The sequence below is a fragment of the Ascidia mentula genome, chromosome 2, assembly GCF_947561715.1.
Source record: "Ascidia mentula chromosome 2, kaAscMent1.1, whole genome shotgun sequence".
NCBI classification, from domain to species: domain Eukaryota; kingdom Metazoa; phylum Chordata; class Ascidiacea; order Phlebobranchia; family Ascidiidae; genus Ascidia; species Ascidia mentula.
The window spans coordinates 8,935,210-9,202,808 of record NC_138567.1 but is presented as its reverse complement, the minus strand read 5'-3'; the positions used below and the strand labels follow the sequence as shown (position 1 = coordinate 9,202,808).

General features: G+C 39.0%; 50 protein-coding genes, 2 long non-coding RNA genes, 1 other non-coding gene and 1 pseudogene across 61 annotated transcripts in view; 33 read left to right on the top strand and 21 right to left on the bottom strand.

Moving 5' to 3' along the window:
* LOC145888475 (hexokinase-4-like) overlaps positions 1 to 3,152 on the bottom strand; it is a 4,045-nt gene extending 893 nt beyond the window's left edge. The window contains exons 1-8 of the mRNA XM_082979230.1: positions 3,079 to 3,152; positions 2,839 to 3,001; positions 2,510 to 2,649; positions 2,322 to 2,441; positions 1,982 to 2,092; positions 1,671 to 1,773; positions 1,411 to 1,609; positions 701 to 856 (exon numbers count right to left, since the gene is read on the bottom strand). Coding sequence (XP_082835356.1) covers positions 701 to 856; positions 1,411 to 1,609; positions 1,671 to 1,773; positions 1,982 to 2,092; positions 2,322 to 2,441; positions 2,510 to 2,649; positions 2,839 to 3,001; positions 3,079 to 3,090 — 1,004 coding nt within the window. The 5' untranslated portion in view covers positions 3,091 to 3,152. The remainder of the gene's footprint in view (positions 1 to 700; positions 857 to 1,410; positions 1,610 to 1,670; positions 1,774 to 1,981; positions 2,093 to 2,321; positions 2,442 to 2,509; positions 2,650 to 2,838; positions 3,002 to 3,078) is intronic.
* Positions 3,153 to 3,765: 613 nt separating this feature from the next.
* LOC145888544 (uncharacterized) lies at positions 3,766 to 5,143 on the top strand. Its single transcript, XM_082979317.1, has 6 exons — positions 3,766 to 3,986; positions 4,073 to 4,187; positions 4,395 to 4,488; positions 4,548 to 4,659; positions 4,718 to 4,864; positions 5,038 to 5,143. The coding sequence occupies exons 1-5, from the start codon at positions 3,892 to 3,894 to the stop codon at positions 4,857 to 4,859; spliced, it is 558 nt and encodes a 185-aa protein (XP_082835443.1). The 5' UTR covers positions 3,766 to 3,891; the 3' UTR covers positions 4,860 to 4,864; positions 5,038 to 5,143.
* LOC145888543 (uncharacterized) lies at positions 4,875 to 12,454 on the bottom strand. Its single transcript, XM_082979316.1, has 22 exons — positions 12,279 to 12,454; positions 12,035 to 12,109; positions 11,901 to 11,977; positions 11,381 to 11,492; positions 10,886 to 11,009; positions 9,997 to 10,700; positions 9,670 to 9,778; positions 9,255 to 9,338; positions 9,023 to 9,194; positions 8,741 to 8,889; positions 8,327 to 8,451; positions 7,809 to 7,980; positions 7,517 to 7,645; positions 7,241 to 7,368; positions 6,854 to 7,045; positions 6,331 to 6,547; positions 5,993 to 6,169; positions 5,873 to 5,926; positions 5,736 to 5,801; positions 5,624 to 5,680; positions 5,481 to 5,555; positions 4,875 to 5,358 (listed from the first exon to the last, which is right to left on the bottom strand). The coding sequence occupies exons 2-22, from the start codon at positions 12,068 to 12,070 to the stop codon at positions 5,030 to 5,032; spliced, it is 3,288 nt and encodes a 1,095-aa protein (XP_082835442.1). The 5' UTR covers positions 12,071 to 12,109; positions 12,279 to 12,454; the 3' UTR covers positions 4,875 to 5,029.
* A 1,751-nt stretch (positions 12,455 to 14,205) lies between these two features.
* LOC145888739 (BRISC and BRCA1-A complex member 1-like) lies at positions 14,206 to 15,718 on the top strand. The gene is made up of 5 exons (XM_082979564.1): positions 14,206 to 14,618; positions 14,676 to 14,861; positions 14,997 to 15,254; positions 15,368 to 15,454; positions 15,526 to 15,718. The coding sequence occupies exons 1-5, from the start codon at positions 14,292 to 14,294 to the stop codon at positions 15,700 to 15,702; spliced, it is 1,035 nt and encodes a 344-aa protein (XP_082835690.1). The 5' UTR covers positions 14,206 to 14,291; the 3' UTR covers positions 15,703 to 15,718.
* Positions 15,719 to 16,050: 332 nt separating this feature from the next.
* LOC145888737 (uncharacterized) lies at positions 16,051 to 17,974 on the bottom strand. Its single transcript, XM_082979563.1, has 10 exons — positions 17,771 to 17,974; positions 17,613 to 17,699; positions 17,456 to 17,538; positions 17,303 to 17,398; positions 17,046 to 17,224; positions 16,809 to 16,974; positions 16,692 to 16,746; positions 16,560 to 16,623; positions 16,326 to 16,440; positions 16,051 to 16,237 (listed from the first exon to the last, which is right to left on the bottom strand). The coding sequence occupies exons 1-10, from the start codon at positions 17,868 to 17,870 to the stop codon at positions 16,106 to 16,108; spliced, it is 1,077 nt and encodes a 358-aa protein (XP_082835689.1). The 5' UTR covers positions 17,871 to 17,974; the 3' UTR covers positions 16,051 to 16,105.
* A 2,591-nt stretch (positions 17,975 to 20,565) lies between these two features.
* On the bottom strand, positions 20,566 to 22,871 carry LOC145889339 (protein YIPF3-like). Its single transcript, XM_082980276.1, has 8 exons — positions 22,735 to 22,871; positions 22,244 to 22,435; positions 22,033 to 22,185; positions 21,871 to 21,963; positions 21,668 to 21,799; positions 21,489 to 21,605; positions 21,241 to 21,364; positions 20,566 to 21,059 (listed from the first exon to the last, which is right to left on the bottom strand). Exons 1-8 carry the CDS (start codon positions 22,795 to 22,797, stop codon positions 20,923 to 20,925), a joined length of 1,011 nt encoding a protein of 336 aa, XP_082836402.1. The 5' UTR covers positions 22,798 to 22,871; the 3' UTR covers positions 20,566 to 20,922.
* A 438-nt stretch (positions 22,872 to 23,309) lies between these two features.
* Positions 23,310 to 26,257, bottom strand: LOC145888812 (U3 small nucleolar RNA-associated protein 6 homolog). Its single transcript, XM_082979672.1, has 7 exons — positions 26,117 to 26,257; positions 25,855 to 26,048; positions 25,645 to 25,768; positions 25,282 to 25,508; positions 24,954 to 25,204; positions 24,077 to 24,723; positions 23,310 to 23,632 (listed from the first exon to the last, which is right to left on the bottom strand). Exons 1-7 carry the CDS (start codon positions 26,201 to 26,203, stop codon positions 23,336 to 23,338), a joined length of 1,827 nt encoding a protein of 608 aa, XP_082835798.1. The 5' UTR covers positions 26,204 to 26,257; the 3' UTR covers positions 23,310 to 23,335.
* On the bottom strand, positions 26,246 to 27,154 carry LOC145888814 (DNA replication complex GINS protein PSF3-like). Its single transcript, XM_082979673.1, has one exon. The coding sequence runs from the start codon at positions 27,133 to 27,135 to the stop codon at positions 26,515 to 26,517; it is 621 nt and encodes a 206-aa protein (XP_082835799.1). The 5' UTR covers positions 27,136 to 27,154; the 3' UTR covers positions 26,246 to 26,514.
* Positions 27,155 to 28,022: 868 nt separating this feature from the next.
* Positions 28,023 to 30,026, top strand: LOC145889585 (uncharacterized). The gene is made up of 5 exons (XM_082980564.1): positions 28,023 to 28,196; positions 28,253 to 28,877; positions 28,934 to 29,129; positions 29,186 to 29,371; positions 29,631 to 30,026. Exons 2-5 carry the CDS (start codon positions 28,284 to 28,286, stop codon positions 29,726 to 29,728), a joined length of 1,074 nt encoding a protein of 357 aa, XP_082836690.1. The 5' UTR covers positions 28,023 to 28,196; positions 28,253 to 28,283; the 3' UTR covers positions 29,729 to 30,026.
* Positions 30,027 to 31,696: 1,670 nt separating this feature from the next.
* Positions 31,697 to 37,916, top strand: LOC145888646 (transmembrane protein 184B-like). Of its 2 annotated transcripts, XM_082979445.1 has the most exons (11): positions 31,697 to 31,862; positions 31,946 to 32,059; positions 32,125 to 32,290; positions 32,355 to 32,448; positions 33,029 to 33,104; positions 33,181 to 33,272; positions 33,675 to 33,844; positions 34,041 to 34,241; positions 35,073 to 35,190; positions 35,719 to 35,760; positions 36,544 to 36,686. In XM_082979445.1, exons 1-11 carry the CDS (start codon positions 31,839 to 31,841, stop codon positions 36,545 to 36,547), a joined length of 1,101 nt encoding a protein of 366 aa, XP_082835571.1. In that variant the 5' UTR covers positions 31,697 to 31,838; the 3' UTR covers positions 36,548 to 36,686. The 2 variants fall into 2 exon arrangements, with proteins under 2 accessions (XP_082835571.1, XP_082835570.1); XM_082979444.1 differs by lacking the exons at positions 35,073 to 35,190; positions 35,719 to 35,760 and having other exon boundaries at positions 31,699 to 31,862; positions 36,544 to 37,916.
* Positions 37,917 to 38,421: 505 nt separating this feature from the next.
* On the bottom strand, positions 38,422 to 42,362 carry LOC145888686 (uncharacterized). Its single transcript, XM_082979498.1, has 2 exons — positions 40,349 to 42,362; positions 38,422 to 40,098 (listed from the first exon to the last, which is right to left on the bottom strand). Exons 1-2 carry the CDS (start codon positions 40,506 to 40,508, stop codon positions 38,681 to 38,683), a joined length of 1,578 nt encoding a protein of 525 aa, XP_082835624.1. The 5' UTR covers positions 40,509 to 42,362; the 3' UTR covers positions 38,422 to 38,680.
* A 1,359-nt stretch (positions 42,363 to 43,721) lies between these two features.
* Positions 43,722 to 45,741, bottom strand: LOC145888751 (protein nucleotidyltransferase YdiU-like). The gene is made up of 2 exons (XM_082979580.1): positions 45,344 to 45,741; positions 43,722 to 45,278 (listed from the first exon to the last, which is right to left on the bottom strand). The coding sequence occupies exons 1-2, from the start codon at positions 45,685 to 45,687 to the stop codon at positions 43,982 to 43,984; spliced, it is 1,641 nt and encodes a 546-aa protein (XP_082835706.1). The 5' UTR covers positions 45,688 to 45,741; the 3' UTR covers positions 43,722 to 43,981.
* Positions 45,742 to 45,756: 15 nt separating this feature from the next.
* On the bottom strand, positions 45,757 to 47,206 carry LOC145888752 (ornithine decarboxylase antizyme 2-like). Its single transcript, XM_082979581.1, has 3 exons — positions 46,668 to 47,206; positions 46,456 to 46,609; positions 45,757 to 46,396 (listed from the first exon to the last, which is right to left on the bottom strand). The coding sequence occupies exons 1-3, from the start codon at positions 46,793 to 46,795 to the stop codon at positions 46,130 to 46,132; spliced, it is 549 nt and encodes a 182-aa protein (XP_082835707.1). The 5' UTR covers positions 46,796 to 47,206; the 3' UTR covers positions 45,757 to 46,129.
* Positions 47,207 to 48,054: 848 nt separating this feature from the next.
* Positions 48,055 to 49,224, top strand: LOC145888710 (thioredoxin reductase-like selenoprotein T). The gene has a single exon (XM_082979533.1). It carries the CDS (start codon positions 48,071 to 48,073, stop codon positions 48,686 to 48,688), a length of 618 nt encoding a protein of 205 aa, XP_082835659.1. The 5' UTR covers positions 48,055 to 48,070; the 3' UTR covers positions 48,689 to 49,224.
* A 20-nt stretch (positions 49,225 to 49,244) lies between these two features.
* Positions 49,245 to 51,168, top strand: LOC145888709 (exosome complex component RRP41-like). Its single transcript, XM_082979532.1, has 6 exons — positions 49,245 to 49,391; positions 49,530 to 49,583; positions 49,894 to 50,054; positions 50,115 to 50,223; positions 50,712 to 50,860; positions 50,985 to 51,168. Exons 1-6 carry the CDS (start codon positions 49,251 to 49,253, stop codon positions 51,112 to 51,114), a joined length of 744 nt encoding a protein of 247 aa, XP_082835658.1. The 5' UTR covers positions 49,245 to 49,250; the 3' UTR covers positions 51,115 to 51,168.
* A 3,874-nt stretch (positions 51,169 to 55,042) lies between these two features.
* On the bottom strand, positions 55,043 to 56,624 carry LOC145890491 (uncharacterized). The gene is made up of 3 exons (XR_014399561.1): positions 56,546 to 56,624; positions 55,425 to 55,528; positions 55,043 to 55,147 (listed from the first exon to the last, which is right to left on the bottom strand). It is a non-coding gene; the product is annotated as an uncharacterized LOC145890491 (long non-coding RNA).
* A 4,542-nt stretch (positions 56,625 to 61,166) lies between these two features.
* Trnag-ucc (transfer RNA glycine (anticodon UCC)) lies at positions 61,167 to 61,238 on the bottom strand. Its single transcript has one exon. It is a non-coding gene; the product is annotated as a tRNA-Gly (tRNA).
* Positions 61,239 to 62,892: 1,654 nt separating this feature from the next.
* LOC145889033 (tubulin polyglutamylase complex subunit 1-like) lies at positions 62,893 to 63,833 on the top strand. The gene has a single exon (XM_082979909.1). The coding sequence runs from the start codon at positions 62,966 to 62,968 to the stop codon at positions 63,752 to 63,754; it is 789 nt and encodes a 262-aa protein (XP_082836035.1). The 5' UTR covers positions 62,893 to 62,965; the 3' UTR covers positions 63,755 to 63,833.
* Positions 63,777 to 65,620, top strand: LOC145889032 (uncharacterized). The gene is made up of 5 exons (XM_082979908.1): positions 63,777 to 63,934; positions 64,004 to 64,233; positions 64,338 to 64,553; positions 64,610 to 64,816; positions 64,994 to 65,620. The coding sequence occupies exons 1-5, from the start codon at positions 63,817 to 63,819 to the stop codon at positions 65,177 to 65,179; spliced, it is 957 nt and encodes a 318-aa protein (XP_082836034.1). The 5' UTR covers positions 63,777 to 63,816; the 3' UTR covers positions 65,180 to 65,620.
* Positions 65,621 to 65,922: 302 nt separating this feature from the next.
* LOC145888978 (mitotic checkpoint serine/threonine-protein kinase BUB1-like) lies at positions 65,923 to 77,644 on the top strand. The gene is made up of 28 exons (XM_082979846.1): positions 65,923 to 66,126; positions 66,312 to 66,415; positions 66,635 to 66,742; positions 66,800 to 67,033; positions 67,096 to 67,185; positions 67,259 to 67,344; positions 67,460 to 67,653; positions 67,729 to 67,837; positions 67,898 to 68,040; positions 68,140 to 68,260; positions 68,564 to 68,685; positions 68,748 to 68,852; positions 68,919 to 68,982; positions 69,176 to 69,319; positions 69,589 to 69,808; positions 70,086 to 70,194; positions 70,259 to 70,391; positions 70,616 to 70,764; positions 70,828 to 70,958; positions 71,187 to 71,404; positions 71,690 to 71,860; positions 72,046 to 72,255; positions 72,759 to 72,862; positions 74,684 to 74,848; positions 75,298 to 75,449; positions 76,344 to 76,512; positions 76,849 to 76,958; positions 77,328 to 77,644. Exons 1-28 carry the CDS (start codon positions 66,022 to 66,024, stop codon positions 77,470 to 77,472), a joined length of 3,915 nt encoding a protein of 1,304 aa, XP_082835972.1. The 5' UTR covers positions 65,923 to 66,021; the 3' UTR covers positions 77,473 to 77,644.
* A 13,173-nt stretch (positions 77,645 to 90,817) lies between these two features.
* Positions 90,818 to 94,123, top strand: LOC145888675 (uncharacterized). Its single transcript, XM_082979478.1, has 11 exons — positions 90,818 to 90,970; positions 91,058 to 91,101; positions 91,194 to 91,354; positions 91,437 to 91,595; positions 91,910 to 91,974; positions 92,080 to 92,204; positions 92,263 to 92,393; positions 92,455 to 92,530; positions 92,732 to 92,978; positions 93,121 to 93,255; positions 93,318 to 94,123. Exons 1-11 carry the CDS (start codon positions 90,955 to 90,957, stop codon positions 93,467 to 93,469), a joined length of 1,311 nt encoding a protein of 436 aa, XP_082835604.1. The 5' UTR covers positions 90,818 to 90,954; the 3' UTR covers positions 93,470 to 94,123.
* Positions 94,124 to 97,672: 3,549 nt separating this feature from the next.
* On the top strand, positions 97,673 to 102,611 carry LOC145888638 (uncharacterized). The gene is made up of 11 exons (XM_082979433.1): positions 97,673 to 97,860; positions 97,971 to 98,134; positions 98,289 to 98,432; positions 98,886 to 99,019; positions 99,085 to 99,221; positions 99,279 to 99,322; positions 99,502 to 99,534; positions 99,601 to 99,651; positions 99,711 to 100,015; positions 100,369 to 100,500; positions 100,730 to 102,611. Exons 1-11 carry the CDS (start codon positions 97,798 to 97,800, stop codon positions 100,879 to 100,881), a joined length of 1,359 nt encoding a protein of 452 aa, XP_082835559.1. The 5' UTR covers positions 97,673 to 97,797; the 3' UTR covers positions 100,882 to 102,611.
* A 1,439-nt stretch (positions 102,612 to 104,050) lies between these two features.
* Positions 104,051 to 105,015, top strand: LOC145889409 (uncharacterized). The gene is made up of 3 exons (XR_014399495.1): positions 104,051 to 104,199; positions 104,261 to 104,361; positions 104,444 to 105,015. It is a non-coding gene; the product is annotated as an uncharacterized LOC145889409 (long non-coding RNA).
* Positions 105,016 to 105,096: 81 nt separating this feature from the next.
* On the top strand, positions 105,097 to 107,349 carry LOC145889410 (uncharacterized). The gene is made up of 6 exons (XM_082980361.1): positions 105,097 to 105,232; positions 105,295 to 105,407; positions 105,471 to 105,527; positions 105,597 to 105,828; positions 106,109 to 106,243; positions 106,375 to 107,349. Exons 1-6 carry the CDS (start codon positions 105,163 to 105,165, stop codon positions 106,560 to 106,562), a joined length of 795 nt encoding a protein of 264 aa, XP_082836487.1. The 5' UTR covers positions 105,097 to 105,162; the 3' UTR covers positions 106,563 to 107,349.
* Positions 107,350 to 107,983: 634 nt separating this feature from the next.
* LOC145888607 (uncharacterized) lies at positions 107,984 to 114,411 on the top strand. Of its 4 annotated transcripts, none has more exons than XM_082979393.1 (16): positions 107,984 to 108,012; positions 108,350 to 108,469; positions 108,731 to 108,894; positions 108,962 to 109,099; positions 109,166 to 109,376; positions 109,441 to 109,502; positions 109,625 to 109,672; positions 109,851 to 109,892; positions 110,024 to 110,077; positions 110,354 to 110,395; positions 110,486 to 110,548; positions 110,954 to 111,007; positions 111,490 to 111,552; positions 111,832 to 112,097; positions 112,418 to 112,546; positions 112,706 to 114,411. In XM_082979393.1, the coding sequence occupies exons 2-16, from the start codon at positions 108,410 to 108,412 to the stop codon at positions 112,855 to 112,857; spliced, it is 1,548 nt and encodes a 515-aa protein (XP_082835519.1). In that variant the 5' UTR covers positions 107,984 to 108,012; positions 108,350 to 108,409; the 3' UTR covers positions 112,858 to 114,411. The 4 variants fall into 4 exon arrangements, with proteins under 4 accessions (XP_082835519.1, XP_082835520.1, XP_082835518.1 ...); XM_082979394.1 differs by having other exon boundaries at positions 110,951 to 111,007; positions 111,493 to 111,552; XM_082979392.1 differs by having other exon boundaries at positions 110,951 to 111,007; positions 112,706 to 114,410.
* A 538-nt stretch (positions 114,412 to 114,949) lies between these two features.
* On the top strand, positions 114,950 to 118,588 carry LOC145889048 (uncharacterized). 2 transcript variants are annotated; one of them, XM_082979925.1, is made up of 8 exons: positions 114,950 to 115,316; positions 115,527 to 115,684; positions 116,120 to 116,268; positions 116,354 to 116,466; positions 116,532 to 116,641; positions 116,767 to 117,047; positions 117,284 to 117,415; positions 118,013 to 118,588. In XM_082979925.1, exons 1-8 carry the CDS (start codon positions 115,260 to 115,262, stop codon positions 118,183 to 118,185), a joined length of 1,173 nt encoding a protein of 390 aa, XP_082836051.1. In that variant the 5' UTR covers positions 114,950 to 115,259; the 3' UTR covers positions 118,186 to 118,588. The 2 variants fall into 2 exon arrangements, with proteins under 2 accessions (XP_082836051.1, XP_082836052.1); XM_082979926.1 differs by having other exon boundaries at positions 114,951 to 115,316; positions 115,527 to 115,627.
* Positions 118,589 to 125,705: 7,117 nt separating this feature from the next.
* LOC145889319 (uncharacterized) lies at positions 125,706 to 129,576 on the top strand. Its single transcript, XM_082980257.1, has 8 exons — positions 125,706 to 125,846; positions 126,130 to 126,275; positions 126,452 to 126,603; positions 126,671 to 126,789; positions 127,034 to 127,107; positions 127,336 to 127,523; positions 127,889 to 128,020; positions 128,295 to 129,576. The coding sequence occupies exons 1-8, from the start codon at positions 125,808 to 125,810 to the stop codon at positions 128,453 to 128,455; spliced, it is 1,011 nt and encodes a 336-aa protein (XP_082836383.1). The 5' UTR covers positions 125,706 to 125,807; the 3' UTR covers positions 128,456 to 129,576.
* Positions 129,577 to 130,412: 836 nt separating this feature from the next.
* Positions 130,413 to 134,349, top strand: LOC145889380 (uncharacterized). The gene is made up of 11 exons (XM_082980331.1): positions 130,413 to 130,982; positions 131,067 to 131,197; positions 131,685 to 131,891; positions 131,970 to 132,049; positions 132,235 to 132,335; positions 132,415 to 132,512; positions 132,578 to 132,631; positions 132,828 to 132,900; positions 132,978 to 133,134; positions 133,308 to 133,451; positions 133,992 to 134,349. The coding sequence occupies exons 1-11, from the start codon at positions 130,878 to 130,880 to the stop codon at positions 134,171 to 134,173; spliced, it is 1,332 nt and encodes a 443-aa protein (XP_082836457.1). The 5' UTR covers positions 130,413 to 130,877; the 3' UTR covers positions 134,174 to 134,349.
* Positions 134,350 to 135,273: 924 nt separating this feature from the next.
* Positions 135,274 to 142,298, top strand: LOC145888515 (uncharacterized). Of its 2 annotated transcripts, none has more exons than XM_082979277.1 (15): positions 135,274 to 135,413; positions 135,472 to 135,658; positions 135,806 to 135,962; positions 137,032 to 137,162; positions 137,271 to 137,583; positions 138,328 to 138,374; positions 139,137 to 139,202; positions 139,737 to 139,797; positions 139,903 to 139,979; positions 140,162 to 140,234; positions 140,345 to 140,424; positions 140,695 to 140,746; positions 140,958 to 141,060; positions 141,179 to 141,310; positions 141,552 to 142,298. In XM_082979277.1, the coding sequence occupies exons 3-15, from the start codon at positions 135,849 to 135,851 to the stop codon at positions 141,749 to 141,751; spliced, it is 1,449 nt and encodes a 482-aa protein (XP_082835403.1). In that variant the 5' UTR covers positions 135,274 to 135,413; positions 135,472 to 135,658; positions 135,806 to 135,848; the 3' UTR covers positions 141,752 to 142,298. The 2 variants fall into 2 exon arrangements, with proteins under 2 accessions (XP_082835403.1, XP_082835402.1); XM_082979276.1 differs by having other exon boundaries at positions 135,275 to 135,413; positions 139,734 to 139,797.
* Positions 142,299 to 143,736: 1,438 nt separating this feature from the next.
* Positions 143,737 to 146,050, top strand: LOC145889133 (ribosomal L1 domain-containing protein 1-like). Its single transcript, XM_082980015.1, has 8 exons — positions 143,737 to 143,879; positions 143,949 to 144,085; positions 144,236 to 144,371; positions 144,572 to 144,720; positions 144,788 to 144,873; positions 144,935 to 145,044; positions 145,221 to 145,373; positions 145,664 to 146,050. Exons 1-8 carry the CDS (start codon positions 143,838 to 143,840, stop codon positions 145,727 to 145,729), a joined length of 879 nt encoding a protein of 292 aa, XP_082836141.1. The 5' UTR covers positions 143,737 to 143,837; the 3' UTR covers positions 145,730 to 146,050.
* On the bottom strand, positions 145,896 to 149,822 carry LOC145889132 (uncharacterized). Its single transcript, XM_082980014.1, has 13 exons — positions 149,701 to 149,822; positions 149,401 to 149,517; positions 148,973 to 149,136; positions 148,739 to 148,906; positions 148,504 to 148,672; positions 148,338 to 148,430; positions 147,960 to 148,141; positions 147,783 to 147,903; positions 147,109 to 147,319; positions 146,707 to 146,770; positions 146,248 to 146,379; positions 146,100 to 146,190; positions 145,896 to 145,949 (listed from the first exon to the last, which is right to left on the bottom strand). Exons 1-13 carry the CDS (start codon positions 149,720 to 149,722, stop codon positions 145,918 to 145,920), a joined length of 1,566 nt encoding a protein of 521 aa, XP_082836140.1. The 5' UTR covers positions 149,723 to 149,822; the 3' UTR covers positions 145,896 to 145,917.
* Positions 149,823 to 149,950: 128 nt separating this feature from the next.
* On the top strand, positions 149,951 to 151,395 carry LOC145889482 (uncharacterized). The gene is made up of 3 exons (XM_082980444.1): positions 149,951 to 150,291; positions 150,355 to 150,483; positions 150,819 to 151,395. The coding sequence occupies exons 1-3, from the start codon at positions 150,223 to 150,225 to the stop codon at positions 150,939 to 150,941; spliced, it is 321 nt and encodes a 106-aa protein (XP_082836570.1). The 5' UTR covers positions 149,951 to 150,222; the 3' UTR covers positions 150,942 to 151,395.
* A 224-nt stretch (positions 151,396 to 151,619) lies between these two features.
* On the bottom strand, positions 151,620 to 156,183 carry LOC145888450 (uncharacterized). Its single transcript, XM_082979198.1, has 8 exons — positions 155,912 to 156,183; positions 155,583 to 155,734; positions 154,889 to 155,124; positions 154,550 to 154,654; positions 154,389 to 154,465; positions 153,984 to 154,122; positions 153,216 to 153,347; positions 151,620 to 152,907 (listed from the first exon to the last, which is right to left on the bottom strand). The coding sequence occupies exons 1-8, from the start codon at positions 156,053 to 156,055 to the stop codon at positions 152,057 to 152,059; spliced, it is 1,836 nt and encodes a 611-aa protein (XP_082835324.1). The 5' UTR covers positions 156,056 to 156,183; the 3' UTR covers positions 151,620 to 152,056.
* Positions 156,184 to 158,746: 2,563 nt separating this feature from the next.
* LOC145889075 (G-protein coupled receptor family C group 5 member B-like) lies at positions 158,747 to 164,373 on the bottom strand. The gene is made up of 7 exons (XM_082979957.1): positions 164,172 to 164,373; positions 162,472 to 162,684; positions 161,276 to 161,522; positions 160,861 to 161,004; positions 160,180 to 160,372; positions 159,402 to 159,522; positions 158,747 to 159,117 (listed from the first exon to the last, which is right to left on the bottom strand). The coding sequence occupies exons 1-7, from the start codon at positions 164,333 to 164,335 to the stop codon at positions 159,036 to 159,038; spliced, it is 1,164 nt and encodes a 387-aa protein (XP_082836083.1). The 5' UTR covers positions 164,336 to 164,373; the 3' UTR covers positions 158,747 to 159,035.
* Positions 164,374 to 166,190: 1,817 nt separating this feature from the next.
* LOC145889452 (poly(U)-binding-splicing factor PUF60 pseudogene) lies at positions 166,191 to 167,667 on the top strand (annotated as a pseudogene).
* A 610-nt stretch (positions 167,668 to 168,277) lies between these two features.
* On the top strand, positions 168,278 to 173,830 carry LOC145889449 (tetratricopeptide repeat protein 12-like). Its single transcript, XM_082980406.1, has 15 exons — positions 168,278 to 168,400; positions 168,515 to 168,681; positions 168,813 to 169,112; positions 169,287 to 169,419; positions 169,482 to 169,703; positions 170,065 to 170,279; positions 170,686 to 170,810; positions 170,882 to 170,974; positions 171,033 to 171,096; positions 171,223 to 171,357; positions 171,428 to 171,601; positions 172,085 to 172,180; positions 172,473 to 172,572; positions 172,952 to 173,186; positions 173,707 to 173,830. Exons 1-15 carry the CDS (start codon positions 168,340 to 168,342, stop codon positions 173,783 to 173,785), a joined length of 2,199 nt encoding a protein of 732 aa, XP_082836532.1. The 5' UTR covers positions 168,278 to 168,339; the 3' UTR covers positions 173,786 to 173,830.
* A 268-nt stretch (positions 173,831 to 174,098) lies between these two features.
* On the bottom strand, positions 174,099 to 177,677 carry LOC145889450 (DET1 homolog). Its single transcript, XM_082980407.1, has 11 exons — positions 177,620 to 177,677; positions 177,230 to 177,444; positions 176,902 to 177,104; positions 176,630 to 176,813; positions 176,286 to 176,489; positions 176,105 to 176,204; positions 175,743 to 175,888; positions 175,543 to 175,681; positions 174,957 to 175,189; positions 174,597 to 174,788; positions 174,099 to 174,331 (listed from the first exon to the last, which is right to left on the bottom strand). The coding sequence occupies exons 2-11, from the start codon at positions 177,319 to 177,321 to the stop codon at positions 174,130 to 174,132; spliced, it is 1,695 nt and encodes a 564-aa protein (XP_082836533.1). The 5' UTR covers positions 177,322 to 177,444; positions 177,620 to 177,677; the 3' UTR covers positions 174,099 to 174,129.
* Positions 177,678 to 178,301: 624 nt separating this feature from the next.
* On the top strand, positions 178,302 to 179,916 carry LOC145889453 (coiled-coil domain-containing protein 6-like). Its single transcript, XM_082980409.1, has 2 exons — positions 178,302 to 179,409; positions 179,518 to 179,916. The coding sequence occupies exons 1-2, from the start codon at positions 178,308 to 178,310 to the stop codon at positions 179,589 to 179,591; spliced, it is 1,176 nt and encodes a 391-aa protein (XP_082836535.1). The 5' UTR covers positions 178,302 to 178,307; the 3' UTR covers positions 179,592 to 179,916.
* Positions 179,916 to 185,321, top strand: LOC145889451 (lysosome membrane protein 2-like). Its single transcript, XM_082980408.1, has 12 exons — positions 179,916 to 180,056; positions 180,203 to 180,360; positions 180,474 to 180,615; positions 180,681 to 180,890; positions 181,540 to 181,631; positions 182,087 to 182,136; positions 182,198 to 182,267; positions 182,437 to 182,567; positions 182,805 to 182,971; positions 183,621 to 183,749; positions 184,488 to 184,631; positions 184,942 to 185,321. Exons 1-12 carry the CDS (start codon positions 179,928 to 179,930, stop codon positions 185,035 to 185,037), a joined length of 1,518 nt encoding a protein of 505 aa, XP_082836534.1. The 5' UTR covers positions 179,916 to 179,927; the 3' UTR covers positions 185,038 to 185,321.
* A 2,688-nt stretch (positions 185,322 to 188,009) lies between these two features.
* LOC145889040 (zinc finger protein DPF3-like) lies at positions 188,010 to 190,183 on the top strand. Its single transcript, XM_082979918.1, has 9 exons — positions 188,010 to 188,191; positions 188,278 to 188,348; positions 188,536 to 188,639; positions 188,814 to 189,001; positions 189,113 to 189,179; positions 189,241 to 189,438; positions 189,497 to 189,644; positions 189,754 to 189,871; positions 189,935 to 190,183. The coding sequence occupies exons 1-9, from the start codon at positions 188,111 to 188,113 to the stop codon at positions 190,097 to 190,099; spliced, it is 1,140 nt and encodes a 379-aa protein (XP_082836044.1). The 5' UTR covers positions 188,010 to 188,110; the 3' UTR covers positions 190,100 to 190,183.
* Positions 190,184 to 190,341: 158 nt separating this feature from the next.
* LOC145890027 (JNK1/MAPK8-associated membrane protein-like) lies at positions 190,342 to 191,705 on the bottom strand. The gene is made up of 6 exons (XM_082981069.1): positions 191,550 to 191,705; positions 191,309 to 191,477; positions 191,035 to 191,241; positions 190,790 to 190,974; positions 190,636 to 190,712; positions 190,342 to 190,578 (listed from the first exon to the last, which is right to left on the bottom strand). The coding sequence occupies exons 1-6, from the start codon at positions 191,602 to 191,604 to the stop codon at positions 190,342 to 190,344; spliced, it is 930 nt and encodes a 309-aa protein (XP_082837195.1). The 5' UTR covers positions 191,605 to 191,705.
* A 121-nt stretch (positions 191,706 to 191,826) lies between these two features.
* On the top strand, positions 191,827 to 193,737 carry LOC145888663 (ribokinase-like). 2 transcript variants are annotated; one of them, XM_082979463.1, is made up of 7 exons: positions 191,827 to 191,976; positions 192,048 to 192,135; positions 192,281 to 192,429; positions 192,489 to 192,643; positions 192,693 to 192,860; positions 192,927 to 193,112; positions 193,327 to 193,737. In XM_082979463.1, the coding sequence occupies exons 1-7, from the start codon at positions 191,958 to 191,960 to the stop codon at positions 193,501 to 193,503; spliced, it is 942 nt and encodes a 313-aa protein (XP_082835589.1). In that variant the 5' UTR covers positions 191,827 to 191,957; the 3' UTR covers positions 193,504 to 193,737. The 2 variants fall into 2 exon arrangements, with proteins under 2 accessions (XP_082835589.1, XP_082835590.1); XM_082979464.1 differs by having other exon boundaries at positions 191,883 to 191,972.
* A 657-nt stretch (positions 193,738 to 194,394) lies between these two features.
* On the top strand, positions 194,395 to 202,873 carry LOC145888642 (uncharacterized). Of its 2 annotated transcripts, XM_082979440.1 has the most exons (12): positions 194,395 to 194,622; positions 195,180 to 195,293; positions 195,482 to 195,559; positions 196,198 to 196,298; positions 196,566 to 196,695; positions 197,254 to 197,426; positions 197,502 to 197,773; positions 198,002 to 198,132; positions 199,693 to 199,744; positions 201,182 to 201,499; positions 201,908 to 201,963; positions 202,346 to 202,873. In XM_082979440.1, exons 1-12 carry the CDS (start codon positions 194,575 to 194,577, stop codon positions 202,442 to 202,444), a joined length of 1,572 nt encoding a protein of 523 aa, XP_082835566.1. In that variant the 5' UTR covers positions 194,395 to 194,574; the 3' UTR covers positions 202,445 to 202,873. The 2 variants fall into 2 exon arrangements, with proteins under 2 accessions (XP_082835566.1, XP_082835567.1); XM_082979441.1 differs by lacking the exon at positions 201,908 to 201,963.
* A 1,038-nt stretch (positions 202,874 to 203,911) lies between these two features.
* LOC145889191 (uncharacterized) lies at positions 203,912 to 206,896 on the bottom strand. Its single transcript, XM_082980093.1, has 4 exons — positions 206,774 to 206,896; positions 206,380 to 206,513; positions 205,572 to 205,696; positions 203,912 to 205,510 (listed from the first exon to the last, which is right to left on the bottom strand). Exons 1-4 carry the CDS (start codon positions 206,811 to 206,813, stop codon positions 204,523 to 204,525), a joined length of 1,287 nt encoding a protein of 428 aa, XP_082836219.1. The 5' UTR covers positions 206,814 to 206,896; the 3' UTR covers positions 203,912 to 204,522.
* A 489-nt stretch (positions 206,897 to 207,385) lies between these two features.
* LOC145889604 (cytochrome P450 2B19-like) lies at positions 207,386 to 210,199 on the top strand. Its single transcript, XM_082980585.1, has 9 exons — positions 207,386 to 207,680; positions 207,742 to 207,887; positions 207,957 to 208,059; positions 208,164 to 208,273; positions 208,347 to 208,468; positions 208,600 to 208,724; positions 208,915 to 209,059; positions 209,221 to 209,381; positions 209,583 to 210,199. Exons 1-9 carry the CDS (start codon positions 207,396 to 207,398, stop codon positions 209,892 to 209,894), a joined length of 1,509 nt encoding a protein of 502 aa, XP_082836711.1. The 5' UTR covers positions 207,386 to 207,395; the 3' UTR covers positions 209,895 to 210,199.
* A 2,612-nt stretch (positions 210,200 to 212,811) lies between these two features.
* LOC145890026 (cytochrome P450 2C54-like) lies at positions 212,812 to 215,058 on the top strand. Its single transcript, XM_082981068.1, has 10 exons — positions 212,812 to 212,874; positions 213,043 to 213,188; positions 213,249 to 213,351; positions 213,559 to 213,665; positions 213,861 to 213,970; positions 214,025 to 214,149; positions 214,213 to 214,357; positions 214,419 to 214,579; positions 214,799 to 214,938; positions 215,022 to 215,058. Exons 1-10 carry the CDS (start codon positions 212,812 to 212,814, stop codon positions 215,056 to 215,058), a joined length of 1,137 nt encoding a protein of 378 aa, XP_082837194.1.
* A 1,419-nt stretch (positions 215,059 to 216,477) lies between these two features.
* LOC145890025 (cytochrome P450 2U1-like) lies at positions 216,478 to 219,782 on the top strand. The gene is made up of 9 exons (XM_082981067.1): positions 216,478 to 216,589; positions 216,659 to 216,804; positions 217,693 to 217,795; positions 217,856 to 217,962; positions 218,032 to 218,141; positions 218,722 to 218,837; positions 218,913 to 219,057; positions 219,125 to 219,285; positions 219,376 to 219,782. Exons 1-9 carry the CDS (start codon positions 216,527 to 216,529, stop codon positions 219,691 to 219,693), a joined length of 1,269 nt encoding a protein of 422 aa, XP_082837193.1. The 5' UTR covers positions 216,478 to 216,526; the 3' UTR covers positions 219,694 to 219,782.
* Positions 219,783 to 220,839: 1,057 nt separating this feature from the next.
* LOC145888346 (calcineurin subunit B type 1) lies at positions 220,840 to 223,535 on the top strand. Its single transcript, XM_082979076.1, has 6 exons — positions 220,840 to 220,980; positions 221,043 to 221,082; positions 221,448 to 221,624; positions 221,752 to 221,811; positions 221,971 to 222,155; positions 222,920 to 223,535. The coding sequence occupies exons 1-6, from the start codon at positions 220,978 to 220,980 to the stop codon at positions 222,965 to 222,967; spliced, it is 513 nt and encodes a 170-aa protein (XP_082835202.1). The 5' UTR covers positions 220,840 to 220,977; the 3' UTR covers positions 222,968 to 223,535.
* A 15-nt stretch (positions 223,536 to 223,550) lies between these two features.
* Positions 223,551 to 224,847, bottom strand: LOC145888345 (mediator of RNA polymerase II transcription subunit 29-like). Its single transcript, XM_082979075.1, has 6 exons — positions 224,719 to 224,847; positions 224,486 to 224,637; positions 224,366 to 224,424; positions 224,219 to 224,306; positions 224,062 to 224,160; positions 223,551 to 223,825 (listed from the first exon to the last, which is right to left on the bottom strand). The coding sequence occupies exons 1-6, from the start codon at positions 224,816 to 224,818 to the stop codon at positions 223,703 to 223,705; spliced, it is 621 nt and encodes a 206-aa protein (XP_082835201.1). The 5' UTR covers positions 224,819 to 224,847; the 3' UTR covers positions 223,551 to 223,702.
* A 1,295-nt stretch (positions 224,848 to 226,142) lies between these two features.
* LOC145888357 (uncharacterized) lies at positions 226,143 to 228,553 on the top strand. Its single transcript, XM_082979090.1, has 2 exons — positions 226,143 to 227,942; positions 228,000 to 228,553. Exons 1-2 carry the CDS (start codon positions 226,524 to 226,526, stop codon positions 228,171 to 228,173), a joined length of 1,593 nt encoding a protein of 530 aa, XP_082835216.1. The 5' UTR covers positions 226,143 to 226,523; the 3' UTR covers positions 228,174 to 228,553.
* A 36-nt stretch (positions 228,554 to 228,589) lies between these two features.
* On the bottom strand, positions 228,590 to 232,310 carry LOC145888356 (uncharacterized). The gene is made up of 6 exons (XM_082979089.1): positions 231,981 to 232,310; positions 230,529 to 231,585; positions 230,037 to 230,200; positions 229,814 to 229,883; positions 229,573 to 229,742; positions 228,590 to 229,350 (listed from the first exon to the last, which is right to left on the bottom strand). Exons 1-6 carry the CDS (start codon positions 232,283 to 232,285, stop codon positions 228,951 to 228,953), a joined length of 2,166 nt encoding a protein of 721 aa, XP_082835215.1. The 5' UTR covers positions 232,286 to 232,310; the 3' UTR covers positions 228,590 to 228,950.
* Positions 232,311 to 241,474: 9,164 nt separating this feature from the next.
* Positions 241,475 to 250,668, top strand: LOC145888523 (PHD finger protein 12-like). Its single transcript, XM_082979287.1, has 20 exons — positions 241,475 to 241,629; positions 241,759 to 241,943; positions 242,279 to 242,357; positions 242,460 to 242,650; positions 242,740 to 242,956; positions 243,012 to 243,144; positions 243,209 to 243,326; positions 243,576 to 243,708; positions 243,921 to 244,030; positions 244,090 to 244,809; positions 244,952 to 245,055; positions 245,127 to 245,284; positions 245,870 to 246,105; positions 246,426 to 246,528; positions 246,860 to 247,028; positions 247,354 to 247,503; positions 247,874 to 247,978; positions 248,268 to 248,640; positions 248,854 to 248,961; positions 249,129 to 250,668. Exons 1-20 carry the CDS (start codon positions 241,573 to 241,575, stop codon positions 250,120 to 250,122), a joined length of 4,443 nt encoding a protein of 1,480 aa, XP_082835413.1. The 5' UTR covers positions 241,475 to 241,572; the 3' UTR covers positions 250,123 to 250,668.
* Positions 250,669 to 251,723: 1,055 nt separating this feature from the next.
* Positions 251,724 to 257,451, bottom strand: LOC145888800 (ras-related and estrogen-regulated growth inhibitor-like). The gene is made up of 4 exons (XM_082979656.1): positions 257,309 to 257,451; positions 255,627 to 255,683; positions 253,271 to 253,344; positions 251,724 to 253,088 (listed from the first exon to the last, which is right to left on the bottom strand). The coding sequence occupies exons 1-4, from the start codon at positions 257,379 to 257,381 to the stop codon at positions 252,396 to 252,398; spliced, it is 897 nt and encodes a 298-aa protein (XP_082835782.1). The 5' UTR covers positions 257,382 to 257,451; the 3' UTR covers positions 251,724 to 252,395.
* A 6,246-nt stretch (positions 257,452 to 263,697) lies between these two features.
* On the bottom strand, positions 263,698 to 266,971 carry LOC145889511 (uncharacterized). The gene is made up of 7 exons (XM_082980475.1): positions 266,858 to 266,971; positions 266,626 to 266,798; positions 265,528 to 266,378; positions 265,415 to 265,468; positions 265,201 to 265,347; positions 265,056 to 265,133; positions 263,698 to 264,605 (listed from the first exon to the last, which is right to left on the bottom strand). Exons 1-7 carry the CDS (start codon positions 266,873 to 266,875, stop codon positions 263,848 to 263,850), a joined length of 2,079 nt encoding a protein of 692 aa, XP_082836601.1. The 5' UTR covers positions 266,876 to 266,971; the 3' UTR covers positions 263,698 to 263,847.
* Between the last annotated feature and the right edge of the window lie 628 nt (positions 266,972 to 267,599).

The following is a 267,599-nucleotide window of genomic DNA, read 5'->3' as shown; positions in this document are numbered from 1 at the left end:
GACTTATTGTTGAAAGCTTTTACTGAGAAGAATTGCACAATTATCAGTTATACACAGGGTTTCTATTAAACCGAAAGTAAGGACGCCTAAAAAGGAATTCGACTTTCCATGAAGCTACATTTTACAGATAATAGAACAGGATGACCATTTTCAGCCCTGATGTGAAAATTCCATAAAAAAAATGTTTTTAATAATAGAAAAGGATTGTACTCATTGCTGTTTGAGCCCAAAGATATTTGAAATAAAGACACTTGTGGCTAAAAAAGCTCAAAAATGACCTAAAACAAGGATGTCCAGTCACAAATAAGCACTCTAGTATTTTGGAAATTAAAAATAAAGAAAAAAATAAGAACGGAACACAAAATATGCATACAATTATGTTGCAGTAAAAAATTGCAAACCACAACACCAAAAAGGAGAGGAACTGAAAACAAGATAAATGATGGCACTTTCATGTGAAATAATCCTGCTTTGACAGGAAGTAACAACTGATCTGGCACCATTCATTCGTTACACCAACCAAAAAAATTAATTAAACCATCATAGCAATATTAACAGTATTGATATTGTGGGCACAGTAATAGATAATCCAAACACTGGTTTGAAATAGCAACAAAACTTTCCACTTTCACAAAACAAGCTGGAGTCGGTAAACAACAACAAAAAAGAATTTGTGCATTTTGTTTAAACGTCTTCTCACCTTATAATTTGCGAGACAAAGGCAGTGGATAGTCCTGCTGTCAAAAGCAAACTTTCCTCAGAAACTTTAGTGAAAAGTAGTTTTGCTTGCATCAGTTTAACCATGACTCTACGTACAATCTCTCCCATGTACATTCCACTGATCATCTTCTCATATCTGCGCATACCAATGGAATCAACCACATTAAAGCCCAACCACACTAGTGTTATACTATACATCATGCATAAGTGGTATGTACTTCAGCAAAATGTCATCAGCTTAAACTGAGGTTTTTGATGAGATGCCAGTCAAGTCTATTAAACCAAATCAGCTCTAATTTGATCGGAGTAAGATGCCAAAGTTACAAACAAAAACACCCAGATGTTTTGTGACACACATTTGAAAGGAATCTGTATTTAATAAACTTGCTGGAATTGTGATAGCCAACAGACAAAGTTGTGATTTGTCTTGGTGAATCTAAGCATCATAATTTTCTTTCATGTTCTATCTTTTAGAACTGATGGTATTAAGTTAGTTGCCTTTGCAAAGCATTAACACATCAGTTTGGGTCATTTTTGGGAGTAAAAATTAAAGGTGTATATTTCTATTTTCAAACTTATTTCTGAATATTGCAGAAAATACCCATATCATCAGAAAGTATCAAATTAAGTATTTTGCCCACTTTCATTTCAATATTTGCTGCCACTACCAGTAAACATGCATTGACCTACATTTGTTGTCCTTTGTTAGGTGAGTCATTATCAACAAGTTGGTCAAATTCGGTTGTGACGCTGGCCAAGGCGCCGCTATTGTTTCCGAATGCTCCCCACTCTGTATTTACACACATTTCTTTTCCCGGAGTGGGATCAGCATCATCTATGGTTTTAATTTTGCTTTGTGCTTCCATGTAACACATGTTTGTACCAGTTCCTATGATGAACAAATTGGTTAGATGAAATTAACATGATGTCAGAAAAAATATGGGGCATACCGACTATCAAGCCCATGCATGTACTGGGATGGTCAAATGCACAAGAAACCATCGTCCCAACTGTGTCATTCACCACTGTGGACATTATTTTTAACTCAAAGTTCTGTAAAATAGTGTTTGGTAAAACAATGTGGTTGTGCACGTAGAATATGGAAACCTTGATTTATAAACAATAAATGAAATAAATGCATTCAAGTATATTATACATGCACACTTTTATACTTGTTGCGTTGTTGGTATTCACATATTGATCAAAATATTGTTTATGATATTTGAAGTTTAGATATAAAGGGCTGTTTTAAACTACATACCATACATCGAACTTTAAACTTTTTGTTGATGGCAGTATTTAGCAATTCTCCAATATCCTGGCCAACCACTCCGGATGCAGTGTATCCTTTGGTCCATCTTACAAGTGTTGTCTTCAAAAACAATTAGAGTATTTATGTTCTATTTGGAAATAGTACTGTATTTTTGAACATGCTGCGAGCAAAATATTAAGATGACTTCTGTGGCAAAAATTTTGCTTATTTATTTTTTTTATATGCGACAAAGTTTGTTTCAATACGAATTTAAAATTGAAAAAAAAAGTTACCCCTTACATGACCAGCATTAAATAGGTTTTTTAGTACTTTAAAATATTATTTTTACATGTTTAATTCCATTCTGTTTTGTAGGAAAAGAAAATGTAAACCCGATTGGCAGGAGCTGACACATCATATCATGTTTGACAAGAAAATCCCACAGACATTCCACCAAATGGTCAAAAAGCTAAAATAAAATAAAATTTTTTTTTGAAAATAGAAAAAAAGTTAAAAAAAATGCATAGAATACAAGACCTCTACTCCAGTTCCAGTCATAAGTTCTTTGGAGACAGAGTATACTTGATTAAACATTTGAACCTCCCCATTATTTATTTTCACAAGAAGTACTCGAAAATTTGTCCCTCCCAAATCCAATGCAAGAAAATCACCTTCCTCTGAACAATATGGACATATTTTTTTAATTTTTTGAAAACTATGAGTTCAAACATAATTGTAGTTTTTTAAAGCTCAAGAGAAAAACTCTTTTTTATTTCAATATGAAACAAAAAAAATCAAAACGAATTTGAAACAAAGGTGAGACTGATATGAAAATTCAAAGTTAAAACTAAAAATATCTTTTTTACCCTTTCCATTAGGTGTTTCAGTAATGTAAGCAGGAAGCATTTTTATTTCTGCTGCCTCATTAGTTTCTTTGCCAAGACCTCTTTGATATTCAGCCTCCATCAAAGAAACCAAGTTACGCAATTTCTCATCACTAACGTGAAATGCCTTTATTGCATCCTCAACCTACAAAAACCACAAGCTAGTAAAATATTTTGTTGTCACATTGCAGCTGCAATCTGCAAATCTGTTGCAATACTTACCAGGTCAGCCATTTTCCAGAGTCCAGTTAGCGCAGGCGGCAGATAATGCAAATATTATTCACTTAAATTAACCTGACAAATGAAAAAAATGTTTTCATTAAAATTAACGTAGGCGACAGGGCAGGCAGGCCTGCGAGCCGCTGAGAATCTGCGTTAAAAGAGGTGTTTGACTGAATTCAGGTTCTACACTACACATAATTTGACAACAGTATAAATGGGTGCTAACGGTAAACCGAAAGTCCTCGTCCAAGCACTGCGTACAACTCTTGTCAACTGAGCCAGTTAATCCATTGAGGCGTTATTGTACAAATTGTAAACATTATACGCTGCAGCGAAGCGTTTCCTGCTGCTACTCAACCATGAAGCGTCAAATTGGTTGGGAGAAAGTGCGTTGTTGAGGCAAAAAAGCATGTTACATGTTACTTAGGTAACGCGACTCCTTTTGTCTAGTTCTTAAAAATCATTAGTGCTGAAAGGTTCGACACATCCATATTTATGAATCCGCATTTCACCACAATGTTGCATTTCTGTTTTAATGAGTAAAGTGACGAGTCATGATGATTTGGGTTCTTGTCATTCACGTGTTTACCAGAGTGGGTGTGTGCGGTTGTTTTCTCATAATCGGCATTGTGACTGTTGATAAACAACAAATATATGATTTTTGATTTTTCGCGAGATGATTGAAAATAACCCTACTTGCGGGGGCACCCTTTAGAGATCGTACCATGTATCACATTGTGTGCATATTATCATCTTAAAATATTGTGTGCAGTTTATTTCAGTAAAAAAATACAGTTTTCGATATATTTTGACATGGAAGATATTCAAGTTATCCCATCTTCAGCGAAACTACAGGAACTGTACCAAATACTCCTCAAAAATCTTTTGGTCAAACAAGGACAGCAAAGGTATAATGATCCTACCCAAAACGTGTACTGTTTCATTGTAGTTTGCTTCAGAAAATACACATTTCACTTGCTGCATCATTTTTCAGCAACGACACTCCTACTGGTCAAAAAAATGATGATGAAAAACGAGCAATGATTAAAGAACTTGATTATCAAATCAAGAAAGAAAAGCAGAAACATGAGCTACTTCAGATGCAGCAGGTACAAGAAACTGTGTATATACCATAGGAAAATATGTCGCACTTTTGCAAAAATTTACCGATAATTCGTGCAATATTAATTAGCTAATGCATTAACACACGAAAATTACGATCACCGCAAAAAAAACGCCGCTTAAAAAACAAACTTTCAAATCTGGTGTATATACAAGACAAATATATTTCCTTATCGCTCATTTTTGTTTTGAAGAACCTATCTTCTGTTATGTTCGCCAAATCAGCTAATATCAACCCTAGTCATCAATGGCATGATGAAATGTATTCTTACAACCAAGCTTGGAATGGTAAGCTATCTGGATGCCTTTTGAAAGTTATCTAAATATATTTTATCTTTGCATTAAAGGTGGATATTCAGATACTCGGCTATTCTTCGACATTGTCCAAGAAACTGATAGTTTGTCATTTAGCACCCGATACAAAGGAAAGTGTTTGAGAATCTCTGTGCACCAAGATCAGTAAGTTAGATATGGTGCAGAACTAGTAAAGGCATTCTCTTTTTACCCTTTCCTTTAGGATAACTAAAGAATATTCAGTGGATTCATCAATGGCCATTAATGGCCTCACAAAAAAGGCTGTGGATTATCTGGCTGGTGGAAAAACTGCTACTGAGTTTGTTAAAGATGTTGTGCACAAAGGCTTGGAATGGCTTTCATAGGATAGGTAAATGTTCGGCAATGTATAGCATTTATTGCTGATTGTGGTTAATTATGGAACCATATGCAGCAAAAATATAAACCAATAAAAACACACCCATTACGATAACACACAGTATACAAAATACAGAATCGGCAGCTTAGAACACATTCTTATTTTCAAAAAACCTTGCTATTTAGGAGAATACTTTGGCGATGCACTGGTACTTCGACTTTCAAAGTACTCCGTGAGACTGGCCACAGTCTCCCTGTGAGGATGTGACAGTTCAGCAGCAAGGCTTTGCGAAAACACATCATCCATGCTACCGGAATGGCTGGTATGACCAAGTTGGGTGTTGCTTAAGATGTAGGCATCCATATGTGCTTCGGCAAAACTTGTGACAGAAATTTCTGGTGCATTGTTTCGCGTCACTTGCTCATCGGTTGAGCAGACCTGTTGAGTGACTGTTTCAACTGCATCATCTTTGTGGTTGGAAGTGATTGATTCTTGCTCCTTGCTTTCTGTAAAGGATTTTGCAAAGAATTTGAGTAAATTCTTTTATTGTTACCATTTCTAATGTAAATTTTTCAATAAAACAATCAAATGCAATTTTTTATTAAATGACTGTTTTTAGGAAGCTTACCATCTTTCGTGGTGGCTTGAATTTCCTCCACTTTAGTAGTAACAATTTTTTCTTCTAACGGCGAATGGTCAGTTTCTAAAAAAAGTTTTTCTCAAATTAGACATTTCCAGAATGAGCTAAATTCCAAAACACAAAATTCATACCCTTTTCCTCTATTGCTTGACTTGCCATAACTTCTTTATCAGATATGTGGTCATTTTCTAAAAAGTAAAAGCCAATTTTCTAGTGAAATCAAACCTACGAGTATTTGCTTACCTTTATCCAATTGTAACTTTTGTGGAGATGCTGTTTCATCTTCAGACTTTTGCAAACAGTCGTTATCTGAATGCAAGTGTTTTCATTGATTGAAAACATTGTTTTCAATCACATTAAAATGTTCATTTTTTGCTTACCAGTATCATTTGTGAGGGGGATTTCTTCTGGATCGGTTGTAATGTCATCTTTAACTATTAAAAGATACAGGGTTATGCATTTAAACAACTAGTCCCAGAAGGCACAGGTGCAAGGTAAACCTGTTTGCACAGCTTCAGGTTCTTTGTCAACATTGGTTGATTTCTCCATGTCGCCATTTGTATCTGTCATATTTTGTGTGTCTTGTGGCTCCTTGTGTTCAGTTTGTTTATTATCATCGGTTGGTTTATCAGCTTTATCTTCTTTTTCAGGTACTGGAACCACAATTCCTTCAACGTCTAAATCACAGTTTATATTGAATCAAACATATGTAGAGTTTTTCAATGCAACACCACCTTATCTTTCCCCAATTTTATGCAAATGCTGTGAAAATTAATTCAAACCACCAACTATAATGAAGCTAAGCTGATAGGAAAATATACTAAACCACATTATATACCTTCCACTACTGTAGAAGTTGCAATCAGCACACCTTCCTGCTGGATAATAGAAATAGGTCGGAGTTTGTTGGTATTTGGTAGGCTTTTCTTTTGGAAGGAAAAGTAGAAGTCTGAGGCAGGAAATTGTGTAAGCAAGTCCATTTTCACAAGTTGGGGGCATTCATTTGGTTCCAGTGGATGGGCATTGTTGTTTACAATCACATGAAGGCAGTAGTCCTGTTTCAAGCAAGAAATAGTTTAAAAACAATATTATACAGAGTGGTGGGCTTGATTGAGATTCTTGCCCAGGATGACCTGGGTTCGAATACCAGAGAAAAAAACACTCCTTATGACACTTTCTATGTGCTAATGTTAAAAATGAAACAGATAACAGAGCTGATGATACATGAAAGGTCAAAACAGAGTCACTGTATATACTCAACTATCACGATTGGTTCTATTGCTATTAAAAAGTCACATGATATGAGCAACAATTTATTGTCCATTTATAGCACAGTTTTATTTTCATAAAATGCATCTCACTTCTGGGCTTCCAATGTTAAATTTTCTAGTTATCATTTGACAGAGACTGTGGGCTGTCATTGCAGGGGGAACATGCAGGGTTTTGTGAAGAATAAAATCTTCCGTGGCTGTTACGTCTTGCTTGGGGGAAGCTGTGCTGTTTAAGCTGTTTCTCTTCCGCCTCACAGATGATATTCCCACTTTCAAAAATCCCTAAATCAAGAAAATTCACAATAATAATGATCTGCATACTTGGGCAAGTGTATTTTTTTTTTCAAAAACAGTGCACAAAAAAATGATGCACTCCAACTGCAAAATAAACTGATAATAAGTAATTTTTGTTTTCCAAAAATGTGCCATAAAGTGCATTAAAATTGAGTAAACAAACCCATAATACATCACGCTCACCTGTAGGTCTGAGATATTTGGCAGAGCTGCTTCCCTCCGTTTCATACTAAAAACAACTTGGACAGCACTAATTAGTGTTGTGAGATAGTAACCTCCCTCACCAAGTAACAGAGTTGGATCAAGCAAACCTTAAATATAATAAGAGGTTAAAAATGGCTTACAGTCAAGGAAGAGATTATTTGTCTACTTAAATGTCACATGTTATGTAAAATGTCTCAGTGGAAATGTAAATGTCATTGAATACATTTAAAAATTAATGCAACAGACAATGCGTACCATCAATGTATTGTGCTTCGATATCTGCTGCCACAAAATTGCAGTGAACAACAGAATGCACCAACAAAGGCAGGAAATCATCAGCTCCAATCTTTTTTGCGCTATGGTCATCCACATTCATGTCCTGGGCTAAACAAAAAACATGTAACCAACAATGTAATTATACACCCCAAAACACATGAAGGTTGCAACAAAACATCACAAACTAGAGATTTAAGAGAGCAGTGTAACACTTGAAATAAAACATGTTTTTTTTCTTTTACAATTCAAAGATGGACACACCCACACTTACTGTTTTCATAAATAACTGTAACAGCCTGCAAAAGCTCTTTTAGTTTGTAGTAAGGTGAGTAAGTCTTCTGCAGTTGCACAAAATGACCTTTGATGACCTCCAAATGCTCCTCATTTGGTGGTATTAGAGTTGGTCTCAGGCCAAGCTCCTGGTTGGTCTTGGTTTTTGCAAGCTAAAATATATTAATGCACATTTAAGGTAGTGCACATGTATGCACGTTTGCATGTGAAATAATCTGATCAAGTCATCCAGGAAGTGCACACAGCGTCATATGAATTTAGCATAATGCTGTTTGCTTGTTTGAACTGTCGAATAGTAGTAAAATTGCTCAGTGTCGTGGCTGTGGCAACTGACGTAAGCGCAATTTTAAAAATACCATATAATTTGAATTTTAAATAAAGTGATTGTTAACATATAGTTTTTAAAATTGGTTTTCCTCTATTGCATGGAAGTAGAAATTTTTTCCAACCCCATGAAAAAACAATCACAAAATTCTTAACTTCCACAGTCAAACATACATGGATGGCCTCCTCAAGGAGTTTGAGTTGCCCAATCTTGGTATAGTCAATAACAAGGCATCGATATACTGCACTGTGTAGAGGATAGAGCACAAGCTTGTCCAATGAATCATCCACAGCACCCTCTGTAAGCAGTGGTATGATTTACTCTGATGCAGCTGTCACCTTATTAGCCTAAATCCATATATAGCCAATAGTAATTCGATTAAGTTGGGCAACGATAATAGGGAAATTTGTAAACAGTAGTAAGACAATATAAGGATGAATGTATTTATATATTTACCTCCTTTCCTACATAAAATCAATCAAATGCATGGTATTTTAATAACTATATTTCCTCTGTTTAACAATATTGTTATTTTGTTTGGATATGTTGTGTTACATTTTGTTGTGTGCATGAATTTCACAACCTACCAACATCAACACTGGAATTGTTGTTGACAATTTTTTGAATCTTCTTCACAACGCCAATGTGAGGGTTGGATATAAGATATCGCTTGATATCTGTCAGAAAGCTTCTGATATCATGGAGTAGCACAAGCGGGCGTGTTTCTTTGTTTTTTCTATTGAACAAACCAAAGTTGGGTGAAATAGTTTTCACACACAAAATTTTGTTGTTACTAGGTGCATTCTAACAGTTAAAGGTACCAAAACCTCAGAAAACAGTTTATCATAACAACTAGTTTACAAACTTACAAGGTTTGCTGGATAAATTGACCCACAGCATATCCTAGTGCGTTGTTAGAATTAGTTCCCATCTTGTACAGATAAGCACGGACTTTTGAACTTTGCGTCCTTCTAAGGCGGGGAGCTGGAGGCAGCAGTGATGACAAAACAATAAAAGCACTGTCCCGCTTATTTCCACTGCCTGGCAGAACAGTTTTTAGCATGAAAAGTTGTAAGTCTTATTGAGTTTACAACAATTTACCTGTTGGAGATTTTAGGGTGTCTTCAGCATGGGTTGGTTCTGGAATTAATCGACCTGTCACAGTCTCAGTTTGTGCTGCTTCACCTGTAACATATTGGCAAAATTTTGTGACCAACACATGCTGTGTAGTGCAAGGAAGGAAGTTGTCAGGAAGAGGAAATTATTTTAGAAAGCTGAATGCTGTTGTCCAAATTAAGAAGCGTTTTTATTAAAAACAACTTTTTAATTATTTAATTTTTTAGGTTTCTGCCAAACACAAACAACTTAACATTGTTATAGTAAGTTTGCTGACAAAAATATATCCTTTTTTTAAATACCGCAAGTGATTCCACCATCTCTGTAAATACTATGGTTGGATAAAAAACTACAAATTAACATTAAATGTTGGGCATGAACGTAAATAAAGTTAAAAAACCTTTAGCTTCAGTGTTCTCATCTGCTGTTGATGTTGGATCGCTTGCATCCATCCCAAAGCTTGTTGTTTGCTGTGATGGCGTGCAGGACCTCGGCCTTGGGGATTCCTGCTGTTTTGTTGTGTTTGCATGAAAAATTTGTTTTTCTCACTCTTACCATGCTAAATGACTATATATATATTTATACATATTAAAACCAATGAAACACTTGCATTAAGTTGAAAAAATGTTTGAATACACAATGTCAAGTTTTATTCCAAATTTAACAGTTAAAACATGTGTTTTGTCTGAAACTTATTATTTTATTGCCAACATTTAGGAACAACTACCATAATTGAATTGGAGAGCAATGCTGACTCAACCTCCTTGTTGGGACTACCCAGGTTACTAGAGTCAGAGGTGAGGTGGCGAGTTTTCTGTCGTCTGGTGAACTCCCGAATGAGGGCTGGTGCTTTACGGGATCCTGACCACTTTATCGTCTTGTTGCGTTTTAGCAAACTAACTTCCCCAGTATTATGATTTGCTTCATCTAATCCATTTATGTCAGTGTTTTCGGTAGGGTTTGCTTCAGCACAATTGTTTTCTTTCTCTGCCGTGGAAACCTCATTTATCACATCGGCCATTGTTGTAATTACTCCATCGTCACTCATGTTTCCCTCATCAGAGTGTGTTGACGAGAAAGAGCTACCGGAGTCCACATTCTTTAATTCAGCAATAGTTTCTTTGGCCTTCTCTTCCTCCTCTTTTCGTGGCATCACAGGCGAAGGTTTGTTTTTTCTTGGCGTGGGTACAGGTTTTGCCACTTCGGGTTCATCCCCATTGTTTACTAGATTTGATGTCAAAGAATGTCTTGCAGGTTTCTCAGGTGTTACTGTCAATGGGCTGTTGCTTAGAGGAGTGCTTCGTTTAGAATAGCTTTCAACAGGTGCGAAAGAGCTTATGTCCTCAACAATTGACTCTTCAGAAAGTTTTACTTCCGTGCTTGGTCTCCTGTAAGGTTCAAGCTTGTCTTTGGAGTGACGTCGCCCAAGCCCTAAACGGCAAGTGTTAACTGAGAATTCAAACACAAATCAACATGTTCTTTGTCAGAAAAATTCCTCAATAAATCTATTTTTAAACACTGTAATAATGTGGTAATTTTATTTAATTGTGTCCATAACAAACTGCCAATACTATCAAAAAAAATACAATAAAATTTTGTAAGTGCAAACAACATACCAGCAATCTTTGATAACAGTCCATGTTTCTTTTTCTCATGTGACTTGCTATCCGCCCTCTCTCTCAGCTCATCTTTATTGTTTTTGTTCAGTTCGGCCAAAGGAATTAATGTTGGCCTTCGTATCTGCCTCAAATACAACAAACAACTAAGCACAAAAAAATGGTATATACAGCATTGTAAATAATAGTCATGTAAAATATTTATGTATCCGTTATACCAGGTTGTTGTTGTGACCAAAATAATTAATACTATTGTGCCATTATAAAAGCAGGACAGTAAACACAATTTGAACAATAAGATATTTTTACTTTTTTGATAAAGTGGTAATATGTTTTTGTAAAAAATAATATGAGCCTTTATAGCAGCATACAATGTAATACACTTTATTTAATTTATATATTACAAACCTCTAAAGCAGTACTGGATCAAATTACCAGCCTGCTTTCATACAGGAAGTAACCTCCCCTGTAGAGAAACAACTAACAGACACTTACCACAGGTACTTCCTTATTGTTATTAACCATGCTGTACACAGGATTGAAAAAGAACAATGGCTTAGCCATTCGCTTCCCCAGGTCTTCCATGTTTTGACCACTTTCACTTTGCCTAAATATATATTATCAAAGTCCAATAAAACCACAAAACAAATAAATCCTAATTAAAATGTAAAGAATCAATCACTACAACACAGCTGCTACATTTAAGCATGCCGTGAAATAAGTGGTAAGCCACAGCAGGTGTAAAAACAGATCAACTGACTGCTGAAAATGGCAACACTCTGGCATCAGAAATAGTTACAAATGAATATGCACTATTCACACCCAGCTATTCATATGATTCATAAGTTGTTCACACAAAAGACTTCCTTAACTGTCATTGTGCCTCCCACTGCATCATGCTATTTTCAACAATACGCAATCGACTTCAGACACGCCACAGGCCTACATACTTGACACTGCGGCAAACACAACAGCAGCTTTGTGTTACATGACACTAATAGAAACAGACCGGTACCTGCTGTCATACTGCTCCCAATCAGTTGCCAAGTCATCAAGAGTTGAACCAACATCACTTCCAAAGGCATCAAGCAACTAAATACATTTGCAAGAAAATAAAAAATGAAAGTTACAGCAAAATTATTTACGTACATTTGAATACATATCTGTGCCATCTTGCTTTTCCATTTTTCTTCCTGTTCACTGGCACTGCAGTATGTTGCTCATCTTTAACAAAACATCAATTACAATAAACAATTTGTCAGTATGTATCCACTTGGTTTCATGACCAGAATGTACAAAACTGTCCAATGCAACATAAAAAATAGTTGTTGTTACAAAAGCAACATAATGCCGAGTAAGAAAGTGTCAATCACTCTAATCTAATTAAACCTACTTGCAGCCGCCAGCTTGGGGTATATTGCTTGCTCACTATTTACACCACCGAAAAAAGGTCGTAAGCAGGAAACGTGACATGAGGCAGTGGCCCAGCTCAGTTCCTCTCCATGCATCCGCTTCATGATTTAAAGGCATTCAGTCAATCTAGTGAATTGCACATTTAGACACAGGCTTACTCATGTCACGAATGTACGCAGAAATTGCACTATGGCACTTCATGTCAAAACAGAAAGCGACAATAATAGATTGACACGATAAGTATTATCTATAGCCAGAAGGCACTAACAAAGTGCTGTCTGATTTTATATGTACAAAATGTCACACAATAATCATTTTCATTATCACAAAATATCACCAACAAATGTAAATGCATTTACATTAATATGTTATGTTAACATACATCACGCACCACGTTAATCATGGGTATTATTGCATGAAAAAAACATAATATAAAGTATTTACAACACAAGATTTGCATGTGAAAATTCTCAAGGAATGGTAAGTGGCTTATTAGTGATATTTGGATATTCACCAGAAGATGTTTGTTTACACATATGTCTGTTTGAGCAACAACAGATAATAATATATATATTATATGTACTGATATTCTGCCAAAATTAAATCATATACCAACAGTTGGTTTGAATAGATATAAACCTGTACTTCATTTTCATAACACAGTTTTCATTTACATGCTTTTAAGAACATGAACCAAATTGAAACATAGGCAGTGTCAAAGTCAGATAGTTATCATTTTAAAGTGTTTCAAATACAAACTTGGGTGGGAGAGAAAAAACACCACTACAGGCCCAAGCTAAAAATAAAATTACTTTTCTAAACTTTGGACAACCTTAAATGCATTTACATGTCCCCCATGATAAAGGCCTTAGCATAATAATATACAATGACTTTTATGTGGGCAAAGGTTTTCAAGGTCAGTTAATGATACTTGTCAATATGCGTCAGGCCTTATGCTGAATGGAAATTTTGGTTCTTAAATATGCATATCATCTATCTTTATCTCACCAAAATGTAACTTTACATAAAGCCACACAAAACATTTGTTTAGGAAAGATATGTTAGTACAGTTAAAAATATAATTTAATAAAAATTGTTAGGTGGGCTGATATCCCCTTGGCATGCAAAGTACACATGAATTGTGCATATTGTATTTTTGTTGGTATTTATAATTAGGCTAAAGCCTGAACATTATAAGATAATATGACATTACATAGTTTACACATTCTTTCTCTGATTGGCACTCTTTTGTCGAAGAAAAGACCGCCTTGCGCTCGTTTTTTTTGTATCGCATTGTGTTCATTTACACCTGACGAAGCGAGGGAAAATCGTGAAAGCTTGTGTACTGTTTACATTACAAAAGTCAGTCTTTTACAAAAGAGTGCCAATCAGAGAAAGAATTTAACACATATAGACTGATACGGCACGTTTATTAATTTGATAGTTTACACATGAATTCCTTGGCCCCACAACAGTCATGCACCATAGCAAGATATTGTTGATAAAAACGATGTTTGACTCACTGTCAAATAGTAATGGGTTAATTTACGGCACGACAATACAATTTCCAATACATTGTGCTCTGTATTTGCAACAAATCCAATTCATTTTTAGATCTGGGAAATACCCTATTTTAAAACTTACTAAAGTCACGTGACCGACGTAATCAGGAGGGCGTCGAACCGCATCGAAAAAAAGTTTCAACAATATGCACTGTCGTAAGTAACGAAAAAGTTAAATGTTATTGTTTGGGAGTTATTAATTGTAAATAAATACTCAAGCTATTTGTGTATACAACCATAAAATTCGTCATATCTGGGGTCTTTGCTGAGATTTTTATGGTTTTGGTTTAACCTTTGTTGAAATATTATTTCCCATTTTTTCAAGCAAGATTTTGTGACAAAATCCTTGCTATTAACATTTTCTTGTGTCAAGGTTAGTAAAAAGCAATTCTTTGTATGTTACAATTGTAATGATAGAAAACAGGTAACAAATGGCAAGCAACAACAATGACACAGAAAAGGCCGTTGGCCCACCTTCTTATGCAGACATAACAAAGCAACGAAGGTTGCCTCAAGAGCATGATGATGTTAATAAGGAAGATAAAACATGTGACCAACCCCAATCTACTTCAAATATATCAAATCAAGCCCAAAACAAAGAGTCTCAATTTGAAGTGAACGCTATAGAGACAAATGTTGAAGTACAACGCTCACCATCCCCGAAGCCTGAACCAAAACCAAGAGTCGTTCTGAAAAGACTGTCATCCAGCGCACAAGACAATGTATCAGTTCCTAAAGTCAACTGCCCTGAAAAAATCGTATGTAAACTGTTTTTATTTTGCTCTCGCATGATTCTATTAGTGTTTGTTTCGCAGATTCTTTGTGTTGATCACTCAAGCAAAATGTTCACTGAGCACTTTCGTCGGACAAAGCCAGCGATAAAACATTCATCAGTGATGCAAGTTTTAAATGGAGCAATTCGCCAATTTGTGATGACCAAGTCAACGATTGACAAAAGACATGAATTTTCTCTTTTTATGCTGAACGACGATGCTCAATTGGTAGAAAAATTGAACTAGTCAGATCCCACTAGTTGTAGTTTCACATGTTTTTATGGGATAGTTAATTTATCTGATTGTTATCAGAACACAGTAGAAATAGTATTAGTGAAATATAACTATACATTTTGTCTTCAGATATCTGACTTCAGTACACTCGGCAATGATGTTATGTTTATGATGCAAGACATAAGCAACACACCAAAAGTTGGGAAGCACAGTGATATAGATGCACAATGCTCCGTTAACATCTCACAGTTGTTTGACCAAATAGAAAAGCATGTTACCTTGCCTGTTGTGAAGAATCCTTCACAAGTTGCACCTTCTTATGTGGTTCGCCTTATTTTTGTATATGGGCGATCTGGATCCAAGTTGGAATTTCTAAATGGGCAGGAGGTGAATTGGATTTTTATTAGCTTTTATTTATACATATCATTTTTTGCCCTATTTTGTTTCTTGTACAAGGCCTTTATAACGAACAAGAATAATAGCCTAAAAATTGTTTGCAGAGCTTTCAAAAATTGATGAAAAGTCCTTATTTTTTTGTTGACTCTGTGTACATTCATGATGAGCCAACAGAAGAAAATCTTGTCACGGTAAATGACATTATTTTGCAGGTTTTTTTCCATGTTAAAGGTCAACTTTTACAAAAAACTGTACTATTTAGGAAATATTCACAAGCCTATGTCAGTTGGATGCAAATGGAAGTTCCTATGTCCTTGAAGTGGGTTTGGAAGGAAGCATGTCTTTGCTTTACAATGCTATGGCAAAGTTACTGGCACACCCACTTCAAAGGCAGCGACAACCAACAAACTTCACCTATGAAATTCACAACCAAGAATAGATTCTTTTCATATATATACATATTGAAAAGTGTCACAGTTGCTTTGCCAGAAGAGGCGATTTGTATCTGGTCAACCATCTATTTACTGTACTTGTGTTGTGGGAAGATAGTGCAGTCCAATATTCACCGGAACCAATGAAAATTTGTTATTAGAAAAGCCTGAAAATTTTTCAAATTGTTTACTGATACTTTGCATGGAGGAAGAAACCTGTCTTCACTTTCTTTCAATTATAGCAAGCACTTAAAATAATCTTTCTCAAATGATTTTAGTGTTAATACAGCAAATTTATTTGACCAATGCTTATAATAAACCACCCTGCATTGCACTATAACATCTTTTATTTCAAAAAGCACGACTTAGAAATGTGAAAGCAAATATAGGTGAAAAATAATACATTCACAGTTAGTAAACATCAAATGCAGTTGGCACGGGCAAGCCTCTTTCCATTGCATGTCTTACTTCCCAGCGCAAGGCTGAGCGCTTTTTGCTGGTCGGGACCACATAAGTATTGGGAACGTATACTCGTTGTGGTTTCTGTGTACATAGTTATTGAAAGTTTTACTTCGAAAATTTTTTGATAAGTAAGGAAAGTTTGTGTTGTTTTCAAATAAGATAAACTTACAGGTGCAGGTTCCTCTTTGTACATCATCTGTGCTTTAACTTCCCAGCGAAGATCCTTATGTGATTTTTCCCCCGGTGCCTTCACATTTGTCCAGAAATCTTTGTATTGATGATATCTGGCATGTAAAAATATTGGGAATTTTCATTCTGCTGTTTATATATAGAGTGTTTCAATACTACAGCAATTTATCTTTAAAACAAGAATCAGTACCAAAGTATGTAGTTACAAAATCACCTGTTTACTGGGTCAGTCTTTTTGATATTTCTGGTATGTGGATGACTGGTGTTGGGTCTTATGTCTAAATTGCAAGTGTGTTGTTTAATATCATGTAACTTCAAATAACAAACAGATCCAAAAAATTCTTACATGATGGTGGTTGGTCAGGACCCACAAATGCTTCAAAGTTCACATCTTTTTTGAACTGAAATACATGTGGTACAACTTTTTTAAAAATTTTAATTTTTGGAGCATTAAAAAGCATACCGTGGGTCGGGCACTGTGAGGACGGGGAGGAAGGTTGTGCCTCTGTGATGGCTGGAACAACCTCGGATCTGAATCATCTACTGATAGGTTGTGCATTCTATAGGTTCCCTGCCTGTCTTTTATCAAGGATTCATCATAAATTCGTGGTGTGCCATCACTTTGCTTCCTTTAAGGATGTAACAAACATTTGACATTTGAGAAAACAGATTAACTGGATCACAAAAATTATATCCACACCTTAACACTTTTCTTTTTCTAATGACCCTCCCTGGGAGATTGGATGTGCTGTCAATAGATTCACTGTCTGATTCTTGCTGTGAGGAGTCGGTCACAAAGTGGGATGAAGATGCTGGTGTGTCAACATTCTTAGGTAGTGTGTATTCATAGTGTCTGGGTTGTGGCACCTCAAAATTCTCCTAGTTAAATGCAAACCAAGTAGGTGTGAGCAGATAAACTTGAACATATTAATTACATCAATTTATTTAAATTGTTACCTTGTCCTGGGCTGAGCTTTGTAGTGAAAGATCAGTTGTCTTTGACAATTCTTGCGTATCCAATGAGTCTGTTGATCTCTGTGGTCGAGGTGCCACCTATAGGTTATGTTAGAGGTTAGTTTTTCCTCTGGTTTTTGTAGAAACTTTAAATACCTTTATATGAGGTTGAAAACGGTTAAGTGAAGTCGCAGGATAAGACATACCAGACAGCTTGTGTTTGTCGCTCTCACTAAAATCTAAACAAAAAATAAAATATTGTTACTCTATAATCCAATGAAAACAGAGACCCAGAACAATTAAAAACATTTACCAGAGTTAGAGCTTGGCGATGATACTCCAGTAAACCATGATGAACTTCCACTCATAGATCTATCATGCTCAATCAAACGGTGCAAATCTAAAATTATGAAAAAGGATACAAATTTAAACTATGAAAGTGACTTCAAACCAGAAGTTTTCAGGACAAACCTTTTTTGAACTGTCTCATCCTGGATTCTGATACATTTGTGTACCCTAAAGCTGCTAGCTGACTCTTGATTTCATTGTCGGAAAATTCAATGGAATCCATGTCAAAACGTTGCTAGCGCATATAAAACAAAGCGAAGACAAACAGCTCTAAAATAAAACACTTTAACAAGACAAAGCTAAAACATATAGTATTATTTAGGTGACCTAATACCAGTCCAATATGGCAAATAACAGGCCTGCAAAAACAGTTTTGAACAAGTGTCAGTCTTTAAAACGGATTTCGGTTTTAAAATTAAATGTGTAAGCGATTTTGTTACGCTTCGGTGGCGTGGAGGCTTGGCGTTGTTCGACCGTAACAACGTTATTACGGACTTCTTTTTTGGAGTTTTGGGTAATATCATAGAATGTTTTAGTATTTTATGGTAAAATATAGAAAGACAACGAGTTCATTAAAAACAAATATATCCTTTTAACACCTTTTTCTCTCGATGTTTAACATCAATCGAAAATGTATGACGGCACTTAACAAAAAAAGCATTTTTCTGACTAAAACCATAGTATACTCTTATGGTAGTGCAACGGCTCCTCTTTTCTTTGTTTGTTTTATTGTCTGTGGGAAACTCCGTCACGCATGATTTCCAGGAGATCAAATGCGACTTTTTGCATACGAAGAGATAGGAAACTTACATATAAATTCGAATTACTAAAAACGTGGGTAGAATTTCGAGCTGAATTTTTAGTATGTTAAAATAAGTATTATACTGATTCAAATGGGTAAAAAAATAAAAAATAAATCATTTCCTTTTTTGAAATAACGCATCGTTTTTCTGAAGAATTTTTTGAAGGCCGTGTGCAAATGGAATTAAAAAGCGTAAGTATGCCCCTTTACATTTGTTTTTGTTGTTAAGTGTGTTTCAACATGCCTGTGCTGACGTAATCTAACTGTGACGTAATCATGACGTAGTTTGTTAGTACTGATATGGCTAAAACCGCTTTGTTTGTTGTAAAAAGACATTTTAAGGCAAAATAACGTAGTCTGCCATAAGTAGACTATATTTTGAAGTTATTCTGGGTCTTCAGATATTTATAAATGTGCTGCTAATCTATTTTTGCATGTATCTTACATCTTGATGTAATATTTTCATAGGGTTTGATCATTTGATGTGTGAATATGTATCAAAAACTAATTAAGTGACCAAACAAAATTAGTAGATTGTGGTATTATGTCACAAGTTCGCATGTTGCAGTTTAAAGTAAAACTCTACTTAATCTGTCTTCCTTGACTAAATTTGTATGTCCAACTTATCACATCCTATTTTGCCAGAACAAGACAGAAGTAAAAAAAATTCAGACAATCTACAGGATTCTCAGATGAAGAAACAAGATTTTTGTACCAACCTCCAGAAATTTATATCATTTGAATTCTGTCTCTGATGAAAACATTTAATGTGTTCATATATTAAAATTATTGTAAGTTGTATGGTGTATGGTATGATAATAAATTATAAATCAAAATGTATGACTAACTCCTGTCTAGTAAAACCAATCACCACACAAAAAGTAAACAGGATACTTTGTTTATGTACAATTGCAAAGGAAATACTCATTTCATGCTAGCATCAGAATATATTTCAACAACATGAAACCCAAAGCTTCTTTGAAAAATACATTTTTGAATCTAAGTTAACAGGCACATTATGTATTGCTTATTTTTTTATCTAGTTTTGTTTCCCCACACTGTGAATTTTGTAAACAACAACCTAAAAGAATTCATAAGTATGTTTATGTATGGCAAATACACACAAGATTACATCTACACAACAAGCTAACTCACATAGAAAAAACTGTAGGTGATTATGAAACATATCATATTACAAAAATTTGTATGTGTATTCTTCAAGTTTTTCAAAATATTTTTGTCTGTGACAGGCTTCACCAGTTTCACAAACATTATTTCAGAGCAAGCAGCCCCAAAGCATTTCGACCTTTGGTCATCTGATGATCTATATTGTTTGCATAATTGCTTGTAGTTAGGAATTGAATCTTGCATGAAAATCACAATAGCTAAAAAAACGCATTTTTACACTATAGGATACCTTATAACCATATTTCTGCCTGTAAAATGACGTCATGATTACGTCACTAGATTTATTACGTCAACACAGGTACGTTGATACATACTTAAACCAAATATTACGTAAGGTGGTACACTTACACTTTAAAACTTCCATTCACACATGATGTCCAAAAAACTAATCAACAAAACATCACCGTACCTCGGAAAGAAGGGTAGGAAATATTTAATATTTTTAGTTAATGGAATCAATATAGAACTAACTTTAACATACTAAAAATTCAGCTCGAAATTCTACCCACGTTTTAAGTAATTCCAATTTATATGCGAGTTTCCTATCTCTTCGTATGCAAAAAGTCGCATTTGATCTCCTGGAAGTCATGCGTGACGGAGACAATGGTTGCACTACCATAAGAGTATACTATGCTAAAACACAAGCAACCTCGGTATCTCCGTCTTGTCAAGTTGTTATATCGTATATAGATTTTAACCGAACTTGCCTACAATGGATACTTTATGGGTTCGCACACTTTCAAATGTCTATGTTAATTGCGTCAAATCAAAACAAACACACTTTCGAAAGCCCAACAACTTTGTACTCCTCCGTGAACTGCAGTACAATACTTTCCCTTCGGAGTCAGGGGAACATTTTCCAAACAAAAATCATTTTTCGGTAATCTATGATTTAGAAAAATAGAAATGCCTACTCACTTTGTGTTACATAAAGGTGTATTTTCTATACGATCAATAACGCATTCATCAAACTTTTGTACACTGGATAAAAGCAGTAATAAATAACACATGAAAGTAAAAGGTGAAAAGTGTTTTCCAGATAAATTTCAACAGCTACAGTATTACACCACATTTTTTTTATCAAGCATTCTTTGTGTTAGTTATAGGTAAAAAATGGTTTCTTTTTATGTGATGGTGAAAGTTGCAAGCCAGAAAAATAATACATTCAAGCAAATAGAAGCACCATACTTTATATATGCCCTTCATGCCAGTAAAAACAGATTACTGACACTTAAAACGTATACATCGAATATATGTGCAATCAGTCATTAGGAATTATTCAATTTCATGCAGCATTAATAGAGCCATTTTTAACTTCAAGTGCTGTATCTATCTTCTGGTCAATAGCATCCCTTATTGAACGGACAGTTTCATCTGGTTCAAATTTGCTTGGTTCATGCATTTCAAGTGAATGCACAATTTCTGTAAAATATATACAAACTTAGTCTAGTTTCCTGGTTCTATTAGGATACAAATGTGTCAATTGTCCTGTAACAACAGAGCGTTTAGAACAGCATAAATGTTTTTGAATGATTGGGTTTAAGTAACCACAATAAATAACTGGTAAAAAAAAACATTGTTAAAACCAAGAAATCCATCTCACCTTCAACCACATGGTGATACGCAAAGTGAAGATATAAAAGAAAAAGCATGTGTAACGATGCAATAGAAATACATAACATAAGTCTTTGTGACTTTCCAACAGTGCGAGATAGCAGAACAGTTATCTAGAAAAAGAAAAGCACGTGTGTTCCAACAGCCTTTCCTGTCCAATCTTTAATTTGACCAACACTTTGGAACTGCATATTTTTGTGTTGCAGTGGAATAAAATCAAGGGCTTAAAATTCTTACCATTCTTGCTGCCGAAGCCCCAGCAACTAATGCCCAAAGAATGTAGAAGGTCCCATGGGAGAAGTGGGTAAAATGCCCAAAAAGCAGAATCACACAATGACTGACCATTCCATATCCCTGCAAAGATTTAACAAATAAGTAAAACATGGCCTTTACAAAATATTTGTTTCCATATTTACCAGTAGTGTGAGACACTGCACTACGCTGATGTATGCATTGCATAAGAAGGCAAGAAAATACATGAAGCCGGACACTCCAAACCAATATCCAAAGCAAATGCCAAATGCAGTTCCCATCAACGTTCCTTGTTGCTAAAAAATAATGTAGGGAATGCCCTTAATGCCAGAACTTCCTGACAAAAGACATGAGAATGTATATATACCAGAACTGTTCCAGAGTTTTTCATGTTCATCAACAAAATTGCAATCAACGTAAAAACTGTCATTGAAGGTCCATAGAGCTCACTAGGAATTTTCTAAAATACAGCTTGAATATAAATAAATGCTAATTCAGACATGCATGTATATTGGAAAATAAAGACCACCTGTGCAGTGGATAAACTTTTTAATGGTACAAAAGAATATGCAATTCTCCAAAGCAGAGTTTTTGGGTCAATGTCAAAATATGGTCGAAGGATGTCAATGTTACCATAAACATCAAGCATTTTCTTTGCTTGTTGATGTCCACTTTGCCACATCTAGATTGAAAGCAAGTTACTTTTGCTAGTGTCATTATTTATCCAATGGTCTCAGTACTTGATCTGCTACAGCCTTGCCAAGATTTCCACCTATTCCATCCATCATTCCAGGATTTGAGGACTCTTGCTGAGTGTCATTTGTGTCTTTCATCCTTTGGTTTACGTCACCAACATCTTCAAAGCTTGATGTGGCAGATGAGTCCTCCACATTACTCATATCAATTATAGCCGTGTTGCTTGATTGGGTCATCTAAAAATATTTATTTACTATACAATTGTGCAATTTATAGAACTAAAAGATGAAAAATTCCAATTATTAAAAAATCATTGCATAGGAATTACCCAATCGGTAAATTTGGGCAACAAACATCACAGTACAACTTGTTTCACAATAAAATAAACTTCTTCAAGAGACCTTTTATTTAACTTTTTTGTTGGAATTGCAGTAAATTTAAAACATAGAAAGACATAGATAGTATTTATAAACATATACAACTGTAAAGTAGATACTTATGCAAAACACGATAGATTGATATTTTAGAAACTTACCGGACCAGGCATTTGTTCATCGCCACTGCTAAACCCACCCCACTCATCTCGATTAATGGACATTCTCGTCGATTTGCTGTGCGAGCCTACACCATCATTTGAATAACTGTGATATTTAATTAATATCTGCAAGTATAATACTTTTTTACATTATTGTGACAAACACTAATACTAGTTATGCTGGGAAAGCAAGCACTGCGCAGACAAACGTTGTGAATTTTGTGATTTGAGACCTAATACGTCACAACACACAACATCATTCATTGCAGAAGTACGAAAACAGTGTTTCCCAAAATATTTTGTACTTAACATATTTTACTAACTGCTTTGATTTTGTGGTTAAAATACTATCGTACAGTTGTGCGATTTTGTTGGTACCTTGATTTGTTCACTTCGGTGAGAAACTGACAATAGCGGAAGCTCATTGCGCCAACGAGGCAACATTGTAAACAGACGTTCCTTGATTTAAAAAAACAAAACAAGAGGGTTGGCGTTAACTTTTTTCGAAAGTGTACGACAAAAAGTCACTCTTGACAGCTGGAGAATCCATACTACACTTTTGCTTTCACAAATACCATTTTATTGCGAAAACTTGCATCGGTTACAAATTTAACAACGTGTAACACCCAATGAACTTTTCCGTTAGTGCCGGTTCTAGGGTCTTCATTGCGCGCCAATAAATTTTGCCAACATCCATCGCATCTTGGCCGCCCTGTCTCTCCTTCAACTTGATAAATTCAATCCAGATATCTGGATCGCTTGACCCGTAGTGATCTAAGGCATTTTCGTAAAATTGGAAGGCAACTTTCGGGGCATCAAAACAACTCACTACACCCAACACGCATCTGTACTGCTTCAGCGTTGGCTTTTGCAGTAGAGGTGTACTTTCCTTAAACAGCTGTAATTCAAAAGAGTACAATCAGTTGTGTGAATGAGTACAATTCCACAACCACTAATCATCCAAAACCAAATAATCAGATAAACAAGTTAAAATTGGGCTTTGGATATATGCAACGGTGCTTTCTAATTGTGCTCCATAACTTTTATTATACCTATAAAATTTGCTATTTACAGCAAATATTTCAAACAACCACACATGATAACAAGACCATGAGGATTAAAGCAGATATGTCTCACAGCAAATGAATCGAAGTGATTCTTTGAAATAACCAGTTATGCAAGAAAATCTTTTTTGTCATTTTCGACGAACAAGTTTGTATTCATGGGCAGTTCTTTTCATAATAATGGCTGTCTCACAGCAAATGAATCGTGATTCTTTGGAGTAACTAGTTTGGATTTCAGGTTTTTATTAAAATATTATTCCTTGATATTTATTGCATACCTCATACAAATCCAACAATCCCTTGGTTCCTGCAATCCACTTCCAATACAACTGTTGGCATTCAATTGATTCATCCTTTCCACATTTATGAATGATACTTTTTATAATCTGTTTAGCCATGTCATATTCGTTCATCATTATCGCATGTTGCAGCCAAAAAGTTCCCAGTTGTTTCATAGTGTTTCCTTGTGAATTGCACTTCATAGAAAGAAACTGTCCCAACAGGTCATTTTTATCAACAAGCGAAGGATTGGTTTGAGAAACTAAGAAGGAAATCTTTGTCAGATTTGTGAATAAAATGGCATCTTGAAGCTTTTCATAAGCATTCTTGATCACTTTCAGTGCTTCGTCCAAACAACCATTGGCAAGTAAATGGTTGACAAAAACACAGTATCTGTCTGAATTAAGTTTGTCGGAGCTATGGGCAGAGTAGGCAAAAGTAAAAAACCTCGATTTTCGCAACATGTTCAGTCGTTTCCATTTTTGAGATGTTTGGGTTAAACTGTCGTTATAAAGGGCGTTAAGAAAATCAAAATATTCTCCCCACATTTCAATTGTGTTGAGACATTTCATTGCCTTTTCAAATTCCTGACAGCACAAGTCTTCTCTTTTTTCGGTCTCATTTACAAAAAATGGTGATCCTGAATCTGTCGAATAAACATAAAAAATTTTTTTAGCAGAAATACAAATACAAAATTTTAGCAAACCAAAATGTTAACAATTTGCTGTAAATATAATGACCTGTTTATGTGTTTTTTTAAATATGTTAAACTAGTAGTAAAACTTGTACCCGAGCAGACCTTTTATGCAAGTGCCATTATCATCATCACAAATAGAAAAAAAAAATATTAAAAGCAGAGCATACTTGGTATCTTACCAATTTCACTTTTTAAGGGTAGTTTAGCAACAGCCGCCAGTGCCTTGGCATTATTGCTATACTTTGTTTTGAGGTCATCTGCAAGGTCTTGCACAATCTGCTCAGCACATGGTATTGAAGATGTGAACAATGCAGCAACTTCCATAATATTAATTTGGAAATCTACATTGTCACCAATAGCTGCCACAGCATTTTTGTAAACAATTTTAACTGCACCTCCTTTCAATAAAATGGCTTCGTTTGTTCCCATACTGCAGAAAAAGCATATGTGTATTACTTTTGAAAAAGCATATGTATTGTACCATATATTACTATCTCATCTTTTCACCTGCTATCAACACCGGCAACACGTTCACCAGAAAGCAAAAAAAGTCTTTGGTTGATCTTTTCCAAGTATAAAAGCTCGGCTCTAAAGTACTCCAACCAAATATATTGGCTTGTTGGAAAACTTTTAAGTGCCTGAAGAAATATTGCTCTGGAAGCTTCTACTGAGTCACTGCACTCAAGTTGCCACTTTGCTGCAAGGACCCAAATTTTAGACTTGTTTCCATGGACCTAGAGAATATGGCCAAAATTTGATGTGTGTTGCAGACATACAAGATGCACAGAAAAAATAACTTAACATGGTAGTCACTGGAGTTTAATGACATGTTTTATGGACAGAGGCTTTACAAAATAATAATCACTTTACCTGCAACAATCTGGTGCAGACCTTGCTCAGTTGAACTCTTTTTTTCCACTTAATGCAGAACTGAGCATGGGAAAACCAAAGTTTTAAATCACCAGCCCATCGAAATGTAGCTTGTTTAAAAAGTCTGTTTGTAAAATTAACCAAGAAATATACGCATTAATATCAATGTTTGTCAAACGACAGTCATCACAACACCACACAACATATCACCTGTGAATTCGAGCTACAATGGCAAATTCAATTTCGTCCTTTTTGAAATAGTAGTTTTCCCTTTTTCTGCGTTTATGAATGAGATCCAAAAGATTTACCTCATACTGTATGTATGCCAGAAAATCTTTTTTGTCTTTTGTTCGACGAACAAGTTTGTATTCGTGGGCAGTTCTTTTCTTAATAATGGCTTTCACCTAAATATACAAAAAAGTAGGTGTGAATACTAAAATACGTAAACAAACAAAACACAATATGTACATACTTCTTTGTCTGTGAATAAATTTACTCTGTGCATTTGCTCCAACTCAGGAAGCATTTGCTCGGTCCAGTGATGCACATTTTCAGCCATCTTGTAAATTTTTGATGATGGTTCAAGATTAAATTAACTTACCTAACAAAGATTATGAAAAACATAAAAAAATGTAGAATGCTTAAATAAATTATATACATGTGTAATTTTAACTAGTTTACAAGAAAACGACAAAAGACTGATGCTGTATGATTGAAAATAAGCCAACAATCATATGTATACACTTGTGAAGAGAGGATGATCTTATTTATGAACATCCCAATCTCTGCCCTCTAGTGTATCTTTAACACAAAAAAGTTAGAATTCCAGGTTGCCATTGTATTTTCTTGCTTTTATTTTACTGTTTTTATTCAATCCACTGCATCTCGTTTTCGCTTTCTATGCCGTGAAACAAATTCTGAAGTTTCCAGCTTTCTGCTCTCCCCAACCTCCCATTGCTGAAAACTTTGCAAGGACTTCTGTCCCAAGCGATATAGTTGTCGCTCAACTTCATCAAGAGTCTCCATTCTCTGCCCACTATCACAGTCTATAGCATTACTGGACCAGTCCATTATCCGGCGAAATCTATCACTAAATGCCAACACCAGGGATTTGGCCAGTAAGATTGACTCACCATGTTCCAATGTCAAGAGTTGTTGTCCAAATGAGTAAAAGTGTGGACCTAATTTGTGTAAGTCAACTACACTTGCATCAGCTTTAAGGATTTCGCGGTAAGTGGCCTTGTATGGCTTTGTGTAGTCAGTGCTTACAAACTTCCGTCTTGGATGAGCAAGACTGCTAGCTAACCAAAGTGGCAGATCCATTTTGGAGCCAACATCGATGTCCTTCTTATGTGTGCTTGGATCAAGAAATCCCAGACCCTTGACAGACACCTGAAACACACTCGGTATCTTTTCACTGGACATAAGTATGTCATCAATACTTAAATAGTTTTGGTTCAGACCACCCCCAGGAGGGCATATAAAACTCATATCAATCCTCAAAATTTTTCCACCTAGCAAAAATACATTTCGATCAATTGAAAAAATACTTCATTTTACACATGTTTAAACATCTTAAAAGAACCAACAAGATTTATTTAGTAATTACAAACAACAAACTGTTGATACTAACATGATCACACGATAATTCCTGGACAGTCGTTTTCTAAGCATGAGACCAAAAATTTTAGTGTTATAAATTTGTGACAGAAAAACCTGACAGGGTCTAGCCTTTATTAACAGACAAACATAATTGCAACCAATAAAGTTACCAAACTGTCTGAGTTTGTTATCCTGGTACCATACTGAATACGTACCACGTACATACATACTTCATTTCATTCAAAAAGTGCAGCATATCCATAGATTCCATACCCACGCTTTACCGCGGTTCAGTGAAGCGTGACTTAATGGATTTTTACGAAACACATGTTTTGCGTTTGGAAAAACATTGGTTTGATCGTCAATAACCGAACTGGTTGGGATATCTTTTATTGCTACTGGGGTTCTGTTTTGCAAAACGCTATGCCGTTTTATTTACGACATGATTTTTAGATATCGTTTTTCAAAAGTTGAATGAAGGAGAATTTCGTACACCTTGTGCCAGTTCATCTGTTGTTCAAAAAAACATTCGAAAGAAATTAACATTAAACATAAATTTGACCAAATACACGTTACGTAATCGCAGTTTAATGGACGTATTGTGGCTTGATAAAGCACTTTATGTTGTTGTTTGAAAAAATCAAACATGTAATTTGGATTCTTACAATTTAGTTGCAGTTACAGCATATCATGTTATGCACATGGTAAATTATTGTCTTGTAACATTGGATTGTGTGCATTGATTAACATTGGGCCATTCCATATTTTTCAGAATGGGCCAAACTAGAGACATTCAGTTGGTTGTTTGTTCTGTTGCATGCTTTGTTGTTGGATTTGTAGCTGGATACCAATTTGGCAATATTCGAAGAAAGTGGCTTCAAGCAAAACGTGATTTTTTGAAAAAAAAACTCAATGAAACAAAAAAACGATTAGACACTGCTTAATACATTGTAAGTATATATGTATACATTTTATTAATATATAAAAAAGTTTTTTTTTCTTTTAGGTTGCACTTCGCCTGTGCACGTGAAAAGGAAATGCAGCAAAAAGTCCACACATTGGTAAAGGCAATTTCAGGCTTTTATTGCAAACAAGCACATCATCTTTCAAAACATTCTGTTAAACATGCTTTTCTGTGCAAACCAACTTTGGTATTCATCCCTAGTGCATTTTATGGTACCAAAACCATTCAAGGTTTGTTGGATAATGCACATAGAGAGTTGTTCTATCTGAAACCATTGCAAATTGAGGAGCCTGATCCACTCAAAACTGAACTACTAAGTTGCATGGATGCTGATGCTGTCTTAGAACTATTTTTAAATTTGGAGCAATCCGATCAACCTCCCGACATCGCATTTTTATGTATCAGCCGGATTCATAGCCTTGTTGCACCCAAAAACTTTGTTTCAGAAATTAGGACACAACACTTTATATGTCCGGTTGAAGTTTTAAGTGACACTCGCTTTCATTTGTTAATTGAGAGAACTTTGAAGACGTCTTTTTATTTGAAATCGATTCAGTTGGCATTTCTCTTCAATGTTTTGGTGCGATTGGGTATTCCACCTTCAAGCTGTTCTTTGCAACATGTTATTAAAACAATACAAACAAGGATAAACTACTTTTTTCCAAGGGTACGTACATATGTTAACTCTTAAACCAAGTTTAAGATGTGGTACATATATTGCAGGATGTGGCCATGTGCACTAGAGCCCTTCGATCTCTGAAAATTGTTCGTTCTAAAGAACCTTTAATGAAAGACTTGCACCAAGTGCTTCTACTACATTTGGAAAACTTATCAGTTGATGAGGAATTTTTTGTGTCATCTTTCAAAGGCACTCAAATACTTGCAGCTGTGGACATGGCCCTATTTTTTAAAGGCCGTGGTAAAAAGTGGTTTGTTTTTTATTTTTGTGACTGTATTTAACAAACATTTTTTCAGCTTCAAGAGATTTGAGAAGATGTTTACACAATGCCATGAAATTCATTTTGTTAGAATATCAAGACGAAAAGCAAAAGTTAAGCTTAGTTGAGGCAATAAAGCTCAAACAGTATTTGGCCCATGTCTGTTCATCACCACTCCCACACAATATGTTGAGAGTTGCAACAAATGCTGTTGAAGAACATGGTAAACTATTGTTCTTGTCTATATTATGTAGTTATCAATAAATCCACCATTTTTAAACATTACTTTTTGTCTTTAATTGGGTAGGTTTTCAATGAATTTGCATTAAACAGTGTTGAATTTAGTAAAATATTTTTGTATCACACATAAAAGTTTCATGTTTTGACAATCTATCAATTTATTCGTAATATATATTAAATAAGACATGGAGTATTCATTACACCCATACACAAACAAATCATTTTGTATACTTTATATGTAGATATTCCTGAGGATAAGCAGATGTTTATGCAGCAATTAGAATCAAAAATTAACCGAAAGATTGAACAGTATGAAAACAATAGAATCGCAATTGATTAAACCCATGCAATAAAAAAATCCACAGCAATGTCCTTGTTGGAATATACTAAAAATCCGATATCGAAACTTTGATGTAGTTATCGGATTGGAATCGATGCCATATCAGGACCCATACGGACACAGCGGAAAAAAGGCGTTGCTTGTGGAAAGTGAAATGAGAAGTACGTTTTGTATTCTCGCGACAGACGGGTTGCGCAAAATTACAACACGCGTTGCTGACGAGACAATCGTAACTTTCAACGTTCTAGTTCTATGTGCATTTGTACGAACGTATTTGTGTTTCCGTTTGACAAAAGTTTCCAACAAAAAAAACTCTGGAATGTTCGCCTTTTGGTAAGTTAGTTGTGGTATTGAGTAACCTACAAAAGAATGCAAGAAAGCATTAGCAGATCCCAGTTGACAAAACTTTGACCGACGATAATTCTGTCCGGCGCCGAGATTTTGAACAGTACGCATTGGACACAAGAAATTTACGATCATACGAAGGCATGTACACGTATCTGCCATTGCATGGTATTGCAACTAAAAACAATTGTTTGCATGTGTACATGCCATTTTGTTTTCAACACTAAAGCAAACAAACGCTATTTTGAACGTCTTGTAGACAAGTGCACTTGTGGATTTCAGGTTAAAAGTTTTGCAGCATCAAATATAGCGTAAAGTGATCATACGAAACTTCAAGTTTTGTATGTACCTACGCAGAAGGCCTACTTTCATCAGTATCGGAATTGTAGTACTTTTCATAAAAAAAATCGGTTTTTGGATGAAAAACACCAGCATCGGATAACCATAAAATACACCATTTAGTGTTGCAATCAGCGGAAATAAATTATAACCATTCTAGACCAGGGGGTTCCAAAACTGCCCGGCCGCTACAGAAAAACAATGATTGGCCATAATTTGAGGATGCTTCGTACATGCAGTACGAATAAAACAGGTTGCAAACCCATCCACAGCGAGCAATAATTGCCAGATTGTATTTTCTATATTCCCATTGGTATAGTACTGCTGTGGAGAGTTGCAACTTTGTACAATTTATACATTCGTTATTTTCTGATGTTGTGTTTATATCTAGCACACCCTGGAAGGTCAGAATATTTCAAATCGTATTTTCAAGCACATTTTTGGCTCTGCGAACTCTTTAATCGTTTTCGACAACTCATCTGCTGCGTGAAACTGCAATTTTCAGGACAAACTTTCACATCAATAAAGCGATAATACCTGTTTTTCTATAGTTTTGGATGTTTTTCGGGAAGTGGGAAACCCGGGATTTGATAAATAGTGCCAGAAGGAGGACAAACAAAGACTCAGCTGCGCGACCCTACACTTTTGCCTTCGCAAGCGTCGTTTTCCTGCAACTTTACATACATCACAATTCTAGGCAGGGTTTTCCAAACTATACGGTTTCGCGGGTCGCAATAGTTAGCTTATCGCAATTGAAACACATCAACGCAATCCACGACTGATCCGTCGGTGCCATAGCAAACAAGCTGATTCGAGTTATTGAATGATATTTTTCGATCAACTGCAATAATTATAGTTCCTTGCAAAACACAACAGACACAACTTGCCTTTAAGTTCACAGCAGACACGACAAAAATAAACCACGTTTTGTGATGGCTCTAATAACTTGGATTGCGTCTGTGACATCACAGAGACGGAATTGCGCAAAACTAATAATTACGTTTGTGAGGAATCACTGACGCACTGCATAGAACAACTGCATAAATTTTTAACATTTTATCCAGGTGCAGATTTTAAAAAGTAAAATGCCAACATGTCCGGGAAGATTTTGACAATCATTAGTAAACGTGGTACTGTAAACTTGTATATGCGTATGATCTCTGTAGCATACGTCACGTGACCCTAGTGAGATGACGATTTGGCAATTCTATGTTTACAGGTTGACGTCATTGGTCCAAGAATTCTCGTTAGTTGGTCTTTTATAGTTTGTTTAAGGAGAATGTAGTTCTTTCCTGTACAGTAAACTGTTATTTTTCGTTGTTGTCTTCTAGTGTTTCTTACTAAGTTTTGGGTCGGGGCATGTTGTGACAGTAACTGATTGAGTGAGCGAGTATTTGTTTTTTTCCAGGAAGTATAACCACAAAACATGTCGAACAATTCAACCGTTGAGGTAAGTAAGTTTGTAAATAGTTTAAAAACATAGAAGCAAGTTAATCATAACCGACATTTGATTAAAAGTTATTTTATTTACAGAATGCGACAACAGTACCCCTTGAAAGCACTTCACTGGTGTTTATGCAGACTGTTGCATGTCAAGCAGTTTCTGGAATATTTACATGGGCAGCTATACTAATAACATGTCATCATGTAAGCTTAAAGCATTAAATTTGTGTCCAATTATTAATTTGATCCCTTACCATTTTATTTTACAGATATATAAACATCTGAGATTTTATACAGTGCCAGCCGAGCAAAGATGGATTGTTCGCATTCTAATGTTTGTGCCAATTTATAGTTTTGATTCCTGGCTGAGTCTGATGCTGTTTAATACGAATAATTTTTACATTTATTTGGATACCATCAGAAACTGCTACGAAGGTAGATATATTTAAGTTTCTAATTTTTATTTGATTACAACAACCTTAATGGCATATTTTTACAGCATTTGTGATATACAATTTTCTGAGCCTTTGCTATGAAGGATATTTGGGCGGTGAAAGTGCAATAATGGCTGAAATAAGAGGGAAGCCAATGAGGTGGGTGGTGTGTCAGGGCAGTGGCATAAAAGTCAATTTGTTGCATTTTTTTCTTTCATAAACATATGGCTCTGAATCAGAAAACTTCTACAGTAACTTCTACATCAGAGCCTCTGATGGTTACTGTAGAAGTTTTAACAGCTTTGGTTCAACAATGGACAAATTTTGCTGTAAATGCTTTGGTATTAATATGAAGTCATGCTTGTTGATCTGTTGCCATTTGTGAGGCCCAAAAGAAACACAAAACCATTACTGACTTTTAGGTTACATAATTGTTTAACTTATAGCTTTACTAGTCAGTTACATATACATGTGATGTTGATATGCTGCAACAATACTGAATTTTGACTGTAATTATAAAAATTGTGAATTATTTAGTAGTTTACAGTTAACTTGCAATTACGGATAGTGCCACATAATATTACCTCATGTGATTTCAGTATATTTTCTATATACTGCAGAACTTAAGCCAAACTAGTTAAGTCTCTCATGCAGTGCTTTATGCATGTTTACTAATAGTTCCAGACAATATGGCAAAGTATATGAATTTTTTCAAAAAATTGTGTTGTTTATTCTATAGGACAAGTTGGATTACATGCACATGTTGTCTGGCTGGTAGAACTTATACAATTGGGACCTTGCGCTTTTGCAAACAGGTAATGTCAACATTTCTATTGGTATTTTCATAACATTAGATCAATCATGTCACTGTGCTTTACTTTATCTTTCCAGGCTACCCTTCAATTTTGCATTGTAAAGCCCCCCCTGGCTATTATCACCTTGATACTCCAGTCATATGATTTGTATCATGAAGGTGATTTCAGGTATGAGTTATTTATGCTGTCAATTTTATCATGTAAATATCTGGTGAAAAACACAAAAGCCAATTTAACTGTCAAATAATGTTTTTTTTTACAAGCATTATATGTACATTCACATAAGTTTTATGTGGTAAGAATTTCAACATTTTTGCTGCCCTTTCTGGAAATAATTGTGGAAATTGGTTAAAGTCTTGATATAAAGGCATATTGTTGACTGTCTCATCATCCATGTACATGCTGCCAAGAATTTTATTTGATACACACTGTCTAGATGCAAAAAGGCAAATCCAATACCAGTACCCAGATGCCAGTTGTAATAGAAACATAATCCCATTGACTGGCAATCAGTTGGTACCTTATTAGGTTTCAGTTTGTTTGAACTAAAGCATTGCTGTTTTGTTACAGTGTCACTTCTGGTTACTTGTATGTGACTATCATCTACAACATTTCCGTCAGTCTGGCTCTATTTGCTCTTGCTTTGTTTTACTATGCAACCAAGGACATGCTCGATCCCTACGACCCTGTTTTAAAATTCATTGTGGTTAAGTCTGTGATTTTTCTTTCATTTTGGCAAGGTTGGTTTTAGATGTTTTCATTGAACGTTTTGTTCACAATCTCTTTGTGCCAATGAAATAACATTCACATTTATTTCCAATAGATATTCATAACCACATAAGAGTATTGATTAGTTCTTTTTCAGGGCATGTAAAAGCCCTTTACAACAATGTGATTCCAGCTAAAAACTATGTTAATTTGTCTGTTTTCCACCAGGTGTGTTGCTGAGTGTCTTAGAAGCTAGTGGGGCTATCACCCCTGTAAGCGTGGGTGGAGATGCTAACAAAGAACTTGGCACTGGGACTGTTGCAGCAGGAATTCAGAATTTCATTATTTGCATTGAAATGTTCTTTGCTGCCATTGCCTTGCGCTATGCATTTCCATATCAGATCTATCAGGAAAAGCAAGCCGACAGAGGTATGTTCGCTGCTTTAGGCTTTTCCTAATAACCTTATTGATTTTAATTGACAAGGACGAGTGAGGTGTGTGCTTGAACGGCATGTTATGGGCAGCAAAATAATTACCTCATTGTGTGGAAACTTACTGCTGTATGATTTGATTTGTTGGTTTACTATCCAGTTTCAAGTAATTGTGATCAGTAGGTTATCTTGGAAAGTCGATTACGTTGTGACACTGTTAACCACCTAGCTTGTGATCCAAATTGCCTCTTGATCAATGGAGGTATTAAATCGACCCGCCGTGACGTCACCTCTTGTCTCGTGGGCCAATCACGCGCTTCATAGTCATGAGGTCACGTGCTCGCAAATTGCGGCAAGTTGAGTCGACCCTCGATGTGTTAACCTCGTATGTGGCGTGAGTTAGGGCCAATTGGTTTTTATCGGCCTTGGTTTGTTGGGCGGCTGCCATGTGACTATCGGAGATTATCCGTGTGGCATCTGCGCGACTGGCTGTTTTCTTGGCGCACAGTGTTTAAACCACATTGGTTTGTGGACTTAACCATCGATTCGGCCGCCAGGACATCATTCAGCCTCACCTATACGATGTCGGTGGCCCGATCAAACCTGAAACCCTTTCTGTTCCTCACGCATGTGGTCGTGAATGGCGCGTTTTTTTTGGCGTTGATTGTTTTCATATCATGCTTGACATTCGTGTTCTGTTACCACCTGTTGTGGCACTACGTTTCACGTATCATGGATTAACGTGGCGTTGAATTTAGCCCAAACCCAGCACATCATGCATGCTCAACGTTGTCGTTTGCACGTCCCTCAGCTAACGTTGTCGTTGCAGAGTCGACAAGTGCTCACACCATCTCTTCGCGTCTGAAGGACACAGTGAACCCCTCAGATGTGGTGCACGATGCAATTCACAATTTCTCGCCCACCTACCAGAATTACACCCATCTCAAGTATGACCAGTAGTTGGTGCCCTTGTTTCAAACTCGAAGACCCCTAGCCGAGCCCAGTCACATGCAACATGCACTTACCAACAGGCCTTAGTATATTTTGCCTGCGCTGGGTGTGTCTAAAGTACTGTTTTGCAATGACCACTTTTGCTAACACAAGATAAATAAAAGTCCCAAATCAGTTTTCAGTTGAGTAATTTCTCTGCTGATTGGGTGTGGCATGAAATTTGTCTTATGTATTTTTTTACTCCACTTTGTATTATTTTTTTGTTACAAGAAATTTTGTTTGCATGCCATATTTATGACAATATGTAATACAGCATGTGATACTGTTGCAAAACCCAAACAATATGAGGAAATTGTCACCACATCCTCCGCATTTACATGCACTACCCTGTTAAGGAAAAAATGTAGTAAAAACAGCCAAGTATTGTGTGACCCTTACAAGTTTTCAACCAAGAATAAAGCTTCTGCTTAAACCTGCTATGAATGGTTAGTGTACTTCGTGTACACCTGTTGTATGTTTTGCAGAGTGCCAGAAACACCAAAATCTGCCCCTAGTAACAACGCAGAGTGAGTATTAAACTTCACTTAGATCCATTGCAAATTTAGCTGATAACCTGGCATAGTTTTTTCTGATGCATATTTTTACATGCTTGGTTTGTCATAAAGTAGTAAACATATTCCCCTTCCAATGACTTTCTGTTAACAGAAGCCCTATATTAAACATCTCATTTAGTTAAAATATTGGATGGTGGTGGTGCTGATAGCCATTCCTTTATGGGAGGTTATCTGTGTGTAATATGCTTACTTGTTCTCTGTACGATACCAAAACCTTTGCTACGATGTATTACACTGTAGACATGCATGTTGTTGTATGTTATATCTGAACCATGAGATTTGTTGGCCTTTGGTACCGCGCTGCTGGGTTTGGGAAACACATCATCATTATGACATAGCCTAAATTGTCTTTGTAACATTTGTGGTGACTTGGTTATTAAGTTGGTGGGTGGTGGTCTGTTACAATTGGTGCTTTTATGCTGGTGGTTAACACAAATCTGCATGTTTCACAAAATATTGCTTTCAATATTAGCATGAACGACTGTTCTAATTTTAGAACTTTTTGATTTTATGAACAATAGACATTATGGACTGTTGATGAATTTTTCTAGTTGTTCTTAAAAGCACCTTTGTGATTAATAGTGTTTAGTCACAAATTTAGACTGGGTACAGTCGTTACAGAAGTTTTTTAAAAAACGTTTTTACCGGCAATTATGTGTACGACCTCGCATCTCTCAGAATCTGACTGAAGCTCCATTTTCCAAGCGCCAGTCTTACGTTAAACGCGATACGCAGGTGAAGGCATCATGATGAAGAGCATCTCCAGTTCTCTGCGAGAAACCATCAACCCTCGCGATGTCCTGCAGGACGCCATCCACAATTTCTCCTCCAAATACCAAGACTACACGCAACACACCGGAAACCACGTGGACAGACTGGGCAACGGTCGGGGCTCACAGAACGGCGATCTCAGTTACTACGACGAGACGAGCGATCAGGAGACATACTCGCGCGTTGGAGTTCGACGGGAAAGCGGCTACGCTATGCCGGAGGATGACTCCAAAACAACCCGGGCTAACGGTCATCACACGTCAAACGCGCGGCCGTCACCCAAGAGGTCATTGGCGGCGCGCGTAAGCAAACAAGGTTCGGCGCCCTCTAACGCGTCAACTTATCTCCTGAAGGACACGCGCGCGAGCGAACGACTTAACCTGCTCAGTTCCGATGATGAGATATAGTCGTTAACCCCAGTAATACACCCACCCCACTGTAGCAAATCGACGCGTTTTGAATCAGATTTTATTTTTTCACTGAATGCATCTATTTCTTTATTGCTGCGCGCGCAAAAAGCTCGTCGGTGTTGTGGTGTGTTGGAGCGCCCCCAAGCGGTGTGCCTGGCCTGTTGCTTTGCGTTTATTGTGTTTCGCTCTTCGCGTGTCAACCTTCGCATTTGTTAACCCGCATACTTATAGTGTATTCGCATATGTAATATTATTTCCAATATCGTAGCTTGCAAGCGGCTGTTGTTCCATAATCCTGTACAAATTTCCCACCTATGTCGTGTGTGTAAGTTGCCGCAAACGTATCCAATAGAGCTTTCGCATTCCTCTGCAAATGATATATCTCACAACATAATACATACGATAATAAGTATTCAGAAAAGGAAATATTTTATGTTATAATTGCAAACCATTGCGTTATATTCACTTCTAAGCATTCGTTACCAACACATCGTTATATCGTATTTTTTTATTGTGCTATACTATACCGGTATCCGAAGATTCTTTCCACTGTTCGTTGTAACAGTAACGAGCAGCGCCACACTTGAGCGCTGTGACGTAACATTGCATATTGTGACGTAAAACATGCGACAGCTCACGTTATGCATCGTTGACGGCGATGAGTGTGCAATAGACTGTTTGTGGTGGATAGTTGCTCAGTTCGCGAATCTCTGTCCCAAGTCTAAAATCTCGTCCGTCCCAATGTAAAAACCTGCATTTTGCACATTTGTTCCGCTCATGTGATCGTGTACCCCCTATGTATTTATAACCTGGGTTTGAGAGTTTAGTCGTGATCGACATTCTATGACTATGGAAATAAACTTCGCTTAGTGGTTGCTTGTGAAACGAAAAGCGGAATTGTGAATCACTCAGTCTATTGTATTTAGTTTTTAATAAATCAATAGCATTGCTAAATGAGTATTTTTGCATTATGAATATTCCTGGCAGGAGGCAACTTCATTAACGGAGTATTTAGTGGTTTGTTTAAAAGTAAATGTAACCGCACATCTAGGACGTAGTTTGGTACAGTTTCGAAAATTTATTACTTGATTTGCAATAATTTAAATCTTGAATAAATCTATTGAAATAACTGACCTTTAATAAACAGTTCTTCGAAGAGCTGAGTTTGTGTTCTTGATGACCTTGCTTGTGACGTATACAAAATATGCCTTACGGGCCAAAAGTGTCAGGACATCTTCAAGTACCGAAACCTCATCCGTTAATTGCTTATACCACCCATTCGTGTGTATATGGGTATTTTTATTTTCACTAACTCTGCGTCACAAATAGAGAATTTGTATTGAATTTATGGTTGGTCGGGTTGTGGGTATATTTTGTCACTGGTGTGATGCGTATCGTAGTTCTGCGGGTTAATTCCAATTTACACACACTCTTTACTGTAAGCACATTTAATTCAACGGTATTTGTAAAATTCATACATTCAAAAAATCGTTTATAATCAAACGAAAGAATACAAAAAAACATCCACAAGTTGTGTAGCGAAAATGAATCTCCAAATAAACGTGGCTTGCGTTAAGCCAGATACCGTATAGAACGACCACAGTTTCGTTCCGGCAAAACTCTGAGAAAAACTTTCGTGCCGAACCACTGGAACAAACATTCACCAATACAAACGCTCAGGAATGTGGGCGTCACGCTTTCGCGTCTCGTGGCAGGTTTGTTGTTGTAAACTTGGGCTGGTAGCAGCGAGCGCTGTATCCGTTTTTCGCCATAGTCACACGTAAACCAAACACAGCCTCTTCCATTTTGCGGCGTGTTTCCGCAAAAACGTCCCTGAATTTGTGACGATAAGAGTCCGAAGTTTCCCGAAATCGCCTGAGCAGTTCTTCTGCCTCTTCCTGGCCCTGCTTTTTTCTTGACTTCTGCTGGCGCCGCGGCCATGTGCCGTGCGCTGACACTCCGTTGTTTTTATCGCCAATCGTCTTATTGGGGTAATAGCCAATGTCCACAATTTGATCGTCTTTCCAGCCCAGTTCTTTAACTGCGACCTTCGCGATTTCGCCATTTGCCGGTTGCCCATGTTGGTCTGATTTTGGTTTGCGAAGAATTCCTTTTCGTACCGACGGCTGTGAACTGGCGTCTGATTCGGACTTGAAACTGCTCTCTGAAGAAGTGGACACACGATTCTTCGGCTGCTCGCTGGACATTCGTCTGGTCGGTACCGGCAGTCCACTGCCCTGCTGTTTTGAGGCCTGCTGATGAGGCCTGTATTTGCTATCTCTCGACCGTTCTGACAAGATCTCTTCATCAGTGAAGTCCAAGGACGATTTACTGCTTACGTCACCACCGTCAAGTACGTAATTGTGGTTATAACACGAGCGCAGAGATTTCGGAATTCCAGTCGATCGCGACTTGCGCGGTGCTGCAGCCGGGGCTTTGTTATCTTCCATGTCCACACCTTCGGTAAAATGAAAGTCCAACCTATCCGGCGACCCTTGCAAAGCCTCTTTTTCTTCCACGGAATAGAACCCGGTGTCTACTATGGAAGACACGTCCGACGAGGCGCCTTCGCTTGCTGCCTTCCCCAAGTCTTCGGGCAAACCGATGTCGGAACTTAAACTAAGGCCTTCCCCTGACGCTTCAGAAGCGCACTCATACGCTGAGTCCGACAAGCGACTCGCGGTAGCTTGCAACGTTCCCTCAGGCGGAGGTTTCGCATTTCTGGATGGGTCGACAAAAACTAGATCGCGCGGGCTTGCACTATCAGCAAGCCGATCGGCGACCGCGGTAACAGTAATTCCCTCAGCCTCACGCTCCGCTGGCTTCACGCCCAAAGCCTCTTCAAATGCCAAGCTCGGGGCGTCGTCAACTTTTTCGGTCGGCAAAAGGGCCGAGCTGGCTGGGGGTGGAGGAAGGTTTGGAGTGAAGACGCTTACATCAAGGTCACTGCTTGATGTCCGCTGTCCAAATGGCCGAAACGGTTTAAAGAATGGCGTTTGTACGGACGACTCTGATGCAGGACGTCCCTTTATATTTGTGGATGCTGCGTTGTGTTCATCACTGGGGGTGTGATGTACAGCCTGTGATACCTCTTGTGGTGTTTTCGCATCTGCAAAGCGTTATTATTATTCCACCTCTTTTTCGATTTGTATTCCAATACATTTATGTGGTTTTAACGCAACAAATTGTTTCATTGCAAAATTGGACAAACACGATTAGACCTTTCAATGTTTTCGTGATGATACAGGTGGTACAGGATTCAAAATCATTGCAGACAACAGATCACTGCTTAAAGCGGTTGTGCGTATTTTCAGACATAATCCCAGTAGCTAACCTGATGCTAATGTAAAATCGCTTACCTGTCGACCGTACATCCACGTTGGCATTGGTTCCAGGGGCAGATATTCGCTGAAATGTGGAAAGTTTGGATTGAAATTCGCCCCAGGAGCGCGGTCTTGTCACGTAGCTGGAATTATTGTTGTTTGCATTCCTCGACCTCAACTTCACAGACCCGTACATATTTCCCTAAGGCAGGTGTTTTAAAACGTCGCCGCCCTACAAACACTCTGGGTGGGAATACAATATTTATACATGAGGCGTCGCCTGCAAGTAGCGCCACGCGCACGACGTTACCCTAGTGATTAATCCGATTTGTTCCAACAACCCCCCGAACGCCTGTTTCAGCGAAGAAACCGACACTCTGCAAGTGTTTACTTTGCTAATTGCTGTTTACAAAAGCGACGTTCTTCCGCTGCCTTTATTGACCAGTCGTTGACCAGTGGTATATCTCAATAACTGAAACATCCAACCACATATAACTTAGCAAGTTACCATGTTATCGTCTCAAATTCCTTTATCCTGTTTGTTAAATTGTTTGTTTACATCATACAGCAGGCTTGCCGCCCAACGTCATATACACTTGCTTATGCGCCAGTGCTCCTTAAGTTTGTGGCAGTCGCAAACTGTTGTCAACTTAGTAATGCAACACACGAGGTACATAAAAGTTACTTTATGGGCAATTGTATGGCATTTTGTCGCGTCGTTGGCAACAGTCTAGTTGATTGCCATGTTAATAGTTTAGGAGCTTTAACCTCCGACCCAACCGCTTTAGCGCTTACATGTAATAAATCACATCGTTTTCAAACTGAAGAAATTAGGACCTCAAAACCGACGGTAGGGCATTTCCTATGGTCAAACCTTTGCTATTTTATGTCGTTCGTTTCCTACGAACTTTGCGTTTGGCATAAAAACATTAATATAACGAAGTCTAATACAAAAGTTATAACAGTTAAAAATGCTTTGCCTAAAGATTAAGTAACCATCGTAAAAGTAGGTTCAATACGACTGTTCCTGCCCTCGTGCTACCTTCCACACATGCTAAATCCTGTATAACTACGCGGTAGACCTCCTCTACGTGAAGTGGACTTGTACTTTTCGACCACAAGCGCTGTGTCAACAACTGAAAGGATAAGAAAACAACTCGCGCCATTTTCGACCGTTGATCTGCCGGCGATGAGATAACACCTCTTTGCACGTTCTTTTCGCACGGTGTTCTCGAACCTTGGGGCGATGCAGTTATTTAATTGTCCCTGCTCACCTTGTGGTGGGCTGTAAAAGAAGAAGCCGGTGAACTTCTGATTTTCCGCCTATTCTTTTCAATGCCAACTTGCTGTGTTTGGCCGACAAACACCCAGTACACACATGCGCTTATGTACTGAGTCGTATATCGACCCCAAAGCGAATGTTAATCCGCACATGGCAATTAAACGCCCTAATCGTAAAGTTTTATGCCTAGTTCGGGGCCTGCTGTACTGCGTAATTGAAACATTCGGTCGATCAACTTAATCGTCTGAGAATGCCTGGTGGAGCCCAGTGAGGCAAATTATTTTACAGCATATAGATAAGCTCTTTTCCCTTATGAATTATGCAATAAATATGGCCTGCGTGACGATGATACATGCCTCAACCCTGCTGCACTGTTGATTAAACAACTTCGCTTGCATGTCAACTGACGCAAAAGTTGGAATGTTGAATCTGTTTTTAGCCGGAAATCACTCGCAATGTAATGATTAACAAATCCAACTCACACAAGCAAAAACCCGACCGTATGGAAAGAGATGCAAACCCGCAGATGGAAAAACACTTAGCGCGACGATTTAAAGTGGTAAACCTAAAATCGCTTTATAGCAAGTGAATTTTGCAAAGGGCCAAGGATCATGGGCTCAATTGTCTCACTGCTTTTTTCCGGCACCTGCACTCATCATCCTCGCCGATCAGCAGATCTAAACTTGCCTGAGCGAAACATACTTTCAGAGTCAGTCGAAGAAAACGCCGCCTCCAGACCCATATTGTCTCCTTTCTGTCAACACAAGATGATTATGTTCAAGCGAGCCCTAAGCTGCCAATTTTGCTAAGGTCTGTTGTTTGTTCCACAGGGTTCGGGCGTCGTCGGGCACGCGACGTTTCACGTAAATGCGACACATCGCCGGTCAAGCGTGCACATTTACGCAGGAGGGACCGTGAAAGTTCACTGCACCGTGAAACCAAACGACGTCAGATAAGACCACGAAGACTTTCGAAAACAACGAAGTGCATATATGTATATGTGGCATATTCGCAACGCAGTATCTATGCTCACGGTATATACGTGCTGCCGAGTACAATTTACCGGAACACAAAACTCCATGTGACCTGGTATATACTGCATGCTTTTTTTGCTCGGACCGAATTAACATATTGATCCATAACAAATGAACATGCTCTTTTGTGTTGCAAATAAAAAGGAAAAAAAACAGCTGTCAGGTGCAGCTGTGCCAGGAGGTTGGAAGTATATTGTATGATGTTATACCCGAACAATGTAACTTATGGTTTAACAATTGTACACTTTTTTTGTGCGTTATGCGAATAAATAGATAATACAGTGTATGATTCCACGGAAATCGTTTTCCTCGTGCCACGTCACCAAGGGTCAATTTGAATTTTGAACTGTCAACAGCGCACTCAAACGGATTAGGAAAACAGTTACTTTCTTACCACTCGATGTCGGAAGAGTGCTCACTTTTAAGAAAAACGGTCCAAATGTTGGCGAGCGATTTGCAACGTCAGTCATGGTGTATAAGTAAATAATCTGGGTTCTGATCCCCGTGTGGCAAAAAGGGCAATTTTTAATGTGACAAAAGCGGAATTGGGGTTGTTTAAGGCCTCAGCAGAAACTGATTTATGCAAAAAATCAAAACGAAAAGTTGGAGCTGTGTGTTCAATTTCTTTGTAACACGTCATGTCAGTGCTACGACTATTTGATGACGTTTTGGTTTATACAACGAAAATTAATTTTCGTCGTTATAGCCTCTTATTCCATTACCAACGCCGAGTGTATATCAAAGCAAAATAACAAGGCAGACAATTTCCTGCTTTTGCCTGTTTGACCCCAGGACGCAATATTGGGTTAACTAAAGAGGATATTACGCAACGCAGCATGCAGCACACACCCCTTTGTTTGTTCGGCACCCATACAACGCTGAAATCCGTGACACGCTATAATCTCATTATGGTCGACGCTACGGCAAATCGATCGACAGCCTACCAGTTGTGTTTAAAGTCACAGTATAGAACAAGACCAAAGCCAATACATTTATTTAAGACCTGAAGAAGGACGTGCATGCCAATGGAAAAACAGTACCCATAAATGAACGCATTTGCGACCCTGTTTCGATCACACAAATGATGTTGCGTTGAGCCTTTGACTGGAAAGGTTCGCTTTGCTGCTGTAAGTCTGACGTATACAATCGTGTGATTAAATGCTGCTACGTCATAATCACGCTGCTGTAGTTCACATTGTGAAACGCGTCATAGCATCCTGCATGTGTTTTAATTCAGGTTTGACAAATAACAGCCTGGTCCACATGTAAGCGCTAAACATTGTGGGTATAACTCAAGACTGCCAAGGCAAAACACGCAGCATTTAATTTTCCAATTATACGATGCATTTTATTCTACGAAGAGCAACTAACTAGAAGTTTTTGCGACCAGACAGGGGGCCTGCTTGCATAGCCGCTGTATTCTGCAGTGGCCTGTTCTTCGAACGGCCTTTGCAGGGTCATGTGGATGCGCCAGGCCTCCGAAAAGTCGCCGTTTTCGGCCTTTCGGATTGCCAACTCCGCCATCCAGTTCCTTAACACGTAACGGGGATTAACTCCGTTCAAACGCGTCCAGCGTATGGAATCAGTCAAGCCTGGCTCTGCACCCATTATGCGCTTGTAGTAGGCCAAGCACCAGTTTGGAAAGAGTGTGTGTTTACTGAGGTCACTCAAAGCCCACAAATGGCGTGGGATTGACACCTCAGCGATCTCGTTCAGTTGCCAAGAGCCCAACTGACGAAAGGTCATAGTAAAATCCGCACGCGTTTCGTTCATCAAATGCAAAAGCGCAGCAACAAGCATTGTGTCGCCTTCGTTCGCGTCCACAAGGCCCAGTTTGCGCCGAAACGTCGCCATCAGTTTTGCTTGGTACGACTCGTTGAAGGTTTTCAAAATCCTTTTAACTTCGTCTTTTTCTGTCGAAATGAGAAGCGGCGAAATGGCTTTAAACAACTTATAAAGATTGAACAGCGCAACGTTCGGCTGGTTGTGCAAAGCATATCGACCACCGTCATCAGACAGGTTAGGTACGAATAGGGGGTCGTACGAGTCCACAAAGCCAAACGGGCCATAGTCGATAGTGATGGACAGCAAGCTGAAGTTATCGGTATTACACACACCGTGCGCAAATCCCAAACTCATCCACTTTACTACCATGTCGATTGTTTGGCTTTGCACGACATCGAACCAACGAACGTATCGATTGGGTGCCTCGCCCAGCGAATTGAAGTGATTCTCTATGACGAAATCCAACACCTTAGCTAAGAGTTTAATTTCGCCGCTGCGAGCCAGGATTTCTAAGCTGCCGATGCGAAACCAGGAAGGAGCAAGGCGGAGCACCACAGCAGTTTTTTCAGCCACTACTGTTCCGTTGTACAGCGGATCGCGCAGCACAGTGTCATCTGACGTAACAAGGCTTGCTGCACGCGAGGTTGGCACTCCAAGGTGATGCATCGCCTCGCTACACAAGAATTCGCGAACAGATGAGCGCAAAACTGCGCGCCCATCACCGTGTCTCGAGTAGGGAGTGCGCCCCGAGCCCTTGAGCTGGAGTTCCCATCGTTGACCGCGCGAGTTTGTATATTCTCCCAACAAATGGGCGCGGCCGTCACCAAGTTGCCCGGCCCATTCTCCGAACTGATGTCCGCCGTATCTGCAACAGCGACAGATGAGTGAACGTCCGACAGATGAGTGAACAAAACCCTTCTTTTGAGTTACCTGTGAGCTAAGCTGACGTTGTTCAAAAGCGAATTGCCCCCCGCAAAGCGCGTGAACGGGTTGCTGGTCAGCACCGTTGAGAAATTAAGGTCGAGACAAGCTTCCGCAGCGTCGCGAGAAACCAAACCGAGGCGCACATTTGATAATGGAGTGGGTTGAACTTTCGAGAAAACGCAACCGCGCACCTGCCGTACGTAGTTATCTGTGTTTTCCTCCATGGGCAAGCTTTTCAGCAATTGGCAGTTGAAATTCCATTCCGGAAAGGGCACAAGTTTCGCAGCACAGCACGCGGCTAAAAATAGCAGCGCCAGAAGCACTGGAACAATTTTACTGCCTGCGGCCATCAAGCCAGCGCCAGAACGCTATCAAAGCTTTAACATACTCTTAACACCTGTAATTTAAGACACCACACACAATTAAAACACATTTGTACTCTGGTGTGCTCAACATATGTATATTTCATCATAAAACACTCCAAAAATGTACATTAAGACCTATCATAAAATACGTTAAATACTCGTTTCATTACAATCACACTAAGCCAATGTCAACAGCATCATATAGTATATCAAGCATTTTGGGTAAAGAATTCAGAAACTTATTGACTAACAAATGAAAATTTCACCAGGCTCACAACTATTTACAATATGCGAATGTTGTTCACCAGTAAACGTTTAGCTGTTCACACACACAAACATGATCAATTATTTTGCAAGTTTAGTTTACACAAATATTAACATGTTTTAACACATCACCAAGGACACAACAATGCTGGTTGTCCACGTTTCAGATCTCATATCCCATGAAATGGAACATGGACGGCGCCACCACACTTGGCTGCACATAGCTGCCCAGTTGATCAGCGGATACTGCCTCAAAACCCATGAAGTGAAATGATCTGACAAGATTTTGGAAATCTGGGTGGTGCTTGTCAATGCAGGCGACCACTTGCTGGACTTTTAGTGTTTCTTCGGCGTAATCCAAGAGCTCAATAAAACTGTCACGTGACGGTTCCAGCGGAATGTGGACAAAAAGCTGATCATCAAGCTGCAGCTGTAATGAAAACAATTGAGATTAATTTATTGCAAAGCTGTGAAGTTTTGACATGTTACCGAGTCATATCGTATCATCACATGCTCTGTTAATTGCCGGAGGAATGATTTCAGTTGAATGTCTTGACATGTTCCAGTTCCCCACACAGAATCTTTGGACAACACAGCACGGGCAAACTGCAGGGACTCTGCGGTCCTGTTTTTCACACAATACCTGTTTGAAAACAAGGCTGTTACCCAAAGGATAAAGTGTGAATTTTGCGTATATAAACCTATTAGGGACGTCAGGAGCACTGCTGAGGCCTGGGGGCCATTTTGAAGTTACAGTGGAATACTGAGGTGAGGGGCACTGAGGAAGAAAGGACAGTAAAGTAGCCTTCTTTTTCCTCTTTTTCTTCATGCTGCTTGATAAGATTGGGTATGTATTTCTCAGTTTGCATGACACTTCAACAACAGTTCTTCAAAAATGCTTGTTTTAAGGTTTATTCGCAGGAAAACTTATGAAACAGTGTAGTTGACTGAAAAATAATACAATATTGCAGTAACAGGAATAGTACAAATTTGGTAACAGTTATTTTCTGCAAAACAAATTTCCAGAGAAACAACTGTATGGTTTACATCACCAATATCTAAAGCACACAATAAAAAAATTTCATACTCCCAAATTACTGAAACTAATTTACATACTTTTGATAAAAAACGACAAAACTAGAAAACAAACCCTCGGCCTCACATGATCTACAAATCAAAAAATTACCAAATATAATTAAATTTTTGAAATCAGTATTTGTAAGTAAACACCACATTTAATTGGTCCACGGCCATTGTAAATACAAAAAAAAAACGTAAATTAAACATTGGGTGCATAACTTAGCAATTAAAACTATATTAGTATCATACCTACGTACTCTTAACTGTACCACAAGCCCTCTCTTTGTGCTTTGAGCTCTGTCTCTGCCTTTGCTCTCTGTGTGACGTAGTCTTTTTATTTTTCAACTCAACACAAAAATATACACGAACTAAAACATTATTACGTCAATGATTGGTTGAAAATATCAAAAAATATCAAAAAGTATAAAGTAAAACGAATGTTAACCAACTTGCAATTTAAATAACATTTTATTTGAAATAATTCGTATTAATTATTCTGAAGTGATGCAAAAGTATTTTTGTAGATAATTAAAAAAAAAATTTCAAGGAATGCATTTCATTATGTAATAAATATATGACAATTACCAACAACTTCGACGAAACAATAATTTGGTGAAACCTGTAATTTCCACACGGCGATAAAGTAAAACCACTGTTGTCATATTCGATACGTCGTAAAATTCTTTGTTAAAAATCACGTGACCTGCCTTTTGCTGAAACAAAATGCTGCGTAATCTCGTTTTTTGGGGGAAGGTACGGCGTTGTGCTGAGTATAGTAATTGTAAAAAGTTATGTTTACGATTTAAATTTTAGCTTATTGCTCAGTTCTATTGGATAGAGAACGGAGAAACTGTCTCCGTCTGTGGCTGTTTATTTTTGAAGCATATTGAATGACAGATAAGCAAATTGATAAATTATATTTTGCTTGGGAGATTCTTTTTTTTTTAACCATGCTTATTTAGTAAATGAATCTATTTTATTTTCATTTGTATTTGTAATTTTAGGTGATTTGAAATACTCAAAAATGGCTAACTATGGCTTGTATGCCATGGTTGGCATTCTTGCTGTTATGATAACATGGAGAGACTTTTCAAAAAATACTGAAGTAAATGCCAAAATGGACAACGACGACTCACCGGTACCAAAACTAAAAAGTCAATTTACTGTACCCGTGGTTAAATTCCTCATCTGCCAATCCTGAGGGTACAAGCGGGCCTTTGAGGAATACGCTCAACTGATTCAGCGGCGTTACTCAGGGGTCAAGATTGATGGGGGAAACTACCCACCCCCAAAAATCAACCAAGCCATTGCATCTTTTCTTTCACTTGCCAAATTCATTCTCATCGGTTGCATATTGACTGGGATCAATCCGTTTGAGCGTTTTGGCATGGAAACACCTCAAATTTACGTGTGGGCTCGAGAGAACATGATATATTCCTGTTTTATGTTGTTTTTCCTAACAAATGCCATAGAAACTCAGCTAACTTCAACTGGTGCCTTTGAAATTTCATTAAACGATGTCAACATTTGGTCGAAGCTGCAGTCTGGCCGTGTTCCTCATGTTGAAGAGTTGATGCAAATTATCGACTCGCACATTAGTGGGGGTGAAAATATAGGCACCAACCAGCAGTTTGTGCAATAGCTTGTTTTGCCTTTGGTCATTTGGTGGGTTGTAGAGTTTAGAAAGTACATAGTCTAAAAATACCCTTGTTTGTTTTAATTTGTATTGTTTCTGTTGATTGATGAAAATGTCTTGTTTTCCAATATACATATGTCTTGTGTGTGAAAATGTGTACTTTTGAAAATATTAAGATATATTCCTACTTGTGAAATGGTGAATTTATTTGATCTATTTCTCTTCAATATTCTTTTACACAATTGCTGCTTTTCTGTTTGTTTACACATTTGCCCACTAGACTGTGTTGAATTTTCCATTAAGAGAGTGATATGCTATGTTGGTAAATGGCTGCAACAAAACAACTATGACGACACCATTCGAAAGGCAAATGCCAGAATGTGTCTGAGGAGTCCATTGTTGGGTAGTACATGGACATGTTTCGTTTAGTGCGTTTACTACCTGGGCATAACTCAACACTTGATTGGTAGTAATTTATTGTTGGTGTGAAGTGTTTTGTATTGCAAAATGAAAAGGAATAAATGAATAATTTTAAAATTTAGGTTTTAGTTAGTGTCATTTCACAACAATGGCTGGGCTGGAACTTATTTCTGATCAGGGATATCGAATCGATGGAAGAAAGCCAGATGAGCTTCGACAAATACGATGTCGGTTAGGGGTATTCACACAAGCTGATGGTTCCTCTTATGTGGAACAAGGCAACACAAAGGTGGAATTTTGCCTCCTTGAAAACATTTTGTATTATTATTTGGGCAGGATAATTTTTTTAAGTATAGTTGCAGATAACACTTGCTGTTGTCCACATGGGTATTTAATTTTTTTACTTCAATTACGTCTATTATTTTAGGTTCTAGCTGCAATATACGGACCACATGAGCCTTCCTCCAACATGAGGAGCAAGGTTTGACATTACTCTTTTGTAATCTGTTGCTTGTATTTTTTTAATGAAAAGAACCCGAAGTAACTTCATTACAAACCATTACAGTATTTTGTGTATTGTTGACATTTTGGTTAAACTCTATACGTCGTGTTGTAAACACACACATAAAAACATTTTTTATTTTAGTTTTTTCAAATTGTATTTTTACTCTTCTGTAAGTTTTTTCAATAGGGCCTATAGGGTCTCTCTTTCCCCAGAGTTATTACGTATGAAAGCACTGGCCAAAATGGTTAGTTTTTGAACACCGACCAAAACAGTACGTTTGTTTCAGGCCAGTCACGAAAAGTGCATTATTAACTGTGAATACAGTCAAGCATCATTCAGCTCAGCTGAGAGAAAGCACCGTCCTCGTGGCGACAGAAAGAGTCTTGATATGGCAGCGCACATAAAACAAACTTTTGAGTCATGTATTCATACAACTTTATATCCAAGGTAAACTTCAAATGGTATAAATGAATGAATATTACGTTATCACCCATTGTATATATGTAGGTCACAGATAGACATATTTTTGCAAATTCTACAATCTGATGGCAGTAACTACTGTGCATGTGTAAATGCTGCTACCCTTGCTGTTATCGATGCGGGAATAGCAATGAAGGTAAATCTTAGTTTGTAACTTAAAGATATACTATATCTGCCACTGCTAACCTATCTAGTTAGGCGTATGTGTTTGGGTGTTGTTTGTCATATTACTACCGGTATCCCTTGCAGTTACATCAAAGGTCATGGTCTGTTGTATTTTTTTGTTACTGTTGAGATTTTAACCTTTATCTGGGCACAAGCCAATTTGACTTGCAACTATCTCTTGCAATTTCAACAAGAGTCATGGACAAATTTTGTTTTTTGTCTAGCACACATCTAGACTAACATACACTTAACCTCCAGACCGCAATCCTGTACAAAACCAATAATTTTAGTGCTTTTATCCCAAAACCAACCCATGTTTTTAGTGGGAGATCTGTGCTTTTTATAAACGTTTTGATATTATAAGCAAAGTGGAGCCAATAATATAAATTGTATAAGCTGCATATAGATTATTGTTACATAATCTATTTGATATTGTTTCTAAAATTTTCTTTTCCACAGGATTATGTATGTGCATGTTCTGCGAGCGTCGCAAAAGGAAAGACGATTATCGACATCAACCACGTGGAAGAATCAGCTGGATGTGCCGAGTTTTCCGCAGCTGTTATGCCAAAACTGGAAAAAATCGTTTACTCCGAACTTAACGGCAGGTAAAATCTAAAAAATAGGCTTTCATTCTTTGGCCCAGAGCATTATTTGGTTGTTGATGTAAAATAAAATGCAAAGTTTACTTTGTTCTTTTTTAATGCAGTAACTCGATATATTTTGGTACAGATTGCACGAAGACCAAATCGGAAATATTCTGGATTCAGTTGTTTCGGGATGCAGCGACATGTTTGCTGTTATGGAACGTACGGTGCGAGAACATGTCGAAGAAACTGTTTCTAATTTCACCCGGTCATAAACTTTCGTTTTAAACAATGTTCAACCAAAACTGCTGTTCCCGTACAATAAAATTCTGCGAAAAAAAGTGTAAGAAGGCGAGGATACGATTAAATCAGTTTTAAACATGACCGGCTATTGGTCGTTGCCCAGAATCGCCTCCGCAGTCAGTCGCACTGCTGGCATCCCTACCGACGGTTCAGACTTTTCGGACAACAACCCGGCGAATAGCTTGGAAGAGTGTCCGTAAAATTCAGCAGTTGTCTTCAAGCTTAGAGAACAAAACATAATCATAAGTAGTCGGACATTCATGAACAAGCCGCGCGCTCTCCAAAAAGCACCACCAAAGTGTGCTTGGCAGGTTCTAAAATGTTTGCTTTTAAAGCTTAACGAGCACAGCCTATCCTATCAAACGAGCACAGCCTATCCTATCAAACCAATTTGCAATGGCGCCCGCCAAACAAGTACTCTTGTAACGATGCCAGTAAACCCCATTGTGGGATTTTCCAATAGGCCTATACTTGCACTCCGGGAGAGACTCTGTCAGTTATGGTTGCTTTTCTTTTTTGAAACTCGTTTCCTACAATCCTTTTAGTCATCGCATACGACTATGGTTCCCTTTTAATGTGCACCTGTCAATTTTACGAAAGAATAAATACCAGATACATTGAAGGCCGCATCTCTGTATTTCTATGGAAAAGACTTTCCCGGTTGGGAATTGCCCTTCTCGAACTCTGTCCTGCGTAACAGAGTAAAATTGTGTGTAACAATGCAATGGGTCATGCATGGGCGCCAGTGTTTTGGTTGAATGAGCGCAGATGAACAGGCTGTTGCCAGGGCGATTTTCAGCGTGTTTGGGGCAGTTTTAGTTTGTTTTTCAGGGCTATTAGTCAGGCAGTAAATTGGTAGAGGGTGCTGTTGTACATGTAGCTGAAAAACTACCCAAATATTGAGGTTGATTTTGTGAAAAAATGAATCAGAGAAAGTATGTTCAATTTGTGATTTTCTGTTAGTGCGGACCCTTGGCAAGGAATTGTGGCCAAATTTATAATCAAAATAACTACTTAAACTGCTCCCCCGGGGGCATTTTGACCCTCTGTTGGCCATTATTTTGGTCAAAAAAGCAGAAAAAAGTGTAGGTTTGTTTTGTGAAAAAATGAATCAGAGAAAGTTACCTCCATTTGCGATTAAGTGAAGCCACCAACCCTCCTCTACACAATTCATGAAGAATTAGATGTCTTGTAATTGTCTTGGGGCCCCACCGGGGCTGTTTGTACACCCCCTAGGACTGACAATTTAGCAGTTAGCCTTTGCAAAACCCCCCAATGTGCTGTCTTAATGCAGCTGCAATCAATTTTTTTTCTGTTCAGCAATAGAAGTCCCCCTTCATGAGTCATCAGACCCGGCAATTGTTTTTGGCAAACAAGAGAAACTGTAACCAGGTGCACAATAACAAATGACTTCTAAAACTCAATTTTTGGGATTTAATTGAGAGATGCGGCCTGTAACAGCGAAAAGTTACCCCTTAACGTTTATTTAATATTTTTTGCCAATAGAAATCTTGCACATGTTAACACGACATTTAAACGATCCGTTTGGCCCCTCGTATGTGTCAAACTAGTAACAATTTGTATCTGTTTCAAGTAGCAACAATGCTTATTATTTTCTATTTGAATTAAAGGAATTAGGAGTTAAATTAACCGAACAATTTATAACACGCGGTGAAGTTTCTTAAAGTCACAAGTATTCGGTGAGTGTTTGCAATGACGTCTCATTACTTTAGTGTGTTTTTGTTATCAACTCTTTTTCTGTTTCTTACAGAAAACGCATGTACGCATTTGCATGTACACATGTATCTGTGCTGTCAAGTCGATCAATATATCCTTGATGATAGTACATGTTGTTTGAGATACTTATAGTTGATTAGTTTTCGCCGCCAAGACAGTGAATATACTGTTAAACACAGTGACTGTTTTAGACAAAAATACGGCAGTCACAATACATGTGCATTTGCATTTTTTAAATTTGAATCATCTGGTCGAATAGTAGGCTACTGGGCGATGCGGCAAACATTCTTAAAAGCAACTGATAAACCAATATGTGAAACTATATTGTCACCCTCAAAACGTCCCTGATTGCATTAAAAATGATGAAGGCTGCTTGTGGTTTGACACCAAATAAACTGTCAGCAAACTTCACCGCAAGTGAAAGTGGAAAAGGTAACAAATCCACAACTAGAAGATGTTTTTGTCAAAAAAATGATTGAGGTATTACTTTCAAAAGTAGACGATTTTTGATCAAGGTAGATTTCACTTCATTTAGTCAATTTACTGAAAAATCATACTTTTAGATAATTTTCATTTCTCTTGGAAACAAGCTGTTTGTGCACAATAGACGGAATTCAAAAATACCTGCAACCAAAGAAAGGGTGAAACTGACTGCCCCTGTGAATCTGATGAGTGCTCAATCAATAGCTAACTTTTAACTATTGGTGGCCCATCTCCACCAAATGGTGAGTTTGACTTTCCCAAGGCAACAGCTGACATATGCATGAAGTACTACAAATCTGATGTAGGGGAGACCGGAAATAGCTCGGACGGTTTTTGGAAAATTGCTCATATTTTTTTTAAATTATGCACCATTTCATTCTTAAATTCTATTTTGTTGTAACTAGTAAAGCATTGCTCAAAAAACAGAAGGCTTTTCATTCGTTTAATGCTCACTAAAAATGCCTATTCAGCTCATTTTTCAAACAGGTCTGAGGATGTCTCAGACAGCAAATTTTAATAGACTTTTTTTTGTTTATTTAACAAATAACTGAAATCAAATTTGGCGCAATATCAGCATTGGGGCCTTATTAGCGCATAAAATGTCATTCAAGCTTTCAGACGTACAGGATTTTCCAATGCTTTTGGTAACTCGTGTACTTTTAACGGCAGCACGGATATCATAGATATTCGGGTCAATAAACGATTTTTTATCTTTGGGAATTTTTCTTACTGCCAAAATTCGATCATTTTTTCCAGCCTCTGTAAATTCCCTTTTTTATGACCTGATTATTTTTCCTAAAACTCAAAAAGTGTTGTCCATTCTCGCGATTTCTTGCCATGATGTCCGAAGTATATCCCGACCACGTGACGACGTAAAAACTACTAAAATATGGCCGTATTTTTAAACGTTAGGCAAAATTATCATTGGCCTATCCATGAGTACACCAACAACTACTGCATTTTGATTGACTGTGACTGATATATGAAAAACTTGTGACGTAAAATACATGGTCCGAGGTATCCCCAGATAATACTGTATCTTTTGGTATTGTTCAACCGAAGCTTGATTTTGTGGCCTATAACCGGTATGCACAGATTCAGCCAAAACGGACTCCGTATGTCTAAACGAATTGAAACATAATAGTCTAAAAGAGTTGCTTTTTATCTTGTCATAATCAGGCCCATCATATTGCGTACCGTATTTACTCGATTGTTAGCCGCCCTCGAGTATAACCCAGCTAACAAAAAAACGTCCCAACAACGTTTGTTTTAGGTATTGCCAAAGTGTTGGAAACGTTATGTTCAGAGGTTTATCAACCAAAAAATGTCGACACACCGATACCCATTCCTAACGTTGTCATTAACTGCGTTACAACGGTGCAGACGACCGTTGGGGAAACGTTTCAGAGTTTTGTTTGCAAGCTGTTTTTTATGAACGTTCTAGCGACGTCTTGTTGCAATGTTATATAAACCAAAAACTGTCGACACACCGATACCCATTTCTAACGTTGTCACTTATCTTTGTTACAACGATACAGATGACTGTTTTGAAAACGTTTTACAGTTTTGTTCTATGACCGATTTCATTAACGTTCCAGTAATGTGTTGCTGGCACCTGCCCAAAGTTTTTCTAACCTAGTGGTTTGGTATCATCTGATGAAGAAAGAACAATCAAAATCATTTCTTTCCATGTATTCATGTACAAAAATCACCACTTAAGAGATACTATTCAGAGTCGGAAAGTGGCAAACTCTGACTTGCAGATGTTGGAGGGTTGGATTTGTCCTGCAAGGTATGGGAAAAACATTACAGTCGTTCATAGCCAAGTTAATTTTAAATTAAAAGTTCCATTTTAGGCATATGACAAAACGTAAAATCTGTATTTCATAACAGCCCTGTGTCCAACTAAAAATGGCTTCACAGCCCATACCACTCCTTTAAAAAAAAAAAAACGTTGACAAACACATTCATAACATTATGGTATGTGAATTGTGGTCAGTAATATAACAAAACTGCAATAATCTCATAAAATATGTGATTTTAAACTGAACTTATGAAATACCTCATAATGTGGCCCGCCTTTTTTATGTGGAGCCTGTTTTAAGATGTCTTTAATTTGTGTCTCAACCTCCTTTGCAGTTACACCGGCAGCATTCATTCCAGCTCCTGGCAAAAAAGGAAATATAATAATGAACATATAAATAAACAATCATATGCAAAACAAATTAGTTATTGGAAAATTTAGCACCAGAATAAATATGTTACTCTTGGGATTTCCAATAAAATGTGGTAATGCACTCAAGGTTTGAAGCAGTATCTCCACACCCGTCGAGCACAACCCATCATGGCCAACAAAAACCGGTTCAGAAAAATGTAATGAAGTTATGAATAGTAAAACATAAACATTGAAGAAAATCATGTGATTGGCCAAGAATTTATGACACTCGTTTTTAATTATATTTGCATTATAAACACACTTACTTAAAACAACTTGGCACAACTTTTGGGCCGCAAAAGACTCTTTTCCCTTTCTACCAAAAAAGCTGAACTTTGCCCATAATGATGTGGTGCCTAACTCCTTCATCATCCGTCTAACCACTTCACTGACACTACTGCCTCCAAGGGAACACAGGTATTTTACCTGGCAAAAATATCACTTAACTCCCAGCACAAAATGATGTTGCAAAGCAATTGCACAAGAAAAAATATGGCCCAGTAAATAAAACACCTATGCAATAAGCTTTGGTGCTTATTTAAAAATTTGTTTGTAAAATAAATTAATGTAAATAAAATAAGATATATGCTAGTTTTGAAACAATTATCCCATCAGAGGCTGACTGAGGTGTAACTTACTAACTGTTTTGCATATTTTTTCTCTTGAAGCTTCTCGTTAAGTTCCTTATACTGTTCAATACTGTCCATTGCTCTATCCCAATCAAAATTGTCTTTAATTGTCATTCCAAATTGGGATATTAAGATACCGTGAATCTGTGCTATTTTCTGTTCCATTCGCTCCAGTTTTGCTGCAATACAAAATCTATCAAGTTCCCTGGTTTGAACTTGATCAGAGAAAAAACAAACATGTTTTCATGAAATTTATGTACCTAAATTCCTCACTTCCAAAATAAAAATCACTGTTAAACTCACCAAAATTTTTATTACCAGTTAAAAAAGTTAACTTACCACTGACAACTCCATCCAACTCATTTGATGATGCAAAACTTAAAGACAGTGGTTGGGTTGATGCATTTGAGCCAAATGACGACTCACGAGAAAACTGATTCGGTGAGGAAGCTAAGGTAAAAAAAAACATGAGCACATGTCTGATGCATTGTAACTGCCAATAAACTTACTTGCTGCTGTAATTTTTGTAAGTGCCGGTATACCTAAACAAATTTATGTTACTCATACACGTGCTTTAGGTGTCACAAAATAGTGCAGTAGTGAAAAATGCATTAAAATAATATATACCTTTTGAACAAGTAGGTGTATTGTGTAGAAGTTCATCTTCTGTAGTAAAATCTAACAAGAAATAAGACTGACAGCTTTGTGCTCATAAAATCCACTTAAATAGACTTCGACATATTGACTTATGTTACTTTCTAAGGTTTCTCTGACCTTGCTACCTTTCACCACAGTAAACAGGCTTTACATAATTAAACAGGGCTTCAAGCATTACTGTGGGGAAATAATAAAGCATAAAAGGTTGAGAATCATAAAGCTTTCTAAAATACATTTGCATCCACTTAAACCAATACCTTCCACAAAATCCTCGAACTGCCTTTTTCGCTGCTTCCTCCTTCTATCACAATCTATTTCTACATCAGACTGCTCTACCGAAGTGGTATCATCATAAACCTCACAAGCAGTTTTTGAATCTGTAAGTAATATGGTGCAATTTTCGAGTAAAATATTAATTACAAAGGAAAAAAAATCAAACCTGAACGAAATTTGACTTTTACAAGATGAAACACTTTCCAATTTTCTTTTGGGTCCACTTGTTTATTCAAGGACATACAAACATTGGAAGTGGGCCAACGCACACTTGTACCCTCAATCCACTTAGATGGAATGCACCCCTCCTCTTCCCTTTCTTTTTCTAGCCATACGGCCAAGGACCAAGACATTTTTTGAAAAATTTTTCACAATTGCTAAATAAAGATTGAAACAGATAGTGTTAATGCCATATTTTAAAAGGCAAAATCCAATAAAAAAATCATATTTTGTGCAAAATCCCAATGAATACTAAATGTTTTGTATTTGATAAACAAATTGCTTTCATTTTCAAATGTTCTTCATAAATAACCTCTTCTTTATAATTTTCTGGGTTGCATTGATAAATTCCAACCAACTGTGAGGGACATGGGTATTCAAAAAAATTATACACATCTCTAAAAACACAACATCTAAAATATCCATTGCCAATATTAGCGGTTACTTGTACACAAAAACAATCAGATGCACCAAATTTTAAAATATAAAAGTTATTTGGATATTTTGTGGAAACATCCAGTATGTCCATGCGGGTTGTGATGCTTAATTGCCGCTCCTCTATGCGCTTGATCACTTGAACAAGAGGGTTATTTCCAGACCTTACCAGTCGTTTTAGAAACTGCATGTAGTTTTCAAATTGAAAAGCACTGTAACCATCTAGTGCCCCATTTTCACATACTTCCTGAGAAAGATGTAAGAGGCAATGAATATTGTAGACATAAAACTCTAGGCCATACAAACATCCAATTTCTTTGACAAAATGTTCCAATAAATTTTTGGCAAATTCATGATGTTTTGTTGAGAGAATTGGAGAAACTAAAATTCTCATTGCAGTGGTTAAACATACAAAATGAGAATACAATTTATTTTGCAGCACATCTTTTAGTACAATGATGCCTGTGTACAATAAAAACTGCCTAAGTTCAGTAGCTTTCCACCTATCCAGCTCATTCAGAGATCTTGGTTTTCGTGAAAAGCATTTTGGAATACTAGTTCGTAGATGCAAAAGTCGTACACTTATTTCATTGCAATTTGTCTGGGATATTCTTGTACTTTTTTGGCCACGAATCCAGGATACAAGAAGCTTTTTTGTGACACCCAAACATGCTTGATGCATGTAGTCTAGTGGAAAAGATTTTATCATGTCAATATTTAAGTCACAAAATGGTGAAGTTCCATTATGATGCTCCTCATTGCATTTTGACCTAAATGTATCATCTGTGCGAACAGGAGACTCTAACTGTGGATATACAATCCTGCCTGCCCATTGACCTTTCTGCATACACTTATCACAACCATAATACCCACAAAAAAGTTTTGTTGCCTTTACCATAGCCCGAGCAGGTGCATCACATACAACTGATTTAAGTGTAATTGCAACGCATTTATCATTAATGTGCAATCCATGCTCATGCAGTTTTGAAACCTCCTCTATGGTGTCATGAAGAAAATCCAAGTTACTGGGCTTCGTACTCCCATAAGCTATAGAAACTGGAAAAACAATGCCAAATACAGAACCCAAAATCGGCCAAAAGCATTTACTAGAACTTTTGAACAGAGGAAGGCCATCTACACCAAGATTTAAATCGACTGATGTGGTTATGCTGTGGCTTTTTGTGTATTCATTTAAAACAGAATATAGCTGGGCCTCTAAACCAAAATTGTAATATTCCATACCCGATTTTGTCTGGGTGTTTACGAATCTTGGTGTAGCAAGAAGTGTTCTTGAAGTTGAAGGCAAGTCATATTGACCATACTTCTGCAAACCTTTTAACAACTGATCAACAGCATTGTGTTTGATCTGATATTTAGTCACCCATTCTTGCAAAAAAACTTTAAATTCATCACAATTAATATTGTCATCTGATGATAATGATGTTTGGTCATTTAATTCAAGCAGACAAGGTAACTTATCATGTTGAACACACTCAAATCTTCTACTATGTTCTTCATCACATTCATCCATGTAGCGATTTTCACTTTTGAAATCGTCATCATTATTGATACTACTAGGCCCACTACTAACATCAACATCTTCTTCTGAACTAGGCTCGTACACAGGTGGTCGTTTTTTCTTCAGTTTTGCTCTTTTTGCTTTTATCCACCCTCGCTGATATATTTTTCGATTCATCTTCAGTAAAATCACACACAAGCCTAACAATTGTTACAACAACCAGTAAGATTAACTAGAACTTTCAACAATGCAAAGAATATTCGATGTATAGCGATAAAGCAAACAAATTACCGGTACCAACAAACCTGACGCCACAACTGACTACATGTGACAGGTTGCGCATGCGCAGTAAATTACGCAACAAATATATTTGGTGTTGTTTGCTAGAGCGAAGTTGATGAAGTTTCCTCACCTAATCCTGACAAATGGTACACGTTTATCCAAATCGGATTACACAGTAATTACTACTTCGCCTCATTTAGACAAAACTTTATATTACACATTTTTACAATTACAATGCATAATGTCGTTTCCTTCAAACAAAACATAATTTATTCTTAATTTTAAATGCAATTGACTGCAACGTTTTGCGCAAGTTGGTAATAGACAGTATATATCCGAGCATACTCAAATAACGTTTCGTCCATGCGACAGGATTTTATTTGGTTATTTAGTAACAGATCGTACAACTGAAAACGTTATTCAAATAACGTTTTCAAAACAGATTAATGCAACCAAACGAACACGTCACTATGAAACGTTTTTATTTGTTTTTTTAAGAACGTTACAACGACGTACAACGACGTACAATTCAAAACGTAATTCAAATAACGTTTTTAAAACAGATTAATGTAACCAAAGGTACACGTCAATACGAAACGTTTTTATTTAGTTGTTTAGTAACGTTGCAAGAACGTAACAATTTAAAACGTAATTTAAATAACGTTTTTAAAACACATCAATGTAACCAAAGGTACACGTCAATACGAAACGTTTTTATTTAGTTGTTTAGTAACGTTACAGGAACGTACAATTTAAAACGAAATTCAAATAACGTTTTCAAAACAAATTAATGTTGCCTCATACAAACGTTAGTGTAAAACAGTTTTATTACGTCTTATATTAACGATACAGAAACGTTTATATCGGTACGTATGTTCAATAACATCACTAAAATGTTGTGTTTGGTCCACACAAAAACGTTTTTTTCAAGTCGTGTTTAATTGATCGTTGAAATATCGTTTGAGTTACGTTGAAGGCCAACGTTATATCATGCAACCTTTATGCAACATTTACTTTGACAAAAAAACGATCTGAAACCATTGGACAACTTTTAAAAAACGTTACGAAAGTTGATATAACGTTTTGTGTTAGCTGGGAAGCCGCCTCGATGGTAAGCCACATATGCGACGGTGATAAACAATTAATATAAGCCGCCCTCGAATGTAAGCCGCACGTAAATGTTAAAGACAAAGTTAGGTGCCCTACAACAATAATTGCCAACACATTTGTCGTTTAAAATTGTCAGATACGCTGACAACCATTGGGCAATAAAACATACTGGTACGATGGAGTGAGTTGATGGTAAATTTCATTTAAAAACAGAGCGCAGACAAAATAACGGCGTGACATTAAATAATGTAAGCCGCCCTCGATTGTAAGCCGCACAAACGGTAAGTTAAAAAAGTTTAAAAGCCGCGGCTTACAATCGAGTAAATACGGTATACCTAATTAAGACCGCTTCGAGAATAACATAGTCATCAGCACAATTGTTCGCAAATATTCGGACATGTCATGGATCTATGGCAAAATTCGTCGGTGGAATAAAAAAAGGATATATACACTTCAAAACAAAATTGCGTCGACCGGGAGTCGAACCCGGAACTAGTGCTTGGAAGGCACCAATGCTAACCGTTACACCATCGACGCGCACACAAATAGACGTCCGAAAAAGGTCTATTATTTGCCGTGTACCGTTTGTGGAATTATAATACTGGCATGGTTTCGTTACATAAGTCACTATATTGCATATATTTTAGTAGTTTTTGTGGAGAAACACACTCTTATACATCAAATTATAAATATTTATTTTATCCATGTTCGGCCTTTCATAGGTTATACATTCTGGCAGCCTTAAAAACCTATTTGCACAACTGTATGGACCCAAAATATAAGCTCTGGGCCAAAATAATCCTAAGCTGCAACAGATAATAATAATTTTGTCACGGAAGTCATTTAGAGTTCCTGAAGCTCAGAGAACAGACACGGTGGCAAAAAGCGATGCGCCCAGTGGTGGGATTCAAATTTTTTTGTCAGCCGGTTCTATAACAAAAGTCATATTTTTAGGCCGGTTCTGTTACAAAAATCCATTGACAGTAAGCAGTAATTCTAACCGGTTCGCTGATCTCGTAAAATTTCGTAAGACGGTTCTACAGAACCGGTGCGAACCGGTTGAACCCCACCACTTGATATAGCCTACGCCCCAAAAAACGTAAATGGCTGGATTTTATCGGAAAAACATATGGAGAAAATGGAGCTAGCATAATCAGGGTTTAAGAAGGTTCTCATGACACTCTTGCGGCTACAACTGATCAGGCACAATTTCTATGGCTGGTCTATTCAATACCTTGGCTAATTTCTGAGGCCCACTTTTTCTATTTTCCCTGTGACGACCCTTTTCGGCCACGTCTTGGTGTTGACCTCTTTTGTGGTGCCTGATTCGCAACTGTGAAATATTACGTGATTTTTTTGGTTGCCATTGAAACGATCTTTTAATTACCAAGCTAATTAATAAAGTAAATCCTGTTTCCCTTATGACGGTTAAATGCTAGTTCATGTGACAGCTTAAATTGTTTCCTCTTCTCTAGATCGCCTGCGTTGCAGTTGGTCATTCTAGTCTTGGCAAGTCGCTGTTTGCCTGCCTCGGTCCACCGTGAGGACCGGGGTAGGGCGTTCTTTTCTATACTCTATCGATTGCCACGCTAACTGCTTGATTGAAAAGGATTGAGGTTAACATATTTTGCCTGCCTTGTGTCTTGATATTGGCACTTGGTAAGAATAAAATTGTATATACAAATCGGAAGATTGGTTAGTTCGCAACCAGAAAAAAGGAGAGTGCCAAATTTAACCCCAAGGCTCATGCCTTTTAAAAGTCAAGGGCCCTAAACTCTAAAGTGAGGTTCACCTAGAAACTCTATGCCTAAACTAAACGCTACATATTGCGGCATACGCTGAACCATCCACAGTCACTGATATATATTTGAACAAGATGAGTAATACTCAAAATCCCTGACGCGTCTCCTGACATATGGCAACCCATAACCTCGTAGGAAATTAAGTCTCTGCTAGCAGGAATCTCCGTAATAAGAATCATGTAAAATAGGACCCGCAATTAAACCCACCCCCCAAGTCGCATCAAAAACAGCTTTTCGTGTAGTTTTACTATAGTATCCTGAGTAAACTATGGTTTCACCAGCGGCTGTTGTTGGTCTCGGGTTTCACCAATAAGTGGCGCTCCAGATCACCGGCGTTAGTCAGCGACATTTTTGACTTAACTTGCGGGCTTTAGTCTAACTGGGAAGCCGAATTTCACGGTAGCCTACAATACGAAGTAGGAAAAACTATCTGCCGTGTTCTGTCAATAGCAAAAGCTCGCAATGACGGATCGCAAGAAGTTTACTGTGGACGAGAGTAAGCAAAATTACCGTGATTATCTTGAAAAGAATGATATGACAGCCCAGATGCGCGGAGCTCTGTTAAAATTAATTGAAAACCAACCAAAGGAGCCAATGCTGTTTTTGGCGGATTATTTTGACTCCATATCCAGCAGTGACAAGTCGGACAAAATAGCATCGGTCAACCAAGTTTTGCAGCTAACTCATCACTCACACCAATCTTTTCAGACAAACTTAATCATTGCATACGACACAGCAAGTATGGCAAAAAACCCTAATTCTAAGAAGCCTTCACTGAACAGACCTGGACTCACAGGAAGCGTTTTTGAAGAGTTGCTTTTGTCAATTTTAGGAAGTGTCACAAAGCAATACCATACATCGCTTCTGGAACGTATAGGATGTAGAGGAAGTGAAATGGTTCCTTTTGATGTGTTTAGATATGGAGTTACAATGTGCTATGTATTTGTAGACTATCTTAAATTGTGTGTTAGCCTTTTTGCTGTGCTCTGCGGGAAACATTCTGTTAAGGTTACTGACAAAGAAGTATGTGAAACTTTAATGTCATCCCTTAAAGAAGCCCTTGATAACATAAAAGATGATGATAAACCTAGGGGCATATTAGAGGCTGCGTATAGTCTACAACCAGATAAACTGGCATCAAATTTGCTGTCTAATAAAAGTGTAAAAAGTAACAAATCTACCATTAATGAAGGTGATTTTGTCAAAGAAATGGTTGATATATTTCTTGTAAAAGTTAAGACTCTTAAATGAAATGTGTTTCTGACTTTAAAATTTTGTTCTATTATTGTACACTGTAATGGAAAGTTTTATTGATGCTTTATTTTTATAGCTTTTGCTTTAATTTATATCATTTTATAAAAATCATGCTTTTCAATAATTGTGATTGTTCATTTTCTTGGAAGCAAGCCATCTGTGCAGCTGCTTTTGCAGGTAATATGTCAATTTTAATTAAGTAATTTATATTCATTTGATAATATACTAACTGTCAGTATGTTGCAGGTGGTGCGGTGGTGGTTTACAAAGTTTCCAAAGATAGAATTCAAAATTACCTGCAACCAAAGACAAAGGGTGAAACTGAGAACCCTTATGAATCAGTTGCGGTGCTAAATCAATATCTAACTTTTAATTATGGTGGCCCATCTGTGAACTGTCATTTTGATGGCCCAAAGAATGGGTTTGACTTTCCTAAGGCAACAGCTGACATTTGCATGAAGTACTACAAATCTGATGTAAGTTCTTTAAATTGTAAATAATAATGCACTCTCTGTAAGTTGTATTAAAAGTGGGTAAAATTGGCCATGATCTTTATTGATAATCTACAATAATTTTTAAGCCTTCTATTCCAAGCCGAGCATTGGATATTGGTTGTGCTGTTGGAAGAGCATCATTTGAACTTGCACGAGAGTTTCAGGAAGTGATTGGAATTGATTATAGTCAAGGTTTTGTAAAAACATGCGATGCACTGAAACAAGCTGGAAGCATGGAATATGAAACATTGGTCGAAGGAGACCTTACAGAAAAACATGTAGCAGTTGTTGCAGAGGACATTGTATGTTTTCTTTAATTGATAGCAAATTTTTGGATGCAAATGTTGTATGTGTACAGGACAGAAACCGATGCCAGTTTCAAACTGGTGATGCTTGCAACCTACCCTTGAACTTGGGAAAGTTTGGTTGTGTTCTTGCTGCAAACCTAATTTGCAGGTTGCCGTCACCAACAAACTTTTTGCTCCGTTTGGGAAATCTAGTTGAGAGTGGTGGTATATGTGTTATAACAAGCCCTTATACCTTTATGGACACATTTACTTCAAAGGTAATTTTAACAACGCTTCATGGTTGTGTTCTCCATACTAACAACTGTTTCTTGTAAAAGAAGTTGCTTGTAGTTTTATAATAAATTTTTAAAATTAAGAAGTATTTTAGCAATTAAAAAATAGTTGCCAGCGTAATATTTCTATTTGATAAACTTACTTGACACTTTTTTTTTCAGAGTAAATGGCTTGGTGGTTATGTTGACAAAAATGGACGTGAAGTAAGAGCAATTGACACCATGAAATCTGTTCTGGATCCACATTTTGATTTAATTGACACTCTTGATCAACCATTTCTAATCAGAGAAACTTATAGAAAGCACCAGTGGACAGTTGCTCATGTAACAATATGGAAGCGAAAGTAACAAGAATGTTGCAAAACAAAATCTGCTTGCTTGTATTAAAGCTAATGCTGTGACAGTATGTACAAACTTCTTCAAATATGTTGGTTAAGAATACGTGTTTGAAGGAAAATGAAATTTCCCTTTTTTGTAGTGGATACATGTAGGCATGATAAAACACAACACTTTCATTTGCACATTGTTTTGCTATTGGTAAGAAACTTCGGTGCTGTTTTACTTTTGTCCACTTGTCCATCCCTTGAAAAAAGTTCCATTAATGTCAACATATGTTGAAGCGTACACCGCACACATTTTTTGTTCACTTACGAGAAGCAAATTCAATACTCTTCAGCCTTTTTGCGTATGGCATTTGTCGTGCAATGCAGTTTCTTTGGTGCAACCATAGTACTCGCGAAGGCAGAGGCCTCTTGGTGCGTCACAAACTATTGCAATAAATATATGATCTAACACAAAATGGAAGTGATTTTTAGGATCAAGGGTATTTCAAGGGTTAAAAAATTAACCAAACAATTGTCCGAGGTAGAAATTCCCCGATCATTTAAAAAAGTTAAAATTATTGGACCATGACGGCTTTTTGGAATAAAGTAAGCAAGCAATCTAAGGGCGGCGGCGGCAAATTTCGAAACAGTAAACAGAGTTTCATGATGGTATTTACAATGTAAAAAGTAATCACACTACTATAGGTGTTGCTAGTGTAGGATACAATGTTTTGTGTTTTATTTTATTCGTATATAGTTTTAGTGATCAGATATATCTTAGACGTCAGACCGTCAGCTACGATTTGCCTGCTGCTGTGCTGGCAAGAAAGATTGATTTTATTGTAAAGTTTGTTAAAGTGATATAAAATGGAGTGCAGCGAGCAAGGTGAAGCAATGTGGGAGGCAAGCAAGGAAAACGTTCAGCCATTACGATCTGGAAGAAATGTGAATTGTCTCAGAGCGGCATTGAAGGTGTGTTAGGCATTTTCACTTGACTCATGTAGCTTACGATTATACCATATATCCACCCACATTGAAAATGATGTTTTCGGTAATCCAGCAAAAAAAACCCATAATGCATCTATATATGAAAAATGTTTGCTGGTTCATGCACTGTCCAAATTATTGATAGTAACCTAATGTGTGTAATTTTATAGCCAAGTGATCAGGACATTCAAACTATGTTGAAAGAGCGGCAAAGGTTTGAGGAAGAAATACTTGCTGGTGAAAACTCGTCAGATCCAATAAATGCCTGGGACAGGTGAGTGATTATTACCACCTCATAAACTTTTTGTAAATCATGAATGTGGAAGTTGTTTATACGTAAATTGTATATGAAAGATTATCTAGAACTGATGGAAGATAGTTTTAACAAAGGCATTTGAAATAACTGTGCCGCTGTTTTGAAAGTGGTAGAATAGTGTTTTTTAGAATAACTGGGAAATTATCTTTTCATCCGATGCTGACAACCTTTTCTTAGGTATCTTAAATGGATTCAACAGCGCCTTACAGCAGGAGAAAACACCAAAACATATGAACAACTTTTGCAGAAGTACATCAACAAATTCTTGAACATGTCGCAGTATAAGTATGTGCAAGCAGATATGTGGTTTTACCAGTAGTGATCTTAAACTTTTGCATGTAGAAATGACCCACGATATGTCAGCGCATGGTTGAACATGGCTCAACTTCAGGATGCTGCAAGAAACACTTTTCGTTATATGATAAGTGAAGGAATCGGAACAAACTATGCACCCTTGTACATTGCATGGGCTGAAGACTATGAGAAGTATGGAAAATATAAAAGTGCAGATGAAGTTTACAACCTTGCAGAAAAAAATAATGCTGAACCAAAGGAGTATCTGCAGAAGATGAGAAAGTATGGCTTGCCTACTATCTGATTAGTTTGCTTTCTTTTACTTATCCTTTATTATTATCCAGTGCATTTCAAATGAGAGCTGCACGAGCTTCGGTCAAACAGTTGAATGACAAGCAAAGCATAAATGAAGAAGACCCCAAGACCCAAACCAGGTATATACTATATAGTTACAATTATTAGGTTAAAAAAAATCACTGATAATTCTAACAAATTAATACTTTTCAGAAATGATAGGAAGGCTCTAGGCAATTTATCAGGTCGGGGAACAAAGAAAACAGTTGGAACAATTCGAACAGGGAACGCTCTGACAGGTATCATATATTTTTTCAGTGATTGTATGTGTTATTTTGTGGAATGTTTCTTGACATGAAAGTGTTTAGAATTTCCTAACATTGAAGTATTGATTAAAAAAAACTTCTGTTTTAGGTCAAGCACCTTTAGTGCAGACTGCACAGCAGAAGCCTCCACAAATCCAGAAAAACTCAAAGCTGGTTATATATGACGACTCAAATGAAGACAACAATGAAATATCTGCAGGCAGTTGGGCACAAATGCCAGATAAAAAAAGGGCTGCTAAAGAAAATCTCATCAATGATCCCAAAATGTGGAAGGGAGAAAAGGTTAGTCAGCATATTTTAGTGATGCAGTTTACTGGAAAGGTAAGGCAGCAAGTTATCACCAAATTAATACTGCAGGTAAAGCAAAAGACAAGGTCCACTGCACTTACTATAAAGGTTCCTCCGGTTGCTGGATCTACTTCATTTTCCATATACAAAGAGGAAACTCCTGAAAACAGTGCTACAGGTAAGTTTTATGCAAAGTAAATGGAAACGCAGAATCCAACTATTGGAAACGATTTATCAGGTGCTGACTTTTGCCCTTCGTCCACTCGGAAAGTTTGCCCAAATGTTGAAAAAATACTGACCGATCGTAAAGCCAACCCATTCGAAGAGTCGGACTTTCACAAAAGGATTAGGGAAAGTTATGGGGACAAAGACTCCAATGTGGTAGGAAAGCTCTCTCTCAAAATATCTTGCAAACAGTTTTGTCTCTGTCAAGAAACCAGCACACGTACAAAACTTCACAAAAAACAACTGTTGTTAAAGGTACGAATGTATCCTGTGGACAAAGTTTACTCTGTGATGGGCGAGTTCTCTCCAGAGGAGATTATGGCTGCTCAGTGGAGACGAAGGAAGAGGGAACGGGAGGAAAAAGAAAGAATGCGAAGTAAAAATTCAGTTGTATTTATGGACATATATTTAATTGTATATATGTTTTTATTTCCAACAGTATATTGGGTGGGTATACAGAAATGATGGGCTTTATGGCACTCAACAAATTAAGCATAAAATGTAATAATAAAGATTTGATAGTCCATGTAAAGGTTGATTTAATGTTTGATCTCATGACACAGATTATATGAATTAGGGTTGGACATAGGATGTGTAAATATACACATGTGGCAGTGTGAACAAATTCTACCACATATCATGCAGTTGCTTACAAAACAACTTAACAACCCTTTTCCAGGAGAATTGGAAGAAAAACGGATCAAAGAGGAGGAAGCCCGGAGGGAGAAGGAACAATTGGAAGAGAAATTGATACGAAGGGAAGAACAGCTAAATAAGCTTATCAAACTTGTGGAAGACAAGGTTTGTATTGTTAATGATGCCTTGCCAAAAAAAACTTACTATCTTCTCTGTTTTATCAACAGGACCTGATGGACACAGATGAGCCAATGGACACAAACTCTGAGATGACAGTGAAACTCAATAATGTTTGGTCGAAAATGCTACGACGACAGAGTCAGGTGGATAAGGTATAGGTTTATTTGTTTGTTGTGCGCATGTTTCAAGTTACACAATTTTGTTTTTGTGTTATACAGCAAATGGAGATGCCAACTGGTTCAATGCATACAGAGAGTAATGCTATGGTGGATCTGATGGACGGTAAGTCTGCCTGATAAATAATGCGTATTGGGGAACGTTTTTTGAAACTGCAAAAACACCTTCTTCCTCAAAATGATGGGTTTTGAACAGATAAAAGCAGATACCTTGACAAGACTAAATTGCCTAAACAGCTTCCAACATATCTGTAAATTATGAATCCTGTAAGTGAAGTAAAAGTGTTCCATACATACAGATGTAGCTGATGTTAAAGAGTTGCCGCTTCCATCAGTGGAGGATGGAGGTGGATGTGACAACAGTCGAGCTTCTCTATCCAATTCTCTGAACCGATCAAAACTTGCTCAACCGTCTCCTACCATCTTCACCAAAGAAGCTTTAGGTATTATTACAATACTATTATAAATAGTGTGTAATGTCTGTACTAAATAATGTCCCGAAAGGCATGGCCCACAGTCAAACCTTGTAACCATATCACCGCTTGAATAAATGATTAGTTAACAAAGACAGGGTCCTTTAAAGCACTCGTTGGCAGTAGATACTGCAAAATATTCAACCTGTAACGGTGCTTACCCTGTAGCAGATGCGACGCACCAGTAATATAACCTCAAAAACGTCAAAATCTTCCAACCAAACATTCATTATTTTCAGGTGAAATAAACGGCATGTTCCAAATGCCTCTACTGAACGCCGGCACATCAGTGGTGGTCAATTCGATACTAGGAGACATGCCCGACGTGAGTATGATGTCACCTAGCAACGACGATAAACCCAAGTTTTCGATTTATTGTGACGATGAGCCACAAGCCAAGACGCCGGTGAAGTTCAACATATTTGAAGAAAACGACAGATCGGAAAATTCTGAAAACATGTAAGTAATTTTTTTCGGTTCTAAGGACGCACCGCCAGGATGCAAATGGAGGTCGTTCACAAACTCTTACACATTTATCCTGGTGATTGGTAAATAAACGTAAAAATCGTATTACGTATATCTAAGTCCACAGTCGTCGCCTGGCCTTTTGGCAGGCAATGTCACTTGTCATCAAGCTGTACTGGTGAGGCCTGGTGGATTAAAACAGTGGCCATTTGTCTGCAGCTCACTTAAAGCCAAACGTATGTTTAAATGTGTTTATTTTCACTGTTTTCAGACCAACTCCTGACTACGTAAGTCCACCCAAGCGTCAAAATCTGTCCGGAATTTTGCAGCCAGCCGTTGGTTTTGAACTCGCAGATCCGGACGCCGATAGCCAGGATGACGTACGCGCAACTTTCATGCATTGCCACATTTTTCAGCTTTAACTAGAGCATGTTTGTTTACCAGGAGGACGACATCGAAATCGGCGTAAAGCAGCTTGAAGAATTGGAGACCGCTCCCACTTTTCTTACTGACCTCACAATAGCAGCTGGACAAAATCTTGTCGGTCGCCAAAGCTTGTCAACCAAACCATTGCAAGGTTTTTAACTGCGTAACAACCTAACTTGCCTCGTCCACCATCCGGCGAGACTTCCTCAGGGTTAAGCAGTCTCGCCGGATGGTGGACGAAATGTTGGTTACAATAAACACTTTCGTAACGTAAGTGCCAGAAGAACAATTCCTATTAAATACCGTGCCTGGAAGCAGGAATAGCACTAAAACTTATCTCGTTTATTTCAATTTACCCGTTTGTTTTGCGTGCAGATTCTTCATCCGCATTGGGTGTGGACTTTGGTCGTCAAGCTCTCCCTGGCAGTTCGTCTATGTTGGGAATCGGGAAGTTTGATGATTCCATGCAAATCAACTTTGCCAGCGGCAGCAAGATATCTGCCGAGAGCACCACCTACTGGCAGGTAAGACGACAACAGCTGCCCCAGAATCACGCGACATAATTTTATTACGAATTTCCTTTTCAGGGTGGCGTAATGCAAAACGTTGTGACTGAAAAGGAATACGACGACTCAATGAAAACTCGATCACAAGAACAAAACGCTGGTGGAGTGGAATGCACTGAGGCCGGTAACCAACAGGAAAAGAAAAAGCTTAGGTATGTTTTAGTGCCTTTAACTTTTATTGTACCGGTTGTTGAGAAAAGCTCAGGTATGTTGTGGTGAAAAAGAGTCCTTTTACGTTACCGCATTTTGAAAAACATTAACAGTTAAGTAAGTATATATATTTTATTGTTGTTTTGGTAGTGGTGAAGCGCACTGTATACCATCTGCGAGTTGGTCTCCAAACTGTTTTGTAAAAGCGTAACGAACCTATTTTAATGTAGTCCGATTCTGGAAGCGAGCAACGAATATGAAAAGTCCGTCCAGGCCAGGTCCCGACTTACTTCGTCAGAATCCGATGGCCAGTCCAGCGTTGCCGTGACAACGGGCGGCAAGTCGTTCATCCATCCTCCAACAGTTAACCGCAAGCCGTTGGGTGATCTCTCTGCCATCACATACGACCCGCTGAAGGTTTCTACCGCTCAAACCACGTTTGACTTCGGTGAGAGAATGTTGTTATATTGTATGGAGTGTGGTTGTGTGCGCTTTATTGCATTCGAAGACTGATTGTTCAGTAAACTTAACACCAATTTCCTTGAGGCAATTAACATGCTTTTCAAATTTACGCCTTAAAACTGATTTCTTTTAAAAATATTTGTCAATAAGAAGGCCGGTAACAAACCGTGTTGTTTTTAAGGGTTACAAAAGCTCATTTAGTTTTGTTGTTTTCAAATCTGATTATATCCGTGTGAAACCACACTTCAAATATGAAAACATTTTAATCCAGACATGTCTGCACTTGGTGGCGTCAGCAAGTTACATTCGCTCGCCAACGGAAGCAACACAACTCACTGCTCACCAATCGACTTACATATGCTCAACAATACCAGTTTGAACCCGATTAAACTGGACGGAACTGCCCACGTGGAAGACGATCTTTGCGATCATTTGTCGACAAGTACGTTTTTAGTATTCCTCGCATGGTAAAATCATCTTTGGTTTTAATTATACTAGCATATGATTCTTTTCTCATGGGTCAGTGCAAAAGTTTGCAGGGTCTTAATTTCTTGGCACTAATTTTTCGTATTACATTGGACGTTTAAACATGTTGCGCGGTTGGCAAGCAAAACTTTTATATATTAGGTCTACATATCGGCGATTCTCCAAACAAGAGCCAAATCCTCGCAAGTCTTCCAACAGTAGAAGTTACCAGAACTGGCGGTTTAACAGTCCTACACGACCCCTGGGACGAACATCTTATCCAAAGTCTTCTGCCCCCCTGCCCCGCAGAAAACCTGATGTTTGCGAATGGAAAGGCGCCGGCGGCACGGTCTGGCAGCAGTATTACTCTCGGTAAGTTACAGTGCTGATTTTATTTTTTCAAGTGTATCATGAATAGCATTGTACACTGAAACAGGATAATATTCCTGCTGAACATGTCCTGGAGTGTTTGTGGGATTAGGTCTTTGTTAACCTATGCAGGGTTTCGTGGACGAAAAAGTTTTGGAAACACTGCCCTAATGATACGTTTAGGCCAGAGCACCTTTCAATCCATCCCGACAATAAGTGCGAGCAGAATCTGTGTTTGAAAAATGACGCTTTCGTCCGCAAATATTTGCTTAACCATTAAATGGATGAACTGCTGCCTGTTTTAAGCATCAAATTGCTCTGACGTCATTACCCACAATCGAACGACTAAAATCAGTGTTGTATGTTTTCAAAATTTACTACTAATTTTAAACGTAAATTAAAGTCCAAATTTAAAAGTGATTCAAACCGCTATAGTGGTGTCGCTGAATTACAACCACTGGTATTTAAGATATGCTATCACTTGTTGTTAAACCTGCTCTTTTCAGGGGACGCCACCTTTTCTTTGACGGATTTACTCGGAAAGGGGGGCTTTGCAAAGGTTTACAAGGCCACGCTCGAGTCGGACAGAAACACTGTTGTTGCAATCAAGGTACGTCTGTCCGTTAGTGTTGCGCAATATGATCCAAAATTATCACTTGCTATTCCGGTTTGTACAAATATCTCGGAAACGTCAAAACGATTCTGCTCAGTGGCGGATCTAGGGTGGGTGTTTAGGTGTCAGAACATCCCCCTCAGCATTTTGGCACGTTGTTTTGTGGGGTGTGAAAGTGCGATTAATTTCCCGCCACGAAGGAACGAACAGTACGGTCAAGCGTTCGTCCTCGCTGTTTCTTTGTTTCTCGGTCGCGCGCGCTGCATTCACGCGGCGATGACTCTTATGAAACAATCGTTTGTTGTGCCGTTGGTCAATAACCCGTCAACAATACTGTTTTCGAAAGCGCGGCCTTATAAGTTTATTCATTTCTGCTACAATTTGCTTGCGCTGTAGTTAAATTACCACGACTTTGAAAGAAAGGTTTAAATATACGTGTTATCTAAAAGGAATTAAATGTGAGCTTATGTTATCAAGAAAACATTCAAATAAAAACTATGTTGCATGCGGTGGCCTTATATTCCTCTTTGCACATTTGCGAGCGCTAACAGTTGTTTTCAACGTGCGTAATATTGGCAAAGTGTTCAACAACTAAACTGGTTTCCACCGAGATTTTGACAAAAAATTACAGCATGATAAATGTCAGAAAAAACATTGTAACCGCATCTAACGGCTTCATTAATTAGGTACCGAAACCGAAAACCCCCCTCATATTTTTTCTAGGTCCGCCAATGATTCTGCTGTTGGTTTGTGACTCAGTAGATATGACTCATGCCGTCAAGCAAAATCAGTCAAGTAGTTAGTTCTCAGAAGTAAAGAGATCAAAGGCATTTTGTTCACATAGCCCGTTTACGTGTGCAACCGGAAGCGATTCAAATTGGCCGGAATTAAGACGAATTAAAACATCATAATCCAATGCACAATTCGCATGAATTTACATGTGAGGTTCGGTTGTTTTCATAGACTGAAAACATGGTAAAATAAACAAACGTTTTAAAATAAGCAAGGTTCTCTTGAACTGCATGCCATTTTCGATGGAATCGGAGACAAAAAAATCCATTTACAATAAACTAAAAAGATTAAGTGTGCTGGAATTCACTACACTGCATGCAATGTGGAAGGTCTACACCTCAAACAACATTAAAACCCATGTCAAGCACTTATCTTTTGATGTTAATCATTTGTCCAATGCAATGTGACAAACTTAACAAAACCGCACACCTAAAACCCTTCGCATTCTTTTGTTCTCCAAGTGGATTGAAACCGAAGCGAATTCAACACACCTGTTTCAAACGGATTGAGCGCTCCGTCGCTCCTCTTGCGCAAAAACAGGAGCAGTGGTTGAGTGAAACGCATTCGAATTCGTTTCCTGTGTGACCGTTTGCACGAACTAAACACAAAATATCTAGTGACATCCCGTTTAACATGCATACCGGTACTCTGTCGTGATAAGGGAGTTATGTAAACGTGTTCCCGACTTACAGGCGCAGAACTGGTTCGTTTGATTAGCATTTCGCAATAGCTGTCACTACCTCATGGGGCCAAATATGTCACATGCCAAGCACTACGCACTCCGATACTCCGCCTTTACTAAGGAGACGCGGCAACCGGATAATTATTGTCAATTTGTTTCCGGTCCAACGCGGTTTGTTCCGTTGTTTCAATATATTATATATCTCTGTATACATGTGTGCATTAAGCGGGACTGATTGATTTCGAGAATAAGGTAAGTTTACTCTCTACATGTTGAATGTCACCAAAATAGGCACATGGCAATATCAAGGCAACGAGCGGTCACACTTCACTACCTTGTTTCAGATTCAATCACCTCCGTGTTTGTGGGAAACCTACATCCTGTCTGAGGCGAAAAAGCGCAATTCTGACTCCCACTTTGTGTCTGCCCTGCTACACCTGCATTCCACTTGCATTTTTCCAGAAGCTTCTTTCATTATTAGCGAATTCCTTCCACAGGGAACACTTCTGGTACGTTGATTTTGTTTGGTATTTCGTTTGTACATTCACCGGACCTTAAATATTGTGATTAAAGGTAGCTTCGAGTGCTTTATTGCATTTTATTTGCAGAAACTGATGATGCCTTTGTAGGCGAAATCGATTTTTGGTATTTCATAAATTAACCGACTGACGGTAATCAGAAACACTTGGTTTCAAACTTTTGTGGTTAAAGGTATCGATACTCATTGGCATATCTATGGGCCTATATATATATATATTGCACTTAACAATAATACGCGTGATTATTGGTGTGTTGACATCATTACTTGCTGTTTATAACTTCACGCACGCGCGAAGAAACAACATTGTTTGGAATGTTTGTCTTGGCGCGCTGGTCCATTCAATTGACGGCATCACGCGCTCTTACGTCAATAGTCACGCGCACGCTTTCAAACATGACGTTCGATTCGGTTTCGCAGGACTTCGTGAAGGAAAGTGCCGCACGGTTGCGATCACTGGACCATGCCCAGCTTGCGTTGAAGATCATGAAGGTGGTCCACTCTCTACACCAGATCGGAATCATCCATGGCGATATTAAACCTGACAACTTCATGGTCGTCAACACTAAAGAGTAAGTTGAAGATCACCGATTCTTTCAAGTTACCCTACAAGTTTTTGTTTGACGTTGTTCAAGATGTATATTTCGTCTGTATTTACGCGCATCATTGGTATCGCTAAAACACAAACAACGCAGTTTGAAAATTAATTTAAAAAATTAAAATCATGAAGTAAATACCAGAATACAACATTGGCCATACATATACCACACAAGCTGTAAGGCACCAGAGACTTGGTAAATTGAGGTTAAAAACGCCCTGGAGAACAACTGATCATACAATGTTTTTAATCCTTGTGATCTGACCTTCTGACAAAAAACAAGGTATATTTTGACAATTATACGTTTCGCTTGCTATGTAGCGAGGCTACATGTGGTGTCATTAATTGATCGGGTATACTTGTAAGTAACAGTAGCTAACACACTTAAGAACCATATAAGGATAAAACCTCTCCAGTTGCCAGGGGATTGTAAACTTTATGTAAGAAATATTCCGCTTTTTGCAGAAATCAAAACAGATATTTTACGCGGTTTCCACGCGACTTAACCTAAAATTCACCAGACTTGAAGCAAAACGGATAACCTAACCAAAGTAAAGTTCAGTGAATACCGTGGAACTATTTTCGTTTTGCGCAAGCTATGTTGTTGCCACCGCTCGTAAACACTGTCTTTATCAAGCTGCAATTCACAAAAAATGAATAATCGGGTGCTTACTTGGCTACATTTATACATAAAGAACTGTAATTTAAGTGCGAATAATTTTTGTTTAAGATGTTTGTAAGTTTCAGGTAGTATTGTACCATTAAAATTAATTTGAATTGCCACATACTTTACATAAAAAGGTCCTTTTCATGTCGCAGTATACATTACTTTTTTGCAAGCCTTATGCAGTGTATTTGTCGTACATAGGGCCGAAAGTCAATCCACGGACCCATTGAACCCCATTATAAAGCTGATTGATTTTGGTCGGTCCATCGACATGCACGCCTTTCCAAAAGGAATCGCATTTAAGAAGAACTGTGGCACAAGCGGGTTCGTTTGCACGCAAATGCAGGAGGAAAAACCATGGAACTACCACGTGAGTCGGACATGGGTTCGTATTTATTTCCGCTGCTGTTGTGAAATTAAGACAAGAATTGTGTTCAAGGGCATGTGTCAACGGCGGTACGCAAGTTGCCCCGAGCCTTGCGCGCTCTACATTTGCGTATTTATCTATGTGCTATCGCGCACGTGTTCTGTTACAGTAGTGCAGTTTCTTGTTCTAATCCAAACGTGATGTACTGTTTACTATTGACCTTTATGTTTTGCTCCTAAGTTACAGTGTCTTAAAGCCGCATGTACGGTCAAATAAACGATTTATGCCATAACACCCTGCAATGCGTTCCTAAGCAACATAACATTATCGACGTTACAGATTGACTATCACGGTGTGGCAGGAACAATGCACGTAGTGCTCTACAAATCTTATATGACGGTTGTGAAACAGAAAGACCAACTTTGGGGCATCACGAAGAGCTTGCCCAGGTTAGTTTAGGAAATTTTAAGCCAGTGGTATTCCTTTTTTTATTGTATAACCCGGTGCACCAAAATCACAAAACGTTTTCTTATACTTTAAAAGGTCATAAAAGTATAGTTGGTAAAAATAATTGTTTACAGTTAGAACAGCGGTTCTTATCCTTTTTGCTTTTGCGCACCTGCAAACTTTCAAAACCACTTTCACGGCGCGATATATTTATAAAAATCCAAGCTGAAATGTACTGAAAAGAACATGTACACAAAAAAATAATGCAGGCAAACGTATGCACCCCATACCAGGAGACGTAAAAATAATGCGGGGTAACAACGATGGCCGTTATGATCAACCTTCTGTTATCATCTCACCCACTGTTGCAGGAGAAATCGTCGTTTGTGGTCCAGCTTTTTCCAAGCCCTGCTTAACGTGCCGACACCCACCGAGCAGCAACCGACCTGCGGTTCCCCATTTCCAGAGCTTTTGCAGAACTTTGAAACTTCGGCTACGGATTTCTACTTCGATTGAACGGGATACGGATTTTATGGCAAACCACGGGAAGCTCTCCCGACTTACCGGAAATTTGTTAATCTTTTCTTCCTTCTGTGCTTTTGTATTTTCGCAGTCACGTGGTGTGTATGTGTGTGTCAAAATATGTCCGATTTTACCCGTAAACCGTTTTACTTGAAAAAATACAGACGTTGCAACACATTGGCACAGCGGTTTATATTTAGAACCTTGAATTTCATGAGTTTTGTACTGTGGGTGTATACGACCCCGCCCTCTTCACTAACCAATAGGAAAAGTGGACGCAGTTTGTGCCACGTGGCAATGGCAAGAAAATCATCAGTCCGGAAAACCGCATTTGTTGGCTTTCAGGCCATTTTCAGCTTTTGGGGAACGTTGTCTAGGTTTATCGGCGGTAGACCAGTTCACATGGCACCACGACTGCTGAAGATCTCTAAATAAATTTTATCGCTATATAACGACTGAAAGCTATGGAATTTGGATAATTAACTTCCTTCCTTGCTTTTGTGTTTCGAAGTCGCGTGGTGTGTTCGTCGACATATGTCCGATTTTACTTGTAAAGCCTTTTCAAAAACACCAGACGCTGCAACAAATTTACCTGATCGACATTGTTTTGTTGCCACCGACGTGCACGAACTAAAATTGGAAATGCAAGTAATCTGCTTGAATTTATAAACTACAACTTGGCCAGTGGGTGTAATGACACGGCCCTTTTTATTGACCAATAGGCAAAGCATACCCAATGCTACTCACTTGTAATTGAACCATCAACACTATTAAAAAATTTGGAATCGTTTATTAACCGGTCCCGTGCCCACGAAAGCGCGAGCAAACACACCCTAGGTTTCCATAGTAGCTAGACATGCCGCCACGCGACGCTTAGCGCAATAACCCGTCAGTGTATCTGTTGCGCATTGTTGCATCATCTTGTCTGCTGCAAAAAGACGTTGTGGAAGTGACAGCAAAGAATGGTGAGCTTTACAGTTTACATTGGGACGATAAGAAAACTGGCAAAGCCATATTAGGACAATGTTTCCCGCGTTTCCGTTTTCAGTAATTGTTGCGCTGAAGGGTTCAAATTATGCGCGCATTTGCTTTGAACAAACACAAGGACTGGCGTCTGACGGAGGGCTGCGTTACCCTTTAAGCGCGAGCAAATGCGCTAACCCAACATTGCGAATGAATCATCCTGGAACCAACGTGTTGCAGTAGTTTTTCATTCATGTCGCCTTTTTTCTGCTTGACATTTATCCACGTTGGAATATTGTGAATCGACTGCTTCGAAGAAAGGCTACCCGAGTCAATTAGCAAGACTTGGGTCTCGCAGTAGCGCAAAACAGTAATATTAGATTTATGGTATCGCCTGTTGCCCGAAAAGCTTGGGTATGGTTTAATAGCCCACGCATTCAAAAGCTAACTTTACATGCGGGCCAGATGGATTACAACCGTGGCTGATTAGGCGAAGGAAATATCAAATAACAGCTGTTGTGTTGAGGTTTGAAGTACCTGCACTTTAGCATCTGTGGTACTACTTTGTAAAATTATTCTGGAAGGTGTAAAGTTTAGCAATGAGGATGATAAACCTAGCACTAGTGGTAGTCAAGGCAGCAGGCGACCAAGTTGTTTGTTGAACTTGGTTGATTGACTTTTTGATAGTTTGTCCGGTAATCACATTTTCCAATTTGTTTTGAGGCACTCAATTAAGCTTGAGTGGATCCGGAAGCGGCGGGTGAACGTAAACAAAAAAGTGGTTTGAAGTCTTGGCTTAGTTAATGACGTCTACTAGTTGTGATTTTGAAAATGGTTCTTGGTTTCATCATGAAAACGGTAAATTAATATTTGAAACTTTTATGACGGCACAAAGAGCCTACCAAAGCGTATCCTATAACGGAGAAAAGGATATTTGTTTCACAAACGCGCGCAAGCTGAACGCTGACATTGGATGACCTTCACAGTAGGTAAATATTTCCTTTCAGCATCGGACAAGGTACTGTGTGTTTTTTGATGCTCGGGCAACCAGATAAACGTCACTCTGACGCCAAAAGTCATGTGGTGTGCACAGGTTTGTTGTCCGACCCGAAACAGTAAACCCCATGACGTTTTTCAGCTTTGTACCCCCAATGTCGTGAGGCCACTGGTTACGAATGCCAAGAAACCAATTGGCTGGAAAGACAACTGTTATGTGTCCTGGGAAAATTGCCTGAGGCTCCTTGAGCGAGTGACCTTGTTCGTCCTTGCCAGTGGTATGTGGTCACTTGCAGTCATTGGAGTTTTAATTGCCGCTTAAGAACTTTGCATTGCACACCTAAGCTTGTCGTTAACAGACCGTGACGTTATATTCCTGCGCTGTTTTGTAGACCAGCGTCATAAGCTATGGCGTAAGAGGGCACATTTTTTCACGGAACCACCGTCTTTTTTAACTATCGGTACCGTGGAAAAATCACGCCATGTCGTACGTCATCAGTGCTGATGTCAAAGCGCCTATCCTTCCGCCTTGGATTACACTACTGGTATGGCGCTTATTTAAAGAGCCTAATACACGCAGACACACACCACACTTTGTAAGGAATATTTAGTAAAACGATCTATACGACCACAACTTTGCATTGGGTAAATTACACTTACTGGGGCCTGCCCGCGCATGCCCGATCTATTATCAATCGATAAGAAACACAAGTAAAGCGATACACTCGTCCACACGTTTCATTGGTACAAAAGTAATGCAAATTGCGATCACGTATATACCACGTCTCAACATCGTTTTGCTTCACGCCAGCGACTCTCAAACATTTTGACCCATGCTCTGTAAAATCTCATACCCTTCGGAAGTAAATGGTTTCTAATGTATTGGTATGTTGCGATTCAAATGAAATACTATGATAGTAACGGGTATAGGTCAAGAAATTGGTTCATTATGTCTTAAACCTCCGCGATTTACAAAAGTGTTGCTCCGCCCTCTTTTTGAATCATTAGGTCAAATTTGTTCTCGTGTAAACTTGTTGTCCATCTGACTACGTTGTTTATAAAAGGAATGTTAAGGTTTAACTCATTGCGCAAACTTCTTTATGACTTCCTGTATTGCAGGTGACAGGTGCTCACTACGTCATCAAAGAAAGCGTTGGCGGGCGCGAGGTAGGGCAGGCCCGGGCATGCCTCATCTATTTGACAACAAACCCAAACAAAATGTTTAGGCTACACGTGCAACATAAACGCACTTTCGGGAAGACGATTAATTATATTATAAACTCAAATAGTAATATGCGAAAATTGTCTGCCTGATTGGTCAAGTCAATCTTGATACGTCGTCTTTCGTATACCTAACAACACAGAAAACTATCTGCAATTTTCGTAACACCAATACGACCCAGGTAGCGTGTTTTGTGGTTGTCTATTATAGATGCCCTACATTTCGTTAAAACCACAAGCAGGATTTAAGTTTGGTAAATAGGGAACGGTTGGAGATAGTAACCGAATGTAGAGGATGACCAACCAAAAAGAATTTGCAATTGTGGATTTAATCTCTCCATAAACATATTCAATATAATCAATAACCCCACAAAGGGTTTGGTCATTGCGCAACAATGAGTTAGTTTCTTTGATGTCGTCCTAATGACGTAAGAATAATCTTTGAACTTAACGTGTTCTTTTTAGTGTTAAAAGGACAACCTCAGGCTATTTTTATTAACTTCAAAGTAAGCATTGCAAAACGATCAAAGTGGGTGATATTTCTTTCATGTTCACGGAAGGCTTGCCTCGAATTACCGCCGCATATTTGCTCACTTATCACATCAATCGCGCCCAACTGCCTTTGTTCCCGAGTCGTACATGAGAAACCCTTACTGATAGTACACACCGCGACGACCTGCGATAAAACTTTAATCTCGCGTTGACGAACGGTCTTCTATGAACAAGCCCATGTTTGTGACTAAATAATATTGACTAATTCGCCAAATGTTTCACTTTGATCCATTAAAAATAAGTTTTAACTTGTGTTTATCGTGTCCTATATTTAGACAACAAAAGCGTTTTTATCAATTGACGTAAGGAGATCACGACAGCGGCGTGCCATTAAAAAGCTGTTATTTGTCAAGACGCACACCCTTTTGTGACGTATGAAGATGAACGTGTGATTTTGCATGGAAGTGGTTTGCAAATGTGGAAATGCGTTGCGCCAAAGGACTGTTATTTGTACAAACTTTAGACCAAGGGTGGATCCAGAAGGTGGCGACTCTCTTTAACTAATGAATATAATAGGCACGCGTTTGCAGCATTGAAAGGTGACGTTGAAATGGTGTTTAAACATGATTCCGCCTAATCTAACCTAGCTTGTTGTAAAAATGCCACACCGTGGTAAATAACCATGCTGTGCTGCTCTATAATTCTCACAAAAAATGTACATGTGAATTTGTTGTTGGGGTGAGAGATTTTGTCTGTTTTCAACCAACATGCGATAAAATAAACACACCTGCGAATCATTTGAAATGCACATTCGGCCGCTCTGATTTAAAACAAACGTGAAATGGCGTCAGGCCGGGTTTCTTCTCTCCGCGAGAGCAAGCGACGAGGAAACCTCCGAGCGTTGCAATGCGAATGAATCACCGTCCTGCTTGTGCCTTGAAAACAAAAATGTCTGGTAATTTTCCATTACGACTTCCAGAATGTTCCGGAGTGTCCCATCCCCATGTTGTAAAAATCAGCTTCTGTTAATGCTGAAGGCGTTGGGTTGTTTGTTGGGTCTACTTAGGAATACGGCCGTATGAGAGACAGAGCAATGGGAAGCACAGCAGCGTGTTTTAAAACAAAACTACTGCGATGAATCTGTAGTGCAAAATGTATGTTTAAACAACATATAGAATGGATTAAGACTGAAGGCAACTTTGTGCCTTTTGCAAATCAAATGCTCGAATTGAAATTAGAACTGCGAGGCAGATTTAAGGTAAAGAATATATCAACTTGTAACGACTTTTTCTGGCAAAGAGCCTTTTTGTATTATTAACATATCTGCATCTAACAGAATATTGTGGCGTCTTTGTTGGATTCGTAAGACGCACATTGAATAACATCCTTGCTTTTTTGTCTTTGTGCCACAAGTTTCAGAAGGCTATTCAGAGTATTATATACTGACAAGGGGAATTTAAGGCAGCGAACAATTGTTTTCCGAAATCCAACCTTTCTAAATGTTGGACGCGTTTGTCGCGGTTCTAGCATTTTATCCATGCTGTTGACATCGCTAAAACCTTTCGCAATTCATTTTAGGGCGCTCTGTTTATTTCGAGAAGCGACAAAAGGTACAAGTCTACATGGGTCAAAGTCTCAGCAATTATAATGACGTCTATACCGGTCATGTTTTCGAAACTGGGTGTTGACTTTAGGAGTATCACAAACAGTTTGTCGCGAAAGCTCCGGCGAATATAGTTGTTTAGCAGTCTCTTATCAAAACAGTGCATCAGTGAGTACTATAGGTATAGACCAGAGACTGACATGGCGTTTGGAAACTTCTTTAGCGAATGTACCGCCCGTCTCTGCCAGTGGTGTATCGTCGGTCGTAGAACGTGATGTCAACGTTTGTCCGCGAATCTGCAAACACACGTCACTCGTTACGTCGTAAAAGGGAGGGTTATGACGAAAACACCAGCGTTTTTAACCAATCGGTACCGTACAAAAATCACACCACCTCGCCATACGTCATGGATGCTGATGTCAAAACGGGAAAATTCCCTCTTAGATAGCGCTGGTATAGAATACGGCGAGACTTCATTAGCGAAAATTGGTACGAGTAACAACACCATAATGTTTGAATACATTGGCAAGGCATATGCTGCAGCGCTTACCCGATTTATTAAAAATTGGTAAGAAAATCCAAGTTTGGCCTTTCACCCTCCAGACAGGTACAAAGTATCAACAAAAATTACATTACCCTCAAATTGTTAGTGATGAAGTCCACAAAAGTGGCGACGAGGAATTGTTGATTCCACGCGATCTCTGTAGACGAGTTATGCTGCGATACTAACGATTGTTGGGTTATCCATTAAACTGTTTTATTCTTTGTAACTGCAATCGTCGGTCTGATGACACTCGTGTTGAGGGCGGGGTGACACCCCTCCCACCCTTTCGCTGCGATTGGATAACAGGCTAGGAGAGACCGGTTACCATGTCTTATAAACCTTGAACTTGCAGCACTTATTTAAAAACATATCTGCGCATTGTGCGTGTGTTGCAATCAAAGAAATTAAATTGAATTATCATTGTGACTGGGCGTTTCCGCAGTGTTACCTATAAGAGGAAGCTACACTCATGGCGTTTGTTACACATTTCCTTCGCAAGTCACAGTGATAGTGCATTTTTTATTGTTACAACCGCTTTTCATTTTACCTCCTGTATTTGTCGAACACGCCCACGGGAACGCTTACATGATCGACTTAATAGTTTTACTTCGCGTAGTGGCTACTCTTTCCCTAAATAATAAGGGTAGGAAATTCTGGTTAAAGTGCTTGTTGGTTTGATCCAATGCTTTGTTAAACCGCGAGGATTCAAAATTTTGTTAGACTTGAATCGATCCAAATAAAAATGCAGCATGAAGTCTTTTGTCAAAAGGAAGGCGTTGACGTATTTTCTTTCGCTTCGAAACTAACAGCGTTAGCCAACGTCGGAAGTTTTAAGTGGGGATTAGTCGAGCGAGACGGCTGCACTTGGTTGTGACGTCAAATCGCCTCCATCACACGCGCGTGTATCACGTTGGTTCTCGGCGCCTGCGTCATTAACCTGAGAATTATTGCGACATATTCAAACTTTTGTTCCATTCCTCAGGGTTGGCCGCTTCACAAAATCTGTGAGGAGGTCCGATAAAAAAAAATAACGTTTATTTTGGAGACACCGGTATATTTGACAACCTGCCTACAGTTTGAAATGTATCTTCGGATTGGTATTACGCCTTGGTAACCGCAGAATCTTTTTGGGTGTCGTTTGACAAAAAAAGTCTTGCGGTAGTTCTGCGGTTTACGCTGGTTAATCTATGACTCTGTTTGTCCGTTATTTTAAACTATCACTTGTTAGACGGGTAACACCTTAGAAAAAAACATCACTCTTGTGCTTCTGTGAACGTTTTAATCAGATAGTGAGACGTGGGATACCACATTCGCTAAAATACCGCCAAATTACGCCAACACATTTCGGAATTAAAGGATAAAAATCATCGAACCATAGGGCGGGGCTGGATTACGAATTGCGTGTTGTTCCGACGCAAGTCAGCCATTCGACCATAATTGCCTATTTGTGTGACGTTTTGGGCTTTTCCAACGTTTGTTTTCTGAATGGGGCGTTTTGCTGTGCGTCAAAAACCTGCGTCGCAATGCGTGTGGGTAATAATTACCTAACTGCGCGTCATTCAATCCCTTTGTGAGAAAGACTTTAAATTTCGGGGGGTATACAGTAGGGTCTCACAGTTGCAGTAGTTTCGCCATGTTTCGTTGCCTCGTAGTAGACAGTTATCAACAATTCAAACCTTTTGTATATCGTAGTTTACTGTACAGTGAAATATGTTACTTGGCTAACAAGATTGCATTTATACTGTTGTTACTGCTGGGTTTATTTTTTCACTAAAAAATTTCTGTCAAATGACCGAAATACCAACAAAAATTTAGGACATTTTCAATTTATTGTGGTCATTTAAGGTGTAATACTTTCGTTGGCAAAAATGTAAGCAACTTGAATATTCTATTAGCCAATTTCCTTTGGGACATTTTGTCCGAAACTGCTTTGATTTTTTGTTTCATTTCTAAAAAAATTATGTCAATGACAGACAAATGACACAAAAATAAACAGACTGTAAGACATTGTAATTTTAGAAAATCTTTCTTTTTACCTCTGATTTTTTTACCATCAACTTTTATGTTCATATACTATGAAGTAAGTTTGTAGTTTGTTATGGATTTAAGTTTTCTTCTTTAAGGTTATTTTAGGTATAGCCATGTTTTCGCAACTTCCACGTGACGCCCACTGCGTGAATCACGTAATATTCTCAAGTTTCAGGAGTAAACTTAGAATTCCCGGATTGAATTTTATCGTTTAACTTTTCTGATAGGGGATTTTACATGTTACAACGGCATTGAGATATGGACTCGTGAATGACATTAAAAATCCACACGAGGGGTTGTTGTCCCCTGGTATACACTTTGTTAGGATATCTGAAAATATCTACGTTATTTTCTCTGTAATTAATAATTAACGGGTTATGGAAAAGTTTCACCTTGAAAAGTCACGTTTGGCAACAATTGGATCACGTAAACAAATTGTCAAGCGTTGTACTTCGGACCTATGCGCAACGGCATTGGAATGTTAACTCGTAAATGACATTAAAAATCCACACCAGGGGTTGCTGTCCCCTGGTATAAACGTTGTTAGGATATCTGAAAATACGTCTTTTCTCGCAACTGTCAAAAACTATTCAAAGCCGAATTCAATTGTTTGAAAAGTTGTCGCGCGGGCCAAATCGTCCCGGAGGATTGTTTTTCATCGGTATCGATATTGTTTGTTATGGTGACGTCTTCTGCCAACCTCGTGGCGGGGGTCTGATATGTGACGTATGCGACAATCGGAGCACATTTACAAGGTAATTGTTGACTACTGTTCACATCATAGCGTTTCGGGGATTCATGGCGGGTTCTAGATTACACCACGCCTTTTCGTTGCCAATTTTGGGATTTGGTACATAGCCCCTAATTCCAAAGGTTAATCACTGGCCAAAAGGCTGGGTTATGTAATGTGCAATGTCGCAGTTTACTGGTATTGGCTTAGACATGACCAAAATGTGTACAAAAGTTGTCCAGGCCTCGGCTGTGTCGTGAACACGTGGGTAGCCTGATGAAAAGCTTCTAGGGCGGTGTTTACTCTGGTTAATCTATGACTCTGTTTGTCCGCTATTTCAAACACTTCTTAGACGGGGACCACTTTAGAAAAAAAACACCACTCTTGTACTTCTGTGAACGTTTTAATCAGATAGTGAGACGTATTATACCACACGCGCTAAAATATCGCAAAATTACGCCAACGCATTTCGGAATTAAAGGATAAAAATCGTCGAACCATAGGGCGGGGCTGGATTACGAATTGCGTGTTGTTCCGACGCAAGTGCGCCATTCGACCATAATTGCTGGTTGTGTGACGTTTTGGGCTTTTCCAACGTTTGTTTTTTGAATGGGGCCTTTTGCTGTGCGTCAAAACCCTGCGTCGCAATGTTTACGAAGGATTTTATGAGAGAAGCGTGTGGATAATAATTACCTAACTGCGCGCCATTCAATCCCTTTGTGAGAAAGACTTTAAATTTAGGGGGTGTACAGTAAGGTCACGCAGTTACAGTTACGCCATGTTTCGTTGCCTCGTACCAGATAGTTATCAACAATTCAACCCTTTTTTATATCGTAGTTTATTGCACGGTGAGGTATGTTGCCTGACTAACAAGATTGTATTTATGCTGTTGTTACTGTAAGACATTGTAATTTTAGAAAATCTGTTTTTAGCTCTGATAAAGTTTGCTCAGTGTCAGGCGCAACGTTGGTTAAATACTATTAACTTTCAAAATATCTACGTCATTTTCTCGCGACTGTCAAAACTATTCAAAGCCGAATTCAATTGTTTTAGAAGTTGTCGCGCGTGGCCAAATCGCCCAGGAGGTTTGTTTTTCATCGGTATCGATATTGTTTGTTATGGTGACGTCTTCTGCCAAGCTCGTGGCGGGGTCTGGCATGCGACGTATGTGACAATTGGAGCACATTCACAAGAATCACAAGGCAATTGTCGGCTACTGTACATATAATAGGGAAGATACTATTACAGTGGGTCACACAGTTTTCTCCAAGCTTGATCCACATATGAGCCCATGTAACATAGAAATATGTGTGGGTATTAACGCTATAACTTTGTGTAGTATATTTAACTCAAATTTATGACCGAAAATAACAGGTGGTCACCATGTTTATAGATTACTATTAAATTCGCACAGATTTTAATTTTAGACTTATATGTGGATTAAGTTTGGCGAGTATTTTCCTTATCATTGCGGTTCGGGAATTCATGTCGCGCTCTGTAAGTTCTAGATTACGCCACGCCTTTTCGTTGCCAATTTTGGGATTTGGTCCGAGAGCCCCTAATTCCCAAGGTTAATCATTGGCCAAAACGCTGAGGAGTGTAATGTGTGCAATGTCACAGCTTACCGATATTGGCTCAGACATAACCCAAAATGTGTACATTTGGTAGCCTGATTAAAAGCTTCTGTCTGGGGTGACAGTTTTGAGCGCCGCAGCCCAAGGAAAGAGGTATTTAATAGAGCGTATAATAATGCCACTCCCCTACCGCAGTTGGCGTTTGCCGATCGCTGTTATTTCACCACAGTATAATTAAAACGACTAAACTGAGTAGCGACGCAAATCGCTGTCGGAACACACAAACCTTTTAAAATTTTAAAAATAAAACAAATTTTAAATTGATATATTTTTTGTGGTGTAGTTAAATGGCAATTTGTTTCAACTTTCAGTGAAAATAAATTTAAACATTTGATTTTAATTGGTAAATCGTAGTATGTCAATGATTTTGCGTGTCATATTATACACATTTGTGTGTATAATATGTAGCCATATTTTCGCAACTGCTGCCACACGACGCCCACTGCCTGAATCACGTAATATTTGCAAGTTCCCGGGGTAAACTTAGAATTCCCGGATTGAATTTTATCGTTTAACTTTTCTGATAGGGGATTTTACATGTTACAACGGCATTGAGCTGTGAACTCGAGAATGACATTAAAAATCCACACGAGGGGTTGTTGCCCCTGGTATACACTGTGTTAGGATATCTGAAAATATCTACGTTATTTTCTCTGTAATCAATAATTAACGGGTTATGGAAAAGTTTCACATTGAAAAGTCACGTTTGGCAACAATTGGATCACGTAAACAAATTGTCAAGCGTTGTACTTTAAAAATCCACTCCAGGGGTTCTTGTCCCCTGGGGTATAAACGTTGTTAGGTTATCTGAAAATCGTCTTTCTCGCAACTGTCAAAAACTATTCAAAGCCGGGTTCAATTGTTTGTGAAGTTGTTGCGCGTGGCAAATCGTCCCGGAGGTTTGTTTTTCATCGGTATCGACATAAATATTGTTTGTTATGGTGACGTCTTCTGCCAACCCCTTGGCGGGGGTCTGATATGTGACGTATGCGACAATCCGAGCACTTTTACAAGGTAATTGTTGGCTACTGTTCATATCAAAGCGTTTCGGGGATTCATGGCGCGCCCGTTGTGTTCTAGATTACGCCACGCCTTTTCGTTACCAATTTTGGGATTTGATCAAAAGCCCCTAACCCCCAAGGTTAATCATTGGCTAGACATTACCAAAAACGTGTACTACGGTTGTCCGGGCCTCGTCTGTGTCGTGATGACGTGAGTTGCCTGATTAAAAGCTTCTAGGGTGGTGTTCTAATCTTTTGACACTTTTGACCGCCGCAGTCTAAGGAAAACGATTTAATCGAGCGTGTAATAATGCCACTCCCCGACCGCAGTTTTCTTCGCCGTAGCGACGCAAATCGCTGTCGACACACACAAAACCTTTAAAATTGGCGCAACATGCTGGCTATGTGATGTGAAGTGTGTTTTGTTGCGTCACGTGACTCAGACAGTAAAATACCTTTGGCTCCTGGCCAGTTATGAGACCAAAGTGCTACCGATGCTTTTAATATTGAATCCAAACCTTTCATGATAAATATTTTTTTTAATTTTAAAGAGATAAATTGTTTGTCATGTTTTCTGTTTTGTCCATGAGCATGTGCGCATTAACCTTTTACCCCAATTGCCTACACGCCCGCCAGACGAAACCGGTCAATTCCGGTTTCAGGAGGCGTATTTAAAGATGATTTACCGGTAATCACTGGCCCACACATTCTGATTTTGTGTATTTAACCAATAATTAACGGGTTATGGAAAAATGTTCAAATTGAAAAGCCACGTTTGGCAACAATTGGATCACGCAAACAACTGTCAAGCCTTGTACTTTGGACCTGGGCGCCCTTGTCCAGTTATCGCAAACATAATATTATGTTCAGCCGAATGGTATTAAGGAAACCCGAACTTCACAATTACCACCGTCGTGTGACGTTGCTTGGCCTTTGCCAACGACTTTTCTTTGTGAGGGACAAAACAGGAGACGCATTCACTACAACGATGTAGATTGCGAGGGCGTGGGAACAACGTTTAATGCGACACAAATGCAAAAGTTTTCGAGAAATGATTCGATTTGCGCAATCATCGACCACGCGTCAGCCAATCGACCTGCAACTATTACCTCCGGACTGGGTGTTGCGACTACAAACGAACTCTCTTCGTCAGACCTACCTTTTGCGTTCTTGTTGTATTAGTCACAGTGGTTATGCCACAGAAGCACAGTAACACGTTTAGACCCTACCATAAGAGCTATTTTAAGGCGAATGTAAAGAGAAAGCTTCCTTCCGGTGATCCGAAAGGTGAACCGTTAGGGGATTCCCCAAGATCTCTCCCCTCGCTTTATGCTGAAATCTGACTAGGCTTGAGTCAGACGAATTAGTACAGACTGAGTGTTGTGTCGAGAGGACGTGTTAGTAAAGGGATGGCTTTTCAGGTTCAGTTAAAAAAAAGTGTTTACGACAGCTGCGCGATAACTATTGCTGAAAAGTGCAATAATATGTGTTGGTCAAGTATTTTACAGTACATCATTGTACATTAACAAATTATGGTCCGACAGTATTTGAACGATTAGCGTTAGCTGCGAAGCGTGGTGAGTCTACTTGAAAACTCTCTTTTGTAGCTTAGCTGCTGTGGGTATCGTGTGACTGGGTTGCATATGGTGTGGCAGGCTTGGCGTGTGGATTTTACAGCTCGAGCTAAAGAACAACAGGTTGACGAGGTTTAACTACCAGCATTTACGTTTGTGCGCCGTTTGCGGCCGGAAAGCGCACAATCAATTTCGGAGGGTTTAGATACGAGTTATTAGAAAAAAAACCTTAATTGTCGAAAAAATTTACAGCAAAAAAAAATTTTTTTGTCGTAAAAGATTTAAAAAAATAGTATTTTTCTCGGAAATATACAAATTGTGGTTCACTATTGTTCAACAACTCGGTACTGTCGAAAGCGCTGCAAAAGTCTGACGAAAAACAGCAGTTTCTGAAGTCCAGTAATGTTGTAAACTTTCATGTTTAATACGTGTGTTGATCACGCGCGCTGGGCTCAGCCCATTGACGTGCCACAGGTTTAGGCGTTGGGTTACTTCAGGTCAAGTTGTGAATTCCTTCATGGTACTCGATACTAAAAGTTGGCTTTGGTAAAGCAACCGTTTTTGCTTATTGCAGGTCCATACTTGAACTTTAGTGAACTGTACAGTCGACGAAATTTAAATAAGCAAAAAAAAACACTGCAGCTGTGAAATATTAAACAAGATCAAGCACACACATAACAGGACAAAAAGATGCTTAAAAAGAAAGGTAAGCGCATTGTGTAGGGAGAAATTAAACGTGACATGCTAGAAATTAAACGTTAATACTTCCATTCACCTGCCACTATTTCTACAGTTATCTTCGGATTCCTCCTCTTATGCATCTTTGCGCTTTCTAAGGTAAGTGAAAAGACAGTTTGTAAATTTACGTTTTCCTACCAAAACTAAGGTTATGTGACGTGCGTATTTCAATATTGGTTTGTATGTTTAAGGTGACAGGAGCCGACCACAAATCAGCTGTCAGGATTCACAGTATGGACCCGTGCCCACATTTAGAATTGCCCGATGGCCAAACTAGGAAAACACGTCGGGTTCCTGAGGGTTATCAATGCTGCGGATGTCCGCCGAACTCTTTCTATAGTGAAGCTTGCGTGTAAGTGGCCATTAAATTGATGCGCATCCAGTGGTCGCTGAGTCTTTGTAAAACGCTTTAATTTTGTTTTTTCATTGCACAGAGAAAATTCCCCAAACACGACTGAATGTTTTCCCTGCCCTGATGGGCTCGTGCTCAGTGCTTTCGCACATCTAGAAGGACGCAACAAATGCGTTCAGAAACCACCCGTCGACCTTATTCCAGTCCAGGAACTTACCACAGATAAACCGCCTGTTGAAATGTAAGTCATAGCCTTCCAGTTCCTATAAATTTAATGAAATTTAGTGATGTATTGTATGCGCAAAGGAGCCATAATAGCCAATGAAAACTGCATACAGGTGTACACACTGGTACCTAGTAGTTTAGTACTCAACATATCAACGATTCACCGAAAGGTAGCAAAAAGTGAAAATTTGTGTGCCTGCTAGGCTACCAGCTAGCACAGTGCGACAGTCACCAGCTGCACTGATGAGACCTTACATGTCAAAACAGTCTGTACACCTGTCTGCAGCTCTTAGTGATGTACATCCGTATTAATATTGTTTTACATCGCAGGAAGTCGAATAAAAACTCGTCTTCATCGCCATCAAATGATTTGGATCCTTCGAACAAACAAAACGGTGAGACATTTAGAAAATCAATTTTATTTGTTGTTGTGCTGATATCAATCAACATCGGCTTTTTTTCAAATATACATGTTAAGCTCTTTTTCTTGTTTGTTGAAGATACTCACAATGGTTTTCCGTGGAATATTGTTGGTCCGATAATTGGTGGCATAATGGTGTTAATTTTGGTGGTGGTGGTGGTGTTATGTTGCCGTAAACATAAAACAAGTTGCCTATACGACAAGGTAAGCTGGCGTAGAAGGTTTGAAAACTCTTTACGACTATTACGAAATATCATAACAGAAGAAAGGAGTTGGGGATAATAGCGTTGGAAGCGACAGCGGCAATGGTGGAAGTTTCTTAGGCGAATTTGAAGCAGGACAAGAACCAGGCTCGTCACGTGACACTTTTTCCACCGGTGTTGGTACGAGAGGGTAAGTTTCACGATTACATTCCTGTTTCCTCTGAGCTAAAGACCTATGTATACATCGATAGAAACAACACACCGGCAGTGGACCAAAACAGGCGACAAGACGGAGTATTTTCCACAGTGAATGAACGTAGAAAAGAGGTGAAATAACATTTCTTTATACAACATTCATTTTACACAAAGTCAATTTGTGGTGCTCTAATGTGGTTCTGCATTTTCCTATACGTGTACTAAGCGTATTTGGTATTTGCGACAACACCAGCACAGTTAAAAAAATTGCCGTGAAGTGCCAACCTTTGTATGACTTATACAACAAACACTAAAGCATATTGTTCGTTGCAGTCACACGAGTCACTCCCCACAGGCAGCGACGGAGAAGTGGAAAATTTAACGTTACTGCAACACGTCAGCGGACGATCGACTTCTAAAAATCTTGCCGACCCTCTGCAAACTCCCTATTCCGACCCGGCTACCGTCAGAGAACCCCCAACCCAGATAAGATACCAAGGAGCTTCAAACTCACAAACTCAACACGACCAGGAAAACGAAATGCCTGAATTTCGGACACGTTTGTCTGTGACTATCCAAAGTAAGTTCCGAAAAACAGATTTTCAAGACCAAACATAAAAAGTCCTTATTTTCGCAAGAATTACTCTATGTTTAGTTGCAGACGAGATTGACCTTACATACACCCGCGTCCCCTGATCTGTTTAAATTTTTCTTTTGAACAGAGGAAAGAGTTAGCGGCGCATTTAGTTCCATGAGGCGACGAAATAACATCCCGTTGAGGAGAGAAGACGTCAAACATTTCGGACGTCATTTTAAACTGAACGACGACTTGATAAATGCCGCTGACCGTGACGCAGGTATGCCCCAAAGTATGTAGTCACACTGAAAAACATCTGTTAACGTTTGTGTTTTTGTCCAGACACCACCTCCGGCTTTTTAGTTGAGGTGTTTAAAGATCTTTGCACCACACACGGCACCAGTTTGACTGCAGCCAAAGTCTTGAAGTTTTTTTGGGACAACAAGCTTTTGGGAGTGTACGAACTCCTGTTGGATGAGCTTCGTAAGCCGTGATTTTCGCAACGACGACCTGCTTTCTGAAGGTTTATTACAATCGCAAATGTTGCAACCTTGAAGTCAAATGGAGTGTAGAGGAAAACTGTTACGCATCATCTCAAGTATTATTACACAGAGATAAGAGACGTGAGAGTGGGAATAACAAGCGTCGCACTCCGCAATGATAATTTGTGTGCACGCATATATGGCTTGGACAACAAAACATACTTCGGTTAAATCAACACCAAGAGCACAATTTGGTCCTTCGAACCCAACGAACAACCTCAAACTACGGACACTGTTGATCCAACTTTTTCCGATGGTAAAAATCAGGGGTATTTGTTGTTCCATGTGAAGCCATACCTCTTGGAGCTGTTGCGTGTATTTTTTTTCTTTGCTTCTGCGAATTGTACTTCATTGTTCTTCCTTCCTATTGCGGAAAACTTGTAATATTATTTTATACAAGTGTTGGTTTTCGAAATGACAACTCCAATCGTTTGACGATCAAAACGACACCTTAACAATCCGAAATAGCGCAAGTTCAAATTAGATTTTCCACGTACCGAATCTCGTTGCTAAATTGTAGGCATGCTAATAACTGTTTTCCGGTATACTTGACCTGTTTTACTCGTGCTGCTAGGGTAATGAATGAACAAAATTCATTGAAACATGCTTTGCGGTTACGCTTTGTGATGTGATTTTAATTTAAGATTTCCACAGAACAAATATGATTGTGTTAAATGGCACAGGATATTGATTGAGTGATGATTCAAATCCGTCGAGCCTTTTTCTTGGACAAGTTTGATTTATCTTTATTTAGGTCCACAAAACAAAGTTTGGGGTGACGTGAAGAAGTAACCTTAAAAATAAGACCTTTAAAGGTGGCTTATTAATTTTCACTTGTGCGCTGGACTGTCTGAACCGAAACTTGGATCTTGTCAAATAATGTCAAACGTGCATATTATTTTACAATGAAAAAAAAACGCGTTTTTTAACCGCAGACAAATCACATTGCGAAATAAACGCACAGAGAGCATGGCTGGGGAGTGAAGCCGAACGAGCGAGATTCGATCGCTTCACTGTAAATATTTGACGTCACAATGCACGTCGCGCCCGCGTCATTCACTGCTTTCACCATGGCGACGGCGCAGGTTATGGCGCAAGTGAACATATTTTCGCGGAAACGCCTGTGTTTTCAACCAATCAGAACACGTCAAAAACCACGCCACCTGCTTCTACGTCATCGCCGGTGAGGTAAGTGGAAACCGCGAAGTCCATTCCTGATGTCGTCACTAACGCAACTACGCAAATGCGAATATTGCATTTCCTTTCTTCAGAACTCCTTGCGTACCTGTATGGAAGTAGATTTGTGATTAATCGAAATGCCAGATGTGCTTTTTAAACAGATTATACGGCATCAAAATCACCAGTGTAAGAAAGCCATTCAAACTTCGAGCGCGCATTTAAGCGCTCTTTTTCAATGCAAGTGATCAGAGGAAAATGTTCATGAAGAAACAAGAAAGAAACACATGAAGTAGTGTGTATCATTAATATCCTCGGGCACGTCTGGCATGAAATTTAACATTACACATTAAGGATTAAGGTCAAATTCTTTACCCAACACGCTTTTAGGAAGTAGTGGGATGGATGGATATCTTAATAAGGCAAAACATTCTGTGTGTGCTTTGCCGCAAAAGAATAGAAACTGCTTGCCCAGATTTTTAAATCGCGTTTGTTGTATCAACCATTTGCCAATGATGCAGTGTGACGTAAATCGTTTCGGTCTTGCCCAACGAAACCTAACACCGCGAAATATCATGGGGCAAATTCCATATAACCAGGAGTCCGTTGTCCGCGTTAAACCGGAAACAAAACCGGTTTATTCCGGATCCCGGCGCGCTGCATTGTTAATACAAAGATTCACCAAAATATTAACCCAGTCAAAGTTTCAATCGGCTGTGACTATTCTTTCTACCCAATCGGCAACAGGGTGGCACTACGGATTTAAACAAGGAACAAATCAAGTCTGCTATAAAAATAGCACTTCTAGAAGCTATTGTGTGCAGTGGGGGAAATACATTTGACCGCAATAAAATGAATTCTGTACTTGATCGACTGAGCGTGACCAAATTAAATCCTCGTTTGGTCTGCCGTAGAACAAAACGTAACACAAACCAACATAGCGAAGCACGTTGGAAGGATTTCGACGAAAGCCGGTTACAGGACTGGTTTGTGAATGCCAGTCTAAACCGGTTGATGCCGGTTGTCGCATAGTTAAAAGATGATTCATCAACAGCCAAAGTCCAACAGCGTCCTTATATCTCATTCACGAACCGTGGCCTTCAAAGTTTATCATTAACCGGCAATTTGGCCGAGTGGTAGGGGCAACATTAGAAAACAACAAACAATAAAAAACACACAGTAAGAACCCTCAAAAGACGTTCTATTGGCTTTTACGCTGTTCTGGTTGGTTGGATATAGTATTGAGAAAACATGACGTCAATAACCACTGCCGCCTTGTAACGTACCCGGGGGTCGTGTTCACAAATACCCAAATATTCAAATGCCGAATGGAAAGAATGTTGCAGCTGAATAACCCCTCCTTATCGAAACCTACATGATTGTGGAAGCGAAACATGGTTTCTATTTAGTCTTCGAACTGCGAAATGGTTTCCGAAATCGGAATGTTTTTCATTGAACTTCTGATGATAACATTCCAATTTCTGCGTCAAACACTGAAGTTGATTTCTTCCTCACTACGTCTACCCATTAATCAGTGTAAACTACCTATTGGGGTCAATTTATTGATTAGAAGGGGGAAATGGCGAGGAAACTCACAATTTGAAATAAAAGCATCGGCGTTAATTTTGGTTGCTACATACAAAGTGTCGCAAAGCATGTTGATTTTGTATCTAGCGTCGCAGATAATGTTGACTCAACTTAGTGAATCTTCTTAGCATGCGGCAATGCTTGGTCGGCTCAGACTCGTACGATCGCTGGGTCTACCAGTAAAAACGCACGAGGTAACTGTAGGTCATATAACTTGTACACCTTCTTCGTATATGTATGTTTTGCAATTGTAATACGAGGTTTAAAAGCTGTTCAACCTTTACTGAAGGAAACGCACAGCATATATCTTATTCTTGTCAACACAATCTTACGACATGAGGAGATGATGCGAATAACTTTTTTCAATTGTACAATAGTCATGTATAAGCAATAGAGCCAATAATTCGGGATATAGCTGACATGATCGTTGTCACACCATAGCTGCATTGATAAGATCTATTAGGTCGAAACAGTTGCCCTGTGTGCAGTTCACTATAAAAAATACAATGATCACTTTGAAATTAGGGCATAATATTTGAGATGTTTGTTTCATTTGAAAGAAATGCAGTATATTTTGATTTGATGCAATACTTTAACCATAGCACCAACCCAACAACATCACATATACACACACGATGTCTGCCCTGATGTTATTCAAACTTTGATTTGCCATTTGCCAACCAAGACAAAACGAATAATTGTGTCACTTACGTTAAACTTCGGTATGTGGAAACATTCGCTGCAGTCACTTATTTTGTGACTACAATAACTACAAGAACAGTTTGGTTTGAAGTTCGTTCGTACATCATATCAACAGAGCCCCATAGAGAGTACCGACTGTAAGGCGGGAAAAAGGGGGGTAAACACAACAGTCACAAGACTTGTCGAGACGCCATGTCTGCAGACCAGACAGGTAAACATAGTCACACTGAGAGTTAGTTTTAAAGATTGACGTTGAGAGCTATTACTGCAACAGAGCAGCGTATTTTTATTGTGAGAAAATTACCGAGTGTTTCTACTTTGTTAACTTATATTAATACGAGAAATTTATATCGCCCCTGGGGTAAATGACATTTACCGTTGACAACACTTTTGCTGTAAAGGCTAATTTATTGGAAAATGGCTTAAATCAGCATTGTGTGGCACAATCGGCGTAAAGAACGCAAGGGGATGTATATTAGGAAAATCAAGTGCAAATACAAAAAACGCCTACTTGTTCGAGAACATTCTCAGTGGCGAGGAAAAAAAGTCTTGCACTGACTTGAAAGCGGAACTAGAATCATTTCTGTATCATCTTGGTGATGAAGGCAGCTATAGTTTTTCTAAAAGTTTATTTGAAACAAACTTAGGGTAGTTGTGTTAAGTTTATTATATAAACTAGGGCATGCTTACATGTTAACCTTAAATTGAAGTAGTGTTTGTCAATTCAGACATTTTTGCATTTGCGGTCAGTGCAAATAGAACCTTTCAATTTTCTGCTTGACTGTTATTTGTAATTCCTAAAAAATTACACGAAAATGGAAGTGAAGTCGATCATCCAAAGTATGTGGAGATTCGTATTAGTTCTGACAATTTGTCAGGTAATACCCAAATCCCACTGTGCTGGGGTGCTAATCTGTAGACCTACTCTTACTGCGTGTTTTCGTTGCTATAATGAGGCATAACGTGGAAATATGTTTTCGTGTTTAAGCAAGTTGCTGGGCAAAAAAGCGAGGTGAAGAAGTATTCGAAGGTCGACCCCTGCGCTCACCTGATTACCGATAAAAGGAAACTTCTCGAAGTTTTTGATGGAAATGGGGAATCTGTGTATTGTTGTGCTTGTGGGCGCAACATGTACATGGACAAAGTCTGCAGGTTCGCAACTATCACAAAGCATTGTAGAACGTGTATATTTGTGTGTCTTCTTGTATATTTCACGTGTATATTTTGTATATCCACTGCCATTGTTTGTTGTTACCTTGTTTGTAATATATTGGCGGCGGATGTATTGGTATTTGATTTTATTCAGATCGGGATATTTCGACACAACTGACTGCAGGACGTGCCCTCCTGGCACGGAAATAGATGATACAGCTCATGTCAAAGGATTAGCGGACTGCACACCGATCAAAAACCTGGAGCCTCTGGACATACTGAATGTCCCCACAGTGAGGTAAGTCATAAAGCAAATTGTGGAACTTTAGTAAATACAGTTTCTGTGCATCATCAGGTTTCGTGTGTGGAGAGCACACATCATGATTTCTTGTTATATCCAGTGTGTGGGTATAGGCTGCACAATGTTAAATAGTTGTATATTAGACTTATGTTCACATTCCCAGTTATGAGAAATCAGTACAACTTGTTTGTCCCGTTGTTCCTTTCTTAGCCCCTCTTCCATTTCATTTAATTTATTGGCGGTGTACGAGGTATTTAAAGAAGTCGATAAAGCAAATGAATAAAGCGCTATTGTACAAAGTGTGTTGTCGCCTTTTGTGTTATGGACCCGTGCGTCTGAATCTCAGTCATCCAAATCAAACAAAGCTACCTGCTACCAGCACCCTCACAGGTGGCCGGGCATGTAGCACGAAGTAACTCAATATAAAACATTTCGGCTTCTTTTTCACAGGTCGACAACAAAGGCTGCATATTCTCCTGCGGTTGACTTCGACAGTAACGTTGATAATGAGGCCAAACGTCATTCTATCCCTGTATCTCCACACACCGCGGAACCACTAACATCGAGTACAAAGCAAAGTACAGGTTGGTCTAAATATACTCTAAAAAAATAACTTTTTTTTTAAATTTTGACACTTTAAATTATATAGTTGGACGCGATGAAAACCACAACAATGGAAAAATTGTTGGTATTCTGATTGGGTGCTTATCACTTATTGCTCTGGGGATTATTCTGTATGTGGGAAGGAAGCTGTATCGTCACCGGAGACGAAATAAACGCAAAAAGGTATTTAGTTGTGTAAGATAGGATACCCATCGAATAATAAACCGATTTTTATTGAAGATCTTGGCTTCCCCAATTGAAAGTACTGATCAATCTGCTGAAACGTATGTTTGTTGTTGAAAGATTAACGAAAATTTGTATAAACTTGTGATATCTTTTTGTCAAAATTTATGACCCTGTTGGTTCCAATAGTAAATAAAGTAATTTATCTACAAACAATTTCAATATATGAAATATTGCAAATAGATAAAAAAATGTGTGTTTTACACTCATATTTTAATAGTATAAACTCAACTGGAGGAAATGGGGGAGGAAGGTAATTGTACATTTTCACCATAACAGTTTAAAGTAGTTGTATGATTACAAATGCATTTTCTTCCAGGTCTCGTCCACAAGGCAGTCGCGATGACGAAGCAAAAGTAACCTGGGTCAGGTAGCCATAAGATAACATATTTATGACATGCTGAAGGTACAATGAAGTAATATTTTCAGTGAAACTAAAGTGCCCAAAACATCCAAAAAGGCTGAGTTGAGCGATACAGACGAGCAATCCCAACCTCTCATCGAATCCTCGCAAACAACTGGAGGACCGATTACCAACAAGGTCGACGCCATTGGTGACAATCACCCTTCGGCATTGATTCACGAACCAGATCCTCCGCCGCGACGGGCTGTTACAAACTCCAACGACAGGGAAGAACACGACGGCGTTTTCCCGGAAAGAAGGGAGGCAATCCCCAACGCTCCTCCAAGAAACATCGTACCAGTACCTAATGACACGGAGCGCCAGAGAAAATGTAAGTCAATGAGTCGTGGAATTGTTGGGGTGATTATGAATTAGTTAGGTCTTTTGAACATGTTTGAAGTTACTGTGTTTTTACGTCCTATAATATTGCGAGACGAACACATGTTATGAAATGGAAGCGTGTAATCTGTTTTCAAAACTTTTGTTTTAATTGAGATTCTCATTGCCGGGATTTTTTTTTGCAACCATGACACATATTGGCTTGTGAAGGTAACCCTGTTCCTTGAAAGCCAGTTTGTGTTACGAAAAGATGCACTGAATGTTGTGTGATTATGTGCACCATCTAATGCCTACCATAGAGTTTCCTATTTCAACGCTGAATATCTAAATGATGTCTTTTCATAGTTACCTCACTGGAAGCTCTCCTAACGCACGTCACCGGCATTGTTATAACCCCGTTTAACGTGAAGCAGTTGGCATCTTTTTTTTTACTGGACATCAACAAACAGACAGAGTTGGAGCGGAAGTGTGGAAAAGGTAATCACACGTAAAAAAACAACGTCACTAAACCACTTTCCAATGAAAATGCAAACAAACTGATGAAAAAATAAGTTCTTGCCGAAACGTTTTTTCGTATGAATCATAACAATGTTGGCAAACGGGCCAGTCTCATTATTCTCAGAATTATGAGCAAATCCGTAAATAGTGTTCCTAAAATACAAACAGTTTGCGACATACACTAACTAAGGAATATTTCTATACGCAGGGGACGTAAGATGGTATCTGGTTGAAGTTATTCGATCCATCCGAGAGACTTCCACCGATTTCACGGTGGAAAGATTGCTTGATTACTGGAAGAAACACAAACCCGAGCTGTGGAGATACCTGATGGCTCAAGGGGTGGACAGTCCCCATTAGATGTCCGCTCCGGGTCGGTTCTGTATTGGGGCCGACCCTCCCGGGCTTCACATGTGCTTTTCTAATGTAAGCAAATCACTAGGGTTTAAATCGGTTTCTTTAAAGCTAGCACTCGGCAGATCGCCACATGATACAATTCGGACCACGAAACACAAATTCCAAGGCTAATTTGAAAGTATTGCCCTGTGAGCTTTTCAAAGATCTGTTTAAACGACAGGAGTGAACGGTTTCTTGCTAAAAAAAAGTAAAAAATGTACAACTTGGTCACCACTATAGGGTTATGTGTTACATATACATTTAGATTAGACGGTTTTACTTTGGGACCCATTTGTGATTGAACGCTCTTGGAGTGCGGCCAGATAATGGATATGTATTTTAACGTTTCACAAGCACTTGTTTTTTTCGCGAGAAACTTTTCACTCTTGTCCTGGACGCAAGTTTTGACCGCCAACTTTCTGCAATTTATATTCGAGTTGTATGAATGCTAAATTCCCAGATCGGTGAACACTTTTACACCACGTTACATACCGGAACCGACCGACGTTGAAATTTCACTTAACTACCAAACCACAACTAAATGTCAACTTGTGTTTTCACTGACGGTCATCCCCTTACTCCTGGTATGTAACGTGGTGTAAAAGTGTTCACTGCGCGTTTCACAAAGCACATGCGAAAGCCCAACTATAGTCACGGATGATACTTTAACGTATACAACCGGAACATGTAATAGACATCTCATCAACAATTTTGTTGTTGACTACATTTAGAAATATTTTATTTACTGAAGATTTGCCAAAACTGCCTCATTGTGTCTGCGCAAGTGGGGTTGTGTACGTAAAAGTATCTTTTTGTGTTATAACGAACTTTTCAAACTTACTTGAGTTTATATACCTCTTTCTTAGACAAGAAGGGTATTTTATTGATGTATAATGGTATATTAAAAAAAACATGCAAATTAATAAGTGTTTGTTAATGCATTGTTGAATTCTGTATTGTGCTTTATGATAAGCTATATTTGGTGTGGGTTCAGCCACTAAATGACCCACAAAGCCCAAAGGGCAATACTTGATGAAAAAAATGTCATGAAATACTTGTATGCGTATGCTGTTGAAGTATTGAATTCTTTTGCATACGTATAAACGAAATATTATTATTACTATAAAAAGCCCTGTGCTTTTGCTTACTTCTCACAAGTGACGTTGTCCTTGTTTTCACGAGATTTGTTGAGTTGCTTGTCCGGGATATTGTCGAAGCAGATATATCGCTTGTGATGAATTGACCGACAGCAACCAGTATGAAACGCTATACTCTTGCATGTGATCAAGTGTGTATACGCGATTATGAACGTCAAGACCTTGCCTCATCACACAAAAATCGCCCTCCTGCGCGACGATTTAACCGGGTGTACAGTTGTAAATACATAATTTTTGTACCTACACGTGTGTTTTCCTCGATTGTGTGCCACACTCAAAAGTAAAATTTGCATTTGACAACCCCCCTTAACACAGTGAAACAACCTAAATATCATGTTCCTTGAATGTTACGAAGTTTTACGAAAAGTACAAATTCGAAATGTATATTTGGCCACAGCACTGGCGTTTTTGGTCACTTTATGATGTATGATGTCTTTGTGTTCATGAGTAGGTTTTTTATGTTGGCTGATTAGGCTTTTTTGTGTGTTTTGCATTTTTGCCAGCTTATGTTTGTGAATAAATCGTGCTATTGATGTATACTTTTGGTTTTATTTATAACATGCTACCAACCAGCTGTTTGAAACATGTAGGACATAACAAGCCCATGATTTCAATAAACACACTTATGACAACTATATGAAGGTGTAAAGCTTTCTGGATATAATTTTGGCGATATTTGGACTAAAGGCGAGTTCTAATTTTCTGGAAAAATGGTGGAGATAAAACAAAGTTTGCACAAAAAAATTGTTGTTCGCTTTGGTCATGAGTAATCTATTTCCAAGCTACCACATACATCACAATACACCAAAACGGGTGACACGAAAGTAGGCAACCCCATGATGACAATCAGCACAATCTTTTTTTCTTTTTTTGTATGATTATCATGGAAAAAAGGACATTAGCGGCCATCTAACGTGTGGGTTTGTGTCTTTTGCTATATTTTCAAAAACGAAGTTATTTGTGACTTTCTTGATTAGTTCCATTTTTCGTCTTTTAAATGCGTTGTTGTATTAAGCTTCCAGTAGCCAACTTCCTTTTAGAGATGGGTTTATAGCGACATCTAGGGTTAGCATAATATGGTCCGACATGGTTCCAGGGACAATGTCGACTTTAACCACGTCCCTGAATAGACTGTGATCTGTTGTGATCGTGATATTGACGATTTCGGAGAATCTTTTGTTCAATGGGGAGTTTAAGACGAAAAATATCGGTTAGTTTTGAGTGTTGCATGTAACCTGAATAAGGATCCAGTACTTGTTTTTTGGGGTGTTGAGAGTTTTCATTGTGCGTCTAATGCTAGGTTAAATTCTCATCACATTACATTACAAGTGGTCCACCAGAAAAATTTGACAGCTTTGCGAATAGGTTGTGAAAGTATTCTGGGGAATCATTGTTGGGTGCGTACACATTTTTAATTCCAAATCTTACATTAACTAACCACTAATCGCATATTATTAACTATCCACCAAATCGCATATAAACTAACCACCAAATCGCATATTAACTAACCACTAATCTTACGTTGCAAGGTGCGCGCGCTTGTGGTAATTGCTTTATTGCCACAAGTTACAACTGTCGTTCATTACCTTTAATTAAGGAAAATTACTGGAAATCGTTTTACTTTTAATTTTTCCAAGTGCTTTCTATTCGGCCACCTTACTCCAATATTTAAATCTTTCACGTTAAGTGTAATGCAACTGTATTCGTATTCGATTCCACACAATTTATAAGCTTGAGTGAGTTTGCGTACGTGGCAGAGAATGATCCGCGAGAACGCCCTCGACAATAAAGAGCCCTGGTTTAAGTTCCGCTGTTAGACAAGGAGTTCTCTTCGAAACAGACCAGCAATGGGCATTAGTTGTAGGTAGCTTGTCCCTTGGTGGATTTTAATCGTGTAATATAGCTTTATTAATCTACTTGTATATTGTTCGTTTTTACAAAAAAATATGTTTCCGGATAGTCGAACAGATCAGTTAGAAATAATTTAGAGCTTTTCAAAAAAATTAATTTGTTTGCAGAGTTTTTAAGGCAGCAGGGTGTATTTTTCCGAAATCAACTAAACATGTCGCTTCAAAATCTGTCGAAGATTATCATTCTGATGCTTCCCCTGACTAATCAGCAAATGGTAAATATGAAAAATATCAGCAGTCATTGTTTAGAAACAAAAATAAAATACGTTTTTACAGCATGTGATGGGGCAAATTACAGCAGGGTCCTGCTTCTGCCCGTTTGACGGACTTGTTCTCAACCGTAGTGATGGATGCAGGGAGCTGAAAAACATTTACAGGTTAAAAAGAGTTTAAAAAGTTATTTTATTACCATGGTCATTTTAAACCCTGTAAAATCACTTCGACTTCTGATCTAAACAGGACAAAGAAAATCAACGTTAATGGAGAAATTCTTCTGATACAATATTATGACAATTGTGAAGATATAAGTTTTAATGAACCGGGTGCAAAGGACCTACTGAGCGCGCAGAACGCAGACCCATGTTTGTAAGTAAAACTTTTTAGCGTTTTATGTGTTAAAAGCGCCATGTAGCGTTGAACGATTGACAACCGTTCCACCCCAGCGATAAATAAAGGATTGGGATTGAGGTGCAGCCATTCGGGTAAGAAATGGCACAAAAGATGCGCTTTCCGAAAATCTTTTCTATTTTGACATTACCTTTCAGAGCACTTGGGCGATGTATGTAGGTGTAATAAAGGTTCATTTCCCGCGACATTCCCATCACATAATCAAAGCACATATATTTCCTTTTTGGTGCTGCTTCTACACATGCCGTGCAAACCAATTTGTTCTTTCAGGCCTAATGCTGAACCAAAAACCGCACAACCAAGAAAAGAAATAGATGATTTTAAAGACGCCAAAAAACAAACTGCTAAATGGCAAGCAGTTGCTGTTCAGGCACATGAGTCATCTTGTGTGTGTAGAGCACCGATCGGGTTAGTACAATACAATTCAACCTTACAATACAATCCAAAAACTTTGGTGATAAACAAGTATTTTCTTAAAAGATCAAGGCAACAACGAAACAAGCTTGGATTTACTTTACGGATTTTTTCTTCTGATTTGCGTGGTTATCGTCATGTTGCTAATTTTGTGTTGGGACGCCAAAAAACAAACTGCTAAACGATCGGATTTTGTTCGGATACAAGGTTGGTACAATATACAATCGAACCTTTAAACTTTGGTGATAAACAAGTATTTCTCTCAAAAGATCAAGGCAACAACGAAACAAGCTTGGTTTTGCTTTACGGATTTTTTCTTCTGATTGGCGTGGTTATTGTCATGTTGCTATTTTTGTATTGGGTGACACGAATGAAGAAAAAGGTAACAGATTGCGTGATGCTCAGTTCCTAGACTTGCAATTTAGAATGACGTATTTCATTGCAGAAGGAGTTCATTTCAAAGACAAAGACTTGGAAACCTGTCGACTCATCAGAGTTCGAAGTATGTTCCTTTTCCAAAAATATACAATATAGAAATGCGTCTTACATATTATACAACGTCGTGGTTCAGGTGAAAAGCGGTCCTGTACCGCCCTCGAAGGTCTGCGCAGTTCTCAGTGAACAAAAGGAAGTAACTGAAGGGTGTGCCATCGAGCAGAACAAAGCCATTGGTGACGACTCCCCATCAACGTTGATTCAGGAACCAGATCCTCCTTTGCGCCAAGCTTTTGAAAACGACATTGACCATGAAGAAATTGGAATTGCAACGTCGCAGCCAAATATAACGGAGCGTCTTCGCCAATGTACGCGACAAATACGTTAGACTGGAAATAGTCCACAGAGGGATATATTCGTCCCTCAGTGATGTTTAACTTGCAAAATTTACTGAAAAGTTCACAACCACAATCAATATATTATGGTAACAGCAAATTTAAATGTACATTCTTTAACTTTGCAGGACGCACTTTAATCGCACAAAACCATATATGTATTTACCTTTACAAATATTAGACCCAAGAATACTCTTAGGACCCAAGAACCAGCTAGTAGTGGAAATTCTTTAACATTTTAATTGCTTTGCAGTTCAAAAATTGGAGAGGCACCTACTCCACATGAAAGCAAACATATACGTGACACCGTTTAACGTGAAGCAAATTGCCGCTTACTTTGAACTCAACATCAACAAACAAGACGAGTTAGAACGGAAGTTTGAAAAACGTAAAAAAGCAACAGATTTTTAAACATAAGTTTGTACTTACATAAGTTTGTACTTATGCAATAGTTCTTGATTCACATCTTTGTGATTCGTGCTACACGTTTAACGGAAAATTAACCTATTTTGTTCATAGGCGATGTAAGAGAATACCTCGTCGAGGTTATCTGGTCCATCCGCGATTCCAATAGCAATCTTTCGGTTGATGATATAGTGGCCTACTGGATGCAGCACAAGCCAGCCTTGGGTTACTTTGTCAGTCAAGAGATGGGTCTTGTCCGTCCGGTCCAGCACGGGATCGCCCCGCTTTCGTGTCAGATGTGACACCAGAGCATTATATTACTTATGAACCCCATAACTTAGCAAACTAAGAGTATGAAAATCATAACTTAGCAAACTAATGCGTGGGGACAACGATTAAATTGATGTAATTCTTGTGGGGAGTTATAGGAAGGTTTTACAATTAAACCCGCCTTAAAGCTAACCTGCAATTTGTCAACATTTGGTTGACAGTTTCTTGCAATGACCTTGATATATATAATTTTTGTATAATATTAAGGCTTCAAAACATCTCTAATGTCGGTAGGGAAGTTTAAACCTGCAGAAAGTCATGACATTTCTAGGTGTTGACATTTCAAATGCAGGAATTAACTAAGTGGTTAGTTTTCACAATTCTCTTGACGAGTACCGTATTTCTCGTCGAGTGAAATTATTGAAACAAGAGAATGCAGGTGCGCATTTCTCTGAAATGATTCGTTGTACGTTTCGTTTGGATCCGTGCATTGGATTTAAACAGAATCTAAACGAATATTGCCCAAGTAGCAAAAGCATTTTTAAAATACTTTTTCTATAGGCACAGTTGTTAACCAAAGTTGAAACACAAGAAACAGAATCGCATTTCAAACAAATCGTGTATATGTTATACTTTTTGTAATTGAAATGGCGTTTAAACAGATGGGCACACTGAATAATTTGATAATTGTTCATGGTGCAGCGGACGCCTTGTCAATTTGTGAGCAAAATGTCAAGACCCGATTTTATAACGAATCTCGTTATTATACGGAGGCGTCATGTATATTACTGTACGTTGTAGAATCTGTAAATAAATGTTACCAATTACACAAATGTCTGCTTGATATGAACAGCTAGTTTCTGGCTACAGGATAAAAACTAAATGTTTGACATCTGATCCGCTAGATGCCTGCTCTGCCTTTTGCTTCAGCACTATAGACTTCAAAACAAAGGCAAAAAATGGTGTCAGGAAAAATCTGGACTCCAAACAAATGGAGAAAGTGCAAAAATATTGATAATAAAGGTGTTCAAGGTCACTCCCGTTGGGTAGATGAGATGTTCATATGTAAACTACACTGTGTTGCAGAGATTTGACCATAATATTCTACGAGCAAATCTCATTGAATGTTTCTTGGTACAGTGGTTGATTACTTTGGCTGCTTTCAATCATTTGGCACCCAATCCAATTCTCTACCGCCCTCCTGTGGCCTTTTCAAAACAAATCAACCCGTACGGTGAAGTCCCCGGGTAAATACGTGGGTAAACTTTTCGAGAACAAAACCATCTGACGTGTTTTTCCACAGTTCAGATGTGTTTTCAGATTTACCTTAAGCGTGATTTTAAAAATACTTAGCAATTGGCGCTGAAATAAGCTTCATGGTGTGTTTTGGTTGCAGGAAGGTTTACTTTTATTGTTTTGGTTCAGATTCGAAAAGTTAGATCCAAACACAGCATATTATGAGACGCTTGGGATGTGTCGATGGTACGCACAAACAAACCTTTAAAATATAAATAATTTTTTTGTATCGAGGTTGAGGTGACGGTGGTATAACGCAAAATATTGCCTGATATTTTGGAGATTTCAATAGGTTCTGGGCCGAAGTCTAGAACTTTCCTTTACGTTTACGTCACAGACGAAAGAAAAAAGGCAAACCTCAGTGGCGCAATCAGGCCGGGCTAGTGCTACAAACAAACTGTCGGGCACAGCTGATTCAGACAATGTACCTGGTCAACACCGCCGAATTCATATATCACTTGGATACTATTTAGAGTCAAAAAAGAAAAAAAAACACTTGTTTTAAGCTATTTTTTGGCCTTAGAAACACAACTGTAGCTGCACTGACCGATAAACTGCAAATATTTGAGTTACTTGGAGCGAAATGAGGGGGCTGACAAATATCATATTCTATGCAGCGCTTGGTTGCTGCTTGGGAAACAAGGTAAGTTAATGAAGATCTATGAGTGTTTGCTGTATTCGTATAAATACTTTATGGTGCAATATATTTTTTAGACTTAGGTAAGATGTATCTCGTTAGATATCGTTTAAACCCAAAACGTCGACCAAAGTCTTTTATACAGTGTTTCGGTGTCAAATGTAGATTTAAAAAGTCCTTCATCCAAAAAAAAATTCCACAAAAGTTTTGGAAATTTTTTGCGAACACTTTTCTGTTGGGTTACCCTTGTAAACTGTTGTATTGCAGGGGGTTCTGACACACAAAGATAAGGTCAAGGAAATATCCCAAACAGATCCATGTCCCAGTCTTGAAACCAAAGATTATAAACTTCAATCGGTTTTCGACGGAAAAGGAAATTTAATTCAGTGTTGTGCTTGTGGGGTTAACATGTATTTTCAAAAAGCGTGCAGGTAAAACATTACCGTATATTAGTTTTCCGTAATGTTTAACGATCCATAATAAATTATCTTTACGCAGCAAGAAACAAGATGACACCCTTTGCCTGCCCTGCCCACCTGGGGCAGGAATAAACGATACTGCTCACATAAAGGGTTTAGAAGACTGCAAACCTTTAAAAGACTTCCATACTTCTGTGGTACAGGAAACGTCAAACATGTAAGCAACAAAAGCTCTCTTTCAGCAACTGATTTAAGTTTGCTCGTAATCTTCATACTTGTTTAGACAAGAAACGAATAGACAACCACCAACTACCAGTAGCGAATCTAACGTCCCATCGACCAGTTCACCAGAACTTCAGCAAACGACAGACGTATCGTCAACTACAACAAAGGCTGATGAGCATACAGAATCTAACTACATTGATGTTATCATCATTTTTGGAAGTATAATCATTGTAATATGCCTCTTAGGCTTCTGGAGAAAGAAAATAAAGGTATGATAAGGCAAACAAATTCGTCTGCTTAAAAGAACATGTCTTTTACTCGCGACTTCTGCAGAGTTTTCTGCAGAGTTTTCTCCAGAGTTTTCTCCAGAGATTCCGGCAATGGATGTCAACTGTGTGAGTACATATGTGGTGTTTTTGATCAAACACTTTGCTAGAAGTGCCAATAATTTTCAGTCAATCACTTTTACTCATAAGTCAAGCTACTGGTTTTATTTCTGAGTTGTCAAAATTTCCAGGTTGCGAACAAACGACATAAAAGAATCTGTATCCACATCCATAGTAAGGTTAGTCCGATCAGGGTTAATCAACATGGTCATCTTAGCTTAAACCTGTCAAAATCACTTGCTTTGTATGCACAAAAGATTGTTTAAGTTTTTTGATTTCCCTTTGCAAGTTAGATTTAAAAAAAAACAGCCAACAAACAAAATTTATTGCAATAATACTGAATCCATTTTTTTGCAGCTCTGACAATCAAAATATCGATCAAGATGTTGAATCTGGAAGGTTAGTAAAGCCAAATGTTTTGTCCACTTCTATCAAAACAATGCCTGCCAATAATTCCAACATCAAGTTGTTTTGTTCTAGATTACATGTGCTAAAAATTAAGGTTAAAAAAGTTACCATATTTTTTTTAGACTAATGATGGCCCAGCAATCTGACAACGCACGTGATGCAGCTCATTCAGAACCGTAAGTAAATTGAAAACCAGCGAGGTTTTTGTCAAAATTGTGTAATAGATACCGCAATATAAATATAACTTGTTTACCTACTTAAAAGGTAAGCGAAGTCTCAAAATTAAGAATTAAAGAAGAGGTCCTTTATCAATTGCTGGGACGCAATTTGCTGTGATAAATGGTGGACAAAAAACAAATATGAACATAAATTGTGTCCTTGGTCTTAGTTTTAGAAACAAATCGCCAGAACAAATTGTTAATAGACCTAACGAAATTGAAATCATTTTGCAGATTTAATGGACGAAATAGCGACCAAGAAGTTGTATCGGAAAGGTAAATACGTCGTAATTATCTACCAGCATACATTAATACATTGACGTTGTGACCAACATACCTTCAATCCGGCTTGTGTTATTGTTTCAGCCATGTCATTGAACAGCAATCTGAGAACGAGTCGGAACAAACGGGTACTGCTTTCTCACAACCGTAAGTCAATTGAAAAACAGTTTACGTCATACCCTAATAATAAAAAGAAACCTCGGAACTAGTGTTCCTACCTGGGGGTATCACCTATCGAAACTACGATAGGAGGAACTGGGCCATTGTGATTTTCTCGATCGTTTTACATCGCTTTCAGGACTGCGCACAAGTTAAATAGTGACTTATAAGTGAGTACACTCACTTGTTTTTACCATTTGACCTTTGTTTGTCATTCATTGCTAAAACCACACGCCGAAACGCAGTACTGCTGACTTACACCAAATGTAACACATAATGTTGTAGCCTACCGTTCATTTATATTAAGTGTATGATTTAAAATATGTCGAACACCCAAACAAGTCAATATACCTAACGCACAGAAGTGAGTAAAAAAACCTTCTGTCATAGAAGTGAACACAACCTACCAACTCAGAACACTGATGTTGATGCACATGAAGAACACTTGTAAGTTAAATGTTTCTGTAACGTACAGTGATCGTAAATACAAATTATCGTAGTTCAGTAGAATGTTTTAAAATATATTACGGTAAAAAACAAATTATTAAGGGTTCTGTATTAAAATTCGATTTTGCTGTTGCTGGAAATTATTCTGGGATAGTGTGATTTCACAATTGAAATCAGAGAAGAACTGTAATCGCAGTAGTTCGGTGTTGTTAATTATTTACTACTTGAAAAGCAAACAATTTCAACAATTTACTGTACAAATGTTTTTGTCTCTTGTCTTAGACTCCCCGTCCTTCACGAAGGGTCAAATGCGATATTTATGATCATGTGTGGCAAAAAGTTTGTCAAAAAGACAAATTACTTTCTGAATAATAAATGGGACAAAGGCACACCCAATCGAAACGGTTTAAGCTGAAAGGAAAACTGCCAAAACAGTGAATTTCAAATTGTTAGAGTTGTTACTGATTGTTTTTTTTTTTCAGCAGCGAGTCAAGCCAGGATTCGGGGAAGGTGCCAAAAATACATGTAAAGAAGGATATTGAAACGTAAGTATCTCTAAAATTCATCCCTCAGCGCAAAAAAATATGGTTCGGGAATGAGTTGGAAAGGCCAACATTCAAACTCTACCACATTTTCGTGGCATAATTTCACTTCACATGGGGACCAATTACAACTGTGTAACAGCATCTATCGTGACAAGCCATCAACAATCACTAACCGAAAGTTTACTCTTGTTTTGTTTCTTATTGTACAAGCGAAGTGCTGTAAGCGTTTCTATACTGTGAATTTTCGCCCAACTTTCACATGCATAAAAATGATTTTAGCCAATCGTTGGTAAGCGAGAATTCGCACGAAGAAGATGAACCCCTGATGGGAAATACCATAGAAGATCCGCCAATCAAGCAAGCCTCCATTCCCGCCAGAGGACCAACGACGGAGACTAGAGAGCCTCCGCGCATACCGCGCGTGTCCGTTAGCAATACACACGACATGCACGATGAAGATGGCGCGTTTGTTCCAGAACACCAGGAGCATGGAAGAACAGAGCGGGAAGTACCCCAAATAGACCACGATGAGCGAAACCGCAAACGTAAGTGGGTATAGAATAAAGTATGTAGCAGTCAATCGTGCAGGTCGCAACAGGACGTGTACACATTCATGTGTATTAGATTTTCTCCACATTACTTCTTTGGCGAGATGCTTCGCAGAACCTGAAGGCACTATTGCTTTTTGCATTTGCTTGGACATAGTGTTATCACTTTTGTTTGTTTCGAAAGGGTTATACCTAGTTTACTTGGCTATTTAGTTGTCAATTCTGCAGCTCAATAAACGTATTATCGGCTCTATATCGTAAAGATAAAAACACTTTTATCAAACAAAACAAAAAAGAGTTACGTTTCAATCCAACAGTTGACGAAGCTGAAGACCACTTGCTTCATACAACAGTACCAATACAATCACTACACGTGACCCGACTATCTGCTCGTTGGAAAGTTAACAGGAATAAACAGGATGAGTTAAAGAGAATTTTTAACAGAGGTAAACGTAACCCAAATATGTTTGAGGTAATCTTGATATTGTCGCGTCGCTGTGAATGCCATCTGTCAAATCGCTGGTAAATTGGTTTAACTTCGTCTAAAATGCCCTTTCTGCATCCAAAGCATTGGGGCACAATCAATACTTTCAAGTCATTTTTAGATGAAAGCATTGTAATGTACCTCGTGGACACCCTCAGAGCCATTCGTGCTACTTCGCTAAGTTTCACCGTAGAAGAATTAATCAACTATTGGATGGAGCACAAGCCGGACCTGGCTGATTACCTGGCCCGCAAAATGAACATAGCAGTTTAGTCGTTTTCGATCAGGCGTGTGTATTTTTTATGTAAGCAAAACACTAGGGTTTAAACTAGTTTCTTTAAAGCTCACGATTGGCAGTTCCATGCCAGACTGAATTCGGACCAGCAAGCAAAATTAAAAGGCAAATTTGGATGTATTGCCCTGCGTGAGCTTTTAAAAGATCTGTTTAAGCGACAGGAGTGACCAGTTTCTTGCTAAAAAGATACCTTCTTGCGTTTTGGTTGATAACCTTTGCTTAACATTGTTAGAAATAAAGAATTTATCTTGATTTAAAGGGTTATTCACACTCACAACAAACTTGGGCTTAAGTAAATCCGATGGTTTGCACAAGGTTGAAGTCCATTAAGTTACATTTCCCTTGGATAGTTTGCGCACACGTTGGTTCTTTTTCGCAAGAAACCGTTTTATTCCTGTCTTGGATGCGCAAAATTGACTCTAATGAAGTAAGATTTATTTTAACGGTTCCAAAATACGAAACAAAGCGATGACCACTTTTACACAACTTTTCAGTCGCAGACCCAAACTCGTAACAAAAAAACGTTCAGATCGACATTTTATTCCCCAAACTTTCGTGAATTTGTACCAATTTTCTGCAAAACTAGTACCTATATATAATACGACTTATGACTGGCATAGGTTAGTGTAACTTCTCCCTTCTGTATTTGTTGGCTTAATGACATGCTTTTGTTTTCAATGAATTAAAATGCTTCGGCGAATTTCCTTTGTTCGCACGATAAGTTTTTTTTTTAAGCAGCAGTAATGTTTTTGCCATGTCGAATTGTGTTGCATTTTTGTTGTTGTCGAATGCGTCTCTCCCACGTGATGTTATTATGTGGAGGGTTGTTTGGTGTGGGTTCAACCAGTAATTGACCCAAAAAGCCGAAGGGCAATACTCCTACCATGAAACAAAACACTTTTATTCAAAGAAATATTATTATTACTATAAAAAGCCCTGAGTGCTTTTGCTTACTTCTCACAAGTGACGTTGTCCTTGTTTTCACGAGATTTGTTGAGTTGCTCGGCCGTGATATTGTCCAAGCAGATATATCGCTTGTGATAAATTGACCGACAGCAACCAGTATGAAACGCTATACTCTTGCATGTGATCAAGTGTGTATACGCAATTGTGGACGTCAAGACCTTGTCTCATCACACAAAAATCGCGCTTATTTGCGACGATAGAAAGTGTATATATGTATATTAATAAAAAAGTGTGTGCTTTGCTTGACAAAATGCGTTTTCAGTTTGTGTGATTGTCAAATTTAAGTTGGATTTCTGTTAAAGCAACATTGCATTGTTGCACCAAATTTAATTTTGAAATACGTTGTTGAAGAATATAATACAACGTTTATATGTTTTTAGTCGTAAACTTTTGGCTGACTGCATTTAAGAACCAAAAAAGGTATGAGCAAACGGCCTGTTATGAAAAGTTGTAATTGTGTTACTCTGAGTCAGTCCATGCTACATATAAAAACACGTTTACTGTTGCTGTTGCGCAAATAATACTTGTACACTGCGCATGTCTGAACAGTGCCATTGTGTACACATATAGATAGATAATAAACGTAAACTCCCAAGTTGCACGGATCAGTGATCACGTTGTGCCAGACGAGAAATCACGCCACCTGCGACCCGCCTTAACCTTCAATATACATAGGTGATGCAATACGTCTTACAACTCCACAATACTAGCCAAGGATATGAAAGAGCGAAACATAAACTCGTGCTGGTGTAGTAGTGATATGATAAGGTATAGCATAGATGTAATGAGACAAAAGTTTGTGTTTCACTTTGTGAGGAATTTTTTTAGGCCCTATGTAATACTACAAGTGCCCAGTGCCATATGTATAATATAGAAAGACCTATCTGCTTTTCCGCGGGTATGTGTTGTACGATATTACTGCCAGCCCGTGCCGCAAGCACTGGTTTCTCTCGTCGCGAAGCAGATCAAAAGTACGTAGCAGCATTCACCTTTCCAGCACCACCGAAAAAAGCACCGAAAGTTATTTCCAATCGTGTGTCGAACCGTGATTGGTTGAGGGTCCTTGACGTCAAGTCGTCTCGTGATCGGCCCACTTCGTAACCTAGTCTCAGCGGAACTAATTGACGTACATAGGCATTGCCGAGAATTATCTGATTGAATGTTGTGCTAGCTTTGTTAATTATCTGAATTACGGCATTGAATGTTTAGCAAAGTTTGATTAAGGTACAAGTGCTGTCACACAGACGTTTTGAAAAGGTTCGGTTACGTATAAAGAGGTTGATAACGTGTGACTTTGCAAGTTACCAGACAAGTTACTTCCGCTGCAATGCTTATCCATACCTGTTGCAAGTAAAGAACTTATCTTATAAACCCCACAGCATACAGTAAGCTGTTACCAGAGAAAATTTGCCAAATGATCTTGAATCAAACTGTTACCTTGTTCGCCCTGCTCGGTGTGGTCGTTTTCCAGGTAAGACCAGTCCTGTTGAAATATAAGGTAAATAAATTGAGTAATGAGTTTAATGTTGATGTTGTTGTTGTTGGTGGTCATTTCCCACCAACGCTGTACCCTACATAAGTGTATATACGTGTATACTATTGTTTAATGGCGACACATTTCTCAGCCTCTGACATGCATTCACCCATAGTATTTTGCTTATTGTGTACCAATGGTTTGCAGGCCCCACTCGTTGCTGCGACACAGGACGCCGACTTACACTACAACGTGACGAACCAGCACTTGACTGAAGCTGCAGGCATCGCGTCAACACCTCGCATGCGGTTGGGTTTACATTATACACACGACTGGCGCGATGATACTGTAGCCATGGCGCTATTGTAAATATGAAGTTGTACGTATGGCATGCAAACATGTTGGGTGATGGCTCGATAGGTCAAAAACCTTCACAAATAGACCTCGGAAGTCTTTCCAACTGTCCTCTTGTTACAATATGGTTCTTTGAACGTTTTAACACTGAGTTGTATGCTAGGTTGCTAATTTGTGGTGTGGTGGAATTGTTATAGGGTGGTATCCTGGTCTTGCTTTAGCGTGGTTGCGCTTGTTACATAACTGTAATTTGAAGGGCCAAACGTTTGAAGGTAAAGTTAACACAAGCTAACCCAGGTTTGCCTGCTTGCGTGTAATATACACAAAAAACAACTTGGCTGAGCAAATGTGTGACTAATCGAGTACGAACTTGTATTAAAAAAGCATTTTCAATAATAACATTATGGCTTTTATATATCATAAACATTGAGCAACAACACTTGCAGACATTTTCGAAATGCCACCAACAATTATTTGAATATAAACGACACAATAGTGGCAAACTCAACTCCACATTTTGGACTTGGACACGCATGCAACTGCACCTGTTTGCAAGACGCAAGTTTCAGCGAAATATTTGGGTACTTGTTTAAACGTGAGTTTGGCTTCTAATTGCGTTACTTAGTATTGACAGAAATTAATGAGATATTGCAAAAGTTTTATAAACATCCTTTCGTCAGGGTTTATTGGCCCAAACTGGGGAAAGGTTTCCGGCGTATCTGCTGCGCTTCTGGTAATCGTTGTTGGGGTCGTTTGTGTTGTTTCAAAGTGCAAAAACCGAAGAGCGCATCAGGTGACGAAATCTTTGCACAGTGAAAACACCTCGTAAATACTGTGGTGCCTTGCATTTGTGCGTAGAATCAGAGCACGAATAACAGCGCACGTACCGACGTGGAACATCAGCAGACCTCCGACTTTTCCACTCAAAGTTCACAAGGAACTCTTTCGCAAAACTACCCCACCAAACTGTAAGCAAGTAAATTGCCATTTTATCAAATTCTAGCACGTTAAACTGTAAATACCCTAGCGCTTTGTAATGTGCAACCACCAAAAGCATCGTTAACCTGAAATACGTTGTTTGCTACTTTCGCAGACCCCTGGAGTCTTCGCTTGACGCAAGTGGGATAGTTGCAAGCTGTGTTCCGACTACAGCTTGTTCGGAGTTTACAACTAGCGCTCAAGAGTTTAGGTCTGACAGGGATAAGTTGCTGGCCGAACCTTTTCAGGACCTGGGGTGCAACGCAGCAACAACCAGTGAACTACCGCCACCGGTTCGCCACCAGAATGAGAACGGTGGTGTTGACAACCCTGCTTTTGCCACAAATTCATGCACTGCAGCATCTACACGTTCAATGCAAGACCTAATCAGTGCAAGTTAGTGCTTGCCTTTGGGAGTTTAAATATAAATGTTTGGTGCCATTTCATCGTACAATCTCCTAGCAATTACTAGAAGGCCAGCATAATTATTTGGTTTGAAAGAAGACACTAAAACTTTCTTTCCTCTAAAACCCAATTTTCAATTTTGGTTGTCTGGGATACACTTGACATCGCCCCATTTTTTTTCTTCACACCTCATTGCTAAAACCATCGTAAAATACTTACATTTGCAGTGACAGTGCTAGAAACATGCCTCTGGAATCTTGAGAACTCTACAGTAAACATCACGTCTGAACTGATCAAGAAATTTGGACAAGCTTTCTATCTTTCCGTTAATCAGATTTCAACGTGCGAAAGTAATGCCAGTAAGTTGTCACTTTACAACATATAACAATAGTCGCGTCTTCTGTACAGGCTACATACAATGCTTCTGTACAGACTACACACAAATCTTCTGTACAGACTACACACAATTCTTCTGTACAGACTACACACAAATCTTCTGTACAGACTATATACACACAATTCTTCTGTACCGACTACGTACAATTCTTCTGTACAGACTACACACAATTCTTCTGTACAGACTACACACAATTCTTCTGTACAGACTACACACAAATCTTCTGTACAGACTACACACAATTCTTCTGTACAGACTACACACAAATCTTCTGTACAGACTATATACACACAATTCTTCTGTACCGACTACGTACAATTCTTCTGTACAGACTACACACAAATCTTCTGTACAGACTATATACACACAATTCTTCTGTACAGGCTACATACAATTCTTCTGTACAGACTACACACAAATCTTCTGTACAGACTATATACACACAATTCTTCTGTACCGACTACGTACAATTCTTCTCTACAGGCTAAATACAATTCTTCTGTACAGACTACATACAATTCTTTTGTAGAGGCTACACAGTAAAGTGTTTTTGCCACAGAAACAACAACAGAATTCCTGGTCAACGTCTTCCGATGCATGCATAACAAAATAGGGCGCGAGTTTACCCCGGAGAAGATGGTCGACTACTTCAGGGCGAACGAGATGATTTTATTGGCGGAGGTTCTTGAGGAAACACTTGCGGGGAAAGGATATGTGATCAACAACACCTAATTTATAGAATTAAAGTGATGCAACAACAGTCTTGAAAAAATGATGAAATAACCAGTTCCAACATGTAAGAAATGACAGGCCTCAAGGTTATAAAAAATGTTTGGGGGCAATTTTTCTAAAAACAGAAGTTCATGCTTATTTTTGGTGATCAGTCTTTTTGGTGGTTAGTATGGAGAACAATTAACTTTTTTTTACGTTGTAAATTTTTGTTGTTTTTAATGTGCTCACTCAGCAAGTGTCTTTAAAGCAACCACTGCTTTTGTACGTCTTTTATATTACTTGCACTGGCTATTTTGTACACGTTTGTTTTGTTTTACTGTAAATCGTTTCCTTCTAATTTGCAAAAAAATATAAACAAAAAAAAAGAAAAAAAGGAGCGACAAAAATCCAACATGACAAACAATATGAGGTTTTTGACAGAGTGATGCGTGTGCAGCACCAGATCAAGGTAGTTAAATGGATGGTAATTGTTTGTCACATGTAGCAATTTTGCTACTGATATTTCAAAACTACAACTAGGCGTTATGTGTTACCGATACCATGTTGCGCAAAACACCGTTCAAGACCATTTTCTCACAGTTCAGTGACGTTTACGTCACGTGATCTACCGTATGAACCGTAGTTCATTTGCATTTCCAATATGGGCTATTGTGACAAGACTGTAGTCTTGTCGACCCTCTCAGTCGCTCGTATTCCCTCGGCCCTGTCGTTATTCTTGCCATCGCGCTGTAAACGTTCGCACTTTCTTTTAATAGTTAAATTCGCTGCAATTCAGTCACGTGTTAAACGCGTTTGAAAAAAGTTAAACTTAAGCCACCTGGTAATTGCAATCGTGTGTTTCCATTAATAAAGAAGTCTGTTCACGGAGCTTTTAATTCAGTAGTCTACATCAGCAAGAACACGCAAACAGACTTTAGCTTCAGCAAAGCAGCGACTGGGAATCCTACTTGTACGCTGCACTGGTGACCTTGCTCGATGTGATCACAATTGCTCTTATCAGGTTGGTTTGTTCCGTTTATTTTTGGTAATATTCTATTGCATTGTACTTTGTGATTCTCACGAAATTTTACTTGTTTAGGAGTGAATTTCGTGGCGAATGGCAGATAGTGCTTCTCGCTCTATAACCACGACGGACGCGAGAATAGATGTGGACGCAATGACTAAGAATCAATTATAACCCGGTACTGTAATTTTAATATATAAGTTTTAACGCAATATTTATAAGTCACTACGTTTAAAGCCAAACTGCTCTTATAGCATGTTTTGTCTGTGAAACTATACTATGCAAGTAAAACGCCTATCCTATATGGTTATGTCAATATGTATGTATGTGTGTATTATATTCTTTTTGTTTCAAGAAAGGGGTTCTTTAGTTGAAGTAACTCATGTAACTAAAACGTTAGTTTTATTGGCATACGTGTTTGACGTTACTTAATGGTGAATTGTGGACCCTAGCCTAAACATTTTGTCTGCTTAGAAAGTCCTCCATATGCACAACAGCAGAGGCGCGGCGCAGTTAGGGGACCTGACGCCCTTCGTGTAGCAAGGTCACACAGATACAATTTTTAGTCATAATGTCGGAATACCTTAGACCTTCCCTGGTCTTGACGACATGACTTCTATGCCAATGGCATTTAGTCAAGCACGACTGACGTTCCTTTAGGAGAAATCCTTGCACTATTTTAGCTAGGGTTGTTATATGGCTGGTTGAAGCATGAAACTGCTGATTAACCTAACTCACGTATGATTTTAAGTTTTGGCCCATATTTTTGTGACATGAATTTATCCTAAACTAAACTACCACTTTTAACGTATGGTCTTTGTTGCTGTCATATCCTAAAACATATTTTTTTTACTACTATTAGTGCCACAAACTTAGTCCTCGTCTACTTTTGACATTTTCTTGTAGCGTTAATTTGACGAGAGGACGCCTAACTCTTGTAAGTCCATTATTTTTAGGAAGATCACCTCCAGTTTGGAAGTATTAAGTGTGACGTGTCTTAAAACTTGACATTATTCCAAAAATTGGCATTGAGGATAATTGGTTAAACCTATACAACTATTGGTTGCATATTGCTATTGCGAGGCCAGCTCTTTATTCACTTATGTACCTGAATGAGTACAGATGATTTCTTTACACGAGATGAGCCAATTTACTTTTTGACGGCCATCCAGCTGAGCCCTTATTATTTTTTATACGCGCATATTAAGTCGCATGCGGGTCGTTGCCTATGCTTTTTGACGGCCCAAGAGAAAATGTAAGCATTGGTTGCGCACGCTCCAATGCGATGGAATTTGTGGTTCATTTTAGTTTTTAATAACCTTTTTTAATTTGTCATGCAGCACGCAAATTCCATAAACGCTTGATATTTTGAATTGTTTGAGCATTTTACTGCTGATTTTCTTTTGTACACAGCAGAAAAAAAGAATCCCCGTGACAGCAAAACCAAGACGATAATGCGGCCGATAACCACCACAAATCACCGAATTCAATGCAACCCAATTTTCAACAGCCAAAGGTCAAGACGACACTGGATTTCGGATAGAAACTATCAATCTTCACAAGGAAGGGACATGTGTAGCAACACGCATGTTTCCCTACTTAATTCTTTACACATTTGGAACACATACGGACCGAAGACTGCAGACGGTGTTAAGCTTTCCTGCAGGAGCTCCCACAGGCTTTCTGGCATCCTGCTGGACAACAATTTTTTTCTGACACTTTGTTATAAAACGCTCATTTCGTAATCCTTCAACCACTTCAGTCTAGTCGAGGCTAGTCTTGTCGACCCTCTCAGTCGCTCGTATTCCCTCGGCCCTGTCGTTATTCTTGCCATCGCGCTGTAAACGTTCGCACGTTCTTTTAATGGTTAAATTCGCTGCAATTCAGTCACGTGTTAAACGCGCTTGAAACAAGTTAAACTTAAGCCACCTGGTAATTGCAATCGTGTGTTTCCATTAATAAAGAAGTCTGTTCACGGAGCTTTTAATTCAGTAGTCTATATCAGCAAGAACACGCAAACAGACTTTAGCTTCAGCAAAGCAGCGACTGGGAATCCTACATGTACGCTGCAAGACACATCCGACTTGGGATTTTATCCCGTAATACAAATAATGAAGTGTTTGTTCTGTTTAAACTGCTGATATTGATTCCCACATAGCGACATTTGGAAAAGACATTTAGCCAATAGGTCTGTGGCCGCCCATCACAGACTCATTGCGCATGCTTTAATAGGGCAGGCCCCATGAAAGGTTGGTATGCAGCTCGTAGGGCGCACCAGAGCCCATATGACTCCAAGGGACCAATGAATATAATTTTATGCTTGGTAGTTTTTTTCTACAACAAAACAAATAGAGCGATAGTAAGTGGATTTATTTTTTGGGAACTGATAGGCTCGTTAACAGCTCATTAACTGATAGGCTCGAGAACTGATAGGCTCATTAACAGCAGATTCTCTTATTATCAATCTCTGGAAACAACAGACATGCTGCTTGACCAATCATACGTTTATTAAATGAAATAATATGCATTTTGCGCAAAAAACAACAACGCAGATAAATCATCGTAGATCTCGGTGACCAACCGCACGTTGTGATGTAGATGTTCAGCGCTCCTAGGTCTGAAACTTATCTTTGGGTTGCCGACTACTGCGGTCTTAAAACCAAAGGAAGTTATAGCCACCAAAGAAAATCTCCAGTCAACAAATCTTTGGACGCGGGTAACTCGTCAATCTGCATGGTTCTTTTACACGTTACAGTTCAGAGCCTCAGAGGTCTAAAAGATCATACAAACGACTGAACATCTAGATTTAAATAAAATCCTTGTATTCGAGTGGCAGAATATTCATTGGTAATTTTCAAAATATAACAGCAATGTTAAATCTTGTTTGCCAGTAACTGCCGAATTCTATGAATGCACAAGTTTCTCTACACTAATGTGTGTTGCAATCTCACACAGTCTGTGGCGCAATAATAAGAGACCAAGTTTTAAGTGATAACGCAACGTGGTTCTGTCCTTTTTGCATAGAATACTAAAACATGGAATGGAAACTCCGTTGAAAGTGCGCCGTCACGCATGAGTAACACTTTACGCGAAATGAAAAATGCATTGGGTTAAATGCGATTTTGGTGTTTTTTAAGGGGCCTAAAAACCCATTAAATAGAACAAAATTTGAAACTTTTTTAAAGAAACAGGAAGTTTGCTCCCTCGTCTTTTGAAATATGTGGATGATTTTGAATAAATCGCGTCGCATCATTTTTTAAGGCGATTTGCTGTCTACTGCCTTTTGGGTCGAACTATAAACAAATAATTGCGCGCTTTTGCTGTTTGCAAGCAGTGGGAGGCTAAATCGAGTAATATTATCAACTACTATGCTTGTTATGTAAAATCAACTACTTGCTTATTATGTTTTTTTCTAGGACAGTATCTCTGCACACAGTAATGCGATTGTTTGGGAATATTTATTTTGCAAAAACAGGGCATTTGACAAACAGTTGACAAACGATAGTATGACTGCTTTTTTTTGCGATTTCTGTATCTTGATGAAGATGGAGATATTATAATGAACCAAATTATTAAATCAGTTGATATCAGGAAATACCCCACCAACACCATGTTCACACTGCTGAGTGCAAATGTTGTCATTAAAGTCCAACACAAAACAACATTTTTGTGCATAATATGGGTTTGAAAAAGCTAAGCCCTGACAAAATATATGTTGATTGCTTGCAAATACTCAAGGGCAGTGGGAATACTTCCAATATAAACCAACTATAATTTGTTTTTAAGTGTTTGCATACGAGCAAATTCTGAAAACTTTCATCTTTTTCTTCAACATGACATGTTTCTCTCAGAAGCATTTTAATACATATCTAAATCAAATTATGTTGTGTTTTACTTAAAACTAATCTGCGAAGAAAAAAAATGACTAGTGAAAAAGGTTATTAATATATTAAGGTCCAATTTTGCTGAAACAAAAGGCAATTATGTTTAGTTCAACAAAACATTACATATTTTCAACTGTGTCAGGAGCATTCATCCATTCAAAGTGTTATGATAAGAGTAAAAAAATATACTTCTGTTATGTGTGCAATTTTGACAAAAATAATTTTAATCAAATTTGTTTTCTTCTCAGGGATATTGGACTAATCAACACTTAAAGGCGAACTTTCGGACAAAAATGACAATATACAACCAAATATTTACAATGAAATCAAATAGAAAACTTAGTGATGTGTGGGAAAAATGTATAAGGTAGATTACTAGTACAAAAAAAGCAAGTTCATTAATATTCACAGAGCATCGGCTCATATGTGGCATGAATTGCTCAAAACCAATGGAATATAAAAAATGACACAAGAATTTATTTGATTATGTCAATATGTTTTAGATAGTTACCACTATTTATTTATTATTTAATATTATTTGCATAAAAGATGAAAAATGGCCAGATTTAAGTATGGTTAACCAAGTAAATACAATCTTTAAAATTAAGTAGCTAAATTTGGCCCTATCTTATCTGGTTTACAAAAGCTACAATCTGACATTTTGGGCCAAAAACTACTTCATGTAGTACTGAACTATCTGTCCAACATATGTCTTTACAAAAAGAGGATTTATGAAACATTTTGATACATACCCAATAATGACTGCAAAAATGTGACCTCTGGGTCAGACTGTTTTGTTCAAATATTAGGTTTCTGAATCCCATGATTGCTTTTTAGGCATATATGCAAATCTAAAACATTACGTCATCACTTGAATGACGTAATTACATTTCTTACGTCATCTTTGAGGTTGACGCGATGACGTATTAATATTTTTTTGGTCAGTAAGGTGACTTGTAACACACGGTTAAAAAGTGTATTGGAGCGCGTCATAATTAAAATCATCCATATATTTTAAAAGATTAAGGATGAAACTACTTTAATTACATTTAAATAAATTCTTATGGTTACATTAACTTGAAGTTTTTCGCCGCCGAAAAACGCCAAAATCGCATTTAACCCAATGCATTTTTCATTTTGCGTAAAGTGTTACTCATGCGTGACGAAAAGAGTTTCCATTCCATGTTTTAGTATTCTATGCTTTTTGTGTCCGACAACTGTGCAGGACGGTGCTACGTAATTTTTATTCTGCAAAAGGTTTTTTGTGTTGCGAGCGAGCATTTTCTGGCGAGTCTATTTGTACATATGTGTGAAACGACTGAAGTACCAAAACAAATAACCCAAATGTGTAAATTGTAACTTTGGCATTTAAATGCGATGACTTAGAAGTCAGTTCGCTGAACAGTATAGCTGCCCTTGTTTATGTGATTAAGTTTACACACGGTGTTGACGCTGCCTTTGTACTCACAGTCTTCTGGCGCCCAAAGTTATCGGTAAGCATTGTGTGTGTTACGTCATAGTGGCGCATTGTAGTTTATGTTGCTTGTTTCGTTTAGGTGTGCGACAGTAACTGCTTGGACCGTCTATGTGGTCCGGAGCAGGGTTGCCATTTGGCCGTCTTCACGGCCAAATTCCAGAAATTTGGCCGTTTGAAAATCGGCCTGGCCGCAAAAAAATCGTTTGGCCGTAAGGCAGATATTTGGCCGAATTTCACTTGGTACTATATAAATCCACAAGGCATTGCTGGTTTCAGGTTGTCAATAGATTTGTGGACGATTGTGTTGTCATAAATATGTCTCAGAAAAATTGTTACGTCATAAACTAATCTTGACTGAGTTGGCAAAGAATTATGCTGCAATCGTAATGCTTTAGCAACATAACCGGTTTTGAAACCACTGATAAGCATATTGATAACAGTGTTTTAAACATACAATTTACGAATTTATTTCCGGCTATATAGTCGTTTCTGTAGAAATTATCAAACTTTTAACGTGATTTGGCCGAATTTTGGCCGTAAGAGAAAAAAAAATTGGCCGTCAAGTGTTTTGACCATCTGGCAGCCCTGGTCCGGAGATTCCCGGTTCCCAAATAGTTGGTAAGCCTTATACTGTTTAACTACGTGTGAAGTGTATTTGTTTGACACATTGCCCTCTGTGTAGAAACCGTGTTCTAAGGGTCCACGTGTCCTACGTGTATTTCGTCTACTCCCGACGTCTGTATATCGTCTTCATTTCAAATTCATTCTTTCTTGCGTACGATTGCGTACTGCACACTCGACAACAAGAATAACATCAACTGAGTGAGCGAGTTTGAGGCCCATTAAGGATACGCGTTTTGACTGCGGGAATTCCGCCTCGTGTGACGTTCCGCACCAAGAACCGGGGCGCGTTCAACGGACGTTACAAGCAACATAACACTTTTCGTGGATTCTGTAGTAAACGCTGTAAAAAAATATCTGACTCCTGTTCGAACAAGACTTGCAAAGGTTATTCTGTCTTTTTGGTGACAAATAAATTTAAGTGTTCTGGACAAGTTATTTTCAACATGCAATTCTATGTTTCTTGTTTTCCCAGGGTTTTACACAAGCGGTGATTCCCCAGGTGATCGCTAGGCAACTTTTCTGATAACTTCTTTGATTTCATGTTCTTTAGGAAAATTAACCACTTATGTCAAACATATCTCTCTATTTTTGATTATTATTGCTGTTTGAGTTAATTGTTACTGTATATACTGCAATGCTCTTCCCATTGATGCTGAGTCTTAGTCTTCTGGGGGTAAGTTTCTTTTGTATTGAATTGGTTTTATCCGCTTTGCCAAAATGTTGTAAAATTTAGTTGTTAAACAATACAAATCACCCTGTCCTGTTTGGTGGTGCTATTTTATGTCAGTATGCACAAAATGCAAATCACAATGGCCTACCACTGCGTCAGTAAAATTTTTGTTGGAAAAAGAATTTTTTCTGCATTCCAATGAAAATCTTATTGATCCCCTGCCACTCATTTTAAGTCTTGTTATTCACCACATTTGTATCAATTGTATTTACTTTATTCATTTCAGCAAGTTAATGTGAAAGACCTCTCTGATCCATGTCCACATTTGAAGGGAGATGAATATGGCAGAAAACTCATTAAAATGTCTGAGGATGATACTTTGAGACGCTGTTGTGGATGTCCACCAAATCATCGACTTGTAAAAATCTGCAAGTAATACACTTAAATCAAGTTTCTGCAAACAATAACTGCAAAGTCACTTTGACCTGTTTTGTGCACTGTACAGTGGAACTAATTTTTTAACATGTTCTGTTAAAAATTATTTCTTTCTTTAGTTGTGTGTCGTTAGGTTAGCATGTGGTCATACCAATCACAGTTTTATCTTGCAGGCTCAAGCAATACAATACTACACAATGTGAAAAGTGTGAGGATGGAACTTATATTCCTGATAAGCTACATGACAAAACAACATGTTTGGTCACAGATTTTGAACCACCAACAACAAAATCACCAGCAAGTGGTAATATTATTGAAGTGTCAGGTATGTTGCCCTTGAGCCATTCAGCTGTTCAAAATATAAACTGTTTGTTTTTGTTGCATGACAACAGACATAATATCATTTGGTGTTGGTGTTGTTTCTGGTGTAATTGCCGTCTTGGTTGTAATTGGTTGTAGTAAGTCGCCTGATGTTAGCTGGAAGAAAATCTTCTGCTCAAAATGCTCAAAGGTAAATAATTTTTTTCCATTGCAAAGTCTGGAACTACAGCAAAGTCATTTTCAAAAACTTGTTTGCAAATATTATGCAAACTCTCCATAATGGATGTTAGACAATTACGTCAGTGTAATATGTGCAAAAAATTTTTACCCTGAATAGGTACAAATGTCCTAAAATATTTTCAATAAAACTATTTTTTGAATGTAATACTGCTATGGTTCTGATTGTCCTAAAGTAACAAAATTTATTCTTTTAGAGGACAGTGAACCATGCACAAAACCAGGATGGGATGTACAAGGAAGAAAACATTAGAAGCGGCAACACCAATGGGTAAAAAAGGAGATGTATCAACATTATGAGCCTACTTACTCCTGGTTGTGTGCATATTTGAGTCTATACCAAAAAAACTGGAAATCTCTGCCATTTCTGTTAATGATATACACGTTAGACAATGCCGAAAAGACAAAATATGTGTTGAAACAATGCCAGGCTTATCATGTTTAAAAGCAAGCTCTTTTGTGCATTGTGGGCCATTATTTGTTTCTTGTATTGGTGCAGAGCAAATGAAGCTGTCGAACTGTTGGAAATACAACGCAAAGAAGAGGTGGAGGCTATTAACAAGAACAAAAGTGCATCCAGTATACAAACAACAATGGATACGGCACATGGCGATGCTCTTCCAGCATACACTGCCGTGCAGCGAGCAACTGTGATCAAATGTACCACCAAAGAAAACATTGACTTGTGTAAGTTTTAAACTAATCCCTTATAGACTTTACCATCTGTCATAATGTTTTGGGATAAACATTTTTTTGGATTCTTGCATAAGTGTATTTGTGATCTTATGTCGGAGAGAACAAAAAATAAACAAAACTACAGCAAAATTTTCTAACATATGATAATGTCTATTTGCATTGATACCTATTTTTTTGAATAAACACCTAACAAACTCTCTATGGTATGGTTGAAATTGTTTTTTCTTTGTGGAATACATTACTTTAACATAAATGTGATTACAGCCACATGATTGTCTTGCTCTTAGACCCAGAGTTATTATGTTCTTTCTGCCTTCATAAAGCTTCCACTGTCATTTAACTTGTAACAATTTTAGTGAAGAAAGCCATCACTGTGTTTCCTTACAAGCACAAACACATCCTCCTCACCCATGCGGAAGGAAGAAAACTGGCAAGGATGCTTGGAATCGGTGAAATTGACAGTGATCAAATCTCAAAACAACATGAGGGTAAGCAAAATCTATTGTATCTTGTATTGCATTTATCCAAGAAAAGTGGAGCCAATAATATGATTTGTGAGCTATGGCCATCTGTCTGCAGCTCACAGAAATTGCATTTATCTGTTGTAACGTGTATCGAATTTATCTATTGTAACTTGTTTCGAATTTATCTATTGTAACTTGTTTCGAATTTATCTGTTGTAACTTCTATCGAATTTATCTATTGTAACTTGTATCGAATTTATCTATCGTAACTTGTATTGAAAAATTGTTTTATGTGTAGGCGATGTGGTTCAGTATTTTGTGAGCATTGTGACTCACTGTCAGAACCGTAAAAAAGATTTTACTGTCAAACAGTTTATTGACAAAATGAAAGAGCTACAAATGAATTGCTTTGCTGAAACTCTTGAAAAGGACTTACTTACAACCAGCAGTGACATGTAAAGTATTTTTCCTTCTATTTTATTGAACTCTTTTCTTCATTTGTTTTGCAAACTAAACGGATGAATATCCATTGCCTTTATTGTCACTGGTGCCAAACTGAATATCCATTGATTTATTGTCATTGGTGCCAAACCGATCAATCTTTGTGACAGACATTTGCAGTTTTGAAGCACATTTATAAACTTATGGACCTGGGTCAACAATGTTGGGGCCAGGATAATCAAGTATTAATTTGCCATTTACAGTAGTTACCTTTTTTACTGTTACCTTTGGGATCAAGTATTCTGCTATTCAGATTGATATGAAATTCCCACTGTTTCTGTTATCAGTGCAATGTGTGCCAAACAAATCCTGCATGCTCTTAATTGTGGTTGTGCCTAACTAAAACACTAAACTGCTTCCTGAAATAGCATTATAACTTCCTGTAGCAACTTCATTAGGGAAAATGCTGATAATTTTACACCAATGCTTTACCAATACACAATGCCCTCATATTACACATATTTCTTTATTGTAGAACTTAATGGGGGACCGGACAAAATACAAGTGTTTTAGTGTGTTATGATAATATTTAAAGTTGAAGTTGTAGGTTTTTGAAAACTTGGTCATAGTTGACCTGTGTTCTACATCAACATTCTCTACAACTGAGAATGTCAAGGGATTAATGTACTATATTCATTACCTGCAGTACTATTTTTTAGAGGCACCAGACAATTATTAACACTTAATATGACTGTGACATACTGCCCTTGCAAAAAATTCTCACACAAAGAATGAACTTTGGGTGTCATTTTGAACAGTCTTCAAATGATTTTATTTGTTTTCTTGTAAAAAAAAACGAGCTGTTTTCTTGTATATTACTAACATGTAATGTATGTTTTAAAAATTATCGTGTTCTGTATCATAATCATAGTGTTAAATGTGCCTATGAGTTTTAATTCCAATAGATTCTTTTTCTAGATAAGTTCAGTAAAATAACCACACCTTATAATATAATTTCATTTTGTGAAGTTAATAGAAAATTATAATGTGTAATATTATAATAGTTCATTAGTAAACATTATGTTGAGTGCTAATTCAGGCATTTTGACACACTTTCAGTGTTCGATAAACCTTTGCTAATAAATTTACACATGACAAAATTCCTGTGGCTCAGAAAAACTTTTTAATCTTAGACAGACGGAAAAAGGAGATCCCATGTTTAACCATTTTTTTTTTAAATCGTTACCCTTCAAAGGCGATGCTTAGTCACATAAACATTAAATTCCCTTGCAATATTAGATTCTGCATTAGATGACACTTTATATAATAGTGACAGGTTTGGTGATATTTTTTTTATATTTTTTACATATCAGTGCATTGCAGTTAATGGCTATTGGACTTTTTCCATTTCGTCAAAGCAAAATGTAAGAGTTTAAGAAAGGCAATAATATAAATGTTGTGTATGATATTATAAGCCTATTATAACTCCTTCAAAAATTTGATGCATAGAGCACACTTACAAACTTGTAATTACATTAAGATTGAGCCTAATGTAATTAACTTAAAACATTCTTTCACATACTTGTGATTGAGAGTTCTTAATTTTGTTTCATCGAAAATTTTAAAATTACACCGTTATGGAGGTTGGAGACGTGGCATGGAAAATTGTTTGCTATTTTTGAGCAATTTATTTTTTTCAAATTATATCTTTTGAATTTCGGAAATCGGGATTAATTAACTTTGGTGAGTGTATTTGCAAGTTTGAAGTATTTGTATTTATAATTATATCATTGACCCAACTGTGGTGTACAACTGTCGAAATTATTTGCTACGTCATCAGCCTTGTTAACAAACAGTATTGTTTGCGCGACAGTAAATGTACCCGGTTATTCCCCCCAAACCTTTCCCGAATGTTCCATATCTCAACACTCGTCTCCCAAACGTTAAGCACAGGCGTTATTATATTTATGCCGAAAGATGGCAGTCGAGGAATAAAAGAGGTTCTTGTTACTCATATCCGAAACCTTTAGTTTGTGCCAAGGAGACTTGTAGTGGTTCGGTGCTTGGTCGCGTGAGCGAGGAGATTGCACCACCTTTATTTATTGTAAGCTTTCGCCAGCGTCAGCCGATTTTACCAACTTTGTCAGATAATTTATTTTGTTTCGATAGAATACTTCTGCACTGCAGGTAAAACTGGTTATCGCAGAAAGCAACAATAACCTTAAAAAATGTTAGGAATTTCGCAATATTTTGAAAGGAGGTGAAACATTGGTAAATAATGCCTACGTCATTGGTAAATAATGCTTACGTCATTGGTAAATAATGCTTAATAAAGACAGCTTTATGTATCCACTGCCGCGATGGAATGTAAGGCAATATAGAACACACACAATGCATTGACTAACTTAAATCGACATTCTTCTAGTTTAAAAATTCTGGTATGGAAGTAAAATATATTCATACTAACTGTGGCACTCTGTTCTTAAAAATTTGCACGTCGTGGATCATTCTTGTGTCCGTCACTGCATACGGCCGCAAGCCCAGAGTGAGTATAAATATAAACTGTTAGAGCACTTTAATGTTGAAAGCATACAACAACCATTTTTTCTGACATACGTTTGTTGAAAAGAGTCGCTCAATTGACCCCTGTCCACATCTCAAAGAGGGTTTATACAGAAAACTAATCGAGATGGGTGAGAATGGAGAAACACATCATTGCTGTGGATGTCAGCCAGGATTTAGACTGGTGCTCAGTTGCATGTAAGTAAACACTGTAGTTATGGGAAAGTGCAACAATTTCAAAATTACGTATGTGAGTTTGTTTTTCGTTTTGCAAAAATACTAGCAAAAGAACTGCAATAATGGATACTGTTTTGTTTAATAGAACTCCCACGCCCCCTTAGGTTGTTAAACTTACCTTTTTGAAAAATGTCACGTCTGTATGGTGATGGTGCTTCGGCCTATGTATGAAGGTGTCGTTTTAATCAGGGTTGTTAGTAAAAATCATTCTTACCGCAACGATTAAATTGACAGAAAAAACAAACCATTGTGGCTTCGTATACTCTGCGACATATCCTAACATAGTGAACAAAATTTTAGTTTCTGTCATGTATTTGGGATACACATGTCGTTGAATTCATACCGGAACGGCGAACTGGCAAGAATTTTTTTTTAAGGAACGGCGTTCCGGATCGTTCCAGCATATATTCAGCACTGGTTTTACAGTTTTTTTGTAACCTTAATACAGACCTGGAAAGTTCAATACCACCATATGTGAACGATGCGCAAAAGGACTCTACGTTACCGACAACTCCCATAATAAAAGGATTTGCGATGTAGACAACCGTCCCACCACAACAATTGCTGTTACAATAACCACAACATCTCCACCAGCAACAACAACAGTCATAAACAAAACAGAAATGCCAACAACAGTAATCTCACATTCCACAAGGTCATTGTTCTGCTATATTGCGTATTTGTCCAGTTATGACGGGTTTGTACAGAGTATTTTAACGTCCTTTCCTTTCAGCAATAAGCGATCTTTTATGTTAAAGTCGCACACAAAAGTGACAACTGGAACGGAGGTAGTCACTACCGAAAACCATACAAGTTAGTAGTGACTGAAATATCTTTATGCTGAAGCCATGCTTTATTACTGAACAAAAGGGAAAGGCATTTAGAATGTTGACGTAACGTTCATAAAAAACTTATTCGTTATCCATCACCAACATTGAATCGCACCAAATAGTGTTTGGAATGTTTGCGACATTTGCTAATGCGCCTTTCTTGACCAGATTTTTACTTGCTCGTCATTTCATTCACCTTGTTGGTCAGCTGCTGCGTTTTAATACCGACAATTGTTTGCTACCGCCGAAAACGAAGAAAGAACACGACGGTACTTACAACATACAACACAACTTGTATTAGAATTGTGTTGAAGTGACGTCACAACGTTTACACATTCTTTTACGCAGGAAAAACAACATTTCGACGTAACGTCTTCACTTCAAGAAACAAATGAAAGCAACACGTTGTTTGAGCAGCACCTTCCACCCGTAGAAGAACAAACAACGTAAGAAATTACTGCTAACTGCTGCATAAAAACATTTCTAAGTTGGGATTTATTTTAACACGCAGGGCAGCCCCATTGAAACCTTTCAAACACACGCGAAATTATTCTGACGATTTGAGGTGAGTCAATTTCTAACGTTTGTACGCATGCTCGAATCTTGCATCTCATATGCTAAATTTTGTTTTCAAAAGTATGGACAAACTATTACGACCTGCAAAGAACTGTATCATTTTATTAGTTCAACATTAAACATTTGAATTTGGTACAAACTTTTATACTTTTGCTCCACGCGATGCGAATTTTACTCAAACACAGAGTCGACATTAAGAAAGCCAGAGAAAATGGCGAAACAAGTCAGACAAACGGCAACTCACAGGTTTATTGCGAGGTAAGCGTGACGTCAACATTGGAATTAAATCTCTAATCTCTAACCTGCAACAACATAACATGGTAACCTACATTCAGGATACAAAAGGCGTATGCTCGGCAAAGGTGCTGGAGCCGGGAGAGCAAGAACACATGAGCACACCTGTGTCACCAGTTGGAGAATTTGATGTAGAAGATTCAGACGCAAGGAGCAGGAGTAACTCTCGCTCCACAACCAACCAATACCGGAAGGAAAGTAAGTTGTTTTTGTCCGCTGACTCACAGTTTCATTTTAAATGTACGAAAATTTCATTTTTATAATAATATCGGAAGTTTGAAAGATTATACCTAGCTATGTGATGTTTCTACAAAAATTACAACAGCATACAGAAACTTAATACCAAGTTTGACGTCAATTCTTTTGTGTAGGTCAAATGTCAGCTATCAAAGATTTTTTTTCCAACATTACAAACTTGTGCCCGGATATAATATTGAGTGACAGTGATGTGATGAAGTTCGGTCGTTCCTTCAACTTGGGAGAGCAAGTTTTGAAAGAAATCCAAAAACGTAACAGTAAGTCTTTTGCTCATACCGTTCCTAGAACTTTTCCTGGTCTGATTATAATCCCATACGGATATATTATATTCGATTACAGTCTGCCAAAAATGGGAATTTTTTCAAGTTAAAAAGTGCCGTTTAAGGCCCAATATGACAGTTTGCCCAAAAACAAGTAAAATTATAGACTGTTTCGCTTGTTCGCCCAAAACAAGTAAATGTTAGCCTATGCCATTGTGCAGATCCGCGGCCTGCAACTTTTTAACCAAAATATTGTCCAACCATTGGAGTTAAATGACCCTGGAGTGCAGCTAATTCAGTTATCCGGCAACCAGTTTTAAAAACTTACTTTAACAAATATACAAATAGGCCAAATGAGCAAATTTATAACTTTTTGCGGGGCCTATTCTTTACCTAAGAAAAGGTCATCCGACAATAAAGTTGGGGGATTTGACCATTTTGTTTGTGTTTCTGCGGGGCCCGATTTGGACTGGTCCTGTTTGAAACCTTACTATTGTGTTGCACCAAACCTCACTATGTTTCCATCATTTTCTTCAGGTTCGACGAGCGAATGTCTGCTTGAAACATTTTTGTTAATCTACAATGCAAATGGCAGCTCCTTGCAGTCACACGATATCGTTCAATACTTCAAGTCGACACGACAAGTGTTGCTTGCCCAAAAGTTGGAAGAAAATTTGCCGCGCGAGACGCGACAGACGGTGCTGGAAACAAAACTGTAGTCTCCAAGATCTTAGCGTTGTGTTTGTTACGACTTCTTGCCATTTGTATGTCATCTTTAAATGTACTTTTTATCTTCAATATTCGGTTTTGTGTAGAAATTTATCAATTTTGTTTGCAATTGGTAATTCACGGATTGTGCTTAGAGTCGTAAACATAGTCGACATGGTTCTTTGTAGTTATGTACGTTTTGATGTGATTATATGTTTTTAAGCAACCATTGAATCCTATAATAAGAAGTTCCCAATTTCACCACAACACAATCAATGTAACTTAAGAACAGAAGCGATACGTGACTCACGCATGAAGAATGGTGTCTGTGACGTCACAATGCGCTTTATTACCTGCCAGTTATTTTAATTGTGCACCCAAAGACTTGTTTTTATTTTGGGAACGAGAGAATGAGTATTGAGTATCGGTTTGATAAATTCTACTGTCGATAAGAAACAACTCGCGTGATTTCCTCAGAAATCCTAGGCACGCGAGACGCATAATGGAGCTCTTAGTTTTAACATGGTTGATGTAACACAAGAAGGGCAACGCACGCAAACCCACACACTTACAAGAGAAAATGCCAGTGGCGTCAAGAGGAATGGGCGTTTAAAATGAACGCAAACATCACGTCGGGTTTACTTACGCACCATTCAATTTCTTACATCCAACACTTTCCATTCAGCAGTTTTTAATTTATAAACATCTGCTGTTGACAACAAATACTTCGCGCGACCGATGTATGAAAGGTTATTACACACTGATAATACCCCACAAAACGCCAGAATAATGAAAATATACAAATATTGTTGTTTTGTTGGCTATGCAACAAAGCAATATTTTGAATTGCCGTTGCTTATTTTACACGCATAAAAATATATTTTAGCTCGAAGTTTTTTGTCCGAAAAACACCTGAAAACCCCCGGGTACTTCCCCAACCGCTCATTGCGACATCGAAAAACACCGCCGGGGGAAAGCGCGGGTAATCACCAACATGGGGGGCATACAGCCATTCCTTGCGTTTGGGAAAGGTATACCTCAAGAGAAAATAAGTGTTGTGCTCATACGAAAGAAGTGAATGTGAAGTAGATCTGTACAGCTAGCAAAAAAAACGAGGTGTGGCCTGTTACTTAAAATTCACGATTACGCGTGGCAGTTTCACAAATTCTCGGGACACCATTACAGTTTGTAACAGCGCATTACTTTGAGTCGAAAGTTGATGTGCTACATGAGCACACGCGTTTAGAGGAGGTAAACCTATTATATTACTTTACTTGCGGTTGAATGACTTGACTTTATGCCATTTCAGATTAAAAGTTTCTGCTGGTCAGTGAAAAGTTTTTGAAAAGAACAATTTTACTGCTGACGCAAATCAAAATTCCGCCAGAAAGTCTTACAGTAAACAGTGCAGATAAAGCCGTGTAATAATTGGCCTCAGCTTGGATATACCCTACCGAGAGAGGTTCCCCGAAGAAAGCCCCGAAAAATAAACCTTGGTGAGCGCATATGTTAGCAAACTGTGACAGCCTTTCACGACAGATGGTCGTTGATTGTATTGTAGACTTCATCCGAAACCGAAGTGGATGGTCGTATTCGTATGACAATATACCTTGTGTGATAGCAAATATTTGGTACTGTTTCAGAAACTGAGGAAGAAAGGATTCGCTGCCTGTATAACATTCACACATGCGCGGCATGGGTCATACAATACAGAGAGCAGTCGGGAGTACTACAACCTGTTTTAAGCTGTTGGTGGAATTGTTCCTGAAACAAATTATTCTCTTCACACAAACAGGAATGGTGGGTGTCGCATACAAATTTAGTAGTTTCACAAACGAATAGCTAAGTTTTTAGAGGCACAAATGCCGTAGTACAACCAAAGAGTGAAAATTATGGCGAACTGGGCATATCCGACAGACAAGCTGTTCGCATCGTCGCACAAGTTAGATCAGCGCCTGTGAAAACAAACAAAAGTGTCCGTCACTTGTACAAACGTTCGTCTGAGACAACGGTCGCACGCAAGTCACTATACTACAGTCTCATTTGGAAGAAGGGCAAACTTAAAAAATTAATTGTGTCGCAGTGAACGACAACAAACCGACACATTTATGTAAAATGTTCCATATGAAGAGCTTGACATGCAACCATTGTTACACCGATAATAAACATTCTTTTTAGACCTCATATCAGTATTTCTTTTAAAAAAGTTTCGCCGGCGGGGAATGCCTTCTGTGTCATAGAGAAACTCAGTTACGTCACAAGGCAACCGGTGATGCATTGGATTCAATTTTAGACTTTTTTCAGCGTGTTTGTGCATTTTTCGATTTTCTCAGTCAGCTAGTCATTTGGTGCTGCTGGGTGCTGTGAAAAAGTTAGTTGAAAAAGCATCAAAATCTTCAAGGGGATGTAGCTCAAAATTGAATAACAGAAGTATACCTTAATTTCGGCCCCTGGTCGGACATTATTTTAGATAAATATAGCCTATAGGCTGCAAAAATGTAAGTCGCAAAAACCTCATCCAATACGCAATGGCAAAAAATGTCACAGGAAAGTTGCTTTGGTTGCCCCCTGGCCCCTAGGACTGTTTTTGCGATCCTATATGACAAAAGATCCTTCTGAGAGGCTCCTCAAAGCTGTGTTTTGTCCAATGCAACTGCAATCAATTTTTTTCTCTTTGAATAGTACCAGTAGATTTTCATGGTTCATTGACCACAGGAATTGTTGTGGGCAAGAGAGCAAATCACTCAGTATGTGTATTAATGCTGATAGCCTTCAAAACTTGGTTTTGGGTATAAATGCTGATATAGGGCCTTAACTAAATCTAAAGAGGCAAATACAACAAGGAAATTATTGGGATTTTCGTTGATAGGTATACGGAACCCCGACACCACCACCATGTCCACATCTGGAACCAAATGAGAATGGACGGACTCTATTTAACTCTGGTGATTGGCACTGCTGTGGTTGCCCACCAGGTTATAGACTGGAGGAAATCTGTAGGTGAGCTGCAACTCTCTGGTGTGTCCGAAATATAGAATGAATTAAGATGCATAGGGGACAAATGGGGAGATGGTATAGCCCACAGTATAAAAACTGCCTTTTTTTCAGTGGCAATAACAACCTTCAATCGAAATGCATAAAATGTGATCCGGGCACTTCCGTGTTGAAAAAGGCCCACAGCCAGACAACTTGCGATGCGATTCCAGGCTATGTGCAACCCACCAACAGTTCTCCGCTCAGCAGTAGCAGCACCACCACCACAGCAAGCACTATTGCAACAGACAACACAGCACAAAGCTACCAAACTAAACCAAATGGTTTCACAATTGCGTTTGGAGTGACTGTTGTGGTGGTTGCGATTTTGTTGGCAGTTGGGGCTTATTTTTGTTACTGGCACTTGAAAAGAAGGAAAACCAATAAAGTGAGTTTCATAACTCAGACTAAACCTGATATTTTGCAAAGAACTTAATCTTTAAATGTGTTTCATATGAACTCATATGTCAATAATGTTTAGTTTTTGTAATGTACTATAGTTTTCTTGGTGTAAAGTAATATATGTATAAAGGGGCGTATCCAGGAATTTTTATAGGGGGGGGTCCAAATTTTGTAGGAAATTCCCCGATTTTCAGGTATAAACCAAGGTTAATTGTGGACGAGAATCGAAAAATACGAGCGCCGGTGTTCGCGCCAATCGTCATACAAACGGTGGCTTTCTGGCTTGCGCAATTGTGTAGCGCTATGGGACACTCGATGCGAGGTTTTGCCGTAGTGCTTGCGCCGTAGTTTTATTACTACTGCTTTCAAAGTTTAACAACTAAACTAATTGCCTTTCACGCAAGTAAACCGCTTGTCCTTACAATGTGGCCACTGAAAAACGACGTTTCGTCCGTAAATTGACGAAAAATGATGCGGGCTTTTGGTCAACGTCAAAGAAAATTTCTGGTACCAAAAATATACAGTGGCGTTTGTTTAGTTATCAAAAAAGACCAAAATATTTCACAAAAGGGGGGGTCCGGACCCCTCGGACCCCCCTGGATACGCCCATGTATGTATATCAACACACAAGTTAATATTCAATGTCCTTTTAGTCTATGTCTGTGACAAAAATATTGGCCCACTGTTCAATGAATTTCTGTTTATTAAATCAAGTTTCTATTGTTTTAAGAGAACTCAACAAGCAGAGAAAAAGCTCAGCACAACAGACTTTGATGGGTATGCCAATGATATTTATTATGTAACATTATTAAATAGTCATCTAAATGCTATTTTAAAGAAACTTTAATGATAAAATGAACCAACAATACTATACATCTTTTTTTTCTATCATGTGCCCCGTTAGTAACAGCCCTGTGCTGTACACCGCCCCCTCACACATTTTAAATATGTTTCATACCAAAAGCAATTGTGTTTTTGTGGTTTTTGATTACACATCTGTGAGAGACTTGAGTCATGAACGCATCGGGCACGACTGGTAAACAAAAAAATTGCGGAGACAAACACTGACCCGAAGTGTTCGCTCCTGCGTTGCGTAATACTAACAGTTTTACATCCCTCAAAACAATATAGCACAATACTGAGGGGGGTGTTCTGAAACCCAAACACCCCCCTAGATTTGCCACTGGACTTGACACTGCTTTTCGCCAAACGTAATGTGTAAAGTTCAGCTTGCTTATTTTAAATAAAAGTGAGAGAACAGCGACGAAACAGATGAATCATCAAAAAGTTGTTTTTGTGACACAATGCTTTTTTGTGATGTAACAGTAACTGGTGGGGGTTGTGTCCCACCAGTTAAGAACCACTGTATTAGAGCCAAGAGATTGTTATTCCTGTCAATCTCACTCCAATTGAATTGATAGCAGTTGTATGGCAAAGCATCCTGAACTGCCACAGATGTAATTAAAGATTGTTTTTCAATGTGTCAATTCAATTTATGATGATGAAACATTACCAAACAACGCAAATTGCACTTTTTAGAAAAAAATGTACAGATCGGTTGTTCAAGGATCATTCAGAAACAGATTTCTGTCATCCATCGAAAAGGTAATTCAAATATCCAATAACTAATGAATACATGACTAAGCTATTACAATTTTTTGTGGCTTTACACTGTGTAGGAGACGCCATCACTAATTATTCAAATATAATTTGTCATTTATTTTGAATTAAATATGTTGGTTAAACTTTAAGCAACCTTTGTGTTTTTTTGGAGTGTTTTTGAGTAAAAATCAAAAAGCCATTTAACCTTTACACATATTGTGGTGATCAAACGCAACGCTTACACGGGCGCATGTAATTAAACATGCCTTTAGAAATGTACGCTTCTTATGTCTGCCAGCGCTCTGTGGTTCTTTAGTTGTTCTTGGCATTCTCTGTGTGCAGTTTGACTTTTGTTTTTTTTACTGGTGTTTTGGTTTATTGGTCAAAGTTCAACTTTATTAAAACCTGGATTCCGTTTGCCAATAAAATCCCTCTATAGGTTTCAACAGATATGTTGATAATAGTTATGCTAGCAAGTTATGTAAAAAGGAAAACATAAATTGACTATTGTTTTTTTTTAAAAAAAAATAAAAGCAGTTACCAAGGAAAAATGAAAACATCCAAATGTGAAGTTTTTAAAGAAGAGAGAGATTCAAAAGTAAGACATTCTATGTTGTATACTAGTTGGATTTAACACAATCATAAGGTTTACTTGTTCCTATTGAAAACTGTTAAAAAAAACTTACCAGTACCAACTTCTCAGGGCAAACCTTCAAGTGATAACACCTCGTCTTCTTCAAATTTAATGCCTATTCCTGCTAGTCCCAAGCCCCGCATCCAGTAAGGAACAGTAAACAGTAAACTTTAAATTACACAGTATTAACTGATAATATGTTAAATAGGACTAGGAAAATAGACTTAATATCACAAGTAACACAACAGTTTTGAATTTGTTTTAATGTTCGCCGAAAGCTGATTTAGGTTTGTTCACATTCACATCATAATTTAAAATGTATTTTTAGTGATGGAAGTGATGGCATACCAAAGTTCGTAAGATCTGAAAGTAACGTTATTGCAGAAGTGCCACGCAAAAAAGTAAGACATGCTACATTGCTAGCACCAATTATTTTTAAAACACAGCCATAATGTTTAAATGGTAAAAATTAATATTTTAATACACTTACCAGTACCTAACTTTTCTTCAGGGCAAACCTTTAAGTGACAATGACTCATTTTCTTCATCAAATTCAATACAGACGCCTGCCACTTCCAAATCCTACACTGAGTAAGAAAGGGAAAACAGTAGTTTGTACAATATACAAATTGTGTAATATATGGAAAAGAAGATTCACCGAGGCCAAAACACTACTAATACAAAAGTTCAGATTTTACTGTTTCACATGTAACCTTTTCTCTTATTATGCCTAATCAAGACATAAAATCGCTTCTTAATTAAAATTTGACAGTTTTTGTTTTAAATGCCTCATCTGTACTTTATGTAATGGTTTAAGTATATTTCTATTGTACAATTTGTTTCTCATTTTTCTATTTGTAGACAGTCTTCTGGAACCCATTCAAAAATATCATCAAGTGCTCACAACTTTGTGGTAAGAAACCATAAACCTAATTTGGTATTGTAGCCATAAGTGGTTCTGGATGTAAACAGAAGTAAAGCACATCCAAAATAAAAGATTATACATCACTTGACATAATTGGTTGTAATTTATGCCAATTAATAAACCATTTACCACTTATTTGAATTGAGTTTTTATTGGTTTCCATTCGTGCATTCCTTTCAATACATTTTCAACAATCTAGATGAAACAACAACCACTGGAAGCGAGCAAGGACACTTTTAAATGTATTCCACCAAGCTGGGATAGAGAAGAAAATAGCAAGCCATATAAAGAAGGGAATGAAAGTATGTGATAAGTTTTCTTTGCTAAAATATAACAAAAATCATGTTTGCCTGTACCTATGTGGAATTCCACAACAATATCTCTATCATAGTTTATAATAGCCCCTAATTCTCTTTGCAGTGGAAACAATATATGAAATTTTTTTGACAATTGAAAACCAAAATATGATTGAAATCAGTGACAACCAAATATTGGAGTTCGCAAACAAGTTTAACGTCAACCTCAATGAGATCTTTTGCACCGCAGCAAAAGGTGTGTGGCAATATATATTTTCTAAGAGTATGTGTTTTAAGGGTATTATGATTGCACAAGTTTTGCTTAATAAGGCTTTGTTTACAATATTTTGTTTACTTGCAAGTTTAAATATTCACAATATCAAAAAAAATTATGCTTTTTTGTGTTCCTGGATGCCTTTTTCGACTTCTTAAGTTAAAATATTATTTTCAGATCTTTTGCATCCAAATTAAGGGTAACAAGTTATTATTGTGCACAGATACAAAGGGCAGTCTTCTGGCATGTATATTCAAGAAAATTTATAATGCCCAAGGAAAGAAGCTTGAAGCTGCTGAGATAATACAGCATTTTTTTGATTCTGGCCAGGCCCTTCTAGCTGAACACTTGCAACAAGCTATAGAAGCTAGTCCCAAGCTATCCCCAGAACAGCAACATTCGGCTTCAACAAAACCATTTTAGTGATTTGTAAAAGTATTTATTTTGGAATGTCTCACACCATCTTACATTCCATGACACTTTCGCGTTAGGGCTAGCCATTTGCGTATCCAGGGGGTCCGAGCGGTCCGGACCCACTCCCCCCCCCTTTTTGTGAAATATTTTTGTCTGTTTTGATACTAAACAAACGCCATTGTGTTTTATTTTTGTCAAAATTACCCTGAAAACCAGAAACTTTCCTCAACGTCAACGTTGACCTAAAAACTGCATCGTGCTTGCGCTGGCCATTGTTTCCAAACAGGGAGTATTGGAATTTTCCTCGTTTTTCGGCAGTTTAAGGACAAAATTACTTTTATAGTTGTCACGTTGTTGCAATGGCAAGCGGTTTTCCTGTGTGTTAAGTCAATGAGTTTAGTTGTTGAACACGTTGCCAATATAACGCACGTTTAAAAAAACTGTTAGCGTTTGCAAGGCTCCCGCATGCAAACTTGTTTTTTTTTGCATGTTTTTTTGTAAACGTACATTTACGCATTTCTTTCAAACTAGTAGTAATAAAACTACGGTGCAAGTACTACCGCAAAAACTTGCATGGGGTGTTCCATGGCGTTGCGCAAGCCAGAGGAAACCACCGTTTATGTGACGATTCGCGCCAACACTGGCTTTTGTATTTTGCAATGCTTGGCCACAATTAACCTTAGTTTACAGCGGAAAATCGGGGAATTCCCAAAAAATATTGACCCCCCTTTAAAAAATACTGGTACGCGTATGGTGCTACTGTTCCAGCTCAAAAGAGCCATGCACTTACATGGTGCTGACCAGATCGGAAAGTTTGTTATTTGTGCGGAGGATTTTTTTCGGCGATCGTTAATTGCGCGGACGATCGCAACATTTTTCATATATCAATGCATTAGCTAATTTATATATTGCACGGATTATCGGTAAATTTTAGCAAAATTGTCACACTTTTCTGTTTAGCCCACTTCATATATTCCTCTCTAATACATTCTGCTCCACACTTTGGAATTTAAACGAACTACGTTTTGAGTAAAACGATAACAAACGTGATTAAATATATTTGTCATACAGACGGATTTCTTGTCCATGATTCCTGCCAAATTCTAAAATTCACACTGTTTCTGTGCCCTCGATTTTATAATTCACACACCATGTTCTGTACCTTTCTCGTTGTGTTTTTGTATACAGCTTACTGCCTTGCTACTAAATTTAAAAAAAAATAATTTGGTAATTTTGTTTTGCTGGTAAGTTTTCTTTGGAGGAGTATTACAAATGTTTAGAGAAACTTTACAAAGACTTTTTACCAAAAGTTTATGTTGTATTACCGATAAAACCAAAAGGTTATCAAGTCAGACGCCTATGTTTAAGGTGATCTTCTCACGGAGAATCACCTTCTGTAGTAGGATTGCTTGATCCCCAAAACGTGTTTGGCCCCTACCAAAAAAGGGGGCTGGAGATATGTCACTGCTATACACAATAACACAAACACTTGTTCCGCATTTCTAACATCAATAGAAACATTTTATTGCGGTAAAAGAATCAACCGCGGTGAGTAACTAACCACCATAAATTACGATGGATCGCCAAATGTTCAAGTCTCGTAAGAACGGTGGTAAATTCCTGTTGGGCCTATAAGCCTAAACCTGCAATAAAATAAAACGATGAATTGGCACAGTAGACAGTAAAGTCGTTCACAACAGGATAGAATAACACATATACTGAAAACCATTCGTTGTCGCATGTCTTTCAAGTCCATATATAAATTTTAATGTACATATTTTGTTTCCATTAAGCAATTGGTCTGTGGGTTTTTTTTTCAGCCAAAAAAACATCGATGGTAAAAGTTATTTGTGCTGTATCTCGCTGTGACCCAGCAACGTTTCCTTACGAATAAAATATAAGTCACTGTTTTCGAGGATTAAGCAAGTTAGACGTCCCTGTAGCCTATCGATATGTCAAAAATCTTAAACGTGCCGCACAGCAAAGCGAAGTAATTTTTTTGACACAATCTAGACAAAAACTGGTGAAGCGTGTCGACACATGGTTGAGCAACAGATAGCTTTATCACCCCTCTGTTTTTAAAACACGTTTAAAAATGGCAGATGAAGAAAATACGTGTCCTATTGCAAAGGACCAGGTGTGTAGCTTGAAACTGCGATTAAACAACCGTAGGCCGACATAAAAATAACTTTATATCTTTGTTTAGATTAAAGCGTGTGTGACTTCTTTGCTGAAAGTTATTGACAAGTCAAGCAAAAACAGTCTGCTATCATCACATCCGAGAGTAAATCTTCTTGTAGTAACACACAAAATCCCGTCAAGGAAAGAGAAGAAAGTTCTCATGTTAGTCTTCTGCCATTACTTTAAGAAATACTAGGCCTGCGACCACAATAGCTGCAAGCACTTTTGTTGTATAAACCATTTTATGAGTGGTTTGTTTTGCGCTTAACAAAAAACTGCTGTCATTTAATGCATTTTTTGTTGGCAATGCAGAAAGCTACCACACCCGATCTTCACAACTCAGTCAGAAATTTGCCTATTCACAAATGATGTTGACAGAAAAGATGTGGAAAAAACTGAAGACAAATATAAAGATGAGTTTCAATCGGTTGTAGGAGTTGTACCAAAGGTATGGTTGCATTTTACAAGCAACAAATGAATTTGCTTTTACATCAATTATGGTTTTCTGTCTGTTTTTATGACATGAAAATATTGACCTAAATGAACATGTTGACCTTCAAAAACATTCTTTGTAGATTATAATAATTATACTTCTGCATTACTGGACAATGTGAAGCTGTTATGACAGCATGTTTTGCAAACTTACAGATTGTTCCTCTGCTTTCCTTGAGGAAAGATTATAAATCATACGAAGCCAAGCGATCTTTGTGTGATTCTTATGATTTATTTCTTGCTGATGACAGAATTATGAAATTTGTTCCTGCACGAATAGGAAAACATTTCTATGTCAAGAAAAAGTGGGCATAACAATGGCAGGTAATTCTGCATCAGTTCAATAAACCAAAATCTTTTATTCTGTTTTAGGCAGCCTATACAGATAAATTTGAGGACAAAATACCTCAAAGAAGAATTTTTCAATAAGCTTTCAGTAACACGTTGGATTTTGTCAGGTAATTCTAGTATAACCAGATCAAACAACTATGCCACTAAACATATAGCTTTTGCTGACAGGTAAAGGCAACTGCAGTATGATACATGCTGCATATACGAATTTTTCCTTGGACCACATTGTGGATAACATTGAAACATGCCTTGCAAAGGTTGCTTCTGAAATGATACGGGTAAAAAGTATTAAGTTTTTATACTTGAAATGCATTTACTTTACCATGGTATTTAAAAAGCATTTACATTTATTTAGCATGGTATGTGTCTTACACCTAACCTCACTTCATTGTTCATGTGCATAGTACCTTGTTTTGCGGAAATAATTTTTTTTTAATATTCTGCTTATTTTTAGGGTTGGGGAAATGTACGCTCAATTCATGTAAAAACTGATGATTCTGTTGCATTGCCCTTATACACAAGCGATGAATGTCCGGCAGATATCGAAATGAAAGATCAAGAAGAAATCGACTACATTAAAGCCAAGCAAGAATACAGAAACAGAAAGGTTTGTTCATCATTTTTTTTTTGCAAAATTCATGTCCTTGCTCATTTTCTTTCATAGTCTATCTCAGGTTTGTCAAATTTATTAAGTTCTGTTGACCTTAAATTAACCTGTATCGAATTTATGCAGGCCAGACATCGAATAACGATGTAACAAATTGTCTTTTTTAAACTAAAATCATAAAGCAAGCACGTCACTGGGACTAGTTTAGGTCCCTAGACGCCACTTTGACATCACTAACAAATAAAAGCTTCAATTCGCTTGTTTATGTTAAATCTTATTTGTTGTGATAGGACCTGTATGCCCCGAAAGTAATGAAGAGACGTTTGAGACCGCGCAAATCTGGAAAAATACCCTGACTTTGCATTAAAAAAAAACAAAAAGGAACTTTCTGTGCTTTTTTGGAGAAATAACACTTCCGTACAGCCTTAACAAAACCAGGCTTCCTTTTTAAAAACACCTCCCAATGCTTTGTAAATCAGTAATGTAATGAACATGAATACGTTACACGAACAAAACGCAGTTGGCACAATATCCTTTAATCCCCTCAGTTCATCGCAGACAACACATCCCGTCCAACTGTAACACCCAAATAAACTGTTTGTCTCGTAATGTTTGTGACTTGACTGTTACAAGCTCTATTCGACTACTTTAAATTGCACCAAAGCTTGACGAGTTTAGTGACTAAACTGATTTACGCCTACCGATCTTGCATATTGTTAGACTTACATCTGATGTTGAGTAAAGTGGCGTAGGTACCGAATGCCCCCTTTACCCTTGCTCTAAACTCGTTGTATCCTTTCCACCTCCCTCGTACGCTCTTTAAAGTAAATCTGTTACAAAAACAAAGTAACCCTAGCGTACCACGCAGTTACACCGAAGCTATGGTTCCAGCGTCGCCTCCCAACGCGAGACCGAACACGATACCGTTCCCGTCCTGTGGCTCCACCACGTGGCGAAGTGTAATCTTGTCGTAGTTTATCCCAATCTTTCCGAAGATTCGCACGTACTGTGGATAATAAAGTGTCAAATGCTCAAAATTCAGACTTTGTCCACAAACGGATAAACTCTGCTGCATACAGTTTGGCGCTATGAAAGACCAGACTTTCACTGTGCTTAATACTAGCAACTCGAGTATTTGTAAACACTGAGCACCACCAACTGACGAGGAGTAACGCAGTCTAATTCTCCTATTAGATATGTTACAAAACCGCAATACTGCCTATATCGTCTTCTTGGCCATCCAATGAACAAACGTTTAACCTAACCCATATTTTCTTGTAAACATTTGGTAAATTTGTTTGTAGGTTAACAAAGCGCTTTGACTAATTTTTACCTGGGGTTCAGCTGCTGTTTTCCAGTCCACGACGTCTTTGTGTTTCACGTCTTCGTATTCCGGTCTGATTATTAAACGAAGCTATTTCTGGTGTTATAGCCTACGTAAATTTCAGTCATAATGGTACATAGCTTACGCATGTAGGCTACATTGATAATAATTGTTGATACAATAAATTTTAGATCGGTTATATGGGCTACACTATTTGTTCTGAAGATTTATTCACCATGCTAAATTATAGGAGCGCATGGGCATAATGCGTAAGTATAAAAACCGCACAGAAATAATAGCCACTATATAGGCCTTTGCGACCAAGGATTTTTTTTTTGTGCAATCTGAAGCAGGTTCAAGCAAGATACCAAATATTGAAAAACTGTATTGAATCATTACCAAAAAGCGTACCGGTAATTTGTTGGCCTGCCGCCGATATTAGTGTGCTTGATGTGGACGACCACGTGTTCGGTGCCGTCGAAAGGAAAGTCGGGACTGAACTGGGGCTCGTCATCTCCCCCACTAAAAATGGCCGGCGGGAGGTACACTGGTGTGGTCGTCCGAAAGCTTCCCCCGCCCACTGGATTAAACGGTGTCGTTGCACTGATCACTTCTCCCGCTTCTGCGCGACAGCATATCGAAACAAGTGTTATTTTCCGTGGTTTTATGTTCAAATCGCGCCAAGCAACTCTCAGCGTTGCATTTGTGATGTGCAAGTGTGATTCTGGCTTTTTGGGGGAAAGGATGGGGAGCACTGTCTCCACAACGTTTCCACTTCTTCATAATTTGTTACTCACTGTCTCAAGACTGCCATATTAGCTTACACCAGTTGGCCAGCGGTTTATACTTGTAGATTGGCAATCTACAAGTTTTTTTAACATAAGGTGGCTTACACAGTTAAATGGGTTTAGAGGTCGCAGTATGGTTGAAAACCACCCCACCCTGGTTAAAAATCGAATTGGTAATTGGCAGCATCAGTCAAGTGCCCTACCCATATACTAAGCCGAAAAACCTGATCGGGATTCGTGCCCAGGATGACCAGGGTTCAAACCCCGGTGTGGCAACAACAAAAAAAATCTTCTCACCTTTATATGTGCAAACGCCCATCGTTACGTCGACCGCGTTTACATCAAACCCGTCCTTTTCCGGACCTTTTTCCACCGTTCCCTTTCCACTGTAGATGACCTCAAACTCTCCACCGTCCGGCTTAAAACAAATGCTCCTGACATTAAACCGCGAAACCGAAATGAAACCATACAAACCCCGATAATGCCAGCGTAGTAGGCGGTCGCACACACGCTCGATCCAACACAAGTGAAACGATTCTCCACACCACCATAGATGTAGTTGCTATCGTCGGTGCAGCTGCTGTCGCACATACATGCCATGAGCGGATTGCTTGTTGACAAATCGGCACTCGTCGTGTCGCAGGTGCACGGCAAGGCTACGTGGTGCAAACGGATGTTATTTTTTACCGGTGTTTGGAAAGAAACTTTAACTTTTTGGCAAAAGTATTGGATATGAATGCTGTACAACATAAAATCATATCGACACAGGGTTCAGTGATTCGCGCTGCCTATTTATGCTGAAACTAGTAATTGTCAACTGGTCATTCTGCAACTAACGAGAAACAACTCCACCTGAATCAAACTGTGCGGCTATGGGCGCTTTTGTAACTGCTTTCGGCATTTCGGAAACCAGCGATTCCACAGCTTTGGAGAATTGGGGATTCGCTAAAAAAATAATAATATGCAGATAGGCAAACGCATCTCGCGCCTAGGAGTTTCGTGAATATCAGATACTTGCCTTCAAACTCTTTTGTCCTACTGGTCCACCCAGTGCTGGACAGTCTTGTGGCCATCAATCTGCCAACCTTCTTTAACTGATCAGGTTTTGCGCTTCGAAATGTGGCCGCGTTTCTGATGGGCCTGCCCCTAATGGCGAACTTTGCCCGCACATATTTAACGAAAGGATACTAAACATACATAAGTTTCCTTAGCAAGATGACTAATTTTCGGGGATTTGTTCCATTAAGGCGTACCGTTTTGGTTTCGGTCTTCAATTGGTCAAGTAAGTTCACACCCTTGATCAACGTCTTGGGTTGACTCACCAGTTCTTTGCGTGTTACTGTAACAGGTTGTGTCTGTTCGAGTGCCGTGATTTCAACGTCGTCAACAGAAAATCCCTCAGCATCAATCGCGTGTTTCATCTGCCACCAAATGTTGTGATTTTTTAACGCCCAAACTGAATGACAAAACAGGATACTAAAACACACTTTAGGGGCGATGGCTGTGATCAATTGCTGCGCTTTCGCCGATTGCAAGTCGTTGTACTCGTCACTCCACTTTACCATCCCTTCCTCATTTTCTTCAAACTGGATTGCGCCAGTAAAAATTGGCTGCTCGGATTCGTAATCAACAGGTCCAGCTTGTAGCATTGCTGCATTGGGATCAACAGTAAATTCAACACCTCTTTTGTAACAACCAAGATCAGTCCAAAGAATGCTTTTAGTTTTAATCATTGAAGACGCATATTTAAGCACATACATATCGTCTATATTAGCTGGATAGTACGTTTGATCAGTAAAGATGTGTTTTTTAAAGATGGCGATGTAACCAAAGAGATGGCAAACAAGTACAGTAATTCATAAAAATGTTTTGTTCATACATTTTCAATACACAGCAACAAGGTCAGAGTACATACCAGCAACTAGAGTAGCAACACCGGCAACGCACACGAATATCCCCACACCAAGAATGATGAGCTTGTTTCGTTTACCGGTATCGGGTTTGCTGGTCTGTTTGTCCTGGTGACCTGCATCTGCAACCACCACAAATTTTGTTTTATGTCACCAACGTATTAAAAACAAGCCTCACATAACAAAACAACAAATTTCACTCAAGTATGATATATAAATTTTAGGCTAATAAAAAATGTGTATTACAAGACAATGATTAAGTTAAACCATTACACAAAATATTGGGCGGATCAAATAGTGCTTACCATTGCTTTCACTTCCTTCCATTGAATTTATTTAGTTATTGGCAGAATTGGACCACAAAAATATGAATATATTTGGTCAAATAAACTAATTTTTTCAACCGTTGGATGTCGATTGCACTTGATACACAAAACACGAAATGGCGGCTTGCAAACTTTGCAGAAAACCAGCAAATGAATACTGGATGAGCGAAAAGCATGTTTTGGAAGCAATCACGTGATCGCTAAAATCTTGTACAACAACAAAAATATTTCCACTGAAGAAGTTGGTGTTTATTTTATGATAACTTATTTGGACATAAATATTTAAAACCTAGTTTGGGTGTTGTTAGTGTAACATTCACCTAATCACTCAATTAAAATCAGAAAACAGCAGCAACCGTTTCTCAGAAGAAAAAAAACAGCCTACGAGGTTCCGTAAATTTGAGTCTTCAACTTTAACTGAATTTCGTAGCCTACAAAGTTCCGCAAATTGGTGTTTTTAACTACATTTAACATTATAGTGTATCACCTCAATTACGAATAATGTCATTTTTGCTGGATTCATTTGCTAAAGATCGAGCATTGGAAAACAACTTGGAATTTTTGCAGCAGGTGAGGTTTGCTGTTAAAAAAATACTAAAACCTGAAAATAGCATGCACTGTTGCTGTTACCAGATTGCTCAAAGAAACTACATCCTTCATGGTGAAGATCACCAGCACTTTTATCGTCTTATGACATCACTTCGAGTAGGAAATGAAGTGTATCAGAGATTAAGTGGACGGAGAAAAATTGATGACTTCAAGGTAAAGTATGTGTGGGTAAACGAACTTGTAAAATTTGTTGCTGAGAAACATTGTTTTTGACACAAGGCCCATGTATTTGGGGAATAGCTTAATATAGATAAACAACTGTATGTTAAATCTGTAAAGGCAAAAAGCTATAATGTTAAAAGCAGTCTTAAGTTTTATATTCCAACCACTACTTAACCAATTAAGTCTAAAGATTTTGGCTTATCATTTGATATTAGTTATTTGCATTACTTTTTGTGGGATATGTTGTATGTGCTCAGTTTTACTACAAATAATGTTTTATAGTGGTTTGAACCACAAATCACTTTCTGTGCATTGTTGCTTTTCAGGCCCAGTGTGTGGCAAATATTGCAGCCTTCGTCAAAAACAACCCAAATGCCTCAAACAACGCATTAAAAAAGGAAGTTGAAAATCAAGTTGCCTTATTTGCAATCAAAGTGCAAGCTATGTAATCATGTGCTTTGAATCAAATGGCCTGCGTCGAATTTATGTTTTTAGCATGTGGTTTTTAAACCAAATATAAATGCTCATTGTTACATGGAAATGAAATAGTTTAGTAATTGTTTTCTTGTTAACTAACAGTTAATGTTATCCAGATTGGCAGGTTGATCTTTGACTTTTATTCACTCACCTTTTCATGTGATTTATACCTGCCCAACATAAGTCGGTAAATGTTACATAAAATTTTTAGACTCAATACTATGAAAAAGCAAAACTAGCATGGTCTTTGCTCATATTCTCTGTGGTTGGCACAACCTGTTGCACCACAACTGTTATTTCAGAAATATACATGTGTAGTGTAATTTGGTAACCTGTAAATCCTTCTATTAGTGTTTCTTTATTTCCTGATAACAAAGACAGTTTTTGAATTACGTTTCTTACTCTAATAAATGTATGTAAACTTTTGGTGGCTTGTAACATGTTATGGGGTTAGCCCGAAAATGTGAATATGTTTCTATGGTCTACAAGCAACCTCCAGCCCTAGCTATAATTGTAGATAAAGAAAATAAATCCTCCACTCCACAAAACCTTTGTACTTCACCAACTTAGTTTTTGGGCACCTGGTACATAACCAAATAAGGCAGGCCAGGGCTGTCTTTTTCTTAAATAATAACCAACACTTCCTAAAATATCTTCATTGGCAACCTATATATTTACAAAAAAAATTGCAACACGATTTGGAACATTACAGAAAAATAAGATTCATTGCATGTAAAAATCTCAAATATGTACATGTACACATATTTTACTGCAAAATTCACAATTTTAAGCAGTGGTTCCCAACCGGGGAATGGTACCAGTTGCAGGCTGACATGGCACCACTTTTTTGGTAATTTTCACACAAATATGTTAGGCATGTTATTTCAAAAGCTATGCTGTAAACATTAGATACTCAGTAAAATTATGACTTCTTGGTCTCGGGCGATTAGGATGCTGTAGTTAATGTTCAGGAACCACCAACTTGCGGAGTAACAACAACAGTAGTTCATCCTTTCATGATGTTCAGCCCGTACTTGCTCATTCTTCTTCTTTGTAGACAGCAAAAACAAACTAAAAACTAAGTGCACTACTGTATGTCAGTTCCATTAATGGTTTTCAGAAAAGTGTCAATCATATCGTCTGGTCTTGGTTCTTGAGCCTCGTAGTTCAAGAGATTATTGTTGTTGTTGGTATGGTAACCAGCATAATTGCCAAGGTCAAAACCAGGCAGCATGTCTTGCTGGCTCATGCCATTTGGCGGTAGGTGATGTAGCGGTGTTGGTGCTTGCTGTGGAGACATTAGATTGGTATGAGGCGGTGACATCATATTTGCATGTTGATGTTGCTGAGGAGACATAATCTGTGTTGGTGACATTACTGCAAAGTTATCATGCATTGGTAGCTGACGAAATTCAGGCTGTTGCTGGGTATTAACAGGTGCCTGGAGAATAGGATCTGTGATACTCATGTGTGCCTGTCCATCGCCATCAAAGTCCAAGCTAAGATTTTTTATGCTAAAAAGATCTTCCAGTTTAGCATCATTCCCAGCATGATTTGTGGTCGATTCTGCTTCTAGGATTCGATCAGTCATTTCTAGCCCAACACTGGGAAACTTCTCTTGTGTGGGGTCACCATTAATGTAGGGTGTAAATGAGGATGGTGGTTCCAAATTTGACATAAGTTGACCAGCATGGCTCATAAACTGGCCACTGGTCCCAGCAATGTCGCTCTGGTTTGGAAATGGCATTGGATTGGGGAGAGGTGATGGGTCAAACATGGTTGCACCCGGCTGTGAGGGCAAAAATGGTTGGGGAAAGGGAGTGGGCCAGGAGGGCATACTTGGCTGAAGAAAAGTTGGCTCCTGTTTGACTTTCTGAAATTCTGTGTGTGGCCATTCTGATGCTTGGGGCATTGTTCTGGTCGGTTGGGCTTTGGGACCTAAACATAAATTCAAAAAAATGATTTTTGCTTTGTGGAGAAGGTGACGCTTCCCGAACTGAAATACTGGTATTTAAACTTTGCCTTTAATAGACCACAAAATAATGAGATTTGTAGAAGGTGTTGTGCTACTTTCTCATGTGCATTGTAATATGCAAGAGATAGGCAACTCGTGGCTTTACATCCACATGCAGTACTATTAACCCTATTTTTTGGCTACACATAGTAAGGGCAATCTTATTTGGTTTAAAGACAATTTGTACATTCATTGGCATGTACATTAAAAAATTTTGATTAAATAAACATACGTTGCATTGGATTTCTCGGATACTGGCGAGTTGATTGCTGGCATTTGGCTTCAATGGCTCTTCTTAGCTGTTGATGTCGACCATCATTGCTCGAAGAAGGAACGGAAATAGAAAAGGTTTTGTGTTTTCCCTCTGTAAAGAAACCTCTGTTTAGTCAAGATTGACTAGGATAGTGAAATGAAAGGGAACTCACCAAGCCAAAACCTACGCGCACATCTGCCATAGTTCATTAAATCAATATGTTAAACAACATTGTTTGCACCCAGGGTTTAAGGCACAGAAACAAATTTTATTTGAAGTGCACTTAAACGGAAACGTACATTGATCGACGAAGCAAAAATATTTTGTTTGGGTGGACAGTAAAATTTAAAAAAAACCTCACAATTTGAGCAACAGGTCATTATGAATGTGGCTTAAAAAACAAAATCTCAAGCCGAGGTTTTAGTATCATGTGTAAAACATTGTATAAATCTCTACAAAAACGCTAAAATATATTTTGAGACAAAAGCTTTTGTCATGACAAGGCCCTGAGCCTGAATAAGGGGGCTGTTAACCCAAGACAGCGCCACAATTCTTTCCCTCCCGTGCAATTTAATGCGTCCAGCATGGGCGGACACAAAATGGTGCAAGTTTGTGACCTCTTCCGCTTTGTTCTTGTTTCTTCACTATATACCCAGAAGCAAAGCTGCCAAAGAAACAGGCTGTCTGAGACACAACACCCTGGAGAACAGACAGGCCGAAGCCGCAAAAGTGGCGTCATGGACTCACCTTGTTGCATAGGAAGGTATGTGAATTGCAGGGATTTGCTGACTTGCTTGTCTGATGGTCGCCGTAGTTTAAATTCAACCTCCACACTCTCTTGTATGTTGGGGTCCAGGTAAGGTGGTGTTCGGAAAACAATGGCCACCTTAAACAAGCACACTAATGTTAGAGCTTGCTACAAATGATTTTGGCAATCATAAACATGATCTGACGGAATGTCATGTGGATGACTTGCATGTTTGCCATGACGACTACTGCACAGATAGTTCAATATTATACAAGGACTCTGTAAAACGCAGGCTATACAACTGGGTAAGCATAATCGGGTATTAAAGTAATTTCCACAATCTATAGTTTTAGATTCATTTCAATGTATGGAACGAAAAAGTGTACTAGAAAATAGATATTTACCTGTCGGTGCACATCGACAGATGAAAAATCAGCAAGTGCCTCCCACTTTCCTTTGCTAAACACCACCTGTATATCCTCTGCAAAAAAGAAACCAAAATAATGCAAGCACCCCCACATGTGTGGAAATGTGTAGCATGGAAAACTGCTGCAAAGGTACTCACCTTTTTGTACTTTGTCGCACAACAGGAAGACCTCGTCTTGCCCACGTGCGCTGCCGTGTGTTTTGTCCACACGGCATATCTTTAGGATTCCCGCACATGTGGCTTCTACAAACAACAGATTACAGATGTTACTTTTTAACATACTTTCTGACCAGATTCCAAAACAGTACATTTGCTAACAGCAACAAGAATCGTTCAAAAAAAATAGTACAAACGAGATTTACTGATGATATACTATTTTTGCTTGTTGCTTCAAAAGACAAAATTTCATTTGATTATAATTCTCATTGCATGAAAACATTTACTGACAATAAAAAAAAAAAAAAACACAAAACTTACTTTTGTCATAAATTGGATTTGACACAACAGGGTCCAGTTTTACTGTGTAATGTCCATTGCGATCAGGAAGAAATGCTTCAAAACATAGTCGTACTATGTTCAAATCAACATCAACTGAGGCACGCTCATCACCTTCTGGCACTGTACCGAATGGATTGACGTTGTTGCGAATGCGTTCCATGATGGCACTGTTCACTTCTCTCCTTCTTACACACTGTATACCCAGGTTCGGAAATCTAACCATTGGTGGATGGTAAAAAACAGGGAGATGTTGTGCGTATAGTTTTATCTCACCCAAAGTCACATCACAACTAAAAGAATTTAAAAACTAAATCATGAAACAAAATGATTAAAATTTGATAATAATTATGGGAAGATATAACAACAAAAACTTTAACCAAAGTTTTTAAACTGTGTGAGTAAGTTTTGATACCCCATTCAGTTTATAAATGAAGTTGGCTTGCAGCAGCAGAGACATTTAACAAGACTAACTTTTAATAATGAAAAGCAAACTTTACTACCCATGATACAATAACACTGAAACTCCAATGTATTATCACGCTTCCCTGGGGTGCATTTTATGTGCGGCAATCTACGTCAGTGTGTTGTGTGCAATGTTTGTGTCAAACACATTACCATAACCTCTGTACAAAATGCACTGACCCATAGCTCGATCACAGTGGTTTTCACTTACGTGGCAAGCATTTGATTGCTGGGATCAAGGTTTGTCTGGCAAACCCCTTTGTCACAATCTCTGCCCACTAGACTGTGAGGATGGGGTCGTGGTGGGTCATCTTTTGAAACTAATGAAACTCGAACAACCGCATGGCCAGAGTAGTTTACAATCTGTAAAAAGCAAAGCATACATTGTTTACAAGCAAGTAACAGAGAATTGCAACAAAAACATTTCAGACATTCAAATAAAAATGAAATTTTCCCATTTCTGCTGGATACAAGTTAAAGTCAATGTGTATTTGAAAAATATGAGCATCACCATTTGCAAGAAACAAGTATAACACAAACCTGGCATGCTGGCCAAGTTTTTTTGTCTGCTGTAGTGTTTTCACCAGGAATGCTTCCTGCAGAACGACCTTCGCATTCATACCGAAACCTCATGCCTCTTTGCTGAGGCTGCTCTACTATTTCCAGTCGTATCCTGTTATCCATGATTGTTCTCTGCTATTGTGCTTTGAATTTTTTCAACACAATTTTGATATGTAGGGTGGTATTTCTGGCTTCACAGTTCTTGCCAGTTGCCTAAAGTGCCATTACAAGCAGCAAGGCAGAAAAAGATTAAATCTAGAATTTAAAGTTACAAGTTAAAAACATGCATCACACATAATATTTAATTTCCCAACACAAAAACATACTTTTTGATATAGCTACAAACAAAACAAAGAGTTAATACTTGCACAATTCCTATAATAACCAAAATGAAAATACAGCTTGTAGAAAGTTGGGAAAAAAAGTTCTCAACAACAGATATATACTCAGTTTGTGACTTTTATCAAGCATAGATTGTGATTTAATTGAGAAATTCCTGATTACCTATACCTCTGCTATGAATAGGTTGCAAAATGACACCAACTGCACAACGACAGGTGGAAATATGAAGCCTCAGACAAACTATCACCAGAAGATCAAAACAAAAAAAATCCCCTTAGCATCCTCACTGACATGAAGAATACGACCAGCATTCCTGTTTAAATCACTGCAGTTGCTAAGCAATTTTTGAAAAAAGCACACACAGGTTTCAAAATTTACTTGACAATATTTTTTCATTTTCCTAATGCAACTGCATTTAGTAGATTTGTTGAAGACCCAAATGGCTGACAAACCTTTCCAGTAATTCACTAATATTCACTGCCTAAAGCAGGGGTGCAAGTTTATGAGGTTATAAACTAAATACACTTATCTTTTTGTTTTGTTTTAGAACTGAATGTCTCAATAAAGCTCAAAACACATTTTTTTTGTGATTGACAAAAAATCACATAAGAATAACAGGACTTAACCAAAACCAACACATTGACACAGATTAAATTAATTACAAAAACAGCTTTTTAACTCTCTTGTCATATGGTGCAAAACGAAATTGGGTATACCATTGATTGATTTCTGCAATAATTTCAAAAAAAAAGATTCGCTGTGTGGAATTTCACTGGATATGTGAACCACAAAATGTTTTTTGTTTTAAAGCAAAAAAAATTAAACAAGCTCTACTGATAAGAGGTTAACTAAACATTTTCATAATTGGCTTTTATGCAAATTTTTTGAATTTCAAACCACTACATGACAAAATCTGAGATGTTTTTACATACTTTTAAATTTTCTTATCTGATATATATCAAGCTAAGGCAAAGTTTGATTAAAAACTTCTAAAACACAACATACAATCTTTTTGCAGCACCAGAAATGCACAGCATAATATGTTTTCTGAGCTGTTCCACTTTCCCAAGAAACAGTTTCACAATGTTAACTTTATTTAGAATCATAACTAAAGCAATTTAAATATCTTATATACTTGAAAAAGTTTTAACCAACATACTAATAAAGGTCGACATAAGGTCCAAAAGAAAAAAGAAGATCACTGCTCCAGATTGGAAAGTTTGGTTTATGTGCGGAGGATTTTTTTTTGGCGTCGTTAACTGCGCAGACGATCGCAACGTTTTTTCATATGTTAATGCATTAGCTAATTAATATTGCGCAGATTATCGGTAAATTTTCGCAAAAGTGCATTTTTTTTGATCTGGTAACTGCTAATTACAAAACATTGAACCTTAAAAATTAAAAGTCACAAACAACCTCCAAGGCCACTTTGTTTTTGAAACAATTTAAAGCAATATTAACAAAGGTCCACATAATGTCCAAAAGAAAAAAAAAATCACTGCCAATTAACAAACATTGAACCTTAACAATTAAAAGTCACAAACAACCTCCTAGGCCGTTTTGTTTTCGAAACAATTTAAAGCAATAAGTAGAGGAAAATTAACCTGTCCTTTATTTCAAATTAAAACACTTTATTTTGTGGTCAAAAAAACACAGAAAATGTACAGAAACCATTCCATCTTGCTTTGCATTAATCAAAACAAGAAATATACACAAAAGGCAACTGTAAAAGACCCTGAAATAATTCAAAGAAGTTTTACAAATAGTGCTTTATGCTTACACCAAATTTTCACAAGTAATCCATAAAGTTTGGGCCCTAATAAAAAGCACATTATTTAGATGTACTTCAACAAGACAAATGCGAAACATTGACCTTTCATTGCCATCACCACTACCACTGTGTTTTATTTCAGTGCACTCTGCTGCTTCACTTTACAAACACAAGAACGACCCGGTTGAAAGTTTCCAATCATTTTTAACTTTCAGAACAAAAGACGCACTGGTTGACTAATGATCTACTACACGCCAAAACGCCATGTTCGAAAAATTCCCGTGCAAAACGGAACGTAGCAGTTCAATTGTCTACACTCCGGTAACAGGGCATAAAGGCGTGACAGCCAAAGGAGACAAAAATTTTGTCAGGTTTTATGTATTTGCTTGCCTTTTGTACCAATCAAACATAAGAAAACAAATCATAGACAAAACAAATTATAGCAACTTTGTTGTAATGCACTAACTAATAATATGATGTTAGTAAAAAAAATATTCATCGCACCCACCTTTAACTTTAGGTGGTTTTGCGGCCCAAGATGGCAACGTGACGTAATATTTGCTTCAAAGAGCGTGGAAAGTTCCTTTTGTAACTAGTCGTCTATCTTTAGGAAGTAGTTTAAGGAACTGATTTTTGTTTGATTAGACTAGTTTGAAACTAAAACAAGACATACTGTATTTTTATTTTAAAATTTGTTCAAACAGAATGAGAAGAAGTTTTATTTCTGCAGAAGCAGACAAGCAGTGCTGGACACAATGTGTTAGCGCTTTAGGTTTGGTTTTGTAAGTAAGCGTCGTATCTTACAAAACATTCGATAATACAAGAAAAAAACGGTTCTTGTTTTCAAAAGCATGCATATATGTATAAATGTAAAACTCTATCCACAATTGTGAATGATTGAAAAATCGATAGCAGTTACAAAAAGCCTAACGAGAATTTCAGGCCAATGCTGCGAAAATATGCGAACAACAAATAAACATTTTCGACAAATCAAAGATGTCGATCTCTCCAAATGTCCTCTTCAGTTAATTCGAGAGTTGGATTTAGGCGTCCGCCTGTGGGCGCTCGTAATCTAAAAAAAGCAAATAAGTTTAGGCAAAACACGTGATTATATTTGGCCTAATATCGTTATAACATAACATTTGCATCAGTTACAACTTGGGCCTATGATAAAAGTAATTAATTTCGATTGATATGATATGTTCCAAAATGCAGAGAAACTAATGTTGCTTTCATATCTTGACAGGAAGTCACAAAATCGCTATGTAGCAAAAAATTAGTGAAGAATTGTGTCCAGTTCAGTCGCAGTGGGAATTTCCACCAAACGAAGACATTGCAATGAAGAAGAACGCCTACCTATCTACGTTGTTATTAACCCCGTTCCGCTTGGCTGGAACAGGATGGTAGCTCGGCAAATGACTCATCGCTAGGGCCGTCTCGCCACTCGCGCTCCTGAAGCTCTGCAATCGTTCCACGCCTGAACGAAAAAGCACGACTTCAAGATTTTACGAAGTCAATAGAGCAGAAAGATTGTGTCTCTGACGAAAGTTTACGCTTAAGTGAATAGGCTGAAGATTTGGGCTCTTCGGCATAAAAGATCGTAAAAACAGCATGTTACAGTACAAGCAAACTGGATCGCCTGCTAATGTAATCCAAATAAGACAATTTTCCATTTAACACAGAAAAGTTCGCATGTCCGACTCCAAGTCATAACATATTAACAGTCGTTGCGATTGATTAAAATTATATTTTACGTACGAAGCGGTGCTCTGTTGCATTTAGGAAAAAAGTAATCAAACGGACTATTGGTTGTGTCAAGTCAAACACTTCTTTCTAAGAGCACCAAACAAGATCCCAGTTAATACCAACACGTCACGCTTCCTTGACTATCTTTACCCCATGCGCTGCAAAGATTTTCTGGCCTTTAAAGTCACGTGACCTGCTATCTAATAATTTTGAAACAGCACAGGCAAAGCTGTCAACACGATCCCGACTGAAAAGACTCCATTTACAGCGCAGCGTTTGGTAGCAAGCACATACAACTTTTTGGCGGACAAAAGTCTGTTCGTTGCGTCAGCCCAAGCAAACTGGTAGGAATTCGCGCCAAGAAGTGTCTCCTGGCCAAAAAACTTACTTGTGGCGTATGTACTTCTGTCGTTGGGTAGGGTGCTCTGTGATGCGTACTTGTCGCTACCGTACGCTACCCTGGCTGGACTGGCACCCCCACTGCCAAACAGCTCGTCGTCGTCATCCAGGTTTCGCAATCTTCGCATGGTTGCCAGTACGGGGCTGAATATCACTAACAGAATGCACAGCGCACTGGAAACCTGAAGACCAAAAAATACCGCATGTAAAACGCCTTGCTTAACAGGGCGTCTTTTTCAAAAGTAATTGACTAAACGTATAGTGGTGAAGAAATTAGGTTTGACAAATGCCCATTGATAAGAATGATGATAACGCGCTGCTGAAAAATTTGGTCGAATTAATTGTCCACATGTACGTATTCTGTTGCCTTGGTGCAGCTCGTTGGATCACAGAACAGAACAGTTTTTTTGCCAGTTTATACTTTGGTTTTGCCATCGTTTTAATGAAAAACAATTTGCGCCAGTGGTCCCGCATGATTTGTGCAAAAATCATTATTTTTAAGGGATGCAAAAGAAACGTTCGTTCGGAATTTAATTAGGAAAGCGCGAATTACACAGAATTTGTTAAAATGTTTGTTAAAACCATAAGGAACCATTATTACTGTCGTAGCTTCACGGGAACCACGTTTCATACCAATATGTTTTTTCAGGAAAACCAACAAGTTACCCACCATGAAAATGGCTGTCGCCGGGTCGAACCAGTCCTCTTTACCAAGAGCACCATTTCCATATGTTACCATGACAACCCAAGCGCCTGCCAGCAGGGTGACGAGGAGTGACGTGATGAGCGAACTGATTGAAAAGCTCGAGAAGTGCTGCAAACAACGGGAGCTCGGTTAGTCACGACGGTGAAGGCTTTGTCATGCGGTGAACATTATAGAGCACGCAATAACTTGGGATTTCTCGGTGCAGCGAATGAAGAAAGTTTGAGCTAATAGTCACACTATCTTTTCACGTGTATATAGTGCTGTTTTGCGTTATTGATTCTTTTTTTAGCGAAACAAATCACTTTTCTTAGGTTTGATGTAACATTTCACATTTGACTACAACTGTTGCTTTTGTCACAGCAGGGTATCAATGCTATACCTTGTTCACGGAGACGTTGTTGTCAGGTTTGCAAATGGAGACAATGGAGCTTATGACGTACAGCAGCAACAGCAATCCATTGAACACCAGTGATAAGGGAAGATCGTGCGTGTTCTCTTCGCATTTCGTAACGCTACTGCTGTTTGTAATGTTGGTTACTTTGGGCGCGGAGAGGATACACCATTCTGTCACTATTATGATCTCCACACTGACAAATGCACATACAGCCAAGGCGAGCCATCCGCACCTGTAAATAGACATGCAAACATGTAAACAATAAAGTCCACAAAATGCCTTCAGGTGTATATTTAGATTTGCTACAATGGTTTGAAGTTATTATTGGTTTACTATTTTGGAACATTCCTGGGAAAATCACAACCATTCAAACAATGTCTATAGTGAATCAGTTGTATGCCAAATCGATCTGTTAGTGAGGGTATAACGCTCATTTAAAGTCCAACAACATAAAGATGTACAAAACCATAGGGTTAACCTAATTGGATTGAAACAGCTTTGATTATGTTTTTTTTTGCAAAAGCAAAAAAGGCTATTTGTATATGTGGTCAATTAAACATGATTTCTGCTCAAGCAAACTGTTTTTTGCAGTGTTTGTTTGCTCGGTGGAATATAAAGTGGTTGCAGTACCCAAACTACTCCTTTAAAAAGGAAATTAGCATTATCACGTGAGGTTGTTTTTTATGCCTCGTCGCGTTTTTTTGCTTTCTACCGCGTCGTGGTGTGCACTTTGCGTAAAGGTATTTCATCTCTCAGCTGTCAGCTCAGATCCGCGTCTTATGGAAATGCATAAGGAACCTATTTATTTGTCGGATGTTTTCTCAGGCAAAACTGCACGCTAATCTCTTTCAAAACATATTATTACGTCTACCCGACCAAGCTGCAATTAGTGCCCTCGAGTAAATCTGTTTTATTTGCCATTTCAAGTTTGGTGTAAATAATACTAGTAAGAAACAGTCACCATTTCTACTCTATGTTTGTGCGGCTCCATTTCGCAATTTTTCAACGTTCAGACGCTGGAGAATAGACTGTAAAAGTTCGATTGTCGAAACAAGTGTGTAAACGTATTGGGACGTTAGAAGCAACCGCAGACTTTCCATTTATTTGGGTCACGCATGAATACAACCTCACGCATATTTAACATTTACATTAGCAGTTTTTTATGGTTGGCCTTTTCTCACCTGATGTCATCCAGATAGGACATGCGCCACGTCCTCGTAATCCCGACCAGCAGAGGAGAGAGGGTGACGATCCATGCTATTCCGATCCCCACCCTCCTCACAATGCACACAATGCTCGTTGGTTTGATGATAAATGCTATGCTGAACGCCAAAAGGAGAAAGACACCCACCAACACGAAATAGAGAAGAGTCGAGTATTTGTGCTTTTCGTGCCTGTATAGTAAAAAACATAAGTTTAATCGTGTATAAGCTGCAGACAGATGGCCACTGTTTCGACCTAAAAGGTCTCATCAGTGCAGCTGGTGTGACTATAAGACGACTTTGCTGACCAAACGGCCAAGCAAAGACTTCCACTTTGTGGTGACTATACAGTCACCGTCATCTTATTTAGTGAAAGTCTTATTTAGTGAGGTTAGTGCTGCTTTCTTCTGAAAGAGCAACCTTCTGTAAGCCTTGCCCTTCCTCCGGTTGGTTGGCACAGAACATTGCTTATCATAAGTTTAATCATTGACATTGTCAATTTGACATTCCAAGTTGGGTACGCGTACATTGGTTATTTGATGCCTTTCTTTGTTTATAAACAACAATAATTGTGTAAAGAATAGTAATTAATACGCGTTTATTACAGAACAGAGGCAATTTAGCAATGTTCTAGAAGCATGATTATAAACCTAATTATAATAAATTTATTCAAGCAGGAAAGTTTGTAATCGTTTGTTTTGTATGTAGATCGTGTTGTAGCAACAATACGATATTTTATCACTCCGCGTGTTAATCAGACAGTGCCCTGTGGAATTGACATTGGTGCATCGAGACAACACAGAACGGGACCCTAAAACGCCATGTACACAAATAGTTTCATGGGGGTTATGCGGCCATTGATTTTAACATGATATAAATTTAATTGATGTAACCGAACGCCATCCATCAGCTATCGCATTACTCAGGACAAGGTGACAGACCTTCTATCCCCGATCAATAGCTTGTGTCGACGACAATCACAGGGCCGAAAATATACGACATCTTTACTATGGCCATAGCCCGAGGGGCGAATATTCCGACGGTCGATTCAGAGGAAGTTAGAGCGGGTGGCGAAACGGAACTCTCACCCGAGCATTATCGCCCGGCCATAAGTTGTCACTCGGTTCCAGATGCACAAGACCAGTGGCTGATAATTTATACGCGAAACGACATGGGTGCCACCTACACAGGTGAATGGAGAGGAAACCTACGCATGGCATGTGGTCGGTGTTTTCGAGGTTTCTTGTGCGCGGGCGCTAAAATTACTAATTTGTGCTACAAACTAGGGAAACGTACAGATCCGCCGACGGCAGTTTAGAGACGTTTTGACAAAGTGGCCCAATTCTCCTTTGTGTTATTTTGTATTTTCTTCAACGCGTTACGTGTTTTCTCGTGATGTATTGGTTGCGTAAATCATTGCGCATCGCTTGTGTTTGCCTTATTGTACAAGAAACAAATATGTTTTAAACTAAACAACGTGTTTTGGATCCTGATTTCTGTTTATCCAATCTTCCCACTTACGAAACGTAAGTCCAGAAATGCACTGTGCCAATTATCAAAGAGCGATTTAAAGGCAAATCAATAGGCATTGATTCCACGTCCAGGAATAAACACAGGCCTACACTCTGACGTGAACAGACGCAATTTGATGAGAGGGGATGGGGGAAAATTGCACTCACCTGACGAACCGCATCAGGTTGGCCGAAAAGACAATGGCAAAAATCAATGTGAGCAGCAGACCGAGTCCGGCTACACCGATCACAATAATTCCCCACAATTTTGTGGTATCACAAAGGTTGGTAAACTCCGAAGCTATATTCCCACATCCTTTGACAGACGCCATTTTTATTTGCAAGCTTCTATGGATTGTAACAACAAGAAGTTCCTAAACAAGTAAAGAGATTATTGATCATTGCGATAAACGACCGACGTTTTCAGTTTAAACCTTATATCACAATAAATAGTCTGAATTCAAAGTGTTTGTTAGGTGTTTCAAATTCTTTCGCTGTGTCTAGATCGCCTGAGTAAATACCGCGACACGACTAAACACTTCCCTGTCCAGGGATGGCCTTCCGTCCAATACGCCTGGGCAGACTTTATATTCCATTACAACTTTCTACATAACGCTCTTCAAACTCGAATAAACCGAACAATCTTTGAGTTGAATTCCCGAATCTTACTTAGGGATGGCTACCGTGTATGCTTTTGCCTTAATAGCTCCTTTGAAGTCAAAGCACATGCTGTTCTGCTCAAAACATTCCAATAAATATGCGGTCGGCGACGGCTTCGACTCTGCGAAACGTTGTAATGACAGACTTACAGCGTGAAAGGTAGCACGCCCGCGGCGACTCTCCAACAAAAGGGAGCCTTCTTTTTCATCGCAGTGCCAGAAATGAGTTTCTAAAGATACGTACCATCTTACGTTGTTTATCGCACATGGCAACGTTTGAAAAATTGTTTGACAGCACTTGTGCGTATGCGATTTCATACGGAGCTTGCGAAAACATACAGAAAACACAATTTCCCAAATGTAGTTGAACAAACTAAACACTTGTCATTAATATTTGCAATTAATCCAGAATCATTCTCTTGTTTCACAAGGTGGCCCTTGCATCTTCCAGTGTAGGGTTTTCGGCTTAATCAGTGTAGCAATTGATGCCCTTGTACAAAGATTTCACCACATTGAACACCTTTTCAGTAGGGATGCACCGAAAGTTCGGTTTGCCAAATTTATTCGGCCGAAACCGAAACTTTTTTACTGCATGCAACACTGATACACAAAGTTTAGAATCATTGTTTCAACTGTACTAATTTGTTTTATTTGGTAATTGTCATCGAAATTAACTTCAAGAAGTTGGTACAGCATTCTTAATATGCCAATGAAGGGCTGTATGATAGGATCAGTTCAATTTCAGCATGTTTTGTTTAAATTTATTGCGATTTTAAAGAGATGGACACCAAAATTAGTTTCGGTTTATTCGGCCGAATTTATTCGGCAACTTTTGCCGAATATTCGGTTTCGGCCGAATAAAAAAAATGCTGTTTCGGTGCATCACTACTTTTCAGCAATTAAAAAACGTTCTGTGTCAAAAAGATCATTTTTATTGAGGACAATATAGGTTATGGACTATTGAAAACATATAATTTCCAACTGAGAATCATTTTTAATTAGCTGTGTGTCAGTAGATTGTTCAAAGGGCTAAACAACTTCGATCAATAGAACCAAAATGTTTTGCCCAGTAGTAAGCTACATTTCTGTTAAATATTGAACACTGCGTCCAGAAAAATCTTTTAGTATGCTGTAAACGTTTTTATACGAAAGTAGAGAGTGAGTGTTCGCTATAAATAAATACAAAATAAACAATGCGAGCTGATTGAACTTGCTGATCTCTTTAAAGTAAAAGACGTTTTATACAATAAGAGATGTTTAACTAATGTCGGTGAGACTTTATGACTTTAAATGTGCTCTTATTTTACACTTCGTCTCATCCAACATATTTTCATGGTTGAGTAATTTTGTTTCATGGAACAACATGGAACGTATTTGTTCGTTGTAAGTTGGTTTTCTGTATGTTGGTTGAACGTTATAATTTAAATTTTGTCTAAAAAATTGCTTATTTGTTGCGTTTAATTATGCGTGTATTTTTAAACCTATCTAATTAACAATGTTACATATTATATTACAATTTTCCAGAATTAATAAATAACTAGCTTCCGTTTTTGTGAAACTGTAGTGCAACTATGGCCACGGTTACAACGGAGCCAAATGGCATTACTCAACCACCTTCTCCACCACCACCTCCGGAATTATCAGCTATGCAACGGGAGGCTCTGGCCAAAGCTAAAAAGTATGCTGTACAAGAGAGTGTGAAATTTGTGTTGCTAAAACAACAGGAACAGGCAAAGCTTGCTATTCAGGCAAGTTCCGTCATTCCAGGAATGATGAGTGAGGCGATGTACTTACAGAAACAACAGGCGTTGGTTCTTATGTGCAGAGTTTATGTTGGATCCATTTACTATGACTTGAAGGAGGAAATTATCCGTAATGCATTTGCTCCGTTTGGGCCTTTCAAGTCAATTAACATGTCTTTTGACCCAATCACTGGCAAGCACAAGGGCTTTGCATTCATTGAATATGAGTGCCCTGAAGCAGCACAGCTTGCCCTTGAGCAAATGGGTGGAGTCATGCTTGGAGGTCGTTCTATTAAAGTTGGCAGGCCGGCTAACATGCCACAGAGTCATCCTGTGATAGATCTTCTGCTGGAAGAGTCAAAGAGATGCAAGAGGATATATGTGTCCTCTGTTCATACTGATTTAAACACGGATGACCTGAAATCAGTCTTCTCTGCATTTGGCAACATCATGTCATGCTCACTTGTGCCTGACCATTTAACTGGCAAGCATAAGGGTTATGGATTTATAGAATATGACACACTGCAGTCGTCCAATGATGCAGTTTCATCAATGAACTTATTTGACCTTGGGGGACAGTATCTCAGGGTTGGAAAGGCCATTGCTCCAGCAGGGGTCACTATTCCTGCTGGTAGCTCCTTTAACAATGCTCCTGCTGGCACTGTTTCAATCCCTCTGACATCATCAGTGCCCACACCACCACCACCACCTCCTGTTAATTTGTTGCCACCTCCAGGGATTGCAGTACCATCAGTCATTGGGAGGTCGGTTCCTCCTGCTATTCCTCCACCTGGCATTGCTATCCCAACCACAATTGCTTCACTAGCCAACAAACAACCTGATTCCAAAGCTGCCCGGGAGAATATGGAGTTGCCGAACACATTGAGTGCCCAGGAAGATGTTAAGCTCTCTGGTGTGCAGGCTCGTCACATGGTAATGCAAAAGCTGATGAGGAAAGAGGAGTCAACTGTGATGGTGCTTCGAAATATGGTTAATGTTGAGGACATTGATGAAGATCTTGAGTCAGAAGTCACAGAGGAGTGTGGCAAGTTTGGCACTGTCAATCGTGTCATCATTTATCAGGAGAAGCAAAGTGAGGAAGATGATGCTTCTGTGTTGGTGAAAATTTTTGTACAATTTGCATCTGCTGAGTTCTGCATTAGAGCCACTCAAGCCCTGAATGGGCGATGGTTTGGTGGTCAGAAAATATCTGCAATTGTTTATCCACAGGACAAATTTGACTCAAATGATCTTAGTGGTTGATTGGATAAACAATTGTTTTTGTGAAGCTAACTGCCCCACACTTCTCTTTCATGTGGTTGGAACTGCCCAAACATCATTTCGTTTTGACATTTTGTGCTCAACATAGTTATGTGCATATGATTTGATTCTGAAGTCAATTTGCTCAACATTGTTACACTATTACAAAATGCTTGTGTGACACTTAACAAAGAAGAAATTAAATTCCACAAAAGAACATATGGATTTAATGACAACTTCTGTTTACAAAAGAAAACCTGTTTGTCTTAAATTTACATTGTGCATATTGTTCGTTTTTCAGTCATGTGATCAAGTTCATTCTGGTTAACTTTGCTGCCAACCATGTTTTTCTCCATTTTTATAGAAACATGACATTAAGTAGGAAAAATACTGTTTTGACACATTTGTATGAAAACTTTGATTCCAGATGGATCAGTTCCACAACAAAATATCCATTTATCCTGGTTGGTGTTATCATGGCAGTGAGTTTTCACATAAATGAAACAGTTCAAAGAAAAGTACATCAGGATTTGGTTTGGTTTTAGATTTTTTTTTTGGATTCGTTTCGGGGTATTCTTTATGGGTTATTACATTTTCAAGTTGTAAAACACTGCTTTGTATTTTCAAATTTAGTAGTGCATGTTTAAGATTTCAATGCAAACACTGTGAACAATAATGAACGATCCCGATGAGCAGAAAGACTTGGATCAATTTTTGCAAAAGGTCAATGACCTTGGTAAGTTCACAAACTCCTGGCAGAATGACACATAGCTTTACTAATACAATTTTTCGAGGTAGCAGTTTTATACCATATATATTAACAGACTTGTTGCATATTTGTATACTTTAGAGTCCATTATGAAGGATCTTACTTCAGACGATCCCGAGAGACAAGCACAGGCAGTTAAGCAAGCTGACAAAAAACTAGGAGACTTTAAAGGCACCACTGATAAAATTGGTTTTGATAAAACTGTCATAAATAAGAAATCATTTGAAAACATGAGCACCCCTGCTCAAGTAAGTTAACAAAATCTTGTGATTGGTTGTGGTATTTTTTAGAATCTTGCACTCATTGAGACTTGATCATGTAATTAGTATATTAGACGTACTATTCACGGCTATCGGGCTATGCATGTTCCTTTATATAGGCTGCTGCCCCTGCATTGGATCAACAACATATGGATCAAAATGCTTTTCTAAATGCATTGGAAGCCGATAGCCAGAGAAGGGCCAAAGCCAGGAAAGAAAGACACAGAAAGGCCAACATTATCAAAGAAGAAGGCAATGTTGCTTTCAAAAATGGGGAGTTCACAAAATCTGTTGAGCTTTACACCAAGGCCATGGATGTGGCAAGGGACCTGATTGCTTTGTACACCAACAGAGCAGCAGCATACTTACAAATGGGGAAATATCAGGAGGCAGTAGATGACTGTGAATTTTCACTTCGTGTAAGAAATAAGGATGTATATATGATTTAATGGTGTGGTAAAATAGGCATTAAAAACACATATCTTTTGGTAAGCAATTTTTTCTTCTTGCTGAAAAATAAGTTACCATTGTGTAAAGCTGTTTTTTTTATTGAAATTCTAACTTCATCTGAAAGTCATGTTCAAAATCTTCAGATTGACGACAAGTGGATTAAGGCCTTTGTTTTCAAAGGCCGGGCACTGCAGCACATGTTCAAGTTTGATGAAGCAATCGAAGCTTTTCGAACTATTGCAGAAATAGATGAAAGCAAGCAAAAGTTGTCTGAAGGTAAAATGCCATTTGTAGTGTAAACTCCTGTAAAACCCTGGTGTTAACACAAAACATTGTAGGTTACATGAAAGACGTTAACAATGCAAGACGGATCCATGAACTTGAGTCTAAAGCTCAAATATCTTTGAAGGAAGAGAAACCGGAGGCTGAGGGTATTCTGAAGGTCATCAATACACTTCAGTCTAGACTGGAGGACGAGCTTAAGGTTGGAGGTGATCTCTCTGGAAGTCTCATGTACTATGCAGGAGGACTAAGGGTTTTGCAGACCCAGCTAACCGATGGTAGGAATGTAAAATTTTACCTTTGATTTAGTTGATGAATAGGTTGGGTTTTTTCTGATGTCAGAAACTATCCAGTAGCTACTGATGTTTATTTGCGTGTTTTGTATTTAACTTATATATTAGGATCCCCATGCCCTATATTTTTGGTTTGATGGTAACATTTATGCATTCCCTAAAGTGTATATTCAGACGTGACATTGTCATACAAATCTTTGGACCTCGTGAATTTTATAGACAAATACTGCTTCATTTCCATTGTAACACACAATATTGGCAGGGTTTCCATTTTATGCCCTTTTAAGACTAGTGCTTGCTTTGCATGATCCTGCATTGAAACCCCAGCTGATTTGTACACTTGCAGAAGAGGCAAGGACACTTTTCCGGACGAGCGGCGGTTTCAATCTGATGACGTATGAAGGTTGCATCTCACGTTGTATGAGAAGTCGGGTGGACAAAGTGAAGCCACCTCATCATTCTGGCGAAGTTGTATCAGCCGCAGTTGGCCTTTGCAACGCCGCCTGTCACGGTTTGCTTGAAAACCTGCAATATTTTCTAACACTGGAGAAAATGCCAGAGGTAATGTCCTAACATAGGAGTATGACCTGCTCGTTGTTCGCAACGATTTTTTTTGTTCAAGCAACAGTGGTTCTTTACCGGGTGCACTCGCACCCCGTTGGCGATTGAAGGTGGCAAATTATCACTTTACTTCTTAAACAGAGTCTCGGAATAATAATTATTGTTCAATTTATTACATTACAAGAGCCACTGCCTTTCAAGACTCAATGAGAACTTACTAAAGCGCTTAGTAACAGTTGCATACAATGACCGCATACTTTGTCAACCTGTCACATCATATCGCAGTAGTATACTAATTTGCATATCGCATATAAAATAGATGTTTCTTAGCAATATAATTTATCTACATAACACGGGGTTTCATATCTGTTCATTAGAGTCGTTAGCAAATCAAGTGTGTCTTTAGATGCTGCTTAGTTTTTTTGATTGGCCTGACGAACTGGTCAAGCGCGAGATTATCACGTTCTTTCACGAGGCTTCCTTGGAAGAATCGAGTAGAAAGTTGATCTACAAAACTTTTGATACGAAAAGGTAAAAAACGTTGCAAATGTTGTTTTTTAAAATCGCTACGAGCGCACACACATCTGTGCTGTAATTTTTAGGCTTTTTGTTCATCTTTTGGCTCCGAAGACAAGAAAAGCTGATGTAAACTCTTCAGCGTCGGCAACTGTCTGGAATCTGTCACTGGACCAGAAGTAACTTCTATCTTGTGACATTTGAACGCAATCTTACTAACCTTATGTTCCACTTCAGATGCAGAACGATTCTCCAAACGAACTTCGTGGAGGATGTTTTGCCGATTTTCGACAAATATTTGGTGAGATTCGTTTCCTAAACAAAAACATTCAATCGCTTTTCTTGACGCACATCATGATTTAATCAAAGTTCTTGCACAACCCGAAATTTAGGCTTGTACACTTTTACATTTCTTTTCTATTTGCAGGAAGAAATTGGTTCGTCAGATTACGAAGCTCTGACGTTCAGAATAAGGAGTCTGGCACAGTTGCTTCAAAGTAAAATCATCTCTGATCAGTCGGCTTCCGTGGACTGGTTAAAGAAATCCTGTCAACAAGCTTTGGTAACAAACTTAATTTTTATTTTTCCGCTATGCAGCTCTTTGACGAAATTCATTTTTTCTACAACCAAAGGTTCGGTGCGTGGAAAGATTCAAGTCCGGTCTCTCGAACCCTTGTGCAATGGAAGAGCTGCTCTGCGTGATTTTTGGCATTATGCGGTCTGGTTTTACTCAACGCGATTGCTCTGACTTAATGCAACATCTGACCCCCATAATCTTGCGTTGCAAGTGCAAAGACCTTCTCTCAGTGAGTCAGTGGTTTTCAACCCTTCTTAACGTTTCGATGAAACTTTTACGGCAGGGTGATTTTGTTAAATCGAAACTATAATGTAGCCTATACCATACGGACATATTGGCAAAAATCAATAATCAACTGGGCAAAAGTAAGTGTATTTTGCATTTGTTTAGTTTCAATTTGCTCTACAATTTTCTGCTGTCTTGTCGATGAAGTACGGGCCAAACGCAGCTTTAACAAAGTTTCCGAACAAGCTTACAGAATGAAATTTAGTGGACCGCTAAACAATTAACACAAACCGGCTGTTGAAAGTCAACTAACGTTTTTCGGCAGATTCCCTACTACTACATATTGTCACGCTCACTTTGTGTTCTAACATTCTTTTAACTTTTTCAAAACTTCTTGTTCAAGGGAAGTCCCAAGTATTTGCCGTAAAACGAAACGAAAATGCTTTCAAACAATAACAAAATTTGCAATTACTTTTATGTTTTGTAGACTTCCCTCCAAGTTATTAGCATCGCTTTGGAGATGAGCAAGGATCACAGCTTTGCGAATACAGCAGTCCTTAAGCGGCTTTTCAAGCATGCTAAGGTAGGAAATTTGTTCCTCATTAAACACAACAACATTTCTGCAATCGCCAGCGACTGAAAATAGTCTAAAAATCTGCTTTGTTTGTTCAGTGGCCCCAGATTTCATATTTAATCGTGATATTGTCTGCATTTATTCGACTAACCTATAACGGCAGAGTTTCAAATCATATCGATACGTCAGTTCAAATAAACGCCCTTTTTGCATTTTGGTGATGAATGTGTGTAAATTTGAGACTTATTGTTTGTGTGGAAATTTAAGACTTGTTAGACATAAGTTATTCTTCTATGCGCAGCAAGAGAATATCAGAGTTCGGACTTACGCTCTGAAAGTCCTGTGTTGCGTCGGACAACAAGTACCAGAGAAACTGGACACGTGGATCACCCTGGACAAAGGTTGTTAAAGTGGATTTCAAACCGCGCTATTGTCAAAACGGGTTGATTTGGGTACAGATCTCATCAAATTGGGTCAATTAGTAGAGGGATTTTAGTTTGCAGCTATTATGCAACTTTGACTGCTTCTACGCCTCTGCGATTTCTTTGTTTTGATATAAAAAGGGGAAAATTAGTTTTTTTTATCACTAACCCATTTTTTACTGTTGTTGTTTTTCGGACGTTTTTTTTTGTTATTTTTTTGTGTTAACTGTAAGGAATAAAAGATGCGCATGGGGCGAAATATATATTCCAAACAACATCCAGGCTGATCTTGCAGTAAAAGGCTACTGCTTTTTTAGTGCAAGGTAATACCAATGTACGATTGTATTTTTGTACGCAGACTTTGAAGTTTTGTTATCAATCCTGGCTGACGAAAGCAACGACGCTGCAAAAATCAACCAGGGTCATGTTGCCCTGATGATCGGTTACTTTTCTACGGTTCCTTGCGCTCTGGACAAATTTGACGCAGGCGACCTGGTGCGTCGTCTACTGGTGTTATGCAGGGATTCTAACATCAAAGCCTGTAGAGCGAATTGCGCCATCGCGCTCGGCAAACTAGCTAAGACCGATCAGAGGTACTGTTACATGATGTATTTTTATAATTTTTCACTGTATCTCTTTGAAACGAAATTTTTGTCTGCGATTCTATTTCTTGCAACGAGAACCGTCTTCTAAACAAGGGGTACTTTATAATTCGATAAATTGCCTGCCTGCCAGTGATTCTTGCAGACTTACTTGACAATTAGCCGATCAGGCCTCCCACCGACATATTGTGTCTGCGTGAAAATCAGAAACTGACCAAATACTCTACAATCTACATCAGTGTTTCCCCTTTACGTAATTAGCGGATATAATTCGAATTTACAATATCGTAAGTGATCTCAAAATGTTTGCTTGCTACCTCCTCCCCTAGGTTACTTCGTAATACTCAACTGGGTGGTATGCGTCAAAAATGTTTGACCTCAAAGTGGTACGCAACCACAAAAAGGTTGGGAATCGCTGATCTACATCATACATTTTCGTCGGTGTGACTTCCTGATCAAAACTTCTACATCAAAATAACGAACAAGTTAATGTGTTTTTAATGTTGAAAAGGTTCCTGGACGCCCTCCGTGAACATGACGGTATCAACATTTTGGCCAGAAACAAACCTCCGGATGAGTTGCTTCAATGAAACCACTTCCCTCTGTTGCTGTTTGGAGTTTGTAGTTTTATACAATAAAGTATTTTTATAGAAAGCTGATTTGTAATTTGACAGCAGCCAAAGGGATGATATGGTTGGGTCAGAAGTTCAAAATAAGCTTACATATTTTCTGTTTCGTACACATTTCGCTTGTGTGGCCGATGAACCAATTGCATACAAATAAGTCAAGAGAACAGTTACAAAAAACGTTAATGCAACAACAGAAAATAAAACTATGACAGACAACATGAATACGCGATCCACGCCTTCCGCCCGATCTAGCGGCAGATTTCAGGATTTCACAATGCAAACATCGCATCACAATTTCCGATTTGTCACCTAAACGGACTCGCTACGTGACGAAAATGAAAGTTAAACACATAATCGGAGTTGGTTCTTTGTACTGAGATAGCGAACGGCTCATGTGGATGGAACGTAAACGCCACCAAGCGGCGATGGGCGGAGGATTGACCGACTGAGTTCACCATTCCCGCCCTTATTTGAAACTTCAGCAGACCGGATTGTCGCGAGTAGAACCTGAAAAAAAAGCAAAATGTTCGAATATTAGGAGTCTAGAAATAAATCTTGGGAATTGTATCGGCAAATCGCTACACTCCACATTAAAAAATCGAATTTTAACCAATCAAAAATCGGATACAAGGCCTCTTGGTGTCTTATTGTACATTCAATGAACAAGATTTAATCAACTGGACAGAGCGGCCTTCCCACATCACAGTTCATTGATTTTTTCCACAAACATTTAATACGAATCTTTGAACCAAAATGGACAAATTCCATTCACCTGATCGGGTAATCTCCACATGCTTTGGGTCTTTCAACCGGCGAAATCCACTTGTCATCGTAACTGAACAATGCAAGGTCGAGGTAGGGGCTGGCGCTGTGTGACTGCGACTGCACGGGAAGCTGCGATAAGAGCCGCTTTACCGCCTCCGTGTGTCCGCCGTATTTAGCGTTGATGATTGTTTCTTTGAATCTGTCGGAATCGCAGAAAAAATTGACAACTGCAAAAGAATATTAAGGCGAACCTGCCACACAGCACGACACTAGCCTATTAGAGATATATATTTTGAGTATCGAGCATGCTAGAAACTTGATAATATGCAATTTGCTGCTTTGGCGTGAAAAAAAGATTGAAACAAACCTTTGCTGAAGCTGTGTGGTGTGCACGTCCGAACAGGCAGCTTGGAGCTGACCGCGCATGATGTCTGCATAACGGAAAAGTCCCGGATGTTGTTCGAACACCTTGAGCAGATGCAGGGACGTGTTTTCATATACTGCCTTCACGGTTGCCAAACGAAAGTTGTAAACCACGAAGAAGGAAGGCTGAGCACTCGGTTCCTGAATGCGCAATCCTACCACGTCTGCACTGGCGTACTGTGCAAACAATTTTAAATTATTTCATTTTTGCATTAAGGACCATGACATAATTAAACAAGGTGAATTGGTTAGAGCAGTGCTTCCCAACCAGTGGGTTGCGACCCATTGGTGGGTCGCGAAGCATTTCTAAATGCTACAGTTTTCTATTAGATCACAAAATTATTGCATTATAATTGTTTTTTATTCGTTTGGTCATATCTCATTGTGGGTCGCACAATAAAACTTGCATTAAAAGTGGGTCGCAAACTGAAAAAGGTTAGGAAGCACTGGAAGGACCAGAAAACCTTATGAGGTTACAGAGAAAGAGTCAAAAAATGTACTTCAACTGCCCTAAAAAATGACCTAGACACCTTAAGTAGCACATGCTCTTCATCCAGAAGTTGCATCCTCCACATCCTTAGATCTTCCAAGAAAGAGAAATGCTGATAGAAACGCCTCAGGCTATCTCTGCCATCGGCTGCAGATTGCTTGAAGAGGTGAGCTAAAATTCTGCAAACAACAATAATTTACACAGTACATAAATATGTGTTCCTACATACCAAATCCCCACCTATGCTTGAGGGAGTTAAACGTAATTTCTTGGCAAGGCAGTTGCTGCACCTGCTGAGTTTGTGGAATGCCAGCAATGGTGATTGGATCATCATCGAAACAAAACCGCCCAATAGTGTGAGTGAGAATAAGATTTCCTTCCCTGACCTGTAAAACTGATTGGGTTTAATGCACATGTAGTGTCACTGCAAAGAAAGTATTACAAGCACAGCAGGATCACCATAGACTACATTTTTATAAGCTCCATGTGTCTAAATCTTAAATCAATAAAAACAGAACAACTATTTTCTGACATGAAATAACATAACGTACAGTAGATTGAATAGACAGTGTAGATTTACAATCGATATCATAAAGACTTACATGAAACAGTGACAGGGTTTGGTGCTGTATTGACAATACCGCAAGAACATTCTTGCAAAGATAAAGGCCTTGATTGTGTGAGGGGAAGATTTTGTCACACCTATATGCACAACCAGAAGAATGCATTTTTTTATCACATAACTTACAACACTAGAGCAGAACAGGATAAAAAATAACATACTTGAAATCAATTGAGCATTGAAGAACTCCATTTATCATATCCACAGAGTGGATGGTATAGTCCTCCAGTGGATAGCGTGGATTGGGGGTCATGGCCTCATTGTTTGTGAAGATGTCATTGTATAGGGGGTGTGATTCATTTGAAATAAAGGAGGCAGAGACCACAAGGACATATCGACCATCATCAGTAAACAAGCTGCATTCCCTGATATAAATTTAAACTTGCCTTTTTAAGTTTCACAAATGCACAAGCCGAAGGACATGAAAAACAGAGACCAAATGCATACTGGTTTGTGCAGATTAACATTAAATTTAAAAAATACTTTATTAAGTTTATAAAGTAACCTATTAAGATTCTGCCCTTCGTTGGCCACAGGGATTTGATGTTTCAAAACAAAAAACTTGGAAAAAAGCTGCTCTTTGACATTTTGATAAAATTGTTTGAACTGTGCATTTCTCTTTCCACCAGAGGATTCGTGGAGCACTTCTCCAGCAACATTGGCCAGTAGTTTTTCTGCTGCATGGCACCCTTGATATATGTTAAATTCAATTAGTATATATTTAAATTAAAGATACAACTACTATTGTAACGTAAAAAACTATAAACCATTTTGCACCTTGAAACTCATACACTTCCACTGATGTCTGGTCCAAGGAAAACGCTATAAAGTACTGCCCATTTGGAGAAAACTTTCTCAAATAGAAACCCGGTTTTTCTACCCCCACAACGGTAAAGTTCGGAATAATGCAGTGGTAGAATTTACGTGTTTCATTCCATCTGGTCCCACATCGACAGACATTGGTCTCTCTTGATCTCAATCTATCAACAACACTACATATATTAATGCACAAAACACTTTGATCAAATCGGTTGTGTTCAATATGAAAAACCTAAATTTATTCATTTGCTACATACGGAATACGGTAAACAAAGTGTATATGAACCTGTACACAACGTTTTGATTGGGGACTTTACGCAGGCGAAATATTTTATCCTGCGGTGCGCTTGTAAGATTTGTTGTATCTGGAACTTCCATGCATCAGAACTGCTATGCATCAGTGAGTGAATGCCTTTCTGTTTTACATGCAGATTGCCCTTTGCATGCAAACGAAGCGCCACTATCTTCAGGTGATTCCCCTAATTGTTGTTGTCATAATGTCTAAATTGTGGCGTTGCATGATTTAACAGTTTACTAGCATAAGTATTGGAGTAAAACAGGTTGCCGCATTTCCCCCAAGTATTTTCGAATTTAAAGGTTTAATTTAAAAAATGTAGGCTATATTTTAAATAATTCAAATGGTAAAAACAAACATATGTATTTATCAATACCGTACCGGTACTTCTCCAACTTTTACAATCATAACATGTCAGATTTGCAAAAAAATAATTTGTTGTCTCCTCATCGAGTCAATAGTCGCCAGAAAACCCGTGCACAACAAACAAAATTGGCATCGCCTAATGTTTATGCTAATAAGTTTGTACAAAATTATACATTGAAATATATTCGGACAATTCAAGTTGCAGGCCAAACACCTCGTGGTTTCTATATTTAGAAATGCGCGATTCCTTCTTGCCGCCGCATGTCTTGTGATTTGTTTTCGGCCAAATCTCTGTCTATCAATTGGGCACATAGAAATCACGTGACAAAACACGACCACTGCAAGATCAACATCGCCAAGTAACGTTCTTTTCTTTTCGGTTTTGTGTTCATAATTCGGAAATTGTGTGAAAGTTTCGTTGGTTAGGCGGTGAACCTGTTGGGCGTGATTAAGGTATGGTTTTTACACGTGCCGAGGGACTGCATTGTGATTCAAGTTGTGATTCGTTTTTTGAATTGAAAGTAACGGTAGGCTAAATCGACAGTACGTAACTCAGCGTGTGAAAGCAAGAAATTGTGATTGATATCAACATAAATTGTCCAAATGTTCTAGGGTTACACTTTTTGTATGTCAAGTTATTGTATTTTGAATTTATACCACAGGATAAGGTAGAGTGACGGAGTAGAAAAGAAGTGTTTCTGTTATGTCTGAATCGGAATCAGACACTGATGGGTTGACTTCAACCCAGGGTGTAGCTGCAGTGGCTATTAAAAGAGATGAACTAGCCATAAGAGTGGCCTCGCTTCAGCAAGAAAATCGTGTGCTGAAAATGGAGTTGGAAACATATAAGTTAAGGTGCAATGCACTGCAGGAGGAAAACAAAGGTCTTAGACAAGCAAGCGTCAACATCCAAGCCAGAGCCGAGCAAGAGGAGGAGTATATTTCAAATATTCTGATGAAGAAGATCCAGGAGCTGAAGAAAGAAAAGGAGACGCTGGTTAACAAATATGAAACAGAGGAGGAATTTCTCACCAATGAACTACAACGCCAACTTAGTCAACTTCGACAGGAGAAGGTGGAGCTGGAGCAGACCCTGGAGCGAGAGCAGGAGAAACAAGTAAACACACTCATGAGGAAAATTGAGAAATTGAAACGTGAAACTCACGACAAACACTACAAGTTGGAGGAACTACGCCGCGAAAAAATTGAGCTGGAAAACACTTTGGAAAAAGAACAGGAAGGCCTTGTTAATAAGCTCTGGAAAAAGATGGATAAACTAGAAGCAGAAAAAAGGCTTTTACAGGAGAAGTTGAATCAACCTGTCAGTGCACCACCTTCTCCTCGTCAATCCGTTTCCCTCGATGGTGGTTCAAGTGACAATCTGACTGCACATGTAAGGTATCTGAAAAAAGAAGTTGATTATCTTCGGCGTCAAGTAAAAGCAATGCAAAATGAAAGAAATTCTAAACTCAGTCTGTATCTAAGTGAGGAGAAAAACCTTAGGGAAGAAAATGCCCGCTTGCATAGACAGTTATTACTTGAAACCGAGCGTCGCGAAGCTTTGTCACGACAACTTTCAGAGTCCGAATCAAGTTTGGAAATGGATGATGAAAGTCGCCACAACTTGGATACATCAGCAACTTTAGTATCTGGAAATTCAGCATTAATAAGGCCCCGGGCAATTTCAAGTCCAGTGCCGTATGCAATGGTGACAGGCAGGCCAATCTCGCCACATACTAGTGTTACAACTGCATCTGGCTTTGCTCCACCTTCTCCAATGGGAAAAGGAGTCCAACAGCCAACTAACAACAATAACTCTTTACCAGGTGCTAGTCTGCTGTCCAGTAGCCCCAGTACTTCACGTCATGTAAACAATGCAAGAGCACCGGCCACACAACAAATGTCGACTAATCAAAATGAGTTTATCAAGCCTTCCCCACCAGCTTCTCCAGCAGCTTCACGTTCAAAGTCCATATTTGATTCATGAAGCAAGCCAATGTCCCAATCTCCACTTACTGTAACTGTTATTTTGCTATTTATTAGACGCATGATTGCATGACATGTGCTTATTATGTCACATCTAGTCCATAATTTGTGCTTCTTTTTTTGTGTTACCCCGGGATGCAAGGTCTAGTATTTTGGTTAACAATGGCCGATTTTTCCAAATTCCTTTTCTGTTTAGTGGTAGACTACGTTCTATTCGTTTGCCTTGTTAAGTTCCTAATTTTTAGTGTGACACTTCCCTTGCTGCTTCTGTTTGTGTTGTTTCTGAGCCCTTATTTAACCATGTAAAACTTCCACAAGGTTATAGACTATCAAAAACATGGGGTGTTGTAGGAAGACCCCGTGTCATGTCACTTTGGCTGTAGTCGGTGTCCTTGCTGTTATAGCAGGTGTCGTTCTATTGGCCTTAGATGTTGCCACAAAGATAATAAACAAAGAAATGGACAAAGTAAGTTTAAATAGTTGATAAGAGTCATAGGGCGCATCATATTAAACAATTGGAATAACAGCACATAAAATAGACCCATTATTATGGGCAATTCCAATGCTTAACCGCTGCTAGTTTAAAGTTTCTTGATGCTTTCTATTTTTTAGCAACTGGTTTTGGGCTTGGATTCGCCGGTCTTTTCACAGTGGATGAACCCTGCTCCGCCCTTATATATGCAGTATTACTTCTTCCATGTTACCAACCCTGGTAATATAACAAAGGGTGAAAAACCGTCTGTAAAACAATATGGTCCCTTTACTTACAGGTTAGTAAAGGTATTTAAAAAAAAATAATATTGCTACATAACAACAGGAAAGAATCTTCTGGAAAGATTTTGTTCAAATCCAGACAGAGCTTACCATTCTTGTATCTCTTTAGGCTGTACCAACCCAGAATGGATGTTGCTTTTTACACCAATGATACTGTGTCTTACAAGTACAATCACACTCTGGTTTTTCAGCCACTGTTATCAGTAGCTGGAAAGGACACGGTCATTCGACAGCTTAATGTCCCATTGGTGGTACGTCACTGAAACTATAAACTGTTTTCAGGGCGGCTTCCTATAATTTGAACTTCTTTTAACAGACTATAAACAGCATGGTGAAAAAACTTCCTCAATTGGTCAAAGACTTGGTTCAAGGTCTACTGGCGTTTCTTGGTGATGCAGATTTGTTTGTTGAACATACGGTTGAAGAGTGGTTGTTTGGGTACAATGACAGTGCGCTGATGGCTGCCAGTAAAATTTTGGAAAGGTTCAATGTCCATTTAGATCCAGCATTTGGCCTCTTTCTCGGGGTAAGTTTCTATCCATAGTTGAACAAGCTTTGTTGTATCTCAGAAACTTCTGGTACTTGTAAATAAAGTACATGCATGTATTTTAGAGGTGGCAATTGAAACAGTATATTTTCTATACATATACATTATGGGTAGGTTTTTTGTTTCAACGAAAAACAGTTATTATAAAGGTAAAAACTGAGCCAAAATAATTTAAATTTTTCAAAAATTTGGAATTGTAAATTGTTTAAAAATTTGGGGGCACTTAACATTTCAGCCAGTTAACCATTTGTCATAATGAGGCTCATTGTGATGTGTGCATTTCGGCTCCGCTATTTCATAATGCTAATGCAATGCAAACAGCCTAGGGCCAACAGCATGTGACTGCCAAGTCAGCAGTAATGTGGCTTACTAGCTCATAAACAGGCTTCTTGGAGGATTTGCTGGTAACATACGCTAAATTGAATGAACTGCCCCTTGTATATCTGGGCTTTATTTCATTTGTAAATCTTCTGAGCGATCTACGTGTATGTTTTGTGCAAACTGGAAATTACATATATAAAAAAAATCAACTCAACGGTGAACACAGGCTAAAAATTCGCAGTAAAGCTGTAAGCTCGTGTTGAATAGATTGTTAAAAATGCTAAAAATCCCACAATTAAACATTTAGTTCAACAACAGTGATGATGGTTTGTATTTGGCCGACACTGGAAAAGGAGACATATCAAATGCAAACAACTTGTACCGCTGGAATGGAAATAGGTATAAATGTAGGCTAACTGGCAAGTGCTTTCTCTTCATCAAGCAAAAAACTTACATAATGCCATCTGTATCATGTATTTGGTTATAGAAAATATTTGTGTATGCGATAATATCTGTTGTTGCAGTGGTTTACTGTCTGGCATTGTTTGAGCTTTACAAATAGAACAGATTATATCTGCATGTGTTGATGTTTCTTGTGGACAATCAATTATTAACTTCAGCCTAGAACAACAGTGGTTAATAACTCCAGTTAATGTTCACTATTTTGTCTCATGGAATTTATTTGTTTCTAAATCTTTCATCACTTTATATGTGTAAATGCAATATGCATATGGCGTTGATTCAAAACACTTTTGTCATATTTAACGTAAAGCAACAAGTGTAATTTCTTTCCAAATATTTTTAAACTTTTAATTGCAAGAGGGACTGAGTTTAATATGCATACTTTTTTTTAGCACTTTGAACTACTGGTCATCAGACTATGCCAACATGATTAATGGCACCGGTAGGTTTTATAAATTAGTAAAATCCTTTGGTCTATTGTAACACAATTGCTTGTTTCACAGATGGAGTTTTTATGAACCCAAAAGTAACGGAGTCTGACGTTTTGTACATCTTCAACACAGATGTGTGCAGGTGAGCAAGATGATCTTTGCCTCTGAATAACTCATTTTTCTCCATGTGAAAGATTTACTTTGGGAATGTTTACCAACTTATTTTGAATTGTGGAAAAATTACTGTTGCATTTTCACCTGTTTGTAATAGTTTCTGTCAGAAATTTTGAAAAGACATTGTTTTTTTTCAGATCGTTGTACCTTAAATTTTCCAACAAGACATCTGTACGGGGAATTGACACCATGCGGTTCCGCCTGCCATCATCTGTATTTGAAAACACTACTCTTAATCCTGACAATGCTGGTTTTTGTGTACCCAAAGGCAAGCTATTGTGCAATTATTTATCATCCATCATATCAAAAAAGATGAAAAATTAAGTGTCTCCGAGTGTTAAAAGTAAATAAGTTTTCTTACTTTTAATTAAATTTTCTCTTACTTTTAATAAATGTTCACAAAATTGTTTTTTCACTGCCAAACACCACGTTTTTTTCAACCAATATTGAGCGTGTCAGCTCCCTGTAAGGCGAAATTTGCGTTCACCACCTTATTTGACTCCAGGCAATTGTTACAACACGGGAGTGATGACCATCAGTCCGTGCAGGCAGGGAGCACCCGTGTTGATCTCGGCACCGCATTTCTACATGGCGGCCCAGGAAATCATCGATGGCGTTGAGGGCATGCATCCCAATAAGGATGAACACGAGACGTTTCTCGATATTGAACCGGTAAGTTCAGTCTTGTTAAACGCGCGGCGATCGTGTTTTGTGTTTGCCTTCCAACGTGTCGAACAACATGCGATCTAATGGCTTCCCCGCGTCGAATTACACTTACTTCTTTGGATGCACGGTTGCTGAACTTTGTTACCCGAGCAATAGTTTTCGTGATAAAGGCAAAACATGCTTCAGTTTTTGAAACTTTGAAGATAGCCTTGGAATGCAAAGGAGCGTTATTATTTAAAGGCGATGGCTTAGCCAAACTGCTTCATAAACTACGCTTTTATATCGAAACCAACAATTATCCCATACAGGCATGTCGAAAGGATACGTGCTATTCTTTCGCACACAAATGCACTGTGCTTTGGGTCCATGTTTCCAGTTTTACTGTAAAAAAGTAATTTGCGATGAACTAATTATTGCTCGCAGACTTAAATCCAATTGATAAATATGCCGTTCCTATGGTAACAGGGTTCAGGTCTAAATGGTTAACCTGATAGTACGCTGAAGAAGTGCATACGCAAACACAAACGTATTCGCGTCATTTGACCTGGAGAGCTACAAGGGCGCTCGTGAGAACGCAAATGTCAATCTAATAAACACATGGGTCTGTCTTTCGTTTTCACTTCTTGACACCTAACGCCTGTGCATCGTTCACCAGATGTCGGGGGCGGTTTTCCATGCAGCCAAGAGACTGCAGGTGAGCGTGGATCTCGACCCAAGCGAAGCCGCTTTCAACCAAATAAAGAACGTACACCGGGTAATTCTGCCGGTTCTCTGGCTAAACGAGGTAATTTTTGTGGCGTATGTTAAAAGTAAAATTTGTTTGGTGCAAACTACTTGGAGTGAATTACTTTGAATACGACAGCCAAATTAACAGCATAACATTAGCTTTGGCTTTCATATTCAAAGTAAAAGCTGTTGTTTTGAGGTTAAAGTTTAAATGATGGAAAATAACCAGACGTAAGTCTGGCACATGCTTTTATGATTAAGTGTATTATTTGAAGTCATTGTTTAATAAACTGGTTTTGACCAGGCTTTACATTAAACGCCAAGTGTAATTCGAATAGGATCGCTTTTTGAATACAGCACCACAATTCAACGATCGATTCTGCTGTTTCCACTTGAAATCACGTTCATCGGCAAAATCGTGCCGTTGGAGTGCGCGTGGTAAACCATAATCCCAGTAGGGTGACGTCATACCTATGGGTTGAAACTGCGAGAAGCTTTAGGAAGAGAAATATGTCACACAAACAAACTTAGCGTTTCGCTATGCATGGTTTCGACAAGCATGTTATTGTTCTGTTGGTAAAACATATATTTCGGATATTTTCGTTGTCGAAGCTTACGGCTAAGGGTATTTATGAAACGGCATGTAACTCTGACTTATTGTGTGTTTGATATTTTTACAAAAGTCAGACTCTTTCTTAAGTGTACAAAAACATACATACTATGCTCAAGGAACCAACCTCGTCCTTTGTTCAGTAAAATTGGGTACATTGATGTATTTTAAATTCTTTTTGTTCAGAGTGTGTACTTGGATGCTGCCACTGCCAACCAGTTTAAAAACGAAGTGCGCTTACTTGTGCGAGCTGTGCACGCACTGCCCTACGTCATTCTTGGCCTTGGTATTTTGCTCGTGCTCATGGGCGCCACCTTGCTGATAAAAGGGGTAAGTACTTTTTTCAACTTTTACTTTCGGCTTGCTTGTGACCATGGGAAAGGAAATATTATTTTTTGTAATACGCGCAAATTAAACAGTTGTTAAGGGGTGACATTGCTTTACACGAGAATACACAGTGAAATATATATATTGACGAATATATCTCACCTGTGTGTTCTCGTGTAAGTGCTGACGAAGCCTTGTGTATTGAGCAAAAATATGCAGAGTAATTATTACCGACAACATATAGAGTTGCATATTTAAACGTGATCTGCATACGTTGCGCACGGCAAACAAATTTACCATCCCGCATGTATAGCATATGAAAGAAAAGGCTGGCGCATACGAGATTCCAGACGAAGATCCCTTAATTGCAAACGGCGACGCAGGCGAACAAGAAGTCAAGGAGGGATAACATTGTGATAATTTATGCAACTCTTTTTTTTTCCATCATTACATTTTTCTTTCCGTGGTATTGAACTTTTACTGCGTGGCCATTCTTGTTACTAGATCTATATACGATATCGCAGCGATCAGCTTTTGTGCAATTCTTGATGTAACCTGCTTTGCCCCGCGGTAATCGAAAGTGCCTTTATTGTGCTGTAGCAACAAAAGCGCCATTATTTCATAACACCCTAATTCTGTTTTTGCGAATTGAGTTCGTTATGATTTTTGCAGTACATCCTCGTACAAAGTTCATTCGTTCGTGTTTGTGTTGTGATCCACTGTTAAGTTTGTTAGTTTCCTAATCTCTTTTTTTCCCTTTATCAATAGACAGACTAGTGACTACCCTGCTACTATACATGCACCTCATTATACTACCTTTGTCAGTTGCAACAATTTACATATTTAAACCATCGCTGATATGTAAGCTCGGCGTTTTACTCTTCATAGTTGTTTTTCAAACAGAGACTTTATAGGAAAATTTATTACTTACCCTCAAAAAGTGTGGGCTAACATCTCAGAATATTTGCCGTGTGTTAACAAGGATATTTGCGATCACGTCACGTTTACGTCCTAAATAAATTCATCCTCATGCAAGTTGTATGAATGTAAACACCTAGGGACAAAACGTACGCAAACAAATACACAGGTCTCCTGTTGTGACACTTATAATGATGCATAAAAGTTAAATTTACAGGGTAAATTATATAAAACTTTGTGTGCCTGATTTACGGCATGGCTCTGAAACACCTAGCGGATAAATTTCAGATGTGAATTCCACCCATAAAACAATATTTTTCAACCGTATTTTGAAATTCGATGGTTACTCACTCAGAACTTTAAAACATGCAGCAATAAAAGTTGCCTCGCATATGGCAGTTTTTTGGACATTGGTCCTTGCGTAACGTCACAGGCATTGTTGCTGACGAAAAATGAGGTTGGAACTTTGCAAAAAAAAAGTCTTCAAATAAGGACCCCAATGATGAAATTCGTTTTCGCATTTCAAAACCACAAATCGGGGCCTTAAGATGTTGCACGTGGACCCTCGATGACCTCCGGCGTTCTCTGCTAATTATACTCGTCGCCGGTCACGAGGTCGACAGCTGGCCAATCAGCGTCGATTGTTCCCATAATTGCCGTCCACTTGAAGCAGTCTCGAGTAGGCTCCGAATCGATTTGCTTCGCGCGTCTCCAGCGGCAAAGTCGAAACGGAAGCGAGGACGCCGCGAAGAATTGACTCCAAACTTCCAACACATGGGAAGTTTAGCCCGTCGGGTTAACGTGTATGTTATTGAGTTGCATGGGAGACGTATGGATACCTTAATGACAACAACTGTTCGATTAGTTTAATGTTAAAATAAATAATAAGCAGTTGGTACATATCTAATATCAAGCAATATATGCAAATTAGCTTAATTATATCTCTCCGACAATGTCAGTAACATGATGGTGTAGATTCCATTGCGATAAACTGGCAAACAGATACAGAAAACGTGCCAAAATTGTACATGGGATTTTGACCATTGTGCATTCAAACCTTGTGGTAACCCAATTACATCTATCCATTTGCATTGCTATATTATTGTTCCGTGAAGACATTACGTAAGTTCACCTCTTTGTGACGACACAGCAGCTTAGTGAAGTGGCAACTCAACCACGATGGTGCTTAGCCTTAAGTCGCCGGCAACCTTGCCACTCATTGCCATGGCAACCGACTGTGGAGTGGAAGCTCCTGCCGGGCGTGAGCCGCAGCACCAACACTTGATCGGCTTGAAACGGCTCGATAACAGTTTACTTTCGGCCCAAGAGTCGTAAACCAAATGCGTATTGTTAACTCTTTAGTTACGAAGAAACAATTATGCATCCCACATGGGCAATCCACAAACCTTGTCTACATATCACTGTGTAATCCTATAGGACATAACAATGGTTTAAATCACAGGTTCTTAACGATTGACTGCTTTCTGGCGGTTGCCAACTTATTAAAATAGGGAAAAAGGGTTTGACGATGCTATTCATCTAATAACTTCTTTGTCAGTCCTACTTGTTGCGCCCTTGCCAAAACACGACATTTTTTAAATAAAACGAAATGTCATTGGGCTCTACTAAAACCAACTAGACTCTGCTATTCAGCCTGCAGCCTGATACAGGGACTAATTTCTAGGAGCTTTTAGTCCAAGACCATGACCTTTTTGATGAAAGTCTTCATCACCGAGGCCCTTATCAGTTCTCCGTCCATCCGATACAGACAATTTGATGTCACGGAGAAGTGCTAAGAAACCCAGAGTGAAAGTTAGCTGTGATACTGTGAACGTGACAGAACACGGTCCTGGAGGACTCATGCTTGAAGAAGAATGAGAAACAGACGTTTTGTGCGTTTTGTTCATTAGCTTCTGTTTGACATGAAGTAAGTTGCTCCCGTAATGGTCCTCGTGTTCGTTCTAGTGTCCACTTGTGCGTCTGTTCGTCAAATTTCGAGGAAGTTTTGTTCAAGCACCACTCGCTTCGTCCTGTAACCTAAAAAAGAGCAATTGTTTTCCCCTGAAATTCCGCCGACTTGCTTGCACGTAGAACTTCGTAAAGTGATACTAAGGGCAAACGCTGAAGCGGGTACTTCAACGAGCGCGCCAAAATACTGTCTAATGATTTGTGAATGGAATAGTGCAAAATAAAGCTTGGATAATTTATCGCATGGTTGTGAAAGTAGCCTAAGTTTAGAAATAACTTTATTTCCGACTTAACAGGCTAACTTTTAAATCATTACCCAAAGGCGTCAAAAAATAAACACTGATTTTTTTTACAAAATATGCATGACACAAGGGTATATACAGATACAGAACAAACGTCAAAAACGATTATGGACTTCCTCATAAATATTGGGCCGAAACCATAGAAATCTGAACTATTACATAAAGATCATCTCTAGCTAAGTTAAATACAAAATATAACCACACTAACATACAAGGAATAAACAACCACAGGCATTAGTTTCTTGTCTTGTACGATTGTTCACGTGTTATTGTTAGAGACTGAATAGTTACGAAATGGCTCTATCCGACGTATTTTACAAAGAAGCAATGGAACATTGCCAATCTTATAACAGTCGCCTAATGACAGAAAGAAGAGTGAGTATATACATTTTATGGCATTGATCAGTACAAATTTTGGTGAGGTAATTTCAATACAAGTCAGATATGATCTGTTTTCTTAGGTCAGATTGCCATATTTGGATTCTCAGACGCGTGTCGCACAGAATGACTGCTGCTTGTGGTTTGAAAAACGGTACTTTTTTGTTTTTATTGTTGATGCGCACAAGGTGGTTTCAAATAGCATTTAATTTGATCAACTCTTTTGTTATGCGAGTCAATTTAGGCAAGTTTGTTGGTGATATTATTGCATAAACCTGATATACTTTCTGTAGGGGCTCAAAATAATTGAGTAAAACTTTGTTAATGTAAGTGTTTTCTAGACACCGAGGCCCGGGGCTCCATCCCAACCAAGTGTATTCCTATGCAAGTAAACGGTGGAAAAAGAGACCTCGTTTCAACCCACTGCCAGAAACTCGTTTTGAAGGTTTCATTTTTTTAACAAACAGATTCTATAAATAAAGTAGTTGGCTGTTATTGTCCTAAATAAACCTTGTTTTTTCGTATTTTCATTACGTAAGGTACAGTGATCGCCAGGCCAGCTTCTGCAGTCTTTGGTTAAAATTCAAATTTTTTGAATTAAAGTGTTTTGTTTCAGTAGATGCTTCCCATTTAATTAATGAGAATTCTAACGATTCATCCAATATCAATGCCATTGCTGCTGCCATGATGGAGGAAGAGTCAGAAGTCGGTGAAGCCAACTCGACTGTCATCAATAATGATGATCTTGATGATTTTGATGACGACTATGACGTGAGATCAAGAAAAAGATCCAAACGCTCCCAGAGGGTAAAAATACTTATATGTGTATGTGTAGCAGAGCAATGGTTTTTCACCAGAGAATTGGAAATGATTTACCTTTTCCAGGTAGATTTAATATTATAACTGGGCTATTTTCAGGGAGTGACTTCCACTGGTAAAGCAAAGCGCACTGAGCCACCGGAAGATAAAACTCATGCATGTGAATGTAAGAAATTCAATGTACAAAGTTTGCTTTCAATCTTTTATGTATGCAATATTTACTGTAGATTGTGGAAAAAAATACAAAAACAGGCCAAGTTTAAATAATCACTTGCAACATATGCACCAAGAAGAGCTTGATGCTGATGAAGAGTACACTCCAGCAGGGCGTCACACACCTTCATCAATCATGTCTGATGATTTGCATTCCACTTCATCCCGCACATCTGCTGCTAATTCCCAAAAGGCTGTAGCTGCCTCCGTTGGTAAGCAAAACTGCCAGTGCAGGGTCACAGCACCACCTTTTTGTCTGTTATTTTTCAGCTGAGGTTGAAGAGGGTATGGAGACTCGACCAAAGAAAAAGCGTCAAACACCGATGAATGACTATTGTGATTTTTGTCTTGGTGACGCAGATGAAAATAAGAAGACTGGTGAATCTGAAGAACTGGTCTCTTGTGCTGACTGTGGCAGGTGCAGCAATACTTACTCAAGCAATGTTGTATTTTTGTGTATATTTCTTAATAACCAATTTAAAAATTACTTCAGATAAGTTCCATACTAAAAACTTGTACCATTGTAGGTCAGGCCATCCCTCGTGTCTGCAGTTCACTGACATCATGACCATGAATGTCAAGAAATACAGCTGGCAGTGCATTGAATGCAAATCATGTCATTTATGCGGGACATCAGATAATGATGTATGTGTTTTTGATTTAAGTGTAAATCATTCCATTTTCTTATTCATTGTATTACTCAATTAGGAACAACTTCTGTTTTGCGATGACTGTGATCGAGGTTATCACATGTATTGCTTGCGCCCTCCTATGGAATCACCACCTGAAGGAAGTTGGATATGTCGCCTGTGTGAAAATGACAGGAAAGAAAGGGAAAAAGCTGCTGCGAACAATGGAACTCTTAATTTGTAACACTGCCACTTGACATCATTTCTAGTATCTTGTAAATTTCTTGCCGAACTTGTTTTCATTTGGAAGGAATAAAATTAAAATTCTGTACACAAAAAAACTTTTGTTTGTTGACCCAATTATTTGCCTTCATGAAGAAATGCACTCATATCAATTGGCCTTTTCTTAATAGCATAGTAGCTTTGTTTCAATCAGAACACACAATCTAGTTTTTGTGTTTTATTATGAAACAACACATAAAAATATCATAATGATGTGTCTGCGGTCTCTCTGCTAATATGATTAGGGTCTGTGCACCTTTCGGTGAGTAAAAGAAAAACCAGAGGCAAAGGCACCAATGCCAAGTATGCAAAACTAACCGGGGTATAAACAGGGCTATATGCATTGCTAAGAGCAATAATTGAATATGCCAAGGTTAGTAGGTGCCAAATCATAATAAATATGTTCTGTAACAAGTGTTCCCCAAACAAATCCTTTGGTTTCTGCAAAAAATGCTTAATTAGTAAGTGTACAGACGATGCATTCAAATTTAAACCTGCCTTCATGTCCCAATATACAGCATATGCAGCCAGACCAGTGATGGTGGCCAAAACAATGAGAAATGGATAGGCATAATCTAAAAATTTCAATATTAAAGGAATAAAAATAAACAACTTGTAAGCACAAAAAAGCTTTTGTGCATTGTTTACTTACAAATTAGTCCTGCACACACTGCATGTATGACAACGAGAACAGGATGAAAGTATAAAGCTGCATATATTGACATATTACACTTTTTCTTGTCTGCTTCTGTGCCAAGAATTTTCCCAACCAAAATAGGGCGTAACACCAGCATTAGCGCAAGTGAAAACAAGTAAAATAAAAATACTATGGAGTACCTGAAGGTAAATATGTATTTATTAAATACAAGTCACTACAAACCGCACAAAATCACTTACAATGGGTAGACTGCTTCTTGGGAGCACCTCAAAGTTTCAACAAACTTTATTTGAGGATTAAAAAATATTGTGTACCAATCAGATATTTGCTGAACTGTGCATGTTTCAAGATACAGAGAACCTTTCGGTTCAAACGAAAGTAGTGTAAAGATTGAGGCCATAACGGTCTCAAGAAATGCAAAACCCAACTGTATGGCCACATTTTTTCTGCAGAGAGAAACATCAATACAGGAGGATGTTTTGGATGAAACTGTTTCCCCCTACTTACTTCCACTCCGAGTGTTTGTGAAGGACATAAAACCAGTGCAAAACCAATGGAAGCATTGCCATAAAACCAAGGTAAAGCCACTCAAACAGAGAAGGCGATTCAGTACATCTCATACAATGATCATAAGCATCTGATCGGAAACCAGCGGGACAAGCTCCACATTCTCCCCACACACCTGTAAAACATTTGTAAAGCTTGTTGTGTCTATTTTTTGGTCAATTAAAGACTACTACAAACATATAGCCACCTGATGACACATTTACAAGGATTCGGCCACAATATCTTCCAGGGCACGTCGCCATCCTGATCCCGAAAAGTTGCAATAAAACTTAACGCGAAGCCGCTAACAAAGTCGGACAGCAGCTAATCAATAAAATGAATGAAATAGCTACTGTCATGCTTCATTTGACGCGATAAAAAACATTTTGTTTTGCTCTGTTAATAACTTGCACTGTAACACCATGCAATACAGGTTCAATATGTTCTAAATTAATATATTTTTTTATAAATGTGACCACAGATCTCGATAGAGATATGACCCAAAGTACTTCTCATGTCCTGATCATGCGTAACGGTCGACTAATGTAAACAAACGTGTCACGCGTATAGTATTGCAGCACCTAAAAATAGTGCACATGGATAAGTAAAGCAGTAGATGACAATGAATCCAGTAGGTAAATCGATTGCACTTGTAAAATATATGTTTCTCGTAAATTTATGTCTTACAAGTTGTTGTATCTCGCAGAAATACTTGTTGTGGGATCATGCAACATGGACCTCATTTCCTATGCACCGCGACTGCCCCTACCCGGTGAAACCATTCATGGAACTCGGTATGCCGAAAAATAACATGTTTCGAATCATTCGGACCTAAAGCAATTAACTGTTTTTTATTATTAGTATACAAAATATACTGGTGGTTTACTTATTGATGTGTGCTATTTTTTGCAAAAGAACTTTTACATTTTTTGTTCCAAGATATGTGACAGGCTTTGGTGGCAAAGGAGCCAATCAGTGTGTTGCTGCAGCTAAACTAGGGGCAAATACAGCAATCGTTGCAAAAGTGGGCAATGACACCCATGGAGAAGAATTTATAGAAAATTTTAATGCTATAGGTGTTAATACAGGTATACATATTGCTAGAGAGTTGCTCAACACAAGAAACACTTGTTTTTATATTTTGCAGAATACATTACCAAGACCAATGAGGCATGCACAGGTGTTGCCCCCATCACAGTTGGAGCAGATGGGTGCAATTCAATTATCATTGTCCCAGGAGCCAACTTGCACCTCACAACAGCTAACATTGATCAGGCATCAGCACTGTTTGGTTCAGTGAAGGTGGGATTGTACTCATATATTGGCTTCAATATAATATTTTGGTTATTAGGTTGTGCTATGTCAGCTGGAAATCTCAGTGCAATCAACTCTCCATGCCTTAAAGAAAGCCAAGGCAGCAGGAGCTTTGACGATATTTAATCCAGCTCCAGCACCTCAAGAAGCTCTTCCAATTGACTTTTTTAAGTGTTCAGATATCATCTGCCCAAATGAAACTGAGGTAAGCAAATTTTTGTTGTTTTCTAATTTGACCTCCGGTATAATGAAACTTTTTTTCATCCAACAGGCAGCCACACTAACAGGTTTAAAAGTGACCAGTGTTGAAACTGCTAAAGTTGCTCTTTTGGCACTTCTTGAAATGGGTTGTCAGTTGGCAATTATTACCCTTGGCAAAGAAGGCTGTGTGTATGCAAATAACAACAATGATCCCACCTGGGTTGAGACTGACAAAGTTAATGCTATTGACACAACAGTAAGTGTTGATTTGATTTTGTAGTAATGTTATTTTTTTGTTTCAATAATAGTGTGTATGATTTTATATAAATTGTATCTTACAGTCACTGACAAGGAAATTTAGATTATATACTTTAAAAAGTAGCACTGCAGTATAGTGACTGAAAATTTCACATAATTTCGCCTTAAAATTTGAAGTTAATCATTTAAAAATCGCGCATTTCTTTTTACAGGGTGCTGGAGACGCGTTTGCGGGTGCTTTAGCTTTCTTCTTTGCAAAACTACCTCAGCTACCACTGCACGAAAAGTTACGTCGTGCGTGCTTCGTTGCCAGCGAGTCGGTTCGCCGAGAGGGAACGCAAAAGAGCTTTCCATATTGCAAAGAACTACCCGAATCTTTGTTTGCTTAGCTAGGCTTGGCAATTATTCATGTGTTTAGTGGCAATTTATGTTGAATTGAAGAATCTTGCTATTGACTTGTACAACTCCTGCAGCACTCTACCCCTGCAATCAGTAACTGGAATTTCCGATCCTCGTTATCAATGCTTGGTCTGCATTCATTTGAGGGGTTGGGAATGTTGCTGTACGTAAAAAAAACGGCCCAATGTGATTATCAACGTAACTAGACAATACGCGCGAGCAAGAATACCTTAATACACTGCACTTTCACGAAATAAAAGCATGTGGTGGAAAAGTTTTATACAGTGAAACAACACAGAACGCCGTTGAAACAATCAAGATTTGATAACTGTGTTGTCTCAGCAAGCAAGTCTTGGTTAACACTAAGCGGAGTGTGTTTAACAATAACGCCATCTATACAAGGGCATTTGTCAAAAATATTGCTTCCCAATATCTAGTAAAGAACAAACACTGAACGGGCGAAGCTCGTGACGCTGACATAGCCAGAGCGGAAGTGACTTGCAAACGTTTCGTGGGTTTTAATGAAACAACCACCACCATTTTTTTACCACACCGGGAATCCTGATTAGGTTTTCTTCTTGGTATGCAGCATGCGTTTATACGGAATTTAAATACACAAAATAAACACAACGAATAATATTAAGTTTTGCTGCAGATGTATGGGTCGGGCGCTTGACCAATGCTGGGCTGCCAATCTCCCGCCGTTGGCTAGTTTAGCTAACATTCGACTCGCTAGAGCTACACAACGGCAACAAAGTTTTATTTTACTCGACATAAGGGGGCGTACTGGTGCTCTTGCATTGTTGCTGGGAACGCAGCTTCACATGGTGATTGTGGCAGAAGAAACTACGAGTGCTGTTCCACTTTTTTATATATTTTAATTCAGTTTACACTTTTTAAAGTTTGCTAAAGATGAAGAAATCTTGTAGCAGATAAACAGCTGAGTTGGTAGTCCATTGTGTGCTGTTGCCATATTTTTTGCCTTGGGATTTTCAAAATTGCTTGCAACAAAGTTGGGTTGTGTGACAGATTTCGCTATAGGAAACTGAACGAATTTTCAGATGAAAATGGATGTGCCAAGAAACATGACTGGTCTTTATCTTGGAGAGGTAATTCACATTAAAGCTGATACAAATGTTATCTTTGTGTGTATACTGCAGTTGGTGCAATAATTTATAGAAACAACATCAAACATGATATTATTGCCTTGTGCTAAATTAAAAAATGAAATGCACTTTTTCGGTACTAGTGTCAATTTATAATAACCAAGGTTTGAAAGAAGTGAATTGCGTTTTAGTATGTATATACTTTCATTTGAGTACTTTGTGGAATTACTTATAAAGGCTAATTATTTGTCCAAAATGAACCAAATTTTTCTTCATGTATAAAAAAATCAATGTAGCAAATATTCTTTTGAGGAAGATTTGACTTGGGCACACATTGTGTGTGTGTGTGTGTGTGCTTTAGAGGCCCAACCATTCAAAGCCTTTTGTGCTAAAAATATGACTATTGTTAATGTTTACACAATGACTGTTTAAATATTGACTGAACAAGTGAAACTTTTAAACACATTGTTAACACACAGACACAGGTAAAACATTTTGTTAGAATTGATGTGCATGGTTAAAAAAATAACTCCACAGTTGCTGATTTTGTTTGTTTTTAGTTTATTCAAGAAGGCTATCTTCCCCCTCGAGAAAGAAAGTCAACTATTCCTTCTACCCTATACAGAGGTCATGTTGTGAAGTTGGCAAGAGCCCCAAACTCTAATCCACATAGAGTAAGTCCTAATGTTAAACCCTCCAATATAAATTTAGTGAAATTGAATAAAAGATAGCGGTCATGTGTATTACCATGATTTGATGGTTGTTCAAAATAAATAATTGGAAATGAGAATATAGAATATGTAGATGTGGGTTGAGAATACGAAATTATGTGTTTGGATTATACACTTTTTACATTATTTAGAGTTCTGTGGGAAGATACCCAATGCACTCACTCAATTCTGGTTTTGCTGGATTAAAAGTTCCTATTAAAGATCAAATGGTAACTACTGTCACCTTACCTTACACTATATTTGTGAAATAAATATCAATTTTTAATTTTATTTGTCACATGGGGTATTTTGGACAAAATGTTCAAATACCAGAACGCCTACTATATTTAACTAAACGGTTCAAAGGGGAACGTCAATTTGTTTTTCATTTCCTCAATTGGGACATAGAAAGGTCAAACCTAATGGAAAACCTTAGTGTAAATGTCAAACTCCTCTTTATCGCCGACGATGTCAATGTATTTGGACGTGTTCTTCTGTCGCATTACATTTGACTCGCCACAAGACGCGAGGAAACGAACGCGGGTCATATTTCAAATGTAACTTGTGTACTGTTTTCACAAAGGCCGATCAGGCTGTTTACAAGCCGAGCGTTGTCAACAGTGACGTAAGAATCAACGCTTTGTAGTCAGGGACGGCGTATTCCATGCCTGCAGTGCTAACCGATACGCCCAGATACAGTGCGTGTTGTTGTTGTTGCCAACATTTTTCTATGAATAACTGCGTTTGTTCTTCTGCACACAATTTATGATATGTTTTGGTTTATGTTCAGACGTAACATTCCATGTTTTTGTCCATAGTTTTGTTTGTATTTATTTTTCTGGGACGAACTTTGTCCATGTTTACGCAGAACTTCAAGAATCCAGACGAACAAAGGACGTCTTGGCGTCCCAAAACAAGAGGGAAGTGGGCCAACTACCCGATGACCATCGAAATACGAAAAATGGCTGGGTAATCTTACTGCCCACTAACTCGTGTATTTGTCTGTCACTCACTAGGCCCAATGCAAGGTTTCTCAGCGATAAAGCTCATTTTGCTTTAACAAGCAATCAACATAAAAGGGTTTTTCGATTTTTCGTTGGTGATGGGGTCCACAGAGTTCACTAATTTGGCTTCGTTTCCACGGACCAAAAACTATTTGGAAAACCTTGGCCTGAAGCCCTAAAAGTTTGTTTGACCGAATATGGTGGCGTTTAATACTCACCCTGTTTGAAACAGAAATGGTTCGTCTGCGAGTTTCCTGGCGGAATGCGTACTGGCCGGAGGAAACGCAACTTCACAAAACGCCAAACTAAATGCTGTAGAAGCTGGAGCGTCTCGCTCTGCACATGTCGGCATAGCTAATCGGGTAATAAATCTAAATTGTATTTAATTGAATGACTTACATACATAGTGCTCAAGGGGTCACGTAAACCTGCCCTTCTGTTGTATAGGATTTGTAACCATTTTCAATCACTTGCTTAATTTAACAAATTCGGTTTCTTAGTTAATATGAAAGACTGTTCCAGTTGTAATTTCAGGAACCCAAGAACACAGATAAAACCCCTGAAACTTATTCGTGAAACGCAAAATGCAAAATTCTTAACGTGAAGTAGTAATCTACTGTGCCATCACAATGCAGCGTAATTTTTCAGTCCAACCAGAGAAAAACCTGTGTTCCCCAAATTGTTTTTTGTTTGTTGTTGAAGGGTTATAAATATACTACAAACCATTATTTAAGAAGTATACAAGTGGTACTTAACGCTGGGCGTTGAACGTATAGTACGCATATTTTAGTAATTTGCGCTTCTAAAACCTGTGTCTTATTCCCAACAAGTTTAAAAATTATTTTCAAATGTAACACTACTTATTTGTGCTACTGTTGCGTTGTCGTTGTGCGTTTAATTCCAACGCCTCTGCAAATCAGACGTTCCACACTCCTTCTCTCTACCGGGACAACGACGAGGACCAGTTTTATCAAACCATGTTCGAAGAAATCCGCCAGGTGGTGTCAGTGCAGGACGACGCGATGAAGCGGAACCGTGAAAAACTGGAACGAATTCTCATCAACGACTCGAACGTCAGCATTCGACCCGACGTGTACGTGGGCACTTGTTTCAATTGTGTTGTGCACTAGGTGGCGCTTTCTATACAACAATTCACATACTTTTACAGAGTCAGTCCAGCTCGAGGTCAAAAGAGAGTGGCCACTTCTTATGGTCATCCTCGGCGGGTCATGGCCCAATCCCAAATGTCCAAACGGCCCCACACGACCTTACCCCCAAATGAGGTGCTGAGGTCCTCTTCACTCCTTCTGCCCGTACCCTTCGTTTCGCATCACCGATCACATCCCAAGGATCATAGGAGCGTGACCAGATCGGGCAACGTCACTCCCTGGCTTCCCAACGTGGTTGTCACGTCACCAAGAATGCACAGGGCCAAAGCTGGTAAATTGGCAATTAAACATTGAAATGTTGCAGTCGCAAAGAACAAAAACTGTGTGTGTTTATAAACTAGATTCAAGATCAATTTATCAGCACCCCATTTTTGTTTTGTTTTTATAAGCCTATGGCGGCAAAATTTTAAAAAGACCCTCAAGAAGGGTGAAACTCCTTCCTTGTAGTTGCCTGAAATTATGTGACAAACCTACACTGACGTTAAACTCTTACCATTAGAGCGAAACTACCGCGACGACGGTGTGCGTTGGAATACACCAGAACCTATGATCCCGGGAACTAACTGTCAACCGAATATCGGCGTGTCGTCGTTCGAGCGTCTTCAGAAGCTTCTCGACGCGGCTGCGCTGGTGAGACTCGTCAAATTAGATCGGTTTCTTGAACATTTTTTTTCCGTGGCGCCCCCTGAGAGCTTAGTGACTTGAAAACGACCCCTCAACTTTCCATTGGAGGGTGATGCAACAACAACCAGTGTGTTGAACATTAGTTTACAATCAAAACGTTACAAATATCTTTAATTCAACCTGATATCATAGGTTGCATAACGGCTGTGACCACTAAATGCTAAACTGCCCATTTTTATCAGAGCCCCATAATCGCCCATTTTGGAGACCATTGTTACCAGACATGCATGAAATGCTTCTCCATCGTAAAATGCGTTGAGCTGAACGTTATGTATTACGTGTGGGCGCAAATGCATAGGTGCCCTGTTACGTTTTTGTAGATGATGTAAAAGTGACCCAACCGATCGTTTGCATATCATATAAAGAATTTACTGCTGTTTGTATAAATAATTTACTGCACTTGACTGCTGCTAATTCTGTCCCGCAGCACACAGCATTTTATGTGTGATGTAAACAACTTCGACCTTCTACTATATTCAACATTGCGTCATTGTTAAGTCCAAGGGGAAAACTGACCCTGAGGGAACACGTCGAGGATGTTTTTGTAAATGTATCTGTTTGGTTAATGCATATTTTAATGCAATAAAAATCGAATGTAGGTGAAGGAACTGGGGTGCCGGATGTGGAATAGCGTTTTTATGTTTAAATAAAAGTTTTAGGCGTCAAGCAGATAACAAAAACAAACAAACAAACAAACAAACAAAGTTTAGTTTTGCTTGGCTATGGTGTTTAGACCTTGTTTTCTCCGTAAGGTTGCACCTAGTTTGGTGCCCAACGGATGACGGTGATTATATAGTCACCACAAAGTGGAAGTCTTTGCTTGTGGCCGTTTGGTCAGCGAAGTCGTCTGACAGTCACACCAGCTGCACTGATGAGACCTTATAGGTGGCCATCTGTCTGCAGCTTACACAACTCTTGTTTTGTGTGTTTGTGAGAAAACGTAACTGTTGGTCCACACGGTTCCATAACATCAACGAATCAACACATGATTACATGTTTGCACTCGGTCGTTTGTTGCAAAACGTCCCAAGGGCCTTAAACCGCCTCCTTCTACCTTTTAAACTGCCATTCAAGGTCGAGCTTATTTCCCTGTTGTATGGTAATGGTTAAGTGCGGAGCTCTGTACGTCACAAGCTGCTGGTGCGGCGTGCTCCTGGATTACTCTTACATTTGCTAATCGGGCAAGGTTTTAAAATTAACGAAATTGCTATGTGCTCAGTATCAGGCGTTGACGGAGTTACAAACGGTCAATAACTTTTGTGATATAGATTTACTTTAGTAGAGGGTCGGGTCCCACGTCGGTAACACCAAATCGTTGCAACGCCATGTACAGGTTCGACTACAATTGGAGTCATTTTTCATAATATCTTTATGTCGATTTCTCTGTCTTGGGTATTCAGTAAAACGCGAAAAAATCGTAAACACCACACCTCGCCGGTCACCATGGTAACGCCGTATGTCGGTTTCATTTCTTCCACGGCGCAACAGAAGTGTTCTTGTTTACAGGAAGAAGCCGAATCGCCCAGGCGGGAGCGAATCCGAGCTGGGACGGTGAGAGGTAAGTGGCTCCACTCGTGTTATTGCGCTATTTATACGACGCCCTGTGCTGACGCACTCTCGCGCGATAAGCCCGATAAAGCTATCTCCCGATCGATTTGCAACAGGCGATTTTCGCAGTAGCGCCTCCGTCGCTCGCGGTCGAATGCCGGGCCCTGGACTCCTGGGAGCATTGGCCAGAGCCGGGACACAGGGCACACTTACCACAGTGATGCCATTAATCTGAGTGCGCAAACTGTGGGGAGTGCAACCTCATCGCACGGTCGATGGAACTCGGAATCAGTTTTCAGGCGCTTTGTACCTCTGCGGCCGCCACCGCACTGACATTTACGTTCCAGAATTAATCATGAGTTTTAAGAGAAGGACAGCGTATTGGTGAGGAAGTAAATTTTTTTTTTTGAAAGGCATGTTGAAACCTGCTTGAGCATTCCAGCCCGTAAAAGTATGTCATGGGGAGAGGAATGATATAATGGCACGCGTTAATGTCTGTGCTGTTTTGTTGGAGTGGATAGCAGGACGAGGACGAGTGAAAGTTTCCAGTTAAAATAGTTGAACTTGTCGTTTTGGTCCGCTGTGATATGTGTCTGTCGATTTAGGGAGATGCTGTAAAGCGCGGTTAATTCAAACAGAAACAGGATGCTTCGTGTTGTTTTAACGCAGCTATTTAAATCTGACAAACAATCATTGTAAGATGCCTCCCCCTGCCTAACGCGAAGCGGGTTTCTATAGGGAATGAGAGAAACAATCAAGCAGCGACGCGTGTCAATGTTAATAGGTGATATTTGAACCTGGCCCGTATCGGTAAAAGTTGGACTTTGTTAAATCGAATTCTTGCTGGACGTTTATATCACATCTGTTGTATGTTTCTGCTTTTTATAAAACGCTGGATTTCCTTCTGACTTAAAAGTATTTGACAACAGCTGGCCTAAATAACTGCTGTAAATTTTCGACAAAAATACTTAACAATATAACTTTACTTAGCTGGTGTGGTATTATAGTCCCTGCGAAAATCTCGGTGCTTCGCCATTTTCATCTTCATGATGTTAATATACGACTATATTATGGGCTACAATTCTCGGTCAGAATGTCAAGAAGTATATGGGCCGGTTGTGTTCTACAGTTCACGTAATTTCAGTATGTTACAAAATGCCCAAGTCGTTCGCCCCTCTGGAATTAGTAAACGGTTTATATCGCGGGATTTTCTTTGTCGTTGTCTGGTGATTAATCACAGCCTTGTTTTCGAGAGGCCGCGGAAGGACAGAAATCGCAACTGTCAACGCCTTCTGGGATTCTCCAGGTCACGTCACATTAATTGCATTGATTAAACCGTTGCGACCCGACCCTCACTGTTTTGTTTGTAACCTTCGACAACTGCCATTTTCCACAGTAACCAACCAGGCCATTGCCATTAAAACCTGGCTTACGTAAAACTGAACAGATATTGCTGCTCGAAAACCGCCCATTGAAGCCACGCGACTGGACGCAAGCACCACCCCGGATATCACCCAACAGCAAGCCGCGTTGTCAGTCGTCGTACCTGCGTCGTTCCAAGACGAACAGTCGTTGCCTCCCACACCTGTGCCACTCACCCCGTTGCCCCCGACTCCAGAACCCCACGCTGACATGGGTAGCGCCGCGAGTCGCTTGACCAGGAAAACAAGCAACCACACCCCTTCCCCGCCCCCTTCGGAAGTGTCAATTAAGTTGACGGTGGAGAGGGACGACGGCAAGCGGGTGCCCATCAACTTCGAAATGGGTAAGCTTATCTTGCGTATGGCAGCTTTTCTTGTGTTCTGCTTGGGAGGTTTTCGCTTGTGTTTTGCGTGGCGCGTTGTCCTCGTGTGTGTCACAACACAACTTTGTGGGAGAATTGATTTTTTATTTATCGCATAGCAAAGAAATGTAGTCGTACAAAACCTGTCCACATCAACAGAAACACGCTTTTCAAATATTGTACCTTTGCATTTGTATTAATTTCATGACTGCTGTATTGAAAGTAGTTAAATAAGCGAATTTCGTGTCTATACCACAAGTCATTAGAACTCTTAAACAAAAAATGGAAAGCGCGCGGAAAGTGTGGTATAAAATACTAGACCATAAACCCTTTTGGTGCTTTGTGTGTTGTGCTGTGTTTTGGTGACTAACTCCTGTTTGTTAAACAAAGAGGTGGAATCGAAACACAAGGAAAACGCGATCGAAACGATCCTTGACGAGGTTGAGGTGGGTGGTTTTGTGGTGTTTTAGTAACAGGATGATGTTGTGGTAGATTTTTTTCAGATGTAGTCTAATGCATTTTCACTCGCATACCCTGTCACACTGTGATATTTCAAATCGTTTTGTAGAAATGACCAACTTTAGGAGTTAAAATATTTCTATTCCCTGGTTAACTTCAAGGGTGTTTGACAGTTAGGGGTATTTTTGGTCTGTATGGCTAAATATGTGCGCAACGCAACAAAACCGTTTCTGTTTCTGCGAAAATCTTGAGGTGGCAAATGCAAATTTATTCCAGCGCAGAATTGTTTACTCGTCAAATAACGGTGTCCCCAAGGTGTTAGTTCATTCTATAATGAAAGCAACGCAATCTTACATGTATTCACTGCAGAGCCAAGCGGAGAAGAAGAGGCGTGAGTTGGAAAAACTGCTGCTCGAGCATCAGCAGATCGTACACGAAATTGTGCGGTTGGAAACGACCGCGAAATAAATTTGATCTGCCCGTGAGAGCTTGTGTCTGTGGATGACGCAAAGCTTTTTGTTTCCTGAATTCGGTGAAGCAAGCGAGATCGCAGCTGGGTTTCGAATTTTGCAACGCCTCCATGACAGTTGTTGTTGTTGTGTGAAAGACCGAGTTTAATTTTTGTGCACACACGGAAAGACCCCGTTGTGACTTTTGGTACTCCCATATTAGTATATTTGATCGCCTCCTAAAAGCCTGTAATGTACTATTTGTACAACCTGTGTTATTATCGTTATTGGTATACGGCCTCCTTGCCACGGAATTTTCTTTGCGGTACTACAGTTTTTCCACTCTACGAAGGCAAAAAACTCTGCCAGAACAGTCTTCAAGCCCACACGCAAATTTGCCACTTATCGTTTTATTTTTCAAATACACTGTTTCACTCATTGAACAGCATTCCTGTATGGACTCAAGGTTACTTAATTTGGATAGATGGACGCAGGCTCAGTATACTCGGACAAAAGGATTTCGGTTTTGTTGACGTTGCAACTGTGCAGTCGTGATGGTGATAAGAGTTAGGGTCTACGAATGGCGTTAATGTCGTTAACCTGCGAAGTAACAATTTATTAAAAATAATAATCATGCAGGGAGACAAAAATGTGATTAGCCACCTTGCAAACATGCGATAAACCTGATTGTGGTAGACGTACTATACAGCAGGTTGCTGATGAAATTAAAAATGACTAATTATTTGCAATCTAATTCTTGTTTGTCAATTAATGGATATTAATTGTCATGTAGCTACTGGCTTTAAAGTTCAGAAACCAAATTGTATTTGGAGGAAGGGCAATTAAATTCCCATTCTGCAAGGACCACCATGTGCTTCCCTTGTTAGCACATACCTTTTGAAAATGTTCTGTGTTGTAGAGAATGCATTAGGTTGCTAATCCAGTAAACATGTAAAGCTTATGCAGATACCTAAAGATGGTCACTGGAACTTCACATGAGCTTGATCATGGTGCACAGTATCATGTGTGCATGGACCTAACCATTGAAAGCAGATGGATACTGTGAATGCTCACCTATGAATGAATTTGTGTACTATGTATTGTTTCAATTCAAGAAATAAAATCAAATATATAGATATGCATAGTTATGATGGAATCTGTAATGTGTACTGTTTTGAACTTCTTTCCCCCACAAAAATTGGAAATAGGCGGTTGGTGGTGATTCAATGTAGTGTGGCTCTATTTTATGTCTAATAACTAGGAAGACCGCATTCTTTGGTCGTATACTCCACCATATGCAAAATCCTAACGGACATGGAAACGCAAGCGGTTTTGCGCCTGTTCGTTCGAGCCGAGTATACGATCGGGTCATGTTTTCAGGCTAGGTGCGAAAGTGGCCATGAAATACCTATGCCCCTGCCACAATGCGCGTGAGGTCTGGTACAGAAAGTGTTTGACCTGCCATAGCAACGAGCGAGTTCATCGAAGACCATGTATTACATGAAGATGCCAAATACAGAAATGGCGCAGTGGTACGTTTTGTTCGATGTGCAGTGGTATGTTTTGTTGTAATCAAAGAAATCCAAGAACACCAGGTGTAAAAAGGCGACGGTACCGAAATCATTGAGAATGAAATCAGCAACGCATCGGTTAGCGGAATAAAATAATAATGAACATGGTCAGTAAAACGAAAGTTTTCAGTAAATTATGAATCATGCATGCAATGTGCTGGAGCAACAGGGACTACATAACGTACATGTGTTACAACAAGTGTTAGAATAACGACTACCGTAGAACAACCTAGTGCAAAGCAGTTAGGCCAGGCTAACTTACACGACAACCCAACAACACGACAGAGTTTTTCCACATCAACGTATAACCAACGCAGGTAAAATAAGGTAACGAGTCTTTTGAACGAAAAAACAGGCACACAGTATTTACAGACATATGAAAACAGTGCAATGAAACGAAACTCCATGCAATATATTTTTGGTAAAACTGCGCAACAACAACGGCATGCAAGAAAAGGTAAAACATTTTAATTTCACTTTTACAAAATACTGCAATACCTAAAAAATGGGTGTGAGTAAGCGAACGTTAACTGCCGAAGCTGCCGAAACTACCAAAGCTTCCACAACTGCCGAAACTTCCAAAGCTGCCACTGCTCCAAGAACCCCAGGAACCTCTTCTGCCAACTTTGCTGAGGGCATAACCACCCACCAGGGCAGCTGCTGCGCCACCAACCAACTTTTTGTGCTTTCCTATTTTCTTCACCTTTTTTCCACCCACCAAGCTCCCCAGTCCTGCTGCTCCAGCCAAACCACCTAAACCACCAAGGCCACCAGACTTTGACGAATGGCCTTTTTGGTACACTGGTTGACCATATGGTGTACCATACTGTTGTTGGTATGCACCTGGTGGATAGTTTCCACCAACAGGTTGTTGGTAATACCCTGGCTGTGTTTGATAACCACCATAGGGTTGTTGTGGATAACCATATGGTGGTTGTCCTGGTGGTCGAGCATACCCTTGCTGATATGGTGGTGTAGGAACACCAACTGGTTGGCCTGGTGGTGGACCATACCCTTGAACTGGATAAGCTCCCTGGTGCACCTGTGGTGGTGCAGATACTGGATATGATGATTTGCCATGTTTATTTAATGGTGGATTGGTTGGTGGGTAGCCAGAAGTTGCTGGTGGATAGGATGCTTGTGGTTGCCCTGGAGGGTATCCACTAGCACCACCCTGCGGTGGGTATGGTTGCCCTGGGGGGTATCCACTAGCACCACCATGTGGTGGGTATGGTTGTCCTGGGGGGTATCCACTAGCACCACCCTGTGGTGGGTATGGAGATGAGGAAGAAGCAGAACCACCCAAGTTTAGCTTTTCAAATCCAAGTGTGCCAGCGTTGGGTGGTTGGCTGGAGTACGGCGGTGGGGCTGACATTCCATGAGGTTGAATAGGGGGTGCGGATGGGTACTGTTGTGGTGCATTTGCTGGCATGGTTGGATAACCAGTTCCTTGTGTTTGGACATTAGTAGCAGTAGTTAGATTCCGTAAGTTGTTCAGGGACCGCATCCATGAGCTGAAAGCAACACAGCTTTGTCAGGTCCCATTAAAACAAGAAATATAACTGTTTGACTTACTCTAATTCTGGTCGATTTGGGGCCAATAACAGAAATCTCTTGTCTCTGGCAATGAAAAGCATCACACAGTCCACTGTTAGTGAATCTGGTAGCTGTGGCACCTTTGCCTGTATACCAGCACCCACCTTCAAAAAGACAAACAAAAATTAGGCCCAATCAATGCTAAATATAGAAGCAAAAGAAACTGAACAACCGGTCAGCAACAGACAGAATTTAACACTGTTAAAGCTGGTTCAGTACTACAGTCACCAACTGAACTGATGATATCTTACAGGTTGAAACAGTGGTACTGTCTGCAACTCAATGCTGAGTATTTTTTGCAATTTACGAAAATCAATTTTCAAATTAGTGCCTTTCTCTATATACCAAATCTATTGTTGCATTTACGCTACAATGAAATTTACTTCAGGGCAACTGACAACAAGGTTTTGGCTTACTAATATTGCAGAATTTGCAAACAGAAGCAATATATCACATTTCAACAATTCATACAAAAAGCTGTGGATTTGGTCAACTCCAAAAATATATGCATATACCTATTTCCTAAAGATGAGTGATGTAAGCTATGAACGTTCATTTTACTATGGATAACTAAAGTAACTTCTACTTTATATACTGTTAGTGGTAAATAACACATATCTGGCAGATTGGAAAAAATGTCGCGCGAAAATTTACAGATAATCCGCGTAATATTAATGAACTAATGCATTAACATTTGAAAAACGTTGTGATCATCTGCGCAATTAACAATTACCGAAACGAAATCCTCCGTGCAAAAAAACAACTTTCCAATCTGGCATATTTGTACCTGAATATCATGACAATCCCTTGGTAAATAAAATTTGGCAGCTCTTGGTCCCCCTTTATGATCAAATATTACAAAATGTCCATCACTGTAAAGGGTAAAGTACCGTTGCTTCCATCCCTTGAATATTCCAGTCGCTAAACAAAATAAAAAAGAGGGTCAGTACAGTAGCCTACCTTAAAAACTATTCAGATAAAAACTTGTTTCATGTACGTCATTGACCGAGGCTGACAAGCTTACCAACAAAAATGTACATTTTTACATGGAGTGTTTTGTTAGGTTCTTCTTGTGTAGAAAGCAAACTATAAGATTGATGTTTTAATATGTGGGGAAAGTTATGCAATGCATTCAAGATAAAAGAAAACTCTGCTATAGTTACTTTATTTACAATACTTACAATATTTCTGCAAATTTCCTTCTTTAACTATGCTTGTCATGGTCACCAACAAATACAATTATTTACTTGTACCATCTAAATAGAAATTCAACCAACACAACTTCTGCTAAGTTGACAAAAATCTTGACAATTTTATGTCGCGTCCTGCCTGTCGCGAAACTCATGTTGCCTGACGCTTGTCCGTGTCGCCTTACTTTGTTTACAAACAAATCTCACGATTGCACGTTTTGTTTCAAAAAATTTCCGTTTGACATGATAGTTAGCTATAACCGACCATGCATCGCAGTTATTTATATCATAGGGTTGAGATAAGTTAAGTTCATGGAAAGTCGTACATTACATAGAATTCATAATTTTATAGTGCAGCGCTATTCTTGCTGCCAGGCATAGTAATTAATAGAAATTGTTCTTCTGGCACTTAAGTTGAGAAAGTGTTTATTGTAACCAACATTTCGTCCGCGCATCATGCGCTTGATGCATTATCATTGCGACATAACCCTGAGGAAGTCTCGCCGGATGGTGGACGAGACGATGGTTACAATAAACACTTTTGTAAATTAAGTGCCAGAAGAACAATTTCTTTGGATCATAATTTTATTTTACGAAAGTTTATGCAACAGCAATGTATAATTTTAAAAGACTGTTAAATTTTTGTATTGAATCGCAAACTTTATGGCTGATTGTCATTGGAACATTGGTGTTGATTTATACATGGTGGAAAAAACCTCACCCCAGGTTTCCTCCTGGTCCAAGAGGATTTCCAGTTTTTGGAGTAATTCCATTTCTTGGTCGAAGGGCTGAAGTAAAGCTGAGAACATGGGGAATGGAAAAGTATGGTGATGTCATGTCTGTTCGTTTAGGCATGAAAGACTGGGTTGTTTTGAACAGCCATGAGGCAGTAATGGAGGCAAGTCTCCAGTAACCCTTGTATTGTGGCACTGGTGTGATGTTATTTTTGCACATTTTAGGCTTTTGTTAACAAGGGAAATGCATTTGCCGGGCGACCTGAATTGGTGGTGTTTCAACAATCAACTGGGGAGTATGGAGTTGTTTTTCCAGACTACAGTGAAAACCTAAGGCGCCAACGGAGATTTGGCATGTTTACTTTAAATAAGTTGGTAACAGACCACCAATATGCCAGGCATAAATTTGGAAAAATCCGGAGCATGTGTTTTTTTTTAAGGTGTGGGTTTGCCAAGCGTGATATGGAGCAGTTAATACTGGATGAGGCTGACTGCTTATTGCAAAAAATATCTGAAGCTGAAAATTCTCCTTTAAGTATATTGGTATGATGTTACCTTGACTTTGATTTGGGAGTTGAATACTTTTATTACCATGTTGTGTTGTAATAAATTATATGAACATATAGTTAGGAAAATTTGCTTTCCAGAAAGTACTGTCAAGAACTTCATCAAATATCATTTCCATGGTGATGATCGGCCATAAGTTCCATGAATTAGACGAGAGACCTGAAAAGATTGCTGACATACTCCACTATTTGTATGTTTTGTGTTAAAACATTGGTTACGTATGTAGCGATTAAATCAGTACGTTTTCTTGTTTATCATTGCAGACTGCACGATCCTTCATTGTCCTTTGCTCTGCCGCTTATGATATTATTTCCTGCCGTCCGTCACTTCCCCTACTTCCGCGGCGTAAGCAAGACGTTTAAGGAACAGCAGAACACGATGCTAGGTGCAAACAAAAACACGCATTGCTGAGTATACACAATACACTTTTTAACAATATTCTATTGGTCGGCGAAGTTATTTAAATCATATCGAGCATCTAATTTCTGACAACCTTGTGCATTCTGTTACTTGTAGACATATTTCGCGATATTGTTGAAGAACACAAAGCTACATTTGATTCCAATGTGAGCAGAGATTTCATTGACGCTTATATCCACGAACAACGTTTCGGATCCGGCAAACATGACACAAGCTTCAACGTAAGGCTTTATGTGCATTGTTTGGCGCTTAGCATTGCGTTCGGTAATTTATGCTACAGTAAGGACATAGTTCAATGTAATTTAGAGGAACTGTTTCCAGTTTGTCTCATGTAGGTATTGCAAGTTGTAGTGATTTTTTTTCGTCAGTTGTAGAGACTAGGCATTTTAAATGGCAAAATGTTGGTTATAGGATGAGCAGCTTGTGGTGTATGTCCGAGACCTATTTTCAGCGAGCGCTGAAACGACCAGCTCTATGCTGGGGTGGGCGCTGACTTGTCTCCTCAACTATCCGCAGTTCGCCAAACCTCTCATAAAAGAGATTCGCAGTGTTTTTGGTAACAAAGTTTCATCATATTAAATACCACTAAATCGATTATATTAGTTTAGTAATTTTGGTGTTTTAATTTTGGATATTTAAATACGGCTCAAAGGCTTTTACTCTGTTGTTCAGTATAGTAAAAATATAGTGCGGAAAGTTATATGCTCTGTATTGCAGAAAGCGATCGTAGGCCCAGTCTTGCGAAAAAGGGCGAAATGCCGTTTACCCAGGCCTTCATTCAAGAACTGTTCCGATATAGAAGCGTCACGCGCTTCACCAACCGCAAAACCACTAAGGACACGGAAGTGTTCGGGTATTTTATACCCAAAGGCACACATGTATGTAACTGAATTTTGGTTAATTATGGCATTTATTTTTCACCATTGATTTTGTTAAAAATTTTTAATGCCGAAATTGATTGGTTCTCCCTGTGGACGTCACGTCAATTATGGAAGTTCAATTGGGGAGGTTTACGTTAACCGCTTAAAACTGTGGAAGATATATTGTTTAAACAAGTAACCGGCATTTGTTTTATGTAGGTAATGGCCAACTTGTACGCCGTAATGAACGACCCCAAACTCTGGCCACAACCTGAAGTTTTCGACCCTCACCGCCATATCGACGATAACGGTTGTTTCGTTCAGTCAACAAAAATCATACCGTTCTCCGTGGGGTTGCGATTCTGCATGGGCGAGCGCTTAGCTCGTAATTCTCTCTTCCTACTTTTTACCACAATCGTGTTGAATTTTGATGTCGAACCGGTGGGAGGCCTGCCCACTTTGTTCGCTACCACCAGTAATATCGTTTATTCGCCGCCAGATTTTCAACTCCGTTTAACGTGCGTAAGGTAAATGACGTTACCCTCAAGGAATTATGATATTTAAACACAACACAGACTTAATATTGCCTTTCCAATACTTTTTGTTCAGTAAACTGGCTTATTTTTATCAACATTAGCGGTTTATATCGACTTTGTGCCAATTCTCGTTCCATCTTGTATTGACCTTTGGTCACAATCTGCATCATCGACTGACCGTTATGCAATCTTTATATGCGGTAACCTATAAAAAAATTATTGCATTTTGTTCATGATATTTCCGAAGAGTTTCTTTATGTTTTCTGATTTTATATGTACAGTATATGCAAGAGTTTTTGCACAGTGTTAATATGTAAATATTATAATACAGTCAATGTTTACGAGAAACGTCAGTTCCTTTTAAAGTGCCCCCAATTGGGAAAGCAATATTGCAGTTGTAGCTTTCGGTGCAGTCCCCGCAGTTACTTGCACTGCATTTGGGTCAGTAATCGTAGGGCCGGTTCGTGCTCCGGCGTCTTTCCCTGTTTAAATGTTACTAATGGAAATTCACGTAGAAAATTGCATTACTAACCTGCGGTATTGGTTACACATAACAAGAGAATGAATCACGATTGGTCTCGCGATGACGAGGCGTTTGTTTACACCGTGTTTGTGTATTCTGACGCTCGTGCTCCTGCGCATGACAACAAAGTTAACAAAAATTTAGGAAGTTTGCAACTAGCTGCAACAAAACGTATTAATGCTTTTAAGAATGTATAGGAAATAATATGCTGATATGAATTCAAAATAGATTTATCATAAATTTTAAATGTTGCTAGAACAACTATGTGTCCACGCTTCTGGTTTTAGAAAACATGTTTCGCTTTTTATTAAAGCATCTTCAGTTCTACAAACAAAATAAACAGAAAAGACATAGTTAGACGCTAAAAATGATACAACGATAAAACTGGCCGAACAGTAGAAACCTCTGGTGCTGTCATACTGGACGACGCTCTGATCAGATGTTACAAGTGACCTACTTTTTTATCACCACAGGCGTACATTGGTTAATCAGGTGAAACAACGATAAAAAGATTGTAATAAAGAAATAAAATAAAATAAAATGAAATGAAATGAAATGGGTGGGGGCTCACGTAACTGACGGTAAAATTAATTTTTGAATGTTGATTTTTGCGTTTAAGTGTTTGTGCCATTTGTCCTCGTATATGTCCAATTGGTCCATGGGCGGTTGTTGTAAAAACACCACAGAGTAGCATTCAGCTAGCTTTGGTCTTTCGCTGAATTGTTGATGGTGGTGTACTTCGTAATGGCGGAGTAATGCACTTTTGTCACCTGTGGCCCTGGTGTTAAAAGTTCTCCGCATTTGTCGATGTTGGTTCCATTAGGTTGAAAACTTATTTTTAGTTTGTCCCACATATTTGTCATGACATATTCTGCATATTGCCAATATGCAACAACCGCCCATGGACCAATTGGACATATACGAGGACAAATGGCACAAACACTTAAACGCAAAAATAAACATTCAAAAATTAATTTTACCGTCAGTTACGTGAGCCCCCACCCATTTCATTTCATTTTGTTTTATTTCTTTATTACAATCTTTTTATCGTTGTTTCACCTGATTAACCAATGTACGCCTGTGGTGATAAAAAAGTAGGTCACTTGTAACATCTGATCAGAGCGTCGTCCAGTATGTTAGCACCAGAGGTTTCTACTGTTCGGCCAGTTTTATCGTTTTATCGTTTTATCATTTTTAGCATCTAACTATGTCTTTTCTGTTTATTTTGTTTGTAGAACTGAAGATGCTTCAATAAAAAGCAAAACATGTTTTCTAAAACCAGAAGCGTGGACACAAAGTTGTTCTAGTAACATTTAAAATTGAATTGATGGCTAACTTGTGTCACGTGAAAGAAGTGCTGCTGGTTAGGTAGATTTCATGTAGTAAAACAATTTATTGCTAGATTTATCATATCAATTTAAAACAAACCTTCTTGAATGAAAGCGGATTTAAAAAACATATTTTTAAAAAACGTCAAAAACCTGCCGCTTATACCGCACAAAAATAAGGCCGTCATTCATTTGCTGAACGCAGGTTAGAAGGGATTTTACTGATAAAAAACACTGGTCCTAATGTCCTTAAATTCGGGAAATTTTGTGGTCGCGGTTGCAGCTTGCACCAGTTAACTGGAGAGCGTGGTTGTATGTATATGCCTGCTGTTTTTAACAATGCAAATAGGTTATGGAGACTTAATACTTGGCGAGATGATACAGTGTGTGCAACAGCCTGGGTGGTGCATTTGTAATCTGTCTGATGGATCACGCATTTGCCGCAGGGTAATTCAATCAATTCAATCGTTAAATAAGAATGGTATTCGTTAAATTAGAAAGCGCATTTGCATTTTAAAGCGTTCTTTCAGATTGTAAAAAAATAGTTTGTATTTGTTTTACGATGTAACATTTATGCTGAGGTTTTGGTTGAGGATTTAACAGGTTCACAACGCGTGCATAAACACGCAGATTCTAACGACCGCTTTTGCGATAAGACTTACGGAGCATTGATAAATGAGTCTGGCCGCTTTAATCTCAATAATGCGTACGGTCAAGGTGTTTTTGTGCCAAACCGTTCGCTGGAAGACCAATTACTGTAACCGCGGGCAAAATAATTTCGCTCATTTAAGTTTACGTCCAGGGCGGGTGGACTGCTTTCCAGACTTGCTGCCATGTTAGAGTATGAGATGGATTTGTTCGGCGAAAATGTGAATTTAGGCAAGTTGATTTTACCTTTAATCCTACTGGTGTCTGCGTTGTACTATTTGTGGTGGAGAAAACCGCACCAAAATTTCCCCCCTGGCCCCAGGGGAGTCCCCTTTCTGGGGGTGATACCTTTCGTTGGTCAGCGTGCGGAATTATCGTTTACCAAGTGGAGTCAGCAAAGATACGGTCCTATAATGTCTGTACGCCTAGGAACGAAAGACAGTGTCATGCTCTGTAGCTATGATGTTGTATATGAGGTATGTTGACACTTTACCGTTTAGCTGTATTAGCTATGTTATCATATCATGTACTTTAAATTTGCGTTTATATGACATTTAGCAAAATTTAAGCAGTGTATGTCTCCTATAGCAGTCACGTGTTTCATGCATTTCGTAACAATAAAATGACGAACGTGATGATAACAGGCTTTCGTGAAGAAAAGTCGTGTTTTCGCTGGGCGACAACCTTTGCACGCTTTCGTGCAATCGAGCCGTGACTACGGAATCATCTTCAGGAGTTACAGCGAGGTGTACAAGCGCCAGAGACACTTTGGAGTTCAAACACTCAAAAAGTAATACGTGCTCTTCATATCCAACAAGCATAGAAAATATTTCGTTTTTTATACTTGTAGGTTGGGTTTTGCGAAAAAAGACGTGGAACATTTTATCTTGGACGAGGCCAAAATCCTCGTGCAGACTATTAACAAAAACAGCAAATTGCCTGTGGACATGCTGGTTAGTGTGTTTAACATGACATGCACTAACATGTAACCGCCATCGCGGGGTTCTTATATTATATATTATCCGTGAAGATCTAAATTATGTGCAGCAGATGCTCTGCGAAACGCATGACCTTATCACCTCCCACCAAATTGCGTGGATACGTTTTGGAAAACATAAAAATAAATACAAATGTTTTAAAAATCTTTTTGTCCACTTCAGCCTCTCTTGACTCGCACCACGTCCAATATTATTTCTATGATTGTCCTCGGGCGAAGGTTTCAAGGTGACGAACCGGAGTTTAGAAAGCTGATGGAAGTTTTGGAAGTGTAAGCGTTCACGTTGTGATTTAGACAGGATTGCTCTTCTATGGCATAATCTAACATATTTTCATCTTCCTGTTGTTTCGTCTGCCATACAGAAAGACTTCATCAGGGTTCAGCACCACAATTCAGACAAGAACCACACAACATTTAAAAGCATATTGTGCGTTACATCTTATTTTCATTTATTTTTGTTTGTAGGCTAAACGATCCCCTTCTGAGCGTACTTGTCCTGTTCGAGAACTCGAGATTTTTTCCGTACTTTAAAGGAAAAAATGAAAAATTTATGCAACAGCAGAATTCAATGATTGGTATAAGCACTAACAAATACCAATTGTAGCGGTATCAAGTTGTCTGTTCTACAGATATCTTTAGAAAAGTTATCGACGAACACAAAGCAACGTATAAAGAGGGAACTGTTCGTGACTTTATCGATGCTTTTATAAATGAACAGTATACCAACGACTTTCAAACCGACGACGGTTTTTCAGTACGTAATTACTTAAAACTATAAACTTAAAACATTTCCACGTGTTTTACATTGAGTTTGTAGGACGAACAGCTAGCCGTACTTGTTCGCGATCTCTTTGTGGCAGGCACGGAGAGTACAAGTTCGACGATTGCGTGGGCTCTCATCTGTCTTCTGAATTATCCCCAACACAAGAAATTGATCGTCGATGAGATACGAGCTACTTTTAGTAAGCGCGAGTATGACCTTCACGAACTCTGATTCCACTTCAATGAGCGCTGTTGTTTCAGAAGACAAAGGTCAACTTACTCTTTCCAAGAAAGACGATTTACCCCTAACACAGGCCTTTTTGCAAGAAGTGATGAGGTTTAAACTTGTCACTCCGCTCACTCACCGCCAGACAACCGAAAGTACATCGCTTAATGGTTTCTTCATTCCCAAAGGAACACAGGTGGATGGAGAGTGGTTTAAACCCATTGATATGTGGAACCCAAAATGCTGGTTTGAATTCCCATTTAACTTAATAATGTCAACAGAACGCACTTATCATACCACATAAGATCTCATTAAGCTAACTTGTGTTGTTAAGTGTTGCAAGCTTTGTCGTATTCCACTACTTGTTTTATTGTTGACGATGCTCTTCATGTAACAGTTTGTATCTTTGTAACAGGTCATAGCCAATCTTCACGCTGTGTTAAATGACCCCGACTTATGGCCACAACCCCACCTCTTCGACCCAAGTCGTCACATCGACAAAAACGGAAAATTCGTATATTCGCCCAAGATCATTCCCTTTTCTGTTGGGGCGCGGTATTGCTTGGGTGAATCTTTAGCTCGTGCGGAGTACTTTCTTTTGTTCACTTCAACATTGTTGCATTTCGATATTGACACAGTTGGAGAACCCCCGAGCTTGGAGGGAAAAGTCAGTAACGTTGTACACTTAGCACCGGAATTCTCTATTCGCGCACGGAAAGTAATGTAGGGTAAACCTACGCAGGCACAATCCTGATATTGCATGCCCGGATATAGAATAGCGTAAACGTTGCAACCGGAAACACATATCATTACTCTCCTGTTGCGACGTAAGTCGATTTATGGGCTATTATTAGTGATCTGGGAAAAGTTGTCGCAATCCACTTTACCGGAAAATTTGCCAAAATTTGAAGAATTATTTTGAATTCTCGAAATTAATTTCTTCGTCTTTTTAAAACCTCCAAAGACCTATTTCCGAATATTTGCTTGCACCCCTAGAAAATGCGCTAAAAATATGTTGAAACTTTTTTAGCTGTATATGTGCCGTATTAGCTACTTTCAACGTTCGATATGAATTAAAGTGACCAACAAAACAAATATAAAGACTGGTCATGTCGCATGATTGAACATGTGATAGTTAACATAAGCACCAAACAGGTGATTAATAATGACATTAATGCGTTGTGGTTACTCACGCCAAAGTATCCACTGACGTATAGCTCTCTGGTTTCCGGAACATCTCTATGCTATGGTTCGCTTCTCTGTTATAATTTATTTACTTACATTGGCCACAGGTTCAGTTTTGTATGTACTAAAATATCTGGTAGTGCGTAACCAGTTTAGCGATTGGCCATCAAGAGAATGCTTCGTTTGGACGTCAGTGTTTTTCCACAGTGTACACGATTTCTGTTAAGGGTGAATGCGCATCGAGAGCATGTTTCGTTTGGGCGTCAAGGTTTTTCCACCTTGTTACACATTACACGCAGGCGCACCACAGCATTTTGACCTTCAACGCAACCAAGGTATCACGTTTCTTTTTATACCCATAAAAACTTGTTGAACAAAGGTATTCTGCTGGATTTGACAAAGGGTGGCTGAAGGCTCGGAATCCTTTGCGCGAAGAAGTTCATGTTGCATACTATATAACCAAGTTATATCCAGATTTCTAGACCAGTGTTATTAAATGGATATAGGCAGGAATAAAAGTAAACAAATTCTAACCGGAACGATTGAATTAACAGGAAAAAAAGAAACCATTATGGTTTCGTATTTAAGGTGATATTTCTTAACCCTTTAGAAGTGAATATGAAGAGTGTGGTGGTTTTTGCGTGCAGACCCATTTTATATGTATTTTTAGCTGATCTAGTGCAATATTTAGTTGCGTTGGTTGTGTGGGTGTAACGCTACGATGGACAATAGTCTCGCAACATATGTATCTGATGCAGCCACGCTCATTTCGTCGAATGCATTCGCGATAACTTGTCTATTGCTCATCATTGCTTTGTTCGTTCGTTGGGGGGAAAATATCCATCCTCGGTTCCCTCCTGGGCCAAAAGGATTGCCCTTACTGGGGGTAACACCCTTCGTCGGTCCTCGTTTGGAAGTAACATTGGCAAAGTGGAGTGTCGACGAATATGGTCCCATAATGTCGGTGCGGTTGGGGACGAAAGACTGTGTGGTGTTGAGTAGTTTTAACGTGATACACGAGGTCAGTATGCGTTTCTGTCGAGGTTGATCGTCACAGAAATTATATGTGACCAATGTGGGTCTTATGCAGGCATTTGTGAAGCAAAGTCGTGATTTCGTTGGCCGTAATGCCCCTCACGTACTGACCCAGTCATGTGGAGACAAAGGAGTGTTATTCCGGAGTTACAGTGACGACTACAAACACCAACGCAAGTTCGGCATCCAAACATTGAAAAGGTTTTTTTTTGTACGACATCTGTGAATGTCAATTATAGGGGAAACCTTCCTTAAAAGGTTTACAAAAGTGGTTTGTAACTTTGTTTTTCATAAATTTAAAAACTTTTGTCGAAACTCTATACCACGGTAATATAATGATCAAACGGCTCAAATAAAGCCAGGTGCTATTCCATCAAACCCATGTTTAAGAGCCACTGGTTGAGACGCTTATATGCAGTGGTGGGATTCAAATATTTTAGCATTCAGTTTTCTCACTAGCAGTATGCCATACTAACCACGGGATAACATCAGGCCGGTTATCATGGACGGATGAAATTTAATCTTATTCTTATCAAAATTTGATGCCTTATTCCGCGCTTATTTGATCAGGTATGTTGCGAGGCGACGACTGGTAGCGTCTCTATGTTTTTGCATTGATTTTAAGCCAGCATATGAATAGTCTTGGCCAAATCTCAGACTAAATAGTGATCAAACTCCAGTGTGTTTACAAGAAGTTTACACATTGTATGTTTGCTGGGAATGCATTTAGAACCACGATGTGGCTACCAGCTTTGGATCAGTGGTGACTGGTGATGACATAAGACAACACAACTCTTCGTTATTTTCTGCCTTTTTATTTTGCAAACACTTGGCCTACAAAATGAATATAACAAGAGGCAGAATATGAAGATTGACTTCATGTTCATAGTATCACAGTTAGAAGGTTCGGCAAACCGGTGCGAACCGGCTAAATCCCACCACTGCTTATATGATAAAAATTACGTAAAATCAAAATCACGTTTACGTATTGATAAACAGAACAACACTCCCCACCTATAAAGAAAAGAAATTACAACCTATTTTGTGTAAGTTAGTTATTCCATAACAGCTCTTCTCGTATGGCCGCAGGCTAGGATTTGAGAGACATCACATGGAAAGCCACATATTAAAAGAAGTTAACTATCTGATTGAAGACTTGCATTTTCGTGCTTCTTCATCTGTTAACATTTTGGTAAAAAAAGGTTTTTCGGTCGATACTTATTTTTTTTTTTTTAAATGACATTTTTTATAGCCGCTTCTTACACGAACAACGGCCAATGTGATTTCTACAATGGTTCTCGGGAGAAGATTCAAAGGCAATGAATCGCAGTACAAGAAAATTATGGATGTTTTAGGACTGTGAGCAAAAAGCTTTTTATCTAATAGCCAAACAAAATAGAATGTTAGATGATCCATCCTATTATTTAGACTGACCGATCCTCATCTTGGTGTTCTGGTGCTCTATGAGAATTCAAGATTTTTGCCCTACCTTTCTTCAAAAAATACGAAGTTTAAACGAAAACAATTGGAAATGATTGGTAGGCTAACATTAACGCAGTAATATTTCATGCAATGGCATGATTGGCAAGATCGCCCCACTGCGCAGGTCCTTGCTTAGCGATCACAGCTAACGTATCGCGATCATGAGGTTTGCAGGCTTGGCAGCCCAGTCAGGAAAACGTGACTGACCCAGCTATAGGCTGCAATGCCTGGGCTGCCAAGCCTGCAAACCTCATGATCGCGATACGTTAGCTGTAATATATACGTAGAGATCCCCTACGTGTATGTGAAGGTTGCCTGGTAAGTTGTGCGCTTGCGCACCAGTGTACCTTGGCCACAATATACCCCGTGAAACCACTGAGCTTCTGTAGCTCAGTTGGTAGAGCGTTGGGCCCGGGTCGTGAGTTCAAACCTTACCGGGAGCTTAATTTTTGAAATCTTGCTCCGGCTTGTCAGGACAAAGTGGCTGATCCAGCTAGGCTTCAATGCCTGGGCTGCCAAGCCTGCAAACCTAATGATAGGCTAACATTATTTACCAATATATGTACAATTCACATAATTACTCACCAAGTTCACACAAATTTGCATAAACTTATTGGCATATATTGATTTTTACAGACATATTTAAGTCTTTTATTGAAGAACACAAAGCAACCTACAAAGAGGGAACAGTCAGAGACTTTATTGATGCCTTCATCTTTGAGCAAAAGAGGAATAGCCATGGCAGTTTTTCGGTAATCGCATAGTGTTTTAATAATCTTAAATGATCGGTGACATACAGTTGAACTCATCCCAATAACTGAATTTAGGACGAACAGCTTGCTGTGTACATCCGAGATCTGTTTGTAGCTGGTTCGGAAAGTACAAGTTCGACGGTTGCATGGGCTCTAATATGTTTTCTCACAAATCCAAAATACAAGAAACTTATAGTCGATGAGATTCGGGATGCTTTTAGTATGCAAATTTTCAATCAAGTTCAAATTTTCTAGGGTAGCCCAAACCTTTCTATGTACATTTACAGAGCAAAAGGGTCGCTCTTCTCTTACAAAAAAGGACAAACTTCCGTTGACTCAAGCGTTTCTTCAGGAGGTTCTCCGGCTGCATTGCGTCGCACCAATTATTCATCGCAAAACGACCAAGGACACAAATCTACAGGGCTTCTTTATCCCGAAGGACACTGAGGTCAGGCCACTTGCCTATTGGCGTTACACCGAAAATATATTTGTCTTCGAAAATAAAATATGATTTGCTTATTTAATTGTTTCATTTTAGGTGCTTGCTAACTTGCATGCGGTTTTAACTGACCCGAAAGTTTGGCCCAATCCCAGAGCATTCGAACCAAAAAGACACATCAGCAAAGATGGGAGCTTTGTTTATTCATCAAAGATTATTCCCTTTTCAATTGGCGGTCGCTACTGTATGGGAGAATCTTTGGCTCGCGCTGAACTTTTTCACATTTTTACTAGTATTTTGTTGAACTTCGATATTGAATCAAATGGCGAACTCCCCAGTGCAGATGAAAAAATGAGCAGCCTCCTTTCGTTAGCTCCCGATTTTTCGATTAATTTAAACCATGTAAAGGGTGACTAGTATAGGCCTTATGCAATGTACTTTTCTTGCCTAAAACAATATTTTTGTTGAAATTGTGTGGGCTAACTTGTGTAACTTTGTTGTAAAAATGTCCAATTCCTCGTACTTATGTACCATTGTTTCAAGTGATTCGTTGTCGCAAAATATTTGTTTTAATCATAAAATATTATCACTTCATATTTGCAGGGTCGGTCCTACGAAATTTGGAGCAAAAATGTGGACTGTTTTACTAGAAAGTAGGCTAACATAATCAGAAAAGCTCTGTTGTTTTTTCGGGTAAACTGCGGGCCTTTAAAGCGCATGCCTGATTAGGTAAAATCGGTGAAATGTGCTTGGGTCCGGTTCTATGTATTTATTTAGTTGCGCCTATATTTTGTTTCTACTGTTTTCTTTCTTAATTGCAACGATAGTAGTTAAATTTCGACAATAGAAATCATATTACGAATCGGACATTCAACAAAAAGTATTTCTCAAATCTTAACCTCAACCTCAATCTCAATGGAAGGTACAGTTACAGTTTTTGTTTTGTAGTTTGTGGTGCGGCTGTGTCTTGAATAGGCTAGTTCTTAATCAATACAAATGCCGTATAAGTTTAGGTTATGTTATGTTGGTTGTAAATAATAGCAATATTATCAATTCACTACAGTTTTGCAAACTAAAGAAACAGCTGCAGGCCTTATAGGCCTATATTATTTAGTTTGCACCAAGAAAAATAATGGCCGTTGCCACTGTCCAGTAAGTTGTTTTTTTCTTACGAAGGATGTTGTTTTGTGTAAGGATTAACACCATGCAATGCACACGTACTCTTTAATTTAGTGCTAACTAAGTACAAACAAGCCAAGCATCATTCTGGAGATCTGTTTAGTGATTTACTTACTTATCTGTATCATTTTAAGTTCCACCAATGGTCTTGTTTTGCAGACGTAACGTTGCAATGATAACATAAATGCAATAATTAATTTTTTCTCTTTACAATTCTTAAATCTAGTGTAACTTTACTCAAAAATTGTTTTGTAAGACGAAATTTGACATAAATATATTTTTCATACCAAAGCATACCAGAAAGTTTTGTGGAGTGACTTTATGTGTTTAGTCATACACCTTTGCAGTGTGGTGTTTATAAATTGGCAAATAGTAGAACAAAATCTATTTGTGTATTTGTGGTAGCTGATATTTCCAAAACCATTAGTGAACATTGTCTTTTTTTGTAAAACCTGGCTTTATCTGTAACCACACTGAAGAAATTACACACCTTTTATGATCTGACTCCAATAAAAGTTCAAGATGGTGAGTTGATTGGCATATTTGACACTGATCAAAACCTTTCATGAGTTTATTTTTACATGCAGGGAAACGACCTCAGCATGCCAATGGAGATGTGCTCTCACTGTAAGAAACTGTAGGATTGTTGGTTAAATATTCCTGTACAAGAGTGTGTACGGGTTTAGAAAGTAATGTTAGTTTTAATAATTTGATTTAGTAATTTTGCCACCATGTGCTATTTGTCAAGAAAAACACACTTCACAATTTCTGTGGGGTATTGTCAACAAAGGCATAAGTTTCAAGAAGAACCAGCACTACTATGTTCAGCTAAAAGTTGTACCTTTTAGCATAATGTATAAGAGTATGCTAATTCCCGGGTGTATTCCTTTATTGTGGCCTTTGCTTTAATTATGCATGCACCACTCATACATGTTTATGACCTACATCCCTTACCTAAAGTACAACTGTTTGTCTCATTATGTAACATGCAGTTGACCCTGATGAAATAGCAAGACTTGGAAAGAGGTTTCGCAAGTTGGATCTTGACAATTCAGGCTCTTTGAGCATTGATGAGTTTATGTCACTACCAGAGTTGCAACAGAACCCCCTTGTTCAAAGAGTCATAGAAATATTTGACCAAGATGGCAATGGAGAAGTTGATTTTCGTGGTATGCATTTTTGTGTGGCTACACTGTATACGTAATATACAACTTTTAATTACCTTAACTTATTTCTACTAAAATACTGTTGTACGAGATCTGAAAATTGTATGTGTGTTTTTGCAATTTGTTGCAGAATTCATCGAGGGAGTGTCTCAATTCAGTGTAAAAGGTGACAAGTCGTCAAAACTCAAATGTAAGTATCGGAAGTGTTTTAGCCTAATCAGTAGCCTTGTACACACAAAAGTGAAAGGTTGCTATTGCATTTTTTGATATGTTTTATTGTAAAATTTTGGTAATATATTTAATCTTTTATGCTTTTTTATTGATCATTTATAAAGAAACTTCTTTTTAGTTGCCTTCCGCATTTATGACATTGACAATGATGGATTTATATCAAATGGAGAGTTGTTCCAAGTACTGAAGATGATGGTGGGAAATAATTTGAAGGACGCACAATTGCAACAGATTGTGGACAAAACGATCATCTACGCAGACAAAGATGGAGATGGAAAAATTTCCTATGAAGAATTTTCAGCTGTAAGTTTTATTGCACTATTGCTTGACATAAAATCACGCAAAATCTTCGTCATGTCACAAACAGTTTTCAGGTTAAATCAGATTTTAAGTTGAACACGTATCGCCTGTCTGGTACAGCGGCTGTGTTTGTCGACCCACTTAGAACGTGGATACAGAATAAACGAACGAGAACCACTCCTTTCCAATCAATTGCGCCGAATGAACAGTGGCCTTTCGCCGTTAGCGAAAGCACAAAACGCGCCCGATTAAACCACTGCTGTATTGTAATTTAGTTTTTCGCTTCAGTCTAGCGCAACACAACAGTGAATAACCATAAATTGGAATACTGTTTCAGTTTGTGCAACTCTTTCATAATCAAAAGGTACCTAGTAGTGATATCGTGGATTATTGGTAGTGGGCGTTCCTAATGCTTTAGTACACGCCCTTTTTCTGTGGTTGCCATGAAGCTTCATGAAACATTGCGCAATGAGTTTTGGGTCTTGCACATCGTAGGATTTTGATCTTGTCCGCGTCATCTCCACAAGAAATCGACCGGGTGACCCGTCAAGAGGCGAATGGGCAAACGATCGTTAGCTACTGACAGGGCTTTCTTTATCGCTGCCTTGCGCTTCATTAAATTTTCGCGCCATGGAGCTGAGTGTATATTGGTCTAAGACAGTTAATGTTGAAAAATTGATTTTGCTTTATCAGCGCAAGTTTAATGCACAACATTTTGGCAGGTCTCATGTCAATCAATTTGTATCCATGCACATTTTTTTCTTTAGGTCGTTTCCTCACTGGACGTCCACAAGAAAATGGTGGTGGATGTTTGAGCAAACACATTACACACCACCAAACATACTACTGACATGTACTTAGACATACAGAAATATATTATCGGTCCAACCTTGCCAGAATGAACAATTTAGGGAAACCCCATGACAAGTATACTTCTTCAAACACTTGAATATCTCTGTTTGCTTGCTGTCCTGTTTGTTGTTCAGTTATTTTTCTTTGTGATGTGTACAACTTATGAAGGCAAGTGCACTTTGTCTTACATAATGCAGTTTGTGCCACTGAGAGATTGTTGGCCATCGCAATAATAAACATTTGTTAAACCTGGTAGTTTGGGTGCTTTCATTGGGGGAAATTTCACATCTCTGTACTTGTGGACATGTTATTTTTTACTTTTTGCACATTATATGTACCTGTACATGGTCAGTCTTTTTGATCAGTCTACATCTTTATCAAAAAATAAAATGTTTGGAGGCAAAAATCTTGAGTTTCAACCAATAACCTTTTTGTGTGAAGCAACTTTATAAAGTATAAAGTGCATTGTTTCGTTGGTTTTGATGTTAATTGTTTACCAGCATTTGTGCAGAATAAACTTTTGTTAATTTACTTCGCAGTGGCACTTTGTTTATTAGTTTTGAAAAGCCATAGTTAGATCGCATGCAAAACAGTGAAACGAACACATAATCTCTCATTCTCCCAGGTAGATCTTCCATTCAAAGATCTTGCATCATTTCAAATATGATCAAATTGAAATTTCAACTCTCTTTCCTCCATCACAATGTTGGGTGTGTTGTTTGGTGCTCGGCTAACATGTTGCAGCATTTCGTCAGATAACCATGAATCTCTTTGGCAAAGCGTAACTGCATTTCCACGGTGTTTACATAGTTGTTGTACAACTTCAAAAAAATATCACTTTGTTATGTTGGCTGTTCAGGATGAGTACAACCAACACATTTTGCAACAGGCTGGGTCATTTATTAAAACCCGCTTTGTCTAATTAATACTCAAATGGCTGTTGCCTGTCAAATTTTTCATTATTTGTCACCTGTCTAAAAGTCCCAGCCTTGTCACCTGTTGAAAAGTTTGCCCAGCCCTGGTTTACTAACTAAGTGCACATCAAGAAACATGTTACCTGTGGGCCATTCGGGTTTGACTTGAAATTAACGTTGTGTAGTAGTGGAGCTTGTTGCATGCTGAGGAAAGTCTGTGATAGCTGCTGGTGTGCAACCATCTACAGTCAATATGCATTAAGCACATGTTTGCAGAAGCACATGTCATATTATTCTCACCAACTGTAACTCTAGTTGGTCACACAGGGTATAAAAATGTTCAAGGCATTTGTCAAATCGTGGAACACTGCTGCCATCCACACCTTTCCTAAAGAATGCCACTGTTACATAAAGGTACACCCAACAGAATCACAATGTACAACTTACTGCATGTCATCAACACCCACACTCACAGCAAAATTTTGACTTGCCACTGCCATCAAGTTCTGCAGATCAGGATAGTGTAATTTATATACAAAACAAATAGAATTGGTAATAGATACTTACCACCAGTGCCTCCTTCAAGTGTGGAAGAATGCTTTTGACTCGTAAAATAGGGTCTGTCTGCTCTTGTTGTTGCTGCTGCTGCTGTTGTGAAGTAGGCTGTTGTGCTTGCTGGGGTCTTTGTTGCACAAAGCCACCAGGGACTTGTTGTCGTACTGCATGTTAAACATTAATCATGGTAATAATATTTAGTATGGTAGCAGATATTTTAACATTTTTTTTCTCTTTTATTTAACCTTGTGCAGAAGAACCTTGTACCATTACTCTGTTTGAATGTTGAACACCAACACCATTCACCATTCCTGCTGAGGTTGTTGGTGCATTTGGACGCATCATTTTTGTCTATTAATTTATTTAACACAGCTACACATAAAATGCATGTTACTTGCAATTAGCAATGCATATACCACTACCCTCTATGCAACATTCGTGTGGGTAGGGGACAAACGCCGCCATAAACCCAAACACAGGGGAACATAATTAAAACCAGAGCAGCACAACATTGCTAGCAAAACCACATTTAGGCTGTCAACTATGTTTACATGCAAACCTAAGCTCACGTGTATCATGGTCAGAACTTATATTATGTGCGGTACCATTATTGTTGGTAGCATCCGGATAAAAAATCACCGGATATAGTTTTAGAGGTTAGTAATAACTGCTTCCAACGTGTTTATGCCGCCTGCAACAACAAAACCATTGTCATTTTTTAATGAAACGCTAATTAAGTTCATGGTTCCGATTTCGCGTCAACAATGGGTCTGACGTCACAATTTTGCCGGCATAGATTGGCGGAAAATGCTTTGGATAGGAATTATTCAATAAAACGCGTGTGGCGCTGCGGTAAATCATTTTGTGGAATTTTTTTGTGTTGAGGCAAACTGACAAAGCAGAAATTGTCGCAGTTGTCGCAGTTTTAACATCCATCAATACTCTGGTGCGGCTCCCATAACTCGAATATCAGCATCAGCTTCATTGGCGCCAATAGTCTTGACTGTCAATTGCTCAAATAGCTCCTTCGAACTCTGGCAGGACCAGTGCGATGATCCCTTTTTTTAGGATCACATAAGATTGGAGAGAGGGGAGAGGCTTTGAAGAGATGTCTCAGTCTAACGGAAACAATAACATTCATTGGGCCCCTTGGACTCGAATGGGCCCTGGCGGTACACCGTACCAACACCCCTCTCGTCGTTTCCCACTGGATTTACCACCGCCATGGACCTACAGACCTCAGGGGCCTTGATATTTCACTATTATAAAGCAGACCAAATGACCAGCAGACATTATCCGACGTTGTTCTCCACGATGATTAGTTCAATCAACCCTGAAGAATCTCGAGCTGTCATTCATCGTTATTGCAATTGCGGCTTGCGGAGAGGCTTTTACTTCTTTTTTAAGTTTGGAAAAATACCCACATTAATATGAATGAGTGAGCAATAAGATTTCCATTCCCATGTATGTTTTTTTTTGCTTAAAATATCTGGCGACAAAGACAAGGGAATATCTACTGCGCATCTGCGCCACCTCGTTGTAGGAAATAGGAATAGTCATCGCATAAGTATATTGGGCAATTTTTTGTTATTCAAGTCATATTTTTCACAAGGTGTGCATGCCTTCAAAACACAGAAATACCACATTATTTTTATTCCAGGGTGACAAACAAAAAGTTATTTGCCTTTTTTTGCATACTTAGCATTAAATAACGTCATGATTTTGAAAATATTAGGCTCTTTCTCTTTGTAATGGATCTGATTAGTCACAGTGTTTGCAATAGGCTAATTTTGAGTAAAAATACTGCTGCTGCTCCTAACTAATTTCCTCAAATACAAATAGATGTTATTTTGAGCGCAGAAACAAATGTATATTTATTCAAAAGGCCTTTATTATAAATAAACTATTTTTTGGTACCCACAAGAGCACATAGGCTACTTATCCCTGAATAACTTTGTTTTTGTGCTTTAAAGATATGTTTGTTTTGTGATGGATGTTTACCATATACATACATTTTATTACATGAATTAGACAATATGCACAAAACAGGATGACTGAAATTCAAGATGACCCTTCCAAACGATTTGTTCAACTTTTGGGCAAAAAATACCCAGTAATTTTATGCAATATTCCAAATGTCCCACCTGACAATGTTCTGGTCAATGACCATTCACCAGCAGAAGTAACTGAAACTCCCATTACAAACAGTGTTCAACCACAAACTGTTGCACAAAGTCAAACATTGACTATGGCAAATGACAACACCAGTGGTAATGGAAGTGAAAGCAGTGTTGTTTCTTCTGTGACTGAAAACCAGACTCCAGCTGTTGTTCCAGAAATTGCAACATCAACCCCATCTGAGGAGACTGCTAGTAAAGACTTGGTGGGAGATGAAACAAACAACATTGAAGTTGAGGAAGATATATTGGATGTTGTGAACATGGCTGCAGAGCTGGATGAAGAAACCAGTAGTTTACCTACAGGTAGAGAGTTTAACTATGAGGCACCAGCAGAAAATAGTGGCAATGAGGCCAATAACCAAAAAGCAGCTGTCCTTGACATTGGTGAAACTAACAAAGATGACAATGGTGAAACTACTGCTGTTGGTAACACAACTGCAGTGGAAAATGGAAAGTCAGATGTATGTCACAATGATACAACTGAAAATGACCAAGATGTTATTGCAGCCACCAGCAGTAATTCCTCAGAAGAAGCTGACAACAGTGAAGCCACACAATTGCCTTCACCCCACCAGGAATCCCCAATTATTCTGCCTGAGGAAGTGACGCAGCTTGAGACACCTAGTGACCCTGATCCTGGACAGCTAGTTAGCATATCTGGAAAGCTGGACATCTTGGACTATGCTAATGCTGAATGGAAGGGGTCTACATACACAGCTCAGTGTCTTCGCAAAGGATATAAGATGCTAATCAAAGCAACTGGTTGCAAATTTTTGAGACTTGTGCGTGGTGATAACTATTGTGCATTGCGTGCAACAGCATTTCAAATACTCACCCAGAAGTTGGACCTGTTTCAAAATATATCAAACTGGGAACAGCACATAGGAGGAATTGTGCAACGGTTGAAGACCAGATTTGAGTGGATCACTCAATGGTCATTTGCTGAAAGACTGCCATCCACTGCCACAAACAGGACAGAAGTAATGGAAAATTGTTTGACATATTTTGTGGAGCAACTAAAGCTATCAAAAGCAATTGCCAGCGATAACGACAGACAGCAACATTTTTCTGCATTATTTAACTCCGGTTCCACGGTTGAAATTAAGTTGTTTGAGGCACTGAAACTTTTGCTCCTTGACACTGCAGTCAAACTTCATGATGCTAACATGAGTGGGGAAGAGGTGCCTGTATTCGCTTGGTTGCTGTTTGCTCGTGACACAAGCATTGATCCTAAAAACTTGATGTTAAATCATCTAAACCCAGCTGGGAATTCAGGAGGTTTGGAACAGGTAAGTACATTGGTCCGTTTTATGAGTGTGCTGTCTGACATGCGTATTGCTTTCCAGGTGGAAATGTGCTTGTTGGGTCAAGCACTCCAGGTTGCTATTAAAGTTGTAAGGCCTTCCAATGTCGAACAGGAAGACTTTGTGACATACTATCCAGATCACATGGTAGACAAATGGGACAAAATAAACCTGATAGCAGAGGATGATAGACATTACAACATAGCTGTGTCTTAGTCGAAAAACTATAATATAATAAGTTCAACTTAAGCCATTTGTTGCACGCATATATGTTGTGTTAAATTTTTTCGATGAATTCACTGCACTAATTTCGTCCACAAACAAGTTTGTGATCACGTATTTTTTCGAATAAAGGTAATCTGTTGCGTAAAACGTGGTTGTAATACTTGTAAATGTCCAGCTTTGACTGTTTCGTTGCTGTAACATTGTTTTTTGTGTTCGTGAACTGCATGCTTACCTTGAAGGATTTCTTCCTTTGCCATGGCTGCTAAATATTTATATAGATGCCACAGCTGATCGTGTGATTCGGTCTAAGTGCATTCATCAATGTTCCGTTCTATTCCTTGACCACATATTTTTCTTCTTTGTCAATAAACGTATTTATTGAAAAAACGTAATTTGCGCACAAGGATACAACGATGGGAACATTTATGGCGGCAATGAAAATTTCATTTGCGTGACAAGGAACGGAAGGATGCCATTGTTGAAGGATGTCGTAAGAACGAAACTTGGTCATCCGTTAATAGAACGATTTGGGTCGTTATGGCTAAGAATGGTGCAAATGAACATTTGTGTTTTCATGAAATTGTAACAGCTTGAATAACGAAAAGCAACCTCGGAAAAAGTAACACCAAGAAAAATAAAAATTGCGTGCCCTAACTATTGAGCGATTGGGACTTTTGCAGCCAGACAAAAAAATAAAGCGAATGAAACTAACCACAAGCACGTAAATGAAAAAAAAAACAATATTTAAACGCTCGTAGTTATGCCCAGTTAGACGCGGGATACACCGCCACTTGTTGCATCCTCAGCCTGATCGCTATATTTCCGCGACACGCACGACATTTCCCACACCTGAGTGCTGATACGACGCTTGCCTCCTTCCGAATTACTCTGTGACACGCACCCACTGTCGGTACTTCCCATCTTCCTCAGCCGCCGTTCGCGATTGGATGCAATGGATGCCCCTCGCCTCCTCTCACGTTTCTTGGCTTCGTCGCAAATGAAAGAGTCAGCTAAGGCGCGGCGGAAATGGCGGTTCCGGACACTGTATATGATGCAGTTCCAGAAGGAATTGGAGAGGAAGAGGCGCGCGGCGATGTATTGGGCAGATACGAGTGCGTTCATCGCTACTGGCGAGTAAGTTTTCGGCCTCGTGCGAGGTGATGTCCACCTTTCAAAAATAAAAAAAAGCGTGAACAACCAACTTCTGCGCTCCTGTCGAAATAAACGTTTTATCTAACAAATGATGAAAAAAGACGATAGTACATTATCCGCCGGTGACCGACTTGCACAGGCTGATTTCTGTAGTCAATTTTGACATTTTCTCTATTAGTACACTATCTACACGCCTTATGTTTTTTCATTAAACTACACTTATATCCCGTGATCTTACGTGCTTAGAGCTGACATGAGGACAAGAACAATAATGGAGGGCAAAATTGCCAATGTAAAAGCCCCGATCATCACAGCTAAAGTTTTGGCAAGTTTCCTTTCAACGTTCGCTTGACTCTGAGGGTTCTGGTTATTCCCACTGGCCAGTGATGGATGGCGGGCAAATTTTAACTGGCAACAAAACACGATTATGCTTAATGTTGTTGGCTGTGGATACAAAAATGTATTACTGAAAAACTTACCGTTCTTTGCACAGATCTTGTGATCCTTGAAAACCTAGGCTTTGGCAATGCTTTCGGCTTTTCACTGGGCCTGAGAAACAAACACTTATATTAAACCACTATTCGCTTGAGTTACATGACAAACTGTCTTTCCTATTTTTATGGTAACTTATATGGCAGCCTATATATATATATATGATACTTTTAAGTCAGAATTTACGCAGTTAAAAAGATAGGTACTTACTCGTTAGGCGACTTGAAAACATTGTTGTTTTGAATTTGTGTCGCTTCGCAATCTTTCGGTCCATTTTTCGTCGGATCACAGTTTGATGTGCCGGAGGACAGACGTGTGTTAACAGTTATACGTGAGGCCGACATCGTGCGGCGACTTTTTCCGTCAGCACATACCTACAAGTGGGAGGTAAAGAGTAAAGAACTGCCAACAAAATTAAAACCAGAATAAGCTGGGTTCGAATTGCAGGGTGGGTAACATAATTTAGTTTAATGATAGTTTTTTGAGTGAACTACTCTGGCGAGCTCGTGTCCAAAGAGCGCAAAGCATAACCGCAACAGGAATTGTTGCTTTACAAGGATAGAAAGGTCACGTTTCTATATTTTTGAACGTATTGACGCAAAACTGGATGTTATCGACGTAATTGTTCTCTTTCACACGCACAAGGCAAACCAGAACCACTCTCATTTGTTAAAAAGTTACGTTTGACGTCACCACGTTTACCTGTTTCAACATCATGCCGTTGATGATCCACACCGCAAACAGGGGAATACCCAAAGTGATGGCGTATATGGCCGATGCCGCGTTTCCGGTAGCCAACACCAGACTGAGAGCCGATATGTCGTATTGCGAGCTGAGAAACGTCGGGTAGATGGCGCACACGAGCGCAAAAAGCCAGATAAATCCGAATACACCAGCAACGCGCTTCTTTGTCAGGTACTTGCCCTGTCGGTAGCGGAAGGGTCTTGTAATGGCCAAATACCGGTCCACGCTGGCGGCACCCATTGTGTAGATGGAGATTCCCATGGATAAAACGGTGAAGACTCCCATGAAGTTGAGGTAACGTTGGTCAAAATAATCGGTCGCGTGGGGCCTCTGACCTTCGACCCTGTATGGTAGCGGTCCAATGTAAAGCACGTAATTCTGGTAGACGCTCCCTGGCAAGACGAAGAGTCCAATCATAAGATCGGCGGCGGCGAGCGATATCTTGAAATATCCTGGGATATTTCGCATAATCTGCGTTCTTGCCGCCACAACAAGCACTAGTACGTTGGCAATAATTATCAGCACAGCCAGTACTGAGTCCAAGACAATGACAAAAATGATTCCTGAGCGGCAAGGCTCCTGAAAGCAGTCGTACGAAGAGAGAGCGCTTTTGTCGTGCTGCCGTCTCGAGCTTCCACATGCCACAGGCTCGCAAAAGGGTCTGTATGCGAGAAACCACTCACTGTAATCGGGGTTCATGAACGGGTTGTTAAAGTCCGCGGTGGAATTGCTCAAAGGTGTTGTCTCGTTTTTTGTGTATTCGTACCAACCAAGAAGAGACGAAAAATAGTTGCTTATTTGAAAGCAGGCGTCACTTGCCGCAGGTGTGTGTGGTGTTGGAGAAGAGGACGTTGTCTGTGTGATGGTTGGGGTTGCGGTGATGTTGTACTTTTGTAGCCACCAACGCACAATGGAATTCGGGTTGCTCGAGGGAGAAATTTTGCCATTGGTGTCTGCGGTAGCTTGACAACTGCGGTTGAACAGCCGTTCGTCGCAAAATTTTGTGTATGCCACACTGCAAAAGTAAAACAGCTAATTACACGCTGACTCAACCAAAAACGAGTTTGACAACATTGTTCTCCACTCTTATTTTGACATCAGAAAAGATCATTTTAAACAACCGCACACAAAATACTGTAGCAACCATTACAGGTGTTTTTTCTTGCATGTTGGTACAATTTTATGTAATTTGTTTTCAGGCTTATTAATGCCATCATTTGCGTTACGCTTAGCCCTAAGCTGGAACTATAATCGTGGTTAACTAAGCGCCTAAACACTGAGTTTATTAATTTCGGGGAAACCGACTAGTCTGCACTTAGCATGACTCCAGTACCTTCCGTTGCGTAACGTTTTATCGTCGCCAATCCGTATAAGCGTCAGTTATTAGCTACAGATTGAACCTAAACCAACCTGTAATAATCGGTGAAGGCGTACGTCCGCTGTCGGCATTCTTGCTCCAGCCAACCATTACCTTCACTGACGCTGCAAAGGCTCAGACGCATCATATAGGCCAAAAAAGACCCCCGGCCGATGTGAAACTTCGGCTTTTCGCGACAATATTCGAGCTTCAGTGGCCGTGGTGTTTCCGAAGTTGATTCCGCAGTGATATTCTGACTTTGCACCAACTGCACGTTGTTTGCAGACTGCGCTGCTGCGATCACGAGTGATACACAACAGTACATGAACAGTGGTCGTCGGGAGTCTACGCTAGACATTCTACTGTTGTACAATGAACTATTTTCTTACACCTATGAACAGATAGAGAGGGAGGTATTATTCGGGAAACGACTCGTTCATCCTGTGGAAATTACCCGATTTTCAAATATTTGCAATGATGCAATTTAAATAAAATTTAACTGCGGAAGTGATGACTGCTGTGGTGCAAGTCGTTTAACCTTTACGAAAGGAGTAAACAAACAACAACCGCAGCGATATATATTAAACAAGTTTTTCGTTTTGCAAAGCATGCAAAATCACGCGCCTATGCAAACGCCAAGAAAAAATTTTAATACAACGAACATACAAACAATGGCTAAGAATTTTCTGTCCGCTTTCTCACACCCACCTTCCTATTCACTAAATCTTGTTTTATTAATTAGATGTTTTTCCCCGTTCCTGACATCTGAATAATCTTTGCCATTATATAAACATTATCGAAACTCGTTGAAACAACAACCTCGCAGCCTCTACGTTTTTGTGGTGAGTCTAGCTCAGTTAAGCTCATCGTATGATGAATGCCGCGGGCTTCCGTGGAAGTGTTAGATTCAAAGTTCGCATGTTATGTAGTCACGCTGTTGCGAAAGCGGATAGATACGACCCTGCAACAGTTGCTTTCGATTGCGTTCGAGTACGTTTTGCTTAACATTTCCTGCACTGGACAAAACAAATCAAATCAAATCGCTCTGTGTGTTTGTTGATCGAAACGCGCCCTCTTATAACCATCTCAAGCAGGTCGAACGTTGCACAATCGAAATAACCCGCGATTGTCTGACCCTGTGGATGAAGTAACACTTCGAAGAGCAAAATCTGCGACCAAAAAGAATTACGAACGTCTATTGCTCGTTTGAATTTCAATTGTGGCAACATCCAATCCTTTTTGCTTCTCGTATACAGTATACCAGTAAATCCACTAGCCGCTACATACGATATTCCGCAGCGCCGCCAAAACATTTTGTGACTAATCACACTTCCTTAAAGTTGCGAATAAACCTCGGAACTTGTTACATGGGGGCGCAACCCTTACCGCCGGGTTACTGTAACGTGCGATGATCAAGTTGTGAGCAAGCCAATACTTAAAGCGCACGCGCCCCTTACGCAAATTACTCAAAACACGGGCACGTTTATAGAGCGAGCGCGCGGACGTGATGAAATCAAAGGTCAACCACTATTTTCCTATCTCATGGCCTGAGCGGGTACTTTTTTGTGATACGGTTATACTGCCGGGTCTAACTCGATCGAGATTGCTTGCCCAATAACAACCTGACGTTCAACCAATGCCTTTGAACAAAATTATAAACGTAAAAAGAGAGCAAATTATATTGTAGTGCTGGATGGCGCACTCCAGCGTGTACCTGCTCCTCAGTTGTAACAGCTTTACAGTGAGGCACAAGTAGCGGTAGGTTGCGCCACAAATATATAAACGCCTGCATCATTTATGATGTACTTTCGTGCAAATGAGCTGCTACGTCACGCAACGTGGAAGTTATTATGGTACGTTAAATGATGCAATAGAAAACTGTTAAGGCACAGCAAAACTAAATAAAGACACAGCCTTAAAACCCACTTTCAGAGTTAATAATCGCTGTGGTGGTGCTGTTGTTTATAAATAACGTACACAAAACTCATTTTATCGGTCATCGTCCAATAAGTCTGTATTCTCGTCATGAGCAGACTAAGTAGCACAACACACAACGTCACGAAATACAGAAAAACCCGAAATCCATAGTAAAAATGTAAGACATCATCGTAGTTTCCAAACCACTTCCTGGAATACATAAATTGACTAATCTTTTAGGCGCTTGGCACCTCACATGTGGGTTAGTCACACGTCCCTTACTCGGAAACAACGACCAAAGTCTTTTTTTGTTTTGCACGTGATATACTGCGGTTTTTGCAGTGTGCTGAAACTAGGTCATTTTGTTCACCCAAAAAAGGGGTGAAAATTGTGAATGTTGCTGTTCACTTGTTGCCTGATTGGTTACGTTGGTAATGGCTGGTTTCAAAAGTAATAAAACGTTTTTGCAATTTTTCATCAAATTACGAAATTCTAAACGTTACAAGAAAACTTTACCAAGAAGACTTCAGTTGAATCTTGCAACAATACAATACCCGCACTTTGGTTCAAACTGACAGTGTCTTAACTCCATGAGCTAAATTACCAACTGTACCAATAGAGTTTCCACAAAATAACATTAGTGATTAATAAATAGAAAATCGGTTTTGTTCAACAAACCAAATCGTATTACAAGTGACCAAAAACATTCCACACCAAATATCACAGCTACAAAATTACCCCCCTAGGTCATACCACCGTTACCTTATCTCTCTTAAAGCGTTATTGCATTGAAACCGCAATGCTTCAGTCTAACATGAGCTCCGAACGTCTGCTATCAGCGCGCGTACTGTTGCTTTGTGACATTAAAATACCGAAGCACTGGCGTAAGCCACGCAAATAACTCCCCTTGTCACCTCTTCGCAGTTACGAAATGCTGACATTTCACCGAAATTTGGATGAATTGTAAATGGAAACAGTCGGATTGAACCATTTTGTGCTTCTTTGCTGCGAACCCACGCTTTGCAGAAAAAATAAATAAATCTTCAAAATGCTAAAAAATATTTTATTTCTGTTTTTTTTTTTTTTTTTTATTCTGTTTTTTATTTTATATCAGACCAGCGTAATTCTTCAAGAAAATAATACTCAGGAATTAGAGGTAAATTTTTCGCCATAAGAAAGATAACTTTCTTGTGAAACTTTTGGATTTTTAACGCTCAAAACACCAAGGACGAGATAAAATCGAAATTGTTTACAGTTGTCCGAGATAACAAAGATTATACGTGCGACCAATGGTTTGTTTTATTGGTTTGTGCTTACACAAGTTTTCCATTATCGGCCTGTGGGTTTCGTTGTCCGTTAATTAAGATTATACTTGGGTAAGTTTGTGAGTAAACAGGTAGCATACTTTAGAGCATTAGTAACAACTGGAATGCGTGGGCGCGTAAGGGCCAAATACCACGACATGAATTGTTTTTCTGTGGGTGGTAAACAAAGTCTGGTATAATATATCGCAGATAAAAGATAGAAAAATGTATTCGCAATTCGTTGTAAAATCGCATGTAATCCTAATTGCAGTACGTTATGTATTAATATTTTCGCCATCAGGTATAGAAAATACCAACTTTGCCAGATGCTAAAACAGCTTGACAAACTATATGATGTCACGCAGTATGCTAAAAATCGTTTTTTGGTGTTTTGGTTTAAGACATAGAAGAGACGATTAGAAGGCGATTTTCCATCTTCCTTTATTATTTTCACTCGCGTTATAAATAATATTGGCATGACTACGCGTTGGGCGTAATGCCGTGGTACAGTTATAGTTTCTCGCTGTGCGGTGACTTGCGTTGCGCAGCGACCCAAAAAATGTGGGTGATTCGTCATACGTCGTTAAGTGAGCTCGTCTTGTAACACGTCTTGACAACGTGTGCAAAGTTTGTTCAGAACATGCAATCGACAGACGACAACCCATAGATTATGCAAATGATATCGCTATTCTAAATATATGTTCGTGAACGGACAAATTCACAAATCAGCACTAACATAATCAATACCCTTCACTATTCTAAGTCAACCATATGCGTGCTTATATCATTCTCGTGCTCTTAATAGTACATAACACATATTCATGAACTATTTGTGTTGTACAAGCGAAAACTCTACATAACAGCTTTGCTGAATTGACACAACCATCCATATATGGTTTCGCTGCCCTGTGAATTTCAATAAATATATGTCCTGGTCCTTCTCGCTAATAGCAAACTCGGCAATGATGGCCCAAGCTCAACACGTCTATTAGATCACGAACTTCGATAAAGACAACGGAATTAATCCATCGCTAATCATCGGGCTTCGAAGCAAATATTGTGGTCGGACAAATGCAGAACCGGGCTAATTGTTTCCGGCACACAACTGCGAGGAAAAATCAACAGAACATTAAGTCAACTTAGTGGGTTTGGCCCAATCACTGCTGCTGTATAATCACGCAATATTTGATCGTCACGAAAAGAAGACCAGATATTATTTTGCGCAATTGATTCCTTGCCGTACTTGAAGTTCAGAGAAAAACGCTCGTACCTTGGATGTTCAAAATCCACTTAACGTACCCACGTAAGAGGTCGCCCCTTAAAGCCCTGCCAGTTCTATCTTAGCGTCATATTTCGTTGCCATAATCTTGTCTGATCGAATGACTGGCATGTACCTTAGTGCCCACCGATATCGACAAATTTCGTAGGAATTTTTCAGCCCAAAACCGCAATTCGGTAAAACGAGAGGGCGCAGAAAAAATTCTTTCTGGTACTGCTGCTGAACTGGACTAAAATCACCTTGTTTTACAACTTACACAATGTTTTATGACAATTTATCAAAGTATTGACCGACTGAAGTTTATCTTTTACCCTCAGAAATTTTGAGCCAAATTTTTGAGCGATCTCAAAGTTTTATATGCTATACTTACAGAATGCGACTTCTCGACCCAAGAGTTATATTAATTGAAACGAAATGAATAAACCGCAAACTGGCTGATATGTGTGAGGGAAAGGTTTCCAGGGCATTATATGCGAAAATTCAGGCGATGCCGCAGACGATCGACGCGCGACACCAACGTCAAGGGAAACTCCAATACGTGACAGTTCAGAGTGGATTGTGAACTGCCAAGCGTTTCTGCAGTCATATCTGTTTATTGGGTACCAGGTGTTTGGTGGCAGAGGCTGAGTGGATAGTGCACGTCGATTTTGAGACGACAACAAGCGTCGAGAGGAAGCGCTGTCTGTAATGAGGTCGAACGATATGTAACATATACCATCGGTAATATTAACACAGTAGATGTGTTCTAAACACTGTTAACTAGCGTTAGAATCGTATGTAGGAATTCATAAATTATTTTCACCGCATTCTAATATTTGTTTTCGTAAGTATAATTTTTTACATTGCTTATCGTATAATTTTTTACATGATGTATTACAAAATCGCTAAACGCTATTCAAAAATTATGTAGCAGCAAACTAACAAGCCACATGATATCATTACTGAGGCGAGCATTTATTATTAATACAAGCCGAATCCCAGAGTTTAAGTACACGAAGAGACTTGAACCACCACGACACGTGACAGTAATTTGCGACACGAGCATCGTCGGTATTTAATAATTAATTATGTTTCGTTCAGGAAACCAAATCCGATCACGGCAACGCCAACGTCCGGATATTGCTCTTAACCTTCCGACCGTAAGATACAGGACCTCAAGTCGGCGCTAAACATTGCTTGTGCACCTATACCATCCAAGCAACACGTTGATCGCACTGTTTACTTAACTTTTCCTGAATAAGTACACAGTTATATGGAGCCGCAGTGTCTTTAGAGCCAATGTATAAAGTCCAATAAGAGGTTTTAACCTGCACAGAGATAATACCTTTCATAAGCAACGGGTGTCAGTTAGGATTATTGGAAATTGGCAAAGTTGAAAAACACCAAACCTCGCGCATTTAACAATCGGTATTTTATCGCTCTGAAAGATCTCAGGGATTTTCTGCTCATCTGTAAACATCGTCAAGACAAATAACTTCCAACAAGCTCTGTATATATTACTAAACATTAATATTAACTTCAGGTGCTGGCACTTTAAGCTTGTTTTTTGTTACGGACTTTCCGAAACGTGGTTGCAGCCTGCAATATAAAAAAATGCCGTGGATGATTTTTCATTTCGCTCACTTAGGGATGTCTTCCCCATCATTACAAAGAACAGCGCGGCACTTTGGAAAACAATCGACATCTGTGACCAGTAACAATTTCGTTGCTAAAATGTGAAGTTGCTGCGCGCTTCAAATAGTTTGCAATGTTTATTTTGAAATTGATCCACTGCCAATATCGATCACACAAGAAAATGTAAATGTTCGTAAATCCTGTTTGGCAAACTCCGAAACTTAATTAACGCATAGGTTTATCTGTCGACTAACTTTAAATAACAACGGCTCATAATCCCTATGATCATTTTTTTTACCAAACTCCGTTGGTTTCTGTGTTTACTGGTCGCGGTCGTTGCGAATTTGTATGCAAAGTGTTCCGAGAAATATTGAATATCGCGCAATCGGCAACCGAAAAACAAGCGATCTTAGTGCCAGAAAATCTGCTTCGTACTTGGATGGGGAAACAGCTTTGCAAATCCTCCTCCGACTGCTTGTGGTCATCAATCATCGGCAATGCTTGTCTGTGCCCAATCGCATAATGCAATTAAATATACTACGAGACAACGCATCTTGTCGTTCTGTTATTCATGATATCAAAACCATTTCGTATGGTCAGTCATATCCTGTTTTTTAACGGAACGTGCTAATTTGCTGGAGCAGGTGGTTTAAAGTTTTACATTGAGTGACCCTGATTTATATTTTTGAAAAAGCATTCTGTACCTTGACGCAATATAACCAACAATAATAAGAGAACTGCAATTTTGTTGCAATTCGTTACCTAATTGTATTTAATCCAGAATAGCTTTCAGCATTAAGTACATACGACAGCAGTTTTAATGTTTGATAAAATCTGAATTTTATTCACTACAAATTGTCCGCAAGGCCTGTGATTTGAGGCATAAAATATGAGCATGGAAAATGCGTTTTTGTTAATCGCAGACGGTAAACGATTATGTCAACCAAGTTCAAGATATCTCCGATAATTCTCATCTTCATCAAAATCTTCTCCTAATGTGATATACCATTGACGTAACCGGACAAACCGTAATATCCACACAGTCAACAGACGTTTTTAGCCCGTGACACTCTTAACGTATAGTGCTCTGGCGCGCCCACATATTAAACCGTAATTGAATATACATTCAGTCCAGCACAGAGCAAGCCGATCATTACACAAAGCACAGTACGTCAAATGTTTAGAAACACTCACTTACCGCCTTGGCGAAATTTCCCATAGTCAGCACGTTTCCCTTTAATTTCTACTTATTAACGTTTGGTTGTATAATCTGTAAGCGTTAATTTCCATTTCGTCTTTCCTCATGTATACCTCTTCCTAAAATTGATTTCGTAAACACACAGATGTCGATTCACACCGGAACTACGCAACCTAACCAAAACCCTTCCCGTCTCTGTTAGTAAGGTTACACTGATGACGGGCACAGTGGTGAGAATTGCGTCTTCGCCTTCTGAGTTTAACAACCTCGGTGCAGGGCCCAGGAAAATTCTCGACCCGGGTAAACGTTTTAGCCACAAAATACTTGAGCATTCTATTTCGCCCATTTAAAGCTTGTGAAGAATTTTCCAATACTGTATTTTAAAAAAAATCATCGCTGTGCTAACTTCGACTACTGTAACTCACTGCACTTAATTTGCATATATACTTGACTTGGTGTACCTCCGTCTGCAAATTAATTTAGACACGTTTCAACTTCCTAAAACACGTCGTTGGAAGGACTTTCTAACGATATCATTTTGGGTACATACTCTATCTATATATTGTAAATTGAGAATACATATTCACAACATCATGAAAAATCCGAGAGCAGATATTTAATCGCCCACATTCCGGACGGGTACGGATAACAACGCATCGATGCAAAATGAACTTGCTTGTGCTAAATAGCCGGAGGTCAGACAACAACCGTGATGCCTTGAGATCATTTTCCTACAAACGACGGCGGTGTCGCGTTAACAGGAATTCCTCTAATCCGAAAAACAATCATACACGGAGCCTGTTGCCTGACTACATTCCGAAGTGTTTTGCAACGTGAAGGAGAACAACGGCTGGCATTTTCCCAATAACAACGAAACCTCGGATTCGATATAGCGGATGACAAACTCAACTTTTTATTCCAAATCAAATAAATTAAAATCAAAACAGGAATTAAATACAATACATTTCCCAACAGCAACATACGACTTGTGCAGGTTGCATATATTTTATTTAAGTTCAAATAGCTCCAAGCTGCCAAGTCTGATACATAAGTTGGTTGCAGTGACGTAACTCTGTTCTGTAAGTGTAGTATGCCAAACTTGCCCCTACTTAAGGGGGGGATAAAGATTGTCAAACCTCCAATCTGCCTCCACTCAAAAAGATACAAAAACAGTTTGGAAATCATCATGTCAGAAACGAAGTATTCAAATTAAATCCAATCATATTTGTTATGCGCCCCAAACAACTACGCAGATGAACAACAGAAAAAAATAGAACGACATGGGCACCGATAAAACAACAAAAAAATCAAGAGTTATATTAAAATAGTAACAAACATCAGAAATAACACAAGTATTGTTGGCGCGATTCGTGCGAATAAAACCCATTTTAACAAACATGTTTGCAAAAAGTTGATTTTTGTTTGCATGTTTATGTCGTAAATAGTTTTGAATAATTTTTATTTTCTGTAAAATTTGAACAAAAAAGTATAATATACAGGCACGCGATGGCGGTAAATATTTTCAATGTGTTAGCATGGAAACCAGATTATTATTTTTGTCTTTTTACTGCGTACGTACAGTGGTCCAATGTTTCATATTGTTTCTTTCAAAATAAATTACAAAACATGTAAACTGTTTTTTTACTCTGCACAAAAATACGAATTCGCCAAAAACTTGTAAAAATACAAAACATTGTAAATTTTTTTGTTTTGTTGTAGCGAGATTAAAGCTCCATATCGCGCAATTAACTAGATGGCGCTGTCTTGTTTTTTTAATGTAATAAAGCAGCACGAACGTTCGTGTGGGTAGAGTAGCGCGGACATATTTTTGCAACTTCAGAGTTGCGTTTGTTACATTTAACTTGTCTTGGGCTGAGGTGTTTATTCAGTAAATTTAACTTATTTATGTATTGGTAGTGATAATGGCTGATTGAGAATTTACCAGTTACGCCTAGGTTTATTAAAATATTGCGATTCCTGGTTGCTGTCTTGGCAACATGATTAGTAACTTTGGGTAATTTTGCGTAAAAAATGTTAAAGAAATAAGATATTTTTACAAAATTTTTGTGGGAGATTGTATTATTCTTCAGATGACGTAAATTTGTTGCCAATATAAAATTCATAAACTTGTAATGCATTGAATTTTAAAATGTGGCTGAACCTGCCAATGTAAAGTACCATAACGTGTTGTTTATATTTAATTTCTGTTGGTGTTTTATCAAATTAAACAGCATAGTTGTGATGCTTTTGCTTTGGTGTTGTCGTTTGTTAAACTATAAAAGAATTGAGTTGAAATTATCAGTCAACACTTTAGCCAAATTAAGGCAAACAGGATGGCCCATGCGCCTTTACAATGCTATGACATTGACTATACTGGTGGACTGATGGAGGTATGAAATTTAGCAATATTACCATAATATCGGGCTAGACTGGTTTAATTCATTGACAATTGTTCACCCTTCCGTTTGAAACCTTTTTGAATGTCAATGTTTGTTCTTTGAACTTAATTATTTTTTTAGAAAATTCAGCAGTTGATTGCACCTCCATTCAGTGAGGAAGGTGCAAGACAGGAAAGAAAAAGAAAAGCAGCAGAGCGCGAAATGTGGCAACGAAGATGCAATCATGAGACTTGTGATGCATGTGGTGAAGGCGGTGATCTGCTTTGTTGTGATTGCTGCCCTGCGGCTTTTCACTTGCAGTGCTGGTATGATTTTAAATAAAGTTTCATTTATTGCATCACCTCAAAAATGTTGTTCAATGTACTAGTTGTATATGTTTTCTTCATCATCCAAAATGTTGTTCCATTGCAAACAAGTTTAGGTAATCAATACATACAAAGAATACAAAACAACCAAATGTTCTTGTAGTTGAGGAGTGTAATCTACAGTTTCGTAAACTTTCAATTTTAGCAACAAAGCCTATACAACAGTGCATTAAAAATAATTCCTAAAACACACCTGATACATATTGTTATGTTGAACTCTGCTACAGGGCTTGTTGTTAATGTTAAAATTTAATGTAATTGTTTCATATGTTCAGCAACCCACCACTGGACGAAGACAAAGTGCCCCCAGGGGAATGGGCATGCCATCGCTGTGTGGTTACTGGCAATGTAAAGGTATGCTACCAGTAGTCGCTTCAATATTATTCTAGCAATAGTGACTTTCCACAATAAATGTCCTGGGCGTTATGTGTGAATTTCTGAAAACATGTTGCACAGACTAACGATGGTCACCATCGTCACACATTGACCCACACCGCCCTCAGCCTTTTGAAACAACATCAGGAAGATTTGGGTTGTCTGCCAAAGCCATTGCAAGAATCACTACAAAACAACAAGAATGTGTTAAATGTGAGAAGAAAAGAAGAAAAAAGTGCCACAATTTCTGCCAATTTGGATGTGGAAAAAAGGTGCGCTTTCTGTCTGTGTTTTCTTAAAAAAGGATGGCTTCTGCCCATTTCTGTGTTTGTTTATTAAATGATTGCATTAAATTATGTAGACCTCAGCCTGCTACAACTCCTCCAATCAACCAAGTTATGGGAACTACACGTAGAAGATCTTCCCAAGGTCCAGGTGCTACATCGCTCAAAAGTGTGACAAAAACAGAACATCGCCCAACTACTGATATCAATTCAAGCCCTGGATCCACTTTTGACAAAGACTGGAGGAAAAATGTTATCAAAGCAACTACAAGGGGACAGAAGGCAATTTTGGAGGTAGTAAGTGTACAAGTTTTGACTTAATATATCATAGTTTTACCATTATTTGTAGTGTGACCCAGAAGTTACAAAGCCAGGTGTATCGTTGGACAATCCATTTGGAATGTTAATAGCTGCTGCATCGATGGACAATACCACTCTCTTTGATCTGCCAAATGAATACATGCTTAATGCTCCACTGCCAGGTATTGCACTCACAGCGCTTTTAATAGCTGTTTTCATTCATTCAAAAATCTGATTCACAATCAGGAACAAAGAAAAAGCGCTCTGATGGTCGCGGGGGTCGACCAAAGAAATCATCAATGCATGAATTGGATCCCAATGGCCTTGTGCCTCTTCCAGCCAAACTATGCTTCATCTGCTCAAAGTGAGAACTGTTGAAATATCTCTGTGAATGACTGAAACACCAATGGAAGTGTGTATTAAGCTTCAAGGCCAACAAAGACTTAGTAACTGATTATTTTTAACAACTCCTGCATAGAATCCGAGGTCGTTTGTTTGACAAGGATTTACCTTGATATATGCGTATATTTCACATATGCGTAGGCATCATTAGTGACTGACACAATTGTATTTCTGAAGCAGTGCTTATTATTTAAATGTTGTTGTTTGTCAGGTCATGTCGAGTTGCTCCGCTTATTCAATGCGACTTCTGTCCTCTTGTCTTTCACTCTGATTGTCTTGACCCACCACTCACAAACCCACCTAGTGGCAGATGGATGTGCCCAAATCACGCTGAAAGAAAATTAGTAAGCTTTTTTAAACAATTCTTTAGTAAGCTTTTTTCCTTTGTAGAGAGGTTTATAGTAACGGCAATGCAAATACAGAATTTCGTTAGGTTGTAAATCAAATCTGGGGCATTAAAGTTAGTTATATTTATGTATGCTAAGCTAAGAATGTTATGCCCTATTTTTATAAACAAAAGCATAATACATGGGTTAACCACTATAAATTTGTACAGCTCGATCCAAAAAGCTGCCAACTGACAAAACGAACAAAAATTCATGACCTGTTTAACAAACGCATCGACCAGCATGACATCCAGGTTCATTTTCTCCACAAGGGACACAGGTAAAGTTGACACAGTTCGTTTTTAACCGCAAATAATTTTTGAGATAATTTTGCAATAGAACTTTTCCACCGAAGCCAAGAGTCAACCCCAGAAGAGTCACCACCAGGATTCCGAGATCTATCAAGGATCACTATCAGCATCCAATTCCTCCCCCTCCACCCCCAGGATTTGTACATGCAGATAAAGACCCTTTTTCTTTACAACAAGAAGAATTGTCTGAGAAGAGTTTAGAAAACCAAGTTGGTAAGGCCAAACCATTGAGGTCCTCCGAAGAGGAACAGGACCTTTGGCTCCAATCAGTCGTTCACCTTCAGACTGAAATTGCCCTACATTTGGAGCGTAGCAAAATATCCAGAGCTTTTTCCTCAAAACGGGAGCAGGCTATAGTGTTGCATTCACCAAAAACTCTTCAGGAATTGGCACAGGAGGCCCTAAACGCCAACAAAACTGCCATCACTTCATTTCAAATGGCGGCCGAACTTAGTGACCTTCCCTTGTCGGATGAAACCACCAGCACGCCGGGTTGTTCGACCTTGAAGCGCCGAAATTCGGAACCTGCTACCCCGGGGATTGACGATAGCGAACTCAAGCGACCGAAGCGAGCTGATAGTGTGACGATATACAAACCCGTGTTACTACCCGACCGCCCATTTACGAAGCTGGAGTTCAAGCCGTACACACAAATGAACGGCCAGTACCCGGTAAAAATGGAACCTTCCTCAAGTTCGACGTACGTTTCCAAGTCTGCAAGCCACCTGGCTCAAAAGATGTTTTCGAGGTAATATTCCGGTTTCAATGAAAGAAAAAACAGTTTTTACCCAAAGCTTGTGTTTCTACAAGGTATTTATCATAAATTACACTGACGAATGCTGATAGGTGTTTTTAGCTGTAAATGTAAACACAATTTTGATAATCCCAAGAATCAGCACATGTTACGACGCCGAGGAAGCAGAGGCGGAACCGAAACAACTCATCGGCGCAGACATGGGCGAAATATTCCAAAAATCAGATCCTGCCTTGTCATGTAAGCCATAATGATTAAATTATCAAGCATATGTTAAGACTACTTAAAAAAACGCGCACTTCCACTTCCAGCTTCCAAAGACATCGACCCAATGAAATTGGTAATGAAGGAGTTGGGTGAACGCCTTGCTACCACAAACGACAATACGCCACACCTTTCCGGTCTCGACGATAAGTTGATCAAGGCTTTAGCAATGCAGAGATTGAGGGAAATTCTGGCTCTCGACAAGGTGGGTTGCATGTCAAGACAATGATGTTCGCCATATTTCTATGTCGTTTAGAGAAATGAATGTAATTTGGCCAACTTCGTTCGTATCACACTGTTCACAGAACCGGTCATTGTCATATTCGTCTCGCAATACGGGAAATAATTTTTGAAGTTGATTGATTCGTCACAGACCTCTCGTCGCTATGATTCCCGGCTCAATAATTTTTCGCAGTAAATTCTGAGTAGTTTTAACAGTGTGGATAAAACAACCAATACAGTTTTTAAGAAAAATATCGACGAGTTATAAGTTTTCCATCAATTCTGTTGATTGTAGAATCCACATATCCCCTAAGTTTAATTACTAATTTTGGGATGCAAGACATGGCTTGTAAAGTCAGTGCAGAAGACAACAAATACAACTTTTCCCATTTGAATTCATTTCCATAACTGCTGGTCAAAGGTTTTGATAACACAGTTGAACATTTCAATTAGTCAATTGGCGCAATTCTTGTAGAAAATATATATTCAAATCAATCCGTTCGTCAGTGGACACTAAACTTTTCTAAGTTTTTCTGCTTTTTCATTTTGCTGTATTCTACCACTACAGATCGACATAGAGACAGTTTTGCCCGACCCAAGCACAGCGACTGACCTTACCCGCAAGAACGCCACAGCAAGCGACAACATTCCCGCCAATGAGAGCCAGTCTATGGAGGTGGAGGAGCGCAAGGAAGAGAAGAGTGATGCTCTCGACCAGAACCACAACAACGTTACGCAAGTATTACCCGCTCGCTCAGTCTTCTACCACTTGGAGTCTGGCAAAAGGGCCCGAATGTACTACAGGTGAGCTCAGTTGTTTCACAGTTTTGTTATTTGTGGGGGGCTACAGCCTAGATGATGCATAGGTCATAGGTGGAGTGTTTGAAATTGAAAAGGCATCTTGAAAGAAAAAAACTTAATTGTGGCAAAGAAATTTTCATGACTGTGGCTGAACTGTCCATTTATGAACATGGCAACCAAAGTCCATCTTTGTTGTATCTTAATTAAAGCACAATCCTTGACAAAAGAACTTACTTTTTTGTATACAATGTATTTTTGTATACAATGTATTATATGAAACTTCAGTGCCACAGTTGTTGTGTAAACGCGTTGTAAAACCTTAGGTCGCTCACGATCGGAGCATCTCGCGAATGTGACATGGTGTTGTCAACCTTTCAACACTGCAACAACATCAAAGCAAAACATGCATGCGTCTTCTACGACCAGGTTGGTAAAATCTACCTTATCGTATGACATGACTTGTCAGTTTTGAAAATGCTTGATTTCGAAAATTAACGTTTACACTAAAATAAAAATACACAATTGAAAGCTGGAAGCAAGCAATGTTTTCTCTTCGTTCATAACGATTGGACAAATATTACTGTTGTTGTGTATCTTACCTTCGTAAGTATTCCCACATAAAATGCAGACAGTGGTCCCGTGCAGTAAACTAGAGTAACGTAGTGATCGTGCTATTCCGACATTTGAAAGTAAAGAGGAAAGAATGACATGTCAACAAATATGCGCAAAATATAACTCCGTCCCATTCCGGTTTCAGCTCACGGAACAGTACGAACTGTTGTGTTATGGCGACGCAATTGTGGATGGAATCAAGTTTGCTGCAAACGCTGTTGGGAAGACGACACGTTCCTCGCATCGTGGACGCCATCGAAACAAGATGGCACCACTTACCAGAGCAATAAAACGCTTGGCGAAGAAAAAGGACGGTGAGTTCTTGTTAATCATGCAGTTTATCTTGTTGTCGTTGCTTGTGTGTTGTTGGTTTAACTCCTTTGCTGTGGTCGTCGCGACAGTTAACGACGTGCAGTCCAATACTTGCCCCAGGCTGCTGGAAAAATGCTGCAAATTTTCCAACGATGAAATTTGTGCTTTGTAATTTGGTTTCAATTGATATTCACTGTTAACCAGGATGCTCTGCAGTTGAATATTGTAATTGTTTGTTTTTCGCGACAAATGACGTAACCGTGCCCTGTTTGCTGTCAAAACGCAATGCGCAATTGATCAATGCAACAAAACGCCGTTTTCTTGAAGGATCGCGAACGCGCCGACAAAGTGCCAAGGCGCAAAACCCCTACTATGAGGAAGCATTCACTTTCATTTCACCGGTAGGGGAAAAACCCAATCACAAGGAACCGTGCAAATGTCCGGAGAGCGGGAATAAACTGGTGTGCGGTTGGGAAGGTAAATGTAACTGGTTCAAGTGGAGTTTTAACACGAGGTTGCATGCTTTTTTTCGATGAAAAAAACACCATTATTCTTCTACTTTGCAATCTGCGTTGTTGAAGAGCTTCGCTTTTGTAAGTTTGCTGTTGTTGCCTTGTACTGCTTTGAAAAAGCATCGCCAATGAGTTTGGTTCAGTCAAATTGTCTCGATGTCCAACTTTAAACCTGTTGTTGCCAGCTAATTTAATGAAAACATTATCGGCAAAAACGACATTTTACGACAAACCTTGAATCTTCACCACACTACAGAACTTCACTAAACACAAACCTTTCACAAACAACTAGATGTGGAGTTTATCTGTCTAAATTCTGGACATTATTTCTTCAGGCCCAGCCATCTTGCACCATGGCTCTCTTATCAAGTTTGGTTGCCTAGAATTTGTGTTTTGCCTTCCGGAGTTCGCTGAACTTCGGCAATCAGGCATTATGAAAGGTACGTTTCTTTCACCCAGATATTTTTGTATGCAAAAAAAGCTGTTTTGATTTTCTGCTTTAATTTGAGAACTCTTACACCATGTCATTAGGCTGAAGGCCACACTGTTGCATCTCTTCTCTGTCTAATTTTAACCTGTACCGGTTTTCAACTACATTATTGATGCTTTAAATTCATATCCTAATTGTAACCAACACTCTATTCAATATCTTACTAAAACCACTTTAAACCTCTTACGGATCCCCTATTGTTCAGTGCAACCTCAACCATTAACTCCATTACTTTGTAGAACCTGAGACACGCATGTGGCACAAAACCGCAGCCGTGCTACGCGAAGCCAAACGCCCCTTTAGTTCCATAGAACCACTGGTCCACAATGGTGACGTTTATGCGTTTGACGACAATGATGACGTCAACGCGCGAATCGGTGAACGTCCAAAGCGCGCGTGCAGAAGGAGCAAAGAGGATGGGGAGCCTAGAAGAAGATCTCGATCTTCATCCACGCAAAAGAAGAAGGATGGTTCGTCGAGGATGGGTTTGTGTGATTCAAAGGACGTTGTGAAGTCGGAGGAGCGCAGAAAGGCGGAAATACCACTGTCTCGAGATGGCGCAAGAGGGCAGCGTATGGATATTGTCGAAAGATCGGAAAACCACAACTCCAGGTAGTGAGTTTGTACATCATAAATATTTGTGATGAAGTTTTAACCATAAATAACTTCATGAGTAAATTCTCCACGTCGAAGTTTTGCGTCCAATTGTGAGTCGTACGCTTTAGTGTTTTGCTGTCACAAAAACTAAAAATAAGTCATTTGATATATTTCCACTTTTCCTACCGTGGTAATTTGTCATGTAAAGAATGTTATATATTGTTTCAGCTCCCGTGGGCACTCTGCCGCGTCATCAGTTGTCGACGATGACGTCACTGAAGCGTTTTCGGACGACGATCACGACTTGAACATTGCAGACGATATGAAACCCACAAGGTGCCTAAATCTTACGAAATAAAACAAGACCGTTACGGTGACGTTAGGCATATACGCCTGTAATCCCTAGTGTACGAAATCCTCAGTGTTGTTCATGATAGAAATCACGCTTTATAATGGATAATCATTTTTTATGGTGAGACAGTTTTCCGCTTGCTTTTCAACAGGTTCTCGCAACGTCAAAAGGAGAGGCAGGCTAAGAGAAAACCAGGAAAAGATCAAATTAAACAGGAAGAAGACGAAGGAGAGCAACAGGGGACGTCCCGGCCTCGCAACTCCAGGAGCCGCACGCCAGTCCGCGGTTCCTCCCCAGTACCCGGTGGCAGCGTTATCGAAGCTGCCATGGCGCGTAAGAGCGACGCAAATGAGTTCCACGGCGCCTCCAAGCGGAAAAAGAGCAGCCGCCAACGGCACAGCTCTCCTTTGCTAAGAGACGACGCTGGGCGACCTGCCAAGCGCCCGAAAACGAAAGACGAACCGAAACTGCTGGATTTCAGCATGGCTGCTCTGTCCGAGACGCAGAACATGGCTCTGCTTGGTGCCGTGCATTCTGATTCCGACGGTGGAGATAGCAGGCCGCCGTCTCGTGCCATAGGCAGGATAGCTTCAATCGATCTCACTTGCAACGAAACCCTTTCCGCCGAACTCGATTCGCCATCGACTAAGTCCTCAAGCACCACAACAACAGCTTCCTGCTCACCGATGTCGTCACGGGGCCTCTCGCCGACCTCCAGTGGCCACTCGCTTCTCGACGAAGTACGTCACACGACCGAAGATTTACTCGCCGAGGCGGAGCGAAGGATTGCGACGGAAGAGGCAGTTCTGTCTCTTGTGGGCATGGCATCGCAGCGTGGAGAACCGTTATCATCTCCTTCTCATTGGAATCATTCATCGGGTGACGTTGCAAATGATCACGTAGCGGCCAATTCGTTTCAAGAGCGAGGTTATGCCGATGTTGTTATCGCTAGGAGCGCTGCCACCACAACAACGATTTCCGACGCTATGGAAAAATGGCGTCACCGCGAGATGGCACCAGCGGTCGTGCACGACGATAGTGAACATACTATCGTCAACAAAAGGGTCGACGGTCAAAAACAAGTGAATGCATGTGAGGCGCCAATTGTAAATCACAGCGACAAATCGTCAGAAACGCTTGCGTGACAGGCGTGGAGCATTTTCTGCGTTTTCATTCTGTCGCAAATTCATCTTTCGATTCGCTTTTCATCAAAATAAAGCCGCAGTCGTGGCGCACTTTTCACTACCACGGAGTCGCTGCGCACAAGTCGCACATTTTGCGTTGTAGTTTTTTTTACTTTTACTTCACACAGCCCCTGTTTTATGAAAGCTTCGCCGAGGCTCGTGCTGGTAACCGCCGCTTTCTATTGCACTATCACTGCCTTGTTCCTTTCGTGACTTGAAAGCTTTGGCGGGCAAGCTACTCTAATAAGATTTCTATTTTTTTCGCTTTGTAGTACAGCTTTTGGATTCCGGTTCGCAAAGTCGTCCAGCTTTTTTCCGCGTGATATTTTTCAGCAAAGAAGTGGTATCTCCCTGATGCAGGCTAAAAGCACATTTGTTATCCTCGCCGGTAAAGAGCCTTGTTTGTGTTCAACGGTGGCGTTTGGGTTTTGTGTTACGTTTTGTTTTAAACCACGCCAAGTTTCCAAACCGATTTCTTGTACTTTTTCGTGTTCAATAAAACTTTTGCCTACCTACTTTGTCCTGAAAGAATTTCCAGATTCCCAACTTCCATGAACCGGTGGCGCACTCATTCCTTACAAAATGTTTTGATTACGCACGCAAAAAATCCCCACTAAAATGTTAATATTTTTCTTTTTGGAGTTGTGTAGATTAAACGTTTATTTTTTATCACTGCATCCGCTGAAAGGCCAGTATCGAAATATGACATGCCAAAACAAAATATCCTAAAACGTCTTTGAAAATCTATGAAGGCTCTGCATATGCTAAGGAAGTGAACCAACTACAATATCAAAACTTGTGACCCAACTACAATATCAAAACCCTTATTTGGGAACCACTTTAGATCTGAATTCCAACAAAAGTCATTTTTAATGGTTCGAGATAACTTCTGAAAAATCTTCTGGCATTGTATCTCATTTGTGGCGCAATATTGGCGATTTTCGGTAGCTGCACGTGCGTGCGTACGCTAGTAATTTACGAAAATCAATCTGAAGACAACCTTTTTGTCTGCAATTGTCGCATTTCCCCTCCTGGACCCACCCCTGGTCCGAAGCAACACCGACGTTGTAACGAAAAACTATTGTTTGGTTATTGGCATGTGCTTATGATCTCAAACGTGACATCCATTGATAATAATCATGTGGTTTTGATCAAGGGAAAATACTATCGGTCTGCTGGACAAGTAGCAATGTGATTGAAATTACCGAATACTTGCATGCGATCATAGACAACTTAATGTCTATTGATGCGATGCGTTAGCAACAACATCGAACAGATTTTGAAGAACTTTTTATCTTCTTCATATTGAATTTCATTAAAATTGCCGCATTTTACCTTTCATTCAACATCTTGTACAGAAATAATAAAAGAATGCACTGAATTACGTCACAAAGTGCACTAAAACTTTCTCGAATGCAGGCAATTTTTTTCTTCAATTGGAATGCCTTTGCCACTATTTTGCTATACCAGTATGACAGGCAAGATGTACTGGCAAGATGTTTAAGTACGTTTGGCTGACAGTACAATGTATATTGCCACAAAACTTTGAACCATCTGCATGACTGATTGTTTATTTCTTGGCGCAAGGAAAAAGTACAGTGGAAAGAAAAAGTAAGAATTATTTATATTTGACCTTTGAAAAGTGTGTTACTGTGGCGTTTGCGTTTGCTGCGGTAAACGCATGTTTGTGACAAGACCAAATGTTGTTAGCTTACTGCAATACACTCCAACCTTGACGGTACATTTGGAAAATAGGGCTTGTAATTGTAACCATTACAATCCGTAAAACGCAATGCAATGCGTACATCACAATATGGGTGTCTCTTGAAGCACAGCTACCCTACTGGTTCGTGACGCGAAAGTATGCTGGTATACACCTGTTGTAAATGAACACCTGTGCCCCGGGTTAATGTCATGAAATTGCCACATCGCTACATTCATAACGCGACGTTTCCCACGAGACATACGACACAATTTGGGAACGAATCACATGTTCGTCAATGCTCGGCTACATATTTTTCGCCTTGATGCTCAGACCCTTCATATAGGGTAGATTGAACCTAATTTCATTTAAATTACGTCAATATATGTATAAAAGTCGTATACAACATTTGATTTTTAAGGGTTTGCGTAAAATTTTTGCTGCATTTTTTGTGCATGAACGATTTAATCACAAAGCGCATTATGATGATAAACATGACATCGTAATCAACACAGCGCGTCTGTCATCGTTTTTAATGGATAAGCATGCTTCTCGTCACCGCTGCGCGACTGTGAAAATCGTCTCTTCCCTCAGCGTCTTTTGCGTCACGCCGGACGTCCGTCTGGGACAAAAATCGCAAAATACTTCCCGATTCTTCTTCTGGAAGATCGTTTAAAATTTGCGGTGAAACGAGCGACGAAAAGGGAGACGACGGCGCGTACTTTCCAGATTTACGTCCATTATTGTTATTGGTGCAGCGTCCATTTATTGAACCAATGGGGCTGCTATTGCCGCTTGCTGGTGTGCTGGAGGTGTTCGACTTGGCCTTACCGGTGTGGACTAACATCTTAAGGCCCTGGCGCACTTGACTGAGGCTGCTGCGGCGCCGCTCCCGTTTCTGCGCAAGTCGATGTCGTACGTTCGCAACCTCCCGGCAGATTTCGTCGAAGGCGTAACGGATATTGCGTTCCGAACCGCACGCCGAACAATCGACGTGGGACACAGCTGAAAGCCTGTGCGCTACAGCTTGTGCCTTTTCCCTGTCGATGGAACGGGCGTGTTCCAAGTCGCATTTATTACCAACAATAACTAGAGGCAAAAATCGCGCTCCAACGCGAATCGTTTCCAATCTTTTCTTGATTTCCTCTACTCTGCGTAGACTGCCCGGTTTTGTGATGTCATACACTAATATGAAACCTTCTGCTCGTCGTATTTGTCCTTCATCCTAAATAACAACAGAAGTTGAATGGCAAATTTCACCCGACATTGATGTGTTCATCGGCTGGTCATGCAATATGAAGTTTTTAATAGGATGCGTTTTAAACATTTTGCCCAATAAAAAAACAAAAAACGATTGTTTTGTGCTATGATTAACTAGTGTTGCACACAGACTCAAAAATGTCTTACCATCGTAAGCGAGTCTATGATTTCCATAAAAACCAGCTCGCCATCGATGAATGTTTGGTACTCGTACTTCCAATCTGAGAACAATTTAAAATGCTCGTTAAAATTGCCACCGTCCAGGAGTTGATTGATCGTCACAGAAAATTTATCACTTCAAAACTCAAATGCGGAATGTTTACAGAAGCTTGTAATTACGCGCGTGTCCCGCCTTTGTTGCGTTTGCTACACCTTCTTTGATTAATCGAGGTTGCAACTACTAAGTGCAAAAGCACGGTTTTAAGTATGTTCCAATTGCTTTGAGTTTGGAATAGCCAATGACCCGCTTGTTGTAAATAAATTTGGGCAAATTACATGTACACTGTAAGGCAGTAAATGCCTGCTGGTGCCTTTACGCGAATAAGCGCTTTTTCATAAGAGAGGAAAAATTACTTTAATCCCTAGATACACAACCTTGCAACCAGACTGATCTTTTAATCCTAGCGGACTCTGCCGCATGTTTGGAGGTTTGGGTTTCCCAGACTTTTTGTTCATTTGATGGGCGCTTTAAGGCACGCAACAAATTTGTTTCACTTTTGCCTGCGCGGTGGCTAATTTCACGGGCTATTGGCTGCGGTTCGCTCTCACGGTTGATGTTGGAGAAAGCATGTTACCTTAGCATTCGGTTGGAAGGGAGCATTTGGTTTTGATTAATTTTTACTCGCCACGCAAAATTTAAAGGACTTCGATACTGATTTGGATTCCCATTTCATCCTGCCATTTACACAAATGTGTTTCCGTCGACCAACGCATCGCTATGTCAATTGGGCGACAAAAAATGAGAACAGCCTAAACACACCGGGAAATATTTCAACAGCACCCAACGCGGGGTAGCTCTTATCGGGAGTCTGTACATAAACTCACGCCCCGCAAAATACACAAGCCGACACCATTTACGCAGCCCAAGATTAGTTGCAAAGCGAGCTCTATTCCTTGTTTTGTTTGGACGGAGAAAACAGTGTACTCGAAATTTGCCACACAAAGCAGGCGATACAATTGTCAACGCAGCAAGGGGGTCCATTAAAGTTGCCTGCGGTGTTATGGGCGCAGCCCGTGTAAAGTTTCAAGATTCGATTGAGTTTGCCATTATCAGATAAGCGATGGCAATCTCTAAGCTCAGTTGTGGCGTGCACGAAACTCTGTGTTGCGCGTTTGGTGTCACCTTTACGTCAAAACACAGTCATAGTCCATGTTTACTGCGCATGAAATTCAACATCTGTCCAAAATATCCCTTTTCTCATCAGGCGCCTGTGTTTGGATGTGATGGAGGCTAACCTTTTCCGGTGTATTTTTAGACAACATGCTTTTTAATTCACATATTTTCAGGAAGCCTGCAATTATTTTCCAATCGGGGTGACTCCATCGGGTGACAATCTGACCCCCCAGAATTGGGCCGCGCAAACACAAATAACCCGAACAAGACGACAATAGAAATCAATTTGTCTAGACGGCGAGGCTTTCTATCGCATCGCATGCCATCCTTATCTCTACAACCCCTCCATATTCTCCAGTGTTTTTTCCCAACCGATCTGTCATCTTTTCAGTTTCTCCGTGCTCTAGAGTTTGGCTCCCGACGCCGGTCGACGTAAATAGCGGCATTTTGATGCGGACGGATTTGTAAATTGCCCGAAAGTTGTGTCAACACAGGACGGGAAGGCTTTAGGCCGTTTTACTGCGGATCGGCAACTTTGACTGCGCGTTCGCCGGTATCATTATTTACGCATCGGAGCCTTTTCGACGAAACGCTGTCGCTCACTTTGAGATATTTGGGTCGTCCATAGCTAACAGTGGCACCTCTCGAAAGACTTTACCCTCAAATATTTTTACCCCTTGTTATATTTTCATAACTCTGAAGTTATACTTTTTTTTGCAAGCCGTGTAGGTCAATAAGGAACTCGACAGTGTTAAGGTATTGCATGCGCCAACAGACTGAGGTTTTTCACCTCAAGATCTTGTGATAACCTAATCCTCAGCGCCGATCTCGCAATATCTATTTTTATTTATTGGCTTTTCGCGATACCACAGGATCACGAAGCTCCGAACAGTCATCAATTCTCACTGTCGGAATATAAGACATTAAAGGTGCAATTGTGCGGATTTGGGCGCGTGTGTGTTGGTGGTGATTCAGATTGTGTTTGCACCATTGTCGAGATCTATCTCACTTGCGGTCGACCGACCTTTGCAAAATTACGCGTAATGCAATACGGGGTGGGAGCGATTACCAAGGTGTTGTTGGGTTGATGCATGTGTTTTGATTGATTCTCTAATTTCTAGGTTGTGTTGTTGAGCAAAGATACAAATCATTGTTTATCGTTTTTCTCACCATCGTCCGACTGATATTCCCAAATGAACCTTCCCGTCAGGTACTTCACAACCAGTGCTGAAAAATAATGCAAGTAAAATAAATAACTGCAAATTAATTTGCTGACATCGCTTTGGGTAAGTCATGAACAAATCGAAAGCAATATTTTAGATCATTTTTTTTCATTTTTCACACAAACCTGTGTCTTTATATTTTTGACTTACAACTACTGTATGTTATAATCTTTCCCCCAAACAATTAAAAAAAGCGTCTTATTGGTTTGTTTGTGAACGGTTCCATACTTCTTTTCATATCATTGGGGCACAACAAGCTTTCACCAGGCACGGACAATATCAGAACCGCGTCATAATGCGCTTTTAAGGTGCTCGTCGATTGTTCTGGCACGTCGCCGTTGACGTCACCGGACCACAAAACAAATGAAACGCGCGAACCCAGGAGTTGGGATTAAACATAGCTTATATAAAAAAATATTGTGGGGGTTGCGCACATCCCTCGTTGCGGTATTTTGCAAAGCATTGAAGTCGTGAAAAATGTATGCGGAGAGGGGAATGTTGGTCTGATCCATCTTTGTCGAGAGAGTGGAAAAGGCCGAACTGTTGGTAACCGTTACCTGACGCACGCCAAAGTTGATTTCGTCAAAACCGGTGGTTAAGTAAACCCCGAAAGAATTCGATCGAACAATTACGCCAGTAATATCCATTGGAGCTTCACTACGCAAACGCGCTCCCTACGATCGATTGGTTCGAAACGACGTGGACAAACGAACTGAGGTTTGGAACTCAGGTAATTTAGTGACCACCCATCTCGCCTGTGCTTTGATCCGTTCTGTATTCGGTGTACAGCCGAGCTCTTAAATCAAGTCCAAAAGCTCGAGATAATATTTGCTGTATTTGTGTAGGACGGACGAAACCTATTATACGCCGACTTTTTGTTGTGACACGGGCACGAGCGCGACCAGTAGAAATACTTCGCATGGTGGATTGATTGACACCGGCAACGTACGTGTGGGACATGTTTCGCCCAATATGGTGTTCGTTCCGTTTGTTTTCCTGTCGTTGGGAATTCGGTTCTAATCAATTCGAGTGTGACTGTTTGTCAGAGATAGGTCAAAAGAACAATGGGTTCATTTCGCGTGAAATTATGTGCGGAATTAGGGTTTTAGTTTGCCTATCGGGCAAAACCTTTTGCTATCGACACACAAGTTCGCCGTAATTTAGTTTAGGAACCAGTATTTCCGAAAACGTCGTTAGTCACGCACTTTCTCAATCGTATACCTCGTCAACATTAAAGGGCCTATGAGCTTAACGATATGCACACAAGCGTTCACAGTGAGTTTGTTTGCAGTCTGCAGTAACCTTGCTGCTAACTCGAGACCTTGACAGTGGGTTGATTGTCCGTCAGGTGAACGCGGTTGCGCTCGAAAGATTCTTTGCCGTTTGCCACAGTTATGACCGCACGTAATTAATATCAGTTATATGGACATTTTTATCTGCATTTTATCTCCTTATCTCTTTTCTTACTCTAATTATTCATAAATGATATTAAATTTGCATTCACAAACAATTTTAACTCGAGTATTTTACTGTTTTTCTGTGTGTAATTTTGCATGTGGATGGCATTGCCAGGTGTCCAACAGGGATCTTTTCTTGTAGAACGATTTGCGAGAAATAAAAAGAGCTCACCTGATTTACCGACTCTCTCCTCTCCAACCACCATTAGACGAATACGGTTCGTCGACGTTGATTTAAACATCATTAAACGCTGTCTTGTGTGCGACACAGGTTGCGCAACAAACTTTTAAACTTTTTTTGGCAAACAGAGATCTGCAGACAACGAAGCTTTCTGTCAGAGCCTTGCCGCAGCAGAGGGTAAAATTATAACACAAATAAAAATATTACGAAACACTTTTACGTGTAAATATTGTTTGTAACCTCCTTCACAAAAGTTCCAACTAATATTTGCCTGATAAGGTTGTAGGAAACCAATTAATATATGCGCAGTAATATTCCATTTCAGCTGAATATCCGCTCGGGTGTACTGTAATGCTCCTCGCACTGTCGTTTTCGTATGCACTTTTCTATAAGATCCTTTATAATAACATGGCGGTGCCAGGCATGTAAAGCCGTGTTACGACAATTTGGGTATTTGGTTTCGAAATTACCGGCTTTTCTGCGAAATGGGGGGGTTGCCATTGTCCGGCCCGGAGTCGCTGCTTCTCCCAACTACAAAGTACTGGGCAGCGGCCTCCGTTCTTTGCACTCTCACGGGGAACCTCCGACTCAAAAAAAGCTTCTCTGACACACTTTCGGAGCAAAGTCTGCCCTGGCGGCTTAAATAATCTTCTCTTTTGTTCACGTGAAAATAACGTGGCTCTTTGTATTGAACGTAGTTTATAAAGTAAGCTGTCGTTTTATCATCCAACGATTCTCCTACGAACCCGCAAGTGTAACATATGGCGCAAGTCCGTGACAATGTTTTCTCAGTTAACACAACATGAGAAGTCGCTGCGAAAATCTCCCAGTAGTTTCAACACCCACTGCTCGCACATTTTTACCTCACCGTGGCCCCTCTTAACGTCTCAAGTCGCCACTTTCATTGCGACAACAAGCAGAACACTCGTAGGGTCGATGCCTTGACTGGTGTAAGAAGCAGTACCAGAGTCTCCGCCGCCGTCCTCGAATTGTCTCAAAAGCTCCCTTTTAAATCAACAAAGCCTTCACAGCGCGCCCACTGGCCTTTTTCCCGTCGCCTCTCGGGTCGCAGGTGGCCGCGGCGAACGCCAACACACAATTTAGGTTGGGACAAGGTCACGGTTTTGTGTGCACAAGCGATATAGGGGATTTGTCGTCTAGCGCCAGTGCACAGAAGCAAATGTACTCGCTCGCCTGGTGCGAACATATTAGTCACACGCCGCTTCTTTATTTCACAACGTTCTTCAGTTTTGCATCCAATTGTTAATGCGACTCGACAACAAAAAAGCAACGCGATTGTTTTGCCGGCGTGACTTTGAAACCGTGCTGTCACGGCTTTGCTCAATTTGCTTTAGTTCGGTAACAGCGGTAGGTCCTTACAATAAAAACGCAGCCTCGTAGCAAACGATTGCTTTTTTCTAAGTCACTTGCTATTTAAAACCTGCTACCCGCGTCATGTGTTTTTGTCACCCGTAATATTAACGTTCGGGTTCGTCCGAGATTTCTGCGCAAATATCAACTTATCGCAGTAAATCTCTACGTGCGAGAAAGATTGCGCACGCTTCAGCTGAGATATCAGCGGAGGCAGACAAATCAATACTTTCCACGCCTAAAAGTGTCTTATCAATGCCAATGTCCAATCCATTCCCACTTTCAAACTCATGTCTACCATTATCACAATACTAGGCAAACGAGCTGCTAACAGGTATTGGGTTTGGCCATGATTTCTAGTGGAACAGGACAAGCGTAACTCTATCCTTTTCGCCGCACCCACACTAAGCCCCATTAGAGCGCGTTTAACATAATGTTCATGTCCACTCGCTGCGAAAAATCTTATCTGCCTCCGATTATATTTCTTTCGAGCGTTTATAAACCGTGCGGTTGCCTAAGCTAAGTAACAAATGCACTTAGTATGTATATTTGCCGACCATTAGTTGCATATTTTCTGTGCACGCGTCCTATTTCTAAACTTAGACCCACACTTTGCCTGAAGCTATTGTTCATCACGATTGTGTTCAATTTCCAATGCTGTCTTAATAAATCCATTCTTTTGCAAATTATGTCACACACCCTGCAGTGGTAAAAATTGCGTCCATTTAATGTATTTGTTGATATTTAAAACGGTTCCAGTTTTAAAATTTTGGAATACCTACACAAAGTAAGCTTCCGGCTATACAAAATGTTTACGTGATTAACAAGGTCACCTTGAGCCGGTGTTTAAACAGATTAAGCGCTTGCAATTCTCCTTTGAAACCAAGCGCGACGCGGCTTTGTAAGCGCATTAAGCCCTAGACCCTGGGAACCGCAACGAAAAATTAGGACAAAACCGCTTGTATTTTCAGGAATATCATGTATAGCCCAATGCATGTGAAAATAAATTTGTACTAAAACGTCGATGGGCGGCTTTAGAAACTGTGATAAATTTCATATATTCTGTAACATTATATATCTACTATTTTTGTACGCATATCTCCGAAGTAAACTTTTAATTTCGCAATAATGTATCGACTAGATTCAAAAGGCATTGTTCGCACGAATACGTCTTTGATTTAGTTAAAAAAAATTGGTCGCAACTTCGTTAATACCGACTGACAGATCGTCTGAACGGACTTACAAAAACAGTTGTGAGCTTTCACCTCGATCTGAGACACATACGTGCGGCAGTGATTCATGTTGGAGCAAAACGCCCTTAAAACGGCGTTTAGACACGAGATCACGTTTGACCTCCTCTCCTTTACGCTCGCTTTTGCGTGTCTTCAAGTCTAAAGAAAAATGGAGAAAATTGTTTGTCACCTTGACCCAAATCGGTATTTTCAAGACCACCCTGGATATTTTGTCTAAATTTGTAACCAATGTTTACTCGTCATTTCCCTGGACCGAGAAAGGAAACATCTAACCTCACTGTACTTCCATTCACTATAGGTGAATAAACCTTTAATATTTATCCTTTTTCAGTGCCTTTGCTGCTCGATAAAAAAGACAATGCCGACCAAAGTCTGTCGCCTATTACACATACTGTTATACACATGTGGCGATCTCACCAGTAAACTAGGAACCAGGATGACTCGCAATCCGTCATGTCTCAGGGCTTTGTCCTGCCCTAACCGCAGTGAGCTAACAACAATCGGGCTTTGTGTAATTACACTGAACGCATCGCATCACGGGAGAAGCTGTCGGGTGAACAAAGTGCACCCTACCCAAATTTTCTTCGTGACGTAAGCTGTTCCGAACCGCGTAACTATAGACCCTTGCGTTCTCTACGATAAATATTTTCACCTGCGCAGAGAGACGCTGAGGGGTTGCTTGCTGCGCGCAGGCACAATTTTGAAAATACTACCACGATGGTACTTTTCTTGTGTTTACAAATATGCGTTTGCATCTGAATTTAGAAAGTTTCACTGGCAAAAGAATCTGGTGAAACAAATTATATTTATGTCAATGGCATTATAGGAAAAATGTATTATTGTTTTTTGCTGTCCGCACAAATGGAATTCAAGAGATGTTACAAAAGCTGTCGTCCAGAGTACACGTTTGTATCTAAAGAAAACTTGATAAAAAAATCGATGCAAATCACCTTTCAAAGTTAAAAAAGGCCTAAATGGCTCACTTCTGAGTTCATTTGTCCAACAACTGGTACAATTTTTTTTATTTTCATCCCAATTCGACGCCCCCAACGACAACCCTTACTGGATTATGTTTCAGCACTTTCTGCCATATATGGCCCCCCGAGGGCAGGCGGGTCACCTTCTGCATCAGACTGTCGGGGGTGGCATTTATTCTGTAAACAGGTGTCGAGATGTGCGCGAAAGGCGAAATTTGCTTGACTATCTGTTTGCCGATTTTATATTTTCATGTCTCAATCTCCTCTTTGCTCGGGCGATTTTCATCGCGGTTCAGAGAAAATATTGTGTTGCGTTGAAGCGCAAGGTTCATTGACGCCAAATGATTTTTCCAGTGGTAGAAAGTAACGGTAACTGATTTATATTCCAAACTTTGCGTCAACTCTGCCGCACTGCAGTGCTCTATATTCGAAACTTGCTCTATATTATTAGAAAATTAGCTGCAATGCTTTTTTGACGCCAGTTTAATTTTCTTTAACACGTGGACAAATTGGCAAAAGAAAAACGTCGTGAGGCATTTTCACTTCTGTTCACTTTAGTCATGACATTCTCGACAGTCTTTAATTCAATACTCTTCATAAATCGCAAAGCAAACACGATACATCGTTGCAACAATACATTTGCACAAGATCTCAGTTTCTTTGCTTGGAGACAAAACTCCGTATCAGACTTTACAACCCAACAGCTAAAATCCTTGCTTGTTTTGTCCACAAGCCGAGAAAACGTTTTTACCAGAGAGCGATCGAAAATTCCTTTCCGACGTCAAATGTCAGCCCGCAAACTTCGTTCCTTGTATCTGCAGCTAATAATAAGCCGACCATGCACAGTGCTCGGGGGTACTTCAGACACTTCTATGTTCAATTTTCGATGGATGAGGGAGACAGCGGCGCGCATTAGCCCTAATCTGGTAACGATTTCGCGTGACGGGCGCAGGACGAATCATGCAAATGACGACACACGGCATTCAAACTTGTTTTGAACAACATGTTGGTTGACCTAAAAGCAGTGCAACGTCGATTTGTTATTTTTTGACGCAAAATGATGGAGTTTCCAATTGTTACACCAAAATGCCACATTCCTTGTCTCGGAGAGAGTGCAACGTCAATTAATTACATACAAATCAAAGTCAAAACTGTATACACCTGCTGATATCGGTAAACTACACTGGCTTTGGTGCTATTTATCTGATGTACATTTATCGGTTCTGCACTTTGCATTAACCTCACGACTCACACTTGTTGATGTTCTGTGCTGAACAAGTAGCACCACCCGAGCTTATTCAAAACTTTTTTTCTCGAAATCTCAGGTCAAATCAAACGTTGAAACCCCCGAGGAGCACAGGCGGTGGCCCTTCATAGTGAGGTGTAAATTGCCGCCTTGTGGTTGCAAAGACCGGTGCTCTTGCGCCTGGACGCCGCTAATTACAGAGTACGGATCTTACGAACCGGAAGTGAGATCGTGAGGCGTTTAATTGAATGTGGAACGATCGGTAATTTCCTGATTAACCTTCGACCGGCAATTGCTCCAAATCTCGTTTTCATTGCCAACGAAATCGATCCAAACATGGCGGCATGCGTTGCAGCAGTTGGAGAGCAGATATGTCGAACACACGCGAAATTGGGATCCAAAACAGTGTCTTTGGGAAAGCAGGTTTAGACCAACAGATTGCCTTACCTTATTATTCGTCCGTTCTGTTTCTTAAAAATATTTTACTCGCGTTTGTCCAAATGTACGGTTGATCTCAAACAACAACAGAAATTATTTATGCAATCTTAGCAACGAGCGTCCACAAATATAAACGCAACTGAAATATATGGCTACCGATATTTTGTATCCCTACTCTATCCTAATTTGCTGTATAAAAAGAGTATATGTATTGGGCGACAAAACCATTACCCCAGGTACCTGATCGATCGTAGTGTTTCCAGACAGACAGCAAACATTGGTTATTGTGGTTACTCAGCTGAGAAATTGCGAAACGTCCCCATTGCAGGTGACGCCCATATAACGGTGTTTGTTCATCTGATAGGGGTTTTCAATACGACCCCAATACAGTATCGAACAAGAAAGGTAGACGTGTCTTTTTTCAACCGGGGTAGTGTAGATAATTTTGTAACATTTTAGTTGCTTACTTGCTATTTTGTTAAATATTTTTTTCAAAGTTTCTAAACAAACTGACAATCATCAGGATTTGCGTTCGTTCTCCAAAACGAAAGCTGAAGACAACAATGTTTTAACTCAACGATATGTTTCCTACTTTGTTGATGCTTCTGATTGTCGCGGATAAAAGTTCAAATTAAAGGATAGAACAGCACGTTTACTAAAATCATCAAATATACTGCCATTTTTGCTGCCAGGCATACTAATTAATCAAAATCGTTCTTCTGGCACTTAAGTTTCTGAAGATATTTATTCGAAACCGACATTTCGTCTGCCATCCGGCTAGACTTCCTCAGGGTTATGTCAACATATTGCATCAAGCGCAATAAAATCATCAAGTTGCAATGTGTGTACCTAATTAGCCCACGCTTGCGTTTTGTTAGCCAAAAAAGTTATTCAACCAACTGATTACTCAATTCAGCCCGTCCAATTGATTTTGACCACACCGGGATTTGAACCTGGGTTGTCCTGGGCACGAATCCCGATCAGTTTTTATTTCTTAGTATACAAAAGAATGCGACAGGAAACACTCTCTAGCGTCACCTAACCAAACTGGAAAAAAAGTTTTAATGACAGCAAACGGAGAACCTGTATTTTTGCAAGCCTGATATACAGGCGCGGCGTCCACAATCTCCGTAAATGCATGCACATTATGAGGAATACGTCAGTAAGATTGTTCACATGGATTGTATATTTTGGTAGGTCAGTGAACTCCAGTTTGTTTTGCAGCCATGTTGAAGTAGTTGGCAGTCACATGTTTTCAATTCTTTGCAGCTCCGTCTTGCACATAGTGACGTTCTTATCTCTTGTATCTTGATCAGCATATCGAACCTCGAGATGACTGTGGATTGCGTCCTGCAGGTACTTTCGTGATTCGTTGTAGCGAGAAGTGCTACTGTACACAAAACCAAGTTGTGTGAGGCAGAGCGCATGTAGGGGTTGCTTTCTCGATTGTGGACCAAAGGTGGCGTTCAAGAGTTGTATCACCGACGTCAGCAGGTTTTCGCACTCTTTGAAATTCTCGGTTAATCTTTCAAGGCAAGAGACGTAATACACACATCTGCATTTGTTGTTAACCTCCATTTTCTTATTTTCGATGCGGAGCTCCTCCAGACTTCGAGAGATATCGTCCAAAAGCCTAATCACAAATTTCACGAGGGTGGTGCTGTTGCCAGGAGTTTTAGCCGCTTCTACGCAGGTTTTCTTCATCCCCCCTGCGGTGACGACAAGCCCATTACTCGCAACTGGAGGGTCGCATTGCGCAGCAAACAGACCGGCAGCAAGGTCGTAAAACATAATGGCCTCCACAAACTGGCCTTCGTCTCTCATCTGCGATGCAAACTTTCTGATCTGCTTGGGCGAGGCATCGACTTGTGAAAGAATCAATCTGGTCAGTTCTTCTTTAACCTCCGAGCGTTTGGAAAAGTCGCCATCAGCCACCACAAACCCATACGTTTCCGCCAAAGATTCCACCCCGTTAAGATCACCGATGGCTGTGGGCGATTCAACTGCAAAAAGGAGTGGCATTTTTAAAAACATTTCCTAAATACTGATATTTCTATATGGAAGTCATTGGGGTGATTAGGCCAAAACTACTAACGGTTGTTTGAAATTAGTAATAGAGGTCTTGTTTACACAAATAATGCAACTTGGTGTTTACGGCTGTGATTTTTCTTTTAAATGCAGAAACAAACTTTTTGTTCTCAAAGATGAGTACAGCATTGTTTGCCACAGAGTAAAACTATAACACAGATTTGGTAATAGGTAACCTATTGTTTACCCACGGCATACATGTCTTGTTACCCACGGCATACGTGTCTTGCTGTATTTGACTTAATCCAACTGCTTTAGGGTTGGATAAAAGTTGCTTGGTTCCGCAAAGTTAGTCATTAATTGTTTACGACCATTTGCCTGAACCTAAAATTCGCACGCTCGTTTAAGAATAAAAATATACCAACCGACTGAGTCGTCAAAAAAATCAAACACTTCTTCCGGCTCCTCCATAAACGATAGTGTTTCTTCACCATTGGATGAACCTGTAACGAAATGTACTCGTGTAATAACCGTCGTGAAAAATGCATGTAGTCTAAATCATGCAATTACCACTTGTTGTTGATGCTGAAATTGTGCTGAATAGAGAAACTGATGTGTTTGTTTCCAGCGTGTCTGCTAAACTAGTTCCGGGTTCTTCGGTAAATACCGAATCTTCGACACTATCATCAAGTGTCAAAGTTGAAAAAGTATCTTGAGCTGTCAACAATGTGTATTTGGCAACACAGTAATTCCTAAAGATCATTTGCTTACATCCAAAACTTACCTAATGCCTCCTCGGTTGTGGCAGCAGGTTGAACCAAATTCTGTGCATCCCCCACTTTAAAAAGGTATTAGTTATAACCATGAAGTTGAAATTTTTACAAACACAAAACCTACCATAAAATTTTCCCGTCTCTGGGTTAAAGCTATCGATAGGAGTAAACTTCATCCTTGTTAATGAGGTTGTTGACATGCCAAGCTGTTCACGAATTTGGGCCACATCCGTAGAGATATTATAATCTAGCGAAAGTAACTTCAAAAATTCATCTCTGACCGAAGTCATTTGCGGTCGCTTAGAGGGATCTTGGTCCCAGCACCGTTTCATAATGTTGGTTGCTTCATCCAAAATACGCACTTCCTCCTCTGAAAGGGTCTGAGAGAATTCCTCAATAGGATCAAGGTCAGGTCTGGCACCTTCCTTCATGGAAACTTTAAATTGATCAACATTGCCTCGGAAGTACTCGAACGGTTGTTCTCGACCGAGCACGAAACAAATAATGAGGCCAAAACTGTAGACATCTTCATTCCATTTGGGTCTTGCATGTTCATTTAAAAGACGTTCTGGAGCCGCATATATCATTGTAAACTGTATGTTGTTTTCTTTGTGTTGAGTGGTAGTGGTGGTGAGTCCAGTAGCGCTGGCAATCTTCGCCCCTCCGAAATCTGCAATCAGGCAATGGAAATCCTCATCCACCAGTATGTTTTCTGGCTTCATATCTCCATGGGTCATCCGCTTTCCCGGTGCGAAATTGTGGATGTAAGCCAAGCCCTCTGCTATTTCGGCGCACATGCGCAATCTCAATTGAAGGGAAATTTTGACAGATGCGTTGAGGAGAAGGTTTCTCAGGTTACCTCCCTGGTAATATTGCATCACTATTCCCATAGCAAACGGCCACTTGGTCCATCCGTGGACTCGGGTGATATTTTTGTGGTTCGACTTTTGAAGCAACCCGATCTCCTGACGAATCCTGCGTAAATCGGTTACTTTGTATTAATTGTGTGGCAAAGAATGTAAAACAGATACAGTTTAGAGACTTTGCTCGAAACAGTGTGCACGTTTTATGCCGTTCATTGATCATGAGCATAATGGTTTGGCTGCTTCTACAGGAACTTCTGTGTTTTGCAACAAATCAAACATTTTATAGTTGTTCACAGACGTTAAAATACGCCTAACAAGATTAGTATGTAAACTTTGAATTCAGTCGTATTTTTCACCTGTTCTCCAGCATCTGTTTTTCGCCTTTTCCTCCTTTCACTGGAAAGCATTTAACGGCGATGAAGCCAAGGGTTTTATGTCGAGCGAGCAGAACAACTCCATATGAGCCAGATCCAAGTTCACCCTCCTCACTCCTTACGCACAGAATGTCCCCAGGGTCGTATTCCTGCATCTGCAAGTTTACCTGGGTTAGTTCTGCTCTGAGTTTGTATTCTTGAGATGGTCTAATACCTTCAGCTGTTCCGACATTGTGTCACATTCAAATTTTTACTCTGTCTCGATCACTTTAAAACATACAACCATCATTGCAAGTGTGTGGAAAACATTCCATACATAACGGTCTTCACTGTGCTCATGGTAGCGTAAACTCTTCGCTTGAGGAAGCTTTTATTTCAACTTGAGCGTTACCAAACATGCGCCTTTTTTCTTTCTTTTCTTCAGGTCGTCACATTGACTAAAACAACACAGCATGGATCTACATTGGACAAAAAGCGCGTCGTGGTGAAAATACACCGAATCATTGTAACCTTACCTTCTACTTTCCGAATGGTTCTTATTTTCGCCAAACCTGACACAAGCAAATTGCAATTGATTGACTTGAGGCGTGGGAAAGATATAGCTGCAGGGGACACGATTATGCGTAAAAATTGTTCGTAGATCTACAATTCAGTATTGTTTTAAGTATTTACGTTCCTGCACGGATTTTGTTAAAATTATTCTTTGGCCCCACCCCCCTTCTTGTGTACGCAATACTTGGAATTAACCTTCTAATGCATTTTCACCTTCATGTAGACCAAAAAAAATTACCACTGTTGAAGAAAAAGGGGCGGCGAAACACAAAGTTGGGTACTAAGCCAACAGCTTACATTCGTGAAGTTTTTGGTTTACAGTAGCAACTGGTCTAGCGCCTCCTTGCGGTAATCAAATATTGGCTCGTAGTGTAATATTCTAAATCTCAAACGCACCCCGAGGT

Coding starts and splice junctions, on each gene's coding strand:
- LOC145889453 (XM_082980409.1), top strand. CDS start 178,308: ATGTCTGAATCGGAATCAGACACTGATGGGTTGACTTCAACCCAGGGT. Junction 179,410..179,517: donor AGGAGTCCAACAGCCAACTA/ACAACAATAACT, acceptor TGTCGACTAATC/AAAATGAGTTTATCAAGCCT.
- LOC145888675 (XM_082979478.1), top strand. Junction 91,596..91,909: donor GATAAACCGCCTGTTGAAAT/GTAAGTCATAGC, acceptor TTTACATCGCAG/GAAGTCGAATAAAAACTCGT. Junction 91,975..92,079: donor TCCTTCGAACAAACAAAACG/GTGAGACATTTA, acceptor TGTTTGTTGAAG/ATACTCACAATGGTTTTCCG.
- LOC145889482 (XM_082980444.1), top strand. CDS start 150,223: ATGTCATTTTTGCTGGATTCATTTGCTAAAGATCGAGCATTGGAAAAC. Junction 150,292..150,354: donor ACTTGGAATTTTTGCAGCAG/GTGAGGTTTGCT, acceptor TGCTGTTACCAG/ATTGCTCAAAGAAACTACAT. Junction 150,484..150,818: donor GAAAAATTGATGACTTCAAG/GTAAAGTATGTG, acceptor GTTGCTTTTCAG/GCCCAGTGTGTGGCAAATAT.
- LOC145888357 (XM_082979090.1), top strand. CDS start 226,524: ATGACTGAAATTCAAGATGACCCTTCCAAACGATTTGTTCAACTTTTG. Junction 227,943..227,999: donor ATTCAGGAGGTTTGGAACAG/GTAAGTACATTG, acceptor ATTGCTTTCCAG/GTGGAAATGTGCTTGTTGGG.
- LOC145889410 (XM_082980361.1), top strand. CDS start 105,163: ATGTTGCTAATTTTGTGTTGGGACGCCAAAAAACAAACTGCTAAACGA. Junction 105,233..105,294: donor GGATTTTGTTCGGATACAAG/GTTGGTACAATA, acceptor TTCTCTCAAAAG/ATCAAGGCAACAACGAAACA. Junction 105,408..105,470: donor TGACACGAATGAAGAAAAAG/GTAACAGATTGC, acceptor ATTTCATTGCAG/AAGGAGTTCATTTCAAAGAC.
- LOC145889604 (XM_082980585.1), top strand. CDS start 207,396: ATGTATAATTTTAAAAGACTGTTAAATTTTTGTATTGAATCGCAAACT. Junction 208,274..208,346: donor GCTGACATACTCCACTATTT/GTATGTTTTGTG, acceptor TTATCATTGCAG/ACTGCACGATCCTTCATTGT. Junction 208,725..208,914: donor AACATGACACAAGCTTCAAC/GTAAGGCTTTAT, acceptor TGTTGGTTATAG/GATGAGCAGCTTGTGGTGTA.
- LOC145888642 (XM_082979440.1), top strand. CDS start 194,575: ATGAAAATGGATGTGCCAAGAAACATGACTGGTCTTTATCTTGGAGAG. Junction 197,427..197,501: donor GTCAGCATTCGACCCGACGT/GTACGTGGGCAC, acceptor ATACTTTTACAG/AGTCAGTCCAGCTCGAGGTC. Junction 201,500..201,907: donor GCCCATCAACTTCGAAATGG/GTAAGCTTATCT, acceptor TGTTAAACAAAG/AGGTGGAATCGAAACACAAG.
- LOC145889132 (XM_082980014.1), bottom strand. CDS start 149,722: ATGGAAGGAAGTGAAAGCAATG. Junction 149,137..149,400: donor TGTTGCTACTCTAGTTGCTG/GTATGTACTCTG, acceptor ATCCCAATGCAG/CAATGCTACAAGCTGGACCT. Junction 146,191..146,247: donor ACGCTGGAACCATAGCTTCG/GTGTAACTGCGT, acceptor TTTACTTTAAAG/AGCGTACGAGGGAGGTGGAA.
- LOC145888800 (XM_082979656.1), bottom strand. CDS start 257,381: ATGATGTTTAAATCAACGTCGACGAACCGTATTCGTCTAATGGTGGTT. Junction 255,684..257,308: donor GGAGAGAGTCGGTAAATCAG/GTGAGCTCTTTT, acceptor ATTATTTTTCAG/CACTGGTTGTGAAGTACCTG. Junction 253,089..253,270: donor TCATAGACTCGCTTACGATG/GTAAGACATTTT, acceptor GTTGTTATTTAG/GATGAAGGACAAATACGACG.
- LOC145889449 (XM_082980406.1), top strand. CDS start 168,340: ATGAACGATCCCGATGAGCAGAAAGACTTGGATCAATTTTTGCAAAAG. Junction 170,280..170,685: donor CACTGGAGAAAATGCCAGAG/GTAATGTCCTAA, acceptor GTGTGTCTTTAG/ATGCTGCTTAGTTTTTTTGA. Junction 171,358..171,427: donor AATCCTGTCAACAAGCTTTG/GTAACAAACTTA, acceptor CTACAACCAAAG/GTTCGGTGCGTGGAAAGATT.
- LOC145890026 (XM_082981068.1), top strand. CDS start 212,812: ATGTCTGTACGCCTAGGAACGAAAGACAGTGTCATGCTCTGTAGCTAT. Junction 213,352..213,558: donor AATTGCCTGTGGACATGCTG/GTTAGTGTGTTT, acceptor TGTCCACTTCAG/CCTCTCTTGACTCGCACCAC. Junction 213,666..213,860: donor CTGATGGAAGTTTTGGAAGT/GTAAGCGTTCAC, acceptor TTTTGTTTGTAG/GCTAAACGATCCCCTTCTGA.
- LOC145888346 (XM_082979076.1), top strand. Junction 221,625..221,751: donor TGGAGAAGTTGATTTTCGTG/GTATGCATTTTT, acceptor AATTTGTTGCAG/AATTCATCGAGGGAGTGTCT. Junction 222,156..222,919: donor CCTATGAAGAATTTTCAGCT/GTAAGTTTTATT, acceptor TTTTTTCTTTAG/GTCGTTTCCTCACTGGACGT.
- LOC145889585 (XM_082980564.1), top strand. CDS start 28,284: ATGCAGCAAAAAGTCCACACATTGGTAAAGGCAATTTCAGGCTTTTAT. Junction 28,878..28,933: donor TAAACTACTTTTTTCCAAGG/GTACGTACATAT, acceptor CATATATTGCAG/GATGTGGCCATGTGCACTAG. Junction 29,372..29,630: donor AAATGCTGTTGAAGAACATG/GTAAACTATTGT, acceptor CTTTATATGTAG/ATATTCCTGAGGATAAGCAG.
- LOC145890027 (XM_082981069.1), bottom strand. CDS start 191,604: ATGGCGACGTGCCCTGGAAGATATTGTGGCCGAATCCTTGTAAATGTG. Junction 190,975..191,034: donor CAAGAAGCAGTCTACCCATT/GTAAGTGATTTT, acceptor ATTTACCTTCAG/GTACTCCATAGTATTTTTAT. Junction 190,713..190,789: donor AGTGTGTGCAGGACTAATTT/GTAAGTAAACAA, acceptor TGAAATTTTTAG/ATTATGCCTATCCATTTCTC.
- LOC145888356 (XM_082979089.1), bottom strand. CDS start 232,285: ATGTCTAGCGTAGACTCCCGACGACCACTGTTCATGTACTGTTGTGTA. Junction 230,201..230,528: donor ACGGCATGATGTTGAAACAG/GTAAACGTGGTG, acceptor TCCCACTTGTAG/GTATGTGCTGACGGAAAAAG. Junction 229,351..229,572: donor CTCATGTCAGCTCTAAGCAC/GTAAGATCACGG, acceptor TATTTTTGAAAG/GTGGACATCACCTCGCACGA.
- LOC145889511 (XM_082980475.1), bottom strand. Junction 265,134..265,200: donor TTCAGCATCAACAACAAGTG/GTAATTGCATGA, acceptor ATTTCGTTACAG/GTTCATCCAATGGTGAAGAA. Junction 264,606..265,055: donor TTTTTTTGACGACTCAGTCG/GTTGGTATATTT, acceptor TCCTTTTTGCAG/TTGAATCGCCCACAGCCATC.
- LOC145889075 (XM_082979957.1), bottom strand. CDS start 164,335: ATGGCGTCTGTCAAAGGATGTGGGAATATAGCTTCGGAGTTTACCAAC. Junction 162,685..164,171: donor AACCTGATGCGGTTCGTCAG/GTGAGTGCAATT, acceptor TTTACTATACAG/GCACGAAAAGCACAAATACT. Junction 161,523..162,471: donor TCCTATCTGGATGACATCAG/GTGAGAAAAGGC, acceptor GTCTATTTACAG/GTGCGGATGGCTCGCCTTGG.
- LOC145888739 (XM_082979564.1), top strand. CDS start 14,292: ATGGCAAGCAACAACAATGACACAGAAAAGGCCGTTGGCCCACCTTCT. Junction 15,255..15,367: donor AATTTCTAAATGGGCAGGAG/GTGAATTGGATT, acceptor AATTGTTTGCAG/AGCTTTCAAAAATTGATGAA. Junction 15,455..15,525: donor CAGAAGAAAATCTTGTCACG/GTAAATGACATT, acceptor TGTACTATTTAG/GAAATATTCACAAGCCTATG.
- LOC145888523 (XM_082979287.1), top strand. CDS start 241,573: ATGGCCCATGCGCCTTTACAATGCTATGACATTGACTATACTGGTGGA. Junction 244,031..244,089: donor TTTCTCCACAAGGGACACAG/GTAAAGTTGACA, acceptor ATTTTGCAATAG/AACTTTTCCACCGAAGCCAA. Junction 247,979..248,267: donor GCAATCAGGCATTATGAAAG/GTACGTTTCTTT, acceptor ATTACTTTGTAG/AACCTGAGACACGCATGTGG.
- LOC145889040 (XM_082979918.1), top strand. CDS start 188,111: ATGGCTCTATCCGACGTATTTTACAAAGAAGCAATGGAACATTGCCAA. Junction 188,192..188,277: donor GCCTAATGACAGAAAGAAGA/GTGAGTATATAC, acceptor CTGTTTTCTTAG/GTCAGATTGCCATATTTGGA. Junction 189,180..189,240: donor TAAAACTCATGCATGTGAAT/GTAAGAAATTCA, acceptor TATTTACTGTAG/ATTGTGGAAAAAAATACAAA.
- LOC145888751 (XM_082979580.1), bottom strand. CDS start 45,687: ATGGCCGCAGGCAGTAAAATTGTTCCAGTGCTTCTGGCGCTGCTATTT. Junction 45,279..45,343: donor AACGTCAGCTTAGCTCACAG/GTAACTCAAAAG, acceptor TCGCTGTTGCAG/ATACGGCGGACATCAGTTCG.
- LOC145888737 (XM_082979563.1), bottom strand. CDS start 17,870: ATGGATTCCATTGAATTTTCCGACAATGAAATCAAGAGTCAGCTAGCA. Junction 17,700..17,770: donor GATGAGACAGTTCAAAAAAG/GTTTGTCCTGAA, acceptor TCATAATTTTAG/ATTTGCACCGTTTGATTGAG. Junction 17,399..17,455: donor GTTTTCAACCTCATATAAAG/GTATTTAAAGTT, acceptor CATAACCTATAG/GTGGCACCTCGACCACAGAG.
- LOC145889319 (XM_082980257.1), top strand. CDS start 125,808: ATGCTCTTCCCATTGATGCTGAGTCTTAGTCTTCTGGGG. Junction 126,276..126,451: donor CGACTTGTAAAAATCTGCAA/GTAATACACTTA, acceptor TTTATCTTGCAG/GCTCAAGCAATACAATACTA. Junction 127,524..127,888: donor CAAAGAAAACATTGACTTGT/GTAAGTTTTAAA, acceptor TAACAATTTTAG/TGAAGAAAGCCATCACTGTG.
- LOC145888752 (XM_082979581.1), bottom strand. CDS start 46,795: ATGAAGAAAAAGAGGAAAAAGAAGGCTACTTTACTGTCCTTTCTTCCT. Junction 46,610..46,667: donor GCTCCTGACGTCCCTAATAG/GTTTATATACGC, acceptor GTTTTCAAACAG/GTATTGTGTGAAAAACAGGA. Junction 46,397..46,455: donor TGATGATACGATATGACTCG/GTAACATGTCAA, acceptor TTTTCATTACAG/CTGCAGCTTGATGATCAGCT.
- LOC145889339 (XM_082980276.1), bottom strand. CDS start 22,797: ATGTCCATTAATCGAGATGAGTGGGGTGGGTTTAGCAGTGGCGATGAA. Junction 21,964..22,032: donor AAAGTTTATCCACTGCACAG/GTGGTCTTTATT, acceptor GCTGTATTTTAG/AAAATTCCTAGTGAGCTCTA. Junction 21,365..21,488: donor GGGCTTCGGCAGCAAGAATG/GTAAGAATTTTA, acceptor TTCTTTTTCTAG/ATAACTGTTCTGCTATCTCG.
- LOC145889191 (XM_082980093.1), bottom strand. CDS start 206,813: ATGACAAGCATAGTTAAAGAAGGAAATTTGCAGAAATATT. Junction 206,514..206,773: donor AGGAAATTTGCAGAAATATT/GTAAGTATTGTA, acceptor TATTTTGTTTAG/CGACTGGAATATTCAAGGGA. Junction 205,511..205,571: donor CCAAATCGACCAGAATTAGA/GTAAGTCAAACA, acceptor TGTTGCTTTCAG/CTCATGGATGCGGTCCCTGA.
- LOC145888450 (XM_082979198.1), bottom strand. CDS start 156,055: ATGGATAACAGGATACGACTGGAAATAGTAGAGCAGCCTCAGCAAAGA. Junction 154,123..154,388: donor CTGTCGATGTGCACCGACAG/GTAAATATCTAT, acceptor TGCTTGTTTAAG/GTGGCCATTGTTTTCCGAAC. Junction 153,348..153,983: donor ATACCTTCCTATGCAACAAG/GTGAGTCCATGA, acceptor GTTTCTTTACAG/AGGGAAAACACAAAACCTTT.
- LOC145890025 (XM_082981067.1), top strand. CDS start 216,527: ATGTCGGTGCGGTTGGGGACGAAAGACTGTGTGGTGTTGAGTAGTTTT. Junction 217,796..217,855: donor CTTCATCTGTTAACATTTTG/GTAAAAAAAGGT, acceptor CATTTTTTATAG/CCGCTTCTTACACGAACAAC. Junction 217,963..218,031: donor ATTATGGATGTTTTAGGACT/GTGAGCAAAAAG, acceptor CCTATTATTTAG/ACTGACCGATCCTCATCTTG.
- LOC145888978 (XM_082979846.1), top strand. CDS start 66,022: ATGGAGTGCAGCGAGCAAGGTGAAGCAATGTGGGAGGCAAGCAAGGAA. Junction 75,450..76,343: donor ATGGTCGTCAACACTAAAGA/GTAAGTTGAAGA, acceptor TGTCGTACATAG/GGCCGAAAGTCAATCCACGG. Junction 76,513..76,848: donor AAAAACCATGGAACTACCAC/GTGAGTCGGACA, acceptor TCGACGTTACAG/ATTGACTATCACGGTGTGGC.
- LOC145888686 (XM_082979498.1), bottom strand. CDS start 40,508: ATGTACGGGTCTGTGAAGTTGAGGTCGAGGAATGCAAACAACAATAAT. Junction 40,099..40,348: donor CGTGGATGTACGGTCGACAG/GTAAGCGATTTT, acceptor AACGCTTTGCAG/ATGCGAAAACACCACAAGAG.
- LOC145889048 (XM_082979925.1), top strand. CDS start 115,260: ATGATCTTGAATCAAACTGTTACCTTGTTCGCCCTGCTCGGTGTGGTC. Junction 116,642..116,766: donor CAAAACTACCCCACCAAACT/GTAAGCAAGTAA, acceptor CTACTTTCGCAG/ACCCCTGGAGTCTTCGCTTG. Junction 117,048..117,283: donor GCAAGACCTAATCAGTGCAA/GTTAGTGCTTGC, acceptor TTACATTTGCAG/TGACAGTGCTAGAAACATGC.
- LOC145888515 (XM_082979276.1), top strand. CDS start 135,849: ATGCGCGGCATGGGTCATACAATACAGAGAGCAGTCGGGAGTACTACA. Junction 139,203..139,733: donor TTCTGTCATCCATCGAAAAG/GTAATTCAAATA, acceptor AAAAAATAAAAG/CAGTTACCAAGGAAAAATGA. Junction 140,235..140,344: donor CAGAAGTGCCACGCAAAAAA/GTAAGACATGCT, acceptor ACTTTTCTTCAG/GGCAAACCTTTAAGTGACAA.
- LOC145889033 (XM_082979909.1), top strand. CDS start 62,966: ATGACGGATCGCAAGAAGTTTACTGTGGACGAGAGTAAGCAAAATTAC.
- LOC145888607 (XM_082979392.1), top strand. CDS start 108,410: ATGAGGGGGCTGACAAATATCATATTCTATGCAGCGCTTGGTTGCTGC. Junction 109,377..109,440: donor TCTGGAGAAAGAAAATAAAG/GTATGATAAGGC, acceptor CGACTTCTGCAG/AGTTTTCTGCAGAGTTTTCT. Junction 109,673..109,850: donor GTATCCACATCCATAGTAAG/GTTAGTCCGATC, acceptor ATTTTTTTGCAG/CTCTGACAATCAAAATATCG.
- LOC145888814 (XM_082979673.1), bottom strand. CDS start 27,135: ATGAGTTTTATATGCCCTCCTGGGGGTGGTCTGAACCAAAACTATTTA.
- LOC145889032 (XM_082979908.1), top strand. CDS start 63,817: ATGCTTTATTTTTATAGCTTTTGCTTTAATTTATATCATTTTATAAAA. Junction 64,234..64,337: donor TGAAGTACTACAAATCTGAT/GTAAGTTCTTTA, acceptor ATAATTTTTAAG/CCTTCTATTCCAAGCCGAGC. Junction 64,817..64,993: donor TGGACACATTTACTTCAAAG/GTAATTTTAACA, acceptor TTTTTTTTTCAG/AGTAAATGGCTTGGTGGTTA.
- LOC145888345 (XM_082979075.1), bottom strand. CDS start 224,818: ATGATGCGTCCAAATGCACCAACAACCTCAGCAGGAATGGTGAATGGT. Junction 224,161..224,218: donor ACCAACTAGAGTTACAGTTG/GTGAGAATAATA, acceptor TATTGACTGTAG/ATGGTTGCACACCAGCAGCT. Junction 223,826..224,061: donor CAAACCCGAATGGCCCACAG/GTAACATGTTTC, acceptor ATTTTTTTGAAG/TTGTACAACAACTATGTAAA.
- LOC145888646 (XM_082979444.1), top strand. CDS start 31,839: ATGTCGAACAATTCAACCGTTGAG. Junction 33,845..34,040: donor TTTTCTTTCATTTTGGCAAG/GTTGGTTTTAGA, acceptor GTTTTCCACCAG/GTGTGTTGCTGAGTGTCTTA. Junction 34,242..36,543: donor GGAAAAGCAAGCCGACAGAG/GTATGTTCGCTG, acceptor CGCGATACGCAG/GTGAAGGCATCATGATGAAG.
- LOC145888812 (XM_082979672.1), bottom strand. CDS start 26,203: ATGGCTGAAAATGTGCATCACTGGACCGAGCAAATGCTTCCTGAGTTG. Junction 25,509..25,644: donor TCTGCACCAGATTGTTGCAG/GTAAAGTGATTA, acceptor CATATTCTCTAG/GTCCATGGAAACAAGTCTAA. Junction 23,633..24,076: donor GATTGTTGGATTTGTATGAG/GTATGCAATAAA, acceptor TTTGAATTACAG/CTGTTTAAGGAAAGTACACC.
- LOC145889450 (XM_082980407.1), bottom strand. CDS start 177,321: ATGGAAGTTCCAGATACAACAAATCTTACAAGCGCACCGCAGGATAAA. Junction 177,105..177,229: donor AATCAAAACGTTGTGTACAG/GTTCATATACAC, acceptor TGTTGTTGATAG/ATTGAGATCAAGAGAGACCA. Junction 176,205..176,285: donor CAATGCTCAATTGATTTCAA/GTATGTTATTTT, acceptor TTGTGCATATAG/GTGTGACAAAATCTTCCCCT.
- LOC145889380 (XM_082980331.1), top strand. CDS start 130,878: ATGGAAGTAAAATATATTCATACTAACTGTGGCACTCTGTTCTTAAAA. Junction 132,632..132,827: donor AATTATTCTGACGATTTGAG/GTGAGTCAATTT, acceptor ACTCAAACACAG/AGTCGACATTAAGAAAGCCA. Junction 133,135..133,307: donor CAACCAATACCGGAAGGAAA/GTAAGTTGTTTT, acceptor TCTTTTGTGTAG/GTCAAATGTCAGCTATCAAA.
- LOC145888638 (XM_082979433.1), top strand. CDS start 97,798: ATGGAAGTGAAGTCGATCATCCAAAGTATGTGGAGATTCGTATTAGTT. Junction 99,652..99,710: donor GCAAAAGTAACCTGGGTCAG/GTAGCCATAAGA, acceptor TAATATTTTCAG/TGAAACTAAAGTGCCCAAAA. Junction 100,016..100,368: donor CACGGAGCGCCAGAGAAAAT/GTAAGTCAATGA, acceptor GTCTTTTCATAG/TTACCTCACTGGAAGCTCTC.
- LOC145889451 (XM_082980408.1), top strand. CDS start 179,928: ATGGGGTGTTGTAGGAAGACCCCGTGTCATGTCACTTTGGCTGTAGTC. Junction 180,616..180,680: donor AGCTTAATGTCCCATTGGTG/GTACGTCACTGA, acceptor TTCTTTTAACAG/ACTATAAACAGCATGGTGAA. Junction 182,972..183,620: donor CGTTTCTCGATATTGAACCG/GTAAGTTCAGTC, acceptor ATCGTTCACCAG/ATGTCGGGGGCGGTTTTCCA.
- LOC145888663 (XM_082979463.1), top strand. Junction 192,430..192,488: donor TGCTATAGGTGTTAATACAG/GTATACATATTG, acceptor TATATTTTGCAG/AATACATTACCAAGACCAAT. Junction 192,644..192,692: donor CACTGTTTGGTTCAGTGAAG/GTGGGATTGTAC, acceptor TTTGGTTATTAG/GTTGTGCTATGTCAGCTGGA.
- LOC145888544 (XM_082979317.1), top strand. CDS start 3,892: ATGGAAGATATTCAAGTTATCCCATCTTCAGCGAAACTACAGGAACTG. Junction 4,489..4,547: donor TTACAACCAAGCTTGGAATG/GTAAGCTATCTG, acceptor TTTGCATTAAAG/GTGGATATTCAGATACTCGG. Junction 4,660..4,717: donor ATCTCTGTGCACCAAGATCA/GTAAGTTAGATA, acceptor CCTTTCCTTTAG/GATAACTAAAGAATATTCAG.
- LOC145888709 (XM_082979532.1), top strand. CDS start 49,251: ATGGCTGGGCTGGAACTTATTTCTGATCAGGGATATCGAATCGATGGA. Junction 49,392..49,529: donor TGGAACAAGGCAACACAAAG/GTGGAATTTTGC, acceptor CTATTATTTTAG/GTTCTAGCTGCAATATACGG. Junction 49,584..49,893: donor CCTCCAACATGAGGAGCAAG/GTTTGACATTAC, acceptor CGTTTGTTTCAG/GCCAGTCACGAAAAGTGCAT.
- LOC145888543 (XM_082979316.1), bottom strand. CDS start 12,070: ATGGAAAAGCAAGATGGCACAGATATGTATTCAAAT. Junction 6,548..6,853: donor TTAACATTGGAAGCCCAGAA/GTGAGATGCATT, acceptor TGCTTGAAACAG/GACTACTGCCTTCATGTGAT. Junction 6,170..6,330: donor AACTTCTACAGTAGTGGAAG/GTATATAATGTG, acceptor ACTGTGATTTAG/ACGTTGAAGGAATTGTGGTT.
- LOC145889133 (XM_082980015.1), top strand. CDS start 143,838: ATGGCAGATGAAGAAAATACGTGTCCTATTGCAAAGGACCAG. Junction 144,086..144,235: donor AAAGAGAAGAAAGTTCTCAT/GTTAGTCTTCTG, acceptor TTGGCAATGCAG/AAAGCTACCACACCCGATCT. Junction 145,045..145,220: donor TTGCTTCTGAAATGATACGG/GTAAAAAGTATT, acceptor GCTTATTTTTAG/GGTTGGGGAAATGTACGCTC.